General features: G+C 39.1%; 2 protein-coding genes across 3 annotated transcripts; both read right to left on the reverse strand.

Moving 5' to 3' along the window:
• Window positions 1-57815: 57815 nt before the first annotated feature.
• LOC120515090 (docking protein 5-like) lies at window positions 57816-164347 on the reverse strand. 2 transcript variants are annotated; one of them, XM_039735816.1, is made up of 8 exons: window positions 164160-164347; window positions 148579-148686; window positions 128153-128267; window positions 127940-128059; window positions 108814-109003; window positions 107509-107635; window positions 81067-81178; window positions 58508-58664 (listed from the first exon to the last, which is right to left on the reverse strand). In XM_039735816.1, the coding sequence occupies exons 1-8, from the start codon at window positions 164226-164228 to the stop codon at window positions 58609-58611; spliced, it is 897 nt and encodes a 298-aa protein (XP_039591750.1). In that variant the 5' UTR covers window positions 164229-164347; the 3' UTR covers window positions 58508-58608. The 2 variants fall into 2 exon arrangements, with proteins under 2 accessions (XP_039591749.1, XP_039591750.1); XM_039735815.1 differs by lacking the exon at window positions 81067-81178 and having other exon boundaries at window positions 57816-58664.
• An 86417-nt stretch (window positions 164348-250764) lies between these two features.
• On the reverse strand, window positions 250765-279295 carry pfdn4 (prefoldin subunit 4). Its single transcript, XM_039735455.1, has 4 exons — window positions 279168-279295; window positions 276619-276726; window positions 265532-265672; window positions 250765-251114 (listed from the first exon to the last, which is right to left on the reverse strand). The coding sequence occupies exons 1-4, from the start codon at window positions 279192-279194 to the stop codon at window positions 250983-250985; spliced, it is 408 nt and encodes a 135-aa protein (XP_039591389.1). The 5' UTR covers window positions 279195-279295; the 3' UTR covers window positions 250765-250982.
• Window positions 279296-288358: the final 9063 nt, after the last annotated feature.

Below are 288358 nucleotides of genomic sequence, written 5' to 3' on the forward strand. Positions count from 1 at the left end.
TATAGGCTTCACGGATTCTATTGTTCCTGGATATTTTACCTGTGGGGTCATTCTAATCTAAGCTTATCATCTTGGGGTAGATAACAATGAAAGAATTCATCATAGACTTAGATATTGCTTTGTGTAAAACAGTCACCAAAGAGGTCATTTATAGGTCACATTCCATCTGACTAAGAAGCTAGGTAGATTGGAGCTTGCTTTTAAGATGGGGCCTGCAGTTCCAACATGATGATTTTATCTCTGCTAAAATGCTAAATGGTGGTATAGAGAGAAGGTGAACACACAATTTGAGCAGTCCAATCCCAAGTGCATGTGGCAAAGTCTATGCACTATGAAGTACTAAAGTGATTGCCCCACCATGGTGAATGCCAACACCTCTCTGGCAGCCAAGATTAATAATTTCTACTCACACTTCAATGCTAGCTTCCGGTCCAACAAATCTGCATCAGAAGCTCTGGCCAGTAAGGAAACAGCACTCACTTTGTCAGAACACTATGTAAGGAGATCTTTCAAGAAAGTAAACCCCACGAAAGCTACAACTCCAGACAGCATTCCAGGACATGTTTTCAAGATCTTTGCTAATTAGTCTCCACCAGTGTTCAAAGCAATATTTCATCTCTCATTAACCCAGTCAGCCAAACCAATATGCTATAAAAGGTCCACCATTTCCCTTCTACCTAAAAAAAATCACAACCAGCTGCCTGAATGACTACCATCCTGTTGCACTAATGCCTATAACAATTAATTGTTTCAAGAGTTCAGTCAAAAATCACATATACTCTTCAGTGCCTAAACAATTAGATCCATTAGAGTTTGTATATTGCTCCAATAGATCCACATCTATTGGAATAGATGATGCAATCACCTTATCCTACATACCGTACTGGGTCATCTGGACAGCAGATGTAATTATTTGCAAATGCTACCTTCGACATTTAACACAATAAATACCTCTATCCTCACCTCCAAGCTCAGGGACCTGCGCCTTAACACTTTACTATTTAACTGTGATTTTAACATCTTGACAGGCAGAACCAGGTGGTTCCAGTGGATGGCAACACTTCATCACCCCTCACTCTCAACATAGGACCTCCACTGGGCTGTGTACTGAGTCCTCTGTTATATTTCCTCTATACATCTGACTGCATGGCTGTACATGACTCTAACATCATTGTCAAGTTTGAATATGATACAGCTGTGGTTAGACTGATCTCTAACAACAATTAACAGGTTTATGCCTTAGTATTAAAATCACACATGTGGAGAGAGTGGACAATTTTAGATACCTCAGTGTCCATGTTAAAGAGGACCTGACCTAGTGCAAGCACACTGACGAAGGCACCTCAGATGTCTCAGGGATTATAAGGTTTCCTCCTAGACACTAAACAACTTCTGCACATTGACCATCAGGAGAAGCCTGACAGGAAGTATAACCACCTGGTTTAGAAACCTCATAATATCAGTAATGTTCTGCAGAGTGGTGCAGTCAAATAAACACATACTGTATCTAGCTGTGCACTATCCAACTTTCAAGCTATCTATACTGTGTTAAGAGATGTTGGACCCAGGCAAAAAAAAAAAAAAAATGAGATGCCAGAAATCCCAACAATGGCCTTTTGTCTGTACTGCGGACAGGGAGATGCTATTGCTGCCAGAAGACCATGTGCATAGTCTGTATGCATGCTAAATGAGGACAGTGCCTAGAGCTGCATGATGCCGTATTGTTAATCTATCTAAAAGTAATAATATACTGTAATGCACACTACTGCTGTCATTGAACATATTGTTTTTCATTGATATTTAATGAACTGCATTTATTGATTGTGTTTTATATTCTTCTTCTAATGCACAGTTTTGGAATTTAGCAGCTAAGTATTTCACTGCATATCATACTGTGTGTATAATTTTATGTGACAACTAAAATTTGATTAAGCTCATCAGAGTTGTGTAACATTCTCTCATTACAGAAGCATTATAAGCCTAAGCACAATGTAATAACATCTCTATAGATTGGCATCAAATGTGATTTGTAATCCTATAATTGATATAACAGCAGGGGCAGTCAGATTGTTTAACTACTTCCCCTTGTGTCCAGTAGAGGTTAATCTTGAGGTGACACCAAACCCAAAATAAATCCATGGAGGCTAAAATATAAATAATAATCAAAGACTATGGGTATTGGAGATACAGAACATACATTTTAAATTAAATGTGCAGCCCAAAGCCTACCTTGGTCTAACTAAACAAGAGTTCAGACCTGTCAAGTGAATGCTGAGTCGAAAGTCCTTTCTCATCAGATTGTAACCTTTATGTATCTCTAGCTTGCTCCCTCTGCCTTTTTCATGTTCCTCTGCATCCCTGGTGTCAGTATCCCTGACACCTACAAAAAAACTTGTAATCCCCGTCCACCTTAAATTCCTTCGCACCTGTCCTTTGCTGTGGGGAAATATTCAGAAAAAACGAGCAGTCTTCAGAAAGGCAGTTAGAACAGCATAGAAAACAATTGCAAAGTACATAAAGCCTGTCTTAGTTCATGAAATGAGCCCCAAGTGTTCAGAGAGCCCCGAATATATTACAATTCTTATCTCAAAATGCCCCCCTTCCAGACTAGTTTCGCAACATCTACTGTATAGAGTTTCCCATGACGTTGTCCCCACTCAGCACCTCTACCTATAACAATCACCTGATGTTCCATACCTTCTTATAGCAATATTCCTGCCCCTGAAGACATCCCCATAACAGTCTTCTTCCCAATAAACCTTCCGATAACAATATTTTTGCTGGCAGGACATACTTGCCCTCTGGCAATAAGCATCATCTGATTATCCCTCCCTTCATTCTTATGGCCTAATCCTGAGCTGTTAAGATCGATGGCCTTTCAGTAAATCACTTCTTAATTATTCAATACCTAACAATTAAGTTTGGATCAGAAGGACCCATATATGAAAACTGGACTGCCTAATTAATAATTCAATTAATGATTACTTTTTGCACTAGCATCTTGTAAGGCTAAGACTAACATAATAGGCAAATGTGCCAATGAATGGCAGTGCACAGCTTCACTGATAAGGGCCAAGCTGCGAACAACCATGACACAGTGCTTCATGCTTGACAGAAAGAAGGAAAAAGACAAGCCTTTATCAATTGCTTCTTTAAGCTAACAAATATGTGCTACTGTATCTTTTTCATGATACATTGTATTTTAATTTTATTGCCTAAGGTATTGATTAGATAGATAGATAGATAGATAGATAGATAGATAGATAGATAGATAGATAGATAGATAGTGTCACGCATGTGCGAGTAGGAGGCCGCGGATGGACCCGAAATCGCTTCGAAGGACGTTCGCCGGTAGGGAATGGCGGGGTACTAACCTTTCTGCTCTCTCTTCCAGGAAAAAAGACGCTCCGCTATCTTAACCTGACTGCACCACGTCCACTTCCGCCCTTCCTCCGCCATCTTCCCTGACGTCAGGAATCCCGTCATCCCTCACGCCTCCTTCCCAGCATTCCTCCACTTCCGGCTCCTCCTATATAAAAATGGCCGCCAACGCATGTGAAGGCGTCGCGCGTATGAACAATTGTTTTTTGTTTGTAAAAGTTGACCTTGGTTTGATTTACTTATTTACAGTATACGGGGCCGGAAACCCCAACCCTTTACGCTGTCTTTGTCCTTATTTTACAATAGATAGATAGATAGATACTTTATTAATCCCAAGGGGAAATTCACAATGACATTAGCCCTAATGCTTCTAAATATCATTTAATTCCTTATATGTTTTACGCGCTAGCTTAAGAGCTTGCCCTTAATTCACACAGGCAAAGGCCTTGCATGCAGTTTGTTTAGTCTTCTGTCCGTGAGAAGCTCTGAACCTGCATTTCTCAAAACAAAGTTTGCCTGCTTGCTTGCTCAGAGAGCATAATGACCTTGTCTCACAGCTTGACTTGCAGAAACTCCAACAAAGCAAGTAAGGAGGACAGGCAGGCAAGAGGCCTCTCTAACAAAATAAATGGTGTCCTTTTAATGTTGTTTCAGGCCTAGACTTTTCAAAGCTGAGCACAAAAACTAATAATGCTGTGCAAAATTCTCAACACCATCAGCGTCTTTTGTTTTGTAAATGTGTCGATCAGCACAAGCAGCAAGCAAACTGCTGTCCCATCCTCCCTACTTATGGAGCTCAACTCAGGCAAAAAGCTCTATCAGCTCAAACCTTGTTTATCTCGGTGTAAGGTGCCTGGAGTTGTATAGGGTAAATAATATATTGCTATTTGGAATACATGTATGTCATGTGTGTTTCATGTCTACAATGATCTATGTAAATTTAGGATTACAGGAAATGCGAGAAATGCAAGAAATATTGAACACATACCTAAAACACAAACTTTTTTCATGTTATAGTACTAATAATAAAACTTTGACATGAAGTGAATAATGTGTGAAGACTGAAGTCCCAATATCAAATAAACACTTTCAGAAAAAGTACACATATAACAAAACAAGTGCGCTTTTATTCAAGAATATAACTGAAGAAAAAGAAATTAAGATAGGTACTGCACTGACACAATCGCTTTGGTGGTACAGCAGTAAGAACTTCTGACTCATAATCAAGAGGTTGTGGATTCAATCCTGGCCACTTTCCAGAATTAAATTCTTGATTAGTGAGCTGCTCTTATTGTACTATTATACAATAAAAACATATTTGTGATTTGAGTCTGTAACAGCCAGTGTAAATGTATGGTACTTGTAAAGGTTAGCATTTTTTTTTAATTCAGTTTAATTCTCCCAGTCACAAATATGCTTCACATGTTCTGACACTGTGTTGTTTTCAAATAAAGACGTGCTATAACATGAGGATGAGCAAGGCATGCTGAGCTTGCCAAGATATCGTGCAAAGTTTTGTTTGTGATTATGTTTTTTGATGGTCTGTTATACCTACACGGGAAGTTGGAGAATTAGTGATCAGTGAGTCACTGAAGGCAACAAAGACCGTTGGAAAGTTCAATATGGCGGCCGACAGTGAGGTCATACCACCAAAATAAGTACATACATCGTTTTCGGTTAGCACAGGGAAGCCACCTACCAAATTTCGTGAAGATGGGGCCATAAATAAGAAAGTTTAACATGGCGGATGTTGTTGACCATTATGACCGTTACTCGTAGAATTTCGAAATGAAACCTGCTTAACTTTTGTAAGTAACCTGTAAGGAATGAGCCTGCCAAATTTCAGCCTTCAACCTACACGGGAAGTTGGAGAATTAGTTATGAGTGAGTGAGTCAATCAGTCAGTCAGTCAGTGAGGGCTTTGCCTTTTCTTAGTATAGATACATAAAACATTTATTATGTTACTTATATAAAAGCCACATCGAATGTTATTTACCTTGATTTATTTACTTATCATCCTACAGTATGAAGTCACAAGTAGAATGCAGAGCTTCCTGCGTTTGATCGACACAGGCATGCTGTCTAAGTACATGTGTAATGCCATAAAAAGTCCAGTGGCACCTTCCACCTGCAGCTATAGACTTTTCAGTTTGTGAGTGACTCTCCACACTAGTGTTTAGATCTGACGGTGTATGTGCCCAGAAAAAGAAGTCTGACTGCATTCTCGTACCATTGTTTGCTTATTGAAGTGTCAGCATGGCTGAGCTTTGTCGGTAGGGGGAATGGGACAGCAGTCTGCTTGCTGCTTGTGCTGATTGACACATTTACAAAACAAAAGACGCTGATGGAGAGGTGCAAAGGAATTTCGTAGGGTTTAGGGATTCTAGTGTTAAAGGACTAGGCCACTGCAAAATATTTGTTTATTACAGTGGGCAGCAAGGAAACACTTATCAATTAGGAAAACATCTAATCCACATTCTGTCAGCCCTCAAAATCTCTCATAGTAGTTATCTCTAGAGCTTTACCAATAAAAGTGTTGCTATTGAGCCCCCTATTGGGGGTCATTGACACTGCTGGGCACAGTTCTCAGTGCACCCAGTTTCCCAGTTATTTTGCCTGCTGCTGGTGGGTTGTGAGTTGCTATTGTTCAAAATGGCAGTGGGTCACAAGTGGTTCACAACTATGATAGTTGTGCTCAGTACCTCCCTGCTCCGATGGTCATGCTGAAGTTGTGGTTGAGAAATATTGTAAGTTCAGTCTTGAAGGCCCCATATGACTGCAGATTTTTGTTCCAAACTGTTTCTCAATCAGTCAGCCATTGTTACATTTAATTGATGTTTAATTGATTCATTGTTTAATGAGCTGACCAGTTTTAACTTTAATTTTGGACAGGAATAGTGTCAGATTTACACTTATAGGAAAAAATATATTTTTGCATATTTTTCTGTATCTTGGTTACCTTGTCTTGTATTATTGTAATTTACTTTTTCTGTGGAGTTTGCTTTATTAATTGTATCTAAATTTAGACAATTAATGATGTGTAGTGTGGATACCAGCACAAAAAACTCAGAAAGGAGCAACTAGTTCAGTGTTCCCCACTTGTGTGCTCATTAGTAAATAATTGTCCAAATAATCAGAACATTAACAAATAAAAAAGAATTAAAAGGAAAAGGAATGTATATTTACCCTTCACACCCATATAAATCATTGTTTCATTCAGTAAAAATATAGCCAAACCAGTCTGTAATTTCTGGATGGATGCAAAAGCAATAGAAAGTGAGAAATAACAGCTTGATTAATTAAAGTGGGAGTCCAATTAAGAGAAAAAATGGGTTTAGGCAAAACCCTGCAGCCACAGGGAGCATCCAGGATTGAACCTGAGGACCGGTGCTCTATGGCAGGGGGCAACAAAGTCAGCCCTGGACAGTTGTATTGGTTGAAGGTTTTTGTTCCAACACAGCTGCTTAATTAGAAACCAATCCATACCAATGACAGATCTGAATGATCTGAGAAAGCATACTTCTTGTCCCTTCCCGGGCCTTCTGTCACTCTTCTGTCAAAGGATAAAATTCTGAACTGTAAACTGCACATTAGTGTACATTGTTGTATGCTGGCCTACTTTATATTAACTTGATCTTGAAGCTAGTGGTCAGGGTATCTATACAAATAAAAGGCAAAGCCCTCACTGACTGACTGACTGACTGACTGACTGACTGACTGACTGACTGACTGACTGACTGACTGACTGACTCACTCACTCACTCACTCACTCACTCACTGACTCATCACTAATTCTCCAAGTTCCCGTGTGGGTAGAAGGCTGAAATTTGGCAGGCTCATTCCTTACAGCTTCCTTACAAAAGTTGGGCAGGTTTCATTTCGGTAAAGCCATACTCAGTGTAATCCTCCTTCCATTTTATAATTTTTCCGCCACTAGCCATGATTAAATGAACGGTAAAAAAGTAAGAGCGAAGCGAGGGTGACTTATTCAGGCAGGCAGGTGACGGCTCAATAGCTCGAATTTGGATATAAGTAGGTTCTATTTAGTTGCCAGAAATATCTTTGTTAGGAATGGAAGTTGAATTTAGTCTTTAAATTTCTATGGTAAAGAAAAAGTTATGCAATGATGACTAAATTTAACTATATAAAGTCAAAAGTTTTATATATAAAGTCATTTCCGAATATATAAAGTCAAACCTTGATTATATAAAGTCACTGTCGGAATAAATAAAGTCAAAACTTGAATATATAAAGTCAGCGTCGGTACATATAAATTCAGCGCTTTATATATTCTGACGATGACTATATATATTTAAGTTTTCACTTTATATATTCCAGCGCTGACTTTATATATTCAGAAAAACGTTTTGATTTTATGTATACTGATGCTGACTTTATATATTCAAGTTTTGACTTTATATATTCTGGAATGACTTTAGATAGATAGATAGATAGATAGATAGATAGATAGATAGATAGATAGATAGATAGATAGATAGATAGATAGATAGATAGATAGATACTTTATTAATCCCAAGGGGAAATTCACATAATCCAGCAGCAGTATACTGATACAAAGAAACAATATTAAATTAAATAGTAATAAAAATGAAAAAAAAAATAAAATTAATGTTAGCATTTACTCCCCCGGGTGGAATTGAAGAGTCGCATAGTGTGGGGGAGGAAAGATCTCCTCAGTCTGTCAGTGGAGCAGGACAGTGACAAAAGTCTGTCACTGAAGCTACTCCTCTGCCTGGAGATGACACTGTTCAGTGGATGCAGTGGATTATTCATGATTGGCAGGAGTTTGCGTAATGCAGTCGCTCTGCCACAGATGTTAAACTGTCCAACTTTACTCCTGCAATACAGCCTGCCTTCTTAACAAGTTTGTCCAGGCGTGAGGCGTCTTTTATCTTTATGCTGCCACCCCAGCACACCACCGTGTAGAAGAGGGCACTCGCCACAACCGTCTGGTAGAACATCTGCAGCATCTTACTGCAGATGTTGAAGGATGCCAACCTTCTCAGAAAGTATAGTCTGCTCTGACCTTTCTTACATAGAGCATCAGTATTGGCAGTCCAGTCCAATTTGTCATCCAGCTGCACTCCCAGATATTTAAAGGTCTGCACCCTCTGCACACAGTCTCCTCTGATGATTACGGGGTCCATGAGGGGCCTAGGCCTCCTAAAATCCACCACCAGCTCCTTGGTCTTGCTGGTGTTAAGGTGTAAGTGGTTTGAGGTACACCATTTAACAAAGTCTTTGATTAACTTTCTGTACTCCTCCTCCTGCCCACACCTAATGCAGCCCACAATAGCAGTGTCATCAGCGAACTTTTGCACGTGGCAGGACTCGAGTCATATTGGAAGTCTGATGTATATAGATTGAACAGGACCAGAGAAAGTACAGTCCCCTGCGGCGCCCTGTATTGCTGCACACAATGTCAGACCTGCAGTTCCCAAGACGCACATATTGAGGTCTGTCTGTAAGATAGTCCACAATTCATCCCACCAGGTGTGAGTCTACTCAAATCTCAGTCAGCATGTCTCTAAGGAGCAGGGGTTGGATGGTGTTGAAGGCGCTAGAGAAGTCCAAAAACATAATTCTTACAGCACCACTGCCTCTGTCCAGGTGGGAGAGGGATCGGTGTAGCATATAAATGATGGCATCCTCCGCTCCCACCTTCTCCTGGTATGCGAACTGCAGAGGGTCGAGGGTGTGGTGGACCTGTGGCCTCAGGTGGTGAAGCAGCAGCCGCTCCATGGTCTTCATCAGATGTGACGTCAGAGCAACAGACCGGAAGTCATTCAGCTCACTAGGACGTGATACCTTTGAGACAGGGGTGATACAAGATGTTTTCCAAAGCCTTGGGACTCTCCCCTGTTCCAGGCTCAGGTTGAAGATGCGCTGTAGAGGACTCCCCAGTTCCAACGCACATGCCTTCAGCAGTCGTGGCGATACACCATCTGGACCCGCTGCTTTCTGGCACGAAGTCTTTTCAGCCCTCTGCTCACATGGGCTGCTGTAATTGTGGGTAGGGATGTCTCATCTATGCTGGTATCAGCAGAAGGATGGTTGGAGGATCCAGTACTCCAAGGTGAGAGTGGGTTACTGTGATCAAACCTATTAAAGAAGTTATTCATTTGGTTTGCTCTCTCCACGTCTGTCTCGATGGCGGCACCCCGCGTCGAGCTGCAGCCAGTGATAATCTTCATCCCATCCCACACTTCTTTCATGCTGTTGTTCTGCAACTTCTGCTCCAGCTTTTTCCTGTACTCGGAGTTCCTTCTGAACGCGCTTGAGCTCAAGCTGATCACCACCTTTAAAAGCCCTTTTCTTCTGGTTCAAAAGACCCTTGATGTCATTTGTAACCCATGGCTTGTTGTTAGCATAGCAGCGTACTGTTCTTACTGGAACTACAATGTCCATACAGAAGTTGATATAATCAGTTGTGCATTCAACAGCCTCTTCAATGTTCTCACTATGTGACCCCAGCAGGATATCCCAGTCTGTAGTTCCAAAGCAGTCTCTAAGAGCCTGCTCTGCCTCAGGGGACCACTTCCTGAATGAGCGTGTAGTTGTAGGTAGCGCCCTCACTCTTGGTTTGTGTTGAGGCTGAAGCAGAACCAGGTTATGATCTGCTTTCCCAAGCGCAGGCAGCGGGGTGTGTAGAAGGAAAATTGTTTATTGGCATAAGAAAATAGCAAATTAGCATATAGAGCCATAGAAAGTAATTAAAAGCTTCTAAAACATTAGATTAAGCATAAATTATAATATAAAAGCAAATTACAATAGGTCTAGCAAATGGTTAACTAAAAAATCAGTTATATTGCATTATTTTATAGGCTTACAGCAAATTTTCCAAAGTAATGAAAAGAACAGCTAAAAGATGCAGCGAAATCAGTTTTGGACAGGATAAGAGTGGAAGACACCTGTGAGTCAAGGCTAGGAAGAGATAACATGGAAAAGAGGCCTCTAAGAGCAGCTGGATTGATGAATCAACAAAAGGCCTTTTACTACAAACAAGGTCACACTGTAATGCATCTTAGCAAATGCAGGCATTAGTAAAAATATTATAAGAATATATTAGCAATTAACTTTAGTGTAGAAATTAAGACAAATTAAGCATGGCAAGCAATGATCAAATGAAAGCACATACTATACTTCTTTTTAATTAAAGCTTAAGCTTCAGGTCACTATAGTAAAAAGTTTGGAAAGCCTAAGAGAGGAAAACCCATATATGGATTTGAAGCCTTGGCCAGTTAGAGAAAATGGGAACAGAATAGAAAGATAACACATTCCATAAGGGGTTCCCATGGAAACTCAAGATTTGGTCGGATGGGAGTAAGAGGGAGTCAGTGAAGGTAAGCAAACCAGCTCATTAGAGCAAGGTCAGAAAAGATAGGAAATTACATCAGGAAAGCCCAAAGATGGAAAGAGGAAGCCATCCACCCAGTCTAAGACCAATCAGAATAAGCCAAACAGACACCAAGAGGAACAGATGAGCTAAAATGATAAGAAATTGTTATAAAAACTCCAATGGCTGTAATGATCTTTGCTCAATCTAATTTGGCTGTATTGGGTTGAGTCCTTGTTATTTTTTGTGTTGATTTATTGCAATAAATCCTTAAAATTCTGTATGTCTATCTTGAGTTCTAATAGCCTTTATTTTTAGGTAAAAAGCCTTCCGATGATGAATTTTTCACCACGACAGGTGGCGCTGTATGCATCTTTAACGTTTGCATACAGTAGGTCGATAGTCCTGTTTCCCCGCGTGTTACAATCCACATACTGGGAGAAGGCAGGTAATGTTTTGTCCAGCATTACATGGTTAAAGTCTCCAGCGATTAGCACAGGTGCCTCAGGGTGCTGCGTTTGTAACTTAGCAAATGCGGAATGGATGATGTCACTCGCCATCTCCGCATTCGCTTGAGGGGGGATGCAAACAATAACAACAATCACATGTCCAAACTCTCTGGGCAAGTAATAGGGGCGCAGACTTACGGCCAACAGTTCGATGTCACTGCAGCAATTGGAGATTTTAACGTTTACATGTCCTGAGTTGCACCACTTTGTATTGATATAGAGAGCGAGTCCTCCTCCTTTCTTCCTTCCGCAGGTACTTGTGTCTCTGTCCGCTCTAACTGTGCTAAACCCGGGTAGCTCCACGTTAGCATCTGGGATGGTAGTATATATTCAAGTTTTAACTTTATATATTCTGACGCCGACTTTATATATTCACAAAATCAATGTATTTGCCTGATCAGCACCCCATAGTTTATGTGTGTGTATATATATGTACATATGTATGTATATATATATATATATATATATATATATATATATATATACTCGTATATATGAGAACAACACTCATATCAATGACAAACCAATTACATTAACAATCATGTTACATTATTTTAAAAATTTTTCCTTTTAACACACTACTTCTCCGCTGCGAAGCGCGTGTATTCTGATAGTATATAATAAAGTCAAGCTGCTGTCTGCTCAAATGATAATTCTATTCAATTATATGACCAAGTGATCATTGTATTTGCCACAGGGCACTGGTGCCACGTGTGCCCATGACACAACCATTCTTCTGATCATTATTACATTTTTGAAGCCTTTGTCTGACTAATTACTCTTACTTTAGCTTTTTTCACTTCATATGCAGTGTAATTATTTATTTTAATAAAATTATAAGAACATTCAACATTCTGACAAATACACTATGTGTTTTAAACCAGTGGTGCAGAGCTCATGTGTTTGCTATTAATAATTCTGCTAATGACTATTTCAGAATGATAATGTGATTCTTCTCCTTCAGTTTTTCTGTGATGCTTTGTCTTTGTCATCATTCTTTTCCTTCCTAGTAAAGATTTTCAAGCTATAAAGATGGATGCAGGGGTGAGGCATGGTGGAACAGTGATTAGAGTTGCTCCCTCTCAAATCCAAAGACATGGGTCCAATCCAAAGGCCATACTGTCATTCTTTCCCTTTGTCTGTTGTCTGTAGGTTTGGTTTAAGAGATGTGCCCGTGAGGTTAACTTGTACATGGCCTAATCTATGTGTGTGCTTTGGAGGGAGCCCTGAGTCCAGTTCAGGAATGCTTCTAGCCAATTAATCGAAAAAGTGAGCTGAGAGAATGGATGTATGAAAGCTAACTTAGGTATCCTTTGATTGCTACCCTTTGATTTGACTCCAATATGTCTCTTGAATACAGTGCCCTTGTCACTTCAAAAAGCACCCTTGCTCTCAACATTGAAATCCAAACCAAAGAGACGGTACTTTTTATGGTGTATGTGAAATTTTAATTAAAGTTGCACTCTGTGTGGAGTTTGCATTTTCACACCACAGGTGTGAAAGATGTGAGTGCTAAGGTGTGAATCTAAATTGGCTACCCAGGGTTTATACCTGCTTTGCGCTCAGTTTAGTCAGGCCCTTGGTTTGAATTATGGTGATTTATATTTATTAGTGATTAAAAACTGATGCATTGATAGATTCATTCTGTTAATCATGGATACTGGTTCAGACAAATAACTTTCTACTTTTCACACATATACTCTGTCTTAAAGCTGAGCAATGGGTCTCTGCAGGATAAAGACATTTTCAGTACAGAATGCCAGTTAGAAATAATAGAAAAGGGTGTCTCTGTGTGCACTCCAGGGTATTGTAAGGGAAACCTGCCTAGCTGACACTTTAAATCAAAGTGGAATTAGAACTGGCCAGGGTCTGTCAATGGCGTAATCACATGTCCATTAAGGCACTGCTCTGAAGCAGGACGTTTCACTTGGCTGACCCTGAGGATAGTCAGTTTCTTTAAACAATTTGGATGTGCATTTGAGACATTTGTGTGGAGAACCTGATCTGCGCAGTGAGTCTATTTCCATTTCAGATTGAGCAAATGTCTTCAGATCTTAGAAGCAAGCTTCGAAAGCATTTAACACTTGACTGGCTTAATTTGTGTGCAATAGTCTTGCTTCTTTTGAGAAAGAGTGGCTCTTTTTCTGGGCAGATTGAAAAAGATAGAAACTATATTTTTAAGCGGTCATTTGTCTGGAGTTGAAAGAATCAATATTCTCAGTCTTTTTATTCACCATGTTGAGATAGTATTGACCTAGGATCTGATGTATGTAGACAATGTACATTAATTGTAATAAGTGAGCAACAGTTACAAAGGAAACTAATAGCATTTAAGAGAAAGCTAGAAGCAAAAGGTATGGAAAAAACAAGAAAATTAAAGTAATGAAAATAACAAGGGAAGAACAAGAAGAGAAATGGAAAATGTGGATACAGATGGAAGGAAAACAACTACAAAACATGTCAACATATGAATACCTGATAGTATTAATAATTAAAGATGGAAAGAGAGATGAAGAAATTGTAAACAGATTATTTATATAAAGTATGCTATCACATTAATAGGATCCTACTGGGGATGAAAGAATTAGGTATAAAAAAAGATGCATCTATATAAAACCATGTATGCTCCAAAATGTCATATGCTGCAGAATCTGAGCAATACCGGATAAATATATAAAATAACAGCAGATGAAATAAAGTATTTAAGACAAGTTATGGAAAAAACAAAAACTGATGGGATAAAAAACAAAACAATCGGTCAAGAAGAGGAAATGCAAACCACTCTCAGAAACCTAAACAAGGTTTTCTAAAAAGGTATTCTAAATGAAGTATGAAGGACCTGGGGAAGACCTAGAAGAGTATGAAAAAGACATCAAAAAAGCAGTCATAACCATGGAAGAACAAATTAAGGTTCTGGCAAAAGACAGAATAAAATATAATCATTGGCCCAAAACCCCAAAACCATAAGGTATTATGAGAGAAGATAAAGTAAGTATGTTCAGATACAGGATAGCACAGAGTTCTGTTGCCCCCAATCTCCAAAGTATTGGGTTTGAATCTTGGGACTACCATGTGGAATTTGCTTATTCTCTTAGCCTGAAATCTAAAAAATCACCAGGTTCCTCACATATAAAACTTGCTTATGCTCGGAAATCTGTGTGAGCCATTTCATTGTATGCATAACGTAACATTCAGGTGCAGCTTCAGAAATTTACTTGAATGTTTAAGTGCTTTCAATTATTTATTTTCTCTGTCAAAGAAACCGATATCACATTTTTGTTTTTTTAAATATAGTAACAGGGGTATGTGTGATGTGTGATACACATGTGCTCAGACTGTCACACTGCAATATGTACAGGCAGGCATAAGCCTTAGCCATGCACACTACTGTTTCGATTGCTATAGTGTTTTTTTCTGACAGCTTCTTCTGGGAGTGTAAAAGAGGAAAACATTGAATAGAACATATTCAAGTTGAAAAACCTCTCTCAAGCTTAATCTGAAACTGGGAAGTAACTTGTAAATTGAAAATGCACAGAGAATGTCTCTCTCTGTTTAAGGACTGTTGATATGCTAGTATTCATTGATTGGTCAATCCTTTAAACCCACTTATTCAGGGCAAGGGACTGCTAGAGGAAACAGAAACAGGCAAGAATAACCCAAGAACAGGGCACCAGTCCATCACAGGTTGAGCACACATACACATTAGGGGTGAGTTAGCATTGCCAGTTCACCGGAAGTGGTTCCAACAGGCAATGCCATGGCACCGGAAGTACTCCAAGTCCTCAACAAAAGAGACCGCGCTGCCTAGTCCAGACGAGCTGGTAGGAAGGTAGGCAACACTCGTCTTGGAGGAGAAGCAGTGTGGTATAGAGGGAGAAAGAAAGAGTGACCCGTTTTTCTTGTTTGTAAAAGGTATTCTTGTAATAAATACATTTTTATTTGAACGGTTTTGTGTATTTGTGATTGGAGTTTGGGGTTCAGTGGAACCCCCTAGCCTTCACAGTGTACACCGTTTTTGTCTTTCAAGCATAAGTAAAATATTATTATAGAATCTAAGCAAAGTTTTATACATGAGGCCTTTATCCTTTCCCACTTAAAGAATCTAGTGAGTACATAATTAACATCTGAAGCATGTCATTGTGATAATGTGACTTATTAGCATTACCAGTAGTTAAATAAAATTAGTGTCCTCTGCATGGTGTTGAGAGAGGCATTTGTTTGTGAAAAGACAGGTTAAAAAAGAATAAATCCTTTTTATATAATGCAGACAGATGTCTTCACTGACCATATTAGTGCCTTTTGGAGAGTACCGCGTTGGGTCTCGTGTAGACTGGAGAGACAGCCTGAACAAATGAAGGTTCTGGCAAAAGACAGAATAAATAATAATTACTTAAAATACCACTTTATTTTTAAGTCTGCCCAATTTTAGCCAGGGATGATATTTTTGTTTCTGTTTTGAACAGAATTGCAGTTTAAAAGCATTTATTTTCAGAAATTAAAAGAGCTTGAGTTTACAATATTCATGTCCATGTCTATTATTTGATTCTGCCGCCCACTAAAACCCTTTTAAATTAAAAAAAAACATTTGTGATTTGGGGCAAATTTTCATGTGTGATTACATACGATTAATCAAGATTAATTTTTTTAATCGAGTCCCACCCCTAATATATATATGTAGATATATATGTAGATTTGTATATATATCACATAAATTTAAATCACATATTAATCAGATCATTAGGACAGCATTTTTTCACTTAAGAAACGTAAGTAAAGTTAGACCTCTTATATCACTGAAAGATGCTGAGAAATTAGTTCACGCGTTTGTTTTCAGTCGACTAGATTACTGTAACGGCACTCCTCTCAGGACTACCCAAAAAAGATATAAATCGTTTGCAACTAGTGCAGAATGCTGCTGCTACAATCCTAACTAGGAAAAGAAAATCAGAACACATCACACCAGTCTTAGCGTCACTACACTGGTTACCTGTGTCATTCAGAATTGACTTTAAAATTCTGCTTATGGTTTATAAAGCCTTAAATAATCTCGCCCCATCTTATATATCGGAATGTCTGACACCTTATATTCCAAATCGTAACCTCAGATCCTCAAATGAGTGTCTCCTTAGAATTCCAAGAACAAAACTTAAAAGAAGTGGTGAGGCGGCCTTCTGCTGCTATGCACCTAAAATCTGGAATAGCCTGCCAATAGGAATTCGCCAGGCTGATACAGTAGAGCACTTTAAAACACTGCTGAAAACACATTACTTTAACATGGCCTTTTATAACTTCATTTTAATCGTAATTTAACTTAATCCTGATACTCTGTATGTTCAATTCATCATAACAACTATTCATGGTGGCTCTAAAATCCGTACTGACCCCTACTCTCTTTTCTGTTTCTTTTTCCGGTTTCTTTGTGGTGGTGGCCTGCGCCACCTCCACCTACTCAAAGCTTCATGATGCTCCAACAATGATGGACGGATTAAAAGGAAGAAGTCTACGTGACCATCATCATCATCAAGCCCTTCCGTGAGAATTCTAAATCCAAAGAGGACTGTTTCATTTATGTTAGGTAGAATGCCCAGAGGGGACTGGGCGGTATCATGGTCTGGAATCCCTACAGATTTTATTTTTCTCCAGCCGTCTGGAGTTTTTTTGTTTTTTCTGTCCCCTGGCCATTGAACCTTACTCTTATTCGATGTTAATGTTGATTTATTTTTTATAATTATGTCTTTCATTTTTCTATTTTTTAATATGTAAAGCACTTTGAGCTACTGTTTGTATGAAAATGTGCTATATAAATAAATGTTGTTGTTGTTGTTGATATGTAGATATGTATATGTATGTATATATGTATATATATGTGTGTGTGTGTGTATATATATATATGTGTATATATGTATATGTATATATATATGTATGTGTGTGTGTGTGTGTATATATATATACAGTATATATATATATATATATATATGCCAGCAACACTCATGACAATGACAACACAATTACATTGTCAATCATGTTACGTTATTATTAAAATGTTTCCTTTTCTTTTTCATTACTTCTTTAACACACTACTTCTCCGCTGCGAATTCTCCAACTTCCCGTGTAGGTAGAAGGCTGAAATTTGGCAGGCTCATTCCTTACAGCTTACTTACAACAGTTGGGCAGGTTTCATTTCGAAATTCTATGCGTAATGGTCATAACTGGAACCTATTTTTTCGTCAATATACTGGAATAGACTGCAGCTCGATGGCCGTGGGAGGCGGAGTTGCGTCTCGCATCGTCACGCCTCCCATGTAATTGAGTGCCTGCCCATATAAGGTAAATATTCGCGGATGAAGGACTGTGCTTAGCATATTCATAAGTAAAAATATCTGAATCCCAAACTGATGTTAATTATATTTTGTCCATGAATACTTATTAAATAATTGCAAATAGTCTGTCAGCTTCCTTTCATAGCTTTTCCGATGGTTGTGCTGCTTCCAGGCATGTATTTTCGTATTAAAGCATTTAACCAATCACATCTCAGCCATCATTTGTTGCCAGGCAGAGAGGCCTTCACAATCCGTTGTGCAGGCACTCTAACACAGAATAAATGTTGATTAACCTGTTGCTTCAACCAATCAGATTTTGAGTTGTTGTCAGTATGGCCCTCTTGCAGGCGTACGGTGACGTCACCGTATTCAGACCCATTGATTGGATAGAAGTGGCAGGTTCGACTTTCAGCATTAGCTTCAATGGTGATAGAAAGGGACTTTTTGATGGATTTTGTTTACAAATAATCCATATTTATGGTGAGTAAAATGTTGCAATTTTCCTAAATAATATTGCAAGTTTATTAGTTATTATTGATGTTTTTTATGTGTGTCGCGGCTGTGGCAGCAGTAGAAAGGAACTTGTTCACCCCTGGTTTGTCTATACAATAAAGGCATTTATTGTGGCTACAGGAGTTATCTATCTGCGATGCAACGGCTCTTTATACTGTATTTCTGCATATTAAGATGGTTTTTATAACCATAAATTAGTTTTTGAGGGGCGGGTTGATTCAGATGGAGCAGTACTGAAAGCCTAGGTGTGAGATGCACGGTCCGCCAATGGACCAGATGATACGTAAATTTAATGAACATTACAACCCGAAAATAAACAACACTGTAGAGAGGCCCATGATTAAATGAATGGTAAAAAAGTAAGAGCGAAGCGACGGTGACTTATTGAGGCAGGCAGGCGAGAACACAATAGCACGGGGCTCAATGTAGTGCGCGTTAAGTTGATCTAAAATGCGCGTTCAGATTCGAAAAAATATATCTTTTCAAGTTCTATTTGGATATAAATAGGTTCTATTTAGTCGACAGAAATATCTTTGGTAGGAATGTAAGTTGAATTTAGTCTTTAGAAGAAAAAATGGTGAAGAAAAATTTATGCAATGATGACTAAATTTAACTTACATAACTACCAAAGATATTTCTGTCGACTAAATGAAAATATATATATATATATATATGTGTGTGTGTATATGTATATGTGAATATATATAGATATGTATATATATATAGATATGTATATATGTGGATGTATGTATGTATATATATATGTATATGTATATATGTAGATATGTATTTATATTTACATATGTATATGTGTATATGTATATATATATGTTTAGATGTGTGTTTGTGTGTATATATATATATATACTGTATATGACAGCAACACTCATAACAGTGACAAAACAATTACATTGACAATCATGTTACGTTATTTTCAAAATGTTTCCTTTTCTTTTTCATTACTTTTTCTTTAACACACTACTTCTCCGCTGCAAAGCGGGTATTTTTACTAGTATATATATATATATATATATATATATATATACTGAAATAGTTTTACTGTCAAATAATGCAAAGAGTACGCGGCACGTGTTTCACCCTAATTCTGGGCTCATCAGGCAGTAGTATGCTAGAATCGAACCTCGGACGTCAACGCTAGAGGCAAAGCCTCTTGTGTTGTGCTATGGCGTGTGGTTCATTTATTTGACAGTATATATATAAATATATAAACATATATACATATACACATATACATATACATACATATGTACATATATACATATACACACATATATATACATATATACATATCTACATACATATACACATACATACATACATACACACACATATCTACATATATACATATATATACACATACACATATACTGTATATATTGTCACACACGTGCGAGTAGGAGGCAGCTAAAGGGCCTGAGTAAGTGTAATGAAAAATCTGACCGGGGGTGGCGGAGTTCGCTGACTGTCTTTCTCAGTTCCCTACAGACCTTTCCCGGGAAAGCCTGCAAGGTTCCGGCGCCTCAGAAGACGTCACTTCCGAAGCCGGCCCCTTTGCTGACGTCACCAACGAAGCCGGCCCCTTTGCTGACATCAATTCCAAAGCCAGCCCTTTTGCTAACGTCACCTCCGAAGCCGGCCCCTTTGCTGACGTTACCTCCGAAGCCGGCCCCTTTGCAGACATCGCTTCCAAAGCCAGCCCCTTTGTTGATGTCACCTCCGAAGCCAGCCCCTTTGCTGACGTCACTTCCGGTTCCGGCCATTTTGATGACATCAGTTCCTCTCCAGGCCTTTAAAGTCTCCATCTTGGGCTACTATAGCCAGGTCTAGTTTGGACTCTGTGAAATGCACTTGAGATTTATGATACTACAAACCCTTTTGCAGCTGGGAAAAACAATATATGGGTGGCTGCCCCAAACCTTTATGATGTCTTTGGCGTATTATTATTACAGTGGCATAGTCTGCAGGATGAAGTCCCAGAAGAAACCGGGACACGAATATGAAATCAACCAGGTAAGAAAGTACCGGGGCCAAGTTTCTGGGGGCGGAGTGTGTTTGGGGGTCAGGAAGGACTTAGTGCAGGCTTCGCTCCTCAAATACAGCACCTGGCATATAACTTAACAAAGGGAGAGTGTGAAGGGGACATACAGGCATAGGCTGGTTTCTGGGGATGAAACGAAAAGGGCTTATTATGCTCTCTCGGAGGAGAGAGCTGAGCAGCCCATTGAGGCTGAGGCCCCAGATAAATATGGGCTATCCCCAGTCCAGCAGGCAAAAATAATACAAAACTGGGAATTTGATCTAGAGAGATCAATCCAGACACAGACTATGACCCCCTGGGAGCAAGTGGCCTTATGGCTAAGGCCATTTGAACTATTCACCTGCCAAATAGTACAGCAGATAGCCTGCTTTATTTTTTTAAAGAGCATCCCAAAACTTTGCCCAGCCGGACTGGGGAGATTTCCATTCTATGGAAGAGCTTATAAAGCTTGTAAAATCACCCGTGCCATTCTCGAAATCTGGGAGAGCAGAACCGTTCTCTAGTGGATTTCCTAGAAATTACGTCCTACAAAATAAGTCTCTTCCACATAAATCGGAGCCTGTTTCTGAGTTCCCGGGCCGCCGGGCGTGCAACCTACCCGGGAACGAGGCGGGATGTAGGTGGAAGGGGGGAGACAGTTTGTGTGCTCTTGCCAACCCTCTGACGGTATCGAATACAGGACCCATAGTCATTAATGGTTACAAAGTCAATGCCTTGTTTGATTCCGGCAGCAACATTTCCATTGTTGATTGCCGTTATGTCTTACCGCGACAAAGAATTAAAGAAAAGACCAGTATTAAATATATTCACGGAGACACCCGAATGTACAATACCGTCCTGTATTTCGTAAGTCAGGGTGGATCGCTAAAAAGAATTCCCATGGCGGTTCACCCCAATCCTCCCTTTCCAGCGATTCTAGGGCGGGACTGGTTGGAAAATAAAAGCAGTAAACTATTGACTACTCCCGATAAAAACGTAGGCCTCGTTATAGAAGAGGATAACTCATCTCAAGCTGTCTCCACACCGTGTACACAGCTGGCGGAGAGAGATACGAAAGCCCATGAGGGGAACGGGGAGATTCCGGGACCGTCGCAGGCAAATACGTCATCAACACGCGCCTCGACGAGTCGGGAGGAATCCCCTCCCCTTGAGGTCAGACCGGATCCTCTCTCCGACATTCACTTTCAGTTTAGACAAACACCGGCTTCTTTTTAAAGGGAGCAGTAGAATGATGACTCCCTAAAATTTGCAAAAAATGCAGTAGTCCTTGTCAACGGCCAACGCACACACCAGTCCATGCCACAAGGACCTTACTTTATAATAGAAAATGATCTATTATATCGGGTTGCGGAACATGGGCCGGAGGTTCAGAAACTATTGTTAATCCCACGAACCTACCTGTGGCAGGTTTGTGAATTAGCTCACGCCCACCTCCTTGGAGGCCGTTTAGGCTCTGAAAAAACTTTAGAGCAGATCAACCCCAGATTTTATTGGCCAGGAACTAACGAAGAGGTTCGCCGTTTTTCTATTTCTTGTCTAGAATGTCAATTACAGCAAATTCCTAGGAGGGACGGGCTTCTCTCGTTCCCCTTCCCTTAGATGATGTTCCCTTTGAACGAATTGGGGTCAGTATTGTAGGACCCTTAGAGCCCTCAGCCCAAGGACATAAATATATATTAGTCCTCGTGGATTATGTGACCCGATATCCGGAAACTGTTCCCTTGCGCTCAGCTACATCTAAAGCAATCGCACGGGAACTAGTGGGAGTATTTGCGCATGTCATTATTCCTAAAGAAGTTCTCACAGACCAAGGAACACCTTTGACCTCTGAGACATTCAGGGAAACAGCCAAGTTACTGAAAATAAAGTACTTAAAGACCGCGGTGTATCATCCTCAAACCGACGGTCTAGTGGAGAGGTTTAATCAGACTCTCAAGCAGATGCTTTGCAAGGTTGTCAGCGGGGATGGGAGGAATTGGGATCAACTCCTCCCCCTCATTCCCTTTGCCCATCGGGAAGTCCTACAAGCCTCTACGGGGTTCTCTCCTTTTGAATTGTTATATGGACGACAACGCCGGGGTATATTGGATATTTTGAAAGAAGGTTGGGAAGGAGAGGCTTTTCCCTCTACAAATATTTTGGAATATATCGCACAGTTACGCGATAGATTTGGAAAAATTCGACCTATTTTAAAAAGTCATATGGAAGAAGCACAAGCAGCACAGGCCCGTTATTATGACCATGGCATGACACTCCGAGAATTCCATCCGGGGGATCGTGTCATGGTATTAGTTCCCACCTCCCATTCTAAATTGCTCGCCCATTGGCAAGACCCTTATGAAATTAAGGAGAGAAAAGGATTGGTCGACTATTTGGTGAAACAACCCAATTGTAGACCAAGTGAACGGGTTTATCATGTGAACTTGCTGAAGCCGTGGAAGGAGACGGAACCAGATCCCTCCTCCGCTCAGTCCTGCTCATTCTTTGCTCACATAGACACCCTTAATTTCGGCGAGGAATTAACTTATAGACAAAGACGGGAGATGAAATCAGCTATCCTGTCCGTCTCAGAGGTGGTGAGTGAAAAACCCGGAAGGACCTCTCTGACTGTGCACGACATAGTGACTGAACCAGGGGTTATAGTCCAAGAGCGCCCCTATAGACTTTCTGAGGCAAAGAAAGCAGAAGTGGAGCTGGAAATCAAGCGGATGCTGGAACTAGGAGTGATTGAGGAAAGTTTTAGTTCCTGGTCCAGCCCAATTGTCTTGGTTAGTAAGCCTGATGGCAGTTGGAGGTTTTGCAATGACTTTCGTCGGCTTAACCAGGTCTCCCTGTTCGATGCTTATCCCATGCCTCACGTGGATGACCTCCTCGAGAGGCTTGGACAAGCTGAATTTTTGACCAAGCTTAATATGACAAAGGGATACTGGCAGAGAGAGAGCGGCACCCTTGACTGATCTTACAAAGAAGAAGGCTCATAATCATGTGGTATGACTGACAAGGCAGACGCTGCATTTAGTGACTTAAAACAGGAACTTACGTCAGCACCAATATTAAAAGCTGTTAATTTTTCTCTCCCTTTTATTCTCCAGACGAAGGCTTCAGACACAGGCCTGGGTGCCGTGCTGAGCCAAAGCGTTGATGGTGTTGAACACCCCATCATGTACCTAAGCCGGAAACTGTTGAATCGGGAGACCAGGTATGCAGTGGTGGAAAGGGAAGCCCTTGTGATCAAATGGGCGATTACACAGTTGAGGTACTACCTCTTGGGCTGGGAGTTCACACTAGTGACGGATCATGCACCCTTACAGTGGATGGCCCTTCACAAGGAGTCGAATCCACGGGTCACTAGGTGGTTTCTTGACCTTTAACCTTACAAGTTTTCGCTAATTCATCGTAAGTGTTCTCTCCATGCCAACGCTAATGCTCTCTCTCGTGCCCACGACCTCTCGGTGCAGGACGCCAGACCCGATGGGTCTGGGCTGAGGGCCTTGTCACACACGCGCGCAGTAGGAGGCAGCTAAAGGGCCTGAGTAAGTGTAATGAAAAATCTGACCAGGGGGTGGCGGAGTTCACTGACTGTCTTTCTCAGTTCCCTACAGACCTTTCCTGGGAAATCCTGCAAGGTTCCGGCGCCTCAGAAGACGTCACTTCCGAAGCCGGCCCCTTTGCTGACATCGCTTCCAAAGCCGGCCCCTTTGCGGACATCGCTACATATATATACACACACTCACACACACACACATATATATATATATATATATATATTGTGACAGGTGCCTGGCGTCCATGCCCAGCCGGGACGCCCCTGCACACTGTATTCAGGTGTAGTGCCTCGGTTTCCCACAGGGCTCCCTGGGAATTGGAGTTGGGGGCAGCCCTGTTGGGTCCCGCAGGTACCGCCAGGGGGTGCTGTGTTTGGGACTCCTGAGCCCATGTGGGCAACAGCTTCATCACACCTGGAAGATCTTGGTGATCAAACACCTGGAGCACTTCCAGGTGACGTATAAAAGGGAGCCAGCAACCACCACTCATTGGCCAGAGTCGGGTGGAGGAGGACAAGGTTGTGAGGGAGGAGTGGTGGTGCCAGAGAAGAGTGTTTGTGCTGTACTGGTGTTTGGGACTGTGTTGTGGCTGGGGGAAGTACGGGGAAGATGTGCCCTCCAGCTGAAGAAGAATAAAAATCCTTTTATTTTACACTTGCCTCCCGTGTCCAATCTGTGTCGGGTCAGGTGCTATATAGTGCCTTTTACAATATATATATACACACCTTTTGGCGTGCCAGAATCCATCGAGGAAGAAAACAGAAAAACATTATTTGTACAAATTCTTAATTTATCCATTCCTAAATAATTAAATGGGCAGGCTATTTCATATCAGTGCAATAAGCTGCTTGTTAAAACGGATGACTTCCGCTCTTACGTGCCCGTAGTGCTGCGTGGGCATTATGAACTATCGTATCTGTTCAAGTTCTATTTAAATTTTAAATATAAGTAATTTTTATTTATCCATCCATCCATCCATCCTCTTCCGCTTATCCGAGGTCAGGTCACGGGGGCAGCAGCTTAAGCAGAGAGGCCCAGACTTCCCTCTCCCCGGCCACTTCTTCCAGCTCTTCCGGGAGAATCCCAAGGCGTTCCCAGGCCAGCCGGGAGACATAGTCCCTCCAGCGTGTCCTGGGTCTTCCCCGGGGTCACCTCCTGGTTGGACATGCCCGGAACACCTCACCAGGGAGGCGTCCAAGAGGCATCATGATCAGATGCCCGAGCCACTTCATCTGACTCCTCTCGATGAGGAGGAGTAGCAGCTACTGAGCCCCTCCCAGATGACTGAGCTTCTCACCCTATCTTTAAGGGAAAGCCCAAACACTCTGCGGAGGAAACTCATTTCAGCCGCTTATATTCGCAATCTCGTTTTTTCAGTCACTACCCATAGCTCATGACCATAGGTGAGGGTAGGAGCGTAGATCGACTGGTAAATTGAGAGCTTTGCCTTACAGCTCAGCTCCTTTTTCACCACGACAGACCGATGCAGAGCCCGCATCACTGCGGATGCCGCACCGATCCGCCTGTCGATCTCACGCTCCATTCTTCCCTCACTCATGAACAAGACCCCGAGATACTTGAACTCCTCCACTTGGGGCCGCTTCACACTCAGCTGCGAACCGATCCAGAGAGAGCTGAAGACCATGGCCCGATGAAGCAAACAGGACAACATCATCTGCGAAAAGCAGTGACCCAATCCTGAGTCCACCAAACCGAACTCCTTCAACACCCTGGCTGCGCCTAGAAATTCTGTCCGTAAAAGTTATGAACAGAATCGGTGACAAAGGGCAGCCCTGGCGGAGTCCAACTCTCACTGGAAACGGGCTCGACTTACTGCCGGCAATGCGGACCAGGCTCTGACACTGGTTGTACAGGGACCGAACAGCCCTTATCAGGGGGTCCGGTACCCCATACTCCCGGAGCACCTCCCACAGTTTTCCCCGAGGGACACGGTCGAACGCCTTTTCCAAGTCCACAAAATACATGTAGACTGATAAAATAGATTTTTATTTAGTCGACAGAAATATCTTTGTTAGGAATGTAAGTTAAATTTAGTCATCATTGCATAATTTTTCTTCACCATAGAAATGTAAAGACTAAATTCAACTTACATTCCTACCAAAGATATTTCTGTCGACTAAATAGAACCTACTTACTGTATATCCAAATAGATATATTTTTTCGATTCTGAGCGCACATTTTAGATCGACTTAACGTGCACTACATCGAGCCCCGTGCTATTGTGTTCTCGCCTGCCTGCCTCAATAAGTCACCGTTAATCGCTCTTACTTTTTTACCGTTCATTTAATCATGGGCCTCTCTACAGTTTTGTTTATTTTTGGGTTGTAATGTTCATTAAATTTATGTATCATGAATCAACCCGCCCCTCAAAAACTAATTTATGGTTATAAAAACCATCTTAATATGCAGAAATACAGTATAAAGAGCCGCTCCTTTAGCCACAATAAATGCCTTTATTGAATAGACAAACCAGGGGTGAACAAGTTCCTTTCTACTGCAGCCACAGCCATGACACACATAAAAACATCAATAATAACTCATAAACTTGCAATATTATTTAGGAAAATCGCAACATTTTACTCACCAAAAATTCAGATTATTTGTAAACAAAATCCACCCTCCTCTCTTTCCTCGAAAACAGTTCAATCACTCTGTTGTACAGATTATCCGTGCGCCTCAGTTCCATCAAAAAGTCCCTTTCTATCGCCATCAAAGCTAATGCTGAAAATCACACCTGCCGCTTCTATCCAATCAATGGGTCTGAATACGGTGATGTCGCCGTACGGCTGCTAGAGGGCCGCACTGACACCAACTCAAAATCTGATTGGTTGAAGCAACAGTTTAATCGACATTTATTCTGTGTTAGAGTGCCTGCACAACGGATTGTGAAGTCCTCTCTGCCTGGCAACAAATGATGGCTGAAATGTGATTGGTTAAATGCTTTAATACGAAAATACATGCCTGGAAGCAGCACAACCATCGGAAAAGCTATGAAAGGAAGTGGACAGACTATTTGCAATTATTTAATAAGTATTCATGGACAAAATATAATTAACATCAGTTTGGGATTCAGATATTTTTACTTATGAATATGCTAAGCACAGTCCTTCACCCGAGAATATTTACCTTATATGGGCAGGCACTCAATTACGTGGGAGGCATGATGACGCGAGACGCAAGTCTGCCTCCCACGGCCATGGAGCTGCAGTCTATTACAGTACATGGATGAAAAAATAAGTTCCAGTTATGACCATTACGCGTAGAATTTTGAAATGAAACCTGGAAGCTGTAAGGAATGAGCCTGCCAAATTTCAGCCTTCTACCTACACGGGAAGTTGGAGAATTAGTGAGTCAGTCAGTCAGTCAATCAGTGAGTGAGTGAGTGAGTCAGTCAGTGAGGGCTTTGCCTTTTATTAGTATATATATATATATATATATATATATATATATATATATTTGGGTTTGACTAGTTTTTATGCAGTATTCTTTTTCATTTGGGACTTTCAGTCAACACTATAAATACTGTATATAGTCACTATTTTTGGGCTCTATTTAATTACTGTTTTTGTGTTTCCTTTGCGGTATTGGACTGTGTTTCGATATATTGATTCCGCCCGACACTATTTTTGCTTTCTTTAAGTGCACCTGTAAATAAAACCCCACTTTATTTTTCAAAAAACCCAACCCTTTTTGTGTCCGTGTCTTACACCATCATCCTGGTCACGCTCGGTCTCACATACTAGACACCTAGAGTGTAGGCTGGTTATCCTACTTCCCACTACACGGGGTGTCACAGTCATTAGAAAGCTACTATGTACTGGGGAAATTCCTGAGAACTAGAAAATAGCAAATATAGGAAATATTAATGTTAGATCTAAATTCACAATGGGAGGTCAGAAACTTGAAAGTACCCCTTATGAGTAGGACCTTGGAGTTATAGTGTACTCATAATTATAACAGAACAGAATGTTGGATTACAATACACGATGTGTAGAGTACAGGTCCAAGGAGAGCATGCTGAAGATTTATAATGCACTAATGTGGGCTTATCAGGAGTACTGTGTGCATTTGTTGTCTCTGTGCTGCAATAAAGACATAGAAGAGCTAGAAATGGTCTAGACAAAAGTGGCTAGGTTCATTCTAGGACTGCTGGTATGAGTTAGGTAAAAATATTGAATGAGTTAAACTTTTTCTGCTTAAGGAAATGGTAATTAAGAGGTGACATGATTAAAGGCATTAGTACAGTGGATCGAGACTATTATTTTAAAATGAGTTCATCAACAACACAGGGACACAGTTGGAAACACTTTAAGAGTACATTTCACACATACATTAGAAAGTTTTTCCTTACAAGGAGACAAGTAGACTTCAAATACCTCAAAATCTCAACTTGATGTTATTTTGAAGGATTTAGCTGGATATGATGGGTGAGCTTTGTTGAGCTGAATAGCCTGCTCTCATTAAAATTTTTCTAATGTTCTAATGTTGTTTGTGTGAGTTGTTTTCAGACTTTCATTGCTTTGATGTGCATGTCTTGTTAATTTTTTACCCAAGTCAAATGTTTTTCTTTTTAGTAATGCTTGTGTTTATTTGTTTATCATAATATTTATGTATTTATTTACTTATTTATTAAGCCTCTGTAAAATTACTCTCTTGGGGCAAATAAAGTCCTATGTACAGTATGTATCTAGCTGGAGAGACTACATTGGCCCTGGTTAGGTGTAAAGTAGTGGGGCATCTTCCAGGGTTTATACTCTTCATATCCCTAATAATGCCAGCATGGCATTTTCTCCCCTAATCAAATTAAGTGTATTTATTAAACAGACTGTTAGCTGCATTTGGCGAACACAGTTTAGTGGTAAAAACACTATGGATAAATTAATTGCACTTTAACTAATCAAATGAAGATATCTGTTTTATTTTGCCTTGAGAAGTATTTTTAAGTGTGTCTGCTCATTTTGATAAAATGCCCTCACTGGTCTTCATTATTAAGTTTATTTATGTTCAGTGATATCCTGCCACATGCACCAGAGAAGCTCTCACCTTGAATGGGTCATCAGTCACCCTTAAGAGACATTTTTATAGCCGCATTCATGTACTGTAAGAGCAATTTACCATCATCAAACAATCTGACAGCTCCTTTAAGTTGATAACAAGTTTGACAAACGTCAGGAGAGCATTCACTCCATTCAAATCATATCTCCCAATATCTCAATCAGATACTTTTTAAAAGTTGCCAAAGTTTCAACTTCCACTGCATGTCCTGGTAGTCTCTTTTAAACTCCCACAATCCTTCCACTAGTGTCCACTTGTTATGTGATTTACCATTTTTAGGCTAAAACTTGAATCTGTAAAGGAGTCGGCATGAGGAACACAAATTCAGCCAAGCATGCTGAGATTGGAGCAGGCCTGACACCCTTACAGTTGTTTAACTCACACAAGTGGCTTACATGTCTATTAGTAATAATGTCACAGAGACAGGGAGAAAATTTGACCAGGAAGAGAGATGCATGGAGATGCTATTAAATTTTCTAGAATTTAATTCAGTGCAATCCTCGTTTGTGCACTGCAGAGGGAGGACTTTTCAAAACTGTGAATAGAGACACTAGAGATCAAAAGGGTTTGGCTGAGCATTTCTGGAAGCAACTTTTATAATTTGACTTCATTATTTTTGACAATGGCTGTTTTTTTATTTTTAATCCAATCAAGCATGATTTGCTTTCCTAATTAAAGAACAACACTAATTAAAGAATAAGTAAGTGCAAGGACAGTGCATAAGTAAAGAATTTAGGCATTCACATTAACTCAACATTCTCATTCTCTAAGAAATGTTAAAGCTATTAAAAGTAAACTAAAGGACACTGTGCCCAAACTCTGCCATGTCTATGTTAGTACAGCCAACTCTCAGTATTCCATCTTGTATGATCGGGTCAAGTTTATGGATTTGACTGTTCTTTTTAACACAAGTCTTTTTTCAAGCCTTTAATTCTTTTGGAGATTGTTGCTGTTAACTTAGGCAGATAAGCTTTGTTTCAGCTTTAACTAGGTCATCTAGAGAGATTGGACTTGGTTTTAAAGTCAGTTTATACCTTTTCATGTGATTTGCGATGGAACAAATTTTGTCGGAGCAGCCTGTAGTTGCGGTCACCATACTGCAAGAAAGTCTCAGCATGTCTAAAGTCAATGCAGAGAAGAACAACAAAGTGCTTCCCTAGATTCATGAACATGTCCTCATCTGACAGGCCAGAGGGACTGGACTTCTGAACTGGACCTGACTCATGCGTATATTGTGACTGGACTGGCAAAGGTTTCACCTCAGGGACAGCACGTGGGTAGATTTGTGGGTTGTATTTTTCAGAAAAGAAACACATTTTACAGTGAAGTATCTGTGCTGAGTGAGAGGCAACATGAAGCCCCAGCTCTTATGTCACTAAAAGTATCTTCTTATATAGGGAAAAGGACTTTTCTGCCTGAGGCTCTGTCTTACAAGATGTCACAGATGACAACTGGAAGCATCTAGCACCATTAGAAGAAAGTAGTTCTGACATTTACAATGGGTTCTAATGAATGAAGCTAAATGTCAGCAGGATCTGTTTGTGCTGGACTGTATTATAAAGCTGCGTTTTATGCTTTTGAAGTACACCGGAGACATATGCATTCTTGTCTTGTTTTCTGTGTCTGAAGTAAATTCAGTTGCTGTAGAACATTGCACTTGAGTTATTTGTGCATCACTGGGCCTCTAAACATTACAATTCATAGGAATCCAGTGACTGTTCTAATAGCACAAGTCACAATACAGGAACACCCTGGATGGGCTGCCAGTCCACTGCATGGCACATACTGACTACCCAACCCATACCCCATACACATCTTTGGGGATGTTGGAGGTTATTACTGAAATAGGAAGTGACTGGGAATCGAATGCTGAACCCACAACTAATTTAGGTGCTCAAATTCTCAAACACCTATGGCTAAATTTGATCCAACAACAACAATTTATTTTTATATATATCCCAAAATCAAAAGCCCTGACGAATTTTTACAGGCCTTATTTAACTGACAGCTCTTCAGCCTTGACTCTCAAAGACAGGAAAAGCTCTCAGATACCTTGCAGAAAAAAATGATGAAACCTAAGGAAGGATAATTCAAAGAAACAACCCCCCCCATCCAGTAGAATTCTTTTGATTAAATACTGAATCATGTACTCCAGCAAAGTCCACTGATAATAGAATTGTAGAACAAACTAGTCAGATAACCGAAGTGGAAAATGTAAAAAAAAATTATAAAATGCCTGGATTCAATATTGGAATAATATTTATCTAAATAAGCTTTTTTAATATCTTATATTTTATGTATTTTTGTTTTTTCTATATTATTTGAAATGCAACATATGTGCATTCCCAACTCTCTAACTTTTTAAACATCCATACCATTTTAAAGGCTTCTTTTATCCTGAGTAGAGTCAATGGGAAGCTGAAGCCTAACACAGCAAGCATAGGTCACAATCCCTGGACAGGGTGCCAGATCATCACTGAGTGAAAACACAGATATCAGGGGACAAATTAGCACAGCCAATCCAGCTACTGAGAAGCTCTCACCTTGAATGGGTCATCAGTCACCCTTAAGAGACATTTTTATAGCCGCATTCATGTACTGTAAGAGCAATTTACCATCATCAAACAATCTGACAGCTCCTTTAAGTTGATAACAAGTTTGACAAACGTCAGGAGAGCATTCACTCCATTCAAATCATATCTCCCAATATCTCAATCAGATACTTTTTAAAAGTTGCCAAAGTTTCAACTTCCACTGCATGTCCTGGTAGTCTCTTTTAAACTCCCACAATCCTTCCACTAGTGTCCACTTGTTATGTGATTTACCATTTTTAGGCTAAAACTTGAATCTGTAAAGGAGTGGCATGAGGAACACAAATTCAGCCAAGCATGCTGAGATTGGAGCAGGCCTGACACCCTTACAGTTGTTTAACTCACACAAGTGGCTTACATGTCTATTAGTAATAATGTCACAGAGACAGGGAGAAAATTTGACCAGGAAGAGAGATGCATGGAGATGCTATTAAATTTTCTAGAATTTAATTCAGTGCAATCCTCGTTTGTGCACTGCAGAGGGAGGACTTTTCAAAACTGTGAATAGAGACACTAGAGATCAAAAGGGTTTGGCTGAGCATTTCTGGAAGCAACTTTTATAATTTGACTTCATTATTTTTGACAATGGCTGTTTTTTTATTTTTAATCCAATCAAGCATGATTTGCTTTCCTAATTAAAGAACAACACTAATTAAAGAATAAGTAAGTGCAAGGACAGTGCATAAGTAAAGAATTTAGGCATTCACATTAACTCAACATTCTCATTCTCTAAGAAATGTTAAAGCTATTAAAAGTAAACTAAAGGACACTGTGCCCAAACTCTGCCATGTCTATGTTAGTACAGCCAACTCTCAGTATTCCATCTTGTATGATCGGGTCAAGTTTATGGATTTGACTGTTCTTTTTAACACAAGTCTTTTTTCAAGCCTTTAATTCTTTTGGAGATTGTTGCTGTTAACTTAGGCAGATAAGCTTTGTTTCAGCTTTAACTAGGTCATCTAGAGAGATTGGACTTGGTTTTAAAGTCAGTTTATACCTTTTCATGTGATTTGCGATGGAACAAATTTTGTCGGAGCAGCCTGTAGTTGCGGTCACCATACTGCAAGAAAGTCTCAGCATGTCTAAAGTCAATGCAGAGAAGAACAACAAAGTGCTTCCCTAGATTCATGAACATGTCCTCATCTGACAGGCCAGAGGGACTGGACTTCTGAACTGGACCTGACTCATGCGTATATTGTGACTGGACTGGCAAAGGTTTCACCTCAGGGACAGCACGTGGGTAGATTTGTGGGTTGTATTTTTCAGAAAAGAAACACATTTTACAGTGAAGTATCTGTGCTGAGTGAGAGGCAACATGAAGCCCCAGCTCTTATGTCACTAAAAGTATCTTCTTATATAGGGAAAAGGACTTTTCTGCCTGAGGCTCTGTCTTACAAGATGTCACAGATGACAACTGGAAGCATCTAGCACCATTAGAAGAAAGTAGTTCTGACATTTACAATGGGTTCTAATGAATGAAGCTAAATGTCAGCAGGATCTGTTTGTGCTGGACTGTATTATAAAGCTGCGTTTTATGCTTTTGAAGTACACCGGAGACATATGCATTCTTGTCTTGTTTTCTGTGTCTGAAGTAAATTCAGTTGCTGTAGAACATTGCACTTGAGTTATTTGTGCATCACTGGGCCTCTAAACATTACAATTCATAGGAATCCAGTGACTGTTCTAATAGCACAAGTCACAATACAGGAACACCCTGGATGGGCTGCCAGTCCACTGCATGGCACATACTGACTACCCAACCCATACCCGTACACATCTTTGGGGATGTTGGAGGTTATTACGGAAATAGGAAGTGACTGGGAATCGAATGCTGAACCCACAACTAATTTAGGTGCTCAAATTCTCAAACACCTATGGCTAAATTTGATCCAACAACAACAATTTATTTTTATATATATCCCAAAATCAAAAGCCCTGACGAATTTTTACAGGCCTTATTTAACTGACAGCTCTTCAGCCTTGACTCTCAAAGACAGGAAAAGCTCTCAGATACCTTGCAGAAAAAAATGATGAAACCTAAGGAAGGATAATTCAAAGAAACAACCCCCCCCATCCAGTAGAATTCTTTTGATTAAATACTGAATCATGTACTCCAGCAAAGTCCACTGATAATAGAATTGTAGAACAAACTAGTCAGATAACCGAAGTGGAAAATGTAAAAAAAAAAAAATTATAAAATGCCTGGATTCAATATTGGAATAATATTTATCTAAATAAGCTTTTTTAATATCTTATATTTTATGTATTTTTGTTTTTTCTATATTATTTGAAATGCAACATATGTGCATTCCCAACTCTCTAACTTTTTAAACATCCATACCATTTTAAAGGCTTCTTTTATCCTGAGTAGAGTCAATGGGAAGCTGAAGCCTAACACAGCAAGCATAGGTCACAATCCCTGGACAGGGTGCCAGATCATCACTGAGTGAAAACACAGATATCAGGGGACAAATTAGCACAGCCAATCCAGCTACTGTAATGTGCTTTGGACTGCGTGAATAGGCCGGAGCGAAAAGAGGAAACGCATGCAGTCACTGGGAGAACAGGCAAATTCTAAACCAGGAGGACAAGGGACGTGAAATCCATCTCCTTGTTGCAAGGCACTACCACTGTGTCACCACGCTCTCCTCTTTAAATAAGAAATTATGTTTGTGGTTTGGCTATCATTAGTTGAATGTCTATAAAAGATTAGATGTTTGGGGGAAAGTGAAAGACCACACTGAATGTGAAAGGCTGCCACTAAAGAAAATGAAGTTTGAGAGTTGTCTTGTGATGAGGGGCCACTATTAAAAAGAACTGCTTGTCAGACACTAAGCATTTTTTGTCAGTTTTGAAGGCTAAAGAGATCCTAGCTATTGTCTACCAGAAACATTCAAAGTACGTTTATCTGAAAGGACCAATAGCGTGCGGAACAGTGGCATCAAGAAAAAGAGAGGAGTGAAAATGTGGTGTCCTGTATCTTCTTGTTGAACGTCTTGGAAAGATCAGGGGCCTCTTGTATAACACCTTATGTAGAATTCCCATTAAAACATGGACAAAACTAGAAATGTGTATATACACAAAAAATCAAATGAGTAAAACTGTGTAAGAAAAGTTTTACACATTTTCCCTTTAATAATCCAAACCAGCATGACTTTTAACACACATGCAATGGCAAAAGCATGTGTAAAAAAAAACAAGAATTTCAGTGAACACGGAATGGAGGTCCTGCTCAGTGCAGTGGAGGCAAGGAGAAACATACTATTTGGTGGCTAACGCAGTGATATAAGCAAAAAAATGAAACTAATGGAGTGGCACAGCATGACAGAGGCACTCAAAAGTTCAAGTTAAAATATCAAAGTCAACTTGAAAAGGTAAGTTGCAGCCCATCGTCTGAATGTCAATAGCACAGGAGTAGGTAGCTGAATTCCACTTGAATAGCGAGCTGCTGCAATTTTTGGCGAGACACTTGTATATCTTACCACCAGCATTAATGAGATTCATTTCCACATCACAGATAATTTTCACACTAAAAGAGTTGAAATACTTTCTATTTACATAAGCTAATTCATTCACTGAAGGTGCCTTTTTAGCAATGTGTGTGCAGTCTATCATTTTCGATTACATTTCGTACATAGTGTAAGGAAATCTTATACAGTGATTTCCCGCTATATCGCGGTTCAGCTATCGCACCCCCGCTGCATCAGGGATTTATTAATATTATTATTATTACTAGGGGGCTTCGCTCGACCACCCCTGGGTTTGGTTTACAACAATTTAAAGAGTGTTATTTTCATAGGAAATGTTACATATGCATTATTTTCATTTTTACTTTAAAACTTTTGTAAAAACAATATTTGTCCTTTATTTCCTGCCCCGGGCATTGCTAAATCTCTTTCTTGCGGGACTTATAACACTGCTCGCGTTGTGAAGGGGGTTGTCTGAACACACACTAAAGTGATGCAATCGGTTCAGCTGCTGTCTTGCTGCTGCTGCTGGCCAGCTATGTGTTGTGCTTGGCGCGCTTTGCTTCAATCACTTAAAAACCTTTATAGCAGCTGTCCTTTTTCCACTTATTCACTTCTGAAGGAGAAGGGGAGAGGGTGCGAGGGCTGAACGCACACTAAGGAAAAGTGCTCGGATCATCTGCTGGCTTGCTGCAGCTGCTGCTGGCAAGCTGCGTGTTCTGCTTGTCGTCTTCAGAGCTGAGAGCACCTAAAGTTTGTCTGCCAAAAGCATTCCATAACTGCTAGGTTAGATGTCAGTGAACTTGTTCTTTTGCAAACGTCACCGTCTCACGGGTTTTGCTTCCTAAGGTTGTAATGTGTAGTCTTGCGTGTCGTCAAAGTGTTTCTCTGAGATGATCTGGTCTCGATCGCTTCGTTCAACCCCCCTGGAGGCGCACTACACTCCTGCCACTTTGCGTCTCTCCCGCTTGCGTTGTGAAGGGGGGGAGCTGAACACACACTAAGGAGAAGAGGACGGATCAGCTACTGGCTTTGTGCTGCTTCTGTCAAGATGTGCTTGTCGCTCATTTAAAAGCCTGTACAGCAGCTGTTCTTCTGTCTCACTGCCTTGTCTTGCGTTACGTTAAAATGTTTTATAATAGAGAGATGTTACTCATATCCTTAGACGACATCCACATATCATATGTGTTTGCAAAGTGTGTTTTAAAAAGTTTACATGTATTTAAAACATGTGGGAGGGATATTTTAAGGCTTAAACTATAAAAAAAAGTGTTTATTTATATAGTCTTTCTATATTGCGGATTTTCATATAACGCTGATGGGTCTGGAATGTAACTTCCGCGATAGGCGGGGGATCACCGTATATATGGATGATAAGCAGATAATACTTTCACATAGAGCTGGCATGGTGTGACTCATTGATGACTGAAAAATACCTGTTTGGTCAGCCAATTCACATTGAAAAGCTCATGTCACTAAAAACTTGAGGGTGGACAGAACTTGCAAAGGAGTAGGTACAGCACAATTCCTCAAAGTCTGCCTTTGCAAAGCTGCCCCCAGTTCAACACACAGCTCTAATAGAATAGCTCTTGGAAATGTAAATCGACTTAGAAACTAATCATCATCACAGGACAAGAAATCAGTATGATCTCTAAATACGTGTTCTCTTCTGATTCTTCCATTTGCAATGGAACAACGCTAAAGCAGCCTTGGTAGTTGGAATAGTTTAGCCATTCCATGCACCATTATATAGTTACAGCTTGATTACAATTAAGTGATTTAAATTTGTAAATATGCAATTAATTTAGGTGTATTTGATAAACCTGTGTCATAGAAAAGGACACCACACATAAACAATAGCACTGCTTTGACGCTAGGTGCCGTCAATTTACAAAACTGAGCAGAAACGTGTGTACACATGGTCTGAGGTGGCTGTGAAAATGTACATGGCATTACGTCAAGCTTTCTTTCTACACATCTCAATGTGAGTGTGGAAATGGGTGCACAAAACATGTTTGTACATATGACCTTTTATACATGAGGCCCCAAGCATCTGAACTTGAACTTTTGAGTGCCTCTGTCATGATGTGCCACTCCATCAATTTCCTTTTGTTGCTTCTGCCACTGCTTAAACCGCCAAATAGTGCATTTTAGCTAGCCTCCACTTCACTGAGTAGGACCTCCATTTCACATTCAAAGAAATTCTACTTTTTTAAAAGTACTTTTGCCATATCTTTTTAACAAAACAGTGAACAGAAGGGGATATTTTAATATTGATTTGCATATTCAAATAGGCATTCTGGGAGTTGTGGGGGTGGGGCTGTAGGCTCGTGCATGTGTATTAAAATACACATTGACTGTATACACATTATCCATCCATCCAGTTTCTAACCCGCTGAATCCAAATACAGGGTCACGGGGGTCTGCTGGAGCCAATCCCAGCCAACACAGGGCACAAGGCAGGAACCAATCCTGGGCAGGGTGCCAACCCACCACAGGACACACACAAACCAAGCACACATTAGGGCCAATTTAGAATCGCCAATCCACCTAACCTGCATGTCTTTGGATTGTGGGAGGAAACGGAGCGCCCGGAGGAAACCCACGCAGACACGGGGAGAACATGCAAACTCCACACAGGGAGGACCGGGGAAGCGACCCCGGGTCTCCTAACTGCGAGGCAGCAGTGCTACCACTGCGCCACCGTGCCGCCGTATACACATTATGCATCTAAATTTTTGTGCATACGCACATTTCTAGTTTTGTCTGTAAGCCATGTTTTAGTGTGAATTTTACACAAAGCATTATACGTGAAGCCACAGGAGAGCCTCAAAAACCTCTTAACTCATTTCATAGCCTGATCTTGAATGGAACATATGGAAGGTTATATGTGCCAAAATTAAATGTGATGTGTTAAATACTTTGAAGTGCAATGCAAATGCAAGTGGTACAAGGCATGGCTTTGTGTTATAATTTTAAAGATATCAATCATATGATCAATTGTTTTTCACTGTGGCATACAATTCTCAGGTCAGTTTAAAATAAAATACAAAAGCATATTTTTCATGCTGATTGGTTATTTGATTATACAGTCAACCCTCGTTTATCTCGGTTAATCTGTTCCAGACTCTGCTGCGATAAATGAATTTCCGCGAAGTAGGATTCTTTATTTATAAATCGAATATTTTCGCAGTTCGAGCATAGAAAACCTGTTTACGACCTTCTAAATACAGTATTCAGTTTTGGCATGATTACCAAATGGTCTTGAATCGAAATGCAACCCACTTGGAGCAGCTGCTAAGCAAAATGCAAAAATTTTGTTTTGCTTTTAGATATGACACTCAACATATTTACGTGAATTAAAATGAATTACACTTTTTTATTGCATTTTAAACTGTCAAGAAAATCATGTGCAGTAGGGAAAAGTAATTAATCATTTGGCTGATATATTTTTAATTATGTAATGATGAAATGGTGCCAAAATTAAATGCACCACATGCATATGCATTGTGTTGCAATATTGTTAACACAATAGATTGCATTTAATTCTGGCATGAATGATCTTGAATAACCTTCCATAAGAACCTAGTGTATATAACCATAAAAAATAATAATCAACACAGACGTACAGGCACCAGAGAACAGCCAATCAAATGGCATGAGCTTTAGCATGAACGTGAAAAACATCTGTTTCAAATAAGGTGGACATCCATCCATCCATCCATTTTCTAACCCGCTGAATCCAAATACAGGGTCACGGGGGTCTGCTGGAGCCAATCCCAGCCAACACAGGGCACAAGGCAGGAACCAATCCAGGGCAGGGTGCCAACCCTAAGGTGGACATATGTTTAAAATTAATCCCTTTATCTTATATTAATAAAATATTTTTAGTTTCCACTGTCTTACTTTGAAGATCATCCAGTAACAATTACCATAAAACAAACATTAAGAAAATCTTTCTACTAGAAAATCATTATTAAAAGAATATTTAAATCTCTAAAACAAAATTTTAAAAGGGTTAAAAATGCAACAATATCCATTATTGTCAAATGTGAATTTGTGTTTAAATGGATGTTATATTAAAATATCCATCCATATCATTTCTAACTCTCCATAGTCCAGCTCAGGGACACTCTGAGCCAGTCCCAGCAGTATCAGGAAGGAAGCAGTTCTGACAAACTCTTATACATGTTCTTACTGGGATAATTTTAAACTAAGGCGCATGTCTTCAGGTGATTAAAGTGCTGGGTACTGTGTATGTCTGTGTGTTTGTGTCAGTTAAGTCTGCCCGTGTTCATAGGTGTGCACCTGTGATGCAGACTGACACATACAATAAAATCCTTTAGCGCATTTAAGGAAGAGGTATTAATGAATGCAACAGACAGAAGAAAGAAAACATGCAAGCAGATGCAGCTGGGATCTTCTTACACTAATAAGATGACCCAATGAGTACCCAGGGCACAAACTGGGGGTATTCACTTCATGTGCTGAGCTAAAGGTGAGCTGTTAGCTGCAGTGAATAATCGGGTCACCAATGGTGAACATGTCTCTTCTGCACAGCAGGCTCTTTCTACTCGGTCTCTGCTTCAACAATAAATGAAACCCATATTCACTTGTCAGGAAGATTCATTTTTGCACATTATTGGAAAGTTTTTATTTCTGCCTTAAAATTTTGAGTCATTAAAATAAGAAGTCAATTACCACCCTATTAGGCTGGAAATCCCTGCTCGGTATTGGTATTGGTGAAAGGTAGATGGAGGAAAAAAGAGAAACATATGCAACACATGGCAGGCAGCATCAGCTCATGTCTGCAGTTTATCAAATTATGAAGCCAAAATGTGTTTATCGAGAAGAAACTGCCAGGCTAGCAAAGGGAATCTCCACAAAATAAGATCATTTGGCTGACCTGCCAAAACCCTTAAAACAGTTAACAAAATTTCAAATGGCATTTTGTGTATTTTGTGTTATTAAAGCATAAAGCATTCGTGTGTGTGTGTGTGTGTGTGTGTGTGTGTGTGTGTGTGTGTGTGCATGTGAAGAGAAATTTCTGCTAAACTGGGTTTAGTATATACCATTGCTGAAAGTGGGGAGACACCTGCTGGAGAAAAGAGGAAAGAGCAACCAATAGGTGGTCACGAAGAACAAGTCGGAAAATGTATGCATGGCATGATATTGAAGTTGTTTGGGGACTTACTTAACTGATTTGAAAGATGAAGTATTTCCATTTTTTTAGTTCATTCAAGAGACAGTACATTTTTGTGCTTTAGGTTTATAACAATTAGTCATAGTGAACAACAGTGATAATAAAATTAAATTTAATGTGTTATTAGACAATACATGTTTTTAAACAGTACTTTACACTATTGTGTAGATAAAATCATAGCCCACTTGTGGTGACTCAGTAACTTTTTTATAGACAGCAGACTCCAGCTGTTAGTTGTTGGTTAAGGAGGGTTTGTGTTTAATATTAATTCAAATTTATTGAACATAACATCTTTGAAGGAACAGTTAAAAACCCTGTTTCAGCATTAAGGTGAAATTGATGCCTGGTCTGAATCATGATGGAAAGTCAGAGAAATACTAAATCACTATAATGTGCAGATAATGCAGCTTTGTGGTTATTTTCAGTTTAATGTAAATATTGAGTACATATTTGTTCACCCCATGCTTTTAAAGCAATACTTTCATAATACCTCTTCTCCTTTACATTCTTTTCTAGATTAATGCCACTTTCTACATTACATTTATTGTTAACTCACCTGATGAAGCAGAAATGGCTTGCATACATGCCTCACCCAGCATCTGACTCACTTGTATTGGGCAATTATTTTTGCCGTCAGGAGTGGCTTTGTCTCAAGTAAAAGTCAAAAATATACAAGTAAAAAAGGAAAATTTTAAACAGTAAACTAATCCATAATTAAAGTCACACAGAATGTTTCTCTGTTTTAAGACAGAACAGTTTGCAAATTTGTGAAGGCTTTTCAATGTGAGATTTTGAAATTTCAAATATTTCAATAGCAGGCTACAGAAGCTTATTCCCGCCACTCACAAAAAGTATTGCATTTAATTGCAAAAGAAGTGTCTTATTTTGTGATAATAATTGCGTTATCTCGTAATAACGGTTGCGTTATCTCACAATAACGATTGCGTTATTTCGCAAAAGAAGCCATTGCAGAAGGTTTGTAATAGTGTCTGTACATTGCCGACAAAGAGCAGATTGACAACGCAAGCATCTGCAAGGTTGAGGTAATCTAGAATCAAAACAACAATTAAACCTAAATCATATATTTCAATAATAATATAAGTTGATAGAGATACAATATAAGTATACACTTAAGTTCCCTTTTAATGATGACATACAGCTCGGTTAAAACAACAGTTCGAGTGTAACGTGTCTAATTCAAAAACTACTAGTAGTAAAGATAACGCATTTTGAATCCTTTTAATAAAGATAATGTTTAAACAGAGCAGCAACGTGCTCAACTTTAACTACTGCCTGATTCATAATATGTGTAATTTAAATGTTAAGTGACTGGGTCGTCAAAAATGGACAGGTACATAGATTTAGTATACCAGAGTACATTGCCAAGTGCAAGCACACCTGCTATTTGACATGACCTTGGTGAGGTGGATGTTCAAAGGGCAGTAGCCCAACTAGATATAACGTAACTCATTAAACTTGACAAGGGTTTATTTGGCTACTAGTGTGTTCCTTCATGTGAGAGCCAAAAGTAAAACATGATTGGACTGCTACTGCAATCTTACTTTTAGTTAACATCCGCACTGCCTAACCGAAGTCAAAACGAAGCTCACAACGAACAATCTTAAAGTAAAGATCTCTCTCCCCTTATTTGCTCTTTTAAGACCCATGTGTTTTAATATAATGTTAACGGCTTATTTCACTTCTACTGTACTTTCCTTTACATTTGAAATAGATATGTTCAAGTTGGAAGATGTGCATTCAATTGGGATGTAAACAGGTATAGACAATGATTAAAATTTCAGAATCCAGTGAACTTTTAATATTTTATTGTAGTTTTTAAATAAAAAAGAGGTGTTAAATATTTCTCTATTCTCGTTATGAAACATTTTACATATACACTTTATATTCTTGTTTTGTTTTTGTTTCAGAATACAGATGCATTACATGTGTGAGAACATCTTAAAATAGCAAGCAGTCATGTAGAATCCTAAAAGCAAAACCTGAAGGAGGAAACATGTAATAATAATGACATTCTGTCACAAGTTAAATGTTTAAATATGTTAAATAAATTAACTGTCAATATTCATTATTTTCATATTCCACATTCATTGAAAACACATCATAATTCTGTCATTCATCAGGTACTGTCCACCCTTGTCTCCATCTTTATGTTCCATATCTGTGTCTGGTTCATCAGTATCATTACCAACCAGACAGCCTGTTAAATTCGTAGTTTTCAAATATGTTTTGTACATGTGTTGCTTTTGATTCCTATAATTATGAAATACAGTACTACACATAAAATGCATTCCTGGCAATGATGAACCCTAAAACTGATACCAACTAAAATAATAATTACGAGTGTGCATTAAATACAATTGTATCTAATGATTAAAAAATGACTGATTTGATACAGAAATTAATCATTTATAATTGTATTTTTAGCATTTTCAGTCTCCAATTAAGAATAGCCTCACAAGACCTAATGTCAGCATATGCTTACATGGGGAATTTGCTACTCGTTAAACTACTGAATTTAATAGTGTAACAACAAAACAGTGCAGTGTATTTTATTCACCACTTTGCTTTCAAAAAAGAGTGTTGCAGTAGTAGCAACAAGGAGACTCGGGTTCATCTCCTGGGTGCTTTCTGTGTGTACTTTGCATATTCTATCCATGAATATGTGAGTTTCTTCCCACAGTCAAAAGACATACAGGTTAGATGTACTGGTGTTGTTAAATTAGCCCCAGTGGGTGTGTGCTGTATAGGCTTCTGCTTTTTCACAACCGTGCCCTGTCTAAATGGGTTTGGGGAAACAAACAAACTTTCAAAAATCTTTTTAGGACAACATCCAGAAGAGGCTAACATTACAAAAGACAGAGATTTAGGGTATAGTACACATACTTGTGTACAAATTTCATAAATTCAGAAAGGAACTTGAGCTTTTTAAAAGTATGTGGGGTCAAGAATCCCACAAGGGGCCATATTAAGCTTGCAGCTTTTTAAAAATTGTATAATTAATTTAGTTAAAAATGTAGCTGTTACCTTATTTTCAGTTGAAAATGACTATAAAGTAGGTGGATTGTCAGATAAAAAAATAGTAGTAGTTAAACATTGTTTTACAGATTTGAAATGAAAACTCTCAATATAATCAAATTATATCTTTACCCTTCTGAAGTTTTTTACCGTCCTAAAGTAGACAGTGTATACAAGAGATAAGAAATTGTAATAAGGATGTCATGTCACATAGTATCCCTGAGCTGCAGAACAGACTTGGTCAGAAAGATTCAATTTCCTTAGTTTGGCACACTTGACAGGTTTTATCTGGAACCGTATGCAGTTCTAGTCCCCATATTACAGCAAAGATGTAAAAAGGTAATGAAACTGCAGACCAGGATCAGGAGCTTAAAATACAGCTGTGAGTTAAGATAGAACTTAAGACTACAACAGATCATAAGAGGTGACATGAAAAATATTTGAAATGATGGTTCATGATGATAGGTTGATTGCTAGATGAAAGTTTAAAATCAAGGGGAGCACAAATTGAAGTTGATTAGAGGGACAACAAAAGCAAAGGAAAGTAGTGAGAACTGCTGATATAAGGAAAACAGGTACACTGACAGTATACTAGCTAAGCCTGGTGTATCATCATTGTTGACTGTAAAGTAGCTGAAGTTTGTACCCCGTTTGGAATCCGAGGTTCTCCAAATGGCAATTTCTAATTTCACAGAAGTCAAATTCCCTGAGCTTATTGAAGTCCTTCAGGAATACTTATGGAAAAGGCTACCCAAAGCTGATAATATACGGCAGATAATGATGGAGATAGCACATAAGGAGTTGATTCAAGAACCAACATTTGTTATATCTGGACCAAAGTTCTGAAAAATATCTACTGTGACTTCATTAAATATGAAGAGGCAGTACCTGACAGCAAGAAAGATCGAAAGATGGTCCATTTTCCAAATGAAATCAGTTAAAAATCAAAAAACTGTTTCAAGCTATTTGGTAAAATTCATCACGGAACTAGATGATTCAGAGTTGGCCACATTTCTTTGATTCTGTACAGACTCAAATATAATTTGCACAGAAAATATTGATATAACTTTTGTGAATCTTGAACGTTTGGCATGCTGTCCAGTGTCTCATACATGTGGTGGTGTTTTGGAATTGCTAGATAACTATGACAGTTATCCTGAATTTCACTGTGAATTCTTAGCATATCTAAAGTCAGTCATTTGGGATATGGTGTGACAAAACAAACGTAATGGTATGGCAATGTAAATATTTTCCTTTTACAGTTCTTTGCACTTTAGCAGCCAACGTTGGCATTGTTCTCTGTTGTGTTCCCCTAATTATGTTGCAAAGTGAGTGAGAAAAAATATTTGGAATACCAGGAAATTATGGCTTCATTAGTAGTAAGTATTATACAAGCAAGGTTTTACTTTCTGATATTAAAAAGACGTTATTCTTGTAGGACATTGACTCACACTTAAAAGATGCTATTAATGCATATATAGCATTATGTCAGGACAAACAAAGCATTTTATTTCCTATTTCATTGTTTTCACATAGTGTGTTAAAGAAAGACATGTTTTTGTGATTACTAAAGAACAAGATTATAATATTTTGGTTAAATTATTTTCTACGATATTCTTTGTTTGAAATATTGACTTAACATTGTTATGTGAATACTGATTTAGTGTTCAGTTTGATGCAAATTTTCTCACAAAATTAAGTTTGCAATGCTATCATAGGGCGGCACGGTGGCACAGTGATATCTCTGCTGCCTCACAGTTAGGAGACCCGGGTTCACTTCCCGGGTCCTTCCTGCGTGGAGTTTGCATGTTCTCCCCGTGTCTGCGTGGGTTTCCTCCGGGCGCTCCGGTTTCCTCCCACAGTCCAAAGACATGCAAGTTAGGTGTATTGTTGATTCTAAATTGGTCCTAGTGTGTGCTGGGTGTGTTTGTGTGTGTCCTGCGGTAGGTTGGCACCCTGCCCGGGATTGGTTCCTGCCTTGTGCCCTGTGTTGGCTGGGATTGGCTCCAGCAGACCCCCGTGACCCTGTGTTTGGATTCAGCGGGTTAGAAAATGGATGGATGCTATCATTGCTTTTGTGAAATGGTCAAAACTTATATTATCTTTATTTTCTTGGACTGTCTTAAAAGTCCTTTCACTTTTTTCTTCTGGAAATTAGCAACATTTTTATTTCAAAAATTTGAATGCAGAATAAAGAATTATGTATGCTGTTTTTGTTTTTTTTTTTATGAAAAATAAACTTAAAATAATTACCAATTTTTATACTGCTTCATTTTCATAAAGTTTTACATTTTTGGCTAATGTGCAACTGTTATCTTTGTATAGTGAAATACTGCGAGGAAAAAATGCAAGAAATACTGTGAGCATATGCACTAATAACATGAGAAGCACAGTGATTGGATTGGCACTATTTTCTCTGCGATAGTCCTGTGTTCAGACTCGATTCTGGACACTACTTGGGTAGTTTGTGTTCTCTCTCTGTCTGTGTTTTTTTATTTTTTCATTACCAATTTCATGTCTTTGCTATGTCACTCTTCCACCATCATAGCAAACATATAAGATAGTGTAACTAGCCATTTTAAAGAGGTGCTATATAAGTGAATCTGGGTATGTATAAAAATGTGCTCTGTGATGGACTGGTATTCCGTCCTGTATTGCTTAGTACCTTGCACCTGATGCTGCCCAAAATATGCATAATGTCCATTTGACTTTGACCTGCATTAGTAGAATAGAAAATGAACGAATTGTATAGTAGAATATGCCTTTCATAATTGCATCATATGGTTTATTACAAAATAATAAACAAATAAATAGTTCCATCTATGCACATTCCCTTAAAGGTGCATTAGTATGTAGGCTAAATTAGTTTTAGTCATACCTAATTGTTTACTTCCTATAAAATATAACTTTAAAAGTTATGTAATATTTTTATATTGTGATGTTGTCATGAGAATGATGTAGTTTAATATTGTCATATAAATATTACTTTCTATTATATAGTGCCTTCCACATCTATCTATCTCTATCTATCTATCTGTTGTACTTTTCATCTGTCAAATTCATATCAGGACATTGCCTTCACCGAGTCAGATCCTTCTATTTAGCCCCGACCTTCACTATGTGATCACAGAAATCCCCCAAATGGATTCTGGACTCTGTTGGTAGTCACCCATGGAATACTGCATTTAAGGAAGTTTAAATATCTTACACAGCTATTAGCAACATTCATACAATAAAAGCAGTTTTTCAACCACCAGCACAAGAACTGCTATCTTTCCCAGTGGTGTGATTATGTTGCATTACTATCTGAATGTATCTGTAAGTTTGTCTAAACTCAGTAACATTTTACTTAATCCCCATTCTTTGTCTCTCTGAATGACAACCCTCTCTATTGCTCCTTCAGACTATGCACAACAAGATAATGTCATCTACCTATCTACTCTGCCATAAACACAATCCCTGGACCTGGATCTGATCTGTGTTACAATATTGTGGTTTCATTAATACAGAAAAGAGATTGCATAAGTTATGTTCATTCTAAGATCAATTGCCAAATTCAAAAATGCTTTTATTGTAAATAAATAATTACTGTCTTATAATGTAGCTACTTTTTGTATAAAAATGTGCTATATAAATAAATGTTGTTGTATGAGTATAGTTATGATTCACAGAATCACTGATGATAGTTTGAGTTTTATACTAGGCTCAGATGTTTTCTATCAGCCTCATAATATTTCGCAGGCATTTTAGGAACTGATATTTATTCTAACATGAAAACAAAAAAAGAGTGTGGACTTTTATTTAGACACTTTAATATTTAACTGCTCATTAAATAATATTGTAAACTGGAATGAGTATATAAATGCATAGGATATTGATCCAGAAATAACAGAGAGTGTGATGGTGAAAGCACATTTGTATTTTTTTCTAAAATATTATGTGAATGACTAACACTCCAAACAGCAAATGTAAAACATAAGCAGCACTTGTAACACCAATATACTTAAACATCACATTACTCTGTGAATTTTCTTGTTTACATCAATGGGCACTGTACTGTAAAGTGGTAATAATGTTTTTAAATTCTAAAATATTTTTTGTGCAACTGTTGCAAATATAAAAGATTGAAGCCCTAGGCCAATGATTTAAAAAATATGCTGTAAATAATTGGAGAAAAATTCTAATAAATATATTGGTCCGTTACAAAATTAAATGCATCTGTATTTCTAAAGTAAATTCTGTATTATTGCCTTTTATTGTATAATCAACTGCACTGTTCTTTTCAGCACCATTATACTAACTGTGAGATCCAATGATCAATTGTCATAAACAATTAAAAGGTTTGCTTATTTTTTGTACTGATTGATAAAAGTAATGCATTTTCAGATCTATCAATAGGCCTGACACAACATTAAATTAATTCCCTTCCCCTTTAAATCAGAATGACAAAATATGTGCAATAAATAATAGCAAACTTTTCCACAAGGCACAATGGAGCGATTACATATTTTCCTATTACTTTGTAGGACATAGTTAAGATGGTGCTCTAAGGGTTTCTACAAAAAGAGTAGATAATGGACGAGGTTTGCTATGGAAATATCATAAACAAATGGAAAAAAAAGAATTCCATACCTGTATCAATTTCATAAAGCAGAGTCTTATCAGCTCCTTATCTAGAAAATCTCCACTTAAGTAACCATCCACTTGGATTTGCCTAAAACGATGCATCCAAAACTGAAGATTCAGTTTTCTTAGAATGTCCCACCAAAATTCAATACATTGATTGGTTCTGTTTTGACCATATATAAAGTTATTTTCTGAAGCATAAAAATCTGTGTGATTTCTTCTTAGAAATGTTTGCATTTTTTCAGCATACACATTTTCAGCCCCAAAATCATTTCGAACAAGTTATGGACAGCCATTCCGTTTCCACTGTTACTTGCTTCTAACCATATAATAAACCTTGAAAAGCCATTTATGAAATTTCCATAGGGTGTTAATTTATCATTGGAGTCTTTGTGTCATGTATTGTTAGGCCCCTTACTAGAAAACTGACTGTGTCTTAAACAACGTTTACGCTGTTCAACTCCTTCTAGGTCTAGTTTCGAAGTCTTATACTTTCAGGTTCAGTAATAAATCATTTTCCTAACCATTTTGCATACATCCATTTATATCCATGGAGTCTTCCTGATTTATTGATTTCATTTTGAAGAAGTAGAGCCAAGTCTAGAGAATCTTGTCTTGTGTTTCTGTCTGTACAGGTTTAAGCACTTCAAATTTCTTTGCAAAGTTAGAAGAGAAACAACTATTCCATGAGTGTGGGCCAAACATATAAAATGTCTTTTTGTTCTAGTCCAAGATCAAAGTACATTCTTATTATGTTACTTAACATTGTCTGTACTGAATCCACAATGTATATATGAATAAATAACTTGAAAACGGAAGCACAGAGAAAATAATTTAACTAGTTTGATATAACTTTCCCTGTTTATTCATTTAGGTGTGACAGAGCAAAATGTAGAGGACAGCAAGATATGGAACAAGATGATCTGCTGTGGCGACCCCTAACAGGAGCAGCCGAAAGCAGAAGTTTATTTTAGTGTAACATGCAAAAAACGTTAATTTGTCAGTACAGGAAAAATTAATAATTTCCACTGGATTCTGAAGACTACTGTTAATAATTGTTTTGATTTATTCTTGATGCCACTGAGAAACATTTGCTAAAAGAAACTGTAACAATTACCTCCAATAATATAACACAAGATACTCACTTAAAATGAGTACAATATATTTTAAAATATGATTAACAATAAAGTGATATGAAATTACATTTAGCTTAAAATGTATTTCAGCCAATATAAACAATTAAGTACTGTGCTTGATGCAATTTGAAAATACTGTACTTCCCTGTACAGTTTAAATTGTTTCATAATTATGAGTAATAGGTTATACATTTTCTGTCTTAAATCGTGCTTGTTTTACACCTCATTATCTGCTTGATGCCTATTGACACTGGTCTATAACTGACTGTATAACTGGTGTAAATATGACAGGTTATTCATTAAAAAGTCACACATTCATTCATCCATATTCAGACTATGCATGTTCTGATAGCGCTGCTGGGACCAAGGCAGTGCAGTATCGGCAATCGGCTCAAGCAGAACTTGGAGCTTGTTGGGGTGTCAGCACATCTCAGGGCATGGTCACACAAGGACGCCAACTCTCACTCATTATAACAAATTAGCATCACCTGTAAATTTAACTTGTTAATATACAGTAAAACGTTTAACTCAAAAATGTTGTAATTTCCTAAAACTGATTTATCCAAAACTTAGTGCATTTTAACTATATTTAACCACAATAAAAGGTAAAGATTTGGTACATTTGTTTACAGGCAAAGGCTAGGCAAACCACTTGCAAAATCTAAGACATATTATTCTATGTAAGTACTTCATAAACATCAGAGTTACTTGCTCATGCCTTATTATGAGGATTGGTTTTGGCGCTGATCAAATCAACAATTGGGCTACAAGCTTGCTCAGAGAAATTATGAACTGACAGTTTTCCATCTTATACGTTGCATCTTGTATACATAATTCTACAGCTTGAAGTTTTATTTACTATACAATTTGTTGCATTGTCAGGAATTCTTCGAATAAAATTATAATATATATATTACCAATGGCAAATGTAATTATCAGGCAGTGTGGTGTATGTTTAAAGTTTTGGGCATAGGACCATATTATTTGAACTCAAATTGGCTTAGTAAGCTCAGTGACCCCTGACCTACATACACAGGTGAATCCTATAATGAGAAAGAGTATTTAAGGGGGTCAATTGTAAGTTTCCCTCCTCCTTTAATTTTCTCTGAAGAGTAGCAACATGGGGGTCACAAAACAACTCTCAAACGACCTGAAGACAAAGATTGTTCACCATCATGGTTTAGGGGAAGGATACAGAAAGTTGTCCCTGAGATTTAAGCTGTCTGTTTCCACAGTTAGGAACATATTGAGGAAATGGAAGACCACAGGCTCAGTTCAAGTTAAGGCTCAAAGTGGCAGACCAAGAAAGATTTCGGATAGACAGAAGCGACGAATGGTGAGAACAGTCAGAGTCAACCCACAGACCAGCACCAAAGACCTACAACATCATCTTGCAGCAGATGGAGTCACTGTGCATTTGGCGCACTTTACACAAGGAGATGCTGTATGCGAGAGTGATGCAGAGGAAGCCTTTTCTCCGCCCACAGCACAAACAGAGCCGCTTGAGGTATGCTCAAGCACATTTGGACAAGCCAGCTTCATTTAGGAATAAGGTGCTGTGGACTGATGAAACTAAAACTGAGTTATTTGGGCATAACAAGGGGCGTTATGCATGGATGAAAAAGAACACAGCATTCCAAGAAAAATACCTGCTACCTACAGTAAAATATGGTGGTGGTTCCATCATACTGTGGGGCTGTGTGGCCAGTGCAGGGACTGGGAATCTTGTCAAAGTTGAGGGACGCATGGATTCCACTCAGTATCAGCAGATTCTGGAGACCAATGTCCAGGAATCAGTGACAAAGCTGAAGCTGCGCCGGGCTGGATCTTTCAACAAGACAACGACCCGAAACACTGCTCAAAATCCACTAAGGCATTCATGCAGAGGAACAAGTACAACGTTCTGGAATGGCCATCTCAGTCCCCAGACCTGAATATAATTGAAAATCTGTGGTGTGAGTTAAAGAGAGCTGTCCATACTCGGAAACCTGAATGAACTAGAGATGTTTTGTAAAGAGGAATAGTCCAAAATACCTTCAACTACAATCCAGACTCTCATTGGAACCTACAGGAAGCGTTTAGAGGCTGTAATTTCTGCAAAAGGCGGATCTACTAAATTTTGATTTCATTTCTTTTTTGTGGTGCCCAAATTTATGCACTTGCCTGATTTTGTTTGAACAATTATTACACACTTTCTGTAAATCCAATAAACTTCATTTCACCTCTCAAATATCACTGTGTATGTCTCCTATATGATATATTTGACTGACACTTTTTTATCGTAACAACCAACGATTTATACAGGAAAATAATGACTATTAACAAGGTTGCCCAAACTTTTGCATCCCACTGTGTATATATATATATATATATATATATATATATATATATATATATATATATATATATATATATATATATATATATATATATATATATATACCCCACTAAGGGACACTACAGAACACAAAATTCTAAATAAAATTTCACAGAAACATTTGTTTTTGTATTCTTTGTTTTCTCTAACCCAGCCACAGGAGATGCACAAACCAGTGTGTTTCTTCGTGCCGGTCTGAAGCCTGGATAAATCGGGAGGGTTATGTCTGGAAGGGCATCCAGTGTAAAATTTTGCCAAATCAATATGCGGACAACAACACGAATTTCCATACCGCATCGGTCGAGCCCTGGGTTAACAACGAACACCAACCAGTAATGTTAGTGAACAGGGTGCTGGCGAAAATTGGGGTACTTTTGGCTAAAGAAGAAGAAGAGGGGGGAGATGTATCCAGAGGCAGGAGGAGAGGAGGAAGGTAAAGAGAGTGGAACTGAGGGTAGGAGCTTTGAATGTTAGCAGTATGACTGGTAAGGGGAGAGAGCTGATATGATGGAGAAAAGGAATGTTGATATTTTGTGCGTGCAAAAGACTAAATGGAAGGGGAGTAAGGCCAGATGGATCGGATATGGATTCAAATTGTTCTATCATGGTGTGGATAGGAGGAGAAATGGAGTAGGGGTTATTCTGAAGGAACAGTATGTCAAGAGTGTTTTGGAGGTGAAAAGAGTGTCAGACAGAGTAATGATTATGAAGCTGGAAATTGGAGGTGTGATGATAAATGTTGTTAGTGAATATTCCCCGCAAGTTGGGTGTGCAATGAATGAGAAAGAAGATTTTTGGAGTGAGTTGGATGAAGTGATGAACAGTGTACCCAAGGGATAGAAAGTGGTGATTGGAGCGAATTTCAATTGACACGTTGGTGAAGGGAACAGAGGAGCTGAGGAAGTGATGGGTAGGTATGGTGTCAAGGAGAGGAATGAAGAAGGTCAGTGGATAGTGTATTTTGCCAAAAGGATGGAAATGGCTGTGGTGAATATATATTTTAAGATCAGGGAGGAACATAGGGTGATGTACAAGAATGGAGGAAGATGCACACAGGTAGATTACATCCTATGCAGAAGAGTCAATTTGAAGGAGATTGAAAACTCCAAAGTGGTGGCAGGGGAAACTGTAGTTAAGCAGCATAGGATGGTGGTCGGTAGGATGACGTTGGAGATCAAGAAAAGGAAGAGAGTGAGGGCAGTGCCAAGGATCAAATGGTAGAATTTGAAAAAGGAAGACTGCAAGGCTGAGTTTAGGGAGAAGGTGAGACAGGCACTGGGTGGTAGTGAAGAATTACCAGACATTTGGGAAACTACAGCAGATGTAGTAAGGGTGACAGCAAGAAGGGTCCTTGGCGTGACATCTGGAGAGAGGAAGGAAGAAAAAGAAACCTGGTGTGGTATTGTACGAGGAAGTCAGGAGTGGCAGAGAAGTATGTAAGAGTTGTACAGGATATGTACGAGGGAAGTGTGACTGTGGTGAGGTCTGCGGTAGGAGTGATGGATGCATTCAAGGTGGAGGTGGGATTACATGAGGGATCTGCTCTGAGCCCTTTAATATTTGCAATTGTGATTTACAGGTTGACAGACGAGATTAGACAGAAGTCCCCGTGGCCTATGATGTTTGCTGATGTCATTGTGATCTGTAGCGATAGTAGGGAACAGGTTGAGGAGACACCGGAGAGGTGGAGATATGCTCTAGAAAGGAGAGGAATGAAGGTCAGTAGGAACAAGACAGAATACATGTGTGTAAATGAGAGGGAGGTCAGTGGGATGGTGAGGATGCAGGGAGTAGAGTTAGTGAAGGTGGATGAGTTTAAACACTTGGGATCAACAGTACAGAGTAATGGATATTGTGGAAAAAAGGTGAAAAAGAGAGTGCAGACAGGGTGGAGTGGGTGGAGAAGAGTGTCAGGAGTGATTTGTGACAGACGGGTATCAGCAAGAGTGAAAGGAATGTCTACAGGATGGTTGTGAGACCAGCTATGTTATATGGGTTGGAGATGGTGGCACTGACCAGAAAGCAGGAGACAGATCTGGTGGCAGCAGAGTTAAAGATGCTGAGATTTGCATTGGGTGTGACAAGGATGGATAGGATTAGAAATGAGTACATTAGAGGGTCAGCTCAAATTGGACGGCTGGGAGACAAAGTCAGAGAGATGAGATAGCATTGGTTTGGACATGTGCAGAGTTGAGATGCTGAGTATATTGGGAGAAGGATGCTAAGGATAGAGCTGCCAGGGAAGAGGAAAAGAGGAAGGCCTAAGAGAAGGTTTACGGATGTTGTGAGAGAGGACATGCAGGTGATGGGTGTAACAGAACAAGAGGACAGAGAGATATGGAAGAAGATGATCCGCTGTGGCGACCCCTAACAGGAGCAGCCAAAAGAATAAGAATAAGGTTCTTTGTTTTTTCTATTTTAAATATCCTATTTTGTCAAACTATGGTAGCATATCATTTTTCCTTTCCTATCTTCCTTTGCCTCCACTCCAGGTGAGCTTCATCTCACTTGATACCTTACTCTGACTCACCTGGCTGAGGAGGATGGACTTCTTTTAAAGTGGGACCAAGAAGTAATTCCAGCCCATAATTAGTATTCCTTGGAAGCAATACTGTGTCAGACAGATAAAGGAAGAAAAACTACCATCGAAGAACAATAACCAGAAAACACAGAGTTCTTATGCAGCTCTTCAGAAATCCTGGCTGAAACAGCACCAGCAGGATGCTGTCACCCAGCATACAGGTAGAACATATTACTCTAAAAGGCAGTCCTGTTTACCCACTGTATTGGTATCCTGGTTGGGAAAGTAACCACCTGCCATCCTGGCCAGGTCATCCATGTGTCCCTTTACAATATACAGGTGCTGGTCATAAAATTAGAATATATTGACAAAGTTGATTTACTTCAGTAATTCCATTCAAAAAGTGAAACTTGTATATTAGATTCATTCATTACACACAGGTTGATGTATTTCAAATGTTTATTTCTTTTAATTTTGATGATTATAACTGACAACTAATGAAAGTCCCAAATTCAGTATCTCGGAAAATTAGAATATTGTGAAAAGGTTCAATAGTGAAGACACCTGGTTCCACACTCTAATCAGCTAATTAACTCAAAACACCTGCAAAAGCCTTTAAATGGTCTCTCAGTCTAGTTCTGTAGGCTACACAATCATGGGGAAGACTGCTGATTTGACAGTTGTCCAAAAGACAACCATTGACACCTTGCACAAGGAGGGCAAGACACAAAAGGTCATTGCTAAAGAGGCTGCCTGTTCACAGAGCTCTGTGTCCAAGCACATTAATAGAGAGGCGAAGGGAAGGACAAGATGTGATAGAAAAAAGTGTTTAAGCAATAGGGATAACCGCACCCTGGAGAGGACTGTGAAACAAAACCCATTGAAAACTGTGGGGGAGATTCACAAAGAGTGGACTGCAGCTGGAGTCAGTGCTTCAAGAACCACCACGCACAGACATATGCAAGGTATGGGTTTCAGCTGTCACATTCCTTGTGTCAAGCCACTCTTGAACAAGAGACAGCATCAGAAGCGTCTCGCCTGGGCTAAAGACAAAAAGGGCTGGACTGCTGCTGAGTGGTCCAAAGTTATGTTCTCTGATGAAAGTAACTTTTGCATTTCCTTTGGAAGTCAATGTCCAAGAGTCTGGAGGAAGAGAGGACAGGCACAGAATCCACGTTGCTTGAGGTCCAGTGTAAAGTTTCCACAGTCGGTGATGGTTTGGGGTGCCATGTCATCTGCTGGTGTTGGTCCATTGTGTTTTCTGAGGTCCAAGATCAAGGCAGCCATCTACCAGGAAGTTTTAGAGCACTTCATGCTTCCTGCTGCTGACGAACTTTATGGAGATGCAGATTTCATTTTCCAACAGGACCTGGCTCCTGCACACAGTGCCAAAGCTACCAGTACCTGGTTTAAGGACCATGGTATCCCTGTTCTTGATTGGCCAGCATAGAAAATCTATGAGGTATTGTGAAGAGGAAGATCCAATACTCCAGACCCAACAATTCAGAAGAGCTGAAGGTCACTATCAGAGCAACATGGGCTCTCATAACACCTGAGCAGTGCCACAGACTGATCGACTCCATGCCACGCTGCATTGCTGCAGTAATCCTGGCCAAAGGAGCCCCAACTAAATATTGAGTGCTGTACATGCTCATACTTTTCATGTTCATACATTTCAGTTGGCCAACATTTCTAAAAATCCTTTTTTTGCATTGGTCTTAATTGATATTCTAATTTTCTGAGATACTGAATTTGGGACTTTCATTAGTTGTCAGTTATAATCATCAAAATTAAAAAAAATAAACATTTGAAATATATCAGTCTGTGTGTAATGAATGAATCTAATATACAAGTTTCACTTTTTGAATGGAATTACTGAAATAAATCAACTTTGTCATGATATTTTAATTTTATGACCAGCACCTGTATGGCATCTGATTATATAAAGTCATTTCGGAATATTTAGTGTCAGTGTCTGAAAATATAAAGTCTATTCTGAGAACACCACAAATTCAGGTCATAAAGATTATTTTATTAGGCCACAGTACCTTTAAGACAGCTGTAAGCACTTTTTAAAAGTATATTCTTTTCATACCAGCACAAACACAATGCCACTCTTTCCAATTTTTTTCTTCTGGTACAGGGTTTCATAGCTGTGCAAGGTTTTATAAACACTGGGTCGAGCATGGTGAATTTCATCTTCCTGATTGCAGAATAGCTGAGCAGCATTAGAGTCTTTAGTTGGGGTATTGGCTGATTCCTTTTTCACATGCAATCATGATCACGTGACTCTGAGTCATTAAGAAAAGCATCTATACTCACACAGAATATAAAGATCTAAGGATGGGAATGATAGATGGAGATTGAAAATGAAATAATGTGGCAAATGAGTGATGAAGAGAGAGAGAGAGAGAGAGAAATGAGCAGAATCAGGGAAAGTGAAGGAGAGAAGTCGAGGCAGTCGGGATTGTCAATATAAGATAGAGAGGAACAGTGCTTAAAAGGGCAGGTCACTCCTGTTGAGTTTTGGAAGCAAGAGCGATCAAGTGCTCCTAGCGTTGACCTCTGACTGCCAAAGGATGGCAATAGGATTAGGGATTGAAATGCAGTTATTGTATTTTTATTTCCACAAAAAATTGTTTTTATTGATTATTTATTGAATATTGTTGCACTACACTTTTTCAACACTGGTCTGAAGTCTGAATAAATGCACTGTGCTCTTTTACACCAGACTTGTTTATGTCCTTATTCATCCTAGTCCATCCTCGGTTATGACTATCAATATCCTAGAAATTGGAAGAGGCCCAGGGTTGAAGGCACCTAGGCAGTCACACTCCTCCTTCAGTCCACTCAGGTGAGTTTTGTCCTCTCACAGCCCCAACTCCACATGGTAAGGTGAAGCATTTCCTTTTCAATTTGGACCCAGGAGTACTTCCAATGTAATAACATTGCCACCTGGAAGCACTTCCGAGTTATTCAGTACTTCCATCTGAAAGGCTAGTCTCCACCTAGCAGCTCCCCCCAAGTAGTCCCAAGGACCCCAACAGGGTTATTCTCTAAACTTACAGCCCACATGTAGACCTGCAGGTGTCCAAATGGGAACTATGTCAGAGGGATGCTGCGGGAATGTGCAGTCCTGGGAGACAGTCTCCCCTTTCCTTCCTTTGTACCATAATCCAGTTTGGGAAAGGAACGATCAGCCATCATGGATGCCCATTCATTTTCTCTGATCATCCATTATCATAGCCTCCCAGCTGGGATGCCAGTCCATCCACATTATCCATTACAATATACAGTTAATTACCAAATGTTTGTGAATGAACACCTGACCATCACACCTATATGAGCGTGTTCATCCTATTCCAGATGCATGCACAATAATATAAAGTTGTCCCCTCTTTGCTGTTATAACAACCTCCACTTTACACCACACCAGCTGAAGCTTGGCACCATGCATAGTGATCTTAGTCTTGTGTGATGTTGGTCGACCATAGAAACCCATTCCACAAAGCTCTCAAGGCACTGCTCTTGTGCTGATGTTGCTTCCAGAGACAGTTGCTAAACAGGATAGGTGATTTTTGCATGTTTTGCACTTCAGCACTTGATGCCCCCCCTCTCCCTCCCCCCTGTGAGTTTCCGTGGTCTTTTACTTTGTGACTGTGCTGTTGTTGCTCCATATGCTTTCACTTCAAAATAATAGCACTTACAGTTTACTGGGGCAGTTCTAGCACAGCACAAATGTTATATACTGCCATTAGGCAACGGTGACATCCTATGGAAGTGGCATGTTTAAATTTGCTGAGCTCTTCCGCACTGCTAATATTTGTCCATGGAGGCTGCATGGCTGTGTGCTTGACTATGCATCTATTAACAAAATCAATAAAAATATTATTGATAGGTTGTTTCAAAAGGCCCAGAAAACACCATGTTAGTATGAGAGTTACCAGAATGTGTTTCATATTTTCCAAAAAAGAAAGTGACTAACCGAGACAGCCGTTTTAAAAAATAAAGTAAATCAGACTTACAATAAGAAAGGCCCTTATTAGAAAAATTATATAATAAAATAAACAATGTTTAATTAAGTCAAAGTAATTAAGAAATACTGTACATGCATTCAAAAAAGAAACAAATTGAATCACAATCAATTAATGATAATATTGCCATAGGGGTTTGCTCTTAAAAAGCAAAAGCTGCATGGCTCCCAGCAATAAAATTGTGTGGAGTTCTTAGTGACAAACAAACGTCTGTGCTGCATTCAATAAAGAGTGCAATCACATAGCTCTATGGGACCTCACACACACGCACGCAGACCTTAGTGTTTTATGATATAGTAGATTATATTTCTGACATACTTAGAAAAAGTGCCTAATAGTCCAACTATATTTTACACAGTATTTATGAATAGTCTATTAGGCTTACTATAGGCATTTTGCAATATATTCTTTTAAAATGTGAATTATTTTACAGTATATTATTCCACTACAGAGCAAGGCTCATCCAAAAAAATACATTTTGAACACTTTTGTTTGAAGTTGAAATCTTAATTATTGGTAAAAGAAAGAAGAAGGAAAACAAAGGGATACACTGACCAGAGATTATTGGAACATTAAAAGTGTTACACTACTGGAGTGCAGTCTTGTGTGAAGCAGTTGACGGCTCATATTTCACACAGCAAGTCATTTGAAAATAGAAAAATTATGCAAATAAAAAATAGAAATTGATTTTTTTTAATTATCTGCACATGCTTAGATGTAAAAAAAAAAAAAAAGATGAAAACATAAGCACAAATAATAAGAGTCCACATGAAGCCATTTCTTTCCTTTTTCTCTTCCTGTTCATAAAGAGTTCTCTCATCATATCTGTTTCTCTGAATGAATGAAGCCAGGATTCCTCATCTCTGATCTGCAAAGCTCTCTTCACAAAGAATTTGAAACGGAGATGAACAACCTTGACAGAAACAGAACAGAAAACCAAAGGAAGTTCTTTCTTTTACAAAAAGAACAATTTAAGGTATCAGAATACTTGTATTTAACATTGTTAATTGCCATTTCTAAAAAAAAATCATCGTTTTGAGTCTGATAATGCATACAAGTGTGCAAGACAAAACAATTTTTAAAGATCCTATTTACCACAAAGATAAGCTGAAATTGCTGTATCAGAGCTACAGACTCCTTGCTTTGAAATTTGGCCCCACATCACTGTCTCACTGAAGTTTTTACATACTTCTCATTAACACTTCCCTATCCTTGCTCTGAATATAGTCATTAGATAGATTCTTTAAAATGTAATACTATATTCTTATAGATACTCTTTCTTAGACTTAGCCAAGCATGCTGCTGCAAGTAAAAATAGCAATGCAGATGTAAACCAAATATTAGAATGGCAAAATACATGACCTAAGTGACTGTGAATGTGATATAGTTGCTGGTGCCAGATATTTTGGCTCTAGCATTTCAGAAAACTGCAAGATCAAGTCTTCTATTACTATTAAATTCGTAACACTCATTAAACATTTTTCTCTGGAGATTTACTATTATTCTTGTAATTCACACATTTCAGTACACAAGAGCTAATTTTTGAACACTTTTAAAATCAACACTTTAGTATATCCCTTATTAGGTTTAGAGCGCAAATCAGTATGATCAGCCCTTGCATATATATATATATATATATATATATATATATATATATATATATATAGTGGTCCCCGGCCGGGGCTGGAGCCTAGCGCCCAGACGCCCAGGAGGACCAGAGGAGGACTTGTGCCTCCTCCAGACCGAGAGGGGGCGTTCGTCCTGGTTATGCTGGGAGCCTCGGGTACAGGGCTTGGAAGCCCAGCCCTGTAGGGGCCCATGGCCACCGCCAGGCGGCGCTCCGATGCCGGTATATCCCGTGTAGTCCCCGGCCGGGACGCCCAGGAGGACCAGAGGAGGGCTTGTGCCTCCTCCAGACCGAGAGGGGGCGTCGGTCCTGGTTATACCTGAGGCCTCGGATAGAGGGCTTGGAAGCCCAGCCCTGAAGGGACCCGTGGCCACCGCCAGGCGGCGCCCCAGTGCCTGATTATCCCAGGAGCCCGGCACTTCCTGGTAGAAGACGACAGGGGACACCCGGACGGCTTCCAGGTGCGCAACCGGCACTTCCGCCACACGGGGGTGTGTCCGCGGGAGATTGCCGGGAAGCAGCTGGAGCAACGCCCAGCGAGTGGCAACGTCTGGAGGAGGAAGGAGGCGGTCAGAAGAAAAGAGAGAGAGAGAGAAAGAGAGAGAAAACAGAAGAAGAAAAGAGAAGGCATTGGAGTGGCCTGGACTGAGAGGGGTATTGTGGAGTAGTGTGTAGCTTTGTAATAATGGAACATAAACCAGTGATTGTGGGTGACATTAACGTGTCTGCCTGTCTGTGTCCGGGGCAAGGTTCACAATATATATATATATACTAGCAAAATACCCGCACTTCGCAGCGGAGAAGTAGTGTGTTAAAGAAGTTATGAAAAAGAAAAGCAAACATTTTAAAAATAACGTAAGATGATTGTTAATGTAATTGTTTTGTCATTGTCATGAGTGTTGCTGGCATATATATATATATATATATATACACACAGAGACACATATATAAACATATATATACATATAAACATATATATAAATATATATATATATACACATCTATACACATATATATATACAGTTATATATATACATATACACACATACATATACATATATACATATACTGTATATATACACACACACATATATACATACTGTATATACAACATATACATATCTACATATATACTGTATATACACATATATATACAAATCTACATATATATATCTACATATATATATTAGGGGTGGGACTCGATTAAAAAAATTAATCCAATTAATTAGAGGCTGTGTAAGAATTAATCTTGATTAATCGTATGTAATCGCACACGTAAATTTGCCCCAAATCACAAATGTTTTTTTTTTAATTTAAAAAGGTTTTAGTGGGCGACAGAATCAAATAATAGACATGGACATGAATATTGTAAACTGAAGCTGTTTTAATTTCTGAAAAAAAGCTTTTAAACTGCATTTGAATTCAAAACAGAAACAAAAATATCATCCCTGGTTAAAATTGGGCAGACTTAAAAATAAAGTGGTAGTTTAAGTACTTTAAGTACATTTTCAGAATAGTATTGTCTTTAAATAATAATAACCAAAATTTCAACATAAAGTGCAGTTTTCTTCTTAAAAAAATAAGTCAGAAACATAAAAGGTAATTTGACCAGCTTACTCTTTAAACTCTGAGTAACATTAGCCAAAATTATTTTGTACATTAGGCTAAAACAGTGTGATCATTGAACATTTTGTAATTAGATGTATTTAGAATTACTAACGGTCACGGAAGTCCAATGATCCCCAGTAAGAGCCACAAAGTCCGCTTTCTGTAATGCATCTAATTTTGCTTGCTTTTCAGTGTGCACAAAACCATGCTTTTATCAAGGCTTTCGGGTAGTCGAAATGATCAGTCGTAGGAACGCGCTTTATTCCGACTCTAACATTTTTGTAGCTGTGATGTGTGCATCAGTGTAATGGATGTACCAGGAAATCATGCATTGACAAAAGTTCCCGCTTGCTTGGAATTGAAAGTGTGATTAAATGCGTTATTTTTTAACGCGTTATGGAGTACATGCATCGAAGCTTCTCAGCTGTGCTTGTGCTAAGAAAGGGAAAATTTTAAAAATAACGTAACATGATTCTGCGTTAACCTAATATTTTTTCATACGTCCCAAACCAAGGAGATGCGAAGGTAAAATGAATCAGGTAGCGCGTACATAGTCAGTACACCCCTCTCGAATCGAACCTCGGCGTTAGAGGCTTAAGACTCTACAATTAGCCACAGCGTGTGGCTTGTCTATGCTAAAGTATGTATTGTAGATCGGGTATATATATACATTTATATATATATACCCGTATCGCAGTGGAGAAGTAGAAGTTATGAAAAGAAAAGGGAACATTTTAAAAATAACGTAACATGATTGTCAATATACAGTAATTGTTTTGTGAGTGTTATTGAATGTTGCTGTCATCAAGGATTTGATTATCATTATTTCTTTCAATCAGGCTTGTATTTGTAGGATGTGTTCAAGTTACATTCCGTGTTTGTCAATCGTTGTAAAGATAAGAGGTTTCATTCATCGATTAGTTCCTTACTGCATCAATAAACAGCTCGTCTTCCTTTTATCTGAGATGTGACAAACTGCATGCACGTTTTTTTTACACTGTCTTCCTTTAGCAGGACATTCACTTTTTCCACCGTGTGCTTTGTTTCCGCAGTAGCTGCACTTATGAATATGATTGTATGTATAAGACGCTTCATATTTTTTTGCTGCCTTCTCAATTGTGTAATTCGGTTTTTGTTCAGCACTCTTTGGAACTGTTGCTTTTTGTCTGCGCATTGCGTCAGTTCACGGAGCCGCTTGGTGTTCTTGCATCGAAGGTTCCCAGCTGTACTGGTGCCATCTCGTGTAATGTCAGCTAAGACCCGGCACTTAAAAGTTTCTCTCGCAGTTTCAATGAGTTTGTGCCAAACACCACCCTGACCATCTCATCTTCCTCTGCATAAGCACAGTCCTTCACCCGTGAACATTTACCGGCAGTGTTTGTATTGGATTGCCGCTGATGGACGGCCTTATATGGGCAGGCACTAAATTACAAACGCTAGTGGCAGCCTGTCTATGAACTTAATTTAATATAAACTTACGGTTCACGCCGTGCTTTGTATCCGCAGTAGCTGTACTTATGAATATGCTTGTATGCATCATTTGCTTCATAATGTTTTTCTGCCTTCTCAATTGTGAAATGGCGTTTTGTGCTCATCGCTGTTTGGAGTTCTTCCTTGTTCTCTACGTACTTACGTAGGAGGCGTGATGATGTCACACGAAACTCCGCCCCCCACGGCCATCTCCAACTCAAGACTCCATTACATTATATGGGGAAAAATAGCTTCCAGTTATGACCCTTATGCGTAGAATTTCGAAATGAAACCTGCCCAACTTTTGTAAGTAAGCTGTAAGGAATAAGCCTGCCAAATTTCAGCCTTCTACCTACACGGGAAGTTGGAGAATTAGTGATGAGTCAGTGAGTCAGTGAGTGAGTCAGTGAGTGAGTGAGTGAGGGCTTTGCCTTTTATTAGTATTATATATATATTGTGATAGATGGCCGGCAGTTCATCCCGCCAAATACCTCCACGCTGCCAGGTGGAGCCCTCCTTGCAGCATGGAGGGGCCCCAAATGCCAGCAGGGAATTATGGACGTTGGAGTTTTCCTTTACAGCCCTGCTGGATACAATGGCTGATAGAAGGCGCTGCAGGGAGGAGCAGTGACTATTTTCCTTACGCCCCGGAAGTACGTCCGAGTCACATGGACAAGGGGATTGAAACACTTCCGGATCAGGGAATATAAAAGGATTATGGGAGCTCCCAGACAGCGAGCTGAGCTGGGTGGAAGGGTGGCAACGTGTCTGGGAGTGGAGGATTGTTTATTGATTAGTAATTGTGTATTTGAATATTGTGGAGGAGAGGGTTCTTTTTGCACTGTGCTGTGTTAATAAAGTCAACATTTGGACTTTTACTTGGTGTCTGACGTTTTGGACAAGGTTTCAAGGAAGCAATACTGCCCCCATCTGTCACTATATATATATATACTAGCAGAATACCCGCGCTTCACAGCAGAGATGTAGTGTTTTAAAGAAGTTATGAAAAAGAAAAGGAAAAATTTTAAAAATAACATAACATGATTGTTAATGTAATTGTTTTGTCATTGATATGAGTGTTGTTGACACATCTATCTATCTATCTATATATATATATATATATATATCAAAATACCCGCGTTTGGCAGCAGAGAAGTAAAAAGAATAAGGAAACATTTTAATAATAATGTAACATGATTGACAACGTAATTGTTTTGTCATTGTCATGAGTGTTTCTGGTATATATATATATATATATATATATATATATATATATATATATATATATATATATATATATACACACAGACACACACACACATATATAAACATATATATATACACATCATATATATATATATACACACATACATACAGTATATATACAGTATACATATATACACATATATATACACACACACACATATATATACAAATCTACATATATATATTAGGGGTGGGACTCGATTAAAAAAATTAATCCAATTAATTAGAGGCTGTGTAATAATTAATCTTGATTAATCGTATGTAATCGCACACGTAAATTTGCCCCAAATCGGAAATATTTTTTTTTATTTTAAAAGGGTTTTAGTGGGCGACAGAATCAAATAATAGACATGGACATGAATATTGTAAACTCAAGCTGTTTTAATTTCTGAAAAAAAAATGCTTTTAAACTGCATTTGAATTCAAAACAGAAACAAAAATATCATCCCTGGTTAAAATTGGGCAGACTTAAAAATAAAGTGATAGTTTAAGTACTTTAAGTACATTTTCAGAATGGTATTGTCTTTAAATAATAATAACCAAAATTTCAACATAAAGTGCAGTTTTTCTCCTTAAAAAAATAAGTCACAAACATAAAAGGTAAGTTGACCAACTTAATCTTTAAACTCTCAGTAACATTAGCCAAAATTATTTTGTACATTAGGCTAAATCAGTGTGATCACTGAACATTTTGCAATTAGATGTAATTAGAATTACTAACGGTCACGGAAGTCCAATGATCCCCAGTAAGAGCCACAAAGTCCGCTTTCTGTAATGCATCTAATTTTGCTTGCTTTTCAGTGTGCACAAAACCATGCTTTTATCAAGGCTTTGCTCGGGTAGGTTTTTGAAATGAAATTTGCCTTTGATCAGTCATAGGAACGCGTTTCATTCCGACTTTAACATTTTTGTAGCTCTGATGTGTGCATCAATGTAATCGATGTACCAGGAAATCATGCATTGACAAAAGTTCCCCTTTGCTTGGAATTGAAAGTGTGATTAAATGCGTTATTTTTTGTTATGGAGTACATGCATCGAAGCTTCTCAGCTGTGCTTGTGCTAAGAAAAGGAAAGATTTTAAAAATAACGTAACATGATTCTGCGTTAACCTACATATTTTTCATACATCCCAAACCAAGGAGATGCGAGGTTAAAATGAATCGGGAAGCGCGCGTACATACTCAGTGCATCCCCTCTCGGGAATCGAATCTCAGATGTCGGTGCTAGAGGCGAAGCCTCTACAATTGCGCCACGGCATGTGTCTTGTCTATTTGAGAATATGTAGATCTAGGTATATATATACATTCGCAGCGGAGAAGTAGTGTGTTAAAGAAGTTATGAAAAAGAAAAGGGAACATTTTAAAAATAACGTAACATGATTGTCAATATACAGTACAGTAATTGTTTTGTGAGTGTTATGATTGTTGCTGTCATCAAGGATTTGATTATCATTATTTGTTTCAATCAGGGTCGTATTTGTACGATGTGTTGTGTTCAAGTTACATTCCGTGTTTGTCAATCGTTGTAAAGATAAGAGGTTTCATTCATCGATTCGTTTCTTACTGCATCAATAAACAGCTCGTCTTCCTCTTTATCTGAGATGTGACGCACTGCATGCACGGGTTTTTTTTTACACTGTCTTCCTTTAGCGGGACATTCACTTTTTCCACCGTGTGCTTTGTTTCTGCAGTAGCTGCACTTATGAATATGCTTGTATGTATCAGATGCTTCATATTTTTTTGCTGCCTTCTCAATTGTGTAATTCGGTTTTTGTTCAGCACTCTTTGGAACTGTTGCTTTTTGTCTGTGCACTGCGTCAGTTCACATGAGCCGCTTGGTGTTCTTGCATCGAAGGTTCCCAGCTATGCTTGTGCCATCTTGTGTGATGTCCACGGCTGTATGTAATGTCAGTTAAGACCCGGCTCTTAAAAGTTTCTCTCGCAGTTTTGCTGAGTTTGTGCCAAACACCACCCTGACCACCATCTTCCTCTGTATAAGCACAGTCCTTCACCCGTGAATATTTAGCGGTAGTGTTTCTATTGGATTGCTGCTGACGGACGGCCTTATATGGGCAGGCACTAAATTACAAAAGCCAGCGGCAGCCTGTCTATGAACTTAATTTAATATAAACTTACGGTTCACGCTGTGCTTTGTTTCCACAGTAGCTGTACTTATGAATATGCTTGTATTTATGAATACGCTTGTATGCATCACTTGCTTCATAATCTTTTTCTGCCTTCTCAATTGTGAATGAAATGGCGGTTTTTGTTCAGCGCTGTTTGGAGGTCTTCCTTGTTCTCAACGTACTTACATAGGAGGCGTGATGATGTCACATGAAACTCCGCCCCCTACGGCCATCCAGCTCAACTCCATTACATTATATGGAGAAAAATAGCTTCCAGTTATGACCATTACGCGTAGAATTTCGAAATGAAACCTGCCCAATTTTTGTAAGTAAGCTGTAAGGATTTAAGGAATGAGCCTGCTAAATTTCAGCCTTCTACTTACACGGGAAGTTGGAGAATTAGTGATGAGTCAGTGAGTGAGTGAGTCAGTGAAGGCTTTGCCTTTTATTAGTATATATATATATATATATATATATATATATATATATATATATATATATATATATATATATATATATAAAATCTTCATTTGCATCTTGATTTTTGTTTGTCCGCGAATGAATTAGAAGAAGAAGTACTAGATGGCAGTAGATAGACAGCTAAAACATAGGCATTGCATTAAGAATCTCCTCCATGCTTATACTATTGAAGACTGTAGTACTCCAGTCACACCTCAAAACGCAGACATTCAAACTAAACAAATTGTTGTGCTTTAAATTAACTAAAGAGATCTTCATTTAGATCTTGATCTTTGTCCGCGAATTCCACGCATGTGTAGACCACCTTCCAGTTTAGTACGTTGTTGTTACTCACGGATGTCAACAATGTTCCGGAATAATGAAAGGGGTGGTGGACAGTGTTACACTGGTTAGCTCCTGAGGCCTGGTTAGAGAATGAGATTGCCGAAGATAAAAGGTACATGCCTACGTAACATATGAATGAAAGAAAGACAGTGGGTAAAATGAATGACAACGTAACAGCACGTTCCGGAAATGATTATTGTTACGTTGTTGCCGGTGAGTGCTGCACGTCTCACAGTTGTACCGTGGCTTGCTCACATGTCAGTGAAGTGATCCCTATTTATGCTTTAAAGATATAAGGATAACTATGTGTCCCCCTTTTATAACCATTGCTCCGTGTATATTGCCTTACTCTTTGGATTGCCACAAAGCAACCTGCGAGATTGGAGAAAGGTTGAGAAGAGATCGTGAGAGGAAACGATAGCGTCGTGAAAACGAGACGGACTGTGAACGGACAGAAGCAGAAATGCTCCCACTCTACCACATAATTACTATTCGGACAGTGATTCCGAGTAGGCCGTTCCTATCGAATCAATGTCCAAGGGTTTTTTTTGTAATTTTGTTTCCCTTCTAAAAATTCATAATGCTGTGCGACGAAGGGCCCAGTTCATGACTGGCAGCCGCATTTAAACTGGGAGCCCTTCACAGACAACTTTAACACGCGCTAGTATACACACATGGCTAGTATATATATATATATATACTGTACATACAGTATACAGTCACACATGCGTGCAGGATTGCCAGGTTATTAAAATAATATAATATTTTAAGGAAAGCTTAAAAATAGCAAATTTTCTAAAAAATATAGCTCAATGTCTGGGGTAGACAAAATAACATACAGGGCCAGCCTTATATTGGTATTGGAGAGGGGGGTTTGGTTCATGCACACACTCACACTCTGAGAGAGATAACTCCATGTGGTGGGGATTAGCCCCTGAGACAGGGCAAATGATAGCTGCTGTGAGCAAATGAACACCACTTGCCAGCAATAAAAAGGTCATAAACAACTAGAGAACTTATACATTATAACCTTGTGACTTGAAAATTCAGGATTCGTTAATTTGTGTTTCCTTTACCATACATGAGGAAGTTCTATCTGAGCCAAGAGATAGAACTGATAAGTTAGGTGACTTTTTCTACAGGAGAAAAAAAGTTAGACTAAGCTTTCATAATTTTATGTTTTGTGTTCTTTGTGTCTTTTGTTCATATATATCTATATATTTGCATGTATCTATCTTCTATTATCCTAAAGTTATAAATAAATTGTATTAATTTGCTTATTTCAACAAGCATGTCAGGGATATTATGAAAAGGAAATGTTGACTTTTTCTGATTTATTAACCTTATTCGTAAATTGTGCAGATCTCTTCAAACTTCTGTTTTCCTGGGGTGTGTGAAACAGAGATCCTATATTATCCTGCATTAATTTGCTATCCCGGGGTGGGTGTCTTATTGATTATTATTTCTCAGATAAATTTGTGCTTGTAAAACTTCACTGTGATAGGAAAACTCAATTTTGTAAAACTAAACAAACTAAAAATGATCAAACATGTATACACACTGGCAACATGCAGTTTGCTGTCTCTTACTCTCTTACTTACTCTTACTCTCACTTTGTCTCTTAATAACTTTCTCCATTACAGAAAAGAAATGCGAGTAACTCATAATGCCAGGTGATGAATGGTGTCTATCCAAGGACACTTGGTTTCAAAGACAGTGCTGTAGGAGTTTGCCTCAGACGCATGAATGGCTGTTATGAAATAAAAGCAAATTTACAAAGTGGGCGATCTGATGGATTGATAGAGAGGTGTGAGAAAACTCCAGGTTTCATATATTTCATTTTACTTAAGCATTTTTAAAAGGGGGTGATAGTTTGCTAGGAGGGTATGTAGCTCTCTTGTTTTTATTAGTGCCTGACTCATTGCAATCTCAAATTTTTAATTTCCAGATTATTCATTTTGCAATATTAGAACCCATAATTGATTCACTTGTCAAAAGCACTACAACCCATTACTACAGTACTAATAAATTTGAATTGCACTTTAAGGTGCTTTGTAAAGCACCTTCCTAAGGAGTACAGTACTAGGATATACTAAATAAGTTGGATTGCATTTATGGCTTGCATTTTTTTATTTTAAATTGGCTTTTTGATTAATAGGCATTATTCAAATGTGTAATTCTGATATAAAATAAAAGCCCAGGAAGGTTAAAGTAACTGATGGTCACGCAACAAATCAGAGATAGGAAGTGAGCTAATAAACTTTAGGGGTTTAAAATTCATTGTCTAAGTGACTTCATCACACTGCTTGAACTGAATATATTGCTGCATTTTATCAGAAGATTAGAATATTACAAAAATTTGATGAGAACAGGCAATTCAGCCCAAAAAGCTCACTAATCCTGTCTACTTACATCCTTCAAAATAACTTCAAGTCTAGTTTTGAACGTCACTGAATTCCTAATGCCTACCAAACTACTTGGTAACTTATTCCTAGTATCATGGCTCTTTGTGTGAAGAAAAGGTTCCTAATGTTTGTGTGAAATTTACCCTTAACACATTTTCAACTGTGTTTCTAAGTTCTTGCTGAGCTCATTTTAAAGTAACAGCCTCAATCTATTGTACTAATTACATTCAATAATTTCAAACACCTCAGTTATGTCATCTCTCAATTTCCTTTTGCTTAAACTAAAAAGGTTCAACTCTTTTACTCTTTTGTCATAAGTCACTCAGTGCATTCCTGGAATCAACCTCTGGACTTCGTTTAGAGCTGCTACGTCTTTTTTGTAGCCCAGAGACCAAACCTGCACACAGTACTCCAGATGACACCTCACCAGTACATTATAAAGCTTGAGCATAGCCTCCTTGGACTTGTACTCTGCACATCATGCTAGATAATCTAACATTCTGTTAGGCTTCTTAATGGCTTCTAAACACTGTCTGATAGTTAATAGTGTCGAGTTCACTATAACTCCTAAATCCTTCTCATAAGGTGTACTTTCGATTTGGTAGGTATTGAAACCTAATATTTTTACTTTCTACGTGTAATACATAGTTTACATTTTTTATTACATTCAATTTCATCTGCCATAAATCTTCCCAAGCCTGTATGCTGTCCAAGTCCCACTGTAATGATTCAACACATTCTAGATCGGGGTGCCCACACTTTTTCAGCTTGCGAGCTACTTTTAAAATGACCAGGTTGAAATGATCTGCTGACATTAAAAATTATATATATATATAATTTTGAAAATGCGAAAAATATACTAACGAAGATGGGCCCTAACGATGACCCTGAGATGTTCTTGTTAGCCTTTGAACAAGTCGCAACCATGCTCGGATGGGACAGACGACAGTGGGCCGTTATAATCACACCCTTTTTATCTGGAGATGCTCTTTACTCTTTACGTAATGTACCCAGAGACAAGCTTGGCGATGATGAGTTCCTGAAAGACCAAGTGGTTTTACGTAAAACTAAGACTTTTTTGGCAAAAGGGTTCGAATTAAACAACTGGAAGCTGAATATGGATGGCCCGATCTGTGCGCAGATTCAAGATTTGATACATAAAGTGAACTGCTGGTTTGAGGGAAGTGAGATGGATCGAGTCGTAGAGAAAGTGGTAATGAATATACTGTTGAACGGTATACCAACAGTTATTCGAGATGAATTTCTACGTCATGATATTGAGTCGTTAACGATTATGTCAAGACGACTGGAAGGTTCACAAGCAACTTGGAAGAAAAGCGGTTACAGTGGATTTGCCGATTCTTCGCAAACAGGGAACGAGCGCGCTGGACATCCTCGTTACTTCGATCGGCGACAGCAACTTCGACAACCTGGTGGAAAGGAAAATCAGATGGGGTCAGGTAGGCCCCCGGGGAACCCGGTCGTAACAGAGATGCCAGTTTCTGGTGAAGCTCCACCAGCTGTACGAGGACGTCGCAGAGGATATTTTGGCAGCGGCGCCGACCGTCGATGTTTCCGGTGTAATCAACTCGGTCATTTGGCAAGAGAATGTCGTCTGTCTCCAGCTCAGTCGATGGAAGTTGGATTGGCCGAGGTTTGTTGTTCAATATTACATGTTCGCGGAAGGAAAGGATGGATTATTTGTTCCAGTTAAATGGGGGGGCAGAGAAATCTCAGCATTGTTAGATTCGGGAAGTGACCTTTGTATTGTGAGACGAGACTGTCTTAATGAACAATGCCTTAGAGACTGTGAGACTGTAAAAATAAGCTGTGTACATGGTGATGTTAAAGATTATCAGACTTTACTTCTTCCTTTAACTTATAGGGGCCACTTTAAGGTCTGGACTGCAGTTCAGATTCTGTCCATGGCCATTACTCATAGGACGGAGAAATGCCCTTTTTCCTAAACTGATTAATAAATGTAAGGGACCAGTAGTCCAGTCCACTAATGAACTTAGTGGGGGGGGAGAAGAAGAAAACCAAAACGAAGAACTGGTAGCGGCCGGGGGAAATAAATCTAGAGCCCAACTTAGATATTGAACCCGATCTCTCCAACGAGACGGAGGAGGTCACCCCCGACAATCTTCCAGAATGGGCTGCTCCTTCTACATCTTCCCAGATTGCAAACGCCTCGAACACAAACCGAGTGTTAACGAACAATCAGATTTTGTGCGTTTGCAGCATACTGATAGCTCATTAGAATATGCATTTAAACAGGCTCACCCTGCTAATGACTCTTATTACCAAGAGCGTAATTCCGGGGGGGTGAAAACCCCACACTTTATAGAAAAGGACGGTTGCCTTTTCAGAGTGATCTCAGATCATTTGGAGGGGGAATTTATTGAACAACTGGTGGTACCTGAAGCACATAGGGAAACTGTTTTGCATCTGGCACATTCACACATCTTGGGGCACCTCGGTGCCGACAAAACTAGAGACCGGTTATCAAAACGATTTTATTGGCTTAATATGGGAAAAGATGTTGAACGATTTTGTACTTCATGTCCAGACTGCCAGATCGTCTCTGCTTATAAGCCTCCTCGGGCTCCCCTTTGTCCTATGCCCATATTGGAAGTTCCCTTTCAGCGTGTGGGATTAGATATTGTGGGACCATTACCTAAGACTAAGGATGGGTACCAATATTTGCTGGTGTTGGTTGATTATGCACACGATATCCAGAAATGATTGCGCTGAAAAGGCCAACTCTTCGCTGTAGCCAAAGCACTATGTGAAACTTTTACTCGTATTGGTATCCCTAGAGAAATCTTAACTGATCAGGGCACACCTTTCACTTCTCGCGTGATGAAACAATTGTGTGACAGCTTTGCTATTAAGAAATTGAGTACTACTGTTTACCATCCTCAAACGAATGGTTTAACCGGCGATTTAACAAAACATTGAAACAGATGATCAGGCGAGTTGCTCATAATGATCCCACAACATGGAACACTGTCCTACCTTTTGTTTTGTACGCGTGCGAGAATCACCACAGGCGTCCACTGGCTTGAGTCCCTTCGAGTTGTTATTCGGCAGGCGGCGAGGCATCCTGGATGTGGTGCGTGAGGAATGGATAGGAAACGAGAGAGCAGCTAAGGTCCAAGCTTTGCAGATCGACTAATTTCGTTGCAAGACAGAATTTCTATGCTTTCCTCTATTGCTGTGGAACACCAACAACGAGAACAGGAAACTCAGAAGCGTCTTTACGATAGGCAGCAAGCTCCGTGAGTTCAAACCTGGCGATCGTGTTTTGGTACTGGTTCCCTCGGATCCACACAAATTCTTAGCTAAATGGCAGGGCCCGCCATTATTGAGGAGCGTATGAGTCCGTAAATTACAAGGTTAGAATACCGGCGGCGCAAACCATTCCAGATTTTACACATTAACCTCTTGAAGGAATGGCACGACCGACAAGAGGTTAACACTTCCTTGGCTGCTGTTTCTCAGTCCGATGTTACCATTGGTAACGATCTTACTGACACGCAAAAGACAGAACTGTTATCTTTGATAGAACGGAACACTGATGTCTTTTCAGATTTACCAGGCAAGACTAACATTACAAAACATAAAATTACCACTGAACCTGATGTTCGCGTACAGATGCGGCCGTTCGGATACCGGAAGCGAAATATTGTGCGAAGAGGTAAAAAGATGCTGACACTGGGTGTAATTCGTGAAAGTAAAGTGACTGGTGCAGCCCAGTCGTATTAGTCCCAAAGCAAGACGGTTCGGTTCGGTTCTGTATCGATTTCAGACGCTTGAATAAGGTCTCTAAATTGATGCTTATCCCATGCCCGTGTCGATGAACTGTTGGAAAAACTGGGTCAGGCGAGCTATATCTCCACGCTAGATCTCACGAAAGGCTATTGGCAGGTGCCTTTAGAGGCTAGCAGTTGTGAGAAAACGGCATTTGCGACTCCTGACGGACTCTATGAATTTACAAGACTCCGTTTGGTCTTCACGGGCACCTCTAACTTTTCAGCGTATGATGGATCAGATCCTACGTCCTCACTCTGAATATGCTGGGGCATACCTTGACGATGTCGTGATTTTTAGCAATGATTGGAAAACACACTTAGAGCGGCTTCAAGCCGTTCTTGAAAGCTTGAGACAGGCTGGCCTTACTGCTAACCCTAAGAAATGTAAACTAGGCATGTCCGAGACTCATTACTTAGGCTATTCTATGGGCAAGGGTTTACTTAGGCCACAATTAAGGAAAATAGAAGAAATGCTTGTTTACCCGAGACCTGAGACACAGAAACAAGTACGCTTTCTGGGACTCGCTGGTTACTACAGAAAATTCATTCCAAATTTTGCACATAGAGCTGCTCCTCTTACAGAACTTACTAGAGGCAGAAAAAACCGACCTGTCCTGTGGACAGAAAATTGCGAACGTTCTTTCAACGATTTAAAAAAAGCATTGTCTTCTTACCCGGTTCTAAGGAACCCGGATTTCACAAAAGATTTTATCTTGCAAACAGACGCAAGTGCATTTGGTGTGGGCGCAGTCCTGTCACAAATTTTTGATGGAGAAGAACATCCAATCACATATTTGAGTAGGAAATTACTTCCTAGGGAACGCAATTATTCTACAATTGAGAAAGAATGCTTGGCAATTAAGTGGGCTGTGGAAGCGCGCTATTACTTGTGGGGACGAAACTTCACTTTGGTAACTGATCATGCTCCACTCCAGTGGTTGTACCGACAGAAAGATACAAACTCTCGTCTAATGAGATGGTTTCTGGGTTTACAACCTTACAGTTTCACAGTAAAGCACCGACCAGGTTCTGAACACGTCAACGCAGATGTATTATCACGACTAAATGAACCTAGTACAGAGAGTCGCTTGATTCACAGGAATGTGAATAAAGCTGAGGGGGAGGGTGTGAGCTGGAGGGCTGATCGCACCCCAAATAGAGACAGACGCCCCTGGGAAAACCACAAACCCTGAAACACTGACTACACATTGCTCCTTATCCTTGCACTATAACGCGTAATACAAGCCTCGCGCGGTACTCCGCCGACTTAAAAAGCCGTGCGCAGCACCTGTCGGTTTTGTTATTGATTTCTTTTGCTTTTCTCTCTCTCTCAGACTGCCTCTGCTCCTGACGCGTTTACATTCGAAGAAGAAGAAACTCATGTAACCTTTAGTTGAAAGACGAAACAGCCATCTTTGTCAAGGAGCAAGTTTGAAGTGACAAATGTTTATTTGCAGTGCTTGAATAAAATTCCTTCTTTTTTTCCACGAACCCGAGTGTCTTTGTGCAAATCTGTGACCCAAGCGTGACAATATATATATATATATATATATATATATATATAAACTGCTCAAAAAAAAGGAACACTTTGAAAACACATCAGATCTCAATGGGAAAAGAAATCCTCCTGGATATCTATACTGATATAGACTGGGTAATGTGTTAGGAACGAAAGGATGCCACATCGTTTGATGGAAATGAAAATAATCAACCTACAGAGCCCTGAATTCAAAGACGCCCCAAAAATCAGAGTGAAAAAATTATGTGGCAGGCTAGTCCATTTTGCCAAAATTTAATTGCAGCAACTCAAAATTGTACGCTGCACTTTGTATGGCCCCTGTGTTCTTGTATACATGCCTGACAACATCGGTGCATGCTTCTAATGAGATGACAGATGGTGTTGTGGGAGATCTCCTCCCAGATCTCGACCAGGGCATCACTGAGCTCTTGGACAGTCTGAGGTGCAACCTGGTGGCATTGGATGGACCAAAACATAATGTCACAAAGGTGTTCTATTGGATTTAGGTCAGGAAAGTGTGGTGGCCAGTCAATGGTATCAATTCCTTCATCCTCCAGGAACTGCCTGCATACTCTCACCACATGAGGCCAGGAATTGTCGTGCACCAGGAGCCACTGTACCAGCATAGGGTCTGACAATGGGTCCAAAGATTTCATCCTGATACCTAATGGCAGCCAAGGTGCCTTTGTCAAGCCTGTAGCGGTCTGTGTGACCCTCCATGGATATGCCTCCCCAGACAATCATTAACCCACCACCAAAGTGCTCATGCTGAATGATGTTACAGGCAGCATAATGTTCTCCATGGCTTCTCCAGACCCTTTCACTTCTGTCACGTGCTCAGGGTGAACCTTCTTTCATCTGTGAAAAGCACAGGGCACCAGTGGTGCATCTGCCAATTCTTGTATTTTATGGCGAATGCCAATTGAGCTGCATGCTGCTGGGCAGTGAGCTCAGGGCCCATTAGAGGACATGGGGCCCTTGGGTCACCCTCATGAAGTCTTTCTGGTTGTTTGGTCAGAGACATTCACACCAGTGGCCAGTTGGAGGTCATTTTGTAGGGCTCTGACAGTGCTCATCCTGTTCTGCTTTTCCCAAAGGAGCAGATACTGGTCCTGCTAATGGGTTAAGAACCTTCTATGGCCCTGTCTAGCTCTTCTACAGTAACTGCTTGTCTCCTGGAATCTCCTCCATGCCCTTGAGACTGTCCTGGAAGACACAGCAAACCTTCTGGCAATGGTACATATTGATGTGCCATTCTGGAGAAGTTGGACTACCTGTGCAACTTCTGTAGGGTCCAGGTATCACCTCATGCTACCAGTAGTGACACTGACTGTAGCCAAATATGAAACTAGTGAAAAACAGTCAGAAAAGATGAGGAGGGAAAAATGTCAGTAGCCTCCACCTGTTAAACTATTCCTGTTTTGGGGGTCCATCTCATTGTTGCCCCTGTACTGCACCTGTTGTTAATTTCATTAACACCAAAGCAGCTGAAACTGATTAACAACCTCCTCTGCTACTTAACTGACCAGATCAGTATCCCAGAAATTTCATTGACTTGATGCTATACTCTCATTAAAAAGTGTTCCTTTAATTTTTTTGAGCAGTATATACATACATACATAGCATTCGAAGTCTGAATCACAATCTGATTGTATGGGTGGTTACCTACCAGGTAACGCGTGTGGTTGGTCTGCAAGTCGGCAAACATCTGCCACAGATGCCCTCTCAGTTGCGAGAAGCAGATCATAGAATGTTACATAGTTAACTGTCAAATAATGCAAAGAGTACGCTACATGTGTTTCGCCCTATTTTGGGCTCATCAGGCACACACACTCCACTGCACCTCTCATCGGGGATCGAACCTCGGACGTCAGACAAAAGCACTTCGATTGTGACATTGTGAGAAAAAAAAATCCTCTTCCAGTTCCACATTCAACCCATACAATCCTCAAACATTTTTTTAATCCCTTCTTTAGTCGATATAAATTGGAAGGCTAACTAGATCACAGCCGGAGTTTTGCAGTAGCTTGCGTGTTTGATCGTGTGTGCGGGATGACCAGTGTGTTAGAAGAAAAGAGATCTCAGACTGGCCGCCCTGTATGTCAATCAAGTGGCAAATGCCATTGGGAGGATTTATGAACATTAAATTAACATTTAATTTTTTTTTTTTTTAATGCAACGCGATCTACCTGCACTCCCTTTGTGATCTACCAGTCGATCGCGATCTACGCTTTGGGCACCCCTGTTCTAGATGATCTGCCAATCCACTTAGCTTGGTATTATCAGCAAATTTAACAAGCTTTTTATTTATATTCTTGTCTATATCATTTATGTATATACAGGGCTATTCAAAATGAAAGAGCAGATTTCAAAAATTTACTTCAAACAAACTGTATAAGACAGAAACACATTCCGCACATCACTGGATAGAGGAAAGGTCAAAGTTTGGTCCTATGCTCCTTGAGGTTGCATGCACTCAACATGAGCACCGTGTGTAGTGCGACAAACACCAAAACGATAGACCATTTCTTGCCACACATGAGTCAACTGGTCCCTAGTTACTGAATTCACAGCTTCCTCAATTCGATGTTGTAAATCTTGAACATTAGCGGGCATAGGTGGAACAAACACTCTTTTCTTTAATGCTCCCCCATAGATAAAAATGGCAAGGGGTAAGGTCTAGAGACCTTGGAGGCCATAGACGATGAGCAAAATCTTGTTGTCCACCTCTTCCAATTCATCGTCCTGCAATGGTGTCGTTCAGGTAATGCTGAAACTCCAAGTGGAAAGGAGGCGGGGCACCCTCTTGAATTTGTAACTTGAATTTTTAAACTTTGAACTTTCCTCTATTCAGTGATGTGTGGAATGTGCTTCTGTCTTGTAGAATTTGTTTGAAATACATTTTTGAAATCTGCTCTTTTATTTTGAATTGCCCTGTATTAAAAAATACCACTGACCCGAGAATGATTCACTCAATTCTGATAGGATTCCTCACACCATATATCCCTGCTTTCTGTGACTGAACGAATTCTGCACTCGTCTACACTCTACATTCCCAACTCTCACTTCTTTTACTTTGATGACCAGCCTTCTAATGTGGGACCTCATCAAATGCTTTCTGAAAATCAGATGACCAAAGAAAGACACAATAAAAAAGATGATTCAGTTTTAGAAAGTCCTTTGCTAAGAATAACTAGAGAAACAATGTGCTGTGCTTTGTAATATGAACTATCTAGAAAGCACATTATTAATATACTATAATTGTTTATATGAATTACATTGCAGTGTGACATTTATGTAGTGTATTATATGCAAGACAGGTCATCACGAAAGGAGCTATACATGATTGATTGATTTATATTACATGACTGTTTTGTGATGAGGAATTTAGAATATGTTTAAATATTGTAATATATTCCTTCTAGCAATTGAGAAACATAAAAAGGAATATTATACTTTACCCAACATTCCCATTATTATATAACATGTAATAGAAAGTAACATGAAAGCAAATACCTTCTGTCATTGCTGAGTAATTTTCACCCAGTAGGTGATTGTATTATCATGTAAATTGCTTGTATGACTAACATTTTCTAGGACAGAATAATTTTTCACACGTCAAAGCTGCTTTTTTAGCTTTATTTTCTTAGTGAAGTTTGATGCATCTTGATTGCAAGTTTCACTATCCCAGCAGCAAATGCAGATTTGAGACAATCCATTTAAACTATGTATAAATAAAAAGATAAATTAATTCATAAGTACCCACTCCACTGTGTTAATGTTTTGTAATTGCACCAGGCTGAAATTACAACAATGCTCTTTCGGTAAAACTCTCTGCAGGTTACCATCTTTGCAAATTCTTCAGTGTGAAATTGCTCAACTTACTGCTCATTAAGATATAATCTCAGTTTTAACTACTAGAGAGAGCCCTTTGGTAGCTTTAACAACACCTCTCACCACGACACATTGTGCAGCATCATTAATTCTGACAGCTAATAATTCCAATGATACAAAGTTTTAAAATCTAAGGGACCAGGACAGTGTGCAGTATGACGAGAAATATAATGTTGAATGAGATTTCCCTTTATAGTTGTTAGATTAGCCAAGAAAGTGAGAGAGGCTGTACCAAAGAGGTATACAGTATGTAAAAATTAATAAAAAAAACACTTAGCAATCTTAACTCAAAGTGGAGCAGCAAATTTAGGGTATTTATGTCACATTCACAATTTCTTTCATCTGAAATGTGAAAGGCTGTAATGTCTTTGGAATTATGACATGCTTCCAAGTGACACGTTAGACCACTGTCATGCTTATCTGATGGCTCAGTTATAGAGAAAGACCCCTTCTGATGACATTCATACATTTGTTTTTTCCATTACTATGTAATGGATTGCACCATGCAATCGTGAATTTTCAATTAAGCTATCACTTTCACATCTTACATTCCTTAGCCTGCATGACATGGTTGTTTTTGTTAGGAGCAAACTAGCTATGGCCCTTCATAATGACAGATAAAGTTTGTGTAGGTCTATTATGAATGGGTTATTTATTAATTTTCATGCATTTTTCTTTACAAGGCTGAGCAATCACTTTGGAGGTTTATTGAGCCCTAGCATCTGAATCATCCATTAGTTTTTTGTTTAAAGACTTGATTTATGACTGTTGGTATGAATTATGTTGTTCCATTTTTACCACCATCTTGTTTATTTACAATTGCTGCTATTTTGCCTTCCTGCTTTAAAAGAAGCTCCCGTATTGTTAGGAGTGTTCCCTCAGAGGACGTAATCTGCAATAATGATGTGAGAGGGTTTAAAAGATCAGACAAGAGATTATTTCCCCGCCTGAGTTTACAGATTCCAAAATTCATTTTTGTTTAATTTTGTGATTAATTATTCTCTCTGCTTAGTTTCTGTTTGGTTTCAACACTTGCCTGTGATTTTTAGACGTTGATTTTAGCTTTGGAGCTAAATGTGCAGATGATTTTACATTTTGTTTCCCTTTCCTGACCCTGATACACCTCTTCTCCCAGTCTCCCCACAAATAAAACCTCATACTGCTAGCTCAATATCGATTCAGAACCAATATGTACTACTGCAGCGACTCAAGGGTAGACTACACGAAAATATTTTTAAAACACGTAGGGATCTTTGCCCCCGGATCGCTTTGCTCACTAACCCTCCTCGGCCTCACAGATACGCTAATTTTCCCTGATGGTAACACAAATTAGACGATCTACAAGTCTCCGACTTAAAGTTTAAATCCAAACAATATATTCGATCTCTTTTCGCTGTTCCGTTATTTCACCGAGTAATAATTTCCATTTGTTTGCACTAATGCAATCTTTACTATCATTTTTTTGAGGCTTTCGAATTTTAGTACTTTCATTATCTCTAATCTGCTCTGCATGTGGATCGCGGCAATGTTTTTGAATTCTTTATGGTGTTCTACTCTTTGTCTTTTATTTCCGGCACCGGGCGTGGTTAAATCTCTTGGCACAAATTCTCATTTCGTGGGACATGAAAGTATCTGAAAAAGTCACGTCTCGTCCCTGGCTAAAAAGTCTTGTCTCATCCCAGTATTTTTTTATTACAATACTGTAGCGAGAAATGTTTTTAGATGTGTTATATCAAATTTGAAAATGATTGTTTTGGTTTTCTAATTAATTTAGAAGGCTTTGTAAAATTTTATTAAAAGCTTAATCTTGTCAGATTAGCACTGACTCTTATTTATTTTAATAAATCTGTAATTTCTAAAAGCAAATAAAAAATCAGGTAAGCAAAGATGCTTAGGTGAAGAAGTCGGTAATTCTTAAATGCAAATCCAAAAAAAACAAAAAAAAACAGACAAGCAGTAAGACACAAAACAGCAGGAGAAACAGTGACCACATCCAAAAAGGGGAAAAACAAAAACATTTAAAAAAACATGTAAGAAGTTAAACACACAAAATTTGAGAGTCAAGAGACAAAACAGCAGGTCAATAGATGCTAATATTTAGAAAGAGATTCAAAATAAAACAACAGAATTCAGGGGAGCTCAAGGTGGGTTGTAGCAGATGTAAGCCACACAATTCTCAAGCAAAGAAGCATCCAAGTTACTCTAAATCATGTCCACCTCCCCTTGTGTGACTGAAGAGTAAAATGTTTTGCATAGCAAAAGAAGGGGCATGAACTACTTTAAAAGCGTGCATATTGTAATCTGTATAGTAAGCCAATAAAAGGTCATTTTGCTTGACTTCCCATTTTTTTAGTGGCCACCACAGTGGCTAAACAATAAATACATGGGGTAGAACTTAGGGCAGAAATGTAGCCAATGCCGGACATAAAGAATGAACTAGGAATAAAGCTTCCACTTTACCCTGAGAAACATTACTCAACTATGCTTTTTAATCAAAAGCAAAAAACAAAATTATTTGCATAATGCAAAGATGACTTACTGTGTTAAATAAAAATGAAATGAGGTAAAGTCCAAGGGGACTGATGAATATTGTACTTGGGAACTCAATTCTGTGCTGGACCCAAATAATGCAACATGGATTTCTGTACATACTTCCACTACAATGCATATTTTCTAGTAAATTTTAAATGGACTCCATGTACTTTTACAGCCTCATTTTTTAATAGCAAGGAAGTTTGTTTGCTCTTTGTAGCTTCTCTTCAAAGGCCATACTAAATATTACCTTGTAAGTGGCTAGTGGGATTTGCATTCTGCTGATGATCAGTATACTGCCAGAAGGAATTGCAAGGAAGAGACATTAAAGGAGAATTTTCTCCATTTATTTTCTGTTCTTTCTGTAGAAGGAAATAAAGAAATGTGACAAGGTCAAATGCTGTACAACTGTACTGCGGACACTACATTAAATCATATAATAAAGAAATAAAACCAACATTCTCTACCTCAGCACATTTTTGGAACACCTGATTGTTCGTGCAATTATGTATTCAGACAATCGTGTGGCAGAAGAGCATTCAATAAAATCATACAGATACAGGTCAGGTACAGTACTTCAGTTAATGTTCATGTCAAACACCAGAAAAATGTGATCTCAGTGATTTCAACTGTAGCATGAATGATCTGAGTATTACTGTAAATGCTGATCTCATGGGATTTTCACACATGGTCTTGTGCAAAAAACAATAAACACCTAGCGACTGACGGTTCTGCAGATGGAAACACCATGTTGGAAACAGATGTCAATGAAGAATGACCAGTCTGGTTCAAGCTAACAGATTGACTACAAATAACTCAGAATGCACAAAATGTCAAAACGTAAGACAGATAGACTAAAACTGCAAAAGATCATGTTGGGTTTTACTCTCAACAGCCAAGGCTGAGATTGCATTGGGCACATAATCACCAAAACTAGACTGCTGAAGACTAGAAAAAACATAGCCTTGTGTCATGAATCTTGATTTCTGTTGAGGGAAACAGATGGCAGGGGCAAACTGTGACACCAATAGCATAATCTATGCGCCAAACATGCTTTGTGTCAACAGTCCAGGCAGGTGGTGATAGTGTAATGCGTGGGGAACATTTTATAGGCACACTTTGGCCCTGTTAATACCAATCAATCACCAGTTGAACGTCACAGCCTATTTCAGTTTTCTCACTTACCATGTGCATTTAATTGCAATGGACTTTTATACCAATGTCATTATTTTACAAGCCAAAAACAGCCATGCCATCCACCATCAAACTGATTTAAACTAGTTCATGGTTTCTTGGGTTAGACTATTTTCTTGCAACATCAGACACAAGGAACAAATTAATTTTTGTTAAGACTACTTCACAGAACCAGTATTACTCTTGTAGTTATGGCCTAGGGATGATGCAAATCTCTGTATAACTCCCACTGTTATGGCCTCGTTCCTGTCCTGTGTTACTTCTTCCAACACTCACAAAGCCCATCATGTAATGCATCTCCATCCAGAATGCCACAATATTCAACATGGCTCCATTAATGCCATATTTACGCCTAGGATCCACCCCATCTTAGCAGTTTGTAGGCATCACATTTCTTCTCAGGTCCTGGTGTCAGCTCAAGCTTTATAATGCATTAGTGCATTAGTGAGGTGTCATCTAAAGTACTGTGTGTAGGTTTGGTCTCTGGGCTACATAAAAGACATAGCAGCTCTAAACGAAGTCCAGGGGCTGATTCCAGGAATGCATTGGGTGACTTATGACAAAAGAGTAAAGGAGTAGAACCTTTTTAGTTTAAGCAAAAGGAAATTAAGAGATGACATAATGGAGGTGTTTCAGTAAGGCACAGATATTACAATACTGTAGACAAATATTGTCTGATTTCCCATAAATTTGTTAAAATGTAGATTTGAAATGATGAGCAGCAAACATAGTGACTTACCTTTGGGGTACACAACAACATCACAGCATATACAGGTAATTAGGCATTAGAAATTAGAGTCAAGGAACTTCATAACTACAGTTTGAAGTTGTGTAATAGATAGATTCATGTGCACAGTTCTTAATATCTCAATTGCTTTAAGCAAATTCTTAGTTCCAAATTTTGGAAACATTTGAGTTTTTATAATTTTTGTAGGAATATACTTCATAAACCATGTAACGTTACATAAAAGTTTCCAAATGTGAATGTGCCTTCTTAAACCAATAAATTAACTAAAAAAAATACATCTTTAGATTTCTGGTTTAATCACAACTAGGGGAAGAGGCTACTTCCAAAGGTAGGAAGTTGGCTATTGTGTTGTAACTACTCTTCTGAAGTTTCTGTCCAAGTAATAATAATAATAATGATAATGTTTTATTTATGTAGCACCTTTCATACACTCAAGGACACTTTACAATTCAATACACACATTAACAAAACAATAGAAATCACATACAAGAAAATGAATAATACTCATTGAAAAGATGTGCTTTTAACAGAAATTTGAAATTAGTAATAGATTTTTCCTGACGAAGTCTGAGAGGAAGAGCATTCCAAATTTTTGGGGCTATCACAGTGAAAGCCCTGCCACCCATAATTACTAACCTGTATTTAGGTACAGTTAGTAGCTTAGTATCTGATGATCTTAATGCACGGGCAGGAGCGTAAGGAAGCAGCAGCTCAGACAGATAATGAGGGGCTAAAACATGAAGGGCTTTATAGTTGAGAAAAAATAATTTTATATTTGATTCTTGAAGAAACTGGTAACCAGTGCAAATCATAATGGACAGGAGTGATGTGAGCAGATTATTTAGTGTGTGTAAATAAACGAGCAGCAGAATTCTGAACATATTGTAATCTATTGATATACTTAGTCAGGAGGCCATAAAACCATGCATTACAATAGTCCAGAAGGGTAGTGATGGAAGCATGAATGAGTGTTTCAGTATCCTTCACACAGAGGTACGAATGCAGATGAGCAATGTTACAGAGATGAAAGAAGCTGTCTGTACTATTGAGCAAATGTGTGATTGAAAAGTAAGAAGCTGATCAAAGATGACACCCAAATTATGGACTGATGCTGAGGGTTCAACCAGGATCCCATCGACGTCAATTTTTAGTCCACAAAGGGTAGAGAGGACAGATTTGGTATCAACTAATAAGATTTCTGTTTTATCAGGACTGAGTTGTAAAAAATTATCTGTCATCCAATGACTGATTTCCAGAGTGCAGTCAGTCCGTACAACAGGTGAAGATGTTGCAGTTGCATCAACACTTACATAAAGTTGTGTGTCACCAGCATAGCAGTGGAAGCTTAGACCATACTGATGAATAATCTCACCTAATGGGAGCATATAGATGTTAAAGAGAACTGGACCTAGAACTGACCCTTGAGGAAAACCTTGTGTGAGGGAAGTAGTGGCAGATTTGGATCCCCTAATGAAGATGTAATATTGGTGATCACTGAGGTATGATGTGAACCAAGAAAGAGCAGCACCAGAGATACCAATAGCTGAAAGTAGTCTATTGATGTTACATCAAACTGTATTCGACTAAACTGGCAAATACTTTGTTTCAATAGTAAACTCAGAAAAACCCAATCGCCAGATCAACTGAAAGAGCACATCTAAACCCTGGGAGCTCTGACTTTCAGTCTCCAATTTACACAGTGTTCTTCCTTCGTTGTAGTGCAATGCCCTGTGACATATCTTCAATTTATTGAGTTATGTTAATTTGCAAATGGGAATTATTTTTAAACAAGTTAGCAGCACTGTGACACACAAACACTAGACAGTTCTTCAAAATTTCCTTTCATTTTCTTAGTCATTCCTAGTCACAATTACAGCAAGCTCCTGATCATTTTGCCCTTCGTGTACCATTCTTGTTCCTGTTATGTAATAAATAAGTTCTTACTTATTTATACAATTTATCAAAATACTGTGTTTTAATTAATATTATTAGCTGGATGGGGAACATATTTAAATTCCTTTTCTCCTTTCATATGGTAATATTGATACTGATTTTATACTAGCATTGGTTCTTTTGTATTAATAGATATTTTTCTAATGTTAATTATTGGATACCGCTGTATTGGAAATACTTTCAAAAATGTTATGTTTAAGAAAGCTGAATAAGAATAAGTTACAGATCCTGCACTACAAATACTCAATTTAATTTTCACATCCCTTGAATTGCTTTCTGCTGTGCATGAAAACCATTAAGCCACCAGAAGCCTTTTGGTGCTCCATTTTTAACTCTGTTATAAAGTGCTGTTAAAAAGCCTGTATTTAATGTAGTCTACTAACACACTGCATTCTATTATCACTCTTACTTTTGAATATGACTTATTGTTACAAAACTATTTAATAAACAAAAATGTAAAAAGTGACTCTTAGATTCAGTAAATAAAAAATCTGAAATGCTCCAAATGACTTTCATAAGAGCACCTCCACACTCCTTCCTTTCTCAAGCTGTAATGCCCAGTTCTACGGCATCCATCTGTTCCCAGGACATAAATTAATTAAAACTGGTTCTGTGGCATCTGTGCTTATTTCCCATTCACAGGTCATAAACTGGCCAACAGCCATACCACATGCACCTCAGAAGACATCATTCAACAGAAGTTAGGCATGTTCAGGCCTAGCCAGTACTTGGATGGGAGACCATCTAGGAAAAGCTCGAGTTGCTGCTTGAAGAGGGGTTGATGAGGCCAGAAGGGAGTGCTTACCCCTAGCTTACTCTGTGGATCCCAATGCCCCAGTGCAGTGATGGGGACACTGTGCTGTAAAAATGCTCAGTTGTAAAACTGAGGTCCTGTCTCTCTGTGGTCATAAAAGATCCCTGGGCATCCTTTGTAAAGTGTAAAGTGTATCCCAATGTCCTGGCTAAATTGCACACCATGGCTTAGACATTTTGGCCTTGTAATCATTCCATCTCTAATTGTGTCTTTATCTCTCACTCACCCCTTCACCACCTAAAGGCTCATATGTGGTGAGCGTATTGGTGCAAAAATGGCAGCCGTTGCATCATTCGGGTGGGCACTACACATTAGTGGTGTCTGAAGTGGTTCCCCACTCACTAGGAAAAAGCATTTTGAGTAGTGAGAAAAGCACTATATAAATGTAAGAAATTATTATTAGTATTATTATAACTTTCATATGTTATGTTGGTCCCCAAATGCACCTGCATGTAGCACCATGCATATATTGTCTAACTTGTTAAACAGTTACATGGAGTGTTGATATAAATGAGTTGTGAGATTCAAAACCAAAGAAAATTTGATTGGTCAGATGCTGAGTCAGTTTGACCAGAACTAATGTGTTTGCAGATTAAACATGATGTGTGATTAACTTAAGATTGAGACAAAAACAGTGAAATAATGTTTCTTTAATGAGAAATTAGTTAATTCTAATATACAGGAATACTTTAAAAGAATAAAATGAGACAATTAAAAATGAGTTGATATACATTATGGAACTTTGGGTTCTATACAAATATTCTATATGAATTGCACATGAGATAATCAATGTATATACAGTACTGTCCTTTACAGAATAATTTTTGGTTGTGTTGTTAAATTCTTAAAACCACAGTGTATGGGAAAATAAATAGGCAAATACACTCAGCAGACCTTTTAATCAAATCAACATCCAAGTATATCATATCAAACTTGAAATAAATAAAGTCAGCACCTGAGTATATGAAGTCATTCCAGTGCAAGTCACTGTATGAATATATAAAGTTAAACCTGATCATATAATATTTGAAATATACAGTATATTAAGTCAAAATTTAATTACAGGGAGTGGAGTTCGAAATATGTAGAATGAAACGTATTTTTCGTGTGGACACATTAGTAAGCATACCTTGTAAGATCAATTGCTGCTGCACTACAGTGGTTGTTTTTCATTAATTCTTTTGTGAGTTGTTTTGTATATTGTTTGGATAAAAAGGAGTGACATCAGACACCATCGGAAGGAGCCAATCCACTACAGCAACAGCTACTCCCTGAGTATTACAGCCATCAGAGTATGACAGCCATCATAGGGACCAGAGCATGGGGAGTTATTAGGTCGCTGGAACGGGGTGTGTGACGCTCCCGGTATCTATGCAAAAGGACGAAGGTCCAAGTCATTAGAGTCCTGGTGCTTCCTGTTTTGCTATATGGGTGCGAGACATGAACGCTATCCAGTGACCTGAAACAAAGACTGCACTCCTTTGGTACTGTGTCTCTCTGGGAAATCCTTGGGTACCGTTGGTTTGACTGTGTCAAAAGAGCAGTTGCTCCTGGAGTCCTGAATGAGACACATTACCTGAATTGTAAAGGAGCGTCAGTTACAGCACTACGGCCATGTGGCGCGTTTTCCAGAGGATGATCCGGCTCGTAAGATCCTCATTGTTGGGGACCTGAGTGGCTGGACCAGGCACATAACACCTGTCTGTGGCAGAGGGTTATTTCCAGAGGGTGGGACTGCACCGTGTGTCTGCCTGGGGGGTTGCCAACCGGGATCCCGAGCTGTTTCATCGTGTGGCGGGTATGGCAACGGACTGTACCAATGCATGCTCCCCAACTTCAATTGACTTGATAGAAAGTATCTCCTGAATAAAGTCATAATTGTTTTGTTGTTATTTCATGACTGCATTTTGTTTTATAATTTTCTGTGATTTTGCATAGCAGTTTCTATGGAAATATAACGCAGAAGGCATGAGGTGACACACAGCATATTACATTAATGGAGTGGGCATATAAAGACTGGTGCCTGCATCCTTTAATTATCAAATATATGGGAATTGACATTTTATATCTGTGTTTCTCCTTGGAAGTATTTCTGGTGATAAAAAAATTTTTGTTTTGTTTAAAGGTTTTTGATTTTTAGCTCACTGTTTAGGGTTTTACTCAAAAAGATTTGGACTTCACGATAACAAACTTGCCATGTTTTCTGGTCATGTCATTTCTCCTGGGCCTTTCTCATTAAAACAACCCTCTGTCTTTCAGCAGGTAGAACATTCTATATGGAAGCCATAATTGGAAGCCCTTTCTTATGAAAGCTTATGAAACAGAAAATGAATTCAACTTTAAGTCATAGTTAGGGTACCTATAGTAATTTAACTGCACCAACAAAGTACTGTTACCATTTTACAAGCTCTCCCAAAACTGTACAATCTTCAAGGGGGAGCTTTTTGCAAAGGACATAACCCCAGTTGCTCTTTGATGGGTTCAGGTTTTCTCAAAGGATGGTGTGGGACTCTCTATTTTGCCCATTGTTAGCTGTTCACTCTAAACTGCCATATCCACCCTGTTACTGAAGTAATCCAAATGTATATCTGATTCCAAACTAGGGTATGAATAATTTCTTTGGCTTAATAAAAATGAACACAATTATAGTTCTAGATGGTAATGGGACTTGCTAAAAATAGCAATTGGTATTCTTATTATGGTTGTCTTTATGCCAAGAAGGTTGAACTATGTTTAAAGAAGTCTCTTTTTAAACTAAGACTAAGGATACAGACTTAGGATAAAGAACCTTTTTGATGATGTTAAAAAAGTTTCACTAAAACTTCATCATTTGTACCAGTGCATTCAAATTTGAAAACGAGATCATATGTAACATTTAATTTTATATTTTGTTCTCTGACAACAATTTACATATAAGAAGTCTTTTATTTATTTATTTTTTTTTATCCATGTATCCACATACGACTCTTAATACGTTTAATTAATTTGGGGCTTTACATAATGCTTAACAGTATGAGGAATGTTTCTGGAGTATACCATTTTTCTCTCTGCTGATTGGTGAAAATGAAAGTACATTCAAATGAGTTATTTAAATGCCCCTAAATGAAAACATATTGCTTTGTTATGAGGTGTAAATAAAGGACAGCCATGTTGGAGGTTTATTTATAACGGCAGCTCAAGATTCTTCTTGATTTACAAAGTATCTTTTGCGATGTATGGAAATCAACCCTGAACAAGGCACCAGATCATTTTAGGGCACAATTATACACCCACAATCATGCATTCACATGGACCAATTTAGAGTCAACAATTGGCAGGCACTCAGTCTAAGGTGCTTTCCCATCCTTCTTTCCAAAGATGCTAGGAAAAGCAATCATTCCCACATGCCAGAAAAAGAAATGATGGATGGAATAGTCAAACATGCATGTCTTCAGGAAATGGGAGGACCCCAACACACACCCCCCGAAACACACACATGTACTCTTGGAGCATGTCCAAAGGTTTGGAATACAAAACCTAAAACACTGAAGGTATCTGGTTGGAGTGCTAAAAAATCCGAACCTTGCTATCAGCATTTGCAAACAGAAGCAAAACTTTTGTTGCTTTTAGAATGTTTATATCTCTATTATAAAAAAAAAAAAATCCTGGAAAGCAAAAGCAAGGTGACGATAAGTGATCTTCTCGGAAGTTCTCGGAAGACATTTAAAAGAGCTGCAAGACAAAAGAGACTTGCCACGGAGCGTCTCGCGGGGACTGCAAACATGAGACTTGATGCCAAGAGATCGTCCCGGGGTTGTCTCGCGGGGACGTGGAACATGAGATTCTTGCAAGACACGACCTATTTACAAAAGATATCATATAAGAGCAAACCCATCAAAAAGCACTCAGTCATGTAAAAGCACGTAGCACACACACATCCTGTGCTGTAAGCACAGATAAAGCGTATAAGGACAATACTGAGTATAGAGACCCAAAGGCATTGGAGAGAAAAAAAGGCAGATAAGAGATTATGAAAGCAGTGGAATTCGAAGGCTCAAACAAATGATGACGCGATACACATGCAGAGAAAGGTACAGAATATGAAAGCAGTAAAATTTGAAAGTATTGTAGCGTCCCAGCCAGGTTGAGGCCTTTTTGGTTTTAAGTGACTGTTTGATCAAATTAAGGGAGGGCAGAGTACAGCACAGAAGACTGATAGCGGGGTATTGATTGATGCGGTAAGGGGGGGTGAGACGCGGGGGATGAGAGATTGGAGAGGGTGCTAGAAAGTTGTGTTTGGGGTTAGGAAGTCGGCGATTGTTCAAGTAAAACTTTTGTGACACTTTATCATGTCAGTCGCTACAGTATCAAAGAAAAGATAGAAAAGATTGCATTACCGCAAACAAAAGGTGATTAATCATCAGAACCAGGTGTAACTGAAAAAACAGCAGGACAAGTCGAGGTCAGAAAATTAAACGCAAAGAGTAGACAACAAAGTCTTTTCGCATTTGCATCATTCAATCCACAAAACGTGGATTAACACAATAATAGACCATACGCTATGAGAATCTGTGGTCCCGGAACAGTTAAAGCAACGACAAGTTGAATTTCAAGGAATACACAATTTGGTCAGGTGTATATTGATGATCACAGAGAAGCGATGTAAATTTTAAATGGAAAAAAGAAAGGTAATGTTTATATTCTGGGAATAACATTACACACCAAAGGAGATTATGATATGCCATTCATATTAAAATGTTTAGAGTTTACCGTGAGAATAGCTTTTGCTATTACAATCAATAAATCACAGGGACAAACATTAGAAAAATTTATTAGAGAAACAGAAACAATATTCACTCATGGGCAGTTATACGTTGCATTGCCACAATGTGTCTCCAAAAAATATTGTTTTTAATGAAGCTTTAAAGTAAAAATGCAAATAATGAAATTGAAACAATTTCAAAGAAAAAAAAATTAAAATTGTATATTCAATTAACCAAACACAGGGGTTGGCGAGCGAAGTGAGCAGGGGGCGAGGCCCCCTAGTTATATAAAATATTAAGGCTTTTAAATTTAACGTTATTACAAAAACTTTGTTTTGAGATTCCTATATTTTGATAACCATTATGTATTTTGTATTGTAAGCTAATATTATTACAATTAGACTGGAATCATGCTTTCATAATGATATTAACCACTTTTTAATTAAATGGCTTCTTACTATTTTTCTTCAACAGACAGTGTTGAAGTGTAGTTAAAATGTATCAACTGTTTTTGTTAAGCCACTTTCTTTAATAACAGTTTGTGATTTTTTTCTTCATTTATAGTAATTCCAGTGTGTGTTCAGACCATAATGTGTGTATATATTTATTTATTTATTTATTTAAAGGAACTTCTGTAAAGGGCCAAATTTCCCTCTGGGGATAAATAAAGATCGATTTGTCTGTATGTCTGTCTGTCTGTCTGCCTGCCTGCCTGTCTGTCTGTCTACCGTATGAAAAAGTAGAGAGCCTGCATAATAATTTACTCTACTTTCAACAAAAAAGATAACAGTGGTATGGCTTTCATTTCCTAGGAACATCTGAGTACTGGGGTGTTTTCCGAGCAAAGATTTTAGTGAAGCAGTATTTAGTTGTATGAAATTAAATAAAATGTGAAAAACTGTCTGTGCAAAAATGTGGGTACCCTTGTAATTTTGCTAATTTGAATGTATGTAACTGCTCAATACTGATTACTTGCAACACCAAATTGGTTGGATTAGCTCATTAAGCCTTGAACTTCTTAGACAGGTGTGTCCAATCATGAGAAAAGGTATTTAAGGTGGTCAATTGCAAGTTGTGCTTTCCTTTGACTCTCCTCTGAAGAGTGACAGCATGGGATCCTCAAAGCAACTCTCAAAAGATCTGAAAACAAAGATTGTTCAGTATCATGGTTTAGGGGAAGGCTACAAAAAGCTATCTCAGAGGTTTAAACTGTCAGTTTCAACTGTAAGGAATGTAATCGGGACATGGAAGGCCACAGGCACAGTTGCTTTAAAACCCAGGTCTAGCAGGCCAAGAAAAATACAGGAGCGGCATATGTGCAGGATTGTGAGAATAGTTACAGAAAACCCACAGATCACCTCCAAAGACATGCAAGAACATCTTGCTGCAAATGGTGTATCTGTACATCGTTCTACAATGCAACACAATTTGCACAAAGAATGTCTGTATGGCAGGGTGATGAGAAAGAAGCCCTTTCTGCACTCATGCCACAAACAGAGTCACTTGTTGTATGCAAATGCTCATTTAGACAAGCCAGATTCATTTTGGAACAAAGTGCTTTGGACTGACAAAAATGAAGTTATTTAGTCATAACAAAAGCGCTTTGCATGGCGGAAAAAGAACACCGCATTCCAAGAACAACACCGGCTACCTACTGTCAAATTTGGTGGAGGGTCCATCATGCTGTGGGGTTGTGTGGCTAGTTCAGGGACTTGTTAAAGTCGAGGGTCGGATGAATTCAACCCAATATCAACAAATTCTTTAGGATAATGTTCAAGCATCAGTCACAAAGTTGAAGTTACACAGGGGTTGGATATTCCAACAAGACAATGACCCAAAACATAGTTCAAAATCTACAAAGGTATTCATGCAGAGGGAGAAGTACAATGTTCTGGAATGGCCGTCACAGTCCTCTGACTTGAATATCATCGGAAATCTATGGGATGATTTGAAGCAGGCTGTCCATGCTCAGCAGCCATCAAATTTAACTGAACTGGAGAGATTTTATATGGAAGAATGGTCAAAAATACCTCCATCCAGAATCTAGACACTCATCAAAGGCTATAGGAGGCGTCTAGATGCTGTTATATTTGCAAAAGGAGGCTCAACTAAGTATTGATGTCGTATCTCTGTTGGGGTGCCCAAATTTATGTACCTGTCTAATTTTGTTATGACGCATATTTTTTGTTAATCCAATAAACTTAATGTCACTGCTGAAATACTAATGTTTTCATAAGGCATGTCGTATATTAAAAGGAAGTTGCTACTTTGAAAACTCAGCCAATGATAAACAAAAATCCAAAGAATTAAGAGGAGTTCCCAAACATTTTCATTTGACTCTATCTATCTATCTATCTATCTATCTATCTATCTATCTATCTATCTATCTATCTATCTATCTATCTATGCATAGATTCCTTAAACGATTCCAAAAAAATAACTCTTACAATTTGAAAATTTCTTGAATTATAACCATTATCATATACACTTTAATCAACTTTTATGTGATGTGTCATTTTCTTTCCATAGTTAAGCTGGTTAGAAATTTCACTTTAACAAACCTATGCATTTTAATTGAATTAAGTTAATTCTTTTATGGTTGCCCCACTATTTTATTAATAACATTTTAGTACAAGAAAAAAAAAACTTTTTAGTACATTTTTGAGTAAAATCATTCCCTTAAAAATCATTTTTATATATTTTTTATTTCCCACTACTGTTTAATACAATCTTTATGTCTTTACAGTTTTGTTTTGCTCTATGTGCATAAGGCTATTGTTCTGCATCTCTTAATTGCTGTATTTATTTTACATCATCTTATACTGCAAGTATACTTATTGCCAGTATACTTCCCCCCGCAATTGTGGTATGAGAATTTCACTCTGCTGTTCTGTTACCATGCATGAGACAATAAAGATCTAATCTTATCTAATCTTCCACCATTACAGCTTCTATTGCTTGATTGGATATTATGCATCTCTTTCTACCTGTCACTGGAAAACAAAGCATGGTGGTCAGTGTTGCTGCTTCATGCGTTAAGAGTCATGTCAGTGTGAGTTCTCCTCCAGGTACATAAGCATAAAGGTTAGGTCAATTAGAAACTCCAGACTGTGGCTGGACCATGTGGTGGACTGATGTCCTGTCCAGTGCTGTTTTCTGCTTTGTGCCCTGTACTCCTTCACACCTCCGAACTGGGTGTAATAATGCTATATTTTCTTATTGTTCAGTATGAGTAGAAGTACTTGATTGTTTCAAAACATTCCAGATAATATTAAGCAGATGAGTAAAGCATTTGGATAACCAGACCACCAAAAACACAAAAGAAACATCTCATGTTGCTCTGTAAAAATGGTACAGTTTGTATCTTGGGCTGATGAATTTTTGTTACAAAAGTAATAAAAGTGACTGTAATTATTCGATAATGGAAAACCTTTTGACAGTCAGTAAATGTGGGAAATGTCCCCTCATTATCTTTTCTCGATGCTTAGAGAGCCCTGACATAAAAGGAATGGAGGCACGAAGGGAGACCGTTAAAATACTTTCTATTTTTATGTTTTTAGACATACAACTTATGACCAGAGACGACCCTAATGGTTTGTCTTGTTTTTAAATTAAACAGGACTTTCTGCCTTCCTTCCCTGCCTGACTTTTTATCGCTTTGGTCTCCTCCTGTGTCTCCCCACTGCCTGCTCTCAGCTTTTCTGATTCATTTACCTTCTCAGGTACTTCTGTTAAGCCAGACACACACTCCAGCTGAGATCACAGTCACATTAATGAATGGTTTTAGAATGTTACAAGTACAAACTTAAGTGCATTTGAAATTCTACAGCAACCTGCTCTTAAGGCAGCCATAGTCTCCAACAGCATATGTGACAAAACATACCAAAGCATATTCTGAATCTAAAATTCATGGTAAAGAATCCAACTAACAAAAGCAAAGGATTGTGCTTCTGTACTATAAGAAATTAAAGAATCCAGAGCTGATTATTTGGACATTACATGTATTCCCAGTGTAGGTGAACCTGTTCCTTCATAGATCCAACAACCCAAATTTGAATTCTGCCTTCTGGTGATTGTCTCTGTGCAATCTGCATGGTCTCTCTTTGTCTGAATCATTTTTGTGTACAGCTTTCATTCTACATCAGAAAGCCATGCACAGTAAATTAATTGGTAACTCTAAATTGGCCCTTGTGGCTCTGGTTCCATGAATGGGGCCAGCAATGGACTGCACAGGTTCAACTGTCTTACCCCCATTGCTACAAGGATTGGCTTCAGCCCTCTATTTCTGCTTATTGGATTAGGTAGGAGTGAGAATATTATGATATTACAGCAAAATGTATATAGACAGAAACTCTATACAAAATTAAGCACTATAACAAAGAGTTGTTATACTCACTAGCTTAAATATACCGCCTTTCAAACAAAGCATTATCATAAAGTGTATGCCTACATTCAACAACTAACTTAAACTTGCAAAGTTTAAGCACTTCTCTTAGGAGTTATCTTTAAAAGGCATTTGTGACAGTGTCGGTCGGCTCCTTGCTCCCTCTTCATTTCCTCTTGAACCCAATGCTATTGATAACGTAACTGGATAACAATGGCTGATGAGGACAAAACACATACTGTATGAAGCAAGGGGAAGTTACAAAGTGCTCAGTGCTTTTATTAAAAACAAATCAAAATGTGCCAAAAGTGCAGTGCTAAAAAAAATAGTTTAATAAAGGATTCAATTAAAATGAAAATAGAAAACACATCCATTAAAACGAGTTTAAAACCAAATGACAGGAAACTATCCTTTTTAAAAACCTGGTGCCTTGATCTTTTAACTGCTTATCCTGTGCAGAGGAGTTAACCTAACAGCAGACGCAGTTGACCTTCCTCAGGTCCGGACCTCTGCCGTACAATAGCTATGGACAGGCTCCCTTTTTGGACCTTGGCTTGGGCAGGGCACTCACACTGGGGCTCTCCTCCCAAGCCTCCTCAACTCCTGCTGCCTTTTCAGTCTCCTCATTGCAGCTCAGCCGAAGTGACCCATTCCAATTGCCCCCCTTTGTGCCTGCCACACACTCCTCTTAGGGGGTCACTTCCCAGATGCCTGCTTTCTCTCTCTCGAGCCTGGTCTCTTCAGCTTGCTCACTCCCACACCGGCTCATTCCACTTCCTACCTTCTTCTCTCTTGAACCTCCATCTTTTCTTCTTGTTTTCCTTTCTCAATTCCTCCCTTCTCACACTTCCCTTTTAAACTGGGGATGTGGCACAGCTGTGGTAATGAGCAGCTCCCGGTGTCAGTTAGGGTTGCAGACGATCCTACACCTGTGCACTAAGTGCAGCGCCATCTGCTCCCGTATCTCACATAGGAACCACCCACTACGCTGCCACAAACGCACAAAGACGCAAGTGTGGAGATTATTTATTTAAACTAGGGGGCTCTGGGTTTGGTTAACTGCATATACAATTTAAAGAGATTATTATTTTCTTGGGAATTTTTACATGTGCATTATTTTCACTTTTACTTTAAAACGTCAGTAAAAACAGTATTTGGAATTAACTTTTCTTCAGGATCACATTGAATTTTGATTCCGTGTTTGGACTTACATCGTGACAACGGAACGTATAACCGCCTGTGAGTGAATGTCATTTCTTTCTTTCTAATATATAAACCGACTTTTCCGAATGTTTGTCCATGTGATTTGTTAGATAGATAGATAGATAGATAGATAGATAGATAGATAGATAGATAGATAGATAGATAGATAGATAGATAGATAGATAGATAGATAGATAGATAGATATTTTATTAATCCCAAGGGGAAATTCACAGCAGCAGCATACTGATAAAAAAACAATATTAAATTAAAGAGTGATAAAAATGCAGGTATAACAGACAATAACTTTGTATAATGTTAATGTTTACCCCCCAGGTGGAACTGAAGAGTCGCATAGTGTGGGGGAGGAATGATCTCCTCAGTCTGTCAGTGGAGCAGGACGGTGACAGCAGTCTGTCGCTGAAGCTGCTCCTCTGTCTGGAGAGGATCCTGTTCAGTGGATGCAGTGGATTCTCCATGATTGAAAGAAGTCTGTAATTAATAATTGTAATTAATTGTCATAGCAAAAGCTATTCTCATGGGAAACTAAATGTTTTAATATGAATGGCATATCAAGATCTCCTTTTGAATCATTCTTTGCTTTTGGATATACTGTACATGAATATCAACTCTGTCTTTGATATCTCTGTCTTTTGAAATAATTATCACTTACAATTCAACACATGTTGGTTTATTATAAATGCGACCGTGATTTTTCGTATTCATATAGAAATCCAAGAAAATTTCTTTGTAAGTGTTTTGCAGATAGATTTTGTGTAAAAGTGCAATACTTTTGCACATATCGATTTGTACCCATTATTGGCTGTATAATTTCTAATAAATCTGATAGTTTAACTCTTTCGATTCTATGTTGCATCACTTCTCTGTGATCATAAATATACACCTGACCGAATAGTGGTTTCTTCAAAATTAAACTTGTCATAGCTTTAATTGTTGCAGGACCACAAATTCTCATAACGTATGGTTCATTATTGTGTAAATCTACATTTTGAGCATTGAATGATGCGAACATGAACAGATTATTGTAGATTCGGATATTTTGCCTGTAGTGTTTGTGGATTTCACTTTCACCAAACAACAAATCTTTTAATTCTCGTGGATACGCCTCTTCATTGGAAAGAAACACTACTTTTCCCTGATGGCAACATGAATTAGACGATCTATAAGTCTCCGACAAACTTTAAAGCCTTACAATATCTACATGCCTTATGTCAGTCAGTCAGTCAGTGTCCAACCCGCTATATACTAAAACAGGGTCAAGGGGGTGTGCTGGAGGCAATGCCAGCCAACACAGGGTGCAAGGCAGGAACAAACCCTGGGCAGTGTGCCAGCCCACCACAGGGCACACACACACACACCAAGCACACACACACACACACACACACCAAGCACACACTAGGGACAATTTAGGATCGCCAATGCATCTAACCTGCATGTCGTCGGACTGTGGGAGGAAACCAGAGCACCCGGAGGAAACCCACGCAGACATGGGGAGAACATGCAAACTCCACGCAGGGACGACCCAGGAAGCGAAGGCACCTACTGTATGTCCATATATTCAATCTCTTTTTGATGTTCTGTAATTTCATCAAGTAATAATTTCTGTTTGTTAGTGCTAATGCAATCTTTACTATCAGTTTTTTGATACTTTCGAATTGTACTACTTTCATATTGTTTAACTTGCTCTGCATTTGTATCGCACCATTTTTTTTAACCTTTTGAATTCCACTGCTTTCATAATCTCTAACCTGCTCTGCATGTGTATCGTGCCAACATTTTTGAACGTCTTTATGAAGTACAATGTTGTCTTTTACTCTTGTCTTTTATATCTGACCCCGATTGGACCTGCGAGGTTTTCAGTTCCACTTGGTCCAGGCTGACTATTACTTTCCTTATTTTCAGAATTTGCACATAGGTTATTATTGTTCTTTTTGCATTCTTTTCTCTCCAACCCTTTTGGGTCTTTTTTCGACACGCTGCTCTTTCTTGTTCACTTAGTCATTAACATGTCACCTAGAATGTATACAATTATTGTCCTGATAAAATTTATAAGAGCTGAGAGTGCAGGAAGTGTGTCTGCCAAAAGCATTTACACGACTGAGAGGTTAGATGACCGTGGTCTTGTTTGAAAATGGTTGAAAAAAGGGCGTGACTTAAAAGAATCTAATTGCAAAAGTCACCATCTCGAGGGACTTGCTTCCAAAAGTTGTAAGTATGGCGTGATTTGAAAGAATCTGATGTTAAAAGTATCCATCTCGTGGGACTTAATTCCAAAAAGTCTCTTCAAAAAGTCATGTCTAGTCCCAAGATTTTTATTAATTTAATTAATTATACTAGAGAGAAATGCCAAACAGCTGCAGACCTCACTTTACCATAGCATTATGAAATATGAGATTACTTTAGATTTCGCCTTTCATAATATTCATAAACAGAAAACTTTTAAACAACGTTGTCCAAAAATGTAAGAGAAAAAAAAATGCTATTGCATTATTATTGTATAAAGTGTCTTTCATTGTGTCGATTATCACAAAAGTTGCCACATATTCTTTTTTTGGACTATAGTGTTTTCCTTAAGAAGCACTCTCAAAAAGAATTCTGAAAGGAATTGAGAGCATTTAATCCTTTTTCAGTATCTTTCAAAATCACCTTTGCATACAGTAATTCACAATCAGTTTTAGGCACATTTAACAAGATATATTATCAAAACACTTTGTCCAAAGAATCATGAGTAGCATAACAGTTAAAGTATTATTTTATATAGTGACTTTCATAGTAATCAGCATCACAATGTTCAGAATATGTAGAACTGAACAGGTAATCTAGAATTAAACATCATTAGTGGATTTTCTAAAAGAGCACTTTCAAAATATACTATTCAAACAAATCACTATTTTATAAAGTGCATTTTATTACCACACACATTGTCACAAGCAGTCAAGCATTATAAAATCCTTTTTTCAGTACAGCACTTTCTGTAAGAAAGATTGAAAGAAAAAATTGAAGAAAGATTCAAGAAAAAAAAAAGATTTCTCTCAATCATTATTTTGCATAGTGCCTTTTATAGCAATCATTATCACATCCATTTAGGTGATGCATTGCAATCAGTCCTAGCAGAGGAGGTATAATCAAAATGTATTGCCCAAAGAATTAAGAGCAAGATTACATCTAAATTATTATATGTATGGCACCTTTCATCTTGTGTGCACTACTTTCCTCAAAGTAGTGGTAATGTCAGTGTAAATTTCATTATTCCACAAATACATTTAATATATTCAAATTATACATATCAAGGAGCAAGTTCAGAAAGTACGGATTAAATCTCAGCTATCAAAATATGTGCAAGATCTCAGTGTGAGTTTTTATGTGTTATCTTTCATGTAATGGCATTGCATTTTCTGGTATTCTCCAGTGCTCTGAGGGACTGTTTTAGCACTACAGACTGGGACATTTTCAAACAATCAGACAATGTCCCTAAGAAGCCCCTCCCATCTAGCTTTAATGTCTATTGGCCCGTAGCACTGACTTCCACCATCATGAAATGTTTTGAGCGGCTGATTATGTAGAGCATTAAATCTATTCTCTCCCCCATATGACCTGTTTCAGTTTGCATACAGGTCAAACAGGTCCATAGAGGATGCTATTTCTGATGCTCACCATTCAGCTCTCATTCACCTGGACTCAAAGAACTCCTATGTGCAAATGTTGTTCTTAGATTTTAGTTCAGCATTCAACACAATCATTCCCCAGCAGCTAATACAAAAACTCAGCCACTTAGGACTCAAGATCTCTCTCTCTGCAACTGGGTGTTGGACTTTCTTACAGGGAGGCCACAAAATGTGCGAGTCGGCAATAACACCTCTAAGACCTTCATTTTGAGCACAGGGGCCCCACAAGGGTGTGTACTCAGCCTGTTGCTATTTACTCTGCAGACCCATGACTGTGTACTAATCTACAGTTTCAATCACATTGTCAAGTTGGCGGATGATACAACCGTGGTCGGCCTCATCACCAATAATGATGAAGCCAACTATAAAAACGAGGTGAGCCAATTGGTCCAGTGGTGTAAAGACAACAATCTCTTTCTGAATGTGGGTAAGACCAAAGAGATTGTGGTCAATTTCAGGAGAGGTCATTTACAGCGACCCACTGGTGTAGCTGTGGAAAGGGTGAGTAGCACCAAGTTCCTGGGAATGTACATATCCAAGGACCTCTCCTGGTCAGATAACAGAACATCACTGGCCAAGAAAGCTTAAAATTGCCTCTACTTCCAACACAAGCTGAAGAGAGCACAAGTTCCTCCCCCCATCATGTGCTCTTTCTACCGGGGCACAATCGAGAGCATCCTCACTAGCTGCATTCCTGTATGGTATGGAGGCTGCACTGCCTCCTGTAGGAAGTCCCTGCAACGCATAGTGGATGCGGTCATTAAGATCATTGGTGCCCCACTGCCCTCCCTCAAGGACATTTTCCTTATTCACCTCACTGTAGAGCCATTAGCATTTCTGGGGACTCCTCCCACTCCTTACATTCCCTCTTCAGCCCCCTCCCCGCAGGGAAAAGGTACTGGAGCCTCCGGGCCCACTCCACAAGACTGTCAAACAGCTTCATCCACCAAGCTATCAGGATACTGAACTCTGTCCACTATCTTCCCCACTTGCCACCTGCCCCTGGACCATAACAAGAGTCATTATCTACCAAGTACACTACTTCAGCTGGTATTATATAAAGACTCAATATTACATCTGCTGCTAACTGTCTGTCTCTTTGTGCATCTCATAAGCTACTCTATAGGGTGGTCCAGATGTAATTATGCAATTTTCATTACGCTATAACTTATTAAGTTTATTACACAGCAAATCACCCAAAAAATCCCTGTCCATTGAGAAGTGTGCAAACTGAAGACATGAAGAATCGTCTTCGCACTGAACTGGAATCAACCCCGCATAAATCAAAGTCATCCAGATGATCTGGATCTGCATAATTAGATCTGGACCACCCTGTATAATAAACCTTCTCACTTTTTACTGACTTAGACTTTTGCACTACTGATTATTGCACATTGTACTTAGGTTTACTTTACAAGTTCTAATTTTATTTATCTTATATGTTATACTTATATACTTTTTTTTATATTTTATATTTTAATTTTTAATTTTATTTCTATAAACCTCCAATGAAAAATAAAAACTGTGGACGACGTTTTCCCTTGCCCGGACGCGGGTCACCGGGGCCCCCTTTGGAGCCAGGCCTGGAGGTGGGGCTCGATGGCGAGCACCTGGTGGCGGGCCTGCACCCATGGGGCTCGGCCGGGCACAGCCCAAGAGGTAACGTGGGTCCTCCTCCCCATGGGCTCACCACCTATGGGAGGGGCCAAGGAGGTTGGGTGCAGTGTGAGTTGGGTGGTGGCGAGGCGGGACCTTGGCGGTCTGATCCTCGGCTACAGAAACTGGCTCTTGGGGCGTGGAATGTCACCTCTCTGAAGGGAAGGAGCCTGAGCTAGTGCGCGAGGTCGAGAGGTTCCGGCTAGATATAGTCGGACTCACCTCGACGCACAGCTTGGACTCTGGAACCAATCTCCTTGAGAGGGGCTGGACTCTCTACCACTCTGGAGTTGCCCCGTGAGAGGCCGAGCAGGTGTGGGCATACTTATTGCCCCCGACTGGAGCCTGTGCATTGGGGTTTACCCCGTGGACGAGAGGGTGGCCTCCCTCCGCCGGGTGGGGAAGGGTCCTGACTGTTGTTTGTGCGTATGCGCCGAACAGCAGTTTGGAGTATCCACCCTTTTGGAGTCTCTGGAGGGGTTGCTAGAGGGCATACCTTCTGGGGATTCCCTCGTTTTGCTGGGAGACTTCAATGCTCACGTGGGCAATGACAGTGAGACCTGGAAGGGCGTGATTGGGAGGAATGGCCCCGATCTGAACCCGAGCGGTGTTTTGTTATTGGACTTCTGTGCTCGCCACGGATTGTCCATAACGAACACCATGTTCAAGCATAAGGGTGTTCATATGTGCACTTGGCACCAGGACACCCTAGGCCTCAGGTCGATGATCGACTTTGTGGTCGTGTCGCCGGACTTGCGCCATATGTCTTGGACACTCGGGTGAAGAGAGGGGCGGAGCTGTCAACTGATCACCACCTGGTGGTGAGTTGGCCGATGGTGGGGAAGATGCGGTCAGACCTGGTAGGCCCAAACGTGTTGTGAGGGTCTGCTGGGAACGGCTGGCAGAGTCCCCTGTCAGAAGTAGCTTCAACTCCCACCTCCGGCAGAACTTCAACCACGCCCCGAGGGAGGTGGGGACATTGAGTCGAATGGGCCATGTTCCGTGCCTCTATTGTTGAGGCGGCTGACCGGAGCTGTGGCCGCAAGGTGGTCGGTGCCTGTCGTGGCGGCAATCCCGAACCCGTTGGTGGACACCGGCGTGAGGGATGCCGTCAAGCTGAAGAAGGAGTCCTATAGGACTTTTTGTCCTGTGGGTCTCTGGAGGCAGCTGATAGGTACCGGCAGGCCAAGCGAAGCGCTGCTTGTTGCTGAGGCAAAACTCGGGCATGGGAGGAGTTTGGAGAGGCCATGGAGAACGACTTTGGACGGCCGAGGAGATTCTGGTCCACCGTCCGGCGTCTCAGGAGGGGAAGCAGTGCAGTGTCAACACCGTATATGGTGGGGATGGTGCGCTGCTGACCTCACTCGACGCTAGGGTCGGTGGGAGGAGTACTTCAAGACCTCCTCAATCCCACTAACATGCCTTCCAATGAGGAAGCAGAGCCTGGGGACTCTGAGGTGGGCTCTCCCATCTCTGGGACTGAAGTCACCGAGGTGGTCAAAAAACTCCTTGGTGGCAGGGCCCGGGGTGGATGAGATACCGGAGTTCCTTAAGGCTCTGGATGTTGTAGGACTGTCTTGGTTGACACGTCTCTGCAACATCGCATGGACATCGGGACAGTGCCTCTGGATTGGCAGACCGGGGTGGTGGTCCCCTCTTTAAAAGGGGACCGGAGGGTGTGTTCCAACTATAGAGGGATCACACTCCTCAGCCTCCCTGGAAAAGTCTATTAGGGGTTCTGGAGAGGAGGGTCCGCCGGATAGTGAACCTCGGATTCAGGAGGAACAGTGTGGTTTTCGTCCTGGTCGGAACAGTGGACCAGCTCTTCACCCTTAGCAGAGTCCTGGAGGGTGCATGGGAGTTTGCCCGACCGGTCTACATGTGTTTTGTGGACTTGGAAAAGGCATTCGACCGTGTCCCTCGGGAATCCTGTGGGGGTGCTCGGGAGTATGGGGTACGGACCCCTGATAAGAGCTGTTCGGTCTCTGTACAACCGTGTCAGAGCTTGGTCCGCATTGCCGGCAGTAAGTCGAGCCCGTTTCCAGTGAGAGTTGGACTCCGCCAGGGCTGCCCTTTGTCACCGATTCTGTTCATAACTTTTATGGACAGAATTTCTAAGCGCAGCCAGGGTGTTGAAGGGGTCCGGTTTGGTGGACTCAGGATTGGGTCACTGCTTTTTGCAGATGATGTTGTCCTGTTTGCTTCATCAGGCCGTGATCTTCAGCTCTCTCTGGATCGGTTCGCAGCTGAGTGTGAAGCGGCTGGGATGAGAATCAGCACCTCCAAATCCGAGAGCATGGTCCTCAGCCGGAAAAGGGTGGAGTGCCCTCTCAGGGTTGGGGGAGAGATCCTGCCCCAAGTGGAGGAGTTCAAGTATCTTGGGGTCTTGTTCACGAGTGAGGGAAGAATGGAGCGTGAGATCGACAGGCGGATCGGTGCGGCATCCGCAGTGATGCGGGCTCTGCATCGGTCTGTCGTGGTGAAAAGGAGCTGAGCCGTAAGGCAAAGCTCTCAATTTACCAGTCGATCTACGCTCCTACCCTCACCTATGGTCATGAGCTATGGGTAGTGACCGAAAGAACAAGATCGCGAATACAAGCGGCTGAAATGAGTTTCCTCCGCAGGGTGTCTGGGCTTTCCCTTAAAGATAGGGTGAGAAGCTCAGTCATCCGGGAGGGGCTCAGAGTAGAGCCGCTGCTCCTCCGCATCGAGAGGAGTCAGATGAGGTGGCTCGGGCATCTGATCAGGATGCCTCCTGGACGCCTCCCTGGTGAGGTGTTCGGGCACGTCCAACCGGGAGGAGGCCCCGGGGAAGACCCAGGACACGCTGGAGGGACTATGTCTCCCGGCTGGCCTGGGAACGCTTTGGGATTCTCCCAGAAGAGCTGGAAGAAGTGGCCGGGGAGAGGGAAGTCTGGGCCTCTCTGCTTAAGCTGCTGCCCCCGCGACCCGACCTCGGATAATCGGAAGAGGATGGATGGATGGATGGATGGATTTTAATTTGTACCTAGAAGATGAGAGAGAAACAGTATTTCAATTCTTCTGTATGTTCTGTACATATAGTTAATTGACAATAAAAGGCTATTTGATTTGATTTTGATTTGATTTGATTTTATCAGGTCAGCATCAGGCAGCACATCTGAGCTATGGTTAGTCACGGGGTTTACTACAAATAATAACTTAGCCAGAAGTCCAGCCGTAGGTTCAGAAATTCAGTGGGGGTCATTCAGTGAAAAAGCCTTGGTGTGCTTCTATCTGTTGCGTCGCCCTTGACCTCATTAAAAGGTGTTGCTGCTGTGTAGCTCTACTTCTTTTTCTTTTCTTGCCCATCCTAATGTTTATAATTTCAATGCACTCTGAGGTTTGTTTGTACTGCCTATTGTCATTATTCAGTAGAAAATAATAACATTATTTATTTTGCTTATTTTTTGACTATTTCTCTAGTTATGTATTTGTAATGTAATCATTTACTGCAAACTTAGAATTCATTGTTGGTGTTGACGATATGATGTCATAATGGGCGTGGTCTCGGGGGGCATCTTCAAAAGAGCAAGTTGTGCACTCTGAAAGCCTCTAAATAAAGGTACGAATCAGTGAAAGAAAGCAAGTTTTCTTGAGCAAATCTGTTTTTGTTTCAGGTTTGTGTTGTTGCATTTTTTGTTTGTTTCATGATTATAAATTCAGTTTGTACTTTCATCTTGATCACTGCATATTGGCTTCTTTAGTGTACAGAACCTTACTGTGCTTTTCTCATTCTCTGCTCTTCAATTTCTAAAAAGAAATGGCCATTTGAAACCTTCATGACCCTGTCTAGTGTTTCTGGTTTTATGCCTGAATTTACATGAACAGTGTATTAGTCTAATCAACAAATATTAGAATAAAAAGTATGCATATATAGTATTTAAGTATGCGTGCATCATTTATAAACTTTACTATACTACTACATCTACTGGTAATCAGACAAAGTGCAGCTGTTTAGTGGACATGAGCAATCTTTTATGGATTGTCGTTAGAACATATTATTGTATTTGCTATGTATTTTTGTCTTTTATTGGGCTGTGTTTTGTTATTGGATATTTCGTTTTATATATATATATAGATATATAGATATAGATAGATATACATATAGAGATGCATGTAAATATACATATATATATATATATATATATACAGTGCCTACAAAAAGTATTCAGTGGAAGTTTTCACTTTTTATTGTTATACAACTTTGAATCACAGTGGAATAAATTTGTCTTTGTTGACCATGATTATCTGAAAAAGATTCTTTAATGTCAAAATGAAAACAGATCACTTTAAAGTGGTCCAAATTTGCTATAAATATAGAACACAAATATGATACACCTAAATCTTCATTGGTGCAGCCAATTGGCATTCAAAGTCATGTCATTAGTTCAATGGAGATCACCTGTCTGAGGTTTCAGTTGATTGTCATATTATCTCATACTATATGAAAGTTAAAGCTTGTGGTGAGTCAGTATGGTGGACTAACCTACACAATGAAGATAAAAGAATGCTCCATGAAGAGCACAAGTCAGGGGATGGAGTCAAGGAATATCTCTTGGAGTTGAGGTAAATCAATCATTACGTAATGGGAAGTGTATGGCATAGCTGTGAATCTACCTAGAGTGGGCCATCCACAAATACTAAGTGAATAAGAGGAAAACTAGTGAGGCAGGCCACAACAGAAGGCACATGGGGGACACTGAAATCAGCTGGAAGAAGTTTCTTAGGTCTAATTGGACCAAAATTAACTTTTTTTAGCTATCAGACTACAAGTAGATGCTATGTTTGAACATTGCACATTTTTAAAAACACACTATCAACACTGTGAACCAGGGTGGTGAAAGGCCTCACATTGTGGGTATGTTACTCTGTAGTAGGCCCTAGAAGGATGGAGTGGCTGAATCAGATTCCAGATTTCAAACTAATTGAGAATTTATGGCTGGACCTGAAAAAGTCTCACAATCTCAACACGCCATGAAAGAGATTGAGCAGTTTTGCAAAAAAGAATGAGAAAAAATGGCTGTATCCAGATACTCAAAGCTGGTAGAGACCTGAGGTCACAGACTCAAGGCTGTCATGGTTGTCAAAGGTGCATCTACTAAATACTAACTTAAAGCAGATAATCACTTATATGATAAATTATTTTGTGTTTAATAATTGTAAATAATTTAGACAACTTTTAAAGAGAGCTGTTTTCACTTTAACAGTTGATTAATGTAAAAAAAGCCAGATCAAATCCACTGCCTTTTCAGTGTTGTATAAAAAAAATCATGAAGACATCCAAAATAAGTAAATACTTTTTATAGGCATTATACACATTGTATATATTAAAAAATGTAAACTGAACAAACATGGTTGCTCCGGGGCAGAGAGAAGACTACAGTTTGGAATGAAGCAAAGCCTACTGTCATACCCTCTGCAAATGGGAAATCATTGTAAAATATACCAGACAAATGCACACGCACACACCCCAACCCACACACACACACACAAAACCACTTTTTCAACTTTATATACAGTATATCAGATAAGTATGTAGAAGAGAATAAAAAGATAGAATCCTGAAAACTGACCAACATTTTATTGAAAACTTTTAACAGCTTTCTGGGCACTTTTAGTAAGTCATACATTCAAAGAGCAACACCTCCATGCCCAGTTTGTGTCAGCTGTCCTGTGCTTTAAGACAGGCGAGGAGTTCAAGATTGAGTATGACTGCAGGAGCTGCGGGTAAGGGTATGAAGGACTCCGTTTTGTCATTTCACAATGTTACTGATCAAGGAGGGACGGGAGGACACAGGAGCTCTTGTCTATTTATATAAGAATATCCCATGTCTGCAGAGATAATCTTATCAAAATATAACACATCTATTTATAATTACCACTTCAGTAATGCATTGAAAAATATTTCAGGAATCTTGAAGCCATGCTTCCCTAATTATGGGTGTCCACAGGCATCAGGCAGTTTAAAAAAATATTGAAGCAGTATATGGCAGTAGCATATGCTCTTACAGCCTTTCATAATCATTTACTAGTAACATTTTTAAAATCTCTTTTTAGGATACAAAATCAATCATATATTTTGTCTTTGCCTTTCTTAAATCATTCTCTGTATTGTTAACGTGAATGAATTTATTAGGATATTTCACACTTTCCTTCCATGCTCTACAAGAAGCAATTTACCTTCACTTATTTCACACCCGACTGTTGCCCAAGAGCCATAACAAACAGCAGATGCCTAAAGATCATTTCAGGTTATTGGATTACTTTGTACAGCCAATGGTCAGCCTACTTACCGCTGTATCCTTTGCAAACCACGTTTGGTGTTCAGCAATGGCTAGAGCCGCTGCATGGACCCTTTGATAGATGGCTTCTCCGTCTCTTGTCTGAAAAGTGAACAGTCCTTCTCCTGTGTCACACAGCCTATGAAAATGGCAATAAAACACAAAGACATTGACAGTCGCTCATCAAGGGTTTGAGTATTGGTCAACTAAAAAGCCAGCACTATTGATTCACTGTACATGGCCGTTTTGAATTAAATTTAGAACAAGATGCTCTTTGGGAAACACATAAAGACACAAATACTATCAAGAGCCACCTCTTTCTGTTTAATCCGCTTCAAGACCATGTGAAGCAGTGCAGTGTTGGCATAGTCATGTGCTAAACCTGGCTGAGGTTCTAATCCACTCATGCACACCCATGTTTACTTATGGTGGACCAGCTTAGAGCCTCCATTTAAAGAACCCTGCACAGAAGCTCTTCAAAAATATCCTCACAGAAGATGGAGAGAGTTCCACACATTGTGACTGTAGGGGAATATCAATCCAGGAATTTGGAGTTGAGGAGCAACAGTACTATCCTCTGAGACACCATGTCATCTAGTTTGCCTCCAACACTTAAGCATCTCATAAATGCTGGCATCAAGAATACAGTTTACAATCATGATATCATTTTGGCAACATTGAGAATGACTGACTTTTATAACTACAGTATGTGGAAGAAGGCTCACAGATTGAGAGAGAGGTGTCAGGTCAGGAAACACTGGGCTCCAGTATCCAGTCAGATGTGCAGTGACGGGTGAGTGGGCATGGGCAATTATCTCCTTTACAGTATAGTTTGTGTGCTTACAGGCATGCTGCCAAGGGCTTATTCCACATCTTTGGCACTCCTGTATTGTGTCCCAGTCATGAGTTATACATGGCTGATGTCCAGAATGTGGGTTTCATAGCTTCTTAAATGCTGTCAGAAATCACAATGGAATACCCTTGGGTCACTACTAGGCTATTAGGGTTTTAGGGCAACATCTAATGGCATTTAAATCATTACCTCTTGCTGGGAGAATTTTATCCGGTCACAAAGAGACAAGAAGTCAACTACTAGTGGGAGAAAGTGTGGAGAAGTGAAAGTGAGAAGCAGACCAGCTGTCCCAGGGCTGAAGATTACTTTAAGGCTCAGCATTGGAAAGCATTTTTTTATTTTTATTAAATAATTTTAGATGTTTTAACATAGCATTATTATTATTTATTATTTGAGCATTATTAGTTATAGTTAAAATGTATTAACAGAGCCCATTTTAGCATAGAGAAGAGACTGATAAATACCTGCCTGCTTCAAATGTGAACCATGCTTGGACCCTTCCATATCGCCGAAGGGCACTTAATGGCCAAGAGACAAGCTTGACTTGAGGAAACTGGACACTGCGCAGGCAGATTGTCTCTGATGTTACCTGAAGGATGCACTCGCCTCGCAGGTCAAGGTTTGGAGATGGCAGCAGAAACACATGAAACATTTCTGTGAAAGAAAGAAAGAAAGAAAGAAAAAAAGAAAGAAAGATTAGTTGCTGCAATACTAAAGTCAGTAAAGCTCTGAATATGTTGCAAAAAGAAAGACATATTAGAGAAGGCTTAATAGTGCTAGAAGTTAATACATCAGAAAGTGATATGTATTATGTCACACCAAGATTAACTCCTCCCTGGTTAACTGGCCACCAGTCATGTAGATAACCAAGATCAGTATTGTGCCAGGCAGGTTTTTTTCAAAGTGTCTAAATTGAGGATTCTCTGAATGTCTTCTTTATAATAATGGTGACCATATATCCCATGATCACTGGCATATTTTTTAGTCTGAGGGAGACCTGAGACATCTTTTTCAAAGAGGAATGCCAGCTTAAGTGGCTTACCTGCTGTAACCTGAGACGCAGTGGAATCTGAATTTAACAGGACAATGATATAGGTCTTGGGTGCTGCCTGAATGACAGTAAATGATGCAAAATGCCTCACAGAATTTCTGTGAGCTTTTTCAAGCGCCAGGGCAGGTCTTCCAAAAATATATCCATGTTTTTCTTTAAAAAAGTCCGCACTTCAGGAACATTGCACACAAAGATGACATATTCCCATTGTGCTAGAAACCCTGACAATGAGCAAATGAGCAAAACAACAAACTCTGATAATGTCAGTACAAACCAGTCATACTGATTTTTTTTTTATCACTCCTATGCTTAATACCAGAAGGCAGTGACTGTCAGCCAACCTAAATGTGGCCTGTGAGCCCGGTTTAAAGTTTACTAAAATTAAACTAATAATAACTCTCTTGTTATCTGTTGCTTTAAATGATATTCTAGCTAATGTAAAAATAAATAAATAAGTGAGGCTGTAGTGTTTTTTTTTTCCCCAGCTTTGATTAACCCTGCACTTACTGTCTTTCAGAATGTGTTGTGAAAGTGTGCAGCAAACAGGAGAAGTGTTAGGCTTAGGGTAGAGGTGCATTTTTAATATTGGACACAACAATATTTCTTCAGTAATGCAGCACAAAAAGCAGTATATTGGCTGTGCAAGGACGGCATTGCACTTTTCAAGGTATATAACATTGCCCATCATGTTTCATCATCATTCTAGGAATTTGTCAGTTATGGAAGGGAAAATCAAGGTGGCCAGCCTTGCTTTAAACTTTTAAAGCAGCTAAAATGTTTCTATAACACAGATGTCTGTTCAAAAATGCACATGGTAAACAAGATACATATTGGCACATATAATCATCAAGCATGGCAACCCTGCTGGAAAAGAGGAGGTTTTAAAAAAGAATGCATTGAGTGGTAAGTGTCTGGCTATTCAAGAGCCTATCACACCACTTCATCAACACGGTAGCAGAGGAGCTGAGTTGTAAATGGAAAAAGAAAACAGACGACTTTGCTGATTTTCCAGTGACACTGGATGACAGTTTAGACATTGAAGGCTGTGATTTAAAATAATAGTAAATGATCTGCTAAATGGTTCAATAACTCTGCTGATTATTTCATTTATTTGACAATCTGCTTTTACCTCCAATGTTCTTTGTATGTACCTTCAAAGAGATTATTTTTCGTAGCTTTTCCACACTACGCCTTTATAAACAAGCCATTGATAAGATTGACTGGCGAGTATTCCAGTTTTAATATTAATTTTGTTAGACTCAGAAATCTTATTTTTATTGACATGATAGTAGATTTTGCACTTTTTTTGTACAGTCCATTCTTTATGTTTGTGTGTAACAATTTCTTTTGCAAAGTCCATTCTGTATTTACTCTTACAGTATGTTAGTATCTACAGTATGAGTCAATGTGAATTGACATCGCTTTAAATGTTTTATCATATATATTATGTCTTCTCGTTTGGTCTAAGAAGCTTCTGTGACCATCAAACTAAAAAGTACAGTAAATTTTCAGTTGTGGTCAACATTTGTTATCTGATTCTGGGATATTGAAAAACTATTTCCCAGCACATTAGAAACCCAACAAACAATTTCCCCAAATATCATTAAAACACTCTTTAACAACTACATGGCTATCAGCCCCTGATTTCTCCATGATAAAAAAACAATTAATTAATCACTGACCCAATTAAGAAACTGTTATTGAGGTAATTAATCAGAATGTTTCTGCATACAGTATTAGCCTACCTACTGGATAAAAGAGAGCAAAAATGTCTGTGCAGGGAAGGCTCTCCTCCCAGGCTGACCAGAATGGCGGACTTGTCTTCTAACAAAATGAAGTTAGTTAAACCACCTTTAAGTTGCTTTCACTTTTTTGGAGTTATTTTTCAAGATTACAGAGATATTTAGTGGCAAATGCAGCCATTGAATAGGTGCATCAAAAGAAAATGAATAAAGGCACAAAACTAACCAGAGGCAGTTCAGAGCAGATTAATCATCAGAGCACACTTGTTCAAAAATTGTGTAGAATGAAATGTGCATTGTGGTAAGGAAAACAAAAGACCACATACCAAATGTATGATATGTAAAAACAAGACCTGTCATAGTGAAGATTCAGATAAAGTAAAGTGTCATGAGTATACTTCCAATATTGACGTTTTGCAGGGTCAAGTGATGTGGTGAGTCACGCCAAAGTCACTGGTGGAATTTGCAGCTGGATTCATGGTTCTTGTTATGCAACACTTTAGACACTGGGCCACTATGACTACAATAACACTTTTAACAATGCAATAAATGTATCATCTTGTGTCATCCATATAAAAATTGTGCATACCTGGCCCTTGAAGCTCATGGTCTCAAATAATAGTTCATTCAGTGTCACACACACACACCCAGCACACACTAGGGACAATTTAGAATCGCCAATGCACCTAACCTGCATGTCTTTGGACTGTGGGAGGAAACCCACGCAGACACAGGGAGAACATGAAAACTCCACACAGGGAGGACCCGGTAAGTGAACCCAGGTCTCCGAAATGTGAGGCAGCAGCGCTACCCACTGCACCACCGTGCTGCCCTACACTCAACTCTTCAATGCAAATTGCACTGTAACACCATCTGCTGAGCATCAAGTACAAGATATGAACTTCACTGGAAAATAAAGTGATATACACTGTCATGCTGAGAAGAGGAAATACACCTGCAACCGCCACTGACAGTGTTACACATTCCACATGCCAATGACACTCACATTGACTGTGGGAGATATAGTATGGATGTGACAAACACCAACATCTAGCTGCCCAAAGCTCAGCATTAGGCCAAAAGCAAGAGACATTGCACTGGAGATGAATGACAAATGGTGAGGCAGCAAGATCCAGGAAGAGCAAGAATAATGATTTACAGATCATAAGCAATATTAACAAGCTCCTGTTATGTATCCTCTATTGCTAATCCTCCAGAAAAGGGGGCGTACATGTTCAAATGAGCTGGAGGTGTAAACAATCAAACACCATACACAGATGTCTGAATATATGTTTCAATAATGTATCATGTACATACTTGTTTAGATGAAGTGCTTAAACAAACATTTTCATGGCTTGAAAATACAGACATCCTATTTACTTAGAAAGGTACAGGATATCATACACATAAACAGCCCTTAGGCCTAAGTCTTCATAAATAGAAGGTAAGTTACAGAAGAAGAAACACTGCAAGCACAGATAGACGTCATACAGTTTCCTGAATTTAAAGAGTACTTCCTCACCGCTTTTGCATACTATAAGTCCAATTTCATTATAACAATCAGTACTTCAGGCTTTTACATTACTGTTTGTTCACATTCTTGTAGGGCAGCACAGTGGTGCACTGGTAGTGCTGCTTCCTCGCAGTAAGGAGACCTGGGTTCCTCCCTGCATGGAGTGTGCATGTTTCTTCTCATCACGGTTATTATAGTTTTACCTTTTTATATTAGTTTTTATTTCTATATTTTTTCTGACCTTACTTGGAAATTCAGTTTAGTTTTAGTTTTCCTTCATCGTGTATTTTTAATTTTAGTTTAAATTTTATTTCACAAAGACATTTCTATTTTAGTTTTATATCTATTAGTTTCAGTTTTAGTTTTAGCAATTATGGCATGGAGCTTAGTTTTGTGTCACAATCAGACAGAACTGTACACTTAACAGATATGGATGTGGGTTTTAGTGAAAGTTTACTTCACTGCCTGGTTTACTATCTGGTTTTGTTTTTGTCTTATAAAAACAAGCATAATCAAAACTAGATACTGAATATGAACAATTTCACACAAGTTTATAATTTTTAAAATATTTTCTCATTAAAATCAAGGGGGCTTATAAAAAACAGGGCTGTTTCACTTGAATCAGTGTGCAGACCCCCACCTAACTGTATTGAGGGAAACAAAGAAAAACAAGCATGTAGTGTCAAGATTAGAGGCAGTGAGACTTTAATAGCCCAACGTAAAGGACAGTCAACCCATAATAAGCAAAGCAAGAGCAGGTAATGAGTACGGACAGGCATAAAACAACAGAAACAGCATCTGAGATTAAGAACATTATATACATTATCTAAACCTGTTTATCCAGAGCAGGATTGTAAGAAACCTGGAGCCTACCGCAGCAGGTTCGGATATAAGGCAGGAAAAATCCCTGGTATGCAATATGTATCATAAGGGTGATGCTAAGAACAAAAAGAATATGATATTTCAACTATTTTAAGAGAGAGCCAAAAACATTGAAAAATGGGAGACAAATATTTAAAAATATAATTCTGCTAATGGATTTCTTTCACAATAGTTTGAGTTGTGAATATGAACTAAAAAAGATAAATTAATAAATAAGGAATAAATACAAAAACCTGTTAGTAGTTTTTCATCACTTGCCAGGCTCTCTACCTTTGCTTGTATTGCTTCGTTGTTAAATGATGTTTCTAAAGCAAAAGTGATTGGTTAGCAACAATATGCTGATCTTGTATGATGACCCAGTCACTCTCTCGATCAGTGCCGTTTTATTTTCAAGAACTAGGAATGGTCTCCCCTAGACTTTCTTGTATACTCATTTGAGGAGTAAACCTCAAGACAATGATTATATTTTGATATTATGTACGTTAAGGAACCATCAACAACAAATCAAATCAAATTAATAATATATTGAACAATTATTCTAAAAGTAAAGTCGAATTAATCAGACTTGGCTGCATGAATAAAAAAAAAAAAAATTAAGTATCTGTTCAGGTAAAGTACCACTTCCAGGTAATGGATTTGGCCCAAAAGTTAATACAGATCTACAATTGTGGTGTAACCACCACATGCCAAATTTCATCCATCTATCTAGTTGTGTTTTTGAGTTATCATGTTTACACACACACGCACACACACAATTCCAAAAAATGTTATTTTTGGACTTTGGGAGGTCTATAACGTCAAGATTCATCAAAATATCGAGGTCGAATGTTTACATGATTACTATACTTCGACTTCTCCTGTGCGAAGTTGCAGGTGAATTGCTGTCAACAAAAAGCAGTCACCTGAGAATTAAACTGAAACGTTACTCACTTGTAATTTTTCTGTCCTTATGGTAAACATTCTGTTGACCAGCACATTCTGATTTCAGAATTTGAATTGATATACAACAAGCGCAAAGAAAGGTGGCATGTAAATTGCTTTCTATTTCACACGCTTTATGCGTGTATTCAGCTTGCTCTATTACCACAAATGCTGTATGAACACTTGCCCTCCATCACCAGCAGCCGTTCACTGGATGAATATGTGTGGGTGGCTCGTGGTGGATGACTTCCTGTTTTAGAGTTAAAACTTACAAGGGTTAAAGACTAACGGCAAGAATATTCATACGAAAACTAAAAATATTCTAGTAAATTATTATTTTATTTCAATTAGTCTTTCCATCTACTTTAATAGTTTTGTTTAGTTTTAGTTTTTCATTTCGGTTTTGTTAATTATTGTATTTCAGTTTACAAAAATGTTTTTTTTAATAATAGTTTCAGTTTTGAGTTTAGTTTCACTAGCAATAACCCTAGCTTCGCAACGGAGAAGTAGTGTGTTAAAGAAGTTATGAAAAAGAAAAGGAAAAATTTTAAAAATAATGTAACATGATTGTCAATGTAATTGTTTTGTGACTGTTATGAGTGTTGCTGTGGGCTGTTCCTTTCTTATTGCATCAATCAACAACTTGTCTTCCTCTTTATGTGAGACATCACACATTGCATGCACGGGTTTACCTTTCCCAGTCCCGCAAACTTTAGCGAAGTGGGTCAATTTACCACATCTTTTACACTGTCTTCCTTTTCCACCGTGTGCTTTGTTTCTGCAGTAGCTGCACTTATGAATATGCTTGTATGCATCATACGCTTCATATTCTTTTGCTGCCTTCTCAATTGTGTAATGCGTTTTTTGCTCAGCGCTCTTTGAAGGTCTTGCTTTTTATATGTGTACTGCATTCACAGTCAGATCACGTGAGCCGCTCGGAGTACATGCATTCTCAGCTGTGCTTGTGCTATCTCGTGTGATCTTGCGATGTCCACGGCTTTATTTAATGTTAGCTCAGACCCGGCAGTTAAAAGTTTCTCTCGCACTTTTGCTGAGTTTGTGCCAAACATCATTCTATCCCTGACCATCTCATCTTCGTTTGCATAAGCAGAGTCCTTCACCAGCAATTTTAACTCTGTTACAAAGTGATGAAAAGTCTCATTTATACCCTGCGTCCTCTCATTAAACTTGTATCTCGCGAATATCGTATTCGTCTTAGGCATCACAAACGCCAAAGGCAGCGTGTCTATGAATTTAATTTAAAGTTAAGCTTTACACTTTGCTTTCCTATTCGTTTGCATAAGCACAGTCCTTCACCAGCAATTTTAACTCCGTTACAGCAATTTTAACTTCGTCACAAAGTGATCAAAAGTCTTATCGTATTTGTCGTAGGCATGACAAACACCAGCGGCAGAGTGTCTATGAACTTAATTTAACCTTAAGGTTTATACCGTGCTTTGTTTCAGTAGTAGCTGCACTTATGAAAATGCTTGTATGCGTCACTTGCTTCATATTCTTTTGCTGCCTTCTCAATTGTGTAATGCGTTTCTTGTTCAGCCCTCCTTGGAGCTCTCACTTGTTCTCTGCATACTGCGTTCACAGTCAGTTCACGGTTGCCGTTCGGAGTACATGCATCAAAGGTTCTCAGCTCTGCTTGTGCTATGTCGTGCGATCTTGCGATGTCCACGGCTTTATTTAATGTTAGCTAAGACCCGGCACTTAAAAGTTTCTCTCGCACTTTCGCTGAGATTGTGCCAAACACCAGTCTATCCCTGACCATCTCATCCTCGTTTGCATAAGCACAGTCCTTCACCCGCAAATATTTAGCAGCAGCATGTCTATTGGATTGCTGCTGATGGACGGCCTTATATGGGCAGGCACTCAATTACGAGTTTCAGGCTATGGCCGTATATATGTACAAAAGCAGGTTCCAGTTATGACCGTTACTCATAGAATTTTGAAATGAAACCTGCTTAACTTTTGTAAGTAAGCTGTAAGGAATAAGCCTGCCAAATTTCAGCCTTGTTGTTCAGCCTATGTGTTGGAGAGGAAAAAAATGCTGTTTTCATCTTTATGTCTTTCTTTCTAAAATTAAAATATATATTTTTTCCAACTTTGCTAAAATCGCATTGCAACTGTCTTTTTTATTTGCACTGTATATATAAATTTGACTGTTTAAAGTTGATTATATTAAAAGGGGCTATGGTGGGGCTCTTCAAGGGGTGATATTGACCTATCCTTATATTAGTTGCTTTACAGTTTATGAAGGTGAGTGGTAGCGATTTGCCCACTTTCAGCATTTCGGGTCCAATTCATTACATGGTACAACACACTTTTAGCAGGAGGAACCAAATTAAGGTGCTACCAGGAAGTGGTGGTAAAAGATGTGGTGTCACGCCTCCGAGGACTTTGATTCAGTTTTTCACTAGCTTTGTGAATATAGATCTCTGGAGCTGTAAGGAGCTGCACTGTTGTGCCAATCAATGAAAGGGGATATCCCTTTTTTAATATATCAAGTAATGTAGCCATTAAGGGAAACACAATATTACATTGATTTGTTCAATGATTTAATTTTATGAACAAACTGAAAAGTTTTTTTTATATTATATATATTTTTATTAGTTTTTTTATTTATATGTTCATGCTTAGAAACTCTATTGAAATTACTATAATATACATCCTCAAGGGAATCATTTCTTGAGTAATACATCTGAAAGCTTAGAGTGTGAAAATGCAACAGATAAAGTGCACTTGGTTAAAATATTTAGTGCTAATTGGCAGTTATATATGCTTCTCATTAATTATTATTTTTTTGAATTATTGATTAAAAAACACTTCACATAACTAATATATATCACTTAAACTTGTGTTTGAAGAAGTGCTTAGCTGGCAAGAGGTTACTGGGGCAAGGGCATCATCAGCAAGGACATCACATCCCTAACTTGTTTTATTACAGGCATCACAATTTTTTGCTATTTAGCATTGCAGATGCCTTGGGAAGCAAATTTGAAGGCAGAGGGCACACTACATGTGATATCACAGGTGCGACCATAGAAACACATACATCCCTTAATTATCCAAAATCGAGATATTGAGAATTTTCTGTGCCTTTTTCTTTTAGAGTATTTCTGGTGTTAAAATTACATCTTTGTTTAAAATTTCTTTTATTTTTGGCTCTTTGTTTAGAGTTTGACAATTCCTGATTACAAACTTGTCATGTTTTCATATCCTATCTCTTCTCCTGATCCCTTTCATCAAAAAAATCTCCCTTTTTTTTGAGGACAGAACTGGCACATCTAAAGTGAAATCTTGCATCAAGCTTCCAGAGGAAGACCCACAATGTTTTAAAGAGAGAGACAATGTAAACAGGCAAAAACTTGAAGGAGCTGGAACAGTGAGAAATCCAGCAGGTATCACAGATGCTTTAGTAGAGTGATAGATGGACGAAAGAAGGCTGGCAAGAGGCTACAAGCCCTAGCAATACAGGGTGCCCACTTGTAAATGAAAGCGAATTGGTGCCTTCTTGAAGCAAAGATCATGAGAGATAGCCAGGTGATCAGAACAACACAGATTGGTTCAAGCTGTCCGTTTAAAGAAACGTTTTAGAGAGATGGTAATTTAAGGGCTACTAAAGGCACAGGGATAGAAGATGACTAGGAAGAGAAATTCTAGAAGGTTTTCTCTGTAACAAAATTATATCTACACTGGACTCCTAAAGTTATTCTGGGACTTGGAGGGAAGGAATGTCCGGACTCACTTAAATCTAGACTAGAGAAGAGAACTGGAAAGAAAGCTTCATTGGCTGAAGGAAAAGCCAGCATCAGTAGCAGAAGTAGCCCTTTGTAAGGTTGTAAATGGTAAGAGTAATAGAATTGATTTTTGATGGAAAGAACTGGGTGAGCCACATTCCCAGACAAAGTATCACAAATCAAAGTTTTGTTTTGCTTCTATTTTTGTACCTCATGTTTTGTCTTTTTTATCAATCTCTTTTTGTTTACAAACATCTACTCTCTATATATAAATATAGCAAAATACCCGCACTTCACAGCGGCGAAGTACTGCCTTAAACTTTTTATTCAGAAGAAAATTAAACCTTTTTAAACTGAGGAAAAATATACCAATAATTATTTGTTAAGGATCTCTTTGTATACCACATCGTGAGTTCGGCCCACCGGTTGTAATATGACCAAGCTGTGCGCTGAGCTTACTCTTGAGCATGCAACGTAGAGTTGGCCATGTGAACAGAAACTTCTCAAATCTCACAGCTTGGATTGCTGCTGTCATAATCGGCTTGAGTTTCATGGTTTGTTTCAATTACGACAGTATTTGTAGGACTTGTGTTGAAGAGACATTCGGCATCTGTCAAGCGTTGTAAGCATACAACCGGTTTCATCGATAACTTCACATCCAGCTTTTGAGAGTTTAAACATTCATAAACATCAAAGTGTCCACTACTGAAATCGTCACCTGTCAATCTAAGATGTTTAAGAAGCATTGGCGGTTGTCGAAAGGTGTAAAATATTTCATTTCGGTACACTTGAAAGCGACAACTGAACAATTCAGCGGCAGCCATCAACTCACATGCAGAACCATAGGTGAAGGGCTTAAGCATTTCACTCTTCTGGTGCTCCTGTGTAGAATAATTATCTCCTGTACCGTCATCAGTCCACACCTTGAACCTGTCCCAGTCATTCAATACATAAGATACAATGTTCCTCCAGATATCAAGAGTGAGCCTGATATGGCCGTGCAATATGTAACACAGAGAATGAAAAAGGTAGGTGCCATCTCCGGGCATGGAAACCACTCGGTAAGTGACAGTTCTTTGATCGATGGTGATCACCTCGATAGACATGTTAATGGGGGTACGGTTGGAACGATAAAGAAAATGGGTACCTGACCAATGGTAAAGTAAGTCTAAAATACCTACACAATAACTATAATCACAATAAACGAACAATAAAACAGCGGAGAAGCCTTGGATTAAATAAAAAGGCTGTAGTTATCAGCAGGGAGACGTGAATCCCGTGGTGAAGCAAAGAAGGGAATGTAGAGACCGGAGCGACGGACGGCCTTATATAGGCAGGCAGCCAACAACGTGTGAGGGGTTGGGATGGGTGACCCAACGCCGCCTCACATGGTGACCAAGCTGCAGGCTATGGACGTATATATGTACGTAAGTAAGATTCAGTTAGAGTTGGGAACCCGCGTACCAAATTTCTTGAAGATGGGCCCATAAGTAACAAAGACCGTTGGAAAGTTCAATATAGCGGCCAACAGTGGCATCATACCACCGAAATAAGTACGTACATTGGTTTCGGTTAGCGCAGAGAAGCCGCCTACCAAATTTCGTGAAGATGGGGCCATAAATAAGAAAGTTCAACATGGCGGACATTGTTGAACGTTATGACCATTACGCATAGAATTTCGAAATGAAACCTGCTTAACTTTAGTAAGTAAGCTGTAAGGAATGAGCCTGCCAAATTTCAGCCTTCTACCTACACGGGAAGATGGAGAATTAGTGACGTTGGAAAGTTCAATATGGCGGCCGACAGTGGCGTCATACCATAGAAATAAGTACGTACATCGGTTTCGGTTAGCACAGGGAAGCTGCCTACCAAATTTCGTGAAGATGGGGCCGTAAATAAGAAAGTTCAACATGGCGGATGTTGTCGACCGTTATTGACCATTATGACCATTACGTGTAGAATTTTGAAATGAAACCTGCTTAACTTTTGTAAGTAAGCAGTAAGGAATGAGCCTGCCAAATTTCAGCCTTCTACCTACACGGGAAGTTGGAGAATTAGTGATGAGTGAGTGAGTGAGTCAGTGAGGGCTTTGCCTTTTATTAGTATACTAGCAGAATACCCGCGCTTCGCTGCGGAGAAGTAGTGTGTAAAAGAAGTTATGAAAAAGAAAAGGAAAAATTTTAAAAATAACATAACATGATTGTTAATGTAATTGTTTTGTTATTGATATGAGTGTTGTTGTCATATCTATTCTTAACAAATGAAAAGAAAAAATATATATATATTTATATAGCATATCTTTGCAAAACAAAAAGAAAGAAATATAGCGTCACATACACGTCTTCTTTCCTCTGCCTATTAAGTAATAAATTAAATCGATTATAAATTATTAACAAAAAGTAAATGAAAAAAAAAATATCGTGAAAGAAACAGAAACCAGAACTTACCCCCACAGCATCCACCGCGCTTCTAGCGTTAGTGCCAAAAACGTGGTACACGCAGGTTGTGAGGTGTGACGCTAATTAACGCTCGTGCTACAACAGATTATAGTGTTGTTATACTATAAACTATTTACAGGGATCAACAGTTTTGGGGAAGTCCATAACAAAAAAAAATAAAATTATAGATAACATTTTACACTTTGCTATATGAGCAACTGTTGCTGGGGGTGCCAGAATCCAACAAGGAAGAAAAATGAAAAACATTATTTGTACAAAATCTTAATTTATTTAAAACGGATGACTCCCGCTCTCACGTGCAAGTCTGCGTGGATATTATGAACATCTGTTCCAAGTTCTATTTCAATTTTAAATAGAAGGAATTTTTATTTAGTCGATAGAAATGTCTTTGGTAGGAATGTAAGTTAAATGTAGGCATCTTTGCATAAAGTTTTGACTATCCAGCTTACATTATATATTCCGAAATATTCCAAGACTGTCTTTATATACTCAGGTTTTGGGAAGCGCTGATTAATGTAATCGGTGTACCAGGAAATCATGCATTGACACAAGTTCCGCTTTGTTTGGAATTGAAACTGTGATTAAATGCATTATTTTTTTTAATGCGTTATGGAGCACATGCATCGAAGCTTCTCATCTGTGCGATTGTCAATGTAACCCTTTGTAAGTAGTGCCTGGAGGATTCAGTGTGGAGAAACTGTAGAGACAGCTTGTGTATTAACTTGTGGATTTTATTCCAGCGCTTGCTCCTTACTTTCTCACTTGTGCTATAACGCATAATGCAAACCTTGCGAGATACTCCGCTGACTTAAAAGCCTTGTGCAGCGCCTGTCAGTTGAAAATTGATGGTTTGCTTGCTTTTATCTGTCTCTCTCTGCTCCTAGCGGAACTGTCATCTCTGACTTGTCATGGAGCACGTTTAAGCTGATGTGTTTGCAGTCTGTGAATAAAAATTCTTCTTGTTTCTACGATCTCCTGTGTCTCTGTGCAAATCTGTGACCCAAGCGTGACAACATATTCCGACGCTGACTTTATATATTCAAGATTTGACTTTATATATTCCAGCGCTGACTTTATATATTCCGACGCTGACTTTATATATTTAAGTTTTGACTATCCAGCGCTTATATTATATATTCCGAAATATTCCAACACCGTCTTTATATACTCAGGTTTTGGGAAGCGCTGATCAATGTAATTGGTGTACCAGGAAATCATGCATTGACACAAGTTCCCCTTTGCTTGGAATTGAAACTGTGATTAAATGTATTATTTTTTTTAATGCGTTATGGAGCACATGCATCGAAGCTTCTCATCTGTGCGATTGTCGAGGCGTGCTGAGTTGCGCAGCAGCCTTACTGAATATGCTAAGCACATTCCTTCAGCTGCCACGCCTCCCATGGCGAGCAAGCTGCCCGCTATGGCCGTATACAGTACTGTATAGGAAAGAAGGTTCTAGTTATGACCGTCAGGTTTTGGGAAGCGCTGATCAATGTAATCGGTGTTCCAGGAAATCATGCATTGACACAAGTTCCCCAATGTAACCTTTTTTTAATGCGTTATGGAGCACATGCATCGAAGCTTCTCATCTGTGCGATTGTCAATGTAACATTTTGTAAGTAGTGCCTGGAGGATTCAGTGTATATGTCACTCGCTAGCTTCTTATTGTTTCGCTGCCTTTTCAATTATATACTGCATGTTTTCTTCAGCGCGTTTTGGAGCTCTTCCTGGTTTTCTACTTAGTGCGTTGACAGTCAGTTCACGTGATTACGTGGGAGGCGTGATGATGTCAGAAGAAACTCCGCCCCCCATGGCTTTCCAGCTGAACTCCATTACAGCGTATGCAGAAAAATAGCTTCCAGTTATGACCATTACGCGTAGAATTTCGAAATGAAATCTGCCCAACTTTTGTAAGTAAGCCGTAAGGAATGAGCCTGCCAAATTTCAGCTTTCTACCTACACGGGAAGTTGGAGAATTAGTGATAAGTGAGTCAGTGAGTGAGTCAGTCAGTCAGTCAGTGAGTCAGTGAGGGCTTTGCCTTTTATTAGTATAGATATATTAAGTCTAAAAGAGCAATGATTTTGTGCAACAGTTTTATGTGACATTTTCTGCCTGAGTGTATAGGCTTTTAAAAGTTCGAAGCATCGTGCGAAATGCAGATCATTTGGCAGCAGCAGTAGCAATCCAGCAGCTGATCGAGCAAAGAGGAGGAAAAAAAAAACTGTATTTGTTTCCCATTGTATCACCATTTAAGAAGGGGTTTTGGAGGAATGGTCGTATCTCCTTGGAGTGCATTCAGCCCCCCTCTTCACAACGTGAGCGGCAGAGACACGAAATGTCTGGTGCGTAGCGCAGGCCATGGGGGTTGGCGAGCAAAGCGAGCAGGGGGCAAACCCTCTTGTATATTTAGTTTTTCATACTTTTGAACTCCATAGCATCATCCTAGTTTGAAACATGGCACAAGGGCACCCACTCCTGTTATTATATACACAAAAACACTCTTTTCATGATTTGCTTTGTTAGTGCAAATTTTTGACACTGAGTGGTTTTAGGTCCTGAAGTAAAACCTAATATTAAATAAAAAGCCGCCAAATGTTAAGATTTTAGGAGTGCGTTTTCATTTTTTTTTTTGCCCATTTTGTTATACTCTCCTTCCATCATCTTTCTTCTGTTCATACTGTTTTGACCCGATTCCTTTCCCCAGATTTACCCAATTAGCCCATTTCACACTTGTGCCTTTTTTCTTCTGGGAGGAGTCATCATTAGGTAAATTGTCTTCCAGTTAACCTAAGCAATGGCAGAATCACAAAAAAAACAGCCTCTGTAATATTCCTCCTCTGTGTTCAAATTCCAAATAAAAACATCCTTGAATGAATTCATAAACTTTCCCACTGATGAAAACTTGTAAAGGTAATAGATCCAAACAATCAAAAGAGATAAGTGAACACATTTTTTATACGCCATTGCAGCAATTACATTTATAGCCAGTGCTTTATATCTAATGAGTACATAAAGTTTATGTGCTGCCTTAAGACTGATGCTGTGCCTTTTTAACTGAAACAACTTTAGTGTTGCATTAACATGGGAATCGGCTTTTGAATGGGCAAATGCATTGTGAAAGTCCCTGTTGACAGGAAACAGCACAGCACGGGCCTTCTCAATGGAGCATGATGATGCAGCAGCATATACAAACAATGCTATTAAACTATTTTATTCTGACTGATAATATGAACCATAAATGCTGTGTGTTTGCTTGTTTCATAACAGGAACTTAATAATTCACATACAACAAACATGAAAATACTTGAAAAAAATGGAACAATAAAAGGTCACTAGGAAAATATACTATGGATCAAATGTTTTAAGATTTCAACTAAGTTGCCTTGTTCATTTTATATTACAATACACTTACAGCTTTCAAGATGTACAAAGCTAATGTTAAATATAAAATACAGGTTACCTGGTCCTGAAATAAGAAGGTTTATAGACTAACCTTAGTAATTTTTAAAGAATTCCTCCACAGAAAGTATACCATCCTTGTCCAATTTTGATGGTTTTGTTAAGTAATACTTTTCAATGATACTTTGTACATTGCAAAAATGAATTATTAAAAATGGAAATTAAACAACAATTTATTTCTTGTATATCCCAAAATTACACTATGAATGCCTCAATGAGCTTTAATAGGCCCTATTTTTTGACAGAACGCCAGTCTTGACTCCATAAAAAAATACATATTTTCCCCAAAATTATTTCTCTTTGCATACCTACATCTCAGAATTCAACACTCTCTAAAAACAGAATGTTACTCCCATCGATATGTTTAGCTGCTCTAAGACAGAACAGATCTAAGAGCCCCCTTTTCCAAAGTAGTCTCACCTTTGGCCTGTAATGTCCTCAAAAATGTTTCCTCACTTGCTTACCCTTGCACCTTATTTTCAATCAGAGCACCTCTTCAAAGTGGTTACTTAGGCTTCTCTCTCACTAACTCAGGGTGGTGTCCTGCATTGGCGTCTCCCAACTTTTTCTCTTTAAATGCACACAATTAAAGCTAATGCTAGTTTCTCACTTTAAGAACTCTATACAATAGAGTTATGGAGCTGAATTAATAGTTCCTACAATAATGACATGTTGTTCAGCAAAGTATCCCAACCACACCACGTTATCACCACTCTTGGTTTATTGGTATGATTTTCTTACTATGGACTGATGTGTTTGCTTTATGCAAGATATTATGTCACATATGCCAACCAGAAACTTTTACCTTTGTGGCGTTCTACTGAAAAGCTTGGGTATTTCTGGCTTCTATATCTGATCCTACAGTCACGATCACTGACCTTTATTGAGTGAAGAAAACCCTCCTGTTTTGGGATTTTTTTGGATCTTTTGTGACCTAATGGTATTTATGGTATGTATGGAGACATTTTGGCAGGCTGGCCCTATGGCTTCGTATCCCATTCTAGATCAATAGATAGCAACAGTTTTCTGAACTTTTCAGGTATTGTATTTCAATGTAGCATTATGTGCTTGTTGAATTTTTGTGCTGGAAACATCAGCAACAAAAACATTTATTTATGTAGCATGTTTTCATACAAATTATGTAGCTCAAAGTGCTTCACAAGATGAAGAAAGAAAACAGAAGAATATAAAAATAAAATTAGGCAATACTAATTAACAAAGAATAAAGTAAGGTCTGATGGCCAGGAGGACTGAATAAAAAAAAAAAAAACTTCACAGGGCTGGAGAAAAAAACTAAAAAATCTGCAGGGGTTCCGACTCAAAGTAAGATTAATATTACCCAGGACATGCTGTAATCAAGCCTGGCTGTGTAGTATGAGCTTAATATGATTTTTTATTTAACTAGGAAGAACATCATTTTTTCACAAACTGTCAATTATTTTTGAATAACTGTATTCATTAGACAAATTCAATAAGTTAATATGGTATTTGTTCATTTAAGTATTGTGGAAGGACCAGGGGAGGTAGCGCATCCAGAGCATTACTTCCCCCGGAGCACTAGGTGGCAGTCCCCCTGGGTTGCAGCAGTGCCTCTGAATCCCCCAGGACTCCACTGGAGCCAGAGTTTGGTGCATCACTTTTGGGTTCCGTGGCCAGAAGTGCTGCCAGAACTAGGCCAACGAGCACCTGGAGCACTTCTGGGTGCCTTCTAAAAAGAGGCAGCAGCCACTATTCCAGTAGCCAGAGTTGGGTGGGTGAAGACGAAGCCTTCCAGGAGGAAACGAGAGAAGAAAAAGAGAGAAAGAAGAGAAGAATGTTTAGTGTTGGACTGTGCTTGTGACTGTGTTGTACACGTGGGAAACGGGGGAAGGTGTTTCCCACAGGGAAAACAAAGACAAATAAAAAGCGTGTGTTTGCACTTGTGGCCCATGTCTATCTTTCTTGGGGTTGGTGTGGCTGATGCGCCCTCTGTTGGTCCACAGTGTCTTTCGTCTAATTTTAGATTTCATTTGAAGACATGAAATATATTTTCTGTCACATGTATACAGTAATAAAAGAAATGAGAAAAGGGGCAAGTACTTTTTCATGGCTGAGCATAGTAAGTATGTATTAACTAGAGGAGCCAATATTGGTACATTTTGATTAAGCAGTGTAAGGCTTAGACTAAGAGAAATGAGGAATAAAGGGCGGGTGAATGTGTGTAAGAGCACCAGGCAATAACTAGAACAGTAGAATATTAGAACTATGGTGACGAGAACAGGCGATTCTGCCCATCAAACTTGTCCATCTTATTCATTTAGACTAACCAAAATAACATTAAATCAAGATTTAAGTGAATTGTCAGTGCTTGAATGTGAATAATGGGAAAGTGTAAGGATCTGAGTGACATTGACAAGGGCCAAATTGTACTGGCTAGATGACTGGGTCTCTCCAAAACTGAAGGACATGTGGTGTGTTCCCAGTGTGAAATGGTTAGCATCTACCAAAAGTGGTCCAAGAAAGGATAAATGATGTACTGGAGACAGGATCATGTTGCCCAAGGCTATATGATGGGTGTGAAGAGTGAAAGCTAGCTCATTTGGTCACACGATCACACAGAACAGCTACTGTAGTACAATTTTTTGAAAAACGTAATGCTGGTCATGAGAGAAAGGTATCAAATCACACAGTGCATCACATCTTGCTGCATATAGGGAAGTCAGAGTAGCCATGCTGACCCCTGTACCCCACAGAAAGTGCCTACAACGGACATGTGAGTGTCAGAACTGGACCGTGCAGCATGGAAAAGGTGGCTTCATCTAATGAATCACATTTTCTTTTAGCTCATGTGGACGGATGGGTGTACAGTATGTGCTTTGTTCACCTGGAGAATAGATAGCAGCAGGATGTGCTATGGGAAGAAGGCAAGCCAGCAGAGACAGTGTGATGTTCTGCTGGGAACCTTGGGTCCCGGAATTCATGTAGATGTTACTGTGACATGCAGCACCTGCCTAAAGATTGTTGCAGTTTTCATGGCAACAGTATTGTCAGTGGCTTCTTTCAACAGGATTATGCAACCTGCAACACCGTAACAAATGTTCAGGAACTGTTTGAGAAACATGACAAAGAGTTCAAGGCATTGAATCGGCCTCCAAATTTCCCACTATGCAACTCACATGACTTAAAGGACCTGCTGCTAATATCTTGATGCCATATACCACAGCACACCTTCATAGGTCTTTTGTTGTCCTGTCTCAATGCATCAGAGATGTTATGGTGGCACAAGGTGGAGCAAAACAATATTAGACATGTGGCTTTAACATTGTGGCCGATTGGTGTAAATTTCAGTGTAAAGTTTGCTAAAGTTTATACATCAGAAATAACTTGCCATTGTAAACTTTTGTTTAAATAATACTTTAGGTACAGCTTAGAGAGGCATCACAGTTTTAGTTCACTATAAGGTGACATTTTAAAAGTTTTGTGTACTTTTTCTTCATCTATAGTAGACATTTCACAGATCATAACATATTGTTGAAGTAACCCACAGTTCCTTTCTTTTTATTTTTTGTATGTCTTTCTTGGTAGTTTGGAGTACAGCAGGAATTCTCAATAAAAGTTACCTGAGGATAAATTGAAAAACCCAATTGTCTGGGGACTCTGCGGGTTTTGGGCACCACAGATGTTGCCACTGAGCTTTAAGATCATTCAATTGAGGTACTAGGAATGCCCTATCATTAATGTGTTTCTTTTTTCATTTATAAAATATAAACCACACAACTATAGATTGAAAGTTATTCTTCAAGTGTGATCTCACTAGTATTGTACTCCACTTACCACTGCACTCCTGTATGAGTCCAGTAGCTAATAGGTCTGGATGACCCAAATTCAGATCAAGCTTCCGGCTTCCAAAACACTCCTTATGTAGAACTTTGCACCAGTCATTAGCTTCCATTTCTTTTATTGGAAAAAAAGGAAAGAAAAAAAAATCAAACACAAATTATTTTTTGTGTCTCTTTTTTCTTAAGCAGGATTTTCTGGCAAACATACCTGAGTCACAAGCAAAAATCTTTGAGGTACCATCATTGAAAGTGATTGCTACTGCATGCTTTTTGATGCCCTTAGGCGCTCGACTAACACTTCTTATGTTATTTAGCTCTGTCACCTACAAATAAAAAGAATAAACAATTTAGGAAAATACACAGTATCTGCTGCATACAAGTGTAATGCATTATTAATATATCAGGTTTTTCCTTCCTGATTCATCATACGACAATATATGGCAGCTAAAAGGACTCAGAGAAGGAAGAAAGTCATGTAGTATTAACGCATGACTAAAGCAGTGAGAAAGTGCTCAAAAATATAATCCATTAAAGTTGAAAGATATGTCAAGTGGTGAAAAGGCAAGCAGGCCAAGTTGATCCATTTAGAGTAATAAAACAAGTCACGGCTCTGAGCCATGGGATGAAAAATGAGGACACCTGCTGTATTGGCCTCTCTGTTTTCAGAAGTGAATATTGAATTTTCAAAACTCGCCATGTCTGCCAGGATACTTTTTAAACTGAAGAAAGCACTTTTTTCATTCAGCATATATAGTACTGTTTTTTTGTTTTCATAAAAATGGATGCAATTTGAATCTCTTAGAACAGCATACTATGATCCAGCTTTATGATTTAAAGGCATACTTCACCCCAAAATAATGTTTTTTTGGTATGCTACTTACCCCATGTAGTTTGTAGTGATGACTGGGAAAAAAATGTAATCTCCTGTTTTCATGCAGAATGGAGATGAAAAAGTTTCTGAAAGAATACAAGTCTGTGATAACCAACATCAAATAACATTAAATAATATCAAAATGTCCATGAAAGAAATTCACAGTACTTGTGTCACACAATTCAGATGTGAAATTATCCATTCTTATGCTCACAATGCCCCAAACACATGTATTTTATCTAAAATATTGTTAAATAAGTCACTTCTGGAGAATGCTCTTATGAACTAAATCAAAACACCTAAGACATGAGCAAATATTTGATTTGTAGATCCATCTCCCATCATTAAATTTATATTCATATCCAAAACTGGAGTACCTCTTGGAATTATTTAAGCATCTAAGAAGTCTGAGGTGTATTCTTTTTCCTTTTAATCTGTACACATCTCTTACTGAATATTGCACTGTTGATATCACATGAAACATAATGTTAACCAATGAATAAGCTGTTACTGGACTGGACACATGACCACTGAATGGACATTAGAACATTAGAAAAATTGTGACAAGAACAGGCCATTCATTCCAACAAGTAAGTCCATCCCATCTGACCAGATTGTCCAAAGTAACATCAGTTTAAGAGCTGAAGGTTCTACTGTCCACCGCACTCCACAATTGTTTATTCCAATTGTCTATTGTTCTTTGCATGAAGAAAAACCTTCTAACATTTGGGCAAAAAAAGTTTCCAACCATCTGCACAGGGTCTTGTTTGACAACTGATTTTAAAGTTACAACTAGGATCCACTGCACTAATACTTTTCACAATTTTAAACACATCAGTCACGTCTACTCTTAATCTTCATTTGCTTAAACTTAAGATGTTCAAGTCCTTCAGTCCCTCCTCATAGTTTATACCTCTTAGTCCCAGAATCATCCCAGTCACTCTTCTTCTTCTAACACTATGTTTTTTGTAGCCCAAAGACCAAAACTGAACACAGTGCTTCAATTAAGGGCTCACCAATGCATTACATAACTTGTACTCAACGTAACATGATGTATTACCTCACATTCCATTTGCTATCTTGATCATTTCAAAACACTGTCTGGTAATTTATAATGGCAAGTCTACTATGACTACTAAATCCTTCTCATCAAGGGTATTTTCAAGTTTCAGACATCTCATTGTGTATTCAGATCTAACATTTCTACTTCTTTTATGTAATACTTTACATTTACTAACTTTAAATCTCTCCTGCCCGGGTCTGCAATGCTGTCCAGGCCCCTCTGTGTATGTAGGTAGTGTCCAATTCAAATACTCTGGCACATCTGAACACATTTCATTTTAGTTTATGTGAGCATTTTCCAAAAGTGACACATTTAATAATATTTTAGTAAAAAAAAAAACATGTGTTTGTGATGTTGTGAGTACCCAATGTGTTTTGATGTGAGAAAGGGCTGGTGTTAGTAATTTCTGTTCTCATGTGAAATGTGACTTTTCATATCAGCTGTGATTAAGTAAAGAAAATGTGCTAATAGAAAAAGGAGATAAATGTTAGTAGTACATACTGCATTTACTTCAGATATATTCAAGTATTATGATCAAACTACAAGTTTCTCCAGAGGTTAAGTAACTTATTTATTGGATAGGATGCTGTGATAAGCTGGTAGCAAAGCATGATTTTAATAAATAATCACATGTCCCAAACAGTACAGGCTCCGAGAGGATGCAGGTACATGGATCAGTATGCACCCGAGGTTGATGGGGGTTGGCTGATTGTGTATTCATGTGCAAATGCGAGCAGGACATTCAAGTGATTCATTTATATCTTGGAACAAATTGAGGACAGCACCTGCACCCAATTGGTTTTATGAAGTAAGCCTGCATAGCAGAAAAGAAGAAACAGTTAATGAAAAGAGAGCTGTGTGGTGGTAAAGGATGGGAGATGGAGCATGGCATGGCACGGCACCCCACTGAATGCCAAGGGACTGGCAATGTCAATCCAAGCTGTGTTATGGTTGATGATGCCTGTTGGTGGACGTCAGCCTCTTGCCACAAAGATCCTGTCTGGAATAAGCAGAGGAAACACCAGTTTTTAGAAAGGAGGCACTTTGGTTTGGGTTTGGTTTTTAAGGTATAAATTATGCCTGGGATTTTAACCTTTGTCATGGATGGCTGGAGGTTCATTCCGGCCGGGACTTCCCTGAAAGAAAAAAAGGAGGAAGAGCAGGCTTTTCAGGGTACTGCATCCCCCAGGACGATAGGTGGCAGCTCCCCTGGCCAGCAATGGTTCCCCGGATTCCCTCAAAGCATCCTAGGACATGGAGTCCATTTCCTCAGCCCTGTTGGGTGCCGTGGGTGTCACCAGGGGGAGCTCACAAAGGACCTGGGATCTCCTACTATTACGATAATCTGGAAGCACTTTGGAGTCACAAGGACGAAAGCCCGCAATACTTGCGGACTGCATAAGGAAGGATGAAATGGCATTAACCCGGAAGAAAAGGTGGAGTACTTTCGGGTTATAGACTATTTAAAGGACTTTGGGAAACCCAGCAAGGAGAGCCAGAGTTGGGAGGTTGGGTGATGAAGCTGCTGCGAGTGGAGGATTGTTTATTGGTATTATCGATTATTGTATTATTATTGAGTATTGGAGAATTGTGGAGGGTGTGGTGCTTTGTGCACTGTATAAGAAGAAAAACATTAAAGAAATCTTCATGCTTTTACACGTGTGTCCTGGACGTCTGTTTGGTGGGTTTCACGGGGCAACAGCGACCCCTAGCATCCACACCTTGTTTTTATTGGATTAATTTATTAGACATTTTAACCTTCACAATCACAGGATTTTATGGGTTATTTATTTGAAGGTCATTTGCACTGCACTTTGGACACTTTGCCTGGTTTAAAGCACTGAATCATTTTGCGCCAACTGTTTGCTGACTGTGTGTGTCCTGATTTGTTTGTATCATCCTTGGGTAAGTTATTCGCAGGTTCTGGTTCAAGAGGCTCCCAGAAGTGATGGCTGGCTAACTTGAAAGCATGAGAAAAAGACTGCAATAATTGTGTGTGGGACTTAAATAAATATTTTAAAAGTATTTTCAATTGTTGATACAGAAAACCTATTGTAGTTGTGATGTAATTATCACAACATCATAAGGTAATGAAAGGTTTCTGGAAGTTACTGTGACTGGTTTATAAGTACAGTAGTTAGATAAAAATATAAATTTTACTATAGCCTTGTACATCTTTCCAATTTTCTTCCATAATGAACATGCATTTATATGAATCATTCATTCATCTATACTAATAAAAGGCACAGCCCTCACTGACTGACTCACTCACTCACTCTCTCACTGACTGACTCACTCATCACTAATTCTCCAACTTCCTGTGTAGGTAGAAGGCTGAAATTTGGCAGGCTCATTCCTTACAGCTTACTTACAAAAGTTGGGCAGGTTTTATTTCGAAATTCTATGCGTAATGGTCATAACTGGAACCTATTTTTATCCATATACTGTAATAGACTGCAGCTCGATGGCCGTGGGAGGTGGAGTTGCAGTGTCGCATCATCACGCCTCCCATGTAATCACATGAACTGACTGTGAACGCAGTACATAGAAAACAAGGAAGAGCTCCAAAGAGCGCTGAAGAAAAAATGCATACAAGCATATTCATAAGTGCAGCTACTGCAGAAACAAAGCACGGTGTAAACCGTAAATTTACATTAAGTTTATAGACACGCTCCCACTGCCGTTTGTCATGCCTACGACGAACGGAGTTAAAATTGCTGTAGCAAGAAACTTTTAAGTGCCGGGTCTTAGCTAACATTAAATAAAGCCGTGCACATTGCAATATCACACAAGAGAGCAGCTCAAGTGAACTGACTAAACACAGTATGAGTGATCACTTCCATGAATCAAACCTGTTCAAAAAATGCATTACACAATTTACAAGGTAGGAAAAGAATATGCTCCGAGCTGAGCTCCACAGCTAACGCGGTCTTGCGGAAGCAACTTCGTCACGCTGCCACCAAATACTCACAGAAAAATCCACAAGTTAATACACACGCTGTCTCTAGAGTTTCTCCACACTCTGAATGTATTCCTCGCATCCCCATTATACCCTCTGATCTCCCATTTCAATTCAAATGCCTCCAATTTCCAGTAAGGCTGTGCTTCGCGATGACAAGTAATAAGTCTCAGGGACAGACCCTACAAAAGGTTTCCATTGATTTGAGGCAAGATTGCTTTCTCCTGGACAACTATACGTTGCATTATCAAGAGTGAGCTCACACAGCTTGGTCATATTACAACCGGAGTGCTGAACTGACAACGTGCTATACAAAGAGATCTATAACAATCATAATAAACGAACAATAAAAAAGCGGAGAACCCGTGGATTAAATAAAAAGGCTGCTTCCTTGGCAAAGCAAGGAAAAAGGATGGCCTTATATGTCGTTCATTTATAAAACAGCGGAGAAGCTGTGTAAAGGCTGCTTCACAAAAAAACAGCGGAGCACCTTATATGAGCAGGCAGTCAGCTAAAGAGGGGAATCAATAAATAACTATAATCGTAATAAATGAACAAAAAATAGCGTACAAGCCACGGATTGAATAAAGGAAATGGGTACCTGAACAGTAAAGTAAGTCTCAAATAGCTACACAATAACTATAACAATCGTAATAAACGAACAATAAAACAGTACAGAACCGCGAAGCAAGGAGAAAGGACGGCCTTATATGGCGTTCGTTTATAAAACAGCGGAGAAGCTGTGTGAAGGCAGCTTCTCAAAAAAACAGCTTAGCGCCTCACTCTGAATGTATTTCTCGCATCACCATTATACCCTCTGATCTCCCATTTCAATTCAAATGCCTCCAATTTCCAGCAAGGCTCTGCTTCGCAATGACAAGTGATAAGTCTCAGGGACAGACTCTACAAAAGGTTGCCATTGATTTGAGGCAAGATTGCTTTTCTTCTGGACAACTATACGTTGCATTCTCAAGAGTAAGCTTGCACAACTTGGTCATATTACAACCAGAGTGCTGAACTGACAATGTGGTATACAACGAGAACTATAACAATCATAATAAATGAACAATAAAACAGCGGAGAACCCTTGGATTAAATAAAAAGGCTGCTTCCTTGGCGAAGCAAGGAAAAAGGATGGCCTTATATGTCGTTCGTTGATAAAACAGCAGAGAAGCTGTGTAGAGGCAGCTTCACAAAAAAACAACTCAGCGCCACACTCTGAATGTATTCCTCGCACCACCGTTATACCCTCTGATCTCCCATTTCAATTCAAATGCCTCCAAGTTCCAGTAAGGCTCTGCTTCGCGATGACAATTAATAAGTCTCAGGGACAGACCCTACAAAAGGTTGCCATTGATTTGAGGCAAGATTGCTTTTCTCCTGGACGACTATATGTTGCATTCTCAAGAGTGAGCTTGCGCAGCTTGGTCATATTACAACTGGAATGCTGAACTGACAACGTGGTATACAAAGAGATCCTTAACAAATAGTTATTGGTACTGTATATTTTCCCTTAGTTTAAAAAGGTTTTCTTTTCTTCTTAATAAAAATGTAAAAGCTGTACTTCGTCGCTGCAAAGAGGGGGGATTTTGCTATATACAGTATATATATATATATATACGTAAGTATGTATGTGTATATATATATGTAGATATGTATATATATGTGTAAATATATGTAGATATATATATATGTGTCTGTGTGTATATATACTGTATATGTATATTTATGTGTATATGTACTGTATATATGTATATGTATGTGTGTATATGTAGATATGTATATATGTATATATCTTTATATGTGTGTATGTGTGTGTGTGTATATACTATATATATACAGCAACACTCATAACAGTGACAAAACAATTACATTGACAATCATGTTACGTTATTTTTAAAATGTTTCCTTTTCTTTTTCATAACTTCTTTAACACACTACTTCTCCGCTGCAAAGCGCGGGTATTTTGCTAGTCATTTTATAAATCCGATTAATCCATTATAAGGGCATGGAGGGGCACGGCCTATCCCAGAAACATTTTGTAAGGGCGGCTGGTAACATTAAATTGGCCCTGTGTGGATAGATGGCTGCAAGATTACACTGTTCAGGTCTGGATCCCATCCTTTCTAAAAAGCTGCTGGCATAGTCTACAGCCACCCTGACACTAAATTAGATTAATTACCTCTTAAAATGGAACAATTAGATGGTATATGAAACTTGCTGCTGCTAAACTAAATTAGAACATCTCTCTGAAACAGTTTTAAAGTTCTTCACACCACCTCCTGCTGTACAAAAATGAATTTCTCCATATATGATGATACAATTTCTGGTAGAAAGTTACTGTGAAGAGGCACCAAAACACTACATTGAAATTGTGACTTCTCCACAAGGTAAAATCATAAACCAGAGAGGCAGAGAATGGACTGATGTTTTATCATGGTTGCATTGTTTGTTTCAAGCATTGTTTGGATGTTTGAAATGTTGTACTGCTTTCTTTACAGTCACAAAAATAAACTGATCATACATAATTTGAATGAATTAAACATATAAATTCAAAAATGTTCCAAAGTTGTATACTTGAAGTTCTTTTATTTAAAATCTAAGGATAATTTTTTAATGGACAAAGGAACCTTACTTCATTTAGAGTTCTTGTAGTCCTCATCTACATAAAAGATAGCTGTGACCAACACACAGTTTAACATCGAGGCCATCAATCAATTCAGCTTCTAACTTGTTTAAAATATCCCATAAGTAGAGCCAGACCTACTGCAATTACAAGTATAGTTATTAACTGTGTTTAATGATTGACTAAATTTTATTTTTTTCTCATAAGATGTCCTTGCCAAATTTTTAATTGGTATAAAGTTATATTTTAAATAAAATGATTTATTTATTTATGTACCTACAGTGCCTTCAAAAGGTACTCAGACCACTACACAATTTAAATTGTTTAAAAATAAAAAAAACTTAAATATCTCATTGACATAAGCATTTAGAACCTTTTCTATGACACTTGATATTTAAATAAGATCAAATCAGTTAATTGAAAATGATTAGGAAATGGAACACACCTATCTATAAAAGGTTCCCCAGCTAGCAGTGTGTACCATAGCAAAAAACAAGCCATGAGAGGGGAGAAGTGCCCTAATAAGAGAGGTGACCAATGACCTAATGGCCACCTGTTGTGGTGTGAAATTTTAAGATGATAAATATTTTGTATGTCTTTATTGGTAACTTGTAACACTAATGTCTGTCATTGATAAGAACAGCAATTGTTAGATGATTATGAACGCCTTCCCCCTTTATAAGACCTAGTCCTGTATAATTTTATGACTGGGTTGGGGGAAGTACCTCAAACAAGTTTGGCAACCTCCACAGGAAAGCCAGACTGCCTAGCTGGCAAACTTCACCTCAACAAATGGCTTTGGGGGCAGGTATGAAGGTGTTCTCTGCCCCATTGGTCTGAAGTAGGGCTGTTTCTAAACGGCTTGTATCAAAAGCCTTTAAGTACCATGATGCTTTATTGGCTGTAGAGGTTGGACAGGAAACCTTTAAATTTGCTTGCTTTAACCCCCTCTCTCTCTCTTACCAAACTGATGAAAGACCATCTCACACACCATGAACAGAAATGGAAAACACAATGAAGAGCAGAGCTCAGCAGCCATATTGAGACAGGCAAGCGGCCTGTTCTGAAGAAAGCTGACCAAAAATTAGAACTTAACTAGAGATGTTTTAATTAACCAACAAGTCTGTATGCCACCTGAAACTACACATCAACATTTATAATGTTGTATGGTTGCCAATATTCAAATGTACTTTGTATATTGGTATTATTTATTAATATTATCAATACATTATGTAAAGTGTAACTTAACTCCTGCTGGTCTTTTACTACACCTAATTGCTTGAGGTTATAAATGTAGAAGGGAAGGTGGGGAGAAGTTATATGGTACAGTACCTTATAAACAGTGGTAAGTCTGAGAGATTTGAGGCATTCTGACAAAGGCTACATATTAATAATACAAAAGGGGAAAGTAGAGTAATATATCATTCTACCAAGACAAGACACCCCCTTGCTAAGATCCAAAGAACTGGTGTGGAGATTGGAGAAACATCTAGAAGGACAACCTCACTCAGCTAAGCTGGGCTTCATGGCATATTAGCTAGGCGATACACAAAAGCTTTTATTGGAGTTTACAAAAAGGCACCTGAAATACTCCTAGACTACAAGAAACAACATTCTCTGGTCTGATGAAACCAAGCATAGCATCATGTCTGGAGGAAACCAGGCAATGCTCATCACTTCCACAATACTATTTTACTATTCCGACTGCAAAGCATGGTAATGGCAGCATAATGCTGTGTGGTTGTTTTTCAGTGTCAGGAACTGGGAGACTAGTCATGATTGAAGAAAAGCTGAGCAGAGCAAAATACCAAGATATCCTTAATGAAGACATGCCATAAAGCACTATGGAACTCAGACTGGACCAAAGGTTCATCTTCCAAAAGGACAGTGACCTTAAATACAAAACAGGCAACACAGGGACAACACTGGGAATGTCTTTGACTACCCCAGCCAGAGAGGCCTAAAAATAGCTGTCCAACGATGGTCTCCATCCTACCTGACACAGGGGAGGATCACCTGAATAGAATGGCAGAAAATCCAGGTGTGAGTAGCTTATCATGTCAGACTGAAGGAGACTGTATGCTGTAATCATTGCCAAAGGTGCTTTAGCAAAGTCCTGAGTAAAGGGTCTGAATGCTTGGGTCAATGTGAAATTTCTTTTTTTTTCAGGTAAAATGTTGTTTTTACGTATGCTTCTTGATAAGGGAAAAGATGAACTGCAAATTGATTTGAATTGATTAATTGATTTTACCATAAAGCTGGAATACAGCAAATGTGTACAGAGTAATATGATATGTATGTATATATATACATATTATGGGGTGCCAAACAGGCAAATACATTGATTTTCTGAATATATAAAGTCAAAACTTGAACATATAAAGTCATTTCTGAATATATAAAGTCAAAACTTGATTATATAAAGTCACTGTCGGAATATATAAAGTCTAAACTTGAATATATAAAGTCAGCGTCGGTATATATAAAGTCAAAACTTGTTTCTGAATATATAAAGTCAAAACTTGAATACATAAAGTCAGTGTCGGAATATATAAAGTCAGCGCTGGAATATATAAAGTCAAAGCTTGAATATATAAACTAAGCGTCGGAATATATAAAGTCAAAACTTGAATATATAAAGTCAAAACTTGAATATATAAAGTCAGCGTCGGAATATATAAAGTCAGCGCTGCAATATATAAAGTCAAAGCTTGAACATATAAAGTCAGAGTCGGTATATATGAAGTCAGCGCTGGAATATATAACGTCAAAACTTGAATATATAAAGTCAGTGTCGGAATATATATAAAGTCATTCCCGAATATATAAAGTTAAACCTTGAATACAGTATATAAAGTCAAAACCTGAGTATATAAAGTCAGCGTTGGAATATACAAAGTCAGCGCTGGAACATCCATCCATTTCCCAACCCATTGAATCCGACCACAGGGTCACGGGGGTCTGCTGGAGCCAATCCCAGCCAACACTGGGCGTAAGGCAGGAACCAATCCTGGGCAGGGCACATGCATCATTTTCAAAACATTAACCGAACAGGGTTTTTTAAATTTATTTTTCTCAATACGTTTTTGTTAGCTTATTTCTTTTTTTTTTGTTTACTAAAAATGTGCCTGAGTTGTTTCAATCAATATATTTTGACTTTGACTTTATATAATCAGGAATGACTTTATATATTCCGACGATGACTTTATATATTCAAGTTTTGACTTTAAATATTCAGGAATTACTTTATATATTCCAGCGCTGACTTTATATATTCAAGTTTTGACTTTATATATTCCGAGAGTGACTTTATATATTCAAGTTTTGACTTTATATATTCGGATGCCGACTTTATATATTCAGAAAATCAATGTATTTGCCTGTTTGGCACCCCATAATATGTATATATATATATATATGTATATATATTATATATATATATGTATATATATTATATATATATGTATATATATTATATATATATATATATATATATATATATATATATATATATATATATATATATATATATATTGTAATGGATGGCGGCCATTTATCCCGCCAATACCCCAAGCGCCAGGTGGAGCCCTCCTTGCAGCGTGGAGGTCCCCAGTATACCAGCAGGGCATCATGGACATTGGAGTTTTATGCAAAGCCCTGCTGGATGCCGTGGGGGCCACAGGAGGGAGCTGCAGGGAGGACTGAGGGCTTCTTCGTGCCCTGTGACCCGGAGGTTCGTCACAGGAAGAGCGACGGACTTCCGGGTTGAAGAAAAGAGCTTTTACCTGACCCGAAGTGATTGAGGATCACATGGACTGGGGATTGAGAACACTTCCGGGTCAGGAAGTATAAAAGGACTATGGGAACTCCCAGACAACGTGCTGAGCTGGGTGGAAGGGTGGCAATGCATCTGGGAGCTGGAGGATTGATTATTATTGTGGTTTATTGTAATTAAATGAGTATTGTGGTGGAGAGTGTGCTTTGTGCACTGTGGCGACAAAATAAAGTCAACTTGAGGACTTTTACCTGGTGTCTGGAGTCGTAGACAGGGGTTCAAGGGAGCGAGAGCGCCCCCTATCGTTCACAGTGTATATATAGTGACAAATAGGGGGCGCTGTCTTCCCCTTAAACCCTCGGACCAGATGCCAGATACCAGGTAAAAGTCCAATAATTTTCTTTATTCAGACTATACAGTGCACAAAGCACCCTCCACTCCACAATACTCATACAATAACAAATGAATAATCAATACAATAACCAATTATCCTCTCCCAGACGCGTTGTCACCCTGCCACCCGACTCAGCTCATCCGTCTGGGATTTCCCAGAGTCCATTATAGTCCATGACCCGTAAGTGCTTCTGAGCCCTCAGTCATTGTGATTATCCACCAGGTCAGGTAAAACTCCTCTTCTTCAACCCGGAAGCATGTCATTTCCTCTGTCCATGTGACTGGGATGTACTTCCAGGCTGTAAGGAAAATACAAGTCTCTGTACCTCCCTGCAGCGTCCCCTGGCGGCCCCAACATCACCCAGCAGGGCTGTACAGGAAAACTGGCATCTCCATGTCGCAGAGAAGGCTCCCTCTGACGGCCTGGGGGTATTGGCCGGGATGAATGGCCAGCCATAGTCCACTATATATATATATGCTACAGTACTTGCCAGAAATACAAAGAGTAGATGACACATGTTTGCACATCAGCTTTACACACCTTTGCTTCCCATTACGAGGATCGAACCTCAGACTTGAGCACCTAAGGTGAAGCCTTTGATGTTGTGTCATGGTGGCTGGTTTATTTACTTGGCAGGGTGAAGATCAGAGTATTATGTTCATAGGTCTTAATCACAATCTGATTATTTGGGTCAAGGCCCCATTCATCACTCTTTCAATTACATATCATTACTTGCAAGTACCATGAGATGAGAAACTGCATCACACCATGATGCTTACACCTCTAAACTTCACTGTTGCTGTAGTGTTGTTCAAGTGATGTGCACTGCCATTTCTCCTTCAAACATGGCATGTAGTATTACAGCCGAAATGTTCAACTTTGGTGCAAATTTGTGTAGCAAACTTTAAGCGAGCTTCAACATGTCTTTTTGTCAGTAAAGGAGTCTTGCGGGGGTGAACACACATAGAGGCCATTCCGGTGGAGTGCATTACCTGTTTGTTTCTGTTGCCATTTTACCTGCTGCCTCCAAGTCTGTGGCTCTTGGGAGCCAAACACAGTTAATAGCACTTCTGATTATCCTTCTGACTCCCTGGTCAGAAATGTTGTGAGGAGCACCTGTACATGGCTGGTGGTTGGTGGAGTGATGTTCCTTCAACTTGAGTATAATGGCATTAATCTGTTTACTGGAAGATGCAGAATTTTTGATTTCTATCTGTAGCCAGTTCCAGTGAGATGGTTTGCAACAATTAATTTGTGAAGGTCTTGGGAGAGTTCTTTGCTTTTTCAAATCATGAGATGTTTATTGTGTAACTCCTTGTTAGCAAAACACCTTTTTATAGCCCATCAGTATTTTTGGCCCACCTGATATCAATTTGCACAAATAGGAGGTGGAATTACTTCCTACCTACTCATGTTTTTCAGCTGTTTCCTTACCTTTCCTTGCTTTGGTGTGCTGCTTCTTCTTAGTGTGTTCAGTTCTTTTTCCCTGTGTCATTCCACTTTATTACACATACTTTTATTTATGGTTTTTAATGTCTGATGAGAATAGCCTCAGTGGAAATATATTTACTGAAAAAAATGCTGATGCATTCAGTATTTATTTCCCCCATTGTATGTATATATCTATCTATTATATAAAAAAATTTTGGGTCAAGAGGTGATCATCTCAGAGAGACACTTTGAAGTCCCATGAGACTACTTGCATGTCACGCCCTACTTACAAACAATTTCTCGGAGACACTTTAATGTCCCACGAGTCAAGGAAGTGAGACAAAAGGACAGCTCTGTACAGAATTTTAAATGACTGTCGTGCAGCGCAACATGCAGATCACACAGCACGGCAGCAGCAGCTGCTGTATACGCTTTTAAATGATTGTCGTGCAGCACGAAATGCAGATCACGCAGCATGGCAGCAGTAGCTGCTGTACAGGTTTTTAAATGATTGACGCGCAGCGTGACATGCAGAACATGCAGCTCAGTAGCAGCAACTGATCCGTCCGCATCTCCTTAGCGTGTGTTCAGCCCCCCCACCCCCTTCAAAACGCGAGTGTCAGAGATGTAAAGTGGCTAACGTGAAGTGCGTCCCTGGATGGGAGGGGGATGATTAGGGGGTGGACGAGCGAAGCAAGTAGGGGGCAAAGCCCCATGGTATATTTGGCGTATAGGTGACAATATAGCAGCTTTAAACTTAGGCAGAGAAAATGAGGGGGGTAGTAGCCTGCTAAGCCAAGAAAGGCTTGGACTTGCCTCTTGGTCTTCAGACATGATCATTTCAATGTTATCAAGTTTGGAACACTATGACTCCACAGTACCCCAGCCCACCAGGTAGCCCAAATATTTTGCTTTATAGAGGCAGTTCTTTAAATTAATCTAAAGTCTGACAAATACCACTTGGACCTGCTGTAGGTGTTCCTCCCATGTGCTGGAATAGATGACCACATCATCCAAGTAGGTACCACTATATGAGTTATGAGGATTAAGCACCTTATCCATCAGATGCTGGAAGATTGCTGGTGCACCATGTAGTACAAATAAAGTGGAAGGACATGATCCTGCCAGTGACTGCTAGGGGTACTAAATGCAGTCTTAGCCTTTGCAGAGTCCGTTAACGGAACCTGACAGTACCCTGTCGTAATATCAAGTGTGGTCAAATATTCAGCCAGTCCTAGCCTCTTAAGGAGATTGTCAACTAGTGGCATGAGATAGGCATCAAATTGGAAGACTTGATTAAGTTGACAGAAGTCATTGCAAAACCTCCAGCTCCTGTCAGGCTTAGTGACCAAGACGATAGGACTGGACCAGGGACTATGACTTTCCTGTATTAATCCTAGTTCTATCATGCACTTGTACTCAAGTTCCACTTTGGCTCTTTTTATATATATTTTATAGTTCTGATTCAGTGTTTAAAATAAACTAAAACATTTTTTAAAAGGATGTGTTTGACTGCATATTCTTCACTGGATATCACTTAGAGGTTGTCCCCTAGGATCTTTTTTGGCTATCTTTCCATCCATTTTTTAAACCATTTCATCTCATGAGGACAGTGGTGGAACAAACTTTCCTTTCAATGAAAACAGACCATAACATCTAATGGAGATTCCCACAAATATGCAGGTACATTTTAAGATATTCAGTTGATAATCAACAATAAGACTATCTGCGACAGGAAGCTTTTTGCTTGTAATATAGCCCAGCAGAACATACCTGGGAGTTTAAATTAATGTACATTAATTAAATTACTGGACATCATACTCAATATAGAAAAATATTAATTTTAGCCAGATGAACTGAGTAACTAACTCCTAGTTAGCTTTCAATGTATTTGCTTAGCCAGTTGCAGCGGCGTAGCGTGGGTGTCAGCTGCCTGGGGTGGAGGAAAATTTCGCCTTCTTATTTAGGTATTTCAATTTAAAAGACTAAAATATACAGTAATTCTTTGCCGCCCCCTAAAAGTGCTGCCCCTGCCGCCCCACTACGCTACGCCACTGGCTAGTTGTTTAGGCATTGAATATTTTACATCAGGCTTTATTCTTTCCAGCAGCAGACTACTTGACAATTACTCTCTGTCCCTAGGCTTAGTGTGCTCTCTTGGTTTTGTGCTGTAGCCTTATTTTTGTGAGTTATGTTCGATATACCTTCTGTATAAAGAGCCCATGGTGCATACCCTTTTATTTAAACAACTAAGATTGCTTTTTTTGCATTCCACTGTTCTGTTCTAAAGTCTTTCTGGTTGACTAGGTTTTTCATTCAAATGCAAAAAATAAGCAATCCCTTTCAAGAAATCTAATTTCCTCTGTTTGTAACCATAAAAATTTACAATAATTACTTCTGCCAATTTGTAACTGTAGTTGAAGATACTTAAATCTCCTGCATTGGCTCTCTTGCTTAGCCCCAGTCTGCTGAACAATCTCATGACTTCTCCTGACCTCACCTATTAAAAAGTCATCAAAGTAATTAAACTCCTCCCTTGGCATTAGCTAGGATTGCAGTGATTGAAGTAATGCCAGCCTTGCTAAGAATAACCTTTGTCACCAACTGGTTTGACAAAGGATTTTACTCAGAGTTTAACTGTTGCAAACATACCCTGAGCTAAGTCTGTACATCGATTGGTGAGGAAGGCTTGAAATGCCTGCTTTTTGACTAGACAGCATGGGCGCTCTACAGTCAGTTCCAGTTTACCAGCATGTACTGACTGCTTCACAGTTCTGCCTTTCTCTTTACATGTTTTTTCCGAGGTCACTACACACTGGAGAAATTCCTAAAAACTACAAGCTTCAGTATTCACCATTATACAATAACATAACTGACAATGAAAATAACACACCACTTAGTTTAACTGGAATTTTTTACAAAGTAACTAAAGTGATAAAAAATAGCAGCCCTGTACAGGTTACAGGAATGAAATCAGCTTTGTTGTGTCAACACCTTGTATATTGCATTGGATCATGCATTAGGGCAATGATCAAAAAGAGCAAATCTGCAAGAAAATTATTCAAAAAGAAAAATATCAGGATTTAGGAATGGACAAGTCAAAGTCTAGCCCTAAACCAACAGAGCTTCTGTTAAGGGGCTGGGAAAGATGGCCACACGTTAAAACAGATCCCATTCATCCAGGTTTTTTGTTCTATAAATAATGAATGGTAAGAGAGAAGAATTTGATGAAGGTGCTTAGTACATTTCATTTTTATCTGTGATTAGCATTTGATGATCATGATGAAGGTCAAATATATCACTTAACTAGATGTAAATGGAAATGGTGTATAAGGCACTATGGATATAGGCATCTGTGATAATATAATATTATTAAGACACTGGAGCTACTTACTCTTGAGTACACTATTCACAATTGTCCATGAGTAAAACATTTCTGCATTAAATCAATTCCTGCTTTTCCTAGTGTTTTGGCTTTTGTTGATGGTCATTGCAAAACACAATTTCACAGGAAAATGTATTCTTTTGAATTGAAACAGGTAATCAGTAGGAATAATGTGAAATCTGGGTATATGTTATTATCATTATTAGATGTTTGCGATTTGCATTTGTTTACAATGTGCACTCAAGTGTTTCTTTTTTTGATTTTTGTCAATTGTATGTGATCCCCCTTTAAAGTCTGCATATGCTAATATATATGTAAAGAATTTGGTTGGATGGGGATGGGGCATCCCTGTTCAAAGTAAGCAGACATCCATGTAAATATACAATTTCAGAGGGTGGGGGTTTCATTTCAAAATCTGAAGATGTGAATGTATATTACAATGCAGTAGCTCCAACAACTCCTGACATGCTCCATCACTTGGTATCCTCAGTGCCAAAGCATCTTTTAAATGTTTTGAGAAGGAATACAATTTTTATTGGAATGTGTTGCAGGCCTGAAATGCATTAATGGAGGTATATTAACAAATGAAATGAAGTTGACTAGACAAAACATGAAATATCCGGGGTTGAAACTGTCTTCAATAAATGAAAAGTCAATCACTGCATTTTATTTTTATTTGCACTTTCTTTATTTTGGGTTGTAAATAAAATGCAAAGTTGACTGACTCATTCACTCACTAATCAACTAAAACAGTATTTCCCATTTAGTTAAAGAGCTGAAATTTCAGCAGTATCGTACATCTAAGTCAAGTGGCATTGGCTAAGAAAGGACATTTCAATATAGCAATATTTAGGGGTAAGACCTCCCCGTAAAATAGAAAAACTAAACAACTCAAAAATCTCAAAAATGCTTTGATTGATTTGACTGAAATTTGATGATGTTATAGAAAAAAAAAATAATAATAAGCCACCCTGTGTTTTTTTATTTGTTGATACATTTTTTTTTTGTTGATTTTTATTATTATGCTAACATATATCCTAAGAGCATGCTGTGTACAAACGAAGGGTTACACTGAAGTGTTTAACGGGCCAAACAACACCACTAACCAATAAGGTGGACAGACAAGTGAAGATGAGGTGATGTCCCCAACAGGAAAAAAGAGACATGATCACGTTTTGTGTGTACAATCAGGTGTGACATGAAAAGAGAAAGTTCTGCAAAGCTCAAGCGAAATGTGAACCTCAATGATTAGCAAACATGCTATAAAGAAGTAGAGGTGGAAGTGGCAACCTTTGATCCAAGACAAACCTGGACCAATGCAGTGGCGTCGGTAGGGGAGTATGGGCTTCAGATGCTAATGCTGCGTTCAGGAACTCAGGGACTATTTTGATCTCCTTATTTTAATGTTTCCACATCAGTGCATTCACATTGGTTTTCTGTTAGACTACTCAGAGAAATGCGTATCATTTCATTCCATATGCAATTCGATCAGAACATGTAATTTTGGGCTGACCATATTATTATATGATTATTTTAAACATTTGACTGAAAGCTTAGTGTTATATCACAGCATGGACAAGGTGGGTAGATTTGTTTTGTCTGATTTGTTCCTCCAAAGAGATGAAGAGAGTTCACATGAAATTTCCAACTCAAAAACTTGGATTTATTGTCTGTCCAAGAGCATGTGAACTCTGCATTAATCCCTTGATTTATTGCGCCCAGCCTCTTATGTTTTTCTTGATTATATACATGATCAATATCGGTAGCCCCTGTTCTTTTTGTCCATTAAATGCCCCAATCAGTGTTACACCATTATATGAATTTGCGTAAAAAGCCAATACATAAAAGGCCATGCATAACAATCAAGATACACAAAACCCTGATACCTGAAAATCCTTGAAATGCTCCTGGAGCATTAAACTTAACAGGGAACTCATGAGCTACTCCATTGTAATATACTTTCGCATCATCAGACTTTGAAAGGGAACCATAATCCTGCCCTCCGAAATTGTATATTTCAATGTTTGTCTGCTCTTTATTGAATTGGGATGTCCCATCCCCCAGTCCTCCAAATTGTTTTTTACATATATATTTGCATATGCAGATTTTGAAAGGGTCCTACATACAACTGTAAAGTAAATTTAAGAATCACTTCATTTTTTTTTTAATTTGCATTTTACGTACATTTTTCTGATTTGGAGAAAAAAAGAACCCACAATTATCTCTGAATTAACTTGAAATTGACAAAACAAATTAACCCCCATTATTGTTTATTCCATATTTAGCAAAAATCAGACTTTGCTTTAGAGTTTTGAATCAACAGAATATTTTGAATGATGACACAAATAAAAATCGCATGAACAAAAATGATGAGACACTTAACCTAATATTTTGTAACACAAACACTGCAAACAAGCGATTTCAGTAGCACCCAATGAGACTTTTACACATGTCCACAGGTCGTTTGGCCCACTCTTCCTAAGCAAACTGCTCCAACTGTGTCAGGTTTGAATGAGGCCTTCTCCAGAATGCATGTTTCAGTTCTTTTCATAGATGTTTAATAGGATGCACATCAAAGCTCATGGCAGGCCACTTCAGAATAGTCCGATGTTTTGTTCTTAGCCATTCTTGGGTGCTTTTAGTTCATTATCCTGTTGGGGAATCAATGACCTATGACCAAGTTTTCTGACACTGGGAAATATGTTTTACTCCTGAATGTCTTGATAGTCTTCAGATTAAATTGTTTCCTCCACAGACTCAAGGCACACCATGGCAGATGCAGCAAACCAACCCCAAAACATAACTGAGCCTCCTCCAAGTTTCGCAGTAGGTACAGAGTTCTTTTCTTTAAAAGGTTCACATTTTCGTCTATGAACATAGGGCTGATGTCACTTGTCAAAAAGCTCCAGTTTTCTCTTATCTGTCTATAGGACATTCTTTCAGAAGCCTTGTAGCTTGTCAATATGCATTTTAGCAAGTTCCATTCTAGCTTCTTTAGGTTTCTCGTTCAACAGTAAAGTCCACCTGGGTCTTCTTTCATTGAGCTACTGTCAGTCAAAAAGTGATGGATGGTGCAATCACACCCTAATGGACCATGACCTTCAGCTTGTAACTCTTTGGAAGTTGTCTTTGGCTTTTCGACTGCCTTTCTTAATATTCCTTTTTAACATTTTGGGGTGCATTTTTCTCCTGCGTCACATATGAGGAGGTTTGCTACAGTTCCTTGGATCTTAAACATCTTAATAATATTTGCAACTGTTGTGGAACATCAGGCTGCTTGGAGATGGTCTTCTAGCCTTTAACTTGCCTGTCTATAATGTCCTCTATAATCTCCTCAGACAACTCTCTCCTTTGCTTTCTGTGGTCCATGATCAGTGTGAGACACACAATGATACCAAAAAGCAAAATGATGACCTTTCTCCATTTAAATTGGCTAAAATACGAATTGCACGGTTGGAGACATGTGTGATACTAATTAAAGAAAATAGCTACTTTGAAAAATCACTCTAATCGAATTATCTATGCTCTTTTCTAAGGGTTCCATCAAATGTGTTTTGCCCATTTTAGATCTATGCAGAATAAGCAATACTTGATCTCTTTTCACACTTTGCTTTGCTTTACTCACTGACATATTAAAAGCATGCAGGTTTACATGGGACAATTGCCTTTCATTTAATTACTTTTCAGGAGTCAAATAGCAGGGTCAGTCCATTAGAAGGCCCACTCACACACACACTGCACCAATTTTAAAAAGCCAATTAACCTAAAACACACGCTTTTGCATAAGTGAGAAGAAAATCGCATCTTCCTATTTAAGGGGTAGCCCTAGTAGTACAAAGTAGTTTAAATAGACATCTGTGACACAATTGTCCTTCCTCTGCAGTTTTCTTTCTAGTCTTACCAGTATGCTAATGCTTGAAAAACTCATGATTAAGGACTAGATTTCACCAGAGTTAAGTAAATGGAAGTATGTTTATGTTTTAATGATAAAATTGATTTCCTGCTTGACCATAGTTTTTGAGCACAGTCTCTTTCATAATAAAGATTAAGACAAGCTGGGTAATTTCAGTCTGGGAAGACTGGGATCACTTTAATCAGATCACCATGCAAAGCATAGATATTTGACTAACCTTGTGAGAGCATCGAAAATATGCAGCTCCTTCATCAGGAAACTTTTCAAGTCTCCTTGTTCCTTTGCTTGAAGCTGTCTTCAGAACAAGCCAGCACTTCTTGTAGATCTGTGAGGTTGAAAATAGCCAAACAATAAGTTAGAAAATGTATGGCATAATATTCAAGTGCATTTAGGGACTTGGTGAAATTGGTGGATCAGTTATCACGTTCTTGTTCATTAAGTATTTTCAAAACAATAAGTCATATTCAAAAATAATAGTGATAATATAATTCCATGTGTTAGCAGACAGTTATTTAGCAGGGCGCCAGCCCACCGCAGTAGTTCATTAATGAATACAAAAATCGTAAAGAGTGCCGTTGAATCCACAACATAAATATAGGATGTTTTTGGTAGATAAAAATAAAATTGCTTACTTATTTTATATATAATATAATAGATAGCCTATTTTAATCAAAATATAATCACAAAATACATTCAAAGTGGTGTAAAAACGATGGGAAAAGCAGGGCATTTTTAAGGTTTTTTGACAGATTCATTTTTGTTTTGTGGTGCAGTAATAGTTTTTAAATGCAGAATTTTTGACGACGTAAAAAAAGTCAATTAAATTAATATTATTAGTAGGTTGATTTAATTCTATTACCACTACAACAGTTACAATAAAAATAATGCAATATGAAAATATACTGTAGTTAACAAAAACAAACATTAAATGACAAAGAAATAATACTACGGATTTTTCATGATAAAACTGTAGGTTGCTTTTATGGAGCACACCAGAAACGTTCCAATGGTCAACTGGATGAAAACATACATACAAGACTGCAAGACTGCTACAGTCTGCTTTATATATATATATATATATATATATATATATATATATATATATATATATATATATATATATATATATATATATATATATATTGTGATAAATGACTACACAGTCGGGATGCCTGGGATGTGGAAGGACCTGGAGAGCGCCAATACCTCCCCCCAGGACGCAAGAGGGCTGTTGTCCTAGGGTGCAGGGGAGCCACAAGATTGGAGCTGGGATGCTCCACCCTGTTGGGGCACGTGGCCACTGCCAGGGGGCGCCCAAACGTTCCAGGAAACATGGACTGCCAAACCAGAAGACAGAGACATCCAATGTGCTTCTGGGTAGTCATGCAGAACTTCCGCATTACCCGGAAGTGCTGCAGGAAGTTCGTCAGGAAGCACCTGGAGCACATCCAGGTACTGAATAAAAGAGGCCGCCTCACTCCATTCAGGGAGCCGGAGTTGGGAGGTAGTGTGATGGAGCTTTACAAGTGAGGAGTGGAGGCAGCCTGAAGAGAAGGACTGTGAGTGAATTGTGCATTGTGTGTGATATTATGAAGAGGAAGCACAATAAGCATGTGTTTTTGGACATAACTGTCTTGGTATCTGTTTTAAATATGCACTGTACTTCTCCATGGTGATAAAATTGGAATTCATAGAATATAAATACTGTAGTATTAAATGGTGTGCTGTGGATTTTTTATGTTATGTGGCTATGATGTGTAAATATGCCCTAAAGATGTTCTTGTTTGGTAATGGCAAAATGGCTTTTATTTGAGTGTTAAGTGTATGTGTGACTGACACAACCCTGGCATTTTCAACCCATGAAAATGAATACTTTGAAAGTATTAAAAGTGATGAAATGAATTATATGAAAAACCCAGCCACAGGAAATGCAAAAAACCAGTGTGTTTCTTCATGCTGGTCCCAATCCCGGATAAACGGGGAGGGTTACGTCAGGAAGGGCATCCATTGTAAAATTTTGCCAGATCAATATGTGGGCAACAATACAGATTTCCACACTGGATTGGTTTGAGGCCCGGGTTAACAACAGCCACCACCAGTACTGTTAGCCAACAGGGTGCTGGCAGAAACTGGACTACTGTTGGCCAAAGAAACTGAAGAAGAGGAGGAAAGTGTGTCCAGAGGCAGGTTGAGAGGAGGAAGGTAAAGGAGTAGAAGTGAGGGTATAAATTTTGAATGTTGGCAGTATGACTGGTTAGGGGAGAGAGTTAGCCAATAAGATGGAGAAAAGGAAGGTTGATATATTGTGTGTGCAAGAGACTAAACAGAAGGGAAGTAAAGCTAGGTGGATTGGAGGTGGATTCAAATTATTCTTTTATGGTGTGGATGGGAGGAGTAATTGGGTAGGAGTTATTCTGAAGGAACAGTATGTCAAGAGTCAAGAGTGTTTTGGTGGTGAAAAGAGTGTCGAACAAAGTGATGATTATGAAGCTGGAAATTGGAGGTGTGATGATGAATGTTGTTGGTGCATATGCCCCGCAAGTTGGGTGTGCGATGGATGAGAAAGAAGATTTCTGGAGTGAGTTGGATGAAGTGATGGACAGTGTACCCAAGGGAGAAAAAGTGGTGACATGGACATGCTGTTGAAGGTAACAGAGGAGGAGAGTAGGTGATGGGTAGGTATGGTGTCAAGAAGAGGAATGTAGATGGTCAGATGGTAGTGGATTTTACAAAAAGGATGGGCATGGCTGTGGTGAATACATATTTTAAGAAGAGAGAGGAACATAGGATAAAGTACAAGAATGGAGGAAGATGCACACAGGTCAATCATATGATATGCAAAGGTGTCAATCTGAAGGAGATTAAAAACTGCAAAGTGGTGGCAGGGGAAAGCGTAGTTAAGCACCATAGGATGGGACTCTGAAGGTGATATTGGAGATCAAGAAGAGAAGGAGAGTGAGGGCAGAGCCAAGAATCAAATTGTGGAAATTGAAAAAGGAAGACTGCAAGGTTGAATTTAGAGAGGAGATAAGACAGATGGGCGGCACGGTGGTGCAGTGGGTAGTACTGTTGCCTCGCAGTTAGGAGACCTGGGTTCGCTTCCCGGGTCCTCCCTGCATGGAGTTTGCATGTTCTCCCTGTGTTTGCGTGGGTTTCCTCTGGGTACTCTGGTTTTCTCCCATAGTCCAAAGACATGCAGGTTAGGGGCATTGGCGATTCAAAATTGTCCCTAGTGTGTGCTTGTTTTGTGTGTGTGTGCCCTGCGGTGGGCTGGCGCCCTTCCCAGGGTTTGTTTCCTGCCTTGCGCCCTGTGTTGGCTGGGATTTTACTCCAGCAGACCCCCGTGACCCTGTATTTAGGATATACTGAGTTGTATAATGGATGGACGGATAAGACAGGCACTGGGTGGCAGTGAAGAAATGCCAGACAGCTAGGCAACTATAGCAGAAGTGGTAAGGGTGACAGCAAGAAGGGTGCTTGGCGTGACATCTGGACAGATGAAGGAGGAAAAAGAAACCTGGTGGTGGAATGGTGAAGTATAGGAGAGTATACAGAGAAAGAGGTTGGCAAAGAAGAAGCGGGATATTCAGCGAAAGTAGACAAGAGTAAAGTAAATAAGGCTTAAGATAAAGAGAGAAGTGGCGAAGGCTAAAGAAAAGGTGTACAATCAACTGTATAAGAGGTTGGAAACTAAGGAGGGAGAAAAGGACCTGTACCGATTGGCTAGACAGAGGGACCGAGCTGGGAAAGATGTGCAGCAGGTTAGAGTGATAAAGGATGAAGATGGAAACATACTCACAAATGAAGAGGATGTGTTGAGCAGATGGAAGGAGTACTTTGAGAGGCTGATGAGTGAAGAGAATGAGAGAGAGAGAAGGTTGGATGATGTGGAGATAGTGAATCAGGAAGTGCAACGTTTTAGTTAGGAGGAAGTAAGGACAACTATGAAGAGGATGAAGAATGGAAAGGCCGTTGGTCTAGATAACATACCTGAGGAGTGGAGAAGAAATGTACTGGTGCCGATTTTTAAGAATAAGGGGGACATGCAGGGGAATAAAATTGATGAGTCACAGAATGAAGTTATGGGAAAGAGTAGTGGAAGCTCGGTTAAGAAGTGAGGCGATGATTAGTGAGCAGCAGTATGGTTTCATGCCAAAAAAGAGCACCACAGATGTGATGTTTGCTCTGAGGGTGTTGATGGAGAAGTATAGAGAAGGCCAGAAGAAGTTGCATTGCATTAATGTGGACCTGGAAAAAGCATATGACAGGGTACCTCCGAGAGGAGCTATGGTATTGTATGAGTAAGTTGGGAGTAGCAGAGAAGTATGTAAGAGCTGTACAGGATATGTACAAGGGAAATTTAAAAGTGGTGAGGTCTGCAGTAGGAATGACAGATGCATTCAATTTGGAGGTGGGATTACATCAGGGATCAGCTCTGGACCCTTTCTTATTTGCAGTGGTGATGGACAGGTTGACAGATGAGATTAGACAGGAGTACCCTTGGACTCTGATCTTTGCTGATGACATTGTGATCTGTAGCGAGAGTAGGGAGCAGGTTGAGGAGACCCTGGAGAGGTGGAGATATGCTCTAGAGAGGAGAAGAATGAAGGTCAGTAGGAACAAGACAGAATACATGTGTGTAAATGAGAGGGAGGTTAGTGGAATGGTGAGGATTTAGGGAGTAGAGTTGGCGAAGGTGGATGAGTTTAAATACTTGGGGTCAACAGTACAGAGTAATGGGGATTGTGGAAGAGAGGCGAAGAAGAGAGTGCTGGCAGGGTGGAGTGGGTGGAGAGGAGTGTCAGGAGTGATTTGTGACAGACGGTTATCAGCAAGAGTGAAAGGGAAGGTCTACAGAACAACAGTGAAACCAGGTGTGTTATATGGGTTGGAGTTGGTGGCACTGACCAAAACACAGGAGACAGGTGGAAGTGGCAGAGTTAAAGATGCTAAGATTTGCATTGGGCCTGACGGTGATGGACAGGATTAGAAATGAGTACTTTAGAGGGTCAGCTCAAGTTGGACGGTTGGGAGACAAAGTCAGAGAGGCGAGATTGCATTGGTTTGGACATGTGCAGAGGAGAGATGCTGAGTATATTGGGAGAAGGATGTTAAGGATAGAGCTGCCAGGGAAGAGGAAAAGAGGAAGGCCTAAGTGAAGGTTTATGGATGTGGTGAGCGAAGATATGCAGGTGATGGGTGTAACAGAACAAGATACAGAGGACAAGACAATATTGAAGAAGATGATAGGCCACTAATGGGAGCAGCAGAAAGAAGAAGTCAGTAATTCAATAATGCCTCTATTACTGTATTGATTTTATCTTTGACCAAAAGATTCTTTACTGTTTGTGTTTCCTACTCTTAATAGCAAAGTTGTTTTTTGTACATACAGTTTCTGCTTTAACTACTATTAAAGCAAAATAGTTCAATTAAATAGCTTTAATTTAGCATTAATATAATTTCAGAAAAATAAATCTCCCAATAAACTCACATATATAGGTAGAAAAGTGATAACACTAACTGGGTAGCTGTTGGTTTCCTTGTCATTTACATCTAATTTTTAATTGGTAACTCTTTAGGAAAGTAAAAAAAAAAAAATTTGAAATGCATGATTTTAGAATTGAACAAGCAATCTAGGTTTCTAATGGTTTTCAATCTTTATAAAAGAAACAGATGTTTAGCATCAGTAATAGATTGCAATAAAAACCTGAATTCCACTGTGGTGCTTGTGCTGAACATACAAAGAGCAGTTTATTTTCAGAAAAACCCAGATTATAAAAAAAAAAAAAACTTTACTTAAAGGAAAAAACAAACCTGAGATCCTTATCTTAATTTTAATAATATAGGGTGACATGCAAACAAGGAACTGGAAAAAATTTCTTGCAAGGTTGTCTATATTGATGTTGGTCTTCCAAGCTAGATAGATAGATAGATAGATAGATAGATAGATAGATAGATAGATAGATAGATAGATAGATAGATAGATAGATAGATAGATAATTTATTAATCCCAAGGGGAAATTCACATTTTTTTTTTTTGATAAACAGTGAAATAGAGAAAAATAGAGATAAAAAGATAAAGTCATATACGGAGCTTCTGGAAAGGCTGCCACTCGGATGTGGCGCCGGAAATATGATTGCCCGAACAAGCTTGTTGATGTACTCCTATTCCTGTAAATGCCTCTTTGCACATTTTGACTTTGGTTTGCAGGGTTAATGGAACATCAAAAAGCTTTTTTTCTTATTTGATAATGTTACAGTAATGTGAATATTTGATCATTAGAGACCTAATACAAGTTGATTTTTTTTTTCTCTGACAGTCTGATAGGGAAGATAAGTTTAGCTGAAAGCACCTACTGTCCTTAACTGAAATTATGTAGGACTTGGATTGAGAAAGGAAAAGATTTATAGTGGGTGGCGCAGTGTTAGTGCTGCTGCCTCGCAGTTAAGAGACCCGGGTTTGCTTCCCGGATCCTCCCTGCATGGAGTTTGCATGTTCTCCCTGTGTCTGCGTGGGTTTCCTCCGGACGCTCCGGTTTCCTCCCACTGTCCAAAGACATGCAGGTTAGGTGGATTGGCGGTTCTAAATTGGCCCTGTTGTGTGTTTGTGTGTGTCCTGCAGTGGGTTGGCACCCTGCCCGGGATTGGTTCCTGCCTTGTGCCCTGTGTTGGCTGGGACTGGCTCCAGCAGACCCCCGTGACCCTGTGTTCGGATTCAGTGGGTTGGAAAATGGATGGATAGATGAAAGATTTATAGTGCCGTTTATGAGGGGCCTGAGAACTGAAAACATTTTTAAGATCTGAAGGGCCTGCTTTTGGCAGTAGATAGATAGATAGATAGATAGATAGATAGATAGATAGATAGATAGATAGATAGATAGATAGATAGATAGATAGATAGATAGATACTTTATTAATCCCAAGGGGAAATTCACATAATCCAGCAGCAGTATACTGATACAAAGAAACAATATTAAATTAAATAGTAATAAAAATGAAAAAAAAAAGAAAGAAATTTAAATAAAATGAATGTTAGCATTTACTCCCCCGGGTGGAATTGAAGAGTCACATAGTGTGGGGGAGGAACGATCTCCTCAGTCTGTCAGTGGAGCAGGACGGTGACAAAAGTCTGTCACTGAAGCTACTCCTCTGCCTGGAGATGACACTTTTAAGTGGATGCAGTGGATTCTTCATGATTGACAGGAGTTTGCTTAATGCCCGTCGCTCTGCCACAGATGTTAAACTGTCCAACTTTAATCCTACAATAGAGCCTGCCTTCTTAACAAGTTTGTCCAGGCGTGAGGCGTCTTTCATCTTTATGCTGCCACCCCAGCACACCACCGCGTAGAAGAGGGCACTCGCCACAACCGTCTCGTAGAACATCTGCAGCATCTTAGTAGGCAAATCTTCCCAGGATTACATAGGACTCTTTAATATATATAGCAATTATCACGTGATTCTTATAGGAGACAACTATTATACCAATAAGAGCATAGAGAACCATGTTTTTGTTACTCATTTCATTTTTAATGTCTATTTCATGTACAACAAAATGTAATATGAAAGAATCTCCAGGAAACTAACTTTGCCTGACTCTTAATTACATTTCCATTTTGATATCACTATCCAGTTTTCAAAATCAGCTCCCTGCCAAAAACCAACTTTAGACAGCAATGATGAATTGTGACAAACCAAAATTATCCTATTTCCTGGCCATGGCATAATCACCGGACATTTCTCCTCAGCTCTGGGAATTGCTAAAACAGGAGAGTCAGGAGCTCATCTGGCGACACTTGTCATAAATATGATAAATTCACCTTACTTGCAAACATGATCTGTAAAGCTGTTAGCTTTTTTTTAACATTTTTTTTAACAGTGAGATTTGACAAAAAAAAATCCAAAAATAAACAAAAACAAATTTCCTTTAGAAAGCTTGTTGAGGAAACCAGTGGCAATTTTGCTTTTATACAATATGCTTAATGGTGTCTATAAAAACAGTAGACTTTTATTTTTCCTCCAATTTCTAAACTCTCTTATTCCAATAAAGGTTTGCCAGGCACCAGTCTATCTAAACAGCATCAGATGTAAGGAGAAAACCACAAATAGTAAACCGATAAAGTGCATGCAGTTTCCTCCTTTCTTCCTGATAAATGTACATACGACAGATTTATATTTGGCACTTTCATCAACATTATGTGTTAAAACAGGGTAGCGAAGGTGCACATGCAAGCAGACTGGCACCATTCAGAAAGGCACAGATAATTGCAATATATCTTCTTATATAATATGCTACCGTGGCTGCCCATTTGTCTGTCCAGGATTTGAAATCAGCTGTAGCTTGCAAACCGTTTGACCTACTGACCTGAACTTTGGTACACATATACTACATGGTGTCTGCTATTCACTTTGACCTCCAAGGTTATTCCTCTTTTTATTTTTATTTTATTGTGGAATCACTTTCAGCAGCGGATAGCAGGGCAGTCGTGCAGCGCATGCATACAGGTGCCTTTCTCATCCCTACCACCTTCGCCATCACTTCTTCTACCTCTTCATATCTTAAATCATTCTTGAGGCAGATTGAAGACTTAAGTGCCATCTTAAGTGAAAAATTAAGGAAAATGTACAGAGTACAACACAAACACTGACTTCATCAGTTTTAATGTGAAAAGATGCCGATGAAAGAAGTGAAGAGGTAGAAAAGAAGAGCTGCTCAAGAATCAGCAAGTGCATCAACCTCAGAGCAAACAAATGCTAAACGTACAGAGAAAGATAGGAATGCTCAAGTCAAGTGTATTCATGCAGTACGCCGTTACTGGTACAGATATAATTCAAGACACAGTAAATGCAGAAAAGCAACAATCATTTAAAATTCAACCTGAACGTCACTGATTGATTAATAGTATCGCATTGACAGTTGAAAACCATTCCAATATTTAACCTAATGATAAGATTGCACCTTTGTTTTGTCATTTTTCCCAGTCGCATTTGTGTTCTTTGTTGACATTTTTTTTTGTCATTTTTAACCCAGTCTCTTTTTCACTATTAATGTAAGAGGACCTTCAGGTATGACCTGGCGAAACCTTGATGGCCTAAGTTCAGAGATAAGGAATTAGTGTTTTCAAGTTTGTGTTGTTCAGCTCCCCTTTTCCAATTGTGAATTTTGTTGTTATTTATGGTATTTGTCCCTGGTTAATTATCATGGTTTTACAGATTTGTTGTAGAATTTTGAAATTATTTTTGAATTTAGTTTGTTTCAGACACTTTTTCAGCACTTTTACATTTTTTTACTTAATTTAAACTTTAAATAAATAATACTTTGTAGTTTTGTTTAGTTTTGACCCGGGTTTTGTGGTTCCCCACTTTCCTAAATATTGTTTTGTAGGCCTAAGGCCTTTCATGATGTGGAACATTTGCATTCATTTAAATAGTCAAGCATTTGTTGTAGGTGTGGGCCCTAAAATCACAACACCTAGCAATCCATTGCGCTCCCTGCTATGAGATACGATGACAGAAAAGGAAGCAGTGCAGAGGTGAAGTTACTGTGGAGGCTCAATGGCTTTGTCAGAAAGCACTGTACGTTTTAAGGCAGCCCAGGTTAAGCTCCAATTTGACTTGCAGTCCAGATTCACTGGTGTTAAAATGACCTCAGAGTTGCACACATGTCTCATGCTTGCTGCCGAGGTAATCGGTGAGTTTCATTTGTGTGAATTAACAGACAGAGAGGTAAGATCTCACACCACCTTCCTGGATATATAAACTCATCTATAGGTTTAGTGACAAACCCACTGCCATGGCAAGGAGGGGAGACTTTTATTATGTAGGTATTTTTTCTGTTTACACTTTTAAAATTGAAGTAGTAAAATGCATCACAGTGGGTTTATATCTGATATCCCAAGGTCATAAATTTTGGATATAGTCTACATATTATTTTTTTTTGATCAGATTGATATCAGAAGATTTGATATCTCTAAAAAAATTTGTACTACACTTTTCACAGCAATACTTCTAAAATATACAACCAGTTTATGTAAGTGTTTCTAGAAAGTTGATTCTGTTCATATTGACATAGTTCTTTTTCAGGGAGATACGTTCCATCACTCATCCAAGTGACTTCCTCAATCTCAGCTGACTGCAGGTTTCTCCAACCTTATAAACAGTACCTTTGCATAAAGACCGAGCTTGCACCATTGACTAACAATGGGCTATGTGATCAATTGCCATGAGTACCATTCACTACCACTAGTGGAAAAAACTAGGTAACTTAAAATTACTGAGAACGAATGCACATGACAATGTGGCAGAAGGGGAGCAGAATGAGTCATGTTTCAAAAGAAAGTGGGAAATAAACTCAAGAAATGCACCTAATGCTATGGTATCATTCCACACAGAGAGCACTTACAGCATCTACAAAAAGTATTCACTTACCTGAAGGCCTTCATATTTTATTATTATATAGCACTGACTCAAAGTGGGTGTAATTTGGCTTCTTTAAACTGATCAACAGAAAAAAAAACTCTAATGTCAAGATGAAAACAAATCTCTGCAAAGTGGTCTAAATTAACTACAAATAGAAAACAGAAAATAACCGATCACATAAGTATTCATTCCCTTCAAGTGAGTGTTTAGTAGGTGCACCTTTAGCAGCCACGACAGCATTGAGTCGGCATGCGCAGGTCTCAGTCAGGTTTCTTGCAGACTGCATCAGGTTTTCCTGCAAGAGACTCTCTGCCCTCACTAAACCTAAATGGCTGGCCTGCTCCGGAGAAGCATGTACATGTGGAAAGGGTCAGGTGTTATAAAACCTACCATCACAGATTTCCTGAAGTGAACACAACATATCCTGGCTACAGTCAAGAAGACTCAACAATGCTTTTATTGCCTTAGACATACGAGGAAAGGCAGAATGTTATCACCCTAGCTCACTAACTTCTCCAGGTTTTTTCATACTCCCTGGCTGAATAACCTCAAGGCGTGGCACCTGCTAAGTTCAGGAGAGAGCACCACATACAGCAGGGATGGAATACTACTGGCAAAGAGGAAATTTACAAAACATACTGACTTAGAAAGGCAAACATGTTCATTAAAATCCATTCACTCATTGTTAGCACTCACACAATTAGCTCCAGGAACAGTTTTATCCCCGAATCGCATGCTTACTGAACAGCTGCCCATATTGTATGATGTCATAATTAATGTCTTATGTTGCTCTTGTCCTACTCTCTGTGAGAGATTTAACAGAGTAATGATCGATATTGTGTGTAAATGATGATATACCTAAAGTTGAGCTTGAACATGCAGAATGACACTGGACTCCACATATACTGTGTACACTTACAATAAATAGCTGCATTCTCAGGTTACAAAAAAAAAAGAAAGCTAGGATGGCTAGAGTAAGTCAAATTGTTGACAGAACATAAAATCTAAATTCGACTGCTTTTTGGCACAGTGGTTAGCATTGCCACCTCATGACTCCAGGCACTTGTGTTCAAGTGTGTCAATTTTTTTCCAGATACAGTACTCCAAAAATACAAAGATGTGCATGTTGGGATATCTGACAAATCTAAACCAGTTGTTTGAGTGTTTGTGCATGAAAATGGCTGAGGCCCATGGTGAACTACCATCCCATTAAAAGATTGTTCCTGCCTTTAGCCTAGAACTGAACAATTCAGATATGGAGAATTGAAGATTTGTGCTTTTCAAATTTTGTCGTATTTGGTAAAATGTTGTAATAAACCCTGTTAGGAACTTCTGGAGTGGAACAATAAAAACTATAGCAGAATTTTAGAAACAAAAGCATATATAGTTAAGATTGTTATTAGCTAAAATTAAAACTGAGCAGAGCTGGGTAGCCAGGGGTTAATATGCATATTTACTGTAATTTCTTTCCATCCATCCATTATTCAACCCGCCACATCCTATCTACAGGGTCACAGGGGGCCGCTGGAGAAAATCCCAGCCAACACAGGGCACAAGGCAGGAAACAAATCCCACACATGGTGCCAACCTACTGCAGGGCACACTGTAATTTCTATTCAATTCAAAATTTATATTTATTTTCTCTTGTAGAGTTCAATAAGGAAATTTGTAAAATTTCAGATTATGTGTATGAAACCAGAAAAACAGACTTTAGTGCATGCATTGTATAATAACGTGTGAAGCATACAGAAATAATGCAAATACTATATATTTATATTTTAGAGAGTAGCTACCTTGTCATTTTTTTCTGCAAGAAAAGAACATCCATTAAAAATGTTATTTCTCTATTCTATTCATGTTTAGATCTGAATGTGTCTGATCGGTGCAGCATTCGGAAACCTCCCACATACATAAGCCTGGACATTCAGTTTGTGCCAATAAAGCCACATAAGGAATTCACATATATAAAAGTAATGACATGGAAACAGAAGATGGAATAGGTTTGCCCTTTTTCTCTCCCTTTGAATTGTAAGTTTCTTCATTGCAGCATTATTCGATCATTCAGGAAGACATTTCTTTGGATACTGCTTTATTTCAGTTATATTCATATAGTTTGTTTCGCACAGAAGCAGCCTCTTCACAGTAAAAGTAAGAATACCACCACCTTCATGTAGCTCCATTGACCTGTATTTTCCATTACACACTGAATCCGTCATTGTTCACACAAGCCCCTATTCATTAAATTTAATCAGTGTGTGGTGGGAAAAACAAAGTTTAGGTTCACAAATGCAATTAAAGTGTAAAAACTAAGGGGATGCTGGCTAAGAACTGACATTGGGAAAGTCAATATACTGTAGATTTATTAATCATATTCCTCTTCTCTTACTGCTGTATACATAGCAGAGCTGAAAGTTGTCAGTTTAAATGTACTCGTTGGAGAATATGTAGAGGTCTATAAAATGGATACATAATGGATGCCTTCATTTGCTTACAATTACCAATGCTGTGTGTATATACATTAAGGTTATATATAAGAACAATATATATATATATATATATATATATATATATATATATATATATATATATATATATATATATATACATATATAGTGGTAGTCAGCCAGAACCCTTACCTGGCCGGGATGCCCAGTGTGTGAAAAGACCGGAGGAGAGAGCATTTTCAGGACAGTTAATTCCCCGGGCCAACAGAGGGCAGCCCCCTTGGTTTCCTGCTGAAACCCGTGCCCACCGCCATGAAGCACATGGGCTTTTCCAGGGCCTTATTTGGCCACACTTCTGCCACACCCGGAAATGTGGCTGGAAGAAGCTCGTTGGGCACCTGGAGTCCTATAAAAAGGGGCCAGTCCCACCATTCGATGGCCAGAGTCAGAAGGAAGAGGACAAAGCCTGAGGAGTGGAGGGAGAAGGACTGCCGGCAAGAAGGGAGTGTGTGTTGCGGAGTTGGCGTTTTGTGCACTTTAAAACTGTAAATAAACCGAGCGTTGTGTGTGGCAAAATCTGTCTCCTGCCTGTCTGTGTCCAGGTTGGCTTCACAATATATATATATATATTTGAAAATGCAGCTCTATCTCAGTTCACACCCAAAATTTGGAGACGTTACGTAGGCGACAAATTTGTCATATTAAAAAAATGGCCAGCTGAACAAGTTCTACAACCACATCAGCACAATATTCCCTGCAATCCAATTCAACATGGAAAAAGAAATGAACTGACACATCAGCTTCCTGGACATCTCCATTGAAAGAAATAATGATGCCACCCTGACCACAGGTGTTTACTGTAAGGAATGCTATGCAGACAAGATATTACACTTTGCCAGCAACCACCCAGTATCTCATAAACAGAGCTGTGTTAAAACTTTATTCAGAAAAGTCCACACCCATTGTAATATGAAGGAGACAAAAATGAACGGAAGACACTATTTTTTCTATCTTTTCACTTCAAATATATACCCAAAGGCATTCATTAAACAATGCCTACACAGGAGACGTCAGAAAACTCAGCAAACAATCAACTCAAACCAGAACCCCCATCCCACCTGGTACACACTTCCTTATCACCATAAGGTGTCTGAAGGTGCAGCACGCATTCTGGCCAAATCAGGCATCAGAATAGCACACAAACCCACAAACAATCTGTGCACTGTCCTTTTCAATGCTAAAAACATGAAATCGACAGCAGAAACACGAAACACAGTTTATAGCATTCCATGCAGTTCTTGCCCAGCGGTATACATAGGACAAACATCAAAAAGAATTGCAACACGTATACATGAACATCGCAATGCCATCAGAAGAAAGGACTCACGATCATTGATCTATACACATACTAAATCAACAGGACATACATTTAACTTGGACAATGTACAAGTATAAGATTTAAGGCCAGTACTAAAAGTCCAAAAGAACTGGCTGAATCTTGGTTATCAGACAAAAATGCCATTAACAGACATTTGGACATAAACCCAGCATATGCAAACTTAAGAAGAACATATTCATAATATTAAAAAAAAAACTTTACGACCAATACTGAAACACACTGACCTAGCCCCCACCTAATTTTGCTATATATTGCCTTTGATTCTTGTATGTCTAAGCATTATCCTCTGATGATGGCTCCTGGTAGGGGCTGAAAGCTCAGGAATAAAAAGTACTTTATGATACGTGATTCATTTTCTTCCTTTGTGGATTTCCAGCTGCATATATATATATATATATATATATATATATATATATATATATATATATATATATATATATATATATATATATATATATATATATATATCACATTACTCATGTTTCATGATATGCTGCTAATTTTAAATCATGTTTTATATATATATATATATATATATATATATATATATATATGTATAACATGATTTAAAATGAGCAGCATATCATGAAACATGAGTAATGTGATATGGCAGCACAGCTCTGGGAGGACTGGGGTTTTAATCTCAGTTACAGTCGGGGTGAAATTTTCACCATATCTATTGTGATTTTTGTCTTTGCTTTTCAGTTTTGCTTCTACATCATAAAGATGTGTATATTATACAAACAGTTAACTCTATATTAGGCTAGTATGAACAACTGTGTTCCATGAGTTGGTTCCTGTTTTGCATGCAGTGCTGCCAGAATTTTAAACTCTGAATTAAGGATATAATAAATTGGATTAAGCAGGTATTTGGAAAATCAAAAACAAATGTGAACTACATGTTGTATAAAATTTAACATCTCACACAGTAAAAATGAAAAATTCACATTACAGTATAGATATCGAACTTTGAAGCATTAGAAACATCACAGAAGAAATGTACACATTATTGTGCACAGAAAACATAATGGCAAATGTCTGTTGTAGCAGGTTTGAGTATTTGGCGAGACTGCTTGTTCTATCTACCACCATGAGACACCCAGGCAGAGAAGGATCCTGGGTGAATGAGATGTTGATATGACTGGGGAACAGTGACACCTATCATGGACAAATAAGCAGCAGTAAAGTGTGTGTTTCCTGACTGCATGGTCCAATATTGATATATACAGTATGTGTGAATTCAGTGTGAACACAATCAAGCTATTCAATATGTTACACATCAGACAACAAACAAACATACAAATGACTTGAGAGGTCTGCTACATTATATATCTACACACGAAAGTGGTACATATTATTATCTACTGTATTTCCAAATGATTATGCAAGAGCAGCCAGCCCTGTCCCCAGCTAATATGGGACATTCTACCTTTCACCTGAGAACATGTCACAACGCTTTGTATCTGCACTCAAGGAGGAGTTCTATTCAATAATAAACTGAATTGAACTGAATTTCAGTAAGAGTTATGGAACACTTACCCATAGATGCCTACTACGAATCCTCACATATCCCTGCTTCACTGTGTCACTGAAGTTATAAGACATCATCTCAAAGCCCAAAAGTTAAGAAACAGTGAATAGAAGTAGGCAGCGAACCATTCTGCGCTCTGGAAGCTTTTCACAAAGGTCTACATGAGCAGAGTGTGAGACTGGGACAAGACACAAACAAGAGGGCTTAATGATGGCTTAGGCGTCTCCTACTCAGAGATTGCAGCTGCTAGCGGGAAGGAATGCACCATCTTGCCAAATGTCTAAAAGGGCAGCGGGTGGCTCTCTGTTTTGCTGTCCTGATTTACTCACGACAGGCATTCTGCATTGAAGCTGTGCTCAGCTGAGGGTGAATGAGCGGTATGTTGTTCTTGTGTCTATGCCTGTTTGTAGCTTTGCATGCATCCATGAATGAACAAGGGTAGATATTATTGCATCTATGTTGGCATTATCAACATACTTTAAAAAAATGAGACTTTGAGGATCAATGTTACATAAAAAAGCAAAGAAGTTTAGCGAAAGTTAAGTTCACACTGAATAACAAAAAAAGATGTTTATAGATAACGTGTACACTGTACATTTTCTGTTTTGTGTGTGTGTGTTTGTGTATAATGGGGGGCATGGATGGGCTGGCATCCCAACCACGGTGGTTGGTGGTACTGTCACCAGGTGGGAGGCCAGAATAATGAAAGGACAGTGGAAAACTTCCTCCCAGGGATATCGGTTCCACCTAACATATCTGGTGGCAGCATACCTCTGGCAGAGGTATAGTAGTCTAAAAAGGCAGTTACTGGAGTCCTTCACAACCACTGGAGGGATGTTCACGTACAACTGCACAGCATTCCTGTGTCTACCTCCATGAAACAGAAACAGTGATAGTCTTATTACTTTTCAATCAGCCCTCTTATTTGGAAGAAAGTAACGGTGAGCCTGAAAAATGGCACGATCATAATACTATCATGGACATACACCAACATTAATACCTTACAAATAGAAATTACTGTAACTTCAATAAACAACCATGTACTGTAAGTAATAGAGTATTTTTGTAAATTACTGGAATCATTAGCTTACAAAGGTGTTCAGTACTTTCACATGTGTACTGGTAACATCTAGAAATTCAATTTACATTACAGTATTACAGACCATCGTCGTAACAGACAAGCATTTCCTGTCCTAAGTAACACAGAGCAAACACTTCTCCTATCACCTTCATTCTCTAACTACTTGCCAAAAGAAGCAAACTACTGTTATATTCTGTTACTTTAACCATTTTTTTTTCTTCTTTTTCTGCTGCTGATGGATACACTCTTTTTGGTGACAACAGTATGGGGCAATGGGTTAGAAGTACTTCTTTAGCCATTGCGCAAATTGCTACAAGTAGTGTACAACATCAGGTAAATGCTAAAGGTTTAAAGATAAGAGAAGCCACAGCTAATGCTCCAATTGATGCGGTTGAGGCTTATCTGGAACACTTTTGTATTATATCAATTTCGAGGAATGATTTGGCGGTACAGGTAGATAATCCCTGTATCATACAGAATAAGAGAATGCAGAGCAAAGGGTCCTGAATGTATATGAAGGGAATGAAGCAGAATTGTTCCCTACACACACATATTTTGGATGAGGATACTGAAAATGAAAGTCAGAGAAGTGATAACCCAGGCTCAGGTTTATAGTTCATCCTCTCCCACGAAGGGCATTTTTGAGTGTTTTGAATATTAAATATGGTTTTAAACTTTTAAGGCCAGTGACCTATTTTAGGCTTGGCCAGGCCTGAAAGCCTGTCTCTTGAGTTTTAGGGTCTGGCTGTCTCTGGTGAGGTTTATTTTGGATAGCAGATTAAGCAAGTCTATGGCTCAGGCTAGCCTGGCCTGGCCTGTTTTTTTATGAAGCTCTAACACCCTATTCACCATCTTGTATCACTGTTTTTACAACCCAATGGAGTAAATCAACTCATGCACTAATAAAATTCACGTCTAGTTGAAATTAACCTTTATAATTTCAGGAGAGACAAAATATAAGTACTCAAGTGATTACAAATAAAATAGTAAGCATAACAGTTACCATTAAATAAAGCTAGATATAATAAATGAGAGGCTGTTCCAGTTAAAATGTACATACATACTCACACAAGACTGAGAAGGTACAGAATCCAACATGTGAAGGATTACACAGGGCAGAGAATCCTCCATGCAAATGGCAGACAAGAAGCTTTACCTGGACACTGGATCAATCTGGTGGTTTGCCGAAAACCTGGAATATGCCTTTATTGACATAGGAAAGATCACTAAAGCCTCATTGAGCTTGAAATAATCACAATTTTGATGAAAAACATCTAATTTCAAATAAAAAGTTATTAACGTATACGCTCACGTATAAGTCGGGTCTTGAAACCCAAAAAATCGATCATAAAATCAGACCCTGACTTATACGGCCATTCAAAAATGCAACACTTCATTTTTTTTACATCTTCTTGCTTCCTCCAATCTTGCATCAGTTTCTCAGACGCATCGAATTTTGTTGCAGCAGCGCAGTTACCAATTTCTTTTGCCATATTTCATATTTCATACTTCATATTTCCTTCTGATCAAACCGACTTTTAATTTAAAACCAGCTTCATATTTTCTTCTGATTGAATGCTCCTTTGTTAGATAAAGGTGTATGAGGTTGTGAGATATAAAAAACATAAATCAGTGCAAACGTCACTTCGGAATAGTGCGTATATTACTGTGTGGTCACGTATGCACAATAGAGAGAGAGAGCACGAGCAAGAGAGCAAGTGAAAGAGAGAGAGAGGTTAGGAGCACGCACTGATACAGCTCATTGCCGCACCCACATAGAATAAAAAGGCTGTGTGCTCCGTGGTTACTCTCTCAGGTGGGCATTAGCATATCATAATCCCTTGTACCAATAGCATGAGTTTTACACATTCGACTTATACGACCGACATTGTAAAATACCGGAAATTATACTGTAAAATCATGTCCTGACTTATCAGCAAGAGAACTTATCTGCAAGTATATATGTTAAGTAATTCAAAGCAAGACATATAGAAAATTCAGAATTCATCAAGAGCTGATTTTTGGTTTTTACATTATGAAAGAATGTAAGTAAGCAAGTCTCATTTAAGAAAATGGAGGGAAGGCTTCCTTTAGAATTGAAAGACACATTAAATTCCAATATTGGATTCTCAGTGGCAAACAAGAAAGAAAATTAATAGCCGAATGCAGTCTACAGAATTTGATAAGTGTTTCATTACCATTTTCCAAGTCTTCTGAATCTTGAGCAGGTGAGCAGCACCAAATATATTGGTACGCATCCTGGATGAGAAGGGGAAGAAGCCATTACCTGGACAGAAGGCCAGTATTTTGACACAGATGTACTGGCTAGCAGAACAAATAAAAAACTTTGTTCCCAGCCAGTATAAGTTAATGAAGGGGCCGACACGGCCTCTCTGGCAGTGTCTTAAATTGGTTTGAACTCTACCTGGCAGGGAGAAAATTCTTTGTTAGTTGTGGTAATCACAACTAAAAAACACATAATATTCTATATGGCGTTCCACAAGGCTCTATCCTGGTCCGCTGCTCTTCTCAATCTACATACTTCCGTTAGGTCAGATTATCTCAACGTGACCTACCACAGCTATGCTGATGACACACAGCTGTACTTATCAATAGCACCTGATGACTCTGACTCTCTCGATTCACTAACACAATGTCTTACAGGTATTTCTGAATGAATGAATAGTAATTTTCTCAAGCTAAATAAAGAGAAAACTGAAATTGTAGTGATTGACAATAATGGATTCAATGAGGTTATCAGAAATAAACTTGATGCATTAGGATTAAAAGTTAAGACGGAAGTAAAAAACTTAGGGGTAACTGTTGACTGTAACCTGAATTTTAAATTGCATATTCATCAGAACACTAGGACAGCATTTTTTCACTTAAGAAACATAGCAAAAGTTAGACCTCTTATTTAATTAAAAGATGCTGAGAAATTAGTTCACGTGTTTGTTTTCAGTCGACTAGATTACCGTAACGCACTCCTCTCAGGACTACCCAAAAGAGACATAAATCATTTGCAACGAGTGCAGAATGCAGCTGCTAGAATCTTAACTAGGAAAAGAAAATCCGAACACATTTCTCTAGTTTTGATGTCACTACACTGGTTATCTGTGTCTTTCAGAATTGACTTTAAAATTCTGCTTATGGTTTATAAAGCCTTAAATAATCTCACTCCATTTTATATATCGGAATGTCTGACACCCTATGTTCCAAATCGTAACCTCAGATCCTCAAATGAGTGTCTGCTTACAATTCCAAAAAATAAACTTAAAAGAAGTGGTGAGACGGCCTTCTGTTGTTATGCACCTAAAATCTGGAATAGCCTGCCAATAGGAATTCACCAGGCTAATACAGTGGAGCACTTTAAAACACTGCTGAAAACACATTATTTTAACATGGCCTTCTCATAACTTCACCTTAATTTAATTATGATACTCTGTATGTTCAATTCATCATAATAACTATTCATGGTGGCTCTAAAATCCGTACTGACTCCTACTCTCTCTTCTGTTTCTTTTTCCGGTTTCTTTGTGGTGGCGGCCTGCGCCACCACCACCTACTCAAAGCATCATGATGCTCCAACATTGATGGACTAAAAGCCAGAAGTCTACGTGACCATCTTCATCAAGTCCTTCCATGAGAACCCAAAATACAAAGAGGACTGTTTCATTTATGTGAGGTAGACTGGGCGGTCTCATGGTCTGGAACCTCTGCAGATTTTATTTTTTTCTCCAGCCGTCTGGAGTTTTTTTTTTTTTGTTTTTTCTGTTCACCCTGGCCATCGGACCTTACTCTTATTCTATGTTAATTAATGTTGACTTATTTTATTTTCTTACTGTGTCTTTTATTATTCTATTCTTTATTATGTAAAGCACTTTGAGCTACATTTTTTTGTATGAAAATGTGCTATATAAATAAATGTTGTTGTTGTTGATAGAAGCCATGAGTGGGAAGTGGTTCCATCCCCCAGACGCCAGGTGGCAGAGGTCCTCATATGGGAACCCAGTCGGGACACCAGCAGGGATGTTTTGGAGATGGAGTCCGAATGTGCAGCTCTGTCAGTGACCCTGGAGATCGAGAGAGTGCTTCTGTACTTACCTTATGGCCTGGAAGTGCTCCCTGAATGACGTGGCATGGCATTCCTGGGTTTGAGATAAAAAGAAGCCTGCTGTCTTAAATAGTTAAGTCAGAGTCGGGAGGCAGTGGGCAACACTCAACAGAGGCAGAGGAAGAGGAAGAATTGGCAGTTTATTGTATTCATTTATTGTATAATTGTGGCATAGAGGAGTAAATATCCTAATTTTTTTATTCTATTAACGTGGTATACTGCTGGGTTGTTTGTTTGGGGCTACAAGACCATCAAGCAAAAATACTTCTGCTATTTCTACGAAACTTTGCAGTTATTTCTGGTATAGTCTAACTTGGAATATAGGGAAAATCCAAGCAAAATGACACCTTTTATTGGCTAACTAAAAAGATTACAATATACAAGCTTTTCTTTTTAGTTAGCAAATAAAAGGTGTCATTTTGCTTGGCTTATTTCTACATTCATAATGGGTAACACAGTACAACACCCTAGTACTATTGGAATATAGGCTACATTATATTAGATTTTCTACATATAGATGCTTAAAAATTAAAATTGAGACAACCTCATCAACCCATTGAACCCAGCATGCCATTTTCAGGCTAGCTACACAGAGATATATATTCGAAACAGTGGTATAACAGCCTTCCTGTCTTACATCATAGCCCTGTTGAATGAATAACAGCCTGCCCACATCTGTTATGTTACTCTACTATCTAAATCTTGCAGCCTGCTGTTGTAGAGGCATATTCTGGAACAATTGCTACACCTCTCTGCTGTCATAACCCAGCTGGCCTTCACTATAATAGACTATGCACATGATACACCACTGTCTAGTTACATTGTTCTGCTACTTATGCAAGTTATACAGCTGTGTTTTTTAACTGCAGGTCAGTTTAGATTTTTCTCATAGATTGATCAGAAGGCAGTGAAAATCACGTGAACGCTAAAAACTGTTTTGAAGCACATTGCTCAAAGGGGCAGCTTTGGCATCAGGTCCTTATAATGGATGATAGAAAATTATGAAAACTGCAAACCTGAAAGTAATACAGCTTGTTTTATAACAGGGGTGGCCAGCTCCGATCCTGGAGAGCCACAGTGGCTACAGGTTTTCATTCTAATCATTTTCTTAATTAGTAACTAGTTTTAGCTACTAATTAACTTTTTTTAAATTTATTTGCTATTTAAAACTCAGATCCTTTAAATCAGGGGTCGTCAATCACAGTCCTGGAGGGCCGCAGCGGCTGCAAATTTTTGTTCTAACCCCGTAGCTTAATTAGAAAGCAATTCTTGCCAATAATTTAATTTCATGGCCTGTTAGTGCTTTAACTCTGCTATGTCAGTTAATTCACATATCCTTGATTTTCTTCCCCTTTCTATGGATCTTCATCCAAAAGATTTGAAGGTTAAAATGAATGAGTAATTCTCAGTCCTTCACTTTTTTCTCTTCACTTTCCTTCCATGTATTTAATTAAACCCAATAGGTGTTTACACAGGTGTAAATGGTAACAAGCTAAATGGAGAAATGCTAATTAGGAGCAATTAAAATCCAAGAATACAGCTGTTTAAGACTAAAATAAGTAGTAAGAGTTCCAAATCTTAACGAGCAAGACAACTAAAGTGAAGCAGAAGTGTGACTTGAGCAATGATTTTTATTAAGCAATTGGATTGGAGCAAAAACCTGCAGCCAATGCGGCCATCCAGAACTGTGACTGTGGACCCCTGCTTTAAATCAAGGATGAGTAATGTCGGTCCTGGTGGGCCACAGTGGCTTCAGGTTTTTGTTCCAACCCAATTGCTTCATGAGAAATCATTCACTGCTGATGAAGCACTTATTGCTCAAGTGACATTTTTCTGCGTCAGTTTAGTTGTCTCGGTTGTTGAGATTTTGAAACCTTAATTGCTTATTTCAGTCTTAAACAGCTGTACTCATTGTTTTAACTGCTCCTTATTAGCAATAAGACACAAATGAAAAAGGAAGCAGCAGTTCTACATCTAGTTTGTCTCCCAAATGTATTCACCATTCACTATTTGATTTAATTAAGTACTCAGAAGGAAACTGAAAAGAAAGTGAAGATCTGCAAATTATTCATCTGTTTAAGGCTTCAGATCACTTAGATGATACATATATCACTAGAAAGGGAAACAAATCTGTGATTTAAAAATGAACTGACATGGCTGAGTTAAAACACTACCAAGTCTTGAAATTAAATATGATCTGTTAATGTTGAGGATTGACTTCCAATTAAGCAACTGGTTTGGAGTAAAAACCTGCAGTCACTGTGGCTATCCAGTATTGGAGTTGGCCCCCCTGTTCTATAGTGTTTATCTGTTGTTAAAACATTGTGGCTGATTTTCATATTTTATTAAATCGTCATAATTTATAAAATCAAAATTTTTATTTTTTAAATTTGTTGAAAATTGCTGAGAAAGGTATGGTTACAGTTCCAAAACATTGGGGATGGCAGGGTTCAAAGGGTTAAAATTTGCTATTATCATCTAAAATTACTCAATTAATAGCACTATATATCTGTCTGATGGCAGCCACCAGTTAATATTGTGCCTTATTAAAATTGCTCAGAAGGAATGGCACTTTGTAATTTAGGATATATCTGTCTACCTTATCGTATAGCTTATCCTGCGACAACCACCACATCTCTTTCTACAAGACCTTGCAGATATTTCGGTAACTTTTTAATATAGACTAATAAAAGTTCAGATTTTCTAAGTGTACATACTCACAAAGCAATGAAAACAGAAACAGCCTCACTAAAAGTTGCCATCGTTGGTAGATCTTTGCACCTTTTCACCTTAATATCTCCAGAACACAACATAATATCAATGTGATTTTTACATTAGAATCAGAATCAATTCCATAACAAAACAATGCCAATTTCACAGGTTTATGTTTAGCTACATTTTTTTTTGTTTGCTGCTCAATAACTCTTTAATGGTTGATCATATCAAAAATCCATCCCTACTTTTCTGAATGATCATCTTATGATCATCAACAAAAAAGATCATATTCAACTTTGTCTAGGCCAAATAATAAGCAAGCAAATGATGCATTTGTTACAAGATCCACACTTGAGCTGGAGTAACATTAGTCTTCTGAGATGACAGGAGGGAGGGGATGGACACCATTTGTGGATTTTCTAGGAGAGGTGCTGAGGAAAGAGGAGGAGGAGGAGGACGGCATGTGCTGCTTGACACTCATTTGCTTCTCTGCGATTGATTTGTCTATTACGACTGTGGCACATTGGCCACACTCTATAACATTTCAATATTATAGATCTATTGCAATATTTATTATTACTGTTCTACAAATTGTTCTTTGCTGGACAATTATTTCTATTTGTCTAAATCTTAAACCTAGTTTCACAACAAAAGTTTTGCAGTTTAAAAAAGCTAATAAGCTTAGATGCAGTAGATGCAAAATGATACTACAAAAATACATGTCTTTCTGCTGCAATGAGGAGTTCATAAGTGTCAAATCTGCTTTTTATTTATCTTACACATGTAATATACTTTTTAGCACTTATCAGGGTGAAACTGGGTAGGACAGGTAGTAAATATTCCAATCATGAACAGAATAAAAAAACAGGAGATGATTGCTGATCAATCGCTTTGCATTTAAAATGCTACATTACAGTGTCTCTGCTGAATCAGGGTTGGTCACTACTTCTATTTAAGTGAGAACTGTAAGAGAACTGCAGTGATATGGAGAAAAACGATAGAGGAGCCAGAGCAGAACTAGCAAGTTAGTAAGTAAGAGAGATTAGCACCTTTACAAACCAAACACAACAATAGATAGATAGATAGATAGATAGATAGATAGATAGATAGATAGATAGATAGATAGATAGATAGATAGATAGATAGATAGATGAACCAGGAGGCCAAGCTTTCCTTTCTTACTTTCAATGGCAATCACCCAGACAACATTGCCCAAAATAACTCCTATGACTCCAGCTTCAAATTCTTACAGAGGTATATGTGTCATAAAGTCATATATAGCACCAGTGCTCCTTACTGGTAAAGGCTAATTAAAGAATAAGTGTTACACTTTTGCTCATCTCAGCATTATGAAAAAAGAAAATTTCGACCCAGGCTTATGTACTGCAAATGGAGTATAGACAGCAAACAATTCACAGAAAATGCAGATCTCTTCTAAAGATGGAGAAACCTATCCTATAACAACTAACTTTCACCAACTGATACCTTGCAGAAAGATCTCAATAGTATTTGTAATGTGAAAGAAGTAGTGATGATTGTATCTGAATGAAATTAATTGACACTTAACATTTGAGGCAAGTAATCAATGCTTTCATTACACAATTTAAGTCTAAGCCAAAAGCAGGTGCCCTGTCACCATATCATAGTCAGAGAGTCAGGACTGGGCATCAAGACAGTGAAGTGGCAAGTAGACACAAAATGCTGAGTCTTCATAATGACTGAACAACACCCAACCATGTCTGACTGCACAGTACTGATACCAACAGACATGGACATGGGCTGATCTGCCAATGCTTGACAAGATGCTTGGTTTGATAATGGCTGGAAGAAGAATAGCAATAATTGAACACTTAAGTGGATATTGTATTAACCCAGAAGTTAGTCGCATTGCTCAGAGATCTGGATTCATATCCTCGCCTTGTTGCTCTCTGCATGTTTTTTTCTCTACATAAATCAGTTTTCTCCTCAACTCATGTAGACCATGTTAGCTAATTTGGGAATTCTAATTTGGCTCTGTGTGAGTGAGTGTGAAATTGTCACTATGTGTGAGTAACCCTGCCAAGAACTGGCTCTCACTCTGGGGTTATTTCCTGCCTTGGATCGAAAGCTGTATGGGTGAGCATATTTGATAATGGATAGATCAGTGGAAAAATGTTATTGCTAATATTAAATGATATAAGGAAGTTTAACCTGCTGTGGTTACATTTTTTCCTGTGATTCCACTTTTATAGTTCCTTTCCTAGCTGCCTTTTAACAGGATGCCCTTCATGATAGTCATTATGGTAGCAGGCAGAGAATCTTTGTTTCTTTTTAATTGTCTCGCCTATACATGGATACCTTTGGTAACATTCAAGTCCATCCAATAACATAATTGTAGACAATTATCATTTTAGTACAAGCAACAAATCAGATTAAGATCTGATTTGTAAAAAGAACAATCTAGCCACATTGGTTTATGAAGCCAAGGCATACAAGAAGTAACAAATGAATAAATATTAATCTAAGGCTTTCATCTTAAGGCCCCTGACTGAATTCAATTTAGTGTATGATTGTAAGGGAGCACCCCACCCACCAGCACACACATTTGCTAAATATTTTTTCTATTTTTAAACAAATGGAAATTATTTTAATAATATATTTGAGATCAGGAAAGGACAATGATCAAGGAAATTATAAAGACTTTGACCTGAAGATTTCAAAGTCTCTGTCTTCTTGAGTGAGCACAGTGGGGCTCTGAAATGAAGAATATGAAATTTGAAGATCACCTTCCCTTCAGGGGAGCTCTAGTCTTCCTTCTGTCATTCTGTCCATGCTTATCAAAATACCTTCAGGCTGTCTTCCTATTATAGCAACAAGTGAACTGAGAATCTGGCCTCTTCAGGCTTCTGGATTTCCTGACTAGAACATTCAGTCCACTCTGTTTGATTGATGGATCAATGTCCAGGCAGTTCAGGAATCCTTCTGGGCCATGTCTTTGTTGCAGTGGCTCTCTGCCACAAAGAGATAAAGCAGATATTCAATAACTAGAAAGATGTAGGGGTCCAGCCAGGAGAGCCCCAATTAATGTGTGTAACAGTTTTTCTCAGTTGCTAAAACACTAAACCCCATTCTCTGAACCAAATTCTTGGGGCCTGAACTCTTTTTTCGAATCAAATTCTCAAACACTGTTTGGGTAGTTAGACACAATTTGCAAAACTCATCCACTCTTTTTTGTTAAATCTTAAGCACATTCCCAGTCACTAAACACACTCCACACTGTGATACACTTGTGTTGCAAAATTGTAAACATTGGCAGCAAAATGTAAACACAAATCCAACATATCTGTCATCTCTTACACACAACGACTCAAAATTGAACACACGTGTTTCTAATGATCAATTAGGAAGGATAAAAGTCAGTTCAGAGGGCACAGGTGGCACATGTGCATCCATCTACAATGGACAGAAATATACTGAGAGGCAGAGGGGGAAGAGTTTGTGTGAGAGGTGGTGGACAAGGTGGAAAGGGACGAGTAAGACCAAGAACAATCATGACTGATGAAATTCGAGAAACTGTTGTACACCATGTCTTTAGTCATGGGATGACAATGAGGGAAGCTGGACAAAGAGTCCAAACCAATTTGAGCAGGTTCTCTGTGGCCAGCATCATCAGGACATTCAGAGAAGAGAACAGGTAATTGTTCCTTGCTGTACAACATGTGACAAACTATACAATATACAGGAAGCACTGTAATGTTCATTGCAATACTGTTTCTACTGGCTGTATATGTTTGTAAGTGCATTGTCACCTCTGTAGAATTGACCAAATGAGGGTGGAAAGACTGCTCTTTTCTCCCAACAGCAAGGAACACTTGTTGTTGACATGGTGCTTCGAAATAATGCTATCTGACTCCATGAAATCCAGCAGAGTTATTGAAGACAATGTCATCTTTGACGGAATTAGCAGTGTGTCTCTGTCAACTACTGATCGTGTCCTCCAACACAACAGACTTAGCATGAAACAGGTGTACAGAGTACCCTTTGAGCGCAACTATACAAGAGTCAAAGATCTAAAATATCAGTTTGTGCAAGTAAGTGTAACCTACACACACCTTCAGCACTGATGCTTCCAGTCCAAATCTATGCTCATAGGCCTGCTGTTACTGTAGGCTAGTAGTTGCAGTTGCTAGCTTTACAGTACTGTGAATTATGTTGTAATGTATGTAAATCTGAAGTGCATATAATGTAAATACGCTATTGCAGATGTTTGTCTTTTTGTATCACTTACTGCACTAAACTACTTATCTATTTTATAGAGAATGTTTGCACTGGAGTCCATGGAAAGGCCCCATGAATACATTTTCATAGATGAAGCAGGGTTCAATTTGGCGAAAAGGAGGCGGAGAGGCAGGAACATAATTGGTCAATGTGTCATCATGGAAGTCCCTGGCCGACGTGGTGGCAATGTCACCCTTTGTGCAGCCATAAGAAACTGGGACTTCTCCATTGTCATGCAAACCTGGGGCCATATAACATTTCTGGGTGGTCTACAGGATATTATGGCTGTGTGTGAGCAGCTGGATCAGAAAGCAGTGCATCCTGTATATGTCATAGTCTGGGACAATGTGAGCTTTCACCGTGCTGTCCTGATGCATGAGTGACTCGCCGACAACCAGTGCTTCATAAAGGTCTTCCTTTCACCTGATAGCCATTTCCTGAATTCAATAAAGGAGTTCTTCCCTGCGTGGCGGTAGAAGGTCTGTTACTGACAGCCCTGCCACAGGGAAACTTTATGGGAGGCAATGGAACATGCCTGTGATGACATAACTGTGGAGTTGTGTCAAGGTTGGATTTGGCACACCAGATACGTGGATGAAGTCCTCTGGCCGGACCCCACACAAAGAAATGATGGTAGAGAATGAATGTCAATGACAGTGATTGTGCAGTAATGTGCTTGTCATTTAGGTTTTTATTTCTGTTTTTTGTTATGAAAGTGCTGAATGTAGGTATCACTTTGCCTACGATCATTTTTCGCTAAATGCATTTATAATAAACATTTTCTGTTACCTACATGCCCTGGATGCTGTATCCTACATTATTTTATGTAGTGTCTAACGGAAACTCTGTGGTGAATATATTTATAATTGCTGTGCATATGATCTGAACACATTTTTTGATTTTGAATACAGGATAACTGGTTTTGAGGTGATAATTTGGTTTTGATAGGAAGTCTGGGATTTTGTGAATGTAGTTGGAATTTTCAGATTTGTGTGAAAGGTTTTGAGAAAATGGGTGGAGGTTTCAAAAAATCTGTTTTAGAAATTGGGAAAAACTGCATTAAAAAATCCCAGACAGGAAACCAATGTTTTGGTGCCCTCTGGTGGTGTTTGGTAAGAATTGCAGGAACATCTGTATTCTGTAGTTCTTTTAGTCAAAAAAGGACTGGTGGTAGGTGATCTGTGCCTTTATTCTGGTTGGGCAGAAAAGATGGAGCTGGATGCAGACCGGAAATGACACCAGGCTTGTTTTGGTTTGTATTCCTTCATTCTACAATGGGGAATAGAGAATGTTTGTAAAAACATTTAATTAACCTTCTATTATACCACTGGTGTACTCATAAAAAATCAGAGGAACGGCCTCACCATTTCTGTGAATGTGACAACAGACAGAATTATATGTATTTATATATTTAAAGAATATACATTTTTCTAGAATTTATAGAATACTTACAGTAAGATGTACTTATGAACCGAGATAATACAATAATTGTGCAGGAGCAAGTCAGAGATGTGAGTTAATAAATAACATTGCAGGATAATTAGAGATGGCAAGATTCCAATTTCTTAAGGGACATTAGTACTAGGGTATTGTATTGTATTAGCCATTATGAATGTAGAGAAAAGCCAAGCAAAATGACACCTTTCATTGGCTAACTAAAAAGATTACAATATGAAAGCTTTTAAAGGCAACTCAGGCCCCTTCTTCAGGCAAGATGTAATACAGAAACTGGAGTTCCCTGTGTTTATATACACACTAGGACAAATAACAACATTGGTAAATCTTTAAATGAGAAATCTTAAATGTAAAAAATTAATAGATTCATTCAGGCTAGGGTTAATTTAACAAGAAAGAGAAGAACAATGTATGGTCAAGATCTTTGGATAAGATAACTGTCCAACAAAGTTTTTTGAAGGTTCTAATGAGTTTTTCAAAACAATGTGGATCTGTAGACAGGTTGTCTATGTCAGTCTGAGAGATGCAAACAGTCCTCATACCTGGCCATAAAACTCTTTTCTCTATTCAAGCCATGTTGTAATGTATTAAATTTTAACATGAGTTTAACTTCTCATTCTTTTCTCTCTTGCTGTGTTTTGAAGTTGCCCATAAGCCCTGTGACTTTAAAGTCCCTCTCACAGTGTCCATGGCTGTTGAAGTGGGCCGCTACAGGAACATCTGTGTTGCCATGTTTAATATGGAACCTGTGTAAATTCATTCTCTGGAAGAGTGTTTGTCCAGTTTCTCCCACATAGAGTGCAGTGTCAGGACATTTCATGCAGAGAATTAGGTAGACAACATTAGATGATCTGCAGAAAAACGATCCCTTTATGTGAAGTTCAAGTTGGCAGTGTGGTATTACTATATGGTCCGTATTATAAATGTAGGCACACGTTCTTTTCTGTAGGCAGGGAGATGTGCCATTTTCTGTTGGTTCACTTAGGGATCTTCGGACTGTTAGTTGCTGAAGGTTTGGTGGTGGTCTGTATGCCAGGAGGGGAGGGTCAGGAAATACATTTTTCAGTGTTTGGTCGTTGTTTAGCATGGGCTGAAGTTCTTTTATAATTTTTCAAAGTGCTTCAAGATGTGGGTTGTAGGTGACAACAAGGGGGATGCAGTTCTTGTTGTCTTTGTTTTTATATTCCAGAAGGTTGTCTCTGGGTATGGCAGGAGCTCTTCTTATTTCAATGTCTGTTGTTTTGGGGGTATAACCTTGTCTGATAAAATCTTGTTTGAGCTCCTGCTGTTGTTTATCCCGGTCTGTCGGGTCTGAGCAAATATGATTGTACCGTATTGCTTGGCTGAAAATAATGGAGCGCCTTATATGCTTGGGGTGAAAGCTATCACTTCTTACGTAGGTCCGTCTGTCTGTTGGTTTGTGAAAAACAGAAGTTACAACGGTGCTGTCTTTCAGTTGAACAGTGGTGTCAGTTTGCGTATGTACAATAACACATTTACACCGCCAGCCTCGTTGTAAAGGGCGGCACACCGTTTAAGAGTCTGCTGCTAATGGACAACACGTGCATGTGCTTCTTCTTCAGTTAGAGCAGAAGCACAGCACAAACCTGTCAACAGACTACACTCTCTAATAATGAAGAGCAATGCCTGTCTTGTGGTTTCTCCACCTGTTCACAAGCCCCACTGCATCAAATCTTCGAAGATGAAGCATAAAAACAACAAGAGACTACTTAAGCAAGTTTATGTTTAGTATAATGCTCAGTGGTGGCTGGGCAACCTTTGTGCCTTGGAAGCCATGCAGATTTGTTTCCTCTAGCAAATAAAATAGGAAAAATAAGGTTAGTTATATTAGCAGCATCCAGTTACCATAATCCTGTTACCATAAGGCTGGAGTTTTTATTTTTCTGTCCTTCCTTGCCATCGGCCATAACATTAGACTCTTCTAATGTAGACTGTTCTAATCATTGTAGATTTAAAAGATACATTTTAATAATTTCTTACAGAATTAAGGATTTAACTTTGTTGCTTCTTTTTACATATTGTGTGTGTATTCATTTATTCTTACTTATTATTTTTTTCATATTTCATTTATTTATTCTTTTATATACAGTAAGAAATACACAGGAAAGTCAAAAAGGGCTGGGGCATGTCCTTGATCGCCAGATATTTTAGGAAAACAAACAAAAAAAATCAATTTAACAAGTAAAATGTTTTTGTAGACGAGTGTCCAAGATCAGACTGGCATGATGTGGTGTAGAAGGGGCTTATATGGGATCCAGGCAGGAAGATTCGGGTCCAGCAGGGACAGAAGTGACATCAGAAGTGGAACGGGTGTCAATCTTCTGTCCTGCATAGGGAGGAGAAGAAAAGGCATTTGGCAACTGTGCCAACCCCTGGTCTGGAAGAGAATTACAATCCAGTGACAATACCTATTTATTTGTAATTTATTCATTTTCTTTTTACTTGCAAGTTTTTTCTTTGACATCTTCTAGATCAATCTAACTTCCATGTTTTGCATGAAAATGTACTATAGAAAGAAATGTCTGTGAATTGGGATGGTCAAACCTCACACATGCAATATCCTTTATTCTTTCCCTCTGAATAACCTGTCTGTTCTCCCTTCCATCAAATGACTGCTGTAAATAACTTCTATTCTAATAAATAGCTTCTAAAATGGACAGATAGAATAAAAGTTACCTCTGCATCCAAATATTATTCCCAGTGACAACATCTGGTAATTTCAGTCAAAACTGCACCCCTGAATTCTAGTTTACCAGGTAAATTTGAGGTGAGTTTATCAGACAATTTCTGTTTTTGGTGTTGAATAAGCCACCATTCTGGTCTAATTTGTCACAGAATGAGTTAGATATTTAACTTGTTTATAAGTTTCTTTGTGTTGATTACACTCTAACATGCTGCGAGTTCAGAAAACGGGTAGATTAAAGGATGTCAGTGGTACACAGGAAATTCTTGGATGCTTTCTAGCTACAACAGTCTTATTCCTGATGTCTATATATTTTTTTATTTATGTTTCTCTGTCTTCCAGCATAAGAGCCTCATCCAGTCTGAAATTGTCAATTTCATTAAGACAATGTCAGATTTTACTGGAGAACCTTATGTAACATGAAGTAACATTTGAAAACTCATTCATACATTTTGTAATGAGTTTGTCAAGATTAAAGTAACAGCACAAGTGGAAAACATATAATATGTGCTTCTGTCAAGTATCCAACAATCCTCATTGTAATGACAGTGATGCATGAACAAGTGGAGGGCTGAATGAGACAGAACTCAACTGATTTCTCCAGGAAGCACTCTGCTTTGCAGTGCTTATAGACAGACCCTGCGTATCTGAAGATAAGAGTCCTCTTTTTGCTCATAATGTAGAAAACAAGTTACTTCTCAGAACCATTAAATTTCCATCTCTGTGCATTAGTACATATATCTTCAGAATGTCATTTCTGGCAGCTGTTCAGCAGGGAATGGGTTGAGTTGAAAAAAGGCCTGATTTCATTAGGCTCAGAATTCATAATCTTTTTGTAAATGCCATGCTTAATTCATGATTCTTGCCTAACTGGAATAATAGTTTAATGGTGAATGATCCATTCCCATCTGAACCAAATTAGGCATTTATCATGTTTCAAAGTATAGCTTATGTTTCATGTCAGCAAACTATACTGTACAATATATACTTGCGTATAAGTCAGGTCTTGAAACTTGAAAAATCGATCATAAAATTAAACCCTGACTTATACGGCCATTCAAAAATACGACACTTACATTTTTTTTTATATCTTCTTGCTTCCTCCAATCTCACACCAGTTTCTCAGATGCATCGAATTTAGATTGCAGCAGCGCAGTTCCCAATTTCTTTCACCACTTCAGCGACTTATAATTTAAAACCAGCCTCATATATTCTTCTGATTGAACGCTCTATTGTAGATAAAGAATGCTCTTACAATAAAGATGTATGAGGGTGTGAGATACAAAAAACCACATGGAATAGTTCAGGTATTACCGTGTGGTCACATGGTTACTCTCTCAGGTGGGTGTTAGCATATCATAATCTCTTGGACCAATAGTGTGAGTTTTCTGCATTCGACTTATACAACTGACATTATAAAATACCGGAAATTATACATTAAAATCAAGCTCCGACTTATATGAGAGAGAACTTAAACCTGAGTATATACAGTAATTTAGTGACAAATTTGTATTAATTGAAGGAAGAATTCAGTGCAAAATTGCATATGTTACATCTGATCATCACTTTCATGTATATTGCAAAGATTAATACATTCCTTAATCTATACTAATAAAAGGCAAAGCCATCACTGACTTCCCCCAAAGCAACCCGGAAGGCAACCCCCACGTGATCCAGGGTGGGTGCAGACCCACATCCAGTCCTTCCCGTCGTCCCGGCCGGGTCATGGCCCCTGGTGTATATATATATATATATATATATATATATATATATATATATATATATATATATATATATATATATATATATATATGTGAATATATGTGTATATATGTAGATATGTGATGGCAGAAAGTGTTTCCGATGTGGAGGGGACTACAGCATCACTATAAAAAAAGAGGGCACTTAGCTCTGCTCTGCTCTGCTCAACTATTTTCAAATGTACAAACTACAGTATTACAGACCCAAGAAACCAATCTAGCCACCATGAATGTCCAGGATGAGTATGCGGTGCACAACGATGGAACATACTGTACATATGAAGCCTGCTGATAAGGCTACAGTTTCATTGAATGGTAGGCTGCTAAAAATTAAATTGGATTCAGGATTAGCCCGTAGATTAATTAGTAATGACACTTACAAAAACCTGTGTCATTTTTACTAAATTAGACCATAAACAAGCCTACCAGAAGCTATTTCTAGATGAACCTTCAGCTCATCTGTTAACAATTAATACACATGGGGGACTGTAAATGTGCCCAATGGCTGTAATTTAGGGTCTCTAGAGCTGTCACCATTTTCCAGCATATTATGGATACTTTACCGGCAAGTATTCTAGTTGTACAGCCATACCTGGATGACATTTTAATCACTGAGAAAACTCCAGAGGAGCATGATGCACATTTGGAGAAAATGTTATGTCGAATCCCTGATACTGGACTTAGACTTTGAAGGTAAAAATGTGTTTTTGCTGCTATTGAGTTTTCTTGGATTCCAAGTAGATACAGGAGACATCCTAATACTGAAAACTTTGAAGCTGTCATAAATACACCATCTTCCTGCAACAAGACACAGCTTCAGGCATTTCTGGGACTTTTGAATTTTTACAGCTGTTTTCTTCCAAACAAGGCCACCATTCTGGAACCATTACACAGTGTTCTTGACAAGTTAACAACATGGCACTGGACTGCCACCAATGAATCAGCTAATAAGCAGGCAAAAGCAATGCTGAAAGCAGATGTACTGCTTGTGCACTGTGATGTTAAGAAGCCTCTCTTATTGGTATATGATGCCTCTCCTTAGTGTCCAACCTCTTATACAACTCTTTATTCTTTGCTACCTCTCTCTTCACCTAATGCCTTATCTCCTTGCACTTCTGTCTACTTTCAACATCTCTCTGACTATCCCACTTCTTCTTCACCACCCTCTTCCTCTGAACACTCTCTTGTACTTCCCCATTCCACCACCAGGTTTCCTTTTCCTGCTTCTTCTGTCCTGATGTCACATCTGGTACCCTTCTTGCTGTCACCCTTACTACATCTGCTGTAGTTTCCCAACTGTCTGGTAATTTTTCACTACCAACCCAGTGCCTGTCTAACCTTCTCCCTAAAGTCTTCCTTTTTCAACTTCCACCATTTGATCCTTGGATCTGTCCTCTTCTTGATCTCCAACTTCAACCTACAGACCACCATCCTATGCTGCTTAATTACAAATTCACCTGCCACCACTTTGCAGTCTACAATACCCTTCAGCATGACCCTCATGCATAGGATATAATCTTCATGTGTGCATATTCCTCCACAATTGTATGACACCCTATGTTCCTCCATCCTTTTAAAATACGTATTCACCACAGCCAGTGTCACCCCTTGATTTGTTTGTCCTTTGTTTTGTTAATTGTTTTTTGGCTCTCATCTAGGCTCACTACTGCTACCTAATTAAGGACTCTTAGGGCGCTGTTGCGTAAGCATCAGTTCAAATGTCAGCCCTTGTGTTCAGCCCTCCTCATGTGAAGACCTACTTGTGTAAAGACCATGTGTCTACCTGTCCATCAACCAAGAACTCTGGACAAGGCAATGAATACTCCTACTTGACCAAGATACTGTTCTTTTTTTCCTGCGAATGTTGACCTCAACATGTGTCAACAATACATTCCTGTTATTGACACAAGATGTTTCAGCAGCCCCTTTAGCAGGAGAGGGAGAAACTCAGACAACTTTGGTTGTCTGCCACGTTAAGCCACCATTTCAGATTCTCTCTTCTCCTTTGGTCTGTGGAACTGCCAGTCTGCATCATCAAAGCAGACATTATTCCACCTTTCGCCATCCAAAGATGTCTCTAAGTGGTGGCTCTGTTAGAGACATGGAATCGACCAGAAAACATGAATGCACTGACAGCACTTTCCTCTGCTTTCAACTTCTCTCACTCCTGCCATTCTACTGGTAGGGGTGGGGGGACAGGCATTCTTACATCTAAGAGCTGGAAATTCACCCCTCCGGGTAACACATGCAATTTCACTACTTTGAATACCATGCTATTACTGTCTCCTTTCCCATTAACATGCCAATTGTTTTTGTTGATCACCCTCCAGATTTGCTCAGGGTCTTCTTTGATGAGATGGATGGACAGCTCTCTTCCCTCCCAGATGAGGGCAGCCCAATTCTAATTCTCAGGGACCTGAACATCCACCTGGACAGCCCTCCTGCTGCTGACTTTCTCATTCTTCTCTCCTCCTTCAGCATTACACAGCTCTACACCCTACCCACTCACAAGGCTGGCAATCTGCTTGACCTTGTTCTCTCATGCAGCTGCAGTCCCACAAATGCAACTGTCACTCCTCTACACACATCTGACCACTTTTTCATTCAGTTCTCTCTGCTGCTTCCCTCTTCTCACTCTTCTACTCTCAAAACTGTATCCTTCCACCAACACCTCCACTCCCTCTCTCCCATCCATTTCTCTTCCATAGTCTCCTCTGGCCCCTTCTTTCAGAAGGACTCCACAATATATGATCGACCGAAAGAATTAATAGCATCATTGACACATGTTATTTGTTCTCCACATTCACCTCCCTTCTTAACCCTCCTCCACCTCTTCCCCCAATGTCCTTGTCTGCTGATGCCACCTTTTTTCAGAATAGGGTGGCTGCCATCAATAGCCATTTCCCAACTTGCTGCATCCTCCAAAGTATCACCTATCATTCTCCACATTCTTTCTACTCTCTACCACTGACATTTCCAACCTCCTCTCCAACCACCCTACTATGTGTCCACTTGACCATACTTAATTCCCACATTCTTCAAACATACTTTGATAACACCAATTCTCATAAAAATGACACTTGAATCATCTCAAGTTAAAAGTCACTATTTTCCTTTCTTTCCAAAACACTTGAATGTGCTGTTTCTAACCAGGTCTCTTCCTTCCTTGTACAGAATGGATTTCTCAATACCAACCAGTCCAGCTTCAAGAGGAACCACATGACTGAAACAGCTCTACTAATGGTGGTCGACCAGATATGACTTGCTAGAGCCACCAACATGTCATGTGGTCCTGATCCTGCTAGATATCTCTTCTGCCTTTTACACAGTCAACTACAACATCCTTCTTGCCACTCTCTCCCACACTGGCATCACTGGAAATGCTCTCAGATGTTCTGAGTCCTACATCTTGGGCAGATCCTACGGCATGTCCTGGAGAAGAGAGTTGTCAAAGGCACACCAGACATGCACATCGGTACCCCAAGGATTGATGCAGGGTCCTGTACTTTTCTTTCTGTACACCACTTTGCTGCGCTCACTCTTCCAATCCCATGGGCTCTTTTATAAGTGCTATGCCAATGATACAAAACTGTACCTATTGTTCCCTCCAGAGAACAATACAGTATCAGCTACAGTCTCTGCATATATTACTGATATCTCAACCTGGATGAATGAACGCCATCTATGTCTTAACCTGAAAAAAACTGAGCCTCTTGTGAGGGTGGCCATTCTGTCTGTTCAACTCCCCATCTCTGTACAGCTTGGCTCATTGTTGCTAACACCAGCCAAGTCTGTTCGTAACTTTGGGGTGGTGACTAATGAGCAGCTTTCTTTTTCTGATCACATTTCTACTGCTTCTTATTCATGCAGGTTCACACTGTATAACATCTGAAAGATCAGAACATAACTGACAAGGAATACAGCACAACTTCTGGTCGAGGCTCTGGTCTTGTCGCATCTAGACTACTGCAACTCATTTCTGGCAGGAATACCCACATGTGCTATCAAGCCACTGCAAATGATCCAGAATTCAGTGGCCCATCTTGTATTTAACCAGCTGAGATGGGCACATGTCACTCCTATCTTCAGGTTGCTACTTTGGCTCCCTGTAGCAGCATGCGTTAAGTTCAAATCCTAGATGCTTGTCTACACAGTAGTCAATGGGTCAGCACCTGAGTATACGGAGACACTGGTTCCAAACTATCCTATTACACTGGCTGAACAAACAGGGCCTAGCCTAATATTACTTGAATGTTTACCTCTGTTATAAGCCACTTTGGATAAAAGTGTCTGCCAAGTAAATAAATGTAAATGCAAATATATTGATATTTGTGATTTTGAACGCCTTTGCTCCATTTTACTCTTGTGCAAGCCATACACCTGCCTCTTCAGTTTGAGGCCAGGCTGCCTAAGGTGGTGAGGATAAAGAGTTTGGTACTGACCTGTGGAGTAAAGAAAATGTCTCTCGTTTGGGTTTTGAAGCCTACATTCATTTTTGAGACTTTAATGACAGTATAACAACAATCTGCACGTGGTAGCACATGACCCCAGAGATTTTTTTTTAACTGGAGATTTTTATTTAAACACAAAGTAACAGTCAGACATGGAAACATGCATAAACCAAAAAAGCATCAACACCTAAAAATGCATATGCATAAGTGTGAATCAGACCTTAGGAATGTGAGAAGTCAGATTTTATGAAATGGTGCTCTGGTAAAAGTAAAAAAAAGTTGCACAAGGAGGAGAACAGACATGAAGAGTAAAACTGGACAGGAGGTAAGAGATGCACATTAAAATGATAGAGTCTGAGAAGAAGGCTTTTATGGGAATGTGCTCTTTTGAAGGAATGGAATTATAAGCAGACAGCAATTTGAAGATCTAAGGTTACGACTTGGAGTATAAGGTGAAAGGCATTCCGAAATATAGGATGGAGTGGGATTATTTAAAGCTTTGTAAACCATAAGCAGTATTTTAAAGTCAATTGTAAATGGCACAGGTAACCAATGTAGTGACATCAAAACTGGACAGATGTGTTCAGATTTTCTATTCCTAGTTAAGATTCCGGCAGCTGCATTCTGCACTTGTTGCAATCGATTTATGTCTTTTTTGGGTATTTCTGAGAGGAGTGCGCTACAGTAATCTAGTCGGCTAAAAACAAAAGTGTAAACAAATTTTTTAGCATCTTGTAAACTTATAAGGGATCTAACTTTTGCTATATTTCTTAAATGACAAAATTCTGTCCTGGTAATCTGATTAATATGAGATTGCATTGGTTTGGACATGTGCAGAGGAGAGATGCTGGGTATACTGGGAGAAGGATGCTAAGGATAGAGCTTCCAGGGAAGAGTTAAAGAGGAAGGCCTAAGCGAAGGTTTATGGATGTGGTGAGAGAGGACATGCAGGTTATGGATGTAACAGAACAAGATGCAGAGGACAGAAAGATATGGAAGAAGATGATCCGCAGTAGCGACCCCTAATGGAATGAGCCGAAAGAAGAAGAAGATGTGATTTAAAATTTAGGTCAGGGTCAGTAATTACATCAAAATTCTTTACCTCTGTCTTGACTTTTAAGCCTAATGGATCAAGTTTATTTCTAATACCGTCATTATATCCATTTTTGCAAGTCACTAAGATTTCTGTTTTCTCCTTATTTAGTTTGAGAAAATGACTACTCATCCATTCAGAAACACAAGTAAGACAATGTGTCAGTGAGACAAGAGAGTTGGGGTTATCAGGCGCTATTGATAAATACAGTTTTTTTCAGCATAGCTGTGGTAGCTCACATTATGCCTCAAGATAATCTGAACTAATGGAAGCATGTAAATCGAAAAGAGCAGTGGACCCAGGACAGAGCCTTGTGGAACACCATATAAAATATCATGTGTCTTTGAAGTATAATTACCACAACTAACAAAGAATTTTCTATCTGCCACATAGGACTCATACCAATTTAAGACACTGCCAGAGAGGCCCACCCATTGACTAAGGCGATTTATAAGAATATTTTGATCAATAGTATCAAATGCAGCACTCAGATCTAAGAGGATGAGAACAGATACACGGTTTCTGTCTGCATTTACCCGCAAGTCATCTTCTGCTTTAACGAGTGCAGTTTCTGTACTGTGATTTGTTCTAAAACCTGATTGAAACTTGTCAAGAACAGAATATTTATTGATGTGATCATTTAGCTGCATAATGACTGCCTTTTCTAGAATTTTACTTAAGAAAGGCAGGTTAGAAATAGGCTTAACATTTTCAAAAACAGTGGAGTCAAGATTATTTTTCTGGAGCAGGGATTTAACAACAGCAACCCAGCCACAGAGGATGCACAAAGCAGTGTGTTTCTTTGTGCTGGTCCAATTTTGCCAAATCAATAAGTGGACAACAATTCAAATGTCCATACTGGATTGGCTGAGCCCCGGTTTAACAATGACTGCCACCAGTACTGTTAGCCAGCAGGTTGCTGGTGGAAATTGGGCTACTGTTGGCCGAAGAAGAAGAAGAAGAAGAAGAAGAAGAAGAAGAAGAAGAAGAAGAAGAAGAAGAAGAAGAAGAGGGGGAGATGTGTCTGGAGGCAGGAGGAGAAGAGGAAAGTAAAGAGAGTGGAACTGAGTGTAGGTACTTTGAATGTTGGCAGTATGACTGGTAAGGGGAGAGAGTTAGCAGATATAATGGAGAGGAAGACTGTTGATATATTGTGTGTGCAAGAGGCTAAATGGAAGGGGAGTAAGGCCAGGTGGATTGGAGGTGGATTCAAATTGTTCTATCATGGTGTGGCTAGGAGGAGAAATGGAGTAAGTGTTATTCTGAAGGAACAGTATGTCAAAAGTGTTTTGGAGGTGAAAAGAGTGTCAAACAGAGTAATGATTATGAACTTGGAAATTGGGGGTGTGATGATGAATGTTGTTAGTGCATATGCCCCGCAAGTTGGGTGTGCGAAGGATGAGAAAGGCAATTTTGTAGTGAGTTGGATAAAGTGAGGAACAGTATACCGAAGGGGCAGAAAGTGGTGATTAGAGCGGATTTCAATGCACATGTTGGTAAAGGGAACAGAGGAGACAAGGAGGTGATGGGCAGAAGGTGTCAAGGAGAGGAATGAAGACGATCAAAGGATAGTGGATTTTGCCAAAAGGATGGATATGGCTGTGGTGAATACGTATTTTAAGAAGAGGGAGGAACATAGGGTTAAGTACAAGAGAGGAGGAAGATGCACACAGGTAGATTACATCCTATGTATGAAAGTCAATTTGAAGGAGATTGAAGACTGCAAAGTGATGGCAGGTGAAAGTGTAGTTAACCAGCATAGGATGGTGGTCTGAAGGATGACAATGGAGATCAAGAAGAGGAGGAGAGTGAGGGCAGAGCCAAGGATCAAATGGTGAAAGTTGAAAAAGGGAGACTGCAAAATGAGTTTAGGGAGAAAGTGAGACAGCCACTGGGTGGTACTGAGGAATTAGCAGACAGTTGGAAAACTATAGCAGAAGTACAGTTTCATGCCAAGAAATAGCACCACAGATGTGATGTTTGCTCTGAGGTTGTTGATGGAGAAGTATAGAGAAGTTCCAGAAGGATTTGCATTGCGTCTTTGTGGACCTGGAGAAAGCATATGATAGAGTGCCTCGAGAGGAGCTGTGGTATTGTAAGAAGAAGTTGGGAGTGGCAGCGAAGTATGTAAGAGTTGTAAAGCATATGTACGAGGGAAGTGTGACAGTGGTGAGGTCTGCGGTGGGAGTGACAGATGCATTCAAGGTGGAGGTGGAATTACATCAGGAATCAACTTTGAGCCCTTTCTAATTTGCAATGGTAATAAACAGGTTGACAGATGAGATTAGGCAGGAGTCCCTGTGGACTATGATGTTTGCTGATGACATTGTGATCTGTAGCGATAGTAGGGAGCAGGTTGAGGAGACCCTGGAGTGGCGGAGATATGCTCTAGACAGGAGAGGAATGAAAGTCAGTAGGAACAAGACAGAATACATGTGTGTAAATGAGAGGGAGGTCAGGGGAATGGTGAGGATGCAAGGAGTAGAGTTGGCGAAGGTGGATGAGTTTAAATACTTGGGAGCAACAGTACAGAGTAATGGGGATTGTGGAAGAGAGGTGAAAAAGAGAGAGCAGGCAGGGTGGAATGGGTGCAGAAGAGTGTCAGGAGTGATTTGTGACAGATGGATATCAGCAAGTGTGAAAGGGAAGGTCTACAGGATTGAAGTGTTATATGGGTTGGAGACAGTGGCACTGACCAGAAAGCAGGGGACATAGTTGGAGGTGGCAAAGTTAAAGATGTTACGATTTTCACTGGGTGTGACGGGGATGAACAGGATTAGAAATGAGTACATTAGAGGATCAGTTCAGGTTGGACGGTTTGGAGGCAAAGTCAGAGAGGTGAGATTGCATTGGTTTGGACATGTGCAGAGGAGAGATGCTGAGTATATTGAGAGAAGGATGCTAAGGATAGAGCTGCCAGGCAAGAGAAAAAGAGGAAGGTATAAGCGAAGGTTTATGGATGTGGTGAGAGAGGACATGCAGGTGATGGGTGTAACAGAACAAGATGCAGAGGACAGAAAGATATAGAAGAAGATGATCCGCTGTGGCAACTCCTAACGGGAGCAGCCAAAAAAAGAAGAAAGGGTTTAACAACAGCTGATGATGAATGATGATGAATTTACTATGTCAACAACACTCTCAGCACACCAGATACCTCTTTGAAAAAACATGTTTGTATTGGGTCAAAGACACAGTTGGAGGGTCCCAGTTGATTGATCTACATAGATTGGGTAAATCTATCCTGGTGAATGAATTTAATTTGCTTTAAAAGGAATATCAGGATTTAATAGGATCGGCTTTGCAGAGATGTACTATATCTTTTCTAATATCATCCATTTTGTGTTTAAAATATCTAGCATAGCCTCACAAGTTTTCATGGTAGTTTTTTGGATGCATTCCATTGGGTGACCTGGGTTTAGCAAATGATTAATGATAGAGAATAAAACTCGTGGATTACCAGCATTGTTATTTATAATTTTAGAGACATAGCACCACCTCTCAAGATGGACTATGTTGTTATATTCCATTATTTTAGCCTTCAATATTTCATACTGAACTAATAGTTTAGTTTTTCTCCATTTATGTTCAGCTCTCTGGTATATTTTCTTGAAATCAGATCTTCCTTGGGTCTTCCATGGTGTAACAGTGCTGGAGGAGTTTTTAACTATCTTTTCAGGAGTGACTATGTCAGCAGCAACTCTCACTTTAACATTAAATTTTTCCATCTTACTATATACATTATTATCACTATTTCAGTAAGCACTACAAATGGACTGATTGTTTAGAATGTTAGCAAACTTTGACACTTCAGATGTTTCAAAATAGCGTAACATACGCTTCTCATTAGTTGTAGCTATCAGCATTTCTGCATTAAATAATATGAAAAAACCGTCAGATGAACTGATGTCCATGATCTGCCTCAAATCAACTTTTTTAATCTTTTAGTAACCAGTAAATCCAGCATGTGACCCCCTTATGTGTGGGCTTGCTAACATGCTGGCTCAGATCAATAGAGTGGTTCATGAATTCTTTTGCTTTCGGATCACACTGATTATCCATATGAAAATTAAAGTGGCCAATAATTAGGATGCTGTCATAAATATTAATATTCAATTAAATTAATATTTAAAACATGAACTTAAATGTAATGAGGGGAAAAGGGTTTCATGCAAGGCTCTCAAAGTATTGAATAATTACATAGATTATTATTAACAAACTATTAACAGAACCAGATAGATAGATAGATAGATAGATAGATAGATAGATAGATAGATAGATTGTCTGAAAAACAAGAGTAACTAAAAAAGAAGACAATTAAAAATAAATTCGAACTTCTTGTCAGTCACAGTCATCATGAGGCATTATGCAGATGTACTGCTGTTGGTATCAAGGAGTCCACCCTAGAGTTACTTGACACACTTCTGCTGAATAATTCATTGGCTGAAAGTCCTCAGTGTTAATGTGTCAGAGAGAGAATGGGAATCATTGTTCATAATGGCACTCAGTTTTGTTTTAATTCTCTCATCAATATGAACTTCCAGGTGTACAGAGTAAAGAGAAAAGGAGACTGCACTGTTCCTTGTGATTCTCCAGTGTTGCTCACATCCATTTCAGAGACACAGACTTTGAACTTTACAAACTATGGTCTACAGGACAGATAGCCCATTTTCCCGGACACCACCTGTATATCTTTGACCTTAACCCTTAACAAAATGGCACTGGAGAAACTGAACGACATAATCCTCACATTGCTGCCAGCTTTGTCCAAATGAGAATAAGCCCTGTGGAGCAGATAGGTAACTGCATCCTTTACTTCAATCTTTGCCCCAATGGGCAAACTGCAGTGAATTGACAATACCAGGTGCCATTCAAGAGAATATGAAGAACCTGAAACCATTACTCACTATAAATTCATTTTGAGTAATCCATTTGTATGCAATATGTATTTGAATTTTACAGGTAAGCCTATTTAAAATTCACAAACACGTATATAATCATTTCCTCTGTAAAGTGGAAGGTATAAAGCATATGAGAGCATGCGGTAGCATATGCTACTGCTTCACAGAGCATTAGGCTGTGATTCTCAGGGTTTTCTGATAGGAACTTGCTTGTTTTTAAAGCTCCTGCCATGGGAGCCGGAAGGCAATGCTAATAAAAGAAATTGCATTAGGAATGGCTAAAGACAAGGACAGATGTTACATCCGTATGACTAATTTTGTTGTCTCGCTCCTTGGAGCCTCTTTAAGTATTTAAATGTAACTGATGTTTGGCTTGACACTTTTTAATCATCATTCTTATTTTTTATGAAAAAGTTTATTGTGAGTTGCAAATGCTGTTAAAGAGAGGAGGAAACCTACATATTTAACCTTGCTTTATTATTTTATCATTTCTTTTCCAGTTTGATATTTTTTCACCTAACATTATCTTCCATTTTTTTGTGTTTGTTTTCTGTCTGTGCGGCACGGTGGTGCAGTGGGTATTGCTGCTGCGTTGCAGTTTGGACACCCGGGTTTGCTTCCCGGGTTCTCCCTGCATGGAGTTTGCATGTTCTCCCCGTGTGTGCCTGGGTTTCCTCCGAGTGCTCCGGTTTCCTCCCACAGTCCAAAGACATGCAGGTTAGGTGCATTGGCGATTCTAAATTGTCCCTAGTGTGTGCTTGGTGTGTGTGTGTGTGTGTGTCAATGCCCTGCCCGGAGTATGTTTCCTGCCTTGTGCCCTGTGTTGGTTGGGATTGGCTCCAGCAGACCCCCAAGACCCTGTGTTGGATAATGGATGGATGGATGGATGTTTCCTGTCCATGACTAATCAATTTACATAAGATTTTATGCTTTTAAAAAAAGATGGAACATAACAAACATTTTAGGATTGGAAGAAATAAAACTGGGTGCAAGATAATGAACATTTCCTGCAAGATTTTTAAGTGGACCTTTTCAGTTTATTAAAGGAATACTCCACCCCAAAATGATATTTTCTATGTTTCTTACCTCATGTAATGTGTAGTGATAGAACATTAGTGGAGAGACATGAAGATGGTACTTTACAGACACGTCCCATCTGATCTAACAGAGCTTGAGAGCCTGGAAGAACTGCCTAAATCAAGGCTTGCAAAGTTTGTAGAGACTTCCCTAAGAAGAACTGAAGCTGTGATTTCTGCCATTGGAACTTCTACAAAGTACTGCAATAAGGGTTTATAAGAATGAGAGGTTTTCAGTTCTTGATTTTTAATACATTTGAAAACCTTTTAGAAAAGATATATTCATTTTGTCAAAATGGTTTATTATGTATTGATTAATGTTCAAAAAAGGCAAAATTACCCATTTAAAATGAAATCTTCATAACAATAAAATATGCAATAAGTGAAGGAGTCTGAATATTTTCTGAATCGACTATATATTGATGGCTTTACTCACTGCGTTCCTCTGGTGTCCGTAGTCCATTAAACAGCAGGAAATATCCTATACTATTTCCTGCATGATTTTTAAGGAGGACCTTTTCATAGGGAACACTAGGAATTGGAGGAAGTGTCTCTTTGGCAAAAGAGTGCACACACTGAGTGTGGTGAGTACTGACAATAAAGGAGATAAATGGCAGCAAAATGGACATGAGCTGAGTGCATCTGCACAACAAGCATGTAACTGGCAAAGGGAGAAAAGAAACTGAGAAGTGCAGCAGTATTATGGACTACTGGAGTGCCTTATACTGAATGATAAGAGATTTACAATAAAGGAATGCTTTACCCAAAAGTGGTATTTTGTATATATTTCTTACCTCATGGAAACTGTTAAAAATGTAACCTCATGTTTTCATGCAGAAAAAGTTTACAATATAACAGCAGCCAAAAGTGACCAATGCTTTACAATGGCAAATGATGTGAAAAATGTAGAAGGAAAAAAACAAAAAAAAAAAAAATCTCATGTTACTAGTGTTGCATAATCCACAGTTATCAATTATGCAGTCACATGCCGAAAACAAGTCTTTTTTGCTAAAATATTGTTAAATAATTACTACATGAAAGTAAAGTCTCATGGGATTGACTATTTGAATTGAGGGATTTAAAATAATCTCTCGTGATTTTTAAAGTTTTTAATCCTAGCTGGTAATGATGGACATCTCGGTGGAGCTGCTTGTGGCACCTTTATCAGTTTCCTGTGTGGGATATGTGTAGTTTGCATGTTCCCAGTCATGTACTTTCTTACCAAAGATCTTGTTCATTCTGCTGACAAAGCAATATTGGGCTGGAGAGCATGAGAAAGCATGTATGTGACTGTGCACTGTGTCCCTGTTTCAGGCTGTCATCAATGTTGTACTTTCTGTTGCTCTTCACAATCCACAATATACTACAAAAATAGACATAAAAAATGGGTGAATTAATCTGCTTATAAAAAGCACTTCTTGTTGTTTTCGACATATGCAGGGTGGCATGAGGGTATGACTATTGGAGTGATCTGTGAAAGGATTAAACTTCAAGATGTGCATTGAGGCTTCCATTCAACTGATGTACAGTGGATTCCAAAAGTGTTTAGACCCCTTCACTTTCTGCACACTTTGTTGTGTTTCATTTTATATGGATGCATTTGCCATTATTTGCTACCAATCTACGTGCACTAACCCATAATGACAAAGTGAAAATGTGTTAGAAATGTTTACAAATGAATCAAAAATTTAAGTCTCTTACATATAGAAGTATGCGGACCCTTTGCTGTGGTTTGCTGAGATGCATCATTTTTCTTTATTTCTCTTTGAGATGTGCCCTGAACTTGACTGGAGCCCAACTGTGACAAACTGAATAGACTGGACATTGTTTAGTTAGGGCTCACACAACTGTGTATATAAGGTCTCACAATTTACACCGCATATCATGACCAAAAACAATAATCGTGAAATGGAAGAAGTTTGGAACTACCAGGATTCATTCTCGAGTTGGCTATCTGGCCAAACTGAGTAACCAAGCAAGAAGACACAGTGACACAGGGGTGTCACCAAGAACTCGATGTCCAGTAGAGCTTTAGAGGTCCTCTGCTGAGATGGGAGAACCTGTTGGTGAGATGACCACCACAGCAGCATTCCATCAATCAGGCATTTATGGTGAAGTGGCTAACACCCACATGGAGCCTGCCAAATGGTATTTGAAGGAATTTAAGAGAATGAGGAAAAAGAGCCTTTGGTTTGATGTGACAAAGATGTTAAGATTCTGCTTATTACTTACAAGACTCTTCCTAATCTGGCGCCTCTTTATCTTTCTGATCTTCTTCACATCTCCATTCCTTCTCGTATCCTTAGATCTTCTTTCTCTATCAATCTTATTGTACCTCCTGCTCACTTGACTAACATGGGGTTTAGAGCTTTCAGTCGAGTGGCCTAACGCCACTGAAACCCACTCCCACTAGACATTCGTAATATTGGCTCTCTTCCTTCTTTTAAATCTCATTTTAAAACATATCTTTTTAAGATGGCTTATTCTGCCAGATAATTTTAGTTGATAAATTTAAATTTAATTAAGCAAAGGTTTTTTGATGTGGTGAGAGAGGACATGCAGGTGGTGGGTGTAACAGAACAAGATGTAGAGGACAGAAAGATATGGACCAAGATGATAAGCTGTGGCAGCCACTAATGGGAGCAGCTGAAAGAAGAAGAAGATTGTATTTATTCTGTTTTTATTGTACTGTAATATTTTATTAATTTTATGTTGTGCCTGTTGTTAATAATGTGCTCTGCAAGGTGTCCTTGTGTGCCTTGAAAGGCACCTATAAATAAAATAAATTATCATTATTATTATTAAAAATTGTACTCTTTGGCCAGAACTCCAAGAACTATTTCTGGTGAAGACCAGGCACTGCTCACCAGCTGCCTAATACCATCCCTACAGCAAAGCATGGTAGTGGAGGCATGATGCTATTGTGTGCTATACAGCGGCAGGGACAGGGAGACTGCTCAGAATTGTGAGGAGGATGAATGTTGCCAAATACAGAGAGGTCCTTGAAGAATATCTGCTCTAGACTGATGTGGGGCGACAGTTCTTCTTTCAGCATGACCATGACCCAAAGCTTGCAGCCAAGTCAACACTGGATTGGCTTCAGGACAAGTCTCTAAATATTCCTGAGTGACTCTGCCAAAGGCAAAATTTTAACTCCACAAAACATCTGTGGGAGACCTGAAAATGGCAGTTTATAGATGCTTCCCGTTCGATCATAACAGAGCTTGAGAGGATCTGACATGAAGAAAATGGTCCATTTCCAAAATCCAGGTGTGCAAAACTTAAAGATATTTACCCAAGAAGAAGTGAAGCTGTAATTGTTGCCAAAGAGGCTTCTACAAAGTACTGAATTAAGGGCCTGAAAGCGTTCAGTTTTTGAGTTTCAATCATTTTGCAAACCTTTCAAAAAAATGTTTTTACTTGTTCATTATGGCTTATTGAGTGTTGATTAATGGGAAACATAGACAAATGTATCCATTTAAAATGAAATCTACAAAACAATAAATTATGCAGTAAGTGAAGTGGTCTGAATATTTTCTGAATCCACTGTATGTTGAAGGCTCCACTCGCAGGGTTCCTTTATTACTCATTGACCCTTAAACAGCGTGAAACATTGTACAAAAACTTAATTAAACTTAATTAGATTTTCACAAATCAGATGTCATAATTATTAATGAAGCAAGCTCTAGCTTGAGACATTTATTCAACACAAAATAAGGTTTTCTCACAAAAAGACTTTTTTGAATAATATTTCTAAACACTGTAATATTTGTGCTTTGTAATGATAATGTATTTCAGACTTGGAAAAGGTCAAATTTGATGAGATACCTTGGAATATCATGTTAAAAAATGTTGAATATCGAAGCTAAATCAATTTAGTTAACTTGTTAATGAATGAAAAGAAAAATTGACAAAGTGAAGAAAATGCTTTGAATGAGCTAATAAGTAGACTCCTCATGCCACTAGAGGGCGCAAACGTCATGAGAAGCAGCCAGCTGCTTGGCACAGCAAAGCAACAATCCAAGTGTCATTAGAGTAACAGTCAAGTCCCAGGAGCCCAGGCTACAGGAATGCCAAAATGCTACATGAGAAATTTCACAGGCTGACTGTTTGGGATCACATTAAAAGAGAATTCTGACTCAAACCTCCTGACAACTGCATCACTCTTGCAAACTCATTCTTTTTGCATGCAGTCCAAAAGCAGATATTAACTACTGTGATAATTATTAGAAGTCTGTCTTCAGCAAGGCATTGCCAGAGATAAAAAAGTGCCCAGGACCAGGTGAAGCATTGTCCACAATTTTATACAAGTATTAAAAAGTTACACAAATTTGGGGGCGATAGTAATAACAGTACTATGTATCAGTGTCGGTTTGGTCTTCGGCTTTGCATTGTATGACGTGCAGTGCAGTTCTTTCAAGCTGCTTATGGGCTTCATGATAGAAAGGGGCAATTGAAGACATCTTGCGGTATAAGGAATATTCTAAAGAAGAATAATAAGGTGTTTGTGATCACATTAAGGCTGGGCAACTAAGTGTGCTTATTCCACTACAGTGTTGCAGGGAGCCAGAGTGTGTAACTCTTTAGATTTTTTAATAAAATGTACATCAGAGGTTAATTTTTACAAACTAATTGAGACAGAGGAGAAAATGGATAAAGTATGGAAAGGGGGCAATCAAAGGGGATTTTCAAAAAGAAATTGCCAGAGAAATGACATTTGTCAAGATAAAAAATAGGTCTTTTGTTTGAAATAAAGTACAGTGGAACCTCGGTTTGTGAGCATAATTCATTCCGGAAACGTGCTTGTAATCCAAAGCACTCGTATATCAAATCGAATTTCTCCATAAAAATTATGGAAACTCAGATAATTAATTTCATAACCCACAAATATTTATATAAAAAAATGGTTAATACAAAATATAAAGTAAAAATACGTAAAACAAATTAACTTGCACTTTACCTTTGAAATGAATCATGGCTGTTGTGAAGGGGACGAAAAAGAGGAGAGAAAGGAGGAGGAGGACGAGAGTTATTGTGTAGGACGACTTTCACTCTAACTAAAGGAATCCCTGCTATCTGTTGGCGTAATGGAAACTTTTTCTTTTTTTGCAACTTTAACAAGAAAACCTATCCAATGACAGTTACTTTTGCATGAAGAGTCACTACACTTGGACACAAAATAAAAAAATGCTTTACGCACTGTACGGGACAAAACGCGGAAGAGAGTCCCGAAGCAACCGCAGGCTCCCAGCACTATAGCAGTTCGCCGTAAAAGTGGATCAGATAAGATCTCGGTCACTCTATAAGTGCCTGCTGTCGATGGGTGATGCAAGGAACATTATAAATGTAAGAGCACAGTATTACTTAGCCACTAACCCTGCCTGACTGCTGTGTTTCTGTATAGGAGAGCGGTAGATCCTGCTACAACAAATAACCGTTTCAAGGTGAATAAAGTTGGTTTTGCTAAAGTACTGAGACTCAGCCTCTTGTTTTGGTGTGCATGACAGGGACTCGCACGTTACAGCACACACATGTGGGCACCATGCTCTAGTAAACAGTATAAGCTTATACAGATGTTGATTATATGAGTGAGGCACGCTGACTAAGAACGAGCAAGGGAGATGATTACCCACAATCCCCATGTGATGCTCAGTGGAAAAAGCATATGCGTACCACTCGTATTGCAAGACCTCGTTTGTGTATCAAGTTAAAATTTATTAAACATTTTAGCTTGTCTTGCAAAACATTCGCAGACCAAGTTACTCACAATCCATGGTTTTACTGTACATAAAATCACACAGCATGCAACGCATCCTTAAACAAAATGGTGGATCACACATGCATGAGGAGAAAGTCTTTGCAAGCACATACTAAAATGATAACCAACATGCAACTAAATAATTGGATAAGAGAAATAAACCATAAAAACAAAACCTCAAAACAAATTTACAATGTAATAGGTGACACGGAGTCTACTCTTGAAGCACATTGTACAATACAGGAGCCAACATTTGATGGAACAAAATTCATCCTAAGACAAGTTCAGTTACTCAAAATTGTCCAATTTAGAGCTCACCAAGAACACATTGTGATAACAGGCCATTTAGCCCCACAAGCTTGCCGGTCCATTTTGTCTAGATTGTTAAAAATTACATCAAATCGAGATATGAAGGTCCCTAAATCTTACCCGCTGCCACACTACTTGGTAATTTATTCCATGTGCCTACGGTTCTCTGCATACCAACTAATCAGCAAATCTTCTGGAAGAAACAGGAGTTGGTAGTAAACCAAACTTATAGATCTTTGGGATGTATCCTTCTAAGATAAACCACTGTGGGAAGAACGGAAGAAAAAAAGATAATTTAGGGCACACTTGGGCCAGGCTTCAGTAAGTTTAACTAATTCAAAAGTAATTGAAATACGCTTTTTAATAACTACAAATAAGAAATAATTGCACATGCAGACGTCAGATATTGACACTTTTGAAGCTGTTTCCCACTTTTATGAAAATTTTATATACCGACCCTTGCCGATTTAATGTGGTGCTTGCTGGTTTTCAACGTGTATGTTTAAAATAAAATTAATGGTCTACAGGGAAGCAGTAAAAAAGTCCAGGGCAGGGCACCAGTCTGTCACAGGGCCAACTTATCAGCATATCGACAGTTACTAATACTTGGTCTTGCCTAACCTAAACTTCATGCAGACTTCACAAAAAATAATAACTAGGTGGTGAGAGTCAAACCAAAGAGACTCAAAGCTAACCACTGCACTGCTGGTCCCACTTTTTAAGCACATCATCCTTATTGCCTTATATCATGCAAAGTACAGTTAATAATTGTAAGACCTACCACAATGTCAAGCTGCTACTGTATCTGTGCTTGAATGTTATATATGTGAAAGGCACAATCCCTGATAAATTCCAGGTTTTTTTTTATTCATATTTACATTGTCACGCACGTGCAATTAGGAGGCAGTCAGCAAGCCCTAAGGTGAGTAAACTCTCACGAGATGAAGGGATTTTTCTTCCTCCAGAAACAAAAACGACAAATAACTTCACTTACCTCCATTCCAGAATCCAAAATGGCCATTCCACACTTCCACTTCTGTCCCCTCATTGATGACATCATTCCCGGTCCCGCCGTGATAACATCACTTCCTGTTATCTCATTTCCTGTATCCATCTTTTTTTGTGTATAAATATCCCTCTGTACCTGTACCATATGTTGGATATTTATTTTGATCTTTATTTTCAAAATCATTTTTGACCTGTCCACTGGACATTATACGGGGCTTTGGAGTCAATTCTTTGTATATTAAAATGTATTGTAAAACGCTAGAGGTCACTGTTGCCTCTTAACCCAACAGAAAGACACACTGAACACAGGGTAAAATCACCAAGAAGGTATTTAATCATTCTTCCTGTTATAGTAGTCCCCTGAAGCGCCTCCGCCACCATACACAGGCAATACCATATAATAATAACTACTGTACAATAAATCGACACAAATCTCTCCTCAGCACCTCCCAGCAATCTCTGTCATCTACCTCCCAACACTGGCTCACTTGCTGAATCTCCAACAGTCCTTTATATAGTGTCTAACCCGGAAGTGTTTTGGTTCTTCCGTCCATGTGACTTTCCCACACTTCCAGGTGAGCTGGAGAAGTTGAGTCTTCTCTCAGGCCGGAAGTACTTTGGAACTTCTGTCTCTGTGACTTGATGGTACTTCCGGGATAAGGAAAAGATATGAGTCCCCAGGTCCCCCTGCAGCATCTCCTGGTGGCACCCACGGTAGCCAGCAGGGCTGAAAGGCCGAACTCCAAATCCTAGGGTGCCCTGTGGGAATCCGGGGCACTGCTATGCTGCAGGGCACCATGGCGTTTTGGGGAAGGTAGTATCCCACAGTAGCTGCCTTCCCCCATCCTTCTCTTCTTTGGGCGTCCTGGCCGGGGGCCACAGTATCTTATCATAAACTTTTAATTTAGACCAAAATCAAGTTTCTATTCCCAGTGGTTCACGAGTAATTGTGTAATGTCAGCAGTCAAACTAAACAACACCTCTATCAAAGCATGTGATCTTCAGCCATTAACAGTCACCATCAGAGCTTTAAGCATTCAGCTGGACATGACAGGCAATGACAATCAACTGCACCAAGGTTTATTATAGATATGACGTAAGAGGCAGACAAATGAAGAAAGTGGAGACTTTCTCAGAACAGGCAGATGTCAATACATAATGAAAGAGGATGTAGCAGAAGATTGGGGGAAAATTGATGTCAAGCTAGCATGAATATGTGAAAAAAACAGAGCAATAAGAGAAATAAAGTTCCAAATCTGTGCAACCATGATTAGTAATCTCTAGTGACAGTACTGATTTTGTTACGGTGAATAATGGCAAGTGAGTGAGAACCAAGAAACTCTGGCTAGTCACTAAACTTGCAGTTTTGGTGAAAGAAAGCATTTCTAAGAAATAAACAACCTGCCTATTACTTATTAAGACTGAGACTAGGGCTTGAGAAAAGTTATATAAACCTGTAAGTTTTTCCTTAAAAAAAAAAGAATTAGAGAAAGATATTTATTAACCAATCACTCTACTGTATCTTTTAAATATGCCAATTCAATGTGTACATAGGTGACATATCTCTTCATTGATGTCTGTTACTTTTGTGTTTTTATGTGTTCCTCCCATGTAACTACTGTGTAAAAATGTGCAATAAAATGAATAAGGCTTGGGATAATACCATAAGGTTTCCAATTTGTCTTTTAGTTATTGGTAATGAATGGCCCAGTGGTAGCGTGGCTGCCTTGTAACTCAAGACATGCCAGTCAGATGGATTAGCGATATTAAATTGGCCCTACTGTGTGTGGTGGTGTCAGTGCTTTCACCCTGTGCTCTTCCCAGGGACTGTTCCTGCCTTGTGCCATATGTATGCTGGGATAAACTCCAACTTCCCCAAAACCCTGCTCAGGATAAAGCAGGTTTGGGAGATGGATGGTATTGGTAAATTAAGAGCACTTTGTAATTGTTTCTAACATAGCATTTATGTTACTTTGGTATAACAATACCTATAATCAAGTAACTTATTGCAGTATTTGTGTAAAAATGTATTCTGTGTTAAAGACCTGACCATCCCACCTACACAAAATGGTTGGATGATCTTGTGTCTAATGCCAGTCCCCTCCAGACTCCCTCTTCCCACATGGGAGTCTGTTGAACCAACACCGTCGATAGTAATGACCAAGATGAGCTGACAAATGAGGACAAATCTCTTTGAAGGCAGGGGATGGTGGAAAGGGCTCAAGTGCTTTAATTGAATACAATCAAGAGCAAAACCAAAAGTGTCCTCTGAGCAGTGTTCTCAAACAAAAACAGTACACAAATTAATCCTCAAAACCAGTGAAAAGTGGGGATAAAATCCATAATAAATAAATCCATTAAAATAGAGGTTAAAAATGCAGTCTCTCTCTTCACACGATCTCTTCCCCAGCTCACACATCACTCGTGTTACCGGCGGTGACTCTGCAGCACAAACTGCTTTCTGCCAACCCCCGTCTTGACTGCCTTCCTCCACACTGCTCAGCCAGACCGTCTGAGGTCGGCACACCTCCCGTCTTCCTTCGTGCTCACATGGTCACCCCTTGGATCCATTGGGAGGTCTTCTGTCCTGCTCGTCCCACTCTACATGATTATTAAGTGGGGAGAACCAGCGCCTCAGCCTGCACTCCCTCATGGAGCCCCAGCTCATGCTGCTTTCTCCATGCAGGTGTCTTTTAACCTCCATCTTCTGATCCATTCTTTTATATCTTCTTCCGTCTTCTGATCCGATCTTTCATATCTTCCTCTGCCTTCTGATCCGTTCGTTCATTTATTCCTCTGTCTTCTGATCCATTCTTTCATATCTTTCTCCCCCTTTCCCCTTGTGTCGACCCATACATATACATCTCTGTGGGCGCAGCAACTTAAACACACACCACAGGAAGCTGATGAAGCAAATGAGAATGATCGCACCTGCACTTGTCCCAATTACCCCATTAACATCTCGCGGTCGTGCAATTGCGCCCATGGAGACTGCGACAGCTTTCTGGTTTTAAAAACTGGCCAAAGTTTTGAAGCCACGAGCCCACTATACCACAGATCTCATTTCAAATTCATGGGTATTGATAAGGTGTTCAATACGGTTGAGGTCAGAGCTCTGTGCTGGCCACTCAAGGTCCTGGCCTTGTGCAGAGGTGCACAGCCATGCTGGAGCAATAAATGGCCTTCCACACACTGTTGCCGCAAAGTTGGAATCACAGAATTGTTTAACCGTCTTTGTATGCTGTAGCATTAACCATACCCTTCACTGGAACCAAGAGACCTAGACGAAACCCTGAAAAACAGGTCCAGACTATTACCCCTCCTCCACCAAACTTTACAGTCCAGAAGGTAGCATTCCATTGGCATCTGCCAAACCCAGATTTGTTCATCAGACTGATAGTGAAATGTGATTCATCACTACAGAGAACATATTTCCAGTGCTCTGAAGTTGTATGATGGCTGACACTTGGCAATGCACATAGTGATCATCATGAGGCTTCCAACAAGCACTTCTTGTTCTGGTGCTGCTTCAAGTAGCATTTTGAAACTTTGTTGTGAGCAATGCAACACAGGAAAAGTGATTTTTATGCGCAATGCACTTCAGCACTTGCAGGTTCTGCGCTGTAAGTTTGTGTTGTGCGCCACTTCATAGATTCATATCGCTACAAGACACTTTCACTTCTAAATAGCAGCTTCCACAATTGAGGAGGGCAGATCTAAGAGAGCATAAATTTCACACACTGACCTGTGGCAGAAGAGCCATCGTACGACAGTGCCACATTTAATGTTTGTCAATTTATACTGTGTAATACCTGTTAACAAAAGGTGTGGCTAAAATAGCTGAACGAATAATTTGGAGGGATATCTACGTTGTTTTGGCCATTTAGTGTATGTGTACACTCCTAAAGATACTACACACAAAGTCAGCTATAAACTGAAGGTAAAACCTCTTTATGAAATGTCATTGTAATGCACCTTGTAAAATATGAGCATTCTGAACAAAAACAATATGAAGTTCACTTTGATGGCTCCCCTTTTTACAAAAAGTTTAAAACACTTAAACTGCATTCCTTATGATATTTGAATATTAATAGTACGGCAGAGTTTATATTACTTTCAGTACACTTCTAGAAATAAAGTTATTTATGAAATTGCATAATACTAACTTTAGAAATACAGCCCAGTGCAGCCAGAAAAGGATTCTGCCCCTGCAGGCCTGAAATGAATGGATCAGGTTTAAGAATGAAGGGATGGTAAAGTGTAACCAGACTAAGCTCAAACCCTTTTTGTTCAAGGAGTGTTGAAATAAAAAAAGAAATCAGGTCACAGTGAAGAAAAAAAGATCTATTTCACGATAAAAATTGAAATTTTGACTTTAATATCAAATTTTACATTTTAATCTCATGGTTTATTTTGTCGTTAAAGTAGAATGTCATAAAACATCATCTTAAAATCGATGATTCACTAGAATTTTTCAAACCCCATTGCAACTACAGTAGCACATTAAATGCTTCGTAGTCGAAGTAATCCCTGATGCAGTCGTTAATCGCTACGTGCTTATTGCACTGAGAGGAGCTGCAGGCAGAAATCATCACACAAAATACATTGACTTCATGATATTAAAGGATTTACTGTATACTTGATATCATTTTTAATGATTTAATTGCATTAAAGCATGTATATTGCATTTATCAGATAAAATGTTAACTTCCTTTAAAAAATGTATATTATTAATAATTAAACGTGTGGACATGGTGTCACGGCGGTAGTCTCGCAGGAAGGGGTCATGTCCTGGGTGTTCCCTGCCTGGTGTTTCTATGTTTTCTTGGTGGGTTTCCTCCGTGTGCTTCAGTTTCCTTCCGAAGGCATGCAAGTTAGGGGATCTGGTGATGCTAAATTGACATGACTAGTGTATGCGTGTGCTCGTATTTACCTTGCGATGAACTGGCACCCCATCCAGAGATTGTTTCTGCCTCAGGACTGCTGCTTACTGGAATAGGCCTGACCCTGGATGGACAGATGGACTAATTAAACATGGATGATGAAGGTCACAAAATCGCAAAAGTGACCTTTTTGTTCTTCACTGTGTCCCCGTTTTCTTTTCTTTTCTATGGCCCTAATGAGCTCTCGTAATTCAAAGATATATATTAACCTAACAGGAGAAATTTTTCATGCTTAATTTAGGAACATTGTGTGTCAATTAGTTAGAAATCATGAAGAAATTTGTTGAGTGACTTTAATATTCAAACAGACATAGAAATATATCCTCTTTGCAATTGTTTTTAAATTCCTGATTGATTCTGTCTGTAAAATTTCCCTAAACTTTAAAACGCAAAATCAAATGTTAGATCTAATTATCCCCAGTGGTCTTACCATTCAAATATATTTATCCCCCCTGCTGGTGATCATTATTTAATTACTCTTGGTCTGTTGCAGATGTTCCTGGTCAAAGTGTAGGCAAGAACCACAATTAGGAAGCACCTTCCAACCTATAAGAGAAAAAACTTAAGTAAAAGACCCTTTTATATGTAACTATTACTACAAGAAAAAGTATTACAAATATTAAACAAATAATGTAAGTCAAAAGTGATTCAGCATGAGTTAATAAACCATCACACTCTGTTAAATAGAAATGCAAAAATTAGCATTTATATTAGCATAAATACTGACAAAATGATTAAATATTTCCAGGTTGACATCAACTTAAATACTACGGTATGTAAAATCTAACTAGTATTACCACTATCCTTATTACTCCAAATACTATCTGTCTATTACTTTGTTACTGGGTTATGCTTGTATATTTGATGCCAAAACTACTTTAGATTAGTAAATTAAAATATTCACAACCATCTTTTTTATTCACAAAAATATCTAAGTTAGCAAATAAGAAATTGACGTTTCCTGGCACAAGACTAGATAATATGAGTAATCTTATATATAAACGTCTATGAGTGGAAGTGTGTGTGTCTCTGTCTGGCCCAGGAGTGCGAGGCCACAGCATGAAGCTCAAAGAAAGCGACTCTGTCGCCAAAGTGAAACCGCAGAGAAAAGAGAGAAACTCACATAGCTGCTAATACACAAGCGAGATGAGTACATCGGCAAAACAAAACTTCCTAGGAGAGAGATGCCCAGAGTAGTTCCTTTCAACATCTCTACATTTTTTTTTTTTTTCTGATGATTTCAGGAATTTCTAGGCCCCTTGGCTTTTTTTACAGCATGGGCTTAAACAGCTAGTAATCAATAATAAGTTTAAGGATTTTGGTAATAATAAAACAGAAAGCATATGACTGCAGACTGAGCAGTCAGTTCTTGATCTAGTACTTCTGCATTAATGCACATTATCTCTTAAGATATTATCTATTATGCAGATATTCCATTCTAGGTTATTCACTACCAATACATGCTCAAATTCTTATTTTTACTTTAGAATACATCAGTAAGTTCTCTATTTTCCTCTTCTCTCCAATGTGGTCTCTCTTTATCACACTAGTCAAGACTTTCTCAGTTCAACTCTCAACAAATTCAGAGAGCTCAGGCCCCCATCATTTTACTTTCTAGTTCTCTCCAACTTGTAGTTCCCTCACTCACCTGCATGAAACACATATCTTTATTATTGTTTGTCAGTGCTGAAGAAATAGAAAGTGTAGCTGTGAAGAACAGATTGCTTTCTTTCCACCTCCTAAGAGAAGATATTCACAATCATTTGAATTTAAGTTTGCAGGGGATAACTGTAGCATACAGGAACCGAACCCAAATCTGTAAAAGGTGGTGATGGCAAAGTAAGCTGTTTGACCTCCAGGGGGTGCCACCGAGCTCCCAACCTCAAAACACAACCACACCAAGAGAGTCCCAGGTGAAAATACTTTCTTTATTCACAATACCTTTTCCAAAGTGCACACCACAATCTTCAATCCACAATACTCCTGCTCTTCTGCTTCCTGACTCTAACTCAGCTCTTGGAGTGAGATGACATCCTTTTATGATAGACCCGGGAGTTCTTCTGGAGCCACAACCTTACATAACAGAACCACTTCCACGTCATACTGAAGCCTCCCAAACAAGGGAAATGTATTCCTAACAGCACCCCCCCGGTGGCTCCCAAGAAACCCGACAGGGCCACCCTTTGAACCTGCAAATCCTAAACAACCCTGTGAATGTCCAGGATGGGGTTAAGTCAGAGGAGCACTGCCCCCTCTCATACTGGGAGATGAACTCTTCAGAATCCCTTAGTCCATCCTAACTGGATTAGGAATCAATAACCATTCCCTTTAGGAAGTGATTCAACATCTGTGCCAGTCAGGACACCAGTCCATCCACAATGGCACTTACAGCTGCTTACAATTAATTAAATTCATACCAAATTAAGGTTATGCCATTTTATTTCATAATGCCTGTGCCTTTAATGCTGTTCTGTCACTTTTACTTTTTCAGCTGGAGAACAAGATAGAAGAAAATAAACACCACTGGTTAGAAATAATTTACTAATGCTTGAATAACAGCCATACTAACCTTGAATAAATGAACCTGACCTGTCTGAAGCCCAAAAGTCTTTTTACGCAAAACTCTCCAAATATGAGAATAGCATGGACCCCAAACTTCACTGGCTGTCAAGGAGACACTATTGACACAGTGCTGGCCAGGAGCCTATCTTTGTGTCTCTTTAGGTTTCTTTTTTCTCTTAGTGTTAAATTGTTTTGAACTGCAAGTTGAAGTATGATGCAACTGTAAAGAGGTCAACTAGAAACCAATCTATGTGTACATTAACTTTCAATCACTTACCTGACAGATTAAAGAAATATGCTGTAACATATTCCCTGGCTGATTTGCCACTCTCTTCCTGTTTTCTACTTCAGGACCCAAATATAGCTCTGTTTGACCACCTGCTACCCCAGGGTCTCCTTCTTCTGGATATAGATTCACTACCACTTACCTCATACCAGTAGATAGCTGTGAGGATCCTGCCAGCTTTGGGCATAAGGAAGGAGCCGAGCCAGGACAGAGTGATAGACCATTACAATCATCTACATCTTCATATTCACTAACATCTGGATATTTTAGAATAACACTTTGACACAGAATGTATATGTTAAAGATATGGGAGGAAAACTGAACAACTTTGAAAATATCCACATGATCATGAGGAGAACACAGAAACTTTGATCTTATAGCAAAACTCTTCCTTGTTATTTACCTGAATAACTCTGAAACACATCATGGAGGGACATTTATATTTTGCAAAGTAATCCACCTTAAATCCTCTTACAAATTTGTTGAAAACTACAATAGATCTGCAGAATTCTTCAAATTTTGAGGGCTTACTTCTCTATGCTGTGGCTTGATTTCCTCCTAGACTTTTCCGAATCTTCCGTTCAGGTATAATAATAAGGTTGGTATCTTGTCTGATTGACAGTCTCTAAGTCATTTCTAGACACTCACTTTAATCCAGGATGAGGTGAGTGGTAGTGATGGTAGTGGTGGTAGGTGGAGGTGCTGAGGGGTGTGGGGCTGTTAGGGTTGATGTAGTTGCATGGTTGATATGTTCCCTTTCAGATTCAATTGGTTAGTAGAGCAGTGGTACATAAAACGGGATGAGTCCAACAAGTGGCATATTTTGAAAAACAAACCTACATTAATGAACAGAGAACTTCTTCAATTGGCAAAATGGATAAGATGAAGTCTGCAGAAGATGGCATACCCATTTTGTTTAAACGGCAGCCTGTAGTGAGAAGTCAAGCAAAATTATCCCTTTTACTGGCTAACTAAAAAGATTACAATATGCAAGCTTTTGAGGCAACTCAGGCCCCTTATTCATGAAAGATGTAATACAAAAACTGGAGTTCCCTGTGTTTATAAACACACTATGACAAGAAACAACATTGGTATACCTTTAACACTAGAATTACCAGAGCCTACAAGAAAACTTGTAAATCTGGCCCACCTTAAATCCGTTCGCACCTCTCCATCAGCGTCTTTTGTCCTGTAAATGTGTTGAGTAAGACAAGCAGCAAAGAGCCTACTATTCCATCCCCCACCGTCGCAGAACATTCACTAAGTTCTACCAGCTCATGCCTTGTTTGATTATCTTGGAGTGAAATACTGGAGTTTTAGGGTGGAAATAATAGATCATTATTTGGAACACATGCATTTCATGTTTGTTCCGTTTCTACAATAATCTGTGTAAACACATTATTAAGAGAGAAACCTTTTCATATTTTAGTAATAAATGTTGCAAAATGTAGGCTTAAACTATACAATGTGTGAAGTCTGAAGTCCAAATATCAAATAAACACTTTTACAAAACGAAGAAGGATGATACAGTAGCTTCTGTGGCATAGCAGAAAGATTTGCTGACTTGTAATCAAGAGGCCACTGGTTCAATCCCCACTGCCTCCTATATTTACTGTTTTCAGTGGTGATCTGCCCTTATTGTTAATATTATACAGTACACACATACATTTGGTTTGTGTCTATAACAGACCATGTACATTTATAGTACTGTACTTGTAATAGTTACTTTTTTTCTTCACTTTTATTCTCTTAGTCATGATTACGATACATACTACTGCCCTAGGGATCTGACGTGGTTAGTTTTTATTTGAAACTGGGAATAACTGTAGATGTGAATAGTGTTTTGAGGCAATGAAACTGGACATTTTCTGATCTGGAGGGATAAAAGCTGACACACAAATGCTGGTGAATCTGCCTTCTTTGTATATCACTGTCACTTTATTTTTTTTATTCAGTTTTATTGAGTGTTCCTGCTCCCGCAGAATTAGTATGCACCTTATGGTGTATGATGTTAAAAAAAAAAAAAAAACACTGATGTAGGTGTATATGATATTTTGAAGACATCATCTTATAACCTGAATAGTACCAATCAGAAAACATCATCGCACTAATGCAATATTATTTGAAAACAAACAGCATCAGATAGGGTGTGAATTTACACTGACGTTGTTACTTACTTACCTGTTGCAATGCGCACTTTTCTCTATGCTGTGGTTTCTATTACACAACAGGCACACATGTTGTAAATGTAGGAAAGACAGTTCTTGCAGCACAGAGAAAAAAACTTTTGTGAAAGTGTTTATTTAATCTTTGGACTTCATGCTTCACAAATTGTATAGTTTATGCCTACATTTTGTAACATTTATTACTAAAATATGAAACAAAATGATGTTTTAACAATGTGTTTACACAGATTACTGTAGAAACGGAACACACACAAAACGCATGTGTTCCAAATAACAATCTATTATTTCCACTTTAAAACTCCAGGGAGCAGCAGGGAGAACTTAATGAACATTCTGCAATAGTGGGAGATGGGATAGTAGGCTGCTTGTCTTAATCGGCACATTTACAGGACAAAAGATGCTGATGGAGAGGAGCGAACAGATTTAAGGTGGGCAGGATTTACGAGTTTTCTCGTAGGCTCTGGTAATTCTAGTGTTAAGTGAGAAATCTTAAATGTAAAAAATTACTAGACCTCTGTAGGCTAAGACTCATTAAACAAGAGAGGCGAACAATGTATAGTCAAGATCTTTGGATAAGTGTTCGACAGTTATCTTATTACCTGGTTATTACCAGGTTATTACCTGGGCCTGATGTGCTGCTTTTGACTTTCAGCATGCTTTTGGTCTATAAGTAACTGCTTTGTTTCATTTGAACGTAACATCATTGGGGGCTCTGAAAGTAATCTAATCAATTGGTGTCACCATTACATATCACAGAAGGGGTTTTAATGCCTTATACAGGTATGTATACCAAAGCATAATGCATGACTCATAAGATTTGAAAAACATCACAGAATTATCTCAAGTCGTCCCCACAGGCCATTTATTTTTGAAATGTCACTTAAATCTTGATATGGTTTGCAAGCAGAAGCACAGTTGCACAATTTCTATTATTTTGTGCTGAAATGTCACTTTGTAAGCCATATGAAGGATAGAAAGTCAGCTTCGAATGTTGTGCCTGGGGCACTGTATAAGCAACAAATGAAACATGATGCTTTTAAATAAAGGTTTCAGCATACAAGACAGCAGATCCTCTGCGAGAGAGAAATAAAGAGAGAGAGAAAGACAGTAGTCTGATTTCTATAGGCAGGCAACATGGACAACAGTTTGAAAAAAGAAAAAGAAAAACAAAACCTTGAATTGTAAACCATGTTAAAACACAAGAAGTATAAAGACAAATTCTTCAATTCCAGTATATAACATTAAACATTTGATGCCTACAGATAAAAACATTCGGAGTTAGCCCAGTCAAATTTATATGAGCACACTGGAAAGATTCAGGTTTATTTTATACATTGAGCTAATGGGATTTTGTTATGGATGTGTTACATTAAATACAGTAAGTTTAATTTATTTAACCCACCTTGTGGGTTTTCTCCAGGGACTCAGGTTCACTCTCAGAATGCTTAGATGTGCTGCTGGGTGGATTCTTTACTCAAATCTGTCTGATATCATTAAAATGGGTGTGGATGTTATGATGGAGAATGTGTCCTTTAAGGTGGGATGCTGCTTTTCACTCATTACTATCCATCTTTCTAATTTTGTGGAATTGGAAAATAGCAAATATTATGCTGTCATATAAAAGGGTCATCAGGCAGATCCAAGTAACTTTAAGCCTGTAAGCTGAAAGGAATACTCCACCCAAAAATATGCTATTTACCCATTATGTTCTGCAGTGTTGACTGAGAAACTTTTTTTAAACTCATGTTTTCGTTGAGAAAGAAAAAAAAAATGTATGCACTTTTGCACCGATGACATAACTCTTGACCAATACATTAGTTGGAAAGAGAGATACAGTATTTAATTCGGAAGCACAGTATTATACAGTATGAATGCATTTCTTGTATATGATGTGCACTGATTTTTTCAGAAGTATCTATTTAAAAGTACTTTAGCAAAAAATGCATGTGCTTTACATATTATGGGCAAATGACTGGATAATTGCCATGTGTTTTATTATGCATCATGAGCAACCCATCCATCCATCCATTCATCCACCCTCTTCTACTTATCCGAAATTGGGTCGCGGGGCAGCAGCTTGAGCAGAGATGCCCAGACTTCCCTCTCCCTGGCAACTTCTATTAGCTCTTCTGGGGGAATTCCTAGGCCAGCCGGGAGACATAGTCCATCCAGCGTGTCCTGCGTCTTCCCCGGGGCCTCCTCCCGGTTAGACGTGGCCGGAACACCACACCAGGGAGGCGTCCAGGAGGCATCCTGATCAGATGCCCAAGCCACCTCATCTGACTCCTCTCAATGCGGAGGAGCAGTGTCTCTACTTTAAGCTCCTCCTGGATGACAGAGCTTTTCACCCTATCTTTAAGGGAAAGCCCAGACACCCTGCAGAGGAAACTCATTTCAGCCACTCGTATTCGCGATCTTGTTCTTTCGGTCACTACCCATGACCATACTGTAGGTAAGGGTAGGAACATAAATTGACTGGTAAATTGAGAGCTTTGCCTTTCGGCTCAGCTCCTTTTTCACTACGACAGATTGATGCAGAGCCCGCATCACTGCGGACGCCAAACCGAACCGCCTGTCAATCTCCCGCTCTATTCTTCCCTCACTCGTGAACAAGACCCCAAGATACTTGAACTCCTCCATTAGGGGCAGGATCTTGCTCACAATCCTGAGAGGGCACTCTACCCTTTTCCGGCTGAGAACCATGGTCTCGGATTTGGAGATACTGATTCCCATTCCAGCCACTTCACACTTGGCTGTGAACCAATCCAATGAGAGCTGAAGTTCATGATCTGATGAAGCAAACATGACAACATCATCTGCAAAAAGCAGTTACCCAATCCTGAGCCCACCAAACTGGACCATCTCAATGCCCAGGCTGCACCTAGAAATTCTGTCCAGAAAAGTCATGAACAGAATCGTTGACAAAGGGCAGTCCTGGCGGGTTCGACTTACTTCCGGCAATGCAGACCAAGCTCTGACACCGCTTGTACAGGAACCGAACAGCCCTTATCAGGGGGTTCATAAAGTCCATAAAACACATGTAGACTGGTTGGGCAAACTCCCATGCACCCTTCAGGACTCTGCCAAAGGTGTAGATCTGGTCCACTGTTCCACAACTAGGACAAAAACCACACTGTTCTTCCTGAAACTGAGGTTTAACTATCTGATGGACCCTCCTCTCCAGGACACCCGAATAGACATTTCCAGGGAGGCTGAGGAGTGTGATCCATCTTCAGTTGAAACACACACTCCAGTCCCCCTTCTTAAAGAGGGGGACCACCAATCTGCCAATCCAGAGGCGTGTCAACCAAGACAGTCCTACAACATCCAGAGCCTTGAGGAACTCTGGGCGTATCTCAGTCACACCCAGGGCCCTGCCACCAAAGAGTTTTTTGACCACATCGGTGATCTCAGTCCCAGAGATGGGAAAGCCCACCTCCGAGTCCCCAGGTTTTGCTTCCTCATTGGAAGACATGTTAGTGGGATTGAGGAGGTCTTCGAAGTACTCCCCCCACTGACCCACAATGTCCAGAGTCGAGGTCAGCAGTGCACCATCCCCACCATATACAGTGTTGACACTGCACTGCTTCCCCCTCCCTGAGATGCTGGATAGTGGACCAGAATCTCCTCAAAGCAATCATTCTCCATGACCACCCCAAACTCGTCCCAGTTTTGCCTCAGCAACCACCAAAGCCTCATTCCACTTGGCCTGCCAATACCCGTTAGCCGCCTCTGGAGTCCCACAGAACAAAAGGGTCCTGTAGGACTCCTTCTTCAGTTTGACGGCATCCCTCACCACCGGTGTCCACTAACGGGTTTGGGGATCGCTGCCACGACAAGCACCAACCACCTTATGGCCAAAGCTCCAGTCAGCCGCCTCAACAATAGAGACATGGAATATGGCCCATTCAGATTTAAATGTCCCCCACCTCCCTCAGGACGTGGTCAAAGTGTACTTCTGACAGGGGATTCTGCTAGATGTTCCCAGCAGACCCTCACAATACATTTGGGCCTACCAGGCCTGCCCAGCATCCTTCCCCACCATTGAAGCCAACTCACCACCAGGTGGTGATCAGTTGACAGCTCCATCCCTCACTTTGCCTGAGTGTCCAGGACATGTGACTGCAAGTCCGATGACATGACCACAAAGTCAATCATTGAACTGAGGCCTAGGGTGTCCTGGTGTCAGGTACACATATGGACACCCCTATGCCTGAACATGGTGTTCGTTATGGACAAGTCCAATAACAAAACTCCACTTGGGTTCAGATCGGGGGGCCATTCCCCCCAATCACGCCCTTCCAGGTCTCAATGTCATTGCCCACGTCAGCAAGAAAGTCTCCCAGCAGAACGAAGGAGTTGCCAGCAGGTGCGCCCCCTAGTACCCCCTCCAAGGACTCCAAAAAGGGTGGGTACTCCAGACTGCTGTTCGGCACATACGCGCAAACAACAATTGGGACCCATCCCCCCACCCGAAGGTGGAGGGAGGCTACCCTCTTGTCTCCCTGGGTGAACCCCAATTAACATTCTCCAAGTCAGGGGGCAATAAGTATGCCCACACCCACTGTGCGCCTCTCATCAGGGGGAAACCCAAGAGTGGTAGAGAGTCCAGACCCTGTCAAGGAGACTGGTTCCAAAGTCCACGCTGTGCGTCGAGGTGAGCCCTACTATATCTAGCCGGAATCACTCAACCTTGCGCACTAGCTCAAGCTTCTTCCCCTTCAGAGAGGTGACATTCCACGTCCCAAAAGCCACCTTCTGTAGCCAAGGATCGGACTGCCAAGATCATCGCCTTCAGCCACCACCCAACTCACACTGCACCCAACCTCCTTGGCCCCTCCTACAGGTGTTGAGTCCATGGGAAGGGGAGGACCCACGTTGCCTCTTCAGACTGTGCCTGGTCGAGCCCCATGGGTGCAGGCCTGGCCACCAGGCACTCGCCATCGAGCCCAACCTCCAGGCCTGGCTCCAGAGGGGGGCCTTGGTGACAGGCGTCTGGGCGAGGGGAAATGGCATCCAATGTTTGTATACATCATAGGAGGTTTTCTAAACCTCTCTTTGCCACGTCCCTCGCCTAGGACCAGTTTGCCTTTGTTGACCCTACCAGGACCATAAAGCCCCCAACAACAGAGCTCCTAGGATCATTGGGACATGCAAACCCTTCCACTACTATAAGGTGGCGGTTTGAGGAAGGGATGAGTAACCCAAGTTTTTTTCTTTTTTCATTAATATTCTTCATGTCGTCTGATGTAACAGACCATTGGTCACCATTGGCTTGGGATAGGGTCCCATATGAGATGTTGGACATCAGACTAAAAGAAGTGATAATTCACTGTGTAGTTTGTAGATGGGTGCAAGATTAGCTTAAACAGGAAGCAAAGGATTATGGTGTGAGGAACCTTATCAGAATTAGGTGATGTTATGAGTAATGTCCCCCAGGGGTCACCGCTGAAGGCTGCTGCTACTTTTAGTATACATAAATAATCTGAACAGGAACATCAATAACAAGCTGGTTAAATTTGCAGATGATACCAAGGTAGGCGAGAAGCAGGATATCTACAATTCGCTGAATCATTACAGAGAGACTTGGACAACATACAGGCTTGGGCAGATTGATGGCAGGTGAAATATAATGTAAGTAAATGTAAAGTATTACACAGAGAAAGTAAAAATGTTAGGTTTATATCCACAATGGGACCTTATGAGAAGAACCTAGGAATCTTAATGGACTAGTAACTATTTACATCCAGACAGTGTTCAGAAGCCATTAAGAAGACTAACAGAATGACAGGTTATACAGCAATGTGTGGAGTATACCTCCACACATACACATAAAATCCAAGAACGTTATATACAAACTATGCAGCATTCTCCACTTTCTCACCTCCTCTCTAGTCATTCCACTGCCTGTCACCTTGACTCAATCCCCTCACATCTCCACCAGGCTCTCTCTCCCTCTCACATTTCTGCAATTGCACATGTTGTTAACACTTCACTCAGCACAGAACATTTTCCTACTTTTTTCAACTAGGCACTAAAAACTCCTTTTCTCAAGATGTACGTTCTCGATTCATCTGAAGTAAGTAATTACAAACCAGTCTCTCTTCTCTCATTTCTATCTAAAACACCGGAATATGCTGTCAGGTCTCCTCCTTTCTTCTTCTTCCGAACAGACTATTTGATTTTAATCAGCCTGGCTTCAAGAAGGGACATTTTACAGAAACTGAGAGTGTGCTCAAGTTGTTTGAGTCCTACGTCTTGGGTAGATCCTACTATGTGTCCTGGCATGGAGAGATGTCAGGGGTGCATAGAAGGACCCCAAAAATGCATGTTGCCCCCCATTCTTTTCTCCCTATACACTTCCTCACTGGGCCCTATCATTCAATCCCATGGTTTCTCTCATCAGTGCTATGCTGATGATGCACGGCTGTACCTATCGTTGCCCACACAGAACCAATTAGAGTTTCTGCATGTCTCACTAATATTGCAATTTGGATGAAAGAACATTATTTCCAGCCTAACTTGGCAAAGGCAGATTTTCTTGTTATCCCAGCTTGCCCATCTGTCCATCCTCCCTTCTCTGTTCCTCTTGGATCTTTATCACTAACACCCATTTATGCAGCAAAACTCCAGTTCCTGGTTTTGGTCTTGTCATATCTGGACTACTGCAATTCTCTGCAGGCAGGAGTACTGGAATGTGTCACCAAGCTGCTGCAGATGATTCAAAATGCATGTCACTCCTCTCTTCAGACATATACATTGGCTCCCTGTAGTGGCAGCAACTATGTATATGGAGACACTTGTGGGGTTTTATCTCCTTCTTGAATACTTAGCTCTGCTAAAGAGTGGTGTCTGGTGATGCCACCTCTGCATGATATTAAATCTCAATCCATAGTCTTTTCATGAGTAGCTGTTACTTGGTGGAACAAGCTGCCCACCTCCATTCAGAATGTTAATTTCCTTAATGTGTAGAAGTCTCTCATGTCTGGTGAATTATCTGTCTAACTGAGCTGTTAGATTTTTATAACATATGAATTGTAACTAAATAAGATTTTGTTTTGATGTCTTCACTTGTGATGATCAATTTTGGTACCTTGCCCTATAACACTTGTTCCCTAGACTGATGTTTATCTGATTATGCCGACCTAATTTGTAAGTAGCTTTTGATAAAAGTGTCCGCTAAGCAACTAAATGTAGGTGAAGTGCACAACAGAAAATCACTGTAATAGATAGATAGATAGATAACAATAAGGCATTAACATGATCACATTCTATATGTGAGAGGAATACTGAAACATCCATCCATCCATCCATCCATCCATTATCCACCGCTTATCCGAGGTCAGGTCGCGGGGCCAGCAGCCTAAGCAGGGAAGCCCAGACCTTCCTCTCCTCTGCCACCTCCTCCAGCTCCTCTGGGAGGACCCTGAGGCATTACCAGGCCAGCCGGGAGATATAATCCCTCCAGTGGGTCCTGGGTTTGCCCGTGGCCTTCTCCCAGTGGGGCATGCCCGGAACACCCCCCCATGGAGGCGTACTGGGGCATCCGGACCAGATGCCCGAACCACCTCAACTTACTCCTCTCAATGCGGAGGAGCAGTAAGTCTACTCCAAGTCTCTCCCGGATGGCCATAGGTGTGAACGTAGATCGACTGGTAAATCGACAGCCTCGCCTTTTGGCTTAGCTCTCTCTTCACCACGACCGACCATTACAGAGCCCACATTACTGCGGATGCCGCACCGATCCGTCTGTCAACCTCCCGCTCCATTCTTCCCTCACTCGTGAACAAGACCCCGAGACACTTGAACTCCTCCACTTGAGGCAGTAATGTGTTCCCAACGTGGAGAGAGCATTCAAACCTTTTCCGTCTGAGAACCATGGCCTCGGATTTAGAGGTGCTGTCTCTCATCCCCGCCGCTTCACACTTGGCTACGAACCACTCCAATGAGCTGGAGGTCACTGTCCAATGAACCCTACAGAACCACGTCATCTGCAAATAGCAGAGACGAGATTCTGAGGTCACTGAACCAGACCACCTCCGCTCCTTGGCTGCGCCTAGAAATTCTGTCCATAAAACTTATGAACAGAATTGGTGACAAAGGGCAGCTCTGGAAGAGTCCAACCTCAACAGGAAATGTGTCCAACTTATTACCGGCAATGCGTACCAAGCTCCTGCTCCTCCTGTACAGGGGCTGAATGGATCGTAACAACGAGCCTTGTACCCCGTACTCTTGGATCACACCCCACAGGATGCTTCAAGGGACACGGTCGAATGCCTTCTCCAAATCCACAAAATACATGTGGACTGGTTGGGCAAACTCACATGCCCCCTCCAGAATCCTGGCCAGGGTGTAGAGCTGGTCCAGTGTTCCACGGCCAGGACGGAATCTGCATTGTTCCTCTTGAATCAGAGATTTGACCATCGACCGAACTCTGTTCTCCAGCACCCCTGAATAGACCTTATCGGGGAGGCTGAGGAGTGTGATCCCCCTATAGTTGGAGCACATCCTCCAGTCACCCTTCTTAAAAAGGGGGACCACCACCCTGGTTTGCCAATCCAGAAGCACTGCCCCTAATGTCCATGCAATGTTGCAGAGACATGTTAGCTAGGACAGCCCCATAACATCCAGAGCCTTGAGGAACCCAGGGTGAACCTCGTCCACAACAGGGGCCCCACCAACTAGAATGCCAGAATGTTCTCAATGCCAGCCGAAAGTCATTTTCCATGGCTTCCCCAAACTCCTCCCATGCCCGAGTTTTTGCCTCTGCAACAGCCGATGCCACCACACGCTTGGAATACTGAAACACCTAGAAGAAAACCTGCTTAGTCATGGGAAGAATGTGGAAATGCCACACAGAGAATGACTAGGCTATGATTTAAAACAAGGACATTGAGAAGGTGACACAAGAACGCCCACTAGTTGTCAAAGGCTAGAGAAAACAGACCTCAAGAAAAGACAACGATCCTCGTGGGCAAGTAGATGAGAATTTACAATAGAAAGGCAGAGGCCTCTAGAAGACGTCGACTATGTCACACACGGTGCCCATAAGTATAACAGGCAGTGAGAGCGGTTCAAGAAAGTGAGAGAGTGGCTCCCAAGAAAGAAATGGCTAGTGCTCTTCAAGAATGCTAAAAAGTAGGCAAAGCAGCAAACAAAACGGTTACCTACCTCAAATGCTTAGAGTGAAAGAGAAGCCATGACAGGAGGCTAAACTTGCTAACACACAGCATTTCACAGTTTCTAAACTAAAAGTGCAGTAAATCAGTTCAGATCACCTAAGCAGAGCTACCTGGAAGAAACTGGAGTCAAGAACAAATAAAACAGCATGGGAGGAAAAAGTGACATCACTGATTTTAAGGTTTGATTTAAATCAAGTGGGACTGAATTGGATGCAACACCTGCTGCTTGACTGACTGACTGACTGACTGACCTACTGCTTACACTCTGCCCAAGCCCATCTCCCCTGCTGGCAGCCTAGGCAGTAGCAAAGCAATTTTAACTGTGCAGCTCATCTGTTGTTGAACTGCAGTGCAGGCGTTATCAGAGGACAAAACTCATTGATTGTGTTTCATTGCTTAGTGGATTCTCCAATCCCCCAAACTCCTCGATTGTTGATCATGTGTCACCTCCTTGCACCGCTTGATGCTTTGCTGGATACTCCAATTGCCGTATTGTCAACTGAATGTCTAATCTTCACAGGGGACACATCTCTCTATTATAATAAAAAAAAATCCTGGGATGAGACTTTTTAGCCTGGGACGAGACATGACTTTTTCAGAGAGATACTTTCATGTCCCGCAAGATGAGAATTTGTGCCAGGAGATTTAACCAGGCCTGGGGCCGGAAATAAATGACAAAGAGTAGATGACAAAGTAGAATGTCGTAAAAAATTCAAAAACGCTGTTGCAATACACATGCAGGGCAGGTTAGAGATAATAAAAGTACTAAAATTCGAAAGTCTCAAAAAAAGTATAGTAAAGATCGCATTAGCGCAAACAAATGTACATTTTTACTCGGTGAAATAATGGAACAGTGAAAAGAGATCAAATATATTGTTCGGATTTAAACTTTAAGTCGGAGACTTGTAGATCGTCTAATTCGTGTTGCCATTAGGGAAAAGTAGTGTTTCTTCCCAATGAAGAGAAGTATCCTCAAGAATTAAAAGATTTGTTGTTTGGTGAAAGTGAAATCCACATATGTGAGTGGCAGAGATGCGAAGTGGTTGGCAAGCGAAAGTGAGCAGGGGGAGAAGCCCCCTAGTTTACAAGATTATTGAGATTCATAAAGGTAAATTGCTCAATTTGTATTTAAATTTTAACCACTGAGTTAATAGCTTATTTTTTGCATTTTATTTGTTCACCTGCAGTACTGTATGTTTGTGGTCCAAAAATGAGACATTTGACTTTTTCAAATGTGATATTACTTTTGTATGGGGTGCAAAAACAAAGCAAGCATTTTCTAGAAGTGTGGGGCAAAGACAAGATACAGAACCATTGGTGCAGAACAACACACTGGCTACTATAGACTGGTAAAACTTTTCCAGCAGCCTCCCATCAGGAAGTACAGTCTACTCTGGCCCGTCTAATAAACTGCTTCTGTGTTGTCAGGCTAGTCAAGTTTGTTGTTTATGTGAACCCCCAGGATCTCGTAGCTCTGTGTCACTTCCATATCCTCCCCTTGAATGGTGACTGGTCTCAGGGGCATGGTAGAAGTCCGAAACAAACTGCTTTGTCTTACTGATGTTGAGCTGAAGGTCTTTCACAGTACACCACAACACAACGTCCTCCACAAGCTTTCTGTATCCCGATTCATATGCATTATTAATATAGTGTGTTATGGAAGAGTCTTCTGAGAATTTCTGTAGATGTCAAAAGCTGGCATTGTAGTGGAAGTCAGGAAGGGAGACAAGATAGTTCAATAAGGTGCTCCATTATTACACTACCATTTCTGACACACACATAGACACGGCCAACTGTGGAACCGTACAAGGTTTGTATCTCTTCATTGCCAAATTAATTTTCCATAGCATACAGTAAGTGATTCATCAACAGCAGCACTCTGTTCTGGTATGCAGACCCAGCGCAGTCTGCAGTTCTGCAAAGGATAATCAGTACCTGATAAATAATCTACCTTGCTTCCTAGGGATTTGTGAACAGCAGCTTAAAGTTGCCCAGTACTCTTGTCCCACTGCACACATTCAGAAATGGTATCAGAGTTTACCATTTGTGCCAAATCATCAATTCTGTATGCTTCACTATCACTAGAACCTGAATTTCTGAAGAATTGCCACTATTATAAGACATAATATAATTTATTTTTCGATTAAAATTTCACTCCTATTCAGCTTACTATGCTGCCCCAAATGATTTCACAACAGTCATCATCTGTCGCTACAAGCAGTTCACTGGAAATGTGAAAACTTGAGGATGGTGGTGTGTGTCACTAATGGTGGACTGGTGATCTTGGGGATAAAGGTAAAGCAATTAATGAGGACACAAACAGCCAGTATAGTGGCAGGAATATCTCTGTCAAAAACAATGAACACATTTTTTTCTCATATCTTGATTCACTTTGAGCCCCTGCAGCTTGTCATGTTCTAGGCTACATAACTCCAGCTGTGGTAATATGGAGGAATGCATTTCAAAACACATCTTGGACCTTTCATCCTCAGGTCAGTTGGCAGGATGAGCAGTCATTCAGGTTCAATAGGCCCATTTGCTTCACTAATGAGAAGTGCCCCTCATTCATGTATCCAACCTCTCCCTTTGCGTTGACTACTAGACAAGCTGGCAAAATATTTGCCCAGCTTCCTCTTCACAAGGTCAGTCATTGGCCTGCAGTGTAATGACTTGCTTTGCATGCAGAGAGGCACGCTTAGGCCACACGGAGGAAGACTTGTACTGTATTGGGTTCCTCTTCACCTCTTGTTTTATCAGTGTATCAGTTCATTTCCGCTTTCATTAGCAATGAATTGTTTGCATTTGCTACTCCTGTGTACTGTGGAACACTCTGTAACCTGTCATTAACCCAAACCTGAGATAACCTGATAAGAAGGACAAGCCTTTGCAAATCTAATCAGAGGGTTTGATGTCACAAAGCAAACGGTGCGTAGTTTTGAGCTAGAGGAAAATACACAGGCACTCAAAAACACTTGCCACTTTTGAAAGGTGGCATTATGGGTCACCTGCAGTATGAGTGCTGTTTTGAACATGACTACCTCCAGCGTACTGCAGGCTGTTGCAAGGCCACATTTGTGTCAATATATGCTGTTTGAGAAAATACATATTGACAGGATAAAAGGTTGCCTGGTTGGCAAAATGGTGCTAGGCACAGAAAGGGCATAACAGGAGCACAGGGCAGGTGAAGGGAAGAAAGTAAATGACATGGACAGAGAAGAGCTTCTCATAATGTCAGCTTGTGTATGCATTTGAATATGGGTAACATTTTAGGGAGATTAAGGAGAATATGAAGTGGAAATGAGAGGGCATTGAGTGGAGTGGAGAAGCCACCCGTCCTCTTCATGTCATTTGTCATTTTCTAACCTGCTTATTCCAAACCATCATCGTGGTGGGGAGGGGGGCAGGTTTTGGTGCCTATTCCAGCTGGATCAGGGACCAGTCTGTCGCAGGGCCAATTTAACGTTGCCAGTTCACTTGACCTGTATGTCTTTGGACAGTGGGGAAGAAATCCACTCAGACATGGGGAGAACATAGCAGTAAGGACCTGGGAAGCAAACCCTGGTCTTCCGACTGCAAGGCAGCATTACAACCATTGCATTACCATGCTGCGTCCCTCCTGTTCAGAGCGCGATTAACCATTTGTATAGCCAGACAGGACAGACAGAAATTTCTTTGCTGCTTTAATTACTTTAATAGCATGTTTTTTCATGCAACCATCCCATCCATTCATCCATCATCCAACCTGCTATATCATAACATAGGGTCATGGGGGTCTACTGGAGCCAATCCCAGCCAACACAGGGCGCAAGGCAGGAAACAAACCCTGGGCAGGGCGCCATCCCACCGCAGGGCACGCACACACCAAACACACACTAGGGACAATTTAGGATCACCAATGTACCTAACCTGCATGTCTTTGGACTGTGGGAGGATACCGGAACACCCAGAGGAAACCCACTCAGACACAGGGAGGACACGCAAACTCCACGCAGGGAGGACCCGGGAAGCAAACCCAGGTCTCCTTACTGCGAGGCAACAGTACTACCCACTGTGCCACCGTGCCACCCGCAAACATCCCTCTCTTCTTTTTTTTCATCAATAAACCCTTATTATTCTTGCTTATGAGCCCTCTGTAGCTTTATCATATCCATGTATGATTCCTTACCCAAACCTGCCTCCTGATTCATCTCAGGGTGACCAGAGCCAACCTGTCTGGGGCTATAAGGAGAGCTAAGTGGGCATACGCGCAGAAGATCAACAAACAATTCATCAGCACCAGAGACACACGTCGTATGTGGCAGGGCGTTCAACAACAACATTTATTTATATAGCACATTTTCATACAAACAGTAGCTCAAAGTGCTTAGGCAATTCAGGCAATTACAAACTACAAGCCCAACTCACACAGCAGTGATGGTGATGCCTCTCTTCCGGATGAGCTGAACAACTTCTTTGCACGGTTTGAAGAACAGAACAAAGAGCCTGCGAGAAAAGCAACACCTCCCTCCACTGACCAAGCACTCTGTCTCTCCATAACAGATGTGAGGAGGACTCTATCCAGAGTCAATCCACGCAAGGCTGCAGGACCTGACAACATACCTGGTCATGTGCTCAAAGAATGTGCCAATCAACTGGCTGGTGTCCTCACCGACATCTTCAACACATCTCTGAGCCAGTCGTCAGTCCCAGCATGCTTCAAGTCGACCACCATCATACCAGTGCCGAAGAAGTCATCAGTGACATGCCTGAATGACTAGCAGTTGCACTCACGCCAATCATAATTAAGTGCTTCGAAAGGTTAGTCATGTCACACATAAAGACTAATCTCCCTGCCTCCCTTGACCCTCTTCAGTTTGCATACCGCTCAAACAGGTCAACTGAGGATGCCATATGCTCTGCTCTTCACCTCTCCCTGACACATCTGGATAAAAAAGACACATATGTCAGGATGCTATTCATAGACTTTAGCTCTGCCTTCAACACAATCATCCCTCCAAAGCTGGTTGTAAAACTGAGCAGGTTGGGCCTGAACACCACCCTCTGCAATTGGATCCTGGACTTTTTGACAGAGAGGCCCCAGTCAGTTCGGATGGGCCACAACACTTCCAGCATCATCACACTGAGCACTGGAGCACCGCAGGGCTGTGTGCTTAGTCCTCTGCTGTTCACCCTGCTGACTCATGACTGCACAGCCACGCACAACACCAACCAGATCATCAAGTTTGCGGATGATACAACGGTGATGGGACTGATAAGCAGGGACCTCATACAGAGATGAGGTGAAACGGCTGTCTGCATGGTTTGAAGACAACAATCTATCTCTCAATGTTGACAAGACAAAAGAGATAATCGTGGACTTCAGAAAATCACGTCCTGCCCACATCCCACTCAGCATCAACGTTTTAGATGTGGAGATTGGAGACATAACTGAGGAACTTACGTGGACACATAACACCTCATCACTAATCAAGAAAGCCCAGCAGAGACTACACTTCCTGAGGCGGCAGAAGCGAGCACATCTTCCCCCTTCCATCCTCACCATGTTCTACAGAGGCACCACGGAGAGTGTCCTGACCAGCTGCATCACTGTCTGGTATGGAAACTGCAACATATCCGACCGCAAGGGCCTGCAAAGGATAGTGAAGACAGCAGAGAACATTATTGGGGTGCCTCTCCCTTCACTACAGGACATATTTTACAAACGCAGTGTCCGCAAGGCCTGCAGCATTGTGCAGGACCCCTTACACCCCTCACATGGACACTTCTGCCATCCAAGAGAAGATATTGCAGCATCAAAGCCAAATCTGCCAGGCTGCAGGAGAGTTTTTACGCCCAAGCTGTTAGACTCCTTAATACCAGGCTGCCCCCTGGGACCTTCCACACAGATTCAACCAGCTTTAAAAACAAAACTTTTATACATGAAAACCACTGTCCTGAAAAGATGAGTGTGCATGTAGAAAAGAACTGAAAATCTCATACTGACCTTTAAGTATTTTGACACTCTTGATATCCTTCTGCTTTGAAACATTCTGACCTGTCATTGTTTACACACGCCTTAAACAACTATTATCATACACTGATATTTTCTGTATTATCTATATCTATTATTTATTATTTATTTATTATATTACATATCTTACATATTAATATTGCTGCTACTTCTTTGTCCTATCTTTGCACAGTGTCTTGTCTTGTTTGTGTTTTAATTTTTAATTTTTAAATTTTTAAATTTTAATTCTATTTTAATTTATTATTTGCACATCATATTGTTACACTGTGGACCCAGAGCTTCACAATTTCGTCTATCTGTATACTTGTATATGATTGAGATGACAATAAAGTTCACTTTGACTTTTGACTTTGATTCAGTTTGGCCATGGAGGGGAAAGTTTTAAAACCACCATAACAAAATCAGGCTGCTGTGCTACCAGCTGGCTGCCTGGTTATGAATTGTTGATTTCCTATCATTCCTCAATGCCATTTGTCCTTCCTTGGTGCACTTGGAAGCTCTCTGTTTGGAGTACTTTATCTATTGGAAAGAAACTGTTCTACCCAAACCAGCATATGGGGGCTCTCCACTTGCAACTATTGTATTAGTTCATTTCTCTTTAGATGGCTACCTCTGGATTTCTTTCACCTGTCCCGTGTCAGGCCATTGCAGCTTCTGCTCTAGCAACTCATTCACTCACTAATTTTCCACACCATGTACCAAGTATATATTGAGAAGAGCTAGTGCCCACCCAAGCAGCACTGGATGCAAGGCAAGTACCACCATTGGACGGGGCACCCATCCATCATAGCACACACTCACACAATCACATTTACTCATAATGACACAATTCAGTGCCACCATCAAGGCTTACATGTAGCTTTGTTATTATTTCAGACATCTAGGCAAATGATGTGATCCTGTCATGGTAGTATTTGATCACTATGCAATCTTTTTAATTATTAGAACAATTGTTATGATTGACTGTTAATTCATTCTCTTCTTGAAGACCTGTTGGGTTTGCCTAGTATTCATTCCTTTTATCATATTCCATAAAACTTGGCATGCCGAGTTTCTAGGAAGCTACGTTGTGCAAGTCAGATTATTCTCTAGTATTTGCTAAGTGAATGTGGGCATTAAGGGCTTCTTTGGTCTCTGCATTGTTGCCATGTGGCTGTAATTTAATTATATGCTTACTGGGCAAATTGTTAGGAACATCTCCACACCTGCTTCTCCATGCGATTATCTAATCGGCAAATTATGTGGCAGCAGTGCAATGCATAAACTCATGCAGTTTTGGGTCAGGAGCATCTACTAAAATTCCTATCAAAAACCAGAATGTGATTGTTGGTGCCAGATGGGCTCGTCTGAGTATTTCTGTAACTCCTGGGATTTTCACGAACAACAGAGTCTAGAGTTTTTTAAAAAATCAAGTAAGTGGCAGTTCTGTGGAAGGAAATGCCTTGTTGATGAGAAGCTCAGAGGAGAATGGTCAGATTAGATCAAGCTGACAGAAAGACTCAGATAACCATTCTGCAACGGTGATGAGTAGAACAGCATCTCAGAATGGACAACATTTCAAACCTGGCATCTACAACATCAGATTCGACACCTATCAGCCAAGAACAGAAAGCAGAGGCTGCAGTGGGCACAGGTTCACCAAAACTGGGTAGTTGAAGAATAAGGGTCAGAATTTGGCATCAACAGCACCCAGCCTGCCTTGTGTCAACAGTGCTGGCTGCTGCTGCTGCTGGTGTAATGGTGTAGGGAATGTTTTCTTGGCATACTTTGTGTCCGGTAATACCAGTCAATCACTGTTTGAATGCCAAAGCTTATTTGAGTATATTGCTGACCATATGCATCCCTTCATGGCTGCCATTTACCCACTTTCTAATGGCTACTTCTGCCATGATAACGCATCATGTCAGAAAGCAAACGTAATCTTAAACTGGTTTTATGAACATGACAATAAGCTCAGCTTTCTTCATTGGCCTTTCCAGTCACTGGATCTAAATCCAACAGAACACCTTTGGGATGTTGTAGAACAGGAGAGTCACAACATGAATGTGCAGTTGAAAACGCTGTAGAAATTCCATGATACAATCATGTTAACATGAACCAGAATCTCAAAGAAACGTTTCCAACATCTTGCGAAATCCATGTCGTGAAGTACTGAGGCTGTTTTGAGAGCAAAAGGAGGCAACACCCAAGTATTGGTATAGAGGTCTTAACAATTTACTCAGTGAGTTGACATTTGGCTAGTTACTAACTTTAACTCCCATATATCAAAGAAATGTGTCTCAGCTCAATTGCTGTTTCAAATCTGTTCCAGTATGGGTGAATATAGGGGTGTGTGTGAGAGTGCTTTGGAGTGTTACCCCATTCAGACTTGCTTCCTGCATTGTCCCAGATGTTGTCAGGATGTGCCATAGATAACTGTGATACTTACTGTAAATGGGAAAAGTTTTCTTAAAAGATATCTTGTATATAAACATCTACACGTGGAAGTGTGTGTGTCTGTCTGGCCCAGAAGTGAGAGGTGGAGTCGGGTAAGGGCTACACCTCCGAGGATACACAAGTGAAGCCAACATGTCGGCAAAGCGAAACCTCCTAAGAAGAACTCGCTTAGCTGCTAATACAGAAGCAAGTTGAGCACATCGGTAAAACGGTATCCCTTTTACTTTTCCTCCCACTGCTAATACACAAGCGAGGGGAGTATGTTGGCACAACGAAACCTCCAAAGAAAGACAAAGTTGCTTAGCCGCTAATACACAAGTAATGCGAGCACGTCGGCAACACAAAACCTCCTAGGTGAGAGATGCCCAGAGTAGTTCCTTTCAAGTACCTGTCATCTCTACATTTCAAATTTTTTTTCTGACGATTTCAATAGTTTCTAGGACCCCGGGCTTTTTACACCATGGGCTTACACAGCTAGTATATACAGTACAGGCCAAAAGTTTGGATGCACCTCCTCATTCAATGTGTTTTCTTTATTTTCATGACCATTTACAGCACTCCATCACTCTCCTTCTTGGTCAAATAGCCCTTACACAGCCTGGAGGTGTGTTTGGGGTCATTGTCCTGTTGAAAAATAAATGATCGTCCAACTAACCTGACTTCTGCACAACACAACTGCTGTTCCCAACCCCATTGATAAAGCAAGAAATTTCACTAAATAACCCTGATAAGGCACACCTGTGAAGTGAAAACCATTTCAGGTGACTAGCTGTTGAAGCTCATCGAGAGAATGCCAAGAGTGTGCAAAGCAGTAATCAGAGCAAAGGGTGGCTATGTTGAAGAAACTAGAATATAAAACATGTTTTCAGTTATTTCACCTTTTTTTGTTAAGTACATAACTCCACATGTGTTCATTCATAGTTTTGATGCCTTCAGTGAGAATCTACCAATGTAAATGGTCATGAAAATAAAGAAAACACATTGAATGAGGAGGTGTGTCCAAACTTTTGGCCTGTACTGTATATATTTCTGTTGAAACACGGAACTGTGCAAAGGTCTTAAGAACTGTAGATAGTCGACATAGTGCAATTTTCTGGATTATTGTGTCAATAGAATAGAGTGTGATCAATGACAACATGCGTAGGTCAACCAAAAGTGATTTACTGAAAGAGAAACATCTGTGCAGAGGGAATAAAACTGAGTAAGGGACAGCTATACTAAAAAAGGTGAGGCTTCAGTAGATGTGCCAGTTTAACTACTATATGGCAAAAGTAGTGACCAAACACAGCATGTCTATTAACTTGTGGATTTTTCTGCAAATATTTAGCGACAGAGTTTCTATGAACTTGTGGAGTTGCTTGCGAGTATTTGGCGGCAGTGCCATGAAGTTGTTTCCATCTAGCTGCATCAGAAAATGTACCACAACGTCTGACACGCCTCCTTTTTACTGTTTACTCGCAGCTTAGATTGCTGCTGTCATAATCGGTTTCAGCCTCATGGTTTGTTTCAATTACGTTAGTATTTGCAGGACTTGCGTTGAAGTGACATTCGGCATCTGTCAAGCGTTGTAAGCATACAACCGGCTTCATCGATAACTTTGCATCGTAATAAATGAACAATAAAACAGCGGAGAAGCCGTGGATTAAATAAAAAGGCTGCAGTTATTAGCAGGGAGACGTGAATACTGTGGCAAAGCAAAGAAGGGAATGAATACAGGCAGTCAATTACGTGGGAGGAGTGGGGATGGGGGACGCAATGCTGCCTCACACAGCGACCGAGCTGCAGGCTATGGACGTATATATGTATGTAAGTAGGATTCAATTATGACCGTTACGTGTAGAATTTCGAAATGAAACCTGCTTAACTTTTGTAAGTAACCTGTAAGGAATGAGTCTGCCAAATTTCAGCCTTCTACCTACACGGGAAGTTGGAGAATTAGTGATGAGTGAGTCAGTCAGTCAGTGAGGGCTTTGCCTTTTATTAGTATAGATAAGTGACATGTTTCTTATAGTTCTATTAGCACTATACTTTATTATTTGGAAAGACTGAAGCACTTTATTTCTAAATATTTCTTCCTAATGCTGAGCATGGATGGGTGTTACTGATGAATGACTAAGAGATTGTTCTAGTAAAGACGTTTGCTCAACTGGCTTCTGGTATTGTGTGTGCATCACAAATGTTACACTGGGAAAACATGGAAACATATGGTATGGTCTCGTATTTTAAGACATCACCAAATCAGAACCAACTGTGAACTAGTACCAGGGTTTGTACATAAAAAATTCCAATGCCTTTTCAGTTATTCTAAGGCAATATTCCATGACCATATATTCTCCGATATTTCTGTGTAAATCTGAAAAAGATAATAAAAATTCATATCAAATTTACCAAAATATTGCTAAACTAAAATAATGACAAGATATGCGGTTTCATACAAAATAAAAATGTATTTAAATATTGCTGACTCTCCAGCACAATGTAAACCCTGAAAAACATGATGCAGCCTTAATTAACATAAATGACTGGAAGGCAACAATAAATAAAAAAAAATACAAATAAGTAAAAGTGTTCAGTTACATTGACATTAACTTCAGAAGGCAGTAGTATCAGGGTGTAAACTCTCCATTGGAAAAAAAACAGGGATGTGCAGTCATGAAAAGTAAAAAAAAATAAATAAAAATGAATAATGATAACATAAACTAAATGTGTCCACTGGTCTCTGCTGTAATTTTTTTTCTGTATGATTCCAATAATTGTGATCATTTTTATATCTAAATCGCTGATTTTAGGGGAAAAACGCGAGGAGCGGTAGCGACGAGCCTCACCTCAAGTCGGACTGCACTGTATCTCGTACTCTGGGTTGATGCATGCAATTGGCGCATGCCTGTTGCTGTCCCTCTGTATGTTGCCAATATAATGATTGCAGACACGCTTATTATACACCCTGACTTTCCACAGTATGGCTAATATCTTTAATGAATGTGTGTGACATATTTAGTCTTGCTGATCAGACATTAAAACCCAGTGAAAAGGCACAAGGTGAGGCAGACAGTACCGTGTCGCACTGAAGGGGGCACATGTGAGCCCAACAGGTGCTCGTTGCTGCTGTTCTTCTACACAGAGGCTCTCAGCGCCCAATAAGTCAGCGATATCAGAAAGTCAATTGCACTGCAGCGCTCTGTTTATTTTTATTTTTTCTTTCGACTGACTGCCAAAATGGAAGTTTAAGATTTTTAAAACGAAAATAAGGATGACTTTTACAAGAAAATGACAGAGATTTTAGTGGAAAAGGATAGGTGCAGGGACTTCATTTACAAATAAAGGTACGACCATAAGCGGCTTTCAGTTTTATAAAAAAATGGGATCAGACTTAGAACAATCCAATATTTTAAAACTAAATTTTAACCTTAAACAAAATATTCTTTTGTTTTTCTTGTTATCTTTTTGTTGAACAGACTTATTAAAACTGATTAAATCATTAGAATTAAAAGCTAACACAATTAAATACTTCAATTAAGGTCAAAATTGAAATCTTTTTTTTTGTACACCACTCTATACTTTCATTTGTATTGAATGATTGTGAATTGCGAAGTTGCAAATTTAGAACACATGGAGGGTGAGGAGCAAATGCGCTCTCTCTGGTCTCTCTCACCGCTATAAATGAATGTTCTTTCTTAGTCAATTATGTACTTTACTTATGTGTGTGTAAAGAATGCTGATGAAATATGAAACCTAACCAGTAGTCAATGTGCATGCTGCCAACTGAATCGTGAATAAGCTACTCTTTTGGGTTCATATATTTGAAAATCTGTCTCTGAAGGAGTCCGTGCCTCACCAGCCATGAACCTCACCGCAAGTCACTGGAATAAAAGATATTGTTGTTTAAACCAGTAGCATATTAAATCACTATGTTAACATTGGCAGCCTTCTTTCTTTGAATCCCGCGATAACAATCCATACAAAGTTCATCGTTTCATTTCTGCAAGCTTTTGATCAATATGCTTTTCAATATTCAACAGAGATGCTTTCTTTTCTTTTGCAGTTCGCCGCAAACTTAAGTGCGCAAAATTTAGTGATGAAGGTCAGACTGCTTGTAGCTTCTGCTTCCTCTGCATATTCATCAGCTAATTTCTCCAGGTCAATCTCCACCCTAGCCCTCTTCTCTTTCAATTCATGCATCTCATCTGTGAGGGTCTTCCGCTTCAACTCAGCACCTTTTTCTTAAAGTAAGGCGCCAGTGTAAAAGTACATATATACGAGCACGGCATGCAAATCTAGCAGTAATCCGGCTGTCGGGAAACACCGCCTGAAATAAAGGGCTTGTGTCCTCACACGACTTGTAAGAATAATTAGAATTTGCCACCTTTAGCGCCCACCGTACCTCTGCAGTTAGGGTTTCTGGACACAGCGTTTGAAACCAGCCCTTGTTTGAAGTTGGATGAGAGGGATGTACTGCAGCTGACAGCAGGTGTCATGTTGGAGACTTTGAGGAAAAAGCCAGTCATGGGGTTGAGAGTATGATTCACGTGCAGCAGTAGCAGCAGCCTGGTTGATTAGCCCCCTTTGCATGGCTAGTTAGCGCTGCCTCTCCTATGTTCACTATGTCGAGCGTTTTACTACACAGTCGACATTTCGCACGTCCCGGGTCCTGGTTTTTGTCAAGCCATACCTAATACTAATCCAGTTGAAGCCATGCATTGTTAAATCGCCATTTACCCGGCATTTCGCTACTGAATCTCCTGCGCGTCAGAAAGCACACGTAGCGCGCCGAGTTACTACAGACCTGCGTGAAATTGTAACTTGTTAACGTATAAAGACGTTTCTCGCTTAATCTTAAAGGAACCATTAACTTCATTATACAGATGTATTAATCCGATTTCCAAGTCTTTTCCATGATTTTCTTTGTTTATCTAGTTTTTCAAACCCAGATAGCAGCCGCAAGTGGGTCACATCTGGTTTACAGCTGGCACCTCTGGTTCACTTCTGGCAGCGGCATGATGGATATGGCCCACATGTGGCGCACAGTTGATGAATTCGCCAAATCAGCTTCCGGTACGGCATATGTGGGCCGATACTGGGCCATTAGCATAAGTTCTGCAATTGGATTCATGACCCAACAAAGGACAGTGCAGGCTCATGGTGCGGTGTCTTTAAAATAAAATGCAATATTTACAGTTAGCATATGTCAATTTATGGGGGTCTTTTCATTTCAAAATCGAATATGGTGTGGTTAAGAGCCGGCTTTTTTATTTTTTTATTCGAGAAGTCTTGTTTCTTTTAGACAAGTACAAACAAAAACACATCTCAAGGATGAAATATCGTGAACTTTACACACTTTCTCAAAATGTTTAACACTTTAGTCTATAAACGGCCAGCTGAATTTTCCACAAGTATCCAGCATCTGCCATGACAGCTTTCAGCCTTTCTGTAGATTTGAATTTTCTCAAACTGTGCTTAAAAAAAGGTAATCTCTTTGATTGATATTAGGGCCAGCCATTGAAATAACTATGGGACTGTCTTCTGACGTTCACGTGAGCCAATGAGGGAACACCTTGAGTGACGAACAGTTGCCCGTTCAGACAGAGACTAAAGTTTGTAGTTGGCTGATGATGAAGTTAATATTCAAAATTTCATGCTGTTCTCTGTGGGAATATTTTAGCAAGTCCTGAATATTGTTCAACTATGAATGATTTTGCTAACTCTCTGCTAGTGGCATTTGTCAAGCATTTTAGTGAGTTATATAGTCCTGAGTTTGTCAGCTATAATGTACATGGGCTAACTCATTTAAGTCAAGATGTTAAAGTCCATGGTAGTTTGGATGTTATATCAGGTTTTCCATTTGAAAATTATCGAAGAAAGCTAAAGAAAATGGTTAGACGACCTCACTGTCCTTTAACTCAGGTTATACATAGGATTTCAGAACTTGACTCCTTGTATTTAAATACATGATTTTAGCATACACCCTCAAAAGAGGTTTAAAATGCAACATTCAGATGGTCCAGTTCCACTACACTTTGAGGTAGTACTCCAGTTTAAAGAGGTGGACTTTAATGGATTTGTCATCAAAGTTTCTTCAGGGGATTCCTAAATTAAAATTGACAATAAAATTGTCATAGTTCAAAATATAATTGTGCGTGATAACAGGGAATATGGTGTCTGTCTGTCAGGAATACCAACACAAGGCCATATTTTTTTGAATATCCAATTGATTCTTCATGCCTGGGGATTTTTGTTGTGTCTAAGCTTTCCTCACATCTTCAGTGTTTACCTATTGGTTCTAGCATGCGGAAATATGTCCGTTTGCCACTAGATGACAAATATCTTGTAATTCCCCTACTTCATATAAATACAGATTAATTGGTACAGTATGCTTTTTTTTTTGTGGTTTTGTTTCTTCCTGTTGTGTTACAGACTTCATAAGTGCTTTTTCTAATTAGATTTTCAAACTCTCATCACCCCACCACTTGCATTCTTTATATTCTGGACTGATTTATGGTGGTGTGTGAAGTTGCTAGGTAAGCAAATTTGATTATTTCAACTGTACAAATGAAATCATGTTTAACTAATATAATTTACTGTATATATTAATCATATGTATTATTATTGTTACTTATATTTGATTAGTAATTGTAAGCGTGCATGCATGTTGTAAGGACTTTTGTAAATGTAATGTTTTAAAAAAATCTTTGTTTTTAGTCATTTTTGTAGGCTATGTATCACATTGTGAATTTTTCGGAATGCAATGAAGTTGAGTTGGTACCATCCAATTGGGTATCCAATGGAGTGTGTGCTTGGCCACCATATAAAGCTGGAGATATCCATAAGGCTATAATAAATAAAGAGCAGCCCAAAGAAAACTGGAAATCATTTAAGGTTGAAGTTATGTACACAGCAGGTTTGTATTTATAAAATTTGGTATAATTGTCATGTCATCTTCCCACCCGCTATATCCAGAACAGGGTCACGGGGGTCTGCTGGAGCCCATCCCATCTACCATAGGGTGCAAGGCAGGAACAAACCCTAGACAGGGCAACAGTCCATCCCAGGGTGCACACGCATACACACACTCCAAATCACCTAACCTGCATGGGAGGAAACCCACGCAGACACGGGGAGAACATGCAAACTCCACACAGGGAGGACCCGGGAAGCGAACCCACAGGTCTCCTTGCTGGGAGGCAGCAGTGCTATTAATGCGCCAACATGCCACCCTGGTATAATTGTATTCCTGAGTATATCCATGTTATAGAGTAAATGCTCTTACATCTGGAATTTAACAGATAATTACAGAACTGAAAAACTGAAGCTTCCAGTTGCCGAAAAACACTCAGATTTGCAGAGAGCAGAAGATGAAGAAGACGATGAAATTCCAAAAGGGACAAAAAGAAGGAAAATGCAAGCCTGAAATAGTTAATATGCTTGAACTGTAGCATCACCTGCCAACTGTTGCTTGTGTTAATGCAGTGAATTTTCAAGCCGAAACACTAAGTTTAATGATGTAATTTAATTTAGTATAACTACCACAAGGCTAATTCATGAAAATTTGTCTAAATTGATAAAGCTTTTTTTCCTCATAATTGCACAGTTGTATGAGGCACTTCCTCATACTGTCAATAATTTCTTAATCTTTTCCCAAAGAGCAAACACAAGATTTGATAGTGATAGTGACGGTGATGTCTGTAGCAAACGCAAAAGCCATCTACCTCTGCCACCCAAGATAACCCCTCCTCAAAAATTTTCAAAATCAACCACCAAGATGTCTGCTGACCATGAAGAACTTGGACGAAATGCAAAATCAATGTGCAGGATGACAGTGTTCAGCTACATTCTGAATGTAGCTCCACTGAATGTGGAAGATGTACTCAAGAAAGGAAAAGCCTGAGAAATGATTACAGAAATCAAAGTGCATCTACAGTGGAAGAGCACCTAACCCCAGATTGTGTGGAAACTGCAGATACTACGTTTAGACACTGGTCTCCCTCACAACAAAATGATGGACCAAATCAAGACATTTATGGCCATAAGTGTTTAATCTCAGTTTCCTTTTAATATAGCTGCCTCCGTGTTTCTCACTTTAAATAAAGCCCCGATAACCAGACGTAACTGTGAAGCACAAAATAATTACCCTAAATGTTTTACATTTTGAGTAAAAGAATTATGAATCTGTGCAACTTTGTGTGTGTGTGTATTTAATGTTGCTTACAGGACCCACTTTTCATTACCTTTATTCATTAATACATCTAAATTGATCTTACCTTTTCTGTTCATCTGTTTCCTTTATTTTTCCACTTTTCATCATGCTTGCCAATTTATAGTTTACATTTCACACTTCAAAGGTGTTCGTCCCCTCTGACAATTATGATCTTATTATGTTTGATATTAATCCTGTGGTGTACATTGTACATTGTTTTAGCCATTCTTCAAAACATTCTGGTTAAGCAGGAGATGAAGATGGAGCAAGTCAAAGTGATTTTAAAAACCGTACAAGTCCTACATGAGAAGTGCTGTAGTGACAGTGGTTCAGATCCAGTGCTGGAAAAAGACATTCTTCCACTACAAGATCTCACATCCCTGCAACAGCTTCAAAGTGACCTAGCGGCTGGTGTAGATTAAAAAAAATAAAACTAGTAAGGAAAAACTTCTTTTAATAACAACTGAAAAATATAATTTCAAACAATGACAGGCTGACAGGCTTCAAGTTGTATTGTCTTAAAGGCCCAAGAGGCGCTCATCAGATATGCACAAGCTGTGATGTGTAGTCAAAATTGTAGGCATAGTTAAAGAATATATATTTTTAATTATTTAATTCAAAAAAGCTTTTAATAGTCTACAACATCAGATTTTTAAAAGGAATGAAAAAATTCCTACCCAAGCATAGTTGTCAGTTTTTGGGAGTATTGAAGACTGTTACTGTAGTCAAATCTTTGTTGAAAATTAAATGAAGTGCTCATAACTTGACATGTCTGACCACAGATAACATCTGTAAAGGCTGTCAGTGTTGGGCATGACAATATGCTAAAGGACTGTCAAATGCGTTTTTTATTTGACATTGTTAGTATATCATATCAAATGGTGCTTGGAGTCCCATGTCCTAACTTACTCCAAAGATTCAGCATGTACATTTTATTATATAGCTCCACCTGTATTAGCTTCATTGGAGGGCTACCTAAAAACATAGGTGCTTGAACTTCTAGTATGTTTTACTTTGTTGCTTGTTTCCGATTCCTCCTAACATTTCTATTGCATCGTGCATCTTGAGAAGTTATGAACTCCAGTGAATTATTTTTTTTTCTTTCTGTAAACCTTTGGCAGATTACATTGCTTGGGATTCAAGGAGGGATTGATGTGAGAGACACGGTGTGGAGAATCATGAGGCAAACTTTGACCAATTCATTGGCCAAACAACTTAACTGGTGGAGAATAAATGGAAAAACATGTTTCCACAGCCTTCACATTAAGGATATTGTGATTGGTGGGTATTTGTAATGATTTCAATATGCATACACTGCCTTTTAAAATGAAGTAACCTGTGACTGAAACTTTCCGTGAGATGAGTATCTTTTCGTTGTTTGTTTAAAATAAACCAAGCTATTAAAGGTAAACTATATGCATTATGACCAGCTTAAAAGTGTACATTTTTTCTGCATTAACCAGCTTAGGTTTCACATTGGCATGGACAATAGTTCCGTATTAAATGTCACTTTTCTGGTCACAAACTACTGTTTGAAAAAATTTTAACAAACTAACACTTTTTTAATAGCCATTTAAGATGTAAACAAACTAAGTGGCTGCTCAGGGCCCTCTGGCCACCAAGGAAACCCCAGTTGAATGGGGAGGAAAAAAGATCTAATGTTTAACATTCAACATTAAATGAAATGTATCAAGCAAAATACTAAATGATGTTCAAAAATAAAGGGAAATTATAGCCATGTATGATAACTACTTTATTTTCCATATACAATTTCTTACATTAGGAATTTGTTATTTTTATTGCTTATTGCTTGTTCTCCAGAGACACACAGAGAGGGAAAGAAGCTTTTGCATCAGAGTGCAATCTATATGTACAGAATAAAATTCTACTTTGGGCCTTAAAGTCTTCAGCCAGCAGTGACGCTAACCCGTAATTGGGTTAAACATCAGTGATAAGAAATCGGTCATGCTTGTGAGCTAACTACAGGGAAGTATTTAAAGCCAGTCGTTTAGGCAGTAATACATGCAAATACTGTATTGTACAAATATCTCTAGTTGTAAATATTGTTTCTTGTCAGAATACAACAACATTTTATATAGTCGCTTTGTTTACTGAAAATAAACAACAAAGACGTAGCCTACACTTGCAGCCTGTTTCTTTACCATTATGGTTGGATGCAGTCAATGCTCATGTCTGACAAATAACCAAGTATCAACTGCTGATTGACTCAGACTGTATAATGACTATTCTTTAGATGCAGTACGAAGAAACTCTGTAACATCAAGAGCCACAACTCAGGAAATAGAAATGTGGATTAAAAAATGGCTTCATCTGGCTGCAGATAGGGATGGAGGGAGACGAGCAAGAATGGAGCGTCAGAGGAAAAACAGCTATCAAGAATCAGGTGAGCACTGTCAACCCTCAAACACGTCTAGTAAGAAATTAATTAGGAAAAAGTATAATTTCAAGTAACTGACCAACTCTTGATTTCTTGGCTGCATGTGAAATGCATGTTCTTTCAAGTCATCATCAAGAGCAGCCGTCTAAACCTTTGGTGATTACAAGTTGGACTCGTACATCACCAAACTTAACTTCCTCTCCACCCTCACAAATGTGATAACTTCATCTGCCACAACCTTCCCAAAGAGATTAGCGCTCATTCAATGCTTTCTGGGTTCTAACATCAGGCACCATCTGGAACTGTGTGTAATAGTGGGTATCCAATCATGGACTTTATAAAATTAATGTTTGTACATTTTGTTGACCAAATATTTTCTTTCACCTGTTTGATACATTCTTGTTTTGTGCTTGTTTTAAAGACTTACATTTAGGAAACCTTTCCCTGTTTGTTGATTAAAATAATTCATTGTGCAAGACAGCAGTTAAAGTTAAGTTCAATATGTAAAGTAAAAGTATATTTTATGATATGTGTATCTCACCTATATGATGTTTTGTAAGCACATACAGGCTTATTTGTTATTTGTCCATGTGTATGCTCACTTGATTCATAAAAAAATGGTAATATAAAACTGTTGTCACACACGTGTGCATGGGAGGCAGCTGAAGGGCTTAGAGAGGACTGGTTATACATCTGCCCATTGGTACGCTAACGCTCTTTCTGAGTTCACTACAGGTCTTTCCCGGGAAATCCCACCAGGAGCTGACACCTCGAAGAGGGACACATCCCTTCCGGTTCCGGCACCGAGGATGACATCACCTCCGGTTCCGGCACAGAGGATGACATCACTTCCGCCCTCCGTCCTATAAAGCCTCCTGCCTTTGCTCTGGCAGGCAGTTCTGTTTTGGACTCTGTTGAGTAAACTTGACTGTGATGAATCGGTTACTTTTGCAGCCAGGAAACCGGATTAAACAGGTGGCTGCCATGCCTCATGTCTCTTCTTCTTACACTGTATAAATTGTAAATGTATTATAGACTTATTTTGTCATGGTAGTTTATTTATTTGATATGTCAGAAATGCAAAGAACTTTTGTTTTCTTTGTTTTCTATGTAAATGTAACATTTACTTTTATTATTGTCACATCTACAAACTTCAGTATTAGTAATTTTGTTACTGATTATTTAATGCAGATTAAGGATTGTTCTGTTTGTTGAAATGCATTGCACTGTATATGACAAAAAAATGTAAAAAGTTTAAATGTGTATTTGGGTTTGTTTGTTCATGTTAAAGAGATACAGTAGATAGTAGTCGGACAGCATATATGGAAAGTAGGACTAAATAATTGATATTTAAATAAGTAATAGTGTAACTTATAATACTAAATACTATTATACTATGTAATACTATAATCATATAGTATACAGAATAGTATAGAACTATATACTGTAGTATGGTATATAGTTAAATACTATATACTATTATTTACTATTACTTATAATTATATTTAAATGAGCAAAGTGAAAATCTGACCTGTGGCCCACTTGAGGCCCATTTATTTTTCCTCTGGTTCAGTGTTGGGCAGACTTCAGCAGGTTTGGCCGAGTTTTAATTTTGTTTTGGCTGGGATGCGGCATCCGGATGTGGTCCACTCTATTGCCATCAATCCATGTGGTAAGTGAGCCAGAAAGTCCTGACAGAAGTGAACCAGATTTGGGCCAGATGAAATTTGCTATCTGAGAAACTAAACTGGAAATTGCTCTTTTCAAATCCCACGACTTTTCCAGGTTTTTCATGACCTTACAAACCCTGTAGTACAACTCATTCCCTTTCTTCAATTATCTCGTTGAAATCTTTTATTTTGTGATGTGGGATAGTTTTCACTGATGAAATTTGATTACAGTATATCTCTTGTTTTCATGTTGAGACAACATTTGTTTCGGATAAGCAGTGACTTTTTAAATTACAAAAAATGCAATTTGCTCTCAGATGTTAATCGATAGTGCGTTTCTATCATGCACACAGCCACCTAAAAATGAGCAACGGAAGGGAGAACAAAATCTTTGAACATTAGAGAAAAATAACCTTTAGCTTGCTTTTTCATGTTGTTTAACTGGTTAAAATAAAGAACGCTTGAGGGGTAGACAGTTCATCATCATCATCATCATCATAATCAGAAAAGTCCCTATTCCTCCTTATTGAAGGTTGGAACAATCAGTAACCCTTCTCTCGGGATTTCCTAGCTGACTTAAGATGGCTAGGGCCAGAAGAAAAGATCAGAATCAATTCCCAGTTCAACAGAAGCAGTGGTGTAGCTAGGAGCGGGCGAAGGGGGTGGTCCACCTTGGGCGACATATTTTTGGAGGCGGCATTATTGGCCAAAAGGCACAGTACAATTTGCGTTTAAGTAGCAGGGTTCAAAAAAATGCTGTATATACTCGTATATAAGTCAGGTTTTGAAGCCTGAAAAATTGGTCATAAAATCATACCCCGACTTATACGTATGTACGTTCAAAAATACGACACTTAAAACTATTCAGTGATTTAAATTTTTCCAGTGCCGGCCATAAGGCAATGCCAGTTCGCAGAGCACACTTTGTCTTAGGCATTTTTCTTAATACCTCTTCTTGCTTCCTCCAAAATCGCACCAGTTTCTCAGACACATCTAATTTTGTTGCAGCAGCGTAGTTTCCAATTTCTTTTGCCACTTCAACGACTCTTAATTTAAAACCAGCTTCATATTTTCTTCTGATCCAACCGAATTTTAATTTAAAACCAGCTTCACATTTTCTTCTGATCGAACGCTCCATCGTAGATAAGGGATGCTCTTACGATAAAGGTGTATGAGGGTGTGAGATACAAAACAACACAATACATTGCAAACATCACTTTGTAATAGTTGTGGTATTACCGTGTGGTCACGTAGGCACAATACACACAAAAGAAGGCAGTGTGCTCCAAGGTTACTCTCTCAGACGGGCATTAGCAACTCTCGGATCAATACAGAGAGTTTTCCGCAATCGACTTGTATGACTGACATTATAAAATACCGGAAATTAAACGTTAAAATCAAGCCCCGACTTATCCGCGGGAGAACTAGAACTAGAGTATGTTACGGTATCACTCATGAAAGAAAAAAGTAAAATTCCCTGATTTGTATCCACAAATGCTTCAAAATAATTTTCAGACTGTTTTTCTGTGACGGAATCAGACACAGCAGTTGAAATTTGAGGCAATAACAAAAATAAACATAAACATTACACCAATAATAATTTCTAGGAAGATAAACAACTAATTTACAATTTATAATTTTGATTTGTTATCAATCCAAATGCGTTCTTGCTCTGCGCAGAAAACATCCAAACCTATTACTTGTACACTACACTTGTTCTGGTTTTCGCAGTGTAATTATATTAAATTAATAGTTAGAACAGGGCTTATCAGTGCGTCTATATCAGGGGTCCTCAATCCCAGTCCTGGAGAGCCGCAGTGGCTGCAGGTTTTTGTTCTGACCTGGTTGCTTAATTAGAAAGCAATTCTTGCCAATAAAGCACTAACAAGCTATGAAATTAAATTAACTCTGCTATGTCAGGTCATTCTCATATCCTAGATTTTCTTTCCCTTTCTATCATGCAAATGATTTGAAGGCTAAAATGGATGAGTAATTCTCAGTCTTTCACTTTTTTCTCTTCATTTTTCTTCCAAGTATTTCATTAAACCCAATAGTGCAGATAAATACACACAGGTGTAAATGTAAATAAGCTAAATGGAGAAATGCTGCTCTCTCTTGTCATTTGCATGTTATTGATAATAAGGAGCAATTAAAATAGCTGTTTAAGACAAAATTAAGCAATAAGGGCTCAAAATCACTAAAGTGAAGCAGAAGTGTTACTTTAGCAATAAGTGCTTTTTATTAAGCAACTGGGTTGGAGCAAAAACCTGCAGCCACTGCGGCCCTCCAGGACCGTGATTGAGGACCCCTGGTCTATACTATATTCTTGTTTAGATGATGCTTATAAATAATTATATGTGAAAAATTATTGCTGTTTCTCTGCAAATGAATACATCTATGCAAAATGTATCTTAACTTTTCTCTATATGTTATTTTAATTTTATATTTAGGTTAACATATTCAGATATGCTGGAGGGCGGCAAATTGGAGCAATGCCACCTCTCTAGCTACACCCGCCACTGGTACAGAAGGGCAATCATGTCTTAAACTACAGCATCAGGAGTGTGGCACAGTAGCTACACTGTTTATTTATTTGGTCAAACTCTGCTTACAGCAATGAATGCAGTAAATGGTGTAATCACCCTATACCACGGGTGTCAAACTCCAGGCCTGGAGGGCCGCATCGGCTACAGGTTTTCATTCTAACCCTTTTCCTAATCAGTGACCCGTTTTCACTGCTAATTCACATTTTAATAGCCCTGTTAGAAGGATTCAGTCCTCTGAATTGATTTGTTTCTTCATTAAAATGCAGCCAAAAAGAAATGAGACGTGAAACAAGCCAACAGATGACCAGCTAAACTGGAGCTTCAAACTCCAACCAATTTCTTAATGAGAAACCAATTCTTGCTGTTAATTAAACTTGTTATTTAATTACACGGCTTGTTGCTGCTCTCGTTCTGCCACAGCTGACATTTCCAAAACTGTTGATTTTCTTTTTTTCATAAGAACATCGTCAAAGTGTTTTGGTGAGTTGAGACATCAACCTTACTGAGACCTTCACCTTTCTTTATTTTCAGATATTGTGTGATGTGGTGGCTTGTTTTGTGTCTCATTATTGTTTGGCTGCTAATTAAGGAAAAAGAGACAACTGAAGGGCGTGAGTTAAGTTAATTAAAAGAAGTAATCAGCAGCAAAAACTGGTCACTAATTAAGAAGATGGTTAGAATGAAAACCTGCAGCCACTGCGGCCCCTCAGGACTGGAGTTTGACACCCCTGCCCTATACTCTGTTTAATGTCTCCGTCTCTTAAATGGGGCATTCCGGTTAAACACCGTTATACCTAATCTTCTTATCATCAGTTGTTTTACAGCAACCGATCCTTGACTAGATGTATTTCCTTGTACATCTTAAGAATTTTTCTTCTTCATTTTGTTACTGCTCACTTCCTAACGTGTTAGCTGCTTAATATATCTGCAGCTGTGAGAGTCTGGGGAGAAGTTGCATTTTCTGCAGCTGTTCATCCATTTACAATTAGTGTTAAACCAGCACAAGATTCAGGTTCCTGGTTCCCTGAAGAAACTTCCACCATTGATGGATTGACTGATAAAAAAAACTTCTCAGACAAGAAGAGTTCAATTCACACAGGTAATGCCCACTTGACCCTCCTTGACAGACCACTTGCAATGTGTCTTGTCTGTCTTGGTGCTTTATGAGCAAAACACTGGCAAACTTTAGGTATATAATGAAACCCTCAAACCTGCTGCTCCCTTAAAGAGGGTCTGCTTAAATTGGGCAACTCTTTCTTCTCACTGTTTGAAATGTGCTATATTTTAAATCATACCTTACATGGGCTCGCTTCCCAGATGATTACCGTCTTTGTAATATGTTTTTCCCATTGCTTTGGTCCAATTACTAATTTAGCTCAAATGAGTGAAGGTGGGTATTTTCTAATTCTTCCTTCCTTCCTGCAAACGTCTTTTGAATCTGTATAGAAGATGGTGATGGAGTGTAATATTTTAGATAAAACGTTAAAAAAAGAATCAGTAAAGATTTGCTGTGAAAACCAGTTTCCTATGGACTTTATGAAAATTGAAAAGCACACTGGGTAGTGCTGCTGCCTCCCATGTCTAGTATTCTGGGTCAGAACTCCTGGTAATCACCTGTGTGATGTTTGCTTGTTCTCTTCTTCCTTTGTGGGGTTTCCCTCTCATGTCAAGAACGACATGCAGAATAGGTTCATTGGTGATTGCAGATTGATCCGGTGTGATTTTGACATTAGTGTGTGTGAGTAGGACCTGCAATGGCCTGTGAATCAGGTAAGAAAAAGACAGGTCACGCTCTAACTCAAAAAGAAATTAAATGGTTAATGGTTCCTGATTTCTGCACAGTGCTATAGCAAAAAATAAGTTCACATTTTAACTGTGGATGCATTATAGAGTGTGATAGATGGCCGGGGACCTGGCCCCACAGGGAGGCCTGGAGAAGCAGGGGACTGGTAGAGGGGCAATTCCTTCCCCAGGACACAAAAGGGCAGCCATCTTGGATTGTGTGGCTGCCACGTAACTGGAAAGCCTTAACCCTGTGTCGATCTGTGGCGAATGCCAGGGGGCGCCCAAAGAACTCAGAAGCCTTGGACCGCAGCACTTACACCACACCAGGAAGTGCTGTAGGGAGATCATCAGGGAGCACCTGGAGCACATCCAGGTGCATTACAAAAGGGGCTGCCTCACTCCATTCAGACAGCCAGAGTTTACGAGGAGGAGTGGAGGTGGCCTGAAGTGAAGGACTAAGGACTGAGTATAGTGTGATGATTTGGGCACTGTGTGTGTGTCACAAAATAAAGGGTGTGTGTTTTGAAGACATCTGGAGTCCATGTCTGACTGTGCCGAGGCTGATCTCTTACAAAAGGCTTAAGTGAAAGTGGTGCTGGTTGAATGAATATAGGCTTTAATGTGTGGAGTTAAGTGTGCCCGTTGATCTAGTCTCTTCTCTCTGTGCACCTGGAATTACCGTTTTGGAACCTTGTACTGGACTAAAGTGACTCAATAAGACCGTTGACTGGACGAGAGAACAAAACACATTAAAATATTGTTGAAATAATTTGTATTATCAATCATCTATACAAAAAAAGGGGCAAATCTTCACAGATATCGTCAGTTTTGGGCGCAAGGTAGGGAACACTTTGGTCAGGGTGCCAGCCTAGTGTCTATAGCCTATCCCAGCCAGCAGAGGAGGAAAGCTAGGAACAAACCCTGGACAGGGGTACACTTTTGTAACAGTTTAATGCCCCATGCCAATTGTTGTACTGTTAAGCAATGAAACCACTGAGCTCACCCAAAGCCTGCTTTGACCGTCTCTCTTTTTAACACGTGACACTTGAGCACAATTTGTCTTCTGAGTTCAAGAAAACATGGAGCAGGCAATCCACAGCTATAAACTGATCTGAACAGCACTGTGTGCTCATCCAGAGCGGGGCACGGAGAGAATGTGGAAACAGACAGCGAGCAGACAAGGACATGAAGTAGCAGCAACCTTACCCACTGCATGAAGTACATTTCCATGGTCCATTCACTAACATATTTTATTCTTCTAGCTACTGTATGTTTACAAATTAGCATGTATTGTTTCATGAGGTAATTATTTTTATTTGCCAATTCCAACTGTGACTCTTCCATCCATTGTTTGTCCCATTCATCCATTTCCCAACCTTAAGTGTATTTTTCAGTGAATTTGTACTTTTGTCGTTCTTTTCGTTTTTTTAACTGCTCAAGCAAAAACTTAAAATAAGGAAAAAAGGTGCTGCCCTATATAATGTACTATATTCATCCACAAATATCTCAAATCAATAAGTGGTATGTATGTAATTCATAGGTGTAGGAAGGGTGCACCCAAAGCTTGTGATCATATTGGTTTTGCTTTATTTAGCAAAAGTATCTGATAATAGGGTAAGCAAAATTTACTTGACAATATTTCTTAAAATAAGCTAAATAACCTTAAATACAAATTTACGGATAAGTCAAAACACAATTAAATGGCTTGACATAAAACTTTTCACTTTCTCATTTTTTGCAGTGTGGTAATGTTCAAAAGATGATAAAAAATATTTAAAGGTTAAAAAAAAACAGTCTATTTAAAAAAAAAAAAACAGTGCAATAAGGGGTGGAAAGTTATCTTAAATAAATACACAGAGAATAAACAGGACCACTTTGGCATCAATGTGCAAAAACGTTTCCTCACCACAGAGTGGGCCTCCGTGCTCATTTTGCATACTGTATGTAACCCTCAGTACTGTTCTACTTTTCTGATGCTTCTCACTCTGGTTTGGTAAATGACTTGTTGAACACAGGCAGCGTGCTTATGGTGGTAAAAAGATGCAGAAAGTCATGTAGTATACAGACACAAAAAATAAATACATAAAAAAAATAATTGGATGTTTTTCTGAAGATATGAAAATGCAAAAATGGATGGAAAGACCTTAAATGGAGTTGCACCTCTTGGCAATTTTCCCTCTCTTTCTGACAAGGCTGGGAAAATCGTAACATTACAAATGGACAGACGATTTCTGTTTTATTGCTCTAATCTGGCCTAGCACAAGTGTGGATGTCTGCACTCATGTGCTCTTTAAAGGGCTGGCATCAGTTAGGTGTTGTTTCCTGTTTTGCCCTTCATGAGAGTCACTTATACTTTTTGCACAATTCAAGGGGCTCCTGCTCCTAAACTGGACATAGCTGGTACCTGATAAGGATGGATTCTAATACACATGGACATGATCCCAGTGTGCATGATTTGGTTTATAATTAATGCAATTAATGTCTCTGTATATTTGTGCAAAATGTTGCAAATTTATTAAAACAAAGCCATGGTCTGCTTTTAGATTCTGTGTGTTTTACTGACACATACATACTGAAACCCATCTCTGCAAATATTCCTACTGTATACAGCACAAGTGCACATCTGCTTGATGCCTCCGGAAAACAGGCATAGTCAAAATCTGTGTTATGGAGTCCGGTTAGGAATGAAACTTTAAGAGTGTACCAGTATGTCATTAGTGATAAGACATGCATTGACTTTTACAAACACAAACACTCTAATCAAGCTAGAAATTAATCTGGCCCTGTTTCAACACATTAAATAAATCTAAATGGTTACTCCAAGTATTGATTTCTGTTTCAGTACTGGCCACAATATCCTTGTGGAACTTCTTTATATATGCCCCTTGAAGTAAAATGGAAGTAATAAATGTGCAAAAAGATGCAAAACATTATTCAAAACAATGCTATTATAAGTTTAAAATAGTGTAGAAAAAATGTGTGTGCCTAAATAGATATAGATACAGACATAGGTAATTCTTGATTAGATTCTCCAATTGCTACAAACCGTTCTTTACTGAACATAAACACATTTTCTTTCAAACAGACTGAAAATAATTTGAATTGTTATTCATTACTTTTTCAAATTGAAGGTCATACTGAAAATTTGGATTAAACAAATGATTGCAGTACAAAAAAACACAAAGTACAGTGCTCTTACTCTAGATAACCTGCATTACCATATCAATGGTTGAGAAACAGATAAATATATACTGTACTGCAGGTATGCACACAGTTTCCTTAAACATTCCAAAAACATACAAGTTAAAAGAATTTGTTTCTGGAAATTGACCAGGACTGAGAGAATGTACCTTGTGGTCTAGTGTTGTGTTATATGTTAGAGCAGTGTTTCCCAAACTCGGTCCTCAGGACCCCCTGTGGCTGCAGGTTTTTGTTCCAACCACATTCCTAATTAGTGACAACACCTGATAGCACTGATCTCATTAAATTAGCTGTTTTGTTTTCTTTTATTCTACATTCAGAAAAGCACAGCAGCATGATTTTTACATTTAAAAGACATTTAGAAATATTTCTGCTTTTGCTATAGATTTAAATGCTTAACTCTCTTTTGTTGATTTCATTATACTTTGCCCTTTCTCTATGCAGTTTTTCCCTCTTCATTGTATCTTAATAATAACAATTTAAAATGAGCAGAGCAGACACCCAGGCAAACACTGAATAATCAAAGGCTGCAAGTACTTTAGCATCAGACCTACTAATTAGTAAATAATGGATTAATTAAACAATTAGAACACCTTGAAAAGTAGAATGAAAATCAAGATGAAAATACTGTTAAAAAGAAAAAAAAACAATTATTCCTATATAACTGCTTGGTACATTTTAATATTTTTTTTTTTTAGCAAACTTAGTTTTCTAATTTCTGTATTGTTCTCTAATCACAGAATTTGGGAAATATCAGTTCACTTAATTAGCCCACGGGTTCAATTTAAAACAGAAGCTGGTTGGAACAAAAACCTGCAGCCACAGGGGCTCCTCAGGACTGAGTTTGGGAAACACTGTGTTAGAGTTTATCTTGTACCTGTGACTGCAGGTGTAAGATCCAGTTCTCTGTTTAAAGATGTTCGGCAAAGAACAGATGGGTGCATTTAATATTTTGTATACCCAATCTGACCGACTGGACATTACTAAGATGAACAGCTTACATATAAAGAATCAGAAAATTTAATTTGACAACTAAATTCCGTACGTTTGGGGCATCAAATGGCAAAGTGGAGGCTGTTAGGCTAAGACAATGTGAGACAGATGATATAAGGAAATAAACCAATCAGCCACACCATTAAAACCACTGACAGGTGAAGTGAATACTTAATTATTATCCATTTACAAAAGCACCTGTCCGGGCAAGGACCATATTAGGCAGGAAATGAACAGTTATTTCTTGAAGGTGATGTATGGGAAGCAGGAAAAATGAGCAATCATTAAGGATCTCAGCAGCTTTGACAAGGACCACGTTGTGATGGCTAGACAACTGGGTCAGAATATTTTCAAAACGGCAGGTCTCATGGGGTGTTCCTGATATGGAATCACCAAAAGTGGTCCAAGGAATGAAAAATGGTGAATTGGTGAAAGGGTCATAAGGTCACAAGGGTCATTGATGCAAGTGTTGAGCAAAGGCTATCCTGTCTGCTCCAATCCCACAAAAGAGCTACTGTAGCACAAATTATGGGGAAAAAAAAGTTTCAGAACACACACTACATCACAGCTTGCTGCTTATGGGGGTGTATTGCTGGAGACTTGTCAGAGTGCCCATGCTGACCCATCCTCTACTGGATCAATGGAAGAAGGTGGTCTGGTCTGATGAATCACGTTTTCTTTACGGTCATGGGGACAGCTGGGGGCTTGTGTGCATTTTACCTGAGTAAGAGATGGAAGCAGGATGCACTATGGAAAGAAGGAAATATGGTGGATACAGTGTGATGCTCTGGGCAATGTTCTATTGGGAAACCTTGGGTCCTGGCATTCATGTGGATGTTACTTGGACATGTGTCACCTACTTAAAGATTGTTACAGACCACATACACCAAATTCATGGAACTGGTACTAGAATTCCCCAATGACAGTGGCCTCTTTTCGCATTATAATGTGGCCTGCCACACTGCAAAATTGTTCAGGAATGGTTTAAAGAACATGATGGAGTTCAAAGTGTTGGCATGGCCTTAATATACCCTAGATCTCAGTCCAATTAAGCATCTGTATGATGGGCAGGAAAAACAAGTGCGATCCACTGAAGCCTCACCTCATGCCAAAAGGTAAATTAGAAAAAAAAAAAATGGTAAAAAAAAAAAAACCTAAACATTTAAATATACAGAAAATAATATAAAAATGTTTGAACTTCTTAGAATAAAAAATGTCATCTCATTTAACAATGAGAATGGATAAAAGAAAGAACTGAGCAGTAAGTGTTAAACGGTTTGGAATAAAACCTGCAGACACAGTGGTCCCATCAGGAATAAACTTGGAAACCAGACTCCTTTTGTATGAAAAATGTATACTAGTGTGTAACAGTGGTAGTCATAGAATGTTTAGAAAAAAAATCTCTATGAATTTGCATTACAAAATTATAATGTAAAAAAAAGAATTTCCATTAAACATTCCACTAATAAAAAAAAACAGGGATAAAGTTTCATGGTAGGCAAGGATGCATATAAATCAAATGAAAATAAAAACACATACAATGCATTATTAACTGTATAAAGCACTTTACTTTTAACTTGTTATGGTTTGTTTATGAAGAAACACATGTTTGTGTACTACTGGCTATTTTCTCTGTCTCTGTATGGTTTCAAGCAAGAACAAAATAAATAGACTAAATATCCAAAATAAAAAAAATTCAAAATGTGTTAACTGTGATAAAGTTCATATGAATTTGTAATTTAAGGTGTGTAATAGTGTCGCCTTTAGCTGTCATCTGCTTCCAGGTTTATATTGCTCCCAAATTTGGCATAGAGCTGTACTTTGAGGTCAGAAAGAACTTGCTGGATACTTCCTACTTTTTCCTCCAAATCTCTGATCTCTTCTTTCAATGTTTCCTGTAAAATAAGAAGTCCAAAAACATCGACTATTAAAATAGTTGCAGCACAAAATAATCATGTACACCACAATCAATACAGAGTCATTAGTGTGTACAATTCTGTTCTGCAATAAAAAAAAATCATAAATGAAGTAGAAACTGGCAAATAGAATCTTCCACTCAGTGAAAAAGTGTTTTTCTTATTATGTGAATTTCCCCTTGGGATTAATAAAGTATCTATCTATTCTTTAGCACTTCATGGACAGAGTCATTGTAATAACCCATATGCCCTAGAGTAAAGATATAAACAAGATATGAAAGTTAAAGGGTGTGGACTTGAACCCGGACACACACAGACAGACATCATAAGTTCACCACACACCCTTTATTCATAAATATTTACAATTAATAAAGTCAGTGCACTTCCCAGTGCCTCCAGCACCGTTTCCCCAAATGTTCAGGCCTCACAGTCCTTGTGCCTCTCTCTTGGGCGCCTCCAGTCCTCTTCCACCCGACTGAAGGGAGACGGCCCCTTAAATAGGAACCCAGATGGGCTCTAGCTGCTTCCCGGCACTCCTCCGCAGACACGCCCCAGTGTGGCGGAAGTGCCGCTGCGCCCCCGAAGCCGTCCGGGTGTCCCCTGTCGTCTTCCCCCCAGCACTTCCTGGTGTGGCGGAAGTGCTGGGCTCCAGGGATATTCAGGCATCTGGGCGCCACCTGGCGGTGGCCACGGGTCCTTACAGGGCTGGGCTTCCAAGCCCTTTACCCGTGGCCCCCAACATAACCAGGGTGGACGCCCCCTCGTGGTACAAGCCCTCCTCCGGCCCTCCTGGGCATCCCGGCCGGGGCTGGGGTAGCCAGGTCATTTACAACTTTAAATATTAAAGTGAAGACTTTAAAATCATCTGTAAATTAACTGTAAAAGTAAGACAGACTGTTAAAGAACTGAGCTACTGAATAAGCTAATATTTCCAAGTTCTTTTTTATGATACCTGTAGCTGATGTGAATTAAAGAGGGATTTCCAGAGAATGACAGGAAAGCAATGCAACAGTCAGCTCTGCTTGAAATACATGGGCAAATCATGTTCTGCGTGCCTTTATTAGGAGAATATGAAAAATGACTGATGACTGCTTTAATTTTGCAAATTTTTTTCTGGACCAAATTGAAATCAAATGGAGAAGTTTCTAATGTGCTTTACAAAGTACTGAATAGAGAAAAAGAATTTTAGGCAGGCAAGTAACACCCAATCACTCAATCTATTGCAAAATACTGAACATTTAATTTAGCTCTACTACTATTCCACAAAAATTGGAAATCACTGACATGACATAAGCCCAATATTTAGTGGAATGAGGCTGCAGGGCCATAACATTTATAAAATGAAAATGTGGTAAAATGTTCATAATGGTAAGACTAGACTAAAAGGAGAGGTGGGAAAGCAGGCCCATTGCTAATGCAAGTCCTTGTACCCAAATCCATCAGTAGAACAGAGTAAACACTGCCCAATTCCAATTTGCTTCAAACCCAACATAAAAATCTGGAGTTCTATAAAGCATATAAAAGTCAGAACCTAGATTTTGTCCTTAGACAACAGTAAATTAATCAGTCATTAACCAGCAGGGGAAAGGTTTTAAAATAGGCTGCAACATGAATGTAAACTAACTTAATGAAAGTTGAATGAAAACACTGCAGGGAACAAACTAAGAAGAATGAAATGACAATTACAGTCAGGAAATTACTTTTCTTAATCAAATATTTATTGAAAACAGTATGAAATAATCTAATGTGCCAAAATCCTCTAAAGAAAACTGAAGTAAATGGTGTGTTAATCCAAATCTTATTTCCACCTTGGCAGGACAAAGTAAATATGATAGCTTTTTTAATTAATTGGATCATGGCCATCCTTTCACTTCAGTATAATGGAAGTGAAGTTAAGGGAAAAAATGACCCATAATCTAACAAAATCTACACATTGCCACTTCAGATTAAATTTTTTTTTAGTGTAAGGGCATGCTGAATCTAAAATGTTTTCTGAATACCCAAGGTGCTTAAATAACCTTAGGAACAAGATTCTGCAACAAATCTGGACTCAGTTTAAGAAAAAATATAAACTGGATTATCCTTTGCGACAGATGGCCGGGACACCCCTTCACCACAACTGCCAGGGGGACTAGGGTGGGGAGTCTAGTATCTCCCCCGGATGCTAGATGGCAGCATCCCTGGATTACAGCAGTGCCTCGGACTCCCCCAGGGCTTCATGGAGGTTGATGTTCTGTGCAGCTCTGTGGGGTTCCGCAGGCGCCGTCAGGGGGTGATGCAACTCGAGCGGCTGGCCCCTTTTGAACACTGATTTCGCCTTATCCGGAAGTGCAGCCGGAGGTCAGCAATCAACCACCTGGAGCACTTCCGGGTGCCTGATAAAAGGGGGCCAGCAATCACCACTCAGCAGCCAGAGTCGGGAGGAGGAGGACTAAGCTTGAGGAGGAGTGGTGGTAGAAGAGAGAAGTGTGTTGTGTGTCTTTGCTTGTGCTTTGGGACTGTGTTGGGCCTGTGGGACACGGGGAAGATGTGCCCCACGGCTGAAGAGAAAATAAAAAGTCTTTCATTTCATACATGCCTCCGTGTCCATCTGTGCCGGGTTGGGTGCTATATAGCACCTTTATTACACCTTTCAAGTACCCTCTTTAAGCCCTACAATCCTCATGCTATCTCTGCATCTTGCTCAACAAGCTTCACTTTCATTCGGGCAACTTTAATTATCAGGGTCATTATCTTTAAATCATGGTGGATTATGGTGTACTGCAGAGCCAAAACATCTTTGTTAAACTGTGCCTAATCCTTTTTTAAGAGCAGCCAATTCACATTGTATATCTGCATGGTTGTATTACTTGACTCTCCCATAAGTTCACATCATTATGTGATTCTGATGATACAAATTGAAGCTTCTTTGGAGTGGATTCTTTGCCTGATGATAACATCTCACCAGAGAAATATTACGTAGCACCTTTAGAGCGACTTTGTTTGGCACAGAACGACTAAGGCCAGGCAAAAGCCAGCCATCACCATGAAGCATCATTCAATTTACTTCTTACTAAAAAATATTTATTAAGTAAAAACCATTATCCCCTAGAAGTCAAAAACATTATTTACAGATTTATTTTTACAGGTTGAGAACATTTAAGTTAATTGACTTTTGTTTGATCACTTTTGTTAGATATTTTCTAACCTAAGGCTTTGCAAGCTATATAATGTTTATTGACTTAATTACAAATAAGAAGGAAAATCTCTCAAATTAACTTTATCAATTTAGGACTATTTAAACTATATAGCTGGCTAGTGAGGTGTTTAATCCTCTAATGTTGTTATCTCCAACAAACCTAACATATGAAAAAGTTTGGGAACCCCTCTCAGTCTGCATAATAATTTACTTTCAACAAAAAAGATAACAGTAGTATGTCTTTCATTTCCTAGGAACATCTGAGTACTGGGGTGTTTTCTGAACAAAGATTTTTAGCAAAGCAGTATTTAGTTGTATGAAATTAAATCAAATGTGAAAAACTGGCTTAGAAAAATGTGGGTCCCCTTGTAATTGTGTTGATTTGAATGCATGTAACTGCTCAATACTGATTACTTGCAACACCAAATTGGTTGGATTAGCTCATTAAGCCTTGAACTTCATAGACAGGTGTGTCCAATCATGAGAAAAGGTATTTAAGGTGGTCAGTTGCAAGTTGTGATTCCCTTTGACTCTCCTCTGAAGAGTGACAGCATGGGATCCTCAAATTAACTCTCTAAAGATCTGAAAACAAAGATTGTTCAGTATCATCATTTAGGGGAAGGCTACAAAAAGCTATCTCAGAGGTTTAAACTATCAGTTTAAAAACACAGAAAAACACAGGAGCGGCATATATGCGCAGGATTGAGAGAATGGTTACAGACAACCCACAGATCACCTCCAAAGACCTGCAAGAATATCTTGCTGCAGATGGTGTTTCTGTACATTGTTCTACAATTCAGAGCAATTTACACAAACAACATCTGTATGGCACGGTGATGAGAAAGAAGCCTTTTCTTTACTAATGCCACAAACAGAGTCGATTGTTGTATGCAAATGCTCATTTAGACAAGCCAGATTCATTTTGGAACAAAGTGCTTTGGACTAATGAGACAAAAATTGAGTTATTTGGTCATAACAAAAAGTGCTTTGCATGGCGGAAGAAGAACACTGCATTCCAAGAAAAACACCTGCTACCTACTGTCAAATTTGGTGGAGGTTCCATCATGCTGTGGGGCTATGTGGCTAGTTCAGGGACTGGGGCCCTTGTTAAAGTCGAGGGTCGGATGAATTCAACCCAGTATCGACAAACTCTTCAGGATAATGTTCAAGCATCAGTCATAAAGTTGAAGTTACGCAGGGGTTGGATATTCCAACAAGACAATGACCCAAAACACAGTTCGAAATCTACAAAAGGCATTCATGCAGAGGGAGAAGTACAATGTCCTGGAATGGCCGTCACAGTACCCTGACTTGAATATTAACGAAAATCTATGGGATGATTTGAAGCAGGCTGTCCATGCTCGGCAGCCATTACATTTAACTGAATTGGAGAGATTTTGTATGGAAGAATGGTCAAAAATATCTCCATCCAGAATCCAGACACTCATCAAAGGCTATAGGAGACGTCTTGAGGCTGTTATGTTTATAAAAGGAGGCTCAACTAAGTATTGATGTAATATCTCTGTTGGGATGCCCAATTTTATGCACCTGTCTAATTTTGTTATGATGCATATTGCATATTTTCTGTTAATCCAATAAACTTAATGTCACTGCTGAAATACTACTGTTTCTGTAAGGCATGTCATATATTAAAAGGAAGTTGCTACTTTGAAAGCTCAGCCAATGATAAACAAAAATCCAAAGAATTAAGAGGGGTTCCCAAACCTTTTCATAGAACTGTATAATGGGAACCTCGAAAATTTATGTCCCCCTGCCTTGTGCACTATACTTGCTGGAAGAGGTTCCAGCATCCTGCAGCCCTGCTCATGATAAAGCAGGTTAAACATTGGCTGGGTGGATTACTATTTTTATTATTGTTATTACGAGTAACGAGGCACTGCACGATAACGTGCAGTGAATACACTTGACTTGAGCATTCCTAGTTTTCACTCTCCCTGTACTTTTAAGATTAGTTTGCTCAAAGATTGATGCGATTGCTGCTTCCTGAGCAGCTCTTCTTTTCTCCACCCTAGCGGCCCGCTTCTTCTCCTCTTTCGCTGGCATCTATTCGCATTAAAACTGATTTAAGTGTTTGTGTTGCAATTACTTAGTACGTTTTCCTTAAATTTTCACTTAAGCTGGCCCTAAAGTCTTCAATCTGCCTCAAGAATGATTTAAGATATGAAAAGGGAGGGGAAGTGATGCTGAAGGTGGTAGGGATTAGAACGGCGCCCGTACACATGCGCCACATGGCCGTCCTGCTGGCTGCTGCAGATAGTTGATTCTACAACAAAGTAAAATAAAGTTAGGAATAACCTTGGAGGTCAATCATCACCCTGAAAGCGGATGGAAGATGTTGCGTAGTGTTTGTGTACCAAAGTTCAGGTCAATCGGTCAAATGGTTTGCGAGCTACAGGTGATTTAAAATCCTGGACAGACAAACGGACAGCCATGGTAGCATATTATATAAGAAGATATATATGATTTTAATTTGTTTACTTATGTATTTACTTTGTGTTTTTGTCAGTTGTATGTTTAAGCTTTATTTTTGTTTTTTTTCCTTAGCTATACAATAAATTTGTAACACCGAACTGTGCTTTACTTTAAATTTATTACAAAAAGCAATTACACTTATAGGCTGCACACTTAGGCAGACAATGCAATGAATTAAACTTTTAAAATGCTTACATTGTAAACTAAAACAAATACTCAGTATAATGAAATATACCCCACCCCTCCCCCATTCCTTGAGCCAGAAGGCCAGGAATTGGAAAAAGCGGTATTGAGAATGAAAACACATAGAAAAAAGCAATGAAATATACAGTGCCCTCCATAATGTTTGTGACAAAGAAACATTTTTTTCCTTGATCTACTACTATGCTCCACAGTGTAAAATTACAAGTCAAACAATTCTGATGGGATTAAAATGTACATTGCAGACTTTGAGGGTATCTGCCCTCACTTTTTATACACGTTCCCCACAATTCAGGGCACCATATTTTTTGGGACATAGCAATGGCAGGTATATTAAAGCAGTCTTATTTCTTACTTTGTTGCATATCCATTGTATGCAATGACTGTTTGAGGTCTGTGATTCATGGATATCACCTAGTGCTAAATATTTTGTATGGGGATGCTTTGCCAAGCCTCTAATGTAGCCATCTTCAGCTTCTATTCGTTTCAGGGACATGTCCCCTTACCTTTTCTCTACAGAATATGGAAGGCATCCTAAATTGGATTTAGATCGAGTGACTGGCTTGGCCATTCAAGATTGTTTCATTTTCGAACTCTGAAAAACATCTGTGCTGCTTCAGCAGTATGTTCAGGCTCATTATCTTGTAGGATGAAAAACCATCCAATGAACTTAAGAGGCTTTTACTAGAACCTCAGCAGATTTCTATACACTTCAGAATTCATTGTGTGACTGCCATCAGCAGTTACATCATCAATGAAGATAAGTGCGCCAGTACCTATGGCAGCTATACTTGCCCAACCAATTAACACCCACAGATGAAGTGTTATGGTTTGGATCTTGGATGGTTCTTTTTCGTCTCTACACTTTGCTCTTGCCATCACTCTGATAGAGGTCCATATTTGTCTCATCTGTCCACAAGACCTTTTTTGGCATAGCTCTCATCCTCCTTTTGAACAATGTCAACTATAGAATCCACAGGTAGTCTGTTGGTAGAAGCCTAAGTATCTTATGTCTACACTAATGAAGCAATGGAACACACCTGAGTAATCACAAACACCTGTGACACCAATTGTCCCAAACATTATGGTGCCCTGAAATATAGGGCTGCCATGATTACTCAACGTAATCGATGACGTCGACTACAAAAAATTGTCGACACGGATTTTTTATTGTTGACACGTCATAAACAGAACCTTCAACAGAGGCTCCAGTCACAAAGAACCACATTGGTTTTTGTAACTGCAATGCACTACATGAACATCTGGGGGCATTATCATTTGTTATTGTTTGTCAAGACTGCACACAGTCCTACCAAAGAAGAACAACATCTGAGGAGAAGAATTTAGAGGAAAATAAACGTGGTTGCAATGGCAAGTTGGATAGAGGAGGGGGAAGGAGATGGAAAAAAAGAGACAGAAACTTTCTAAAGTGTGGGAGCACTTCACCAAAAAAGAAAAAAAAAGTTGCATGCAGATTATGCAAAGCGGAGCTTTCTTTTCACGGCAGCACCACCGCGATGCATGAGCATCTGAAATGCAAGAATCCTGGAGCCGTGATGCCGTCGTCTCTTGAGAGGTACGTTTTAGTGAGTAAAGTTAGGGTCACATGTTAATGTTGATGTTTGTACTATAATGTGTATACCAAGGTTTCGATAATGATAGTTTAGTGAATATAATTTCAGTTATGTTTGCTAAAGTGTTTGGAGCTATAGTAAACGAGTGAATAGGAGTAGCTGAGCCGTCCTAGTGTTTTTTTTTCTCTTCTTTTTTCATATAATATTTGAGTTCATATGAATAGTAAACCATTTCTAACTAACGTTAGGTAACTTGTGTTTTGGAGCATATCAGTAATTAGCTTGTTACATATGTTTGTCCGTTATTTTTTATTTTGGCATAATATAGTACATGATGTGATAAACTACAACACTTCCTTCAGAGTGTGATGATTAAAAGATCTTTCTCTGTTGCTCTTTATGTTTCAGTGGTACTAAGCAAAGGAGTGTAGATGAGTTTATCCTGAAGAGAGGCCCTTGCACTACTCAAATGGCTGAAGTGTTTACAGAAAGCACTTGAACATAATTGTCAATGACATGTGACCTATATCTATGGTTGAGGATCAGGGCTTCAAGCAGATGACCAACACATTTCATCTAGGCTACACCTTACCCTCCAGAACTGATTTTACAAAGCTCATTGAGGGAAAGTATGAATCTGCTATTACTCAGGTGAAAACTGTTCTTAAATCAGCCAAGAACAAGATTGCCCTGACAGCTGATGCCTGAACCAGTGTTGCTACAGAGGCTTATCTTGGTATCGCTTGCCACTTTATAATTGATGATTGGAAGCTCATTAGCTTCAGCCTCACAACTATGCCATCAGAAGAACGACACACTGGGACAAACATCGACGCATGGATTGAGCAGGCTGTTGAAAAGTTTGAGATCCCTCCAAGCAAAACTGTGGCAGTTGTTCATGACAATAGCTCCAATGTCTTCCTGGCTGCTAATATCTTGCAGGAAAAACATGGGTGGATGTCTGTCCGCTGTACAGGCCACACTTTGCAGTTGGTGATCAATAATGCACTGAAACACCCTCAGATCAGTAAAGCACTTGGAGCAGCAAGGTGTCTTGTAGAGCGCTGTAAACGAAGTGAACTGGCTTCAAGGTAGCTGAAGACCAAGCAGAAACAGATGGGGACCCAGGAACACAAACTTGTCCAAGATGTCTCTACCAGGTGGAACAGCACTTATATGATAACTTGCCTCCTGGAACAAAGATGGCCACTGACTGCAACTCTGTCTGACCCAACAGTAACACAAAGAGTGAAACAACACCTAGACCTCAAAGCTGATCAGTGGATCATTTTAGAGGAGCTGGCTAAAGCTCTCCAGGACTTTGAATGTGCTACTGTCTACTTGAGTGGGGAAAGCTATGGGACTGTCTCTGCTCTGCCTTCACTGGTCAAAGGGCTTCTGAAATCCACCATACTGCTTATGATACAGCTGCTGTGCAATCCTCTCAGACAGGTGCTTCAGAGGAGATCACTGCACATTGGTCAAGAGAGGTCACCTTAAAAGATGATGATGATCCAAACAAACTGATCATTGCAACTGCACTAGACCCACGTTTTCAAAAGTTGAACTTCCTGAAACCAAAAGAGAGGTTCAGTGTTCAGAAAAAAATACAGGCTATGGCCCTCCAGTCCATGAATGGGAGTATTACTCAAAACAACCATCTTACCAAGGGGCACGAAGAAGCAACAGGACCAGGTGATGAGGGTGCTTCAACTTCAGTTGAGAGAACGTCAAACAGATCACTACTAGCTCTTGATTCATTGCTTGGATGTGACTCAACAGACAGTGACAATGAGAACACTGAAGAAGATGCTCACGAACAATTGATCACTAATGAGGTAAGATTTATTTATTGAAATAAGAATAGTGCATATTAAATATGTCGATATTAAACATTTCAGATGTAGCCAACTGGCTAATTTTTATCAGTTATCCTATGCCAGGTGTTGCTGTTCTTTGGAGAGCAGCCCATCTCGAAGACAGAATATCCTCTGTCTTGGTGAAAGGCGAATGAGGCAAAGTATCCCAATCTTGCATCATTGGCAAAATCATTCTTGTGTATTCCTGCTACCTCTACTCCCTCTGAGCGTCTCTTCTCAGCAGCTGGGAACATTGTCTCAAAGAAGAGAGCCAGCCTCACACTAGAGCATGTCGAAATGCTCATGTTCCTGCACTGCAATCAGGAATATATGAACTGAATCTTTTATAAACTGTACATTATTATTTTATTTTATTTGAAATGACCAGTGGCCATTTTTGGTTAAGTTAAATGCACTTTTTTGTTTAAAAGACCATGTGCACTTTAGTTTGTACTGTTTAATGTATTTCTTTTTTATTATGATGGTCACACTAATATAAAAACATCTGATTATTTTCAAATTCATATGTTTCACTGGTTGTTATTTTAATTTGATTATTATTAATTTTAATTGTGTTAATGCAGACACATCAGGATGACATTCACAGATGGACCAATGTGAGCAGATGAGGTAAAACATGCACTGGAGCCCAGAACAGGTCACAGGCATCAAAATAGTCAGGCATGAAATAATCACGACTAATCAAAAAATAATTGAACAATTAGTTGACTATCAAAATAATCATTAGTTGCAGCCCTACTGAAGTGTTGAGGAAGATGTGGGGCATGTAGAAAAAGTGTTAATTTCTGCATGGTGTGACCAAAACGTCTGCAAATATCCTAAATTAAAGACTGCAATGTACACTTTAATCATATCTGAATTGATTGACTTGTGAATTTAAATTGTGGTGCAGAGGAGTAAATCAAGGAAAATGTGTCTGTGTCCCAAATTCAATTGAGAACACTGTAAATCCATGTGTAAAGGAACCTATCTTTAAAATACCAATGAACAGATTTTTCTGTGCTATGAGAAAAATATGCATCATGAGATTTTCAGTACAAAATCATTTACCACAGAGAAAGTTGGTTTTATGCTGATGCTGCCCAGCAGGAAGTTTTCAACAAAAAACAAGCCAATTCATAATCTTCGATTTTTTTTTTAGCTGTTACATTCAAGTCAATAAATGTTTTTTATAGTGTAGGAGATAAAATATCAACATACTTTGTATGTACTGCAAAGACATACGACAAGAGAAACAAAATACTGGCAAAGTGAATAAGGCTCACTGATTATTACAACCGATAGTGTATATGTTTAGTACACAGTGTACACATATCAGTATATAATGTAAGCATTACAGTATGTTGCGTATGAGACAAAATTTCACCATATAATGTAAATTTTTAAGCTTTTCAGTATTTTGTGTATTTACTGCGAAGAATGAATTAAGTCAATAATGGTACCTCACAGGAAAGAAATAATACAGTAAACTATACGTACATTCACTGTAGGCATTAGCACTTTTGGTACCTATCAGGAAATGTAAATATCTCGCCTTTACAAGGTAGTTTTAACGGTATTGTTTCACAGGTGCAAAACTTGGGAGAATCTCGGGCATTTAGACTCCAACTCCTTCTGTATTTCTCTCTACCTCCCTTGCAGCTGGACTTAACATGTACAGTGCATAACAAGTGTGAAAGCACATTCCACTTCAGTTTTGGCAAACCTTATTTCTTTCACTTCGGAACTCACACCACATATCCTATCTGTTTTCCACTGTCACATACACATCCAGTTATTTGCTTGTCCGTCCACGCTATTGATGAGTGGTGCAGTTGTACTGGGGTTGTTCACCCGACACCCACACATGTCTGCCCCGTATGAAGAAAAAGAAAAAATATGGAGTGCACGCACACACAGTGATTTGGAAGTTTCTTAACCAACAGAAGAGGCTGTTTTCCAAGATCCATAGTGGGTACACAAAGTTATATTTATCAACTTGAAGGGCATTTGTCCATTACACTGTCTAAGGAAGAGGGCTGGTAGAAAATGTCACTTGGACAGTTGGATTTTGACTTTCCATTAACCAGGACAGAAGTTGCAGGATGAACTGAACCACAGCTCAACAAAACATTTGTCACAGTAACTGACAACAGTGTACTGCGTTCTTGACCATTTCAAGTTGGCTTCACCCCTTCACAGAAGATGATCAGAGGTCTTTGATAACTGGATGCCTTTTTTTATTTTGGAAGGAGTGTTTAATAGTATGAGGAGGCCAAGAATCCGAAAAAGGTGCAAACTGAACATGCATATTCTGCTGAGGTTTTATGAAGAGTACGGTATTTTCTTAAAACTGTACTAACCCCTACTCTCTCTTCTGTTTCCTTTTCCGGTGTCCTTTTGGTGGTGGCGCATCTACTGAAAGCACCGTGATGTTCCAACAATGATGGATGGATTAAAAGCCAGAAGTCTGTGTGACTATCAACATCAAGTGACTCCGTTAGAACCCTAACTACAAAGAGGACTGTTTCATTTATGTTAGGTAGAATGCCCAGAGGGGACTGGGCAGTCCCGTGGCCTGGAACCCCTGGAGATTTTATTTTTTTTCTCCAGCCGTCTGGAGTTTTTTTTCTGTCCACCCTGGCCATCGGACCTTACTCCTTTTCTATGTTAACAAATGTTGTTTTATTTTATCTTATTTTGTCTTTTATTTTTCTTTTCTTCATTACGTAAAGCACTTTGAGCTACTTTTTGTATGAAAATGCGCTATATATATAAATGTTGTTGTTGTTATTAAATGCAAGCAAAATTTTGAGAAAATGAGATGCTTAAACATCATGATTCTCCTTTTCTATAATACACCGTAAAAAATGATTGGAAGAATATGACAGAAAATTATACCATGAAAATAAGGATGCAGGACCATGAAGAAAGTCTACAGATTGATAGCCAGGGGAACAAATGGTTCACAAAAAGCTTGTAGGAAAAAAATTAGAGCTGCTGATTATTCACTGTTAACGTATGTAATGAACGCATTAAGAATTTCTACGACTAGATTTTTAACCACAACCCCTAAAGTTAATTTAATCCAGTCAATTTGACTGCACTTAACATATAATGAAACAGTGCCAAGTCCAAGTTTATTACTAGCACTCGATTGTTTCCCATGTTGTTTATTGATAATGGTTTTCATCCACACAAACCAGAAGAGTCACCACTTGTCCCTTGTAATACGGGATTATAATGAACTGGAACATAAAATACAGCACAGCACACTGAATCAGTAAGGGACACAATCTGATCTCTTTTTTAGTAAACATTGTGTCACATACACACTAGCTCTTCAATGCACAGAGAATAACATTAGAACATTTAAAATCAAATCAGTGAATGAGCTTCATTTTCGTGCCACCTTAACATTGCAGATGGACAAGCATTCCTTGCCATTATGTTGTATTCACATAATGAAAGTAATAAAAAAAAAAAGAAAAAAGTCACATTTCAAAGTACATGGTGAGCCAAAAAAAGTACCACATTTCAAATGTTTATTCTACAAAAAACGCTACAAGATAAAATAAATTTCATTACAACATAACAAAGGGTATACAAAATAGGTTCTTTTTCCACTGTGTTTTTAAAAATGAGGACTTCAAGGTGGTGGCCATCATTAGCAATACACTCTTCAAGACGATTTCTACACGCTTGCATGACTCGCAATGAACGTTTAGGAGACTGCAAAATTGATGCCCTTACAGCTTGGATGTTTTCAGGTACTCGTACAGTCCAAGGACGGCCTGGAGATTCTCTGTTTAATGTTGTACCCGTCTGTCTAAATTTAGCCACCCATTGAAGAATTGTTTTCTGATTTGGGATGTTACCGTTGGGAGGAATGCTGAAGTGTGTTCGGAAGGCGTGTTACATAGTGATGATGGATTTGTTGTTTTTGAAGAATGCATCAACAGAAAAAGCATGGTGCACACCAGACCAAGGCATGCTGCCGACTGAAAATTACAAGGGATCGCCTATCAAAGGACCCCCACCCCAACCCACTCAGCTGCTTTTACTTCATGCAATGACCTTGAGAGATGTGGTACTTAATTTTGGCTCACCCTGTATAATGATGTCTGCTAATGCAAGTCTGCCTGTGAAAAGAAAGAGGCTGTTGAGGTATTGGTCTGAGTGGAAGACAGAATGTCAAGGAGTGGGCCCTGTGCCTGGGGACGAGTATGCCTGCCATGGAGCTTTTTCGGTCACCCATAGGTGCAGGTGCTACCATGTCCGAGCAGCTAAAGAGCACAAGACATTCCTTATACCTCACTCACACTTCCCCAGATACAGACATGATACATTATTGTTGTTTAATTACTTGTATGTTACCTCATAAAGCCTACATTAATCAATATTATACTATATCCAATAAAACTATGCAATAATCAGAGCAAATTAATTAGGCTAAAATTTCCATCCATTTGGGCTGAAGGTTAAGATAGTTAGACTTATTTTCTAATTCATAAATTATACTTTCTAGAACAATGTGCAGTTTAAAATAGGTAAATAAATAAACATACTTAGAATGTTTTTCAATCTATATTATTTGAAAATATGTCTAGATTAGGCTTTGAAACAGAAATCTAATTGATGACTTCTCCTCTCCAGGTAACAGCTGCAGAGTTGACTCGTGTAAGTTGTGCAGTTAAGCACAACCTGAGCTGTAACAATACTGGCTGTGCACAAAAGCTTTCATGTTGATCAATTTCAACATGAAAAAAATTATTTGTTGCACTTTAACATTCTAATTTTCACAGATCCTCTGCTTTCTCCATATCACTTCATTTTTTCCCTTCCAACTTAGTACCATAACAACAACTCAGTTGTTTTTGTTCCTAATGAGAGGCATCTAAACATCATGCCCAGTAAATGTTTCATGCACTTGACATTTTAACTGATATGGTTATTCATTATTTGATACATAATTGCTTAAACAATGGTGCCTTCTCTTATAGTTGCTATTATGTGCAAATCCACCACCTCCAGAAAATCATGTTCTCTTGATGCACCAGCTAAATTATTACCAAGCATGTTGATGTATACCTTTGCTGCTTCAAGCATTTCTTGAGTCTCCTCTTGAGAATGACTAATGAAGACATCTCCAATCTGGTAAGGGATTAGCAATGAATCATCATCCAACATCATGATGTCCTCACTGGCATCTTCTAAATTTTGCAGTGATTTCTTGGTTTCCAAAAAAAAAAAAAATTAATTTCAGGAAGTCTATAGACTTTAAATCAACATATATGTAAAAATGTAGCAAATTCAACATTCTCTACTCAGATTACCTGAGCAATGGCATTTTAGAACACCTACATGCAAAACAGAAATAATTTTTATTCAAAAGATGAACAATCAAAAGTGTACTGTGTGTTCCTTTGTAAACTGTACAACAAAATGTATAATCGTAGCAGGCTTATTAAAAACACACAACTATTAACACATAGCAAAGCCATACACTTTAAGCCTTGGATGATAATAAATTATCTGCCCCCAAGAATTTTTTTACATAGATATTCAGCTATTAGAAACACAAATGTACACATAAGTACTATAAATAGGCTCTTCGATGGGGATGTCACAAATAGCATTTATCAGTGAAATTTGCTAGAACAATTCGACCATGTTCAAGAAATATTTTCCCGTAAATCTGCTGTGAGGCTGACTTAGATGATTTTTTTCCCCAGACTCCTCAAAATGCTTTGGGATGTCACTGTTGCATCATAAAACTATAGCAGCTATGCATAGAACTTTCACTCATGTGTACTGTAAGGTAAATGCTGATCTGCTTCTTGCATGCATGAGGTCATAACCCAATCATTACTCCAGCGGATTTCTATCCCGCAGGTGTTTTTTAAAAAAAACAAAAAAATAACAAAACGTCATGACACCAGACATATAACACTGATCCCAGAGGACTTGTGCCAGATGGCTAATTATGCATGCATATTTAGCCATGTGCTGCAATTTCCTATCAATTCAGGCTTTAAAGAAGCTCTTGTCTCCTCCTCCCCAAGTCAGAATGTGACCCAGTGAAGAAATAACAATAAAGAACGTTATTACTTTTTACAGATGTTTCTTTCTGATGGAAGAAAAAACAAAAAATGTGAAACATTGTGTAACTATTGCAAACTTTGTAACAGTATGCAGGTTCAGAGTGGTGTTATTTTTAAAAATTAAAGGTTTTGCTATCCAGTGACCTGAGACGTAGACTGGACTCTTTTGGTACTGCGTCTCCCTGGAAAATCCTTGGGTACCGTTGGTTTGACTTTGTGTCAAATGAGCGGTTGCTTATGGAGTCCTGAATAAGGCATATTACCTGCTTTGTTAGGGAGCATCAGTTACGGCACTACAGCCATGTGGCGCGTTTTCCAGAGGGTGATCTGGCTCATAAGATCCTTATTGTTGGGAACCCGAGTGGCTGGACCAGGCCAAGGGGTTGCCCACGCAACACCTGGCTGCGGCAGATAGAGGGTCATTTCCGGAGGGTGGGACTGGACCACGTGTCTACCTGTGGGGGGAGGTGGGAGATTGCAAACAGTGATCCCGAGTTGTTGCGCCATGTAGTGGGTACGGTAATGCGGTTTACCAGTGCATGCTCCCCAACTTGACTTGACTTGTTTTACTATAAAAAAAAGTTAATTTCAGATTTATTATCATGTGTACATAGTACAATTAAACTCTAATGTGCATGGCCTGACCAATAAGCACCACACCTCCACTGTCACGGCACAGGTTATTAAAAATATGGCACAGAAAATAATAGGCGAATAGTAGCCCGGGTCTTAATAGACACTCTAGGTCTGCAGTCCATGAGCAGAAGTCATGTCTGAAAAGATTCTGTCAGGCAGAATGAGGCAGATGCTCAGGGTAACATTGAAGATTCTGAAAAACTGGCATGTAAGCAATACAGTAGCTCCAATCAATACTAAAGAAGGAAGCATGTCAAAATAGTTAAGCACCTGAAAGACCGACACCTTGATTTTATACAAAAACGAGTTTTCATTTATTAACAGCTAATATCTTAATATGTTGTCAAAGTGTTGTGTTTGAAGGGACTGATATTTATTGCTTTACATGCATCTCTGTATCTGACAACAATGAGCCTATAAACCTATGCTGGATACATTTAACAAGTGCTAAAATACATTACTGTCTTAGGCCAGATCTGGTTGAAGCATCAGTTAAATCAACTTTCGAGACAATAACATGGTAATCTTTTAACAAGATTTTTAGATAAAGAAAAACAGTTTCTTACAATGTCAGGAAATTTTGACTCATTATAGCGTGGCCATATTCACAAAGCCTCAAGTGCAAGGCATGAATTAAGCAGCAGTTATTTCTTCTAAACAAACTTCAATCTAAATAGCATTACACATTTCAATTAAATAATGTATATTCCACTATATTGTTACACAAGATTTTTTTACTTTGAAGAGAATACATACTGTAAAATGATCAACACCGATCAGTTTTGCAGAAGTCACATCTTCAGAGTAAGAAGAAACCAAGCCCTATTCTATAAGTATCTGACACAAGATAGGGAAGACCCCTATAAGGAGTGCAGAGTACATTCATGCACATCTTAATTCAGGACTATTTTAAAGTCAACTATTAAATTAGTATGAATATCTTTGGGATGTCGGTGCAAAACTGAAGCAGTTGGAGAAAAGTCCACACACATTGGGGGGGCACCATGCAGATTTCAGACTGACTAGGACAGAATGCAATGCTACTGCATTGGCCTTTGGCTCATCAAGGCCCTAATAACTGGATTATGTAAGTAAATTATTACATCTTAAATTAGAAAATTAAAAATGTGGTTCTGAATTGGCACACAATGCCATGCTAAATAACAGTTCAAGTTTTGCATGCAATGTGCAGCGGGTGCATTTAAATTTTAATTCACACGTGTTCGCTCAGTACCTGATAAATATTGAAAAAAAAGCAAGAAATTGAATTTAATTAATAGGGTATAACAGCAATGGTAAATTAATTATACCATATTGAAAATTTGGTAAACATCCTGCAAATCACTGATGAATTTTAGGGACTACATGGAAAAGGCAGTACTTGAATACACTAAAATAGAACGAACACTGTTTTAGTCCTCACTAAATACATACACACAGCATGACAGTGGTTTGCTATATCCTACGTGTCATGACGAACAATGGTTTTAAAACCATTTCAACAAATAACTTTGCAGAGTATGCAGGCCAACTTGTTTTACATTTTTGACAAAGCAAATTTACACAAGCCCACAAATGATAACTATAGGGTCTTTTCATGTCAAATCAACCAATTTTTCAGAAATCCCATGTACTTTGATCTCAAACAATTCTGAAAAAAATATTGAGTATACTCATGTTATCCAGGAGACACCCTGCAAAATTACTTTGATATAGGATCAATACTTTCCAAGGTACAGCCGATTTTGTGAGAGGAGAGGGGTGTCAAATTTGATGCAGCTTCATTTTTTCATTAATTTTACAAGAGCATATCTCAAGAACTAAACAACCCAGCATGCTCAAATTTTGCATACTGGTAGCTGTACAGGTAATATACGTAACGAAATCAAAATGTTTGGTCCAGGTGACACCACTTAGTAGACCTTCAAAAATGCAAAGAAAATACAGTGATCCCTCGCTATATCGCGCTTCGACTTTCGCGGCTTCACTCCATCGTGGATTTTAAATGTAAACATATCGAAATATATATCACGGATTTTTAGGTGGTTCGCGGATTTCTGCGGACAATGGGTCTTTTAATTTATGGTACATGCTTCCTCAGTTTGTTTGCCCAGTTGATTTCATACAAGAGACGATATTGGCGGACTGCTTAGAAGCTACCCAATCACAGCATGTATTACGTATTAACTAAAACTCCTCAATGATATACAATATGCTTCCCGCGCAGTGCTTGATTGTTTGCTTTTCTCTGTCTCTCTCACTCTCTCTGACATTCTCTGCACCTGACGGAGGGGGTGTGAGCAGGGGGGCTGTTTGCCTAGAGGATACGGACGCTCCTCTAAAAAATGCTGCTTTATCGCGGTGCTTCGGCATACTTAAAAGCCCAAAAGCACGTATTGATTTTTTGATTGTTTGCTTTTCTCTCGCGCGCTCTCTCTCTCTGACATTCTCTGGTCCTGACACGCATTCCTTTGAAGAGAAGATATATTTGCATTCTTTTTTTTTTTTTTTATTTATTAATTTTATTACAATCAATACATAGCAATCAAGTTTTTACAAAAAAAAGAATTATGTTAAGAACAGATCGATCACCACCCCTGAGAGAGAGAGAGCAAGCCAAATGGTGTAAAATTTAAGGCTTGTAAAAATACCTAAATTAATAAATTCTCTGTGCTTTATAAACTTACTTTAAAATATTACTGATTAGATCCTGCCATGTTTTGAAAAAAGTCTGTACGGATCATCTAACTGAGTATTTGATTTTTTCCAATTTCAAATAGTATAACACATCAGTTCCCCACTGACTTAAAAGAGGAGAGTTTGGGTTCTTCCAGTTTATCAGAATAAGTCTGCGTGCCAACAGTGTAGTGAATGCAATCACAATTTGTTTGTCCTTCTCCAATTTAAGCCCCTCTGGAAGAACCCCAAACACAGCTGTTAATGGGTTAGGAGGGATTGTGAGTCCAAGGCTGTCTGAGAGGTAATTAAAAATTTTTGTCCAGAATAATGTTAATTTGGTGTAGGCCCAGAACATGTGACCCAGTGAGGCTGGGACTTGGTTGCAACGTTCGCAGGTTGGATCATGCCCTGGAAACATTTTGGAGAGTTTTAGTCGAGACAGATGTGCTCGATATATAATTTTGAGTTGTATAATTGTATGCTTTGCGCATATGGAGCTCGAATAAATTCTCTGCATTGCTACTTTCCACTCCTTTTCTGATATATTAATTGAGAGGTCTTTTTCCCAGTGTCCTCTTGGATCTTTGAAAGGGAGGGATTTGCTTTCTTTTAATTGTGAGAAAGAACTGTCATCTCTGTCTTGTCATGGAGCACAGTTTAAAATTTTGACTAAAGGGTGTTATTTCATGTCTAGAGGGCTCTAATAATGTTAACAGTGTGGGAGAGTTTATAAGGGCTTAAAATATGTAAAAATAACCATACAAACATATGGTTTCTACTTCGCGGATTTTCATCCATCGCTGGGGGTTCTGGAACGCAACCCCTGCGATCGAGGAGGGATTACTGTATATTGCATCTTTGGCTTTGCCATGTATAGGCTTTCAGAAAGCATGTGTCTAACTGATAAAGCCTGCTGACATTTTTTCCAAGTTTAGATACCTAGAGTACATAAGGCTTATCGAAAGGTTATAAACAAGCAAGACACTGCATCAAGGTTTGACCAGCAGAACTCTCAAATGTGAAAAAATCATTTTGGGTCTAATTTTCTGACCAGCTTAAAGCACTGTGGGAATGTCCAGACATTTTAAAAATCCCATGTACTTTGATCTCAAACAATTCTGAAAAAAATATTGAGTATACTCATGTTATCCAGGAGACACCCTGCAAAATTACTTTGATATAGGATCAATACTTTCCAAGGTACAGCCGATTTTGTGAGAGGAGAGGGGTGTCAAATTTGATGCAGCTTCATTTTTTCATTAATTTTACAAGAGCATATCTCAAGAACTAAACAACCCAGCATGCTCAAATTTTGCATACTGGTAGCTGTACAGGTAATATACGTAACGAAATCAAAATGTTTGGTCCAGGTGACACCACTTAGTAGACCTTCAAAAATGCAAAGAAAATACAGTGATCCCTCGCTATATCGCGCTTCGACTTTCGCGGCTTCACTCCATCGTGGATTTTAAATGTAAACATATCGAAATATATATCACGGATTTTTAGGTGGTTCGCGGATTTCTGCGGACAATGGGTCTTTTAATTTATGGTACATGCTTCCTCAGTTTGTTTGCCCAGTTGATTTCATACAAGAGATGATATTGGCGGACTGCTTAGAAGCTACCCAATCACAGCATGTATTACGTATAAACATTTGTCCTTTCTTGCTTAAAAAAAAAAGTCTCACTTTTCTTATATGAATGTTTCATTCTCATTTTCCATTCTAAAAATTGTTAAAATTCACCATTTGTCAGTCATGATACTCATTAAGGTCTTTATCACTAACTTGGGTAAAGAATAAAAAAAATGGAAACAAATTACCAAAGGCAAATTCAGCATAACACATTAACAACAGCTGATTGATTTATCATTAAATACAACACTAGTTACAATGAAATGTTAACATCTAGATATTACAGCAGCAGAAATGTGACCCATTTCGTTTCTGTTTCAGTCAAAGTCCACAGTATAGAGCATCTTTGTCTTTAATATCAAGTACTGCTTTTCACTGACCATTGTAGGACACACTGTAATGACATCCAACAAATATCTCTAGGATGATGGAATGACTATGCAGGATAGTTTGGATACATGAAACATATCTGCTTCACTCTTGTCACAAATCACAGCAACCCAACATTTTTCATCATACATGCACCCAACATAGCTTCTAATAGGGCACCAGTCAATTGTGAGGGATGAATCTGATCCATCAGGAGTGTGATTGTGAGAGGGCAAGATCTCAGCTACTGCTGCAGTGGAGAATATTTGGACAGTCGAAAGACTGTCTTCATCAGACACCCAGCTGACTTTGACATCTTCTGTTGGAATGCAACAGTGGTAATCTCGAGTACCAGGTATGCTTTTTGGCCATGGAGAATTGCATTATTATATCAGCAACATGAGAGAAGAAATTTTCATTTTATATGAGAATAATCTTGACATTTTTGATTACTTACTGATTGAAAACTCAAAAATTACGATCATCCACACATGACAAATTCAGCTTAAGTTCACGATGGAAAATAAACATGAAATATTTACATGTGTTTAGAGAATGAAGGGACAATGCAGAATAAATTAAAAATATTCAAAACATTTCAGAACAGGGCGACATTTTCATTTGTAATAATTATTATTTTTTATTTCATATTTGTAATATTTATTTACAATATTTGTAAGCAAAAAACATTGACAAGGAAAATAAACTAAAGACTGACAATAAAATGTCTGTGTTTATGAAGTTACAATTTCAGATTTGTGTGTTCCTTCCACATTAATAACAAAATTAATGATATTAGAAAGAACATAGTAAACCCCCCCCCAATACTGATCCTCTTAAACCCCGGCACTCCATTTTAAACAAATCTAATTCTTTCAACAGGATAGATTTACCTTAATTATATAAGAATTTCTCAACTGAGACCCTCCACCTGCATCTTTGACCCAATACCAACAAGTTTTTTCAAAGAAGTATCTGATGTACTAACTGAGAGTGTTCTTGACATAGTAAATTCATCATTAGATATGGGGTCTTCCCAGACTGTCTTAAGACTGCTGTTGTTAAACCCCTGCTCAAGAAAAATAATCTCAACTACCCTGTTTTTTAAAATCTTAGACCTATTTCTAACCTTCCTTTCTTAAGTAAAATCCAACATATAGCAGTCATTATGCAGCTAAATTATCACTTGAATAAACATTCTGTTCTTGACAAGTTTCAATCAGGTTTTGGAACAAATCACAGTAGAGAAACTGCACTAGTTAAAGTAGTACATGACTTGTGGGAAAATGAGTGCAGAATGCAGCTGCCAGAAACTTAACTATGAAAAGAAAACCCAAGCACATCTATCCAGTTTTGATGTCACTACATTGGTTACCCATGTCATATAGAATTGACTTTAAAATAATGCTTATGGTTTACAAAGCCTTAAAATAATCTTGCTCCAGCCTATATTTCGGAATGCCTTTCACTTTACATTCCAAATCGTAACCTTAGATCTCCAAATGAGTGTCTGCTTATAATTCCAAGAGCTAAACTTAAAAGAAGTGGTGAGGCAGCCTTCTGCTGTTATACACCTAAAATCTGGAATAGCTTACCGATAGAAATTCGCCAGGCTAATACGGTGGAGCACTTTAAAAAACTGCTAAAACTCATTACTTTAACGTGGCTTTCTCATAGCTTTATTTTAGTGTGTATATTTTACTATTTAATTTAATATTTTATTCTGTATATGCATTTAATTATCTTTTTTTTCCCCATGGCTCCGGAATCTGTACTAACCCCTATTTTCTCTTCTGTTCTTTTTCTGATTTTCTGTGGTGGCGATCTGTGCCGCCACCACCACCACCTGATCAAAGCACCTTGCAGTCCCTAGATTGAAGGCCAGAAGTCCACATGACCATCATCGTCTAATTCTTCCACGTGAAGTCTGAAAAACCTGAGGACTGATTTATATCATTTATCCCTGGCCATTGGACCTTACTTTATTCTTTGTTAATTAGTATTGCCTGATGTTATTTTTATATTTTTCTTTTTTCTTTCTTCATCTTATAAAGCATTTTGAGCTACATCATTTGTATGAAAACTTGCTACATATGTAAATGTTGTTGTTATTGTTCCCAAACTGGCATTATTAATTAGTAATATTTTATCAAGAAGTTTAATATACAAAAAAAACTTTCCAACACAGGCTTCCAACTGCGGCCAACTGGGCAGAAACATAAGTCTCAAAACAAGAAAATGACACCCCTTTCAAAGTTAGTGCTGCCTTTGCTTTTCATATGGTCTATGCGTTTGTATATAAATAAATTAATAAAAGAAGAAGAGTATCTTTGAACATTAGAGAAAAGAAATACAAGGTACTCTATAATTTAGTTGGCAGATACAAAATTACCATACAACTGAAAGAAAACAGACAAAGTGTTTATCAAGACAGTATAAACACAGCACAACTGCAATATTGATACATTTTATGTAATTACAGAGTAACTTTAATTTATGATCTGTAAAATGAATATGCTTTATTTAGCAATGCACATCCAGTCTAATTATTTCCTTTTCTAACAGACTACCGCAATTGCATAATATGCCAATGTGATAAAACTTCATAACAAAACCTAGGAGACTGAGGGACGCTCATAAGATAAATATACATTCTTGTTAACCCATCAAGTTCAAATCGTGCCTTACTCTGCTAAAAGACAAATAGCTCAAATCATCAAAGTCAGACTACTGAATGATGCTGTGTACTGAAAAGTAGCAAAGCGGCAATTTGTACCTTTTAGCAGAGATTCATCTAGACATATTGTAAACGTAACTGCAGTTGATGTGAACTGGCACTGCACTTTTATACCATTTAAGCAAATTGTCCCTTAAACCATGAAAGAAACCCTACATTCTTGGTACTTTTAATTCTAAAATATTCTACAACGTTTACATTTAAGAGTCTCATACTGTATAAGAAAACTGTTACTTTAGTCATTCAGTTCAATTCTCATTTACAAAGACATAACAGCCTGAATGTTTCTAGAAAATTATAAGAAAAATGTTAACTTACATTCTATATATAGCTTTATACAGTTCTATGAAAAGGTTTGGGAACCCCTCTTAATTCTTTGGATTTTTGTTTATCATTGGCTGAGCTTTCAAAGTAGCAACTTCCTTTTAATATATGACATGCCTTATGGAAACAGTAGTATTTCAGCAATGACATTAAGTTTATTGGATTAACAGAAAATATGCAATATGCATCATAACAAAGTTAGACAGGTGCATAAATTTGGGCACCCCAACCGAGACATTACATCAATACTTAGTTGAGTCTCCTTTTGCAAATATAACAACCTCTAGACGCCTCCTATAGCCTTTGAGGAGTGTCTGGATTCTGGATGGAGGTATTTTTGGCCATTCTTCCATACAAAATATCTCCAGTTCAGTTAAATTTGATGGTTGCCAAGCATGGACAGCTTCAAATCATCCCATAGATTTTCAATGATATTCAAGTCAGGGGACTGTGACGGCCATTCCAGAACATTGTACTTCTCCCTGTGCACAAATGCCTTCATAGATTTTGAACTGTGTTTTGCGTCATTGTCTTGTTGGAATATCCAACCCCTGCGTATCTTCAACTTTGTGACTGATGCTTGAACATTACCCTGAAGAATTTGTTGATATTGGGTTGAATTCATCCGAACCTCGACTATAACAAGGGCTCCAGTCCCTGAACTAGCCAAACATGATGGAACCTCCACCAAATTTGACAGTAGGTAGCAGGTGTTTTTTTTTTTTTTTTGGAATGCGGTGTTCCTCCACCATGCAAAGCGCTTTTTATTATAACCAAATAACTCCATTTTTGTCTCATCGGTCCAAAGCACTTTGTTCCAAAATGAATCTGGCTTGTCTAAATGAGCATTTGCATACAACAGGTGACTCTGTTTGTGGCGTGAATGCAGAAAGGACTTCTTTCTCATCACCCTGCCATACAGATGTTCTTTGTGTAAATTGGGCTGAATTGTAGAACAATGTACAGATACACCATCTGCAGCAAGATGTTCTTGCAGGTCTTTGGAGGTGATCTGTGGGTTGTCTGTAACCATTCTCACAATCCTGCGCATATGCTGCTCCTGTATTTTACTTGGCCTGCCAGACCTGGGTTTTAAAGCAACTGTGGCCTTTCATTTCCTTTTGAGAGTTAATTTGAGGATCCCATGTTGTCACTCTTCAGAGGAGAGTCAAAGGGAAACACAAGTTGCAATTGACCACCTTAAATACATTTTCCTCATGATTGGACACACCTGTCTATGAAGTTCAAGGCTTAATGAGCTAATCCAACCAATTTGGTGTTGCAAGTAATCAGTATTGAGCAGTTACATGCATTCAAATCAGCAAAATTACAAGGGTACCCAAACTTTTGCACAGCCAGTTTTTCACATTTGATTTAATTTCATATAACTAAATACTGCTTCACTAAAAATCTTTGTTCAGAAAACACCCCATTACTCAGATGTTCCTAGGAAATGAGACATACCACTGTTATCATTTTTGTTGAAAGTAGAGTAAATTATAATGCAGGCTGAGAGGGGTTCCCAAACTTTTTCATATGACTGTATTTGAAGTTATCTTACACAAAAATACATCTATTACATAACTTATTAAATATATTAAAATTTAAGGATCTTAGTAAACAGAACATTTTATTGTTCTTTAAGTACCTCCAAAAAAAAAAAATCTGTTTGAAAGCAAAAAGCAGTGTTTACCTTTTTTGATTCAATTTCTTCTCGCAGTTCTGTCATTCTACTTGTGTTCCTAGCAAATCTGTTTATCTTTTGCTGGTCTTCAAATGTCACATTAACATCTTCTACTCCCTAGGACAGAAAATTCAAGAAAGTCTCCACACCATATCAATAACACTTGTTTCAATTTTTATTATTGTTTACTCTCAGCAGTATAAAATAATTTGACCTCAAATGTTAATATTGGTTATATACTTTATTGCTGAAGGTGTTGGTGTATAAGGCGAAAAGAAGAGGTCAGTGACACTAATCACTGATCTAACTCATACAGTGCTGGAAAAAATGTGGCCCTTCCAAATATCCTGTTTTTGCCAGAAATGTATTATTAAAATTAACTAAAATGTATGAAATTGCCTGTGATGGACTGACACCCTATCCAGGGTCTGTTCCTACTTTGTGGCCTGTTCTAACTACAACAAGCTCCAGCTCCCCTGTGAACCTGTTCAGGACTATGCAGTTTAGAAAATTACTCACCAACTCATATGACAATGCACCATTTTTTTTCTTTTAACTATGAATGTTTTTCAGATTGTTTTAAGTTGTACAGCATTGGTCACTATTGGGCTCTATTATTATGTCAAACTTTTTCCACTCCTTTTTGCATGAGCTTAATTTTTTTCTTGGCCATCACTACAAACTACATTAAGTAACACTAAAATAACTCTTGATAAAGTATTCCTTTGTCCAAATTCTTCTATTCCTTCTCATCTCTCTCTCTGTATGGTGCATTGGCTATAAATTCTTTATCAGAGGCACATTTTTAAACACAAAGGTTTTGTTACCACTAAAGACTAAAAGGTTGGGAAAAAAAAAAGTACTAATCCTGACAATTATATAGTAATATCAGTACATGCTATCAACCTCAGCTTCTTCTTTCGGTCTATAAAATACACCAGAAAATACTGCTGAGCTTAGAATTGACAAACCAATTTCTTGAATTGGGTCAGTATAGTTAAATTTGAATTAAATTAGCCATGCATTTGGCAAACTGTTTTAACTTTTGAACTGCAGGTATCTGTATTTCCAGCAGAACTGTGCACTTTTTTCTGGTTTGTTACTGTCTTGGAGCTTTTTGCTTTAAAGATAACCAATTTTTTTTCTTATTTTGTGTGAACCCTGCAATGAACGGACACCCCATTCATGGCTAGTTCCTGCTTTTTAGTCAACATGGTCAGGATAATTTCCAGCCCCTTATAACACTGGACAGGACTGAGCAGTACTGAGTGAGTGAGATACCAAGAACATTTTTACCAGTTGACAGTGAAATACTAAAAACATGATGATTGTCCAGGACCAAAAAAAACCATGCCAAGCAAGTGTCAGCAAAATCATTACTTTTATAACGTAGACCAGTGTTTTTCAACCGGGGTTCCGCCAAAAAAGTCCTAATGATATAGGACATACTGGTGGATAATTGCACAGGGTTCCGTGAGCAATGTAACCATTTGCGCAGGGTTCCACTCCAGCAAAAAGGTTGAAAAACACTGACGTAGACAGTGTGTGCATCTTGGCTCAAAGGGACCACAAGACTGTTCATATTTGGGATGATTTGCCTGGTCATGTGTGGTAATCAATAAAGAAAAAAAGCGATGAGGAAACCACACAATCCTCATGAACGCGTGAGATGCCACACCCACCACTTGACCCTTGTTTCCCAGATGCCACACCCACCACTTGACCCTTGTTTCCCATTCTAAAGGGAAAAGTCAGTAATGCAGACCAAGGGTTGTTAGATGAACAAGACAAAAATCTTTCATTTTGGAGGTATCGAACATATTTGCGAGCGTTAAAACAAGTGCGCTAGTATTCACAGATTACGTTGAAAGAAAAGAAAAAAAATTGTTTGGTGGCACCGGCGTTCTGTTATTAGGACGGATGTATGTTATATGCTTCATATAGGAATAACACAGTCAATAACATGATAATATAGAACGATGTTATTTCAGCAGTAACCGTATACATTGCCAACGTTACGTAAAAAACATCAACACCTATATTAATGCATTTAAACCATTTCACACGAATTTAGTCCGCAGAGAGGATGGGGGTACGGAAGTAATGTCATTTATGGATCCTGGCAACGTTTTACAAATTGATATGGGATTTTATTACCGATTAGATGAAATTTTGATGTGCGTTGTCCGATTTCTGTTCTACGTACGTAAGACATACTTATCAGACACGTTTAATAACTTCGAAATCGTGTATTTAAAACTGGTGACACTTTCATTCTGTCTGACAAGCCTTAAATTTGACGATCCAGAACGGTGAAGGTGCGGTTTATCTACAACCTCAAACTGGGATTAAGTTAGCAGCATGGCACTTATCGACACCGGCACTCAAACGGTTACATACCCAGCTTCTGATGTTCTTAAATTACTTAGTTCTGAAATATACGCCCAACTTTGACCCACAGCGCATTAAAAACTTTTGTTGTTGGAACATGCAACACATTCTATCTCTATCAAGAACTAAGTATTGTTGAAAAATACTGAAATAGCTATTCAACATACCACTTGCTTCTTCATGGTCGCTGCCATTTTGAATGGACTGAACTACTTGCTGCTTACCGATGCAGTTAAACGTTTGAATAATATAGTTCAGTGTTCTTTGTCAAAATATTTTAAAAATTAAACATTAGTTATTTATTATACTAGTATATTGTTTAAAACAATAAGCAATATTTATTTATTAAAATACAATACACGACTGGCCTCCTCTTCACAATATGGTACAGTCTGTTTAAAGGCCTGAGCCTTTTTTTGCCGATGTTAATTGAGCGCGCCGTAAAAGCGCGCGGCCGCGCCTCCGGATACTGCTCGTTTCCATAACAACATCTCCAGCCGAGCTGCTTCATTTTCCAATATTTTCCTAGACTAATGCAAAAATTCGTTCACTTCTTTCGGTAGTGCTCCTCTTATGAGGAATGTAATAGTATACAAGCCTGAAATACAATGTGAAAATAACACACTTTTATGTCAGCGAACAATATTCAGATATTATATAAACGTCATGTGTATTCAGTATAATATAAAACTGGAACCTTGTGATCTCTATTTCCAAGTATTCACTTCATACTTACTATGATATACTGTACAGACTGCATGATAATATTATATGTAAAATGATAGTTAACAACTTTCTTCTTGTCTTATCTTTTTGCAGAACGCAAAAAATGTACAAAGAGCCTTTCAATGGAAAGCTTGCCCTCCTTCAAAAAATTTTTGTATGTTTAAAGAAATTGTTTATGCAAATATAAACAAAATAAATAAACAGAGGAGATTAAACAGGATTCCTCATGGACTATGATGTTTGTGATCTGTAATGAGAGTAGGGAGCAGGTTGAAGAGACCCTGGAGAAATGGAGATACTGTATGCTCTAGAGAGGAGAGGAATGTAGGACCAAGACAGAATACATGTACATGAATGAGAGGGAGGTCAGAGGAATGATGAGGATGCAGGGAGTAGAGTTGGCAAAGGTGGATGAGTTTAAATACTTGGGATCAACAATACTGGAAAACAGGGAGTGTGGAAGAGAGGTGAAGAAGAAAGTGAAGGCAGGGTATAGTGAATGAAGAAGAATGCCATGAGTGATTTGTGACAGATGGGTACCAGAAAGCGTGAAAGGGAAGGTCTACAAGACAGTAGTGAGACCAGCTATGTTATATAGATTGGAGACAGTGGTACTGATAAAAAGACAGTAGAGAGAGCTGGAAGTGGCAGCGTTAAAGATGTTAAGATTTGCATTGGGTGTGATGAGGATGGAAAGGATTAGGAATGAGTACTTTAGAGGGTCAGCTCAGGTTAGATATTTTGGAGACAAAGCCAGAGAGGCGAGATTGCGTTGTGTCACACACAAGCGAATGGGGGATGGTTTACAGGCTCAAATAGTGTTATTTGTCAGCCAGACTGGGGGTTGGCATTCTCACCTAATTCTCTCTCTTCTTATTCCTCTGCAGCCCAGCTGAAGACCTTGACTCCTAATGACATCACCATTGATCCACCCACTGTCAACATTACTTCCAGCCAACCCTGATGTCATAATTTCCGCTACCCAGAATTTCTCTTCCTACAACATCAGTTCCTGTTCTGGCTGTCCTGACTCCACCTCTTCCTCCTACCCACCATATTTATTGAGCAGTCTCAGTCTGTTAGTCAGTTCAGTTGCAATCTCTGTCCCTGTAAAGACTTGTCTCTTCTAATTTACTGATTTTACAGTATACGGTGTTGCCATCTCCAAACCATTTTCAGTCTGCTGCCTGGTTTTTTTTTTATCACAGTTGGTTTGGACATATGCAGAGGAGAGATGATGGGTATATTGGGAAAAGGATGCTAGGGATGGGGCTGTGAGGTATGAGGAAATGAGGAAGGCCTAATTAATGGATGTGGTGAGAAAGGACAAGCAGGTGTTGGGTGTGACAAAGCAAGATACAGAGGACAGAAAGATATGGAAACAGATGATCCACTATGGTGATCTCTAATGGAAGCAGCCAAAAGAAGAAGAAAAAGAATAAATATATAATTTATAATTCCTTTTTACTTGTATACTTTCTCAACTGGGCAATGCAAGGTAACTCAACAAGTTCAATGGAACCAGATGTGTAACTGTATAATTCCAGTTCTTAAAACAGCTCATTGGCTTACAGACAATTTTAACATTCTCCTTCTCATATATAAAGTTGCAAAGTGTTTAACCTCTACCCACCCCTTCCCATTGTTAATTTAGCTTATAGAACTTATTACTGCCTGTACTTCAGGGTGCACATTTCAATCCAAAGATTCTTAAATTCTGAGGAAAAATAAAAGTAGTATAGGAAGCAGGGCCTTTAGTTATAGGGAACCCAAACTCTGGAATGATCTTTATTTTGCTTTATTACATCACTTTTTAATTAAGTGGTCTAATTGTTTTTATTTTTCCATTACTTCAGTAAGTATTTTCCTTTTTTTTAACTTAGCATTCTTGGTGGCTCTCAATCTGTGTTGGTGTGAATGTGTTATCACATATATCAACTGTTTTCACACATCTTGTGAACAAAGACAAATAATACATTTTTATAATTAAAACTGACCTAGAACAGTTAGAAATAATGGCTTTAGTTAATCCTATATATATAGGTTTTTATGTTTATTTTTGTATGAGGTTTCTTTATTTTCTACTAGCAAAATACCCGCTCTTCGCAGTGGAGAAGTAGTGTGTTAAAGAAGTTATGAAAAAGAAAAGGAAACATTTTAAAAATAACATAACATGATTGTCAATGTAATTGTTTTGTTATTAGTGTTGCTGTCATCAAGGATTTGATTATCATTATTTTTTTCAATCAGGTTCGTATTTGGAGGACATGTTGTGTTCAAGTTACATTCCGTGTTTGTCAACCATTGTAAAGATAACAGGTTTCATTCATCAAAGTGTTTACTACCCAAATCGCTACTCGTGAATCTTAGATGTTTAACAGGCATTCCCAGTATTCCACTTGTAGAATTGCCTGCGAGTATTTAGTGACAGCATCTCTATGAACTTGTGGATTTGCCTGCGAGTATTTAGCGGCAGCGTCTCTATTAAGTTGTGGATTTGCATGCGAGTATTTAGCAACAGCGTGTCTATTAACTTGTGGATTTTTCTGAGAGTATTTGGCAGCAACTTCACAAAGTTGTTTCTGTCTAGCTGCATCAGAAAATGTACCACGACGTCTGACACGCCTCATTACTGTTTTCTCACAGCTTGGATTGCTGCTGTCATAACCATTTGGAGTTTCAAAGTTTGTTTCAATTACGTTAGTATTTGCAGGACTTGTTGTGTTGAAGTGACATTCGGCATCTGCCAAGCGTTGTAAGCATACAACCGGTTTCATCGATAACTTCGCATCCAGCTTTTGAGAGTAGAAACATTCATAAATATCAAAGTGTCCACTACTCAAATCGTCACCAGCGAATCTAAGATGTTTAAGAGGAATTGGCGGTTCTCCAAAGGTGTAAAATATTTGGCCATTTCGGTACACTTGAAAGCAACAACCGAACAATTCAGCGGCAGCCATCAACTCACATGCAGAAGCATAGGTGAAGGGTTTAAGCATTTACTCTTATCGTGCTCCTGTGTAGTATAATTATCTCCTGTACCGTCATCAGTCCACACCTTGAACCTGTCCCAGTCATTCAATACATAAGACACAATGTTCCCCCGGATATCAAGAGTGAGCCTGATATGGCCGTGCAATATGTAACACAGAGAATGGAAAAGGCAGGCGGCATCTCGGGGCATGGAAACCACTCAGTAAGTGACAGTTCTTTGATCGATGGTGATCACCTCGACAGACATGTTAATGGGGGTACAGTTTGAACGGTAAAGGAAATGGGTACCTGAGCAGTAAACTAAGTCTAAAATACCTACACAATAACTATAATCGTAATAAACAAACAATAAAACAGCGGAGAAACCGTGGATTAAATAAAAAGGCTGCAGTTAATCAAAGGGAGACATGAATATTGTGGCGAAGCAAGGAAGGAAATAAGAGACCGGAGCGACGGACAGCCTTATATAGGCAGGCAGCCAACTACATGGGAGGCATGGGAATGAGGACGCAATGCCACATCACACAGCGACTGAGCTGCAGGCTATGGACGCATATATGTACGTAAGTAGGATTCAGTTATGACCGTTATGCGTAGAATTTCGAAATGAAACCTGCTTAACTTTTGTAAGTAACGTGTAAGGAATGAGCCTGACAAATTTCAGCCTCCTACCTACACGGGAAGTTGGAGAATTAGTGATGAGTGAGTCAATGAGGGCTTTGCCTTTTATTAGTATAGATGCAGTAACTGTAATTATTGCATAATAAGTTCATTAAAAAAGAATGAACTGAAATGGATTGAAGATAAAATTTATCTGCCCCCACCTCCTGGATTTTACATTTGGGACATTCTCCCTATATTATCTGACAGGTTCCATTTCTGATTCATTAATTTCTGTATACTACTGTTGCCCTTTATCAGCTGTGGAAAATAGGTCTAGATCTTTCTTAGTAACCTAGTGTCCTGTCTATATTGATATTCTCTCTCTACACTAGTAACTCTTTAGAGACTAGAAATTCTTTAGAGGGTAGGTGGACTAGCCACTCCATGAGATAGATATAGATGCTTATTGCCCAGAGAACTAGGTATGTATTGTTGTACTCTTTTGTGTGTTCTTTTTACTTTCAGTATTTATTTTTTCTATTAGAATTAACCCATTTTAACCTGCATTGTTATTGTTTTGGTTTAGGGATAAGTCAGTTACTTTGCTTTCTTAAATTAACTCTTGATGAGCACCCACTTTGCATTTTTTTATGTTTACTTGATATGCTTTTTACTTTGATACATTGCTGTTATAATTTAAATTAAAGCATTTTTGATTTTTCCCTTGCTTTTACTAAATTTTGTGAACAATTCTGCATCTCACTCTCTCAGATTTTTCCTCCTTCATTATATCTTTGTTATCTGTTCTCTTATGTTGCTTAAAGCATATATTTTTCTGTTATCTAGCTATTTTCAAAACAAAGCTTTTAGGTAATACTTGTATTGAAATATAGACTAGAATGAACATTCTCAAACCTGCTAAATGCAGTCCAATGTCATGTGCATTGGACAGTATAAAGGCATATTTTCTTCATCAATATTCTCAGTTCCTCACTTTTTGACTGTCTCAATAGCTTCTCCTTTCCCACCTGCCAAGTACTGGACACTTTGTTTTTCAAGTTGATATCTCATGATTTGCTTTAGCATTTTCTCAGTTTGATATCTTTTAGTTTCTTCATTGTTTCCTGAACACATTTGTTTTTGATTACTTTACAAATAATATAGCTAATATCTATACTTTCTTGCTGAAATCACACAACAAAAAAAAAATCATTAATTACTTTTTCACTTTTGCTCTCTAATAGGCTCTCTTTTTCTCTCTCTGTCTCAACTCAATAGCCCAGAATCCTCCAGCCCATGTCCATCTTTATTCCTTTTCCAGAGTCATAATGTATTTTATTATCCAATTCTTTCTAAATGAAAATCAAACATAGCCTGTTTATTTACATAATGTTTGGGCACAGCACTCTCTGTAACATTTTTTTATAATTTTTTAAAGTTCCAGTCATTAATATAACATGCTCAAATTTTTGAGAAATAAAGGGAAACTATTGCAAGGCCAGAAAAATGAAAATTCAAATCTATGCAGTGTTAGTTTATCTGTGGAATGAATCAAAAAGAAATTGTAGGACAATTGCGTTTTGTGCCCCCAGCAGTTTATTCTATTTGAAAACCCTGTCTAATGTAAACTAATTGTGGTAAAAACCCAGAAAGAGCTTAATTGGCACAATAAATAAAAGAACTCAGTGCCATCAGCATGACCTGAATGAACGTCTGAGATATAGAAACTAGCATTTAATCAATGAGCTGATCTAGCACAAATAAACTGGATGAACTCAAAGAATAACCTTGCACACATGGGTTTTGTTATTACAAATATTACATGGTTGTTACTATCAGACAAATTCAAAGTGGTCAGGAAGTTAAAGTGCTGCAGTAGAAAAGCTGCATTCCCTAGCTTATTTATGTATTAGAAACCTAGTCCAGACTCTCTGTCTGAATTGCTTCTTTAAAGATCTCAGCCAATATTTCATTACATTTACAAAGACAAGGACAAACTGTTCTGTATTTCTTGGAACTTCATTCTTGTATCACATTTAGTATAATAACAGTAAAGAGCTGTGAAATATTCACAGATTTGAGTATTATCCTCAGTAACAATTTCACCTTCTTCATGAATAAATGACACACTCATAAAGGATTTTCTTCTTTTACATCAAAACAATGCACCAACCCACAATCTCACTATCAGCTCTGTACAATGTTGGCTAGACCAGTACAGTTCTCTGGAATCTTATCAGTGGGTACAGCTTTCCCTTAAAATGGAATTTCTGTCTTTTTCCACTTAACCTTTTGTTGAACTTGTTATATAGCTTTGTGTATATTTTGTAATGGATATGCCAGCTCCACATGTGCTATTTGCTGTCTGGTATTGCTTCGGTCTCTATCATCTGATTGGTTGGTGGTGACTCTATATTTTTTCAAATTGCTCCACGTTTTCTTTTTGGTCTGAACTTGACTGAGCTTTGTAGGTTACTTAGTGTGGAAGCTGGCCCGGACACAAACAGGCAGACAAGTTCATGTCACCCACAACACGTTTATTAACACAATCCATATTTACAAAGTGCCACACAAACCCCACAAGTCCCCAAAAGTCCAGGGGCTTAATGTGTAAATGGTGCATACGCACAGAAATGTTGCGTAAGAACTTTTCCACGTTCAAATCGCGATGTATAAAACCTACACTTGGCGTAAAGCCACGCACTTTTCCACGGTACCTCATACCTTGTCGTACGCAAGTTCTCCACTCGGTTTTGCAGAATGGTGGCACCCAGCATCAAAGCAGTGCTACTGTTCCTGTGTGGTTACACCTTATTTTCCTGACGCGGCTTTATAAATACACTGAAACTAACCGCATATTGTTTATTAGTGTAACGCATCTGATTGTAATTAACTTGTAACAATATAATGGTCCAGGGAATAGCCATAGTATTCCAAATACCATAACTGCTTTAGCGTTGTTACTCTCACTGCACCTTCTTCTTCTTCTTCTTCTTTCAGCTCCTCCCGTTAGGAGTTGCCACAGCGGATCATCTTTTTCCATATTACTCTCACTGCACAACTTGGAGTATTTATATCACTGTATCTGAGTGTGAATCACAGCAGCAGCTGATCGGAAAGAAAATTATCGGTATACAGCTTCAAGGACACTCTGTCTCAGCCACTGCAAAACGTTTCAAAGCCTCTCCTGTACGGACCTCGCGGTTCAGAAACAGTTTCATCCCAAGAACTTTAAATGCACTCAATCAATTGCACCTTGTAGAACTGTTTGTACTTATAAGTACAATCACCCCACTGTAAACTTGCACTACAGTTATAATATCGCACAACCTGAGCCACTTTATAAAGCGTATTTACATATGATGACGATATCATTTTTAAGGTGAAATACAGCAAAATATGTTTATTATATTATACAGATAAAACTTTAACTTCATTTAAATAATCTATATTCTTCACTGGGAGTGTCATGAAGGATAGAATAATTAAACATGTACTACGAAGATATTTCAATGTTCCTTAAATGTTTTGAAGAATCGGCGCTAAGCTTACAGATGGCTTAACTTCTATTACAGAGCTGATTGTGTGGTGATTGGGTACTTGGGGAAAGAAAAGCAAGGACTGCAGTGGTGGCTACGCCAATATATATTGAATATAAAACAGAAAGAGAAAATAACAACACAGCTAAAAACGCAGCGACAAATTTCAGCAAAAGTTAAATGCTTGTGTCATGAACACGAGGCGGCTATGCAGTGTCTGCAACGGACGTGGCCATCCACTGTGCATAAGCCACCTTACTAACATTGGCGGGCGAAGGAGCCACCGATTCTTCCTCTGCCCAGTGCCACCACAAGCCTAGAGCCGCCCCTGAGTACTGTTGCAATAAAGTATTTCATCGAAGGTCGCACACAATCACTGCGCCGTGAAACTCATGTTTAATAACGTGCTTTAACTCCTATCATCATAAAAATGATATCACATATACATCTCAGTATTTTAGTTATTCAGAGAGCTGTAATATCACGAATGTAATAGATTCTGTGTGTTGGAGGAAGAGAGCCGGTTTAAGAAGCAAGTAGTGATTCACACACATAGAGCACATAGAAGATCAAATACAAAACAAGCATTTAACGTGCTACTTTAATAAGGATGTGATTTGAGAAACTGGTTAATTAAACGATTTTAAGATGAAGTTTATGATGTTCTACTTTAATGACAAAATAAACTACAGTACATGATTAAAGTGGAAATTTTGAGATTAAAGTTGACATTTCGTGCTTTTTCCCCACTGTGTGCCTTTTTTTCTCTGTACCCTAATAAGCTTTCATATGACACTCAGACAGTGGGCTACAACTCGGCTTTTCACGGCGACTTTGATATGTGACTTCTTTTTTATTTCCGGCACTGTGCGATTTTGTGAACGTGAGCTTTCAAGTTTCTCCAACACGCTATGTCACTCGATCAACTTCCTTTTGTTGATTATACCACGGTTTATTTGAGCAAATAGTATGTTTTTCCTTTGCCTCCACTGGGTATTCGCTGAAATTATATTTTCCCCCGTGCTTTTCTCGTTATCTTTTAACAGAAGGCTGAGCTTAAGGGCAATTTATATTTATTTGCATATTCAAAGAGACATAATTCTTGGAGGAGTTGGGGCGTTACATAAAGCGCGTGCACGAGTGTTACTTTTCACGCTGATCGGGATTTATGTAGCGGAAGAACGTGGAAGTTGGAGTACGCACAGATTCCTGCATCTGGATTTTTCTGTGCGTAAGCACATTTCGGCTTTTGTGCTTATGCCATGTTATAGTGCGAGTTCTACGCACAGCGTTATACATGAGGCCTCTGGCCACAACTCAAATGCTTTCACTTCTTCAGGCCGCCTCCTGCCTCCTCCAGTGACCTCGTCCTCTCCTCACCCGACTCCAGCCATTGTCTGAAGGGAGGCAGCCCCTTTTTATAGCACCCGGATGTGCTCCAGTTGGTTCCGGCAATCTTCCATGGACACACAGTGTGGGGCGGAAGTGCCGGCTGC

The sequence above is a fragment of the Polypterus senegalus genome, chromosome 14 (genome assembly GCF_016835505.1).
Source record: "Polypterus senegalus isolate Bchr_013 chromosome 14, ASM1683550v1, whole genome shotgun sequence".
NCBI classification, from domain to species: domain Eukaryota; kingdom Metazoa; phylum Chordata; class Cladistia; order Polypteriformes; family Polypteridae; genus Polypterus; species Polypterus senegalus.

Excerpts from the sequence above, each read along its gene's own strand:
- LOC120515090 (XM_039735815.1), bottom strand. The coding sequence starts at position 164,228 with ATGATGTCTTATAACTTCAGTGACACAGTGAAGCAGGGATATGTGAGG. Across the intron at positions 128,060-128,152 it reads GATTTTTGCTTGTGACTCAG|AAATGGAAGCTAATGACTGG; the intron begins GTATGTTTGCCA and ends TTCCAATAAAAG. Across the intron at positions 107,636-108,813 it reads TTCACATTTGAAGCAGGCAG|GCTGTGTGACACAGGAGAAG; the intron begins GTATTTATCAGT and ends CCATTTTCATAG.
- pfdn4 (XM_039735455.1), bottom strand. The coding sequence starts at position 279,194 with ATGGCAGCGACCATGAAGAAGCAAGTG. Across the intron at positions 276,727-279,167 it reads CGACCATGAAGAAGCAAGTG|GGAGTAGAAGATGTTAATGT; the intron begins GTATGTTGAATA and ends TTTCTGTCCTAG. Across the intron at positions 251,115-265,531 it reads AAATGCTTGAAGCAGCAAAG|GAAACATTGAAAGAAGAGAT; the intron begins GTATACATCAAC and ends CTTATTTTACAG.